At 46.6% G+C, this 288,358-nt stretch overlaps 1 protein-coding gene across 1 annotated transcript; it reads right to left on the reverse strand.

Moving 5' to 3' along the window:
• Positions 1-76,773: 76,773 nt before the first annotated feature.
• Positions 76,774-223,549, reverse strand: LOC138301675 (olfactory receptor 6F1-like). The gene is made up of 2 exons (XM_069242190.1): positions 223,484-223,549; positions 76,774-77,730 (listed from the first exon to the last, which is right to left on the reverse strand). Exons 1-2 carry the CDS (start codon positions 223,547-223,549, stop codon positions 76,774-76,776), a joined length of 1,023 nt encoding a protein of 340 aa, XP_069098291.1.
• Positions 223,550-288,358: the final 64,809 nt, after the last annotated feature.

A 288,358-nucleotide genomic window follows, 5' to 3' on the forward strand; every position in this document is an offset into this window, starting at 1 on the left:
TCGCCTATCCAATAAGACAAGGGTCCAATCTATAGAAATGCCTATACTTTTTTGGAATGGAAAGTGAGCCCTTTTGCGTCACCTGACCTCATTCTCCAGACATCATACAACCCCAGCTCCTTCCTTCATCAGAAAGAGTAAAGACTATCATGATTTTAGAGAGTGTACCTGAAAACGAGCCATTGGCCTGTCTAATCTGTTATCAATCATGACATTAAAATTTCGCACATCACTATAGTGGAACTATAGTCTGAAAAAATCTGAAATAGTTATTTTAATGGGGCTGGATTGTCTACATTTTGACCATAGAAACAAGCACACACTGTCCTTGCATCCTGTACTTTCAAATTCACCACAACCCACCCCCCCTTTCCATCCACCCTACTATCCTGAATATCTATATTGGCCCCTTACCTCACCAACATCACCACCCTTTTGGTGAAGCATTCCTGGTCAGTTGCTACCAGCTGCATCACTGAATGCTCTTCACTAAAAAGCACCATGCATTCCTCCTTTGTGAGATGCATCTCTTGAAAGATTATTGCTACACCATGCTCTTTAAAATACTGAACTACCTGGTGCTGTTTCTTCCACGTTCTCAGTTTATTTACATTCCAGGTCAATAATGACGTGAATTGGTCCAATGATCTACCCTTCCCCCATCCTAAACATGACTTTTCCCTCCTCATCTTCCCCTGTACCTGCAATAGACTGCTTGTCGGCAGATATAACAGGACATTGACGACTTTTTTTTCCTACGTTCATGCTCCCCACTTGGTGACTCCCGTACCCACACCCTCAACTCTTTTGGTGCATCCTCACCCAGGGAAACCCTCCCCTCTACTTTTCTTGACATTATCTAAATGTAATATACGAGAGTCTTTTATCCTGTGGGCCCGAACATACCACATTGCTTTCCAACGTTATATTACACTTTCTCAGTTTTAATTCTCTAAATAAACTGATCTACCTCCTGTAGATCTCTAAAATGATGCCTTTCATTCTTACACATTACTTGCAGCAGTGCAGAGAATCCCGAATTACTCCTCACCCCCAACTCTCTCAATTTCTCCATTTATTTGCCCAATTTCCATTGCCCGTCTTCCATCTGTTTAGATAGGTCAGAACATGTAGTCAAACTTAAACCTTCCCGTTGCAGTGCTTTGACTCGAGCTCCACTCCCAGGAACCTGTTATTTAAACCATTGGTCAGAAAATTCACCAGAATCATTCTTGTTTTCTTTGCTGAACTTAAAGGGATCCTGATGTACTCTCTGAATTTCATGGGATATCTGAACGCCCAAGTAGCACTGTGCATTTTAAAAAATTCACCACAAAAGCTTTTACATCTCCTCCTTCACCACCTTCCATTACATTTAGGATTTAGAGCAAATTACATCACTCTATTTCCCAGCATTCATCTTTACAGAAAGTGAGATCATTGGTTTCCTGCCAAAACTATCTTAAAAGCAAAAAAGCCTGGCAAATGGGCCTAATTTCGAGTATCCATCTCAACAAAAGACACCTGCAGGTTTCCCAGCATCTATCTCTACAGAAGGTTGCATCGCTGTATTTCCCAGCATCCAACTCTACAGACAATTAAATCACTGGTTAGCTGCCCAGAACATCTTCAAAAGAAAAAGCCACTACCCTCAGACTTCATTTCCCAGCAGCCATCTCAACAGGAAGCTATCTCCCAATTTCCCAACATCCATCTCTACAGTAAGAGACATCACTGGTTGCCTGACAAAAAAAATCCTAAAAAAGAAGAAGCCACATACTCTGACCTCATGTCCCCAAATCCATCTCAACAGGAAGCCATCTCCTGATTTCCCAGCATCCATTTGTACAGGAAGTGACTTCACAGATGTCTATCTCTGTCAAGACTGGGCTGACGGTGAATAGTTCGAGACAGGCTTCTGTCAAAAATACACCAATCTCTTCTCGGATAGGGTGTGCCAGTGAATGCTGGAACGCTCACTACCAGGACCTCAACAGGGGGAAGAAGAGGTTATGGGAGAAGAGAAGACACCACTGGCATGTGCTCTTATCTATTGGATGTCGGCCAGCAGATCTTGATAGCATATTGTGGTACATTTCAGAGTCATAGTTTGAATTCTTGAGAAAATGAAATGTATTTCTGTTGATGATGTCAATGCAATTGCTATAAAACAATCTCATTTGGTTGCAGATTTATTCCATACTCCATGAAATGCCTGTTGAAAGCCCAGACAGTACCAATAGTTTCTCTATGAGTTTGGAAGGACGCAAGGCACCAGGGTGGATGGCAAGAGGTAAGTTGTGAGGCACTAACTAATTCCTACTGTCACTACTTAGAGTCACCAGAGAGCACCTGTCCTATCCTGGAAGAGCAACCCTGATTGATTCTTCATCTCATGTTGGCCTTCCAGTCTCCCCTTTTAAGCATCAGCATTCACAGTCCATCCTACACCTCCTCCAAACACGCACTATTGTGAGTTGCCTGAGTGCATGTGTACTGATGCTTCTCTTTCCCTCCTCCTACTAGTTGCAGAAATTCCCGGTTTCCTGACAGTAGTTCCTCCCTACCCTAGACAAAAATCCCCTCCCTAACTATAGTGGCTGGTTTATTACGAATGCTTTGATTAGGCATGTGTACAAATGAGAATGGACCCCAAGATCTTTCTTATTTGCCACATCTTGTAGAGGATATTAAGTATTAATAATAATGCTCCTTGTTTGCATCTTGAATCTATTAGGGCTTCTACTCATAATCTGTGTGATGTTATGGGCTTTTTAATTTGGGAAATGTGAAACACTGTTTTGTAGCCTCTACAAACTAGGCAATTTTAATTGGACCATGGCCTGGCCTGTTAGTCCTACTATTTGGAATGGTTCTACAAAGCGCAAAGCTCACATTTGTGAAACATCCTGGAAATGGCTTCATGATCTGTTGACTACCGGACCTTTCCTAGAGATTTATGCCTATCTGCACGTTTTTTATAATCTGCTTTAGATGTTTTGATATTCCCTTTAATATTCCCAATGGTCAACAATGAATTTGGGACTATTTACTAGATACAATTTGCAATGATGCTAATTCTAAAGTTTCAAATTAGGTAGCCAGACTTTAAGGTGATCATTAAAAATGCAATGAAATGGTAAGAGTCAAAAACTCTATCTATTTGTGGGTGATTTAGAATTCATTGAAATGCCCTGCATGTAGCTCAACAGTCTCTCGATGCCTCTGTTACAAGACAGCCCTTGATGCATCCATCTAGCACACATGGTTGAGTGCAAAGGATAGCTAAGTACTGCAGCTGTGATAAAATTTATCTTCATAGTCTCAATTGAGTTGTCTTGTTCCGTACTCCATCGAAAAGGTTCCTCTTCTCGAATATGATGCTGCAATGGATAGTACAATCCTTGAAAACTCTATGATGAAGTGAAATGGTTGTAAAAGCTGGCAAAGCTGCAGATATCTCTCTCATTCTTAGGCTGGGATCTTTATATTTTCTAGGTCATCTTTAAACCTTCATCTGCTAAAATGAATCTGAAGAATAAAAGCTGTTTCAAAGACACATGTCTGTAATGTACCAGTGTAAAACATCTTTCCTGTGTTGCCAGTGTTGCTCTAGATTATCAGAGCAGAGGAATATGTTGTCCAGATAGATTACACTTTAAGTGTCTAATATGGCTCTAAACACATCATCCATAAAAAGCTCTGGTTACTTACTGGGGATTTTCATTACTCCAGGTCCAAGTCTTCCCCGATACAGTCCTTACCTGTGAGATCTCATCTCCTTCTAGCAAAACCTATTCTCTAGCTGACTCAAAGTACTTCCCCCAACATGGCCGCCATTACCCAGGCACCACTACAAAGGGAAGGTCGACCAACCACACATCCTGCAGTACCAAGCAAACCACTACACAAAAGAACCACATATAATCACCCCCCCCAGGTCATCGGAGCGGGGGGATCCCAGGACTGTATCGGGGAAGACTTTGACCTGGAGTAATGTAGATTACTGGTAAGTAACCGGAGCATTACCTCCATGTCCATCTTTTCTGATCCAGTCCTTACCTGTGAGAAATACCAAAACAACCTGGATTGATTATATGAACTGAAAAGCATAACGCAGGAGACTGCGAAGCAATAATGCAGAAAAAGTTTAATACATAAATAAAATCAGGACGAAACCACAGACAGCGCATGATCAGCAAAAGAAGAAGAAACCCAACTGAACCTAGTAATGGGACAAAAAGGTATGAGAGGAGGACTTTAAATGAAGCACTTTTAAAGGAAACCCAAAAGGTATCCATTCCCCTGGGAAACCTACCGTGTATTTGAGAAGGGACATCACAGGCAGACAATTTATAGGCATCCAAAATCACAGATTTAATCCAACGGAGAGGTTGGAATTAGAAGGACGCGACCCTCTATTACCCACCCCAAAGGTAATTAACAGGGAGTCAGCCTTCCAAAAAGAGGTAGTCCAAACAAGTAATGTGAATATCAAACATGTGCCAACGAACATCCTCCTCTGAGGATGGATCGGGGCAAAATACAGGAAGAATAATGTCCTGAGAGCAGTGAAAAGAGGAAGGAACTTTAGGCAAAAAAGCAGGACTGGGGTGCAACACCACCTTATCCAGAAAAAAACAAAGAAAAGGGAGACAGAAATCAAAGCACACATTTCACCAATCCTGCACACAGAACAAATCACCACTAAAAAACAACCTTCTGTGTCAAGTACTTAAGATCCACAGAATCCACAGGTTCAAAAAGTGCCCTCATCAAACCATTAAGGCAAATCCCAAGGAGGAATAGGAGACCGAATAACTGGGCATTGCAGAATAATTCTGCATAACAGCCGGGAAACCAAAGGCGTGAAAGGCAACATCTCCTTCCCCCGAACAGCCTGAACAGCTGCCCACTGAGCCTGCATAGTGGGTACAGCTAAAACCAGGACAAAGTAATCTCTCAAACAATCAAAACTCCTGACTGGATTACAAGTCACACCAATTCTCGAAGTTCCCCCAATGCCTATTGTATGACTTCCTAGTGGAAGGGTACCGGGACCTCTGAATGGAGTGCGCCAATGCTGAGGAACAACCCAGAGCCAATAACCTCAACCATTCAGAAGCCAAACCCCCAGATTCAATCGACAGAGAGCCTGTTGAGAGAGAGTCAAAGGGAGCAATGGGGGAGGCTGAAGGGGCAAAGTCCAAGGAGGAGCCACTGCCAATTCTCTCAACAGGGGAAACAAAGGCTGCCTGGACCACCTGGGATCACCAAGAGGACCTGGGCATGATCCTTCATGACCTTCTGAAGGACCCCGTGGATCAATGGGAATGGAGGGAAACAATACAGGAGACTGGGAGGCCCCCGGCCTGAGAAGGCATCTGTTGCCCAGGCCCCCCTGTCTGAAATCAGACAACAGAATTGAGGGAGGAGAGAGTTCTCTTTTTGACAAACAGGTCCAACCATGAGAGGCCGTACCAGAGAGTAATGTGCTGAAAGACCAGGGGAGAGAGACAAAGGGAAATTAACGATGAAAAAGACATGCTCAACTGGTCTGCAAGCCCATTCTCCTTCCCCGAAGATAGACTGCCCAGAGAGACAGAAGATTGAGCTCTGCCCAAGCACAAATCTCCCTGGCCAACTTGTAAAGGGAGGAAACCATCCCCCTTGCCTGTTGATATAGGCCCTGACAATCTGGTTTTCTGGCTGAACACAAACAGGAAACCCCTGTATCAGAGGATGTAACCACAGAAGGGCCACCTGCACAGCTGCCAAATCTTTCCAATTGGAGGAATGCGGTGCCTCCAGCCAGGACCACTGGCCCTGGGCTTTGAGTTCCTCAAAAACTGAACCCCTACCCAATTTACTGGCATCTACAGTGATTACCAAAGGAATGGGCTGTCCCAACTAGAATCTCTTCTCCCAAGAACCAACCACCAGTTCAACCCCGCCTTGATCTGAGGAGAAAAAGGAATCACCGCCTTGAAGGCCTGGGAAAGGGGATCCCACAGGCTCCACTAATGGTGAACTAAGGGATACAGATGCAAACGGCTCTAGGGAACAAGGGCCAGAGTTGATGGCATTTCCCCTTGACTGCACAACTACAGACAGGCTGATGGCTGTGGACCCCACAACAGATCTGAAACATGAGTCACAAGCCTGATAGCCCTTTCTGGGGAAAGAAACACCACCCCCTTGTCCATACAAAACAGAGCCCTGATGAACTGAAGTGTCTCGACTGGATGCATATTGGACTTGGCCAGATTTAACAGGAAGCCATGGCTCTTCAGAACATGACACACTTTGATGAATCAGCTTCAGGATTAGAAAAAGAAGAAGAACTGATTAACCAGTCATCCAAATATGGGTACAGCTGTAATCCAGCAGAATGTAAAATACGCACCACTGCAGCCAAGAGCTTGGTAAAAACTCATGGAGCTGAAATTAACCCAAATGGTAGGGCTCAAAACTGGTAATGACGGTCCCTAAGTGTGAAGCAGAGGAACCACTGGTACCCGAGGAAAATTGTCACATGAAGGTAGGCATCCATCATATCCATTGAGGCCAGAAACTCCCCCCCTGCTGAGCAAAGGAAACATGCTTTGCAAGGTTGTCAGTTTGAATGTCTGGTGAACCAAAAACCTGTTCAAAATCTTTAAGTTCAGAACTGGACAAAAGTCCCCTGAAGGCTTCGGTACAAGGAACAGAATGGAATAAAATCCTTAACCCCAATCCGACTGAGGAACAGGGACAATAGCCTTCTTTTGCAACAATGACTGCACACCGTCCAGCAGTGCCTGTCTTTTCAAGGGGGCAGTGGGTGACCTTAAAAAAATCCTCTGGAATGGTCATGAACTCCAAAGGATAACCACTGGAAACTACTTGACTTGCCCAAGCATGTGAAATGGTGAAAGCCCAAGTCTCTCTGAAATACCACAGGTCACCCCCCACTGGGGATGCACTGAACCTGAAGTACAAACTGCTCAGGGCTGAAACCGGGATTTGTCAGAGTGAGGGGTCCCCCAGCCACGACCCTTACCCCGAAAGGACTGTGATGTCCCCCTAGAGGCGGAAAAACGAACGGCTCTCTTGTAAGCAAACCCTTTACCCCCTAGGAAAGGCCCTGAAAGGGGCAATCAGTTTTTTGTTCTCTCAGTCTTTTTAACCATATGCACTAATTGCAGCCCAAACAATTTAACACCATCAAAAGGAGGTTTCGACAAAACAGCTTTCTGAGAAGCATCAGCCTTGAGGAACGCATCCACAGGTGATGGTGGGGGGAAAGAGCAGCCCCTGAGGCAGCCACCAAGGAGCACAAAATATCAAAAGAAATATCGAAATGAAACAAACTTGTTGCATCAGAGCAAGGTGGGCTGAACAGTCACACCCTACAGTCATGTTTTCTGCTAATGGCTGGAAATCCTTGAACAAGGATTGAACTGTCTAAAGGAAATATGTGTTCACTCCCACTGCAAAATTGGCTGCTTCATATGCCCTCTTAATAACCCCCTTCACCTATTCATCCACAGCATGAGAAGGGGGAGGCATCCTCTGAAATAACACTGGCCTTGGTGGATAAACCCACCACAAGGTTCTCAACTGTAATCGAGGTGGGAAATTCCTCTAAAAAGTTGGCAATGGGATATCGTTTGGCCAAAAACTAGGAAAACAGGACTTATCAATGTCTTTCCACTCATGGTGCAACACTTTTTTAACTGCAGCATGCAAATGGACAGAGTCAGGTTCAGGCCACGAATAGTGTGCAAGGAAGTCATTATCCTCAGGAATAACCTTCACCTCTAGAAAATTCTGATTAGTGTGCAAATGCTGCAGAACCTCCAAAAGCTCAGCTCCCTGTATAAAACTCTCCTTCCGGTTTTCCTCCTCCAAATCACCAACATCCCCCATAGCCTCATCTGAATCCTGCCTATGAGGGATTGTAGGGGCAGGAGGGCTTCATGGTCACGAAAAGCAGCTTCCACTGCCATAGAGTTCATTTTCTGTAAGGAGGGCTGCGAGGGGACATCTCCAGAGAGGACAGAGTATCCCCAAGGTCAGACTCCATAATGCAAGGCATACTGATGTCACCACATCCAAAAAGAAAACTACTGACTTCCTGCTTGTCCACCAGTTTCAAAAGCAGTCATACTCACAAAAAAACTTGGAAGATCAGTGAGAGCCTGTCAAGAAGAAAGGGGCAGACCCACCCCAAAACAGGACTGAGAAGCGCTCAGTGCTAACAAAATACAGCCCAGAAATGCAGCCCCATTTGTTTGACTTCCCCTTTGTAGTGGCGCCTGGGTAATGGGGGCCATGTTGCGGGAAGTATTTTGAGTTAGCTAGGGAATAGGTTTTGCCAGAAGGAGATGAGATCTTACAGGTAAGGACTAGATCAGGAAAGATGGACATGAAGGTAACTCTGGAAGCCAGTGCAAGCATTTCATATTCTGAAATGCATGCTGAGGTACTCAAAGTTCCAGTATCAAATGTGCAGAAAACTGACTTCCATGATATGCCCCTTTTCGAACAGACTTTGAAAATATTGTTTCCATTTTAATCGGATCTACTTAGTCGAGAAAGACCTGAGTCAAAGTTGACATTGATTTCTGATGGTGATATCATTAAGTTCTCCATAGACTATAAAGGAGTGGTAATTGCCATCTCGGTTTCTTCTGCAGGGGGCACTGAATGATTAATGAATCCCTTTGTCAAGTGATCATTCAAGCATGCCTTCAAAGCTGCATCTTCTTATGGTGTCAGACAGATTCTGCCTTAGGAACCCTGGCTTGAGGAATTAGATCAATAACACAATCACACATTCCATGATATAGTAATTGTTCTACTGCTTTTTTAATGAAGACTTCTCAAAACTCCTATACACTTCCAGAAGTATATCTTCCTCTTATCCACTTTGGAGAGTAAAACAAAATTAAGATATGAGTAGGCTATAATTCTTCTCTTGGCCAACAATGAAGTTGAAATTAATCTGAAGACATACAGATATTTCCTTTTTTCCAGTTTATGTGGAGATTGTGAGATCAAAGACATGAGGTTCGCAATTACAAGGGAAACATGGCGAAAGCAATGGCATTGAAAGTGAGGGAATCTATATGTTCATTTTCCAGAAGGATGAGAAGGGTTCTTGCGTCCCAACACATAACACTGGCAATCAATGTCATGCAAATATTCTGCTACTGTTTGTGCCTATAACTGGATTTGATGATTCTAGCAAACATGTTGATAGAAAAAACATATCATGGCACTATTGTTAATTAATGTTAGAGTGGGCCTTAGATATCCAGAAATTGTAATCTGCATGTTAAACTGAGTACATTTGGATGAAAACACTTTGACTGAAGGTACACTCACCTTGTGTTTGTAGATTGTGGGAGAAAGTTCTAGTTTTCTTGCAGCTGTAGGCAATTGTGTACATAGACTCCCTTTTTCACAGTATTAGCCTAGGCATTTCTTATTTTTCCTCTTCCACATATAACCCATCTGCATCAGATTTTCCTTTTTATCTGCATAGCTCTTGATGTAAAAAGTTAGGATGTTGGGTAAGCCTCTCCATTTCCTTTCTCTCTGTCGTGCCTTCTGTTATGCTTCCATTTACAAGGTAATTCAGTTAGGTTTTCTGATATGGTAAATCTAATAGCAACTAAAGCATTGTGTGTTTAATTCTGCTCTTAACCCATTCTCTATGCCTACATTAGCACTTTGGTCTCTCCAGTTCAATTTGGAATGTAATTGCTGGAAATAACATTTATGAGAAAATCTAGTAGTGGTTTAAGTCAGACTTCTCATCTCACAAGTAGGCCATGCAAAATCCTGAGACTCGACTGGAGACAACATGTCCAAGATAGGCTTCTGAAGAGACTCCACCAATCTCCTCTCTACGAGGGCAGGTCAGTGAACACCGAATAAGAAAGCTCACTACCAGGACCTCGACAGGGGGAAATGGGAGCAAGGGAGAAGAGCAAGAGAGAGAAAACACCACAACTGCAGCTTCCCGTCTACTGGATGCCATTTTACCAGTAAGTGGACATCCTTCAATCCAGTCCCGCACGTGGATCTCATCAATATCCGAAGCTCCCACACAGCAACCTCTAATGAAAATGACACCCTTCCTTCTTTCATCAAATCACACCTAGAAGAGGACTTCCCATCCCTTCCCCACATTGTGACCATGTCAATAAGCCAATTCAAATTCCCCGACACCCTTAGGACAGGTGATATCCTTCCCCTACTAAAGAAACTATCATAGGACCCAGCTGACTTCAAGAAATTTGCACTATTACCTACCTTTAATTCATAGGGAAAATAATTGTGAAAGCACTTGACACGCAGCATGCATAGATGAAGGCGTGCGAAAAACAATACCTCCTGCGCCTATCCACACCTGGATAGGGTCCAGGGCCATGGATCCTATATCTCATGTCTTCAAACTGATTAGGAACAATATCCTTTCCCCACAATTCACTGATTTATCATTGTAATGAATCTGCCAGGTCAGCTTGTTGATATGTTTGATGAACTGCCTTTTCTTATACCACAAGCCTGTACACATGGTAGGCCCAGCAACGCAAATAAACACCTACCATCAGGAAAACTGTGGGCAAATAAACTGGTTAAAATTAAGTGCACCCCTTTAAATGTGTATTCTTTAGTTAAACATTGTATTGAATTACATGATTAAATTGTAGACCACAAGCTAGATTGTATTTTCCCAATTGAAACATGGATCCAAGATTGATGTATGCCAAAGAAAGAGCAAGCAAAACCAGCTGGTATTCAGATTATCTACATTAACTACTCATTACAATAGGTGGTGATGTAACATGTATTTGCAGGAACTGCTTTGATATTAATAGTTATTCTATCCCACCTTGCCCAATATCAAACATTTGGCCACGTGCATGGGATTTTCAGGCACTATACTGAAATGGTCCACATTGTGCCTCACCAGCCAGTGCCCCAAAATTGAAATAGGTTACGCAACATCATGGACAGTTTGCAGCTCCTCCGAAATACCTTAGGGTTCCATCTTTCTCCCATTACCTTTAACCTCTACATAAGTTCTCTTGTATCCATTCTTGCAGACAGGAGCATCAAGATCCAAAAATACCAGATGGTACCCAACCTTACCTAAATACATCCTTGTCAGTGATATACAGACACTCAAACCTTGCCACAAAGTCATCCAATCTTGGATGTCAAGTAACTTCCTACGAATAAACCATAGAGACTGGATTTCCTCTCTTTCCTAACACCACTAAAGAATCCCAGACAGATGCCTGACACTTCAACTTAAAACTTCACCCTCAGGTGACAGGTGATGCAAAATCTGTTTTATTTGCCCTCAACTCAGATCTCTTATTAAAGCAGCACATTGCAAGAAGCACCTAGACAGCTTGGTACCATAAAAGGTGAAGCCATTTGTCCAAGAAAATAACGATGGAACAAATGTAGAAGCCATATTTCTCTCCCATCTGGATGTACGCAACACCATACTCAGCAGTCTCCATAATACCAAACTGAAAGATTTCCTACCTGGAGCAGAACAGCTCATGAAGGGCTCGAAGAAATTTGACCACATTGTTCCCTTGTTAAAAGGGAAATATTAGCACCATCTTCCAGCCCTGAACATCTTCAAAATGAATTACATCACTTATAAAGCCTGCAATAAGATGACCCCAACTTATCAGCCAAACACACTAGCCATATCTGAGGGACAGCACCAGAGAAGGAGCCTGAGAATCATCAAACTGGAAACTATAAATTGCAAGAAGGAAAAGAACAGAGTGCAGTCTTCTATGCTTGATCTTTTGTTTTTGATATGTGTTACTCAAAGAGGAGAAATAATCTGAGGCTCTAATTTGAAACACAAAGGTTGAAGAAATAACTTTATTTTTGTTTGAAAGGGTTTTTATCATATTTTGTACATGATTCTTTTTTCCAAGATTCACATGTCAAAACTTTCATTGGCTTGATCCGAGTATTAGCAATCAGAGCTACTCCAGACCCATGGATCCGCTGTCTCTCACTCTACAAATTTGCTGACTTGACAGTTACATGTAATCTATATTTTTTTCAACAGAAAGTTATATGTCTTGCTTAAATATTTGGTTGCAGGCTACAAATTATTATAAGTTCACAAACACACAAGCAATGAACTGGTAACATGTTTGCATGGATGGCATGTTTGTATTTTCCATGCTACATGCACACAATGTATGTGATTTGACATGTCTCACAAGAAATTACAATTTAAATTAGACTTAATTCTATTTAAGCAGAAAATACTAAAAACCCGCACAAATGGCTTGTCATTCTTTAGGGTCGAGCCTGCTACGCATGCGCTTGCGCTTGCGTATCACTAGCAAGACTCTTTAGGAATCAGACACCACCAACTAATCAGACTAGCCAAAATATCCTCCTTCAAAGACCGCCTAGATAACAACGCACAAGACAGCAAAGAGCTCTTCACCATTGTGAAGGAACTCTCCAACCCCAACGCCACCATCAACGACATTCCACCCTCACAAGAACTCTACGACTCTCTTGCCACCTACTTCCACCAAGAGATTACCGACATCCACGACAGCTTGGACACCACAGCCGCCCTCACCACGCCAGACACCACCCCGGCTAACACCACCCACGCCAATCGCCTAACCACCTGGACCAACGTCAGCGACACCGAGACACGCAAAATCATGAACTCCATACACTCCGGATCACCATCAGACCCATGCCCTCACCACGTGTACAACAAAGCAGACGCAGCCATCGCTCCCCAACTACGAAAGATCATCAACATCTCCTTCGAAACAGCAACATTCCCTGAAAGCTGGAAACACGCCGAGATTAACCCCCTCCTTAAGAAACCCAAAGCAGACCCCCAGGACCTAAAGAACTTCAGACCCATCTCCCTACTCCCGTTCCCTGCGAAGGTCATAGAAAAAATCGTCAACGCACAACTGACTCGCCATCTCAAAGACAACAACATCCTGGACCCCTCCCAATCTGGCTTCCGACAAAATCACAGCACCGAGACCGCACTCCTCGCCGCCTTTGACACGGTATGCCATCACACTCTGAGAACCCGCCTCCTCGAAGCCGGAATACAAGAGAAAGCCCTCAAATGGACTACATCCTTCCTCTCCGACAGAACCCAGAGAGTCCGCCTCCCCCCCTTCCGCTCCAGAGCCACCAAAATCATCTGCGGCGTACCCCAGGGCTCATCTCTCAGCCCGACATTATTCAACATCTACATGGCACCCCTTGCCCAAATAGCCCGCCGATACAACCTCAATATCATCTCCTACGCCGACGACACCCAGCTCATCCTCTCCCTCACCAAGGACCCATATACCGCCAAGTCCAACCTCCACGAGGGAATGCGGGCCGTTGCTGAATGGATGAGAAACAGCCGCCTGAAACTGAACTCAGACAAGACGGAGGTCCTCATCCTCGGACCCAACCCCTCTGCCTGGGACGACTCCTGGTGGCCAACATCTCTAGGAACCCCACATACACCAACCAACCATGCACGCAATCTGGGCTTCATCCTCGACTCTTCTCTCTCCATGTCAAAACAGGTCAACGCAGTCTCCTCCTCCTGCTACAACACTCTCCACATGCTCCGCAGGATCTGCAAGTAGATCCCAAAAGACACAAGAAAAACAGTAATACAGGCCCTCGTCAGCAGCAGGCTAGACTACGGCAACGCTCTGTACACAGGAATCCCGACAAAATACCTACGACACATCCAATGCATCCAAAACGCATCCACCCGACTGATTCTCAACGTACCTCGCCGCAACCATATCACTCCCCACCTGAGAAAACTCCACTGGCTCCCCATTGACAAGAGGATCACTTTCATGCTCCTCACACACGCACAAAAAGCACTCCACAACACTGGACCTGCTTACCTCAACAACAGACTCAACTTCTACACCCCCACCTGACAGCTCCGCTCCGCAGACCTCCCACTCGCCACCGTCCCCCGCATCCACCGAAAGACATCCGGAGGCAGATCCTTCTCCTACCTCGCCGCCAAGACATGGAACACCCTCCCTTCCAACCTACGACTGACCCAGGACCTACTCACCTTCAGGAGACTCCTCAAGACCTGGCTCTTCGACCAGTAGCAGCGCTCCCCCCCCCCCTAGCACCTTGAAACCCTAACGGGTACGTAGCGCGCTTTATAAATATATTGATTGATTGATTGAAAAGGGCTTGGAGCCCCATTGACGTCACGTCAGTGTCTTTCATTGGCACTTTGGCTTGCCTGTTGGAATCTGCTTGCTTTGATTAGTGGAAGGCAAGCATACGTCACGCCTTTTCCTGTGGTTAGCCCTTCTCGAGCGCAGCGACCAAGTACAGAAAACATGCAAGGCTCGCTGTTTTCCATCAGGTTTGTGGACTACTTTTTCTCTATTTTCACAGCGCGATCTCGCTGGGCAGAAGTAGAGCACTTAAAGTTAATTGCACTTTTGCCGATTACGTTCATAATTGCAATTTTGCCGATAGGTATTATTACAAGTGAACTGATGCTTATACTGCGTACTTCTTAAATGTACCTTCATAATATATATAAGTGAAGCTTGCACTTAAACTGGCAGTGCACTTAAGTCTGTTGCTGTTGTACATGCTGCAGAGATCCTTTAGTACCCTACATGGCACCGAATAGAATCCACCTTCAGCGTTCCTAAATAAGCACCATTAAATGCTTTAATATTACCAGCTGCCGTTGTGCGGGAGAAGTAAATGGACTAGGAGTAATGAATATGTACACCACTGCTGCACTAATGTACAACGTGCTAACAGAGTGTGTGTAAAGCTTGAGGGCAAAATGTGTGTCTAACATGTGCATCAATTATGCACGTTACCAAATGCAGAGTTTGTGTGCAGATGCTTTTTGGCTGCGTGCTGCGCTTATGTAACTACTGCATAAATGTGTTTCAAGGTGTTTGCACAACGGGAGTACAGCTTGCTTGCAAAGCTTGGGCACAGAATGTACTCCAGATACACGCAGCTTGCAGCAAAAATGTATCACTTGGTTGTTTCCAGAGCCTGTTTACAAAAAGGCACATACAAAGTTAGTATGATTGTGTGCAAGTTGATTAAAGGCTGTACATTTTCATCACGGTGAGAAAATGCAAGCAGAGGATCAGTATATTTTTGTGCACGTGTGTAGAGCTTGTGCAAATGCTGTGTGAAAAGATGGTCTTCAGAACAAAGTAAAGCCTATTTACAGTCAGTATGCAGTGCAGGCTTCGTGCTCAACGTGTGTAGTCTGTGCACATTTTGAGTGCACAGATTATGATATGCGCAGATGCTGAGTGTAACTTGCCGAATACAGATTTATTGTGCAGAACATGCTATGGTTAATGTGGGCTGCGTGAAAGACACCTACAATTTGTCCGTATAGCTATATAAATTGTGAACACGTGGTGAGGAGAGGTTGTGTTCAGGCAGCTTGAATACTGATTGTGCCTAGTCTACTTCAGGGTGGAGGTGGGTTTTGTGCAGTATAAGTACAGAAGGTGTGAGTAGGGAATATTTAATAATTGTATAGAAATAATACTTATACAGTCTGTGAACAACTTGTTTTCAGAACTTGAGGACAGGCTGTCTATAGAGTTAGCGTGTCTGTAAAGCAGGAAACTGCATAAACGTTGTGTGCAGACCTTGAGTAAGTGATGTTTGCGGAGACTGTAGTTATCTGGTATTTACAAGCTGTGTACAGGCTCGAGTATGTTTTGTGCATGTTGTCAAATCAGGCCGATAACATTTAATGTTAAATTCAATGAGTTACGACAATTTCAAATATATTAATTTTAGTGTGTCTACAGTGCATGGAAAGTCTCTTTTTGATTATCTAAGTCTGGTGTGGTGTTATGGGATGTTTCCTAAAATATCTCCTTTCTTCATGCAACATGCACTAATAACTAACTGCACATGTGCATACAAAATATAACATTCATTGAAGCATGTACCACAAAACACTATGTTCACTTCTTCTCCCACACAAGCTACCTGGTTAAACAAATTTTGCAAATCATGAGATTCAAACGTTGGTCTTTGGGAGTAAAACGCAGTGCTGTAACAACTGCACTATATGGACTGCTCTTCATTGATGGCGGATGAAATCACTAGTTAGCATTTATCCCGCTCGGACAATTTTCCGTGTTAAGTAATGAATCATGTTTTATCAAAGCTGCATTCAGCGCACAATCTCTCATACTTACATAGCAAGCGCCAGGAATCACAGACTATATTAGATAGCCGTGAATACAAATGTAAAGAGATAATGTAGAAAACTTGTACAGACAGCTGTGCAAGGAAGGAGAACATCCTGAAAGTTTGGCGAAAATTTGCTGCATAATGGTTTGGCTAACATCCGTTAGAAACATGTATAGAGAGGGGCATTATCAAGCACTAAAATGGCACACGCAAGTAAGAGTGGAAGCCACGGACAAAATGTTCATTTTTATCTATAATGTGTACACATATGGAGCAGAAAATACAGAGCAGCATTTTTCAAATCTTAGGAATACAGTAAATGAAAAAGAGAAAAGGTTTCTTTTTTAGGTTGAGCGCGCAAGCGCTTTGACTTGTAGGAAGTAAGCACTGTGGGCTTTCAAGCATGCACATCCCTTTCACTTGTTGGGGGCTTGCCTTTCAAAAATCCATTATCATCTCTGGTAAATGTTCTGCAGCTGTTTTACTTTCCATTTTCAATTTAAGTGGCAAGAAAAGTCGTTAGGAATTTACAATGCTAATAACTTTAACTAGAGCAAATGCGAGATCCATTGCATTACAAATGCTTGTTTTTAAGCAGTACTAATAATACTCTCTCCTCTGGGTGCAAGTTTTTCTTCACTTACCGTAAATGATTCGCTCTCATTTTTCTGAATAGGGAAAATCTAGGTTCAACAAGCAGTTTAAGTAACTGGATTTTTGCTCACCCTAAAAAATAAGATTGAATTTGGCTGGCATTCAGTTGCATATGTTAGTATAGCACTAACCGGGTAATCTCGACCAAATAGGAGTGATAATAATATCTTCACTTTCCTAAACCCACTGACAACCATTCAACAGAGGAATGGGACAAGATAGAGGCAAAGTGATAAACAGGAAATCTTCACTGTACCTGTTCCCAACCTGCACAACAGAAATGTTCATATCTACAAGAAGATATTGCGTCTATATTATTTTGTCATTTGCATTTCTATGACTGTTGCTAATATGATACATCACATAATTTGTAGCAACCTCCGTAAAAGTGACACTATGGTCATGGGCACTGGGATTATGCGATTGTGCGGCCACTGCATTTTTCTCAGAATTATATTATGCTGCATTCACCACATAATCCATCATAAACATCATAATTTAAAGGTTTTAATAAAACAATAATTTGTTTCTCACTCAAACTGTTATCGTGCAAAGGAAGGCCCTTTGCAAAGTTTGATTGGTCCCCTTTCTGTTGCATATTGCAATATGTGGTTGACAAATTGGTACTATTGCGGTGCAACCAATGCCCAGACAGTGTTAGCAAGAGTAAATATGACAATATAATGAAGTCTATCACAATATATGCAGCATTACACAGCATAATTTGCCTTTTTTGCTGCATAACTTGGCCCTCCCCTGCTGCAAAATTCCTGGCTATGGTTGGTGAAAGTCCTGTTACTTCCTAGAACTGAAAGATAAATGAAACTGGACTCTAATGCTCATTTTTACTTTAAAAAATAACATCAGTGAATTGTAAATCAAGGCTGTGTTCTGAAGGATTATCAATGTAACAAGTTCATCAACTGTGAAATTATACTCAATATTGTTGTGCATTTGCTCCGCACAATATTTATTCTCTTCCCCATCACTTCAATATGTTAATACCATATGTGTTCCAAACGTGATATGAACAAGGTCTGTTGATGTTAAGTATTCCTCAAAGTGCTCTAGTGAAATTACAAGCACGGTAGAGTGTTTAATCCTTGGAAGGATGACTCCATCAAAATCCTTGATAATATCTACTGTTATGCAGCATACTTATCTGGGGTGTAGGTCAGGATTACTGGAATACTGAAGGGTCACAATATTGTAACTAGAGTATCGAGGGACAAAATATTGAAATGTAAATCTAGATAGATGCTGTATACCTAACTCTACAGTATATATACATCACTTGGTGATAAGTATATCTTCAAGGGACATTGATGTGGAGTTAAAAATAGTAAATCCATGCCTTCCTCTGTGCACTTATCTCTTCAATATGTTGTCCTTCAACAGACTTTGATAACTCCAGGTGATAATAGGATGAGTTCCAATCACCTGACAGCAAGGTTGCGGCGGCAGCAGCTATGAATAATGATTGCTAATCAAGAAATGTGCTAAAAGACGAGGAAGTTACACTATTTGAATCCAAGATGACTCCCACCATTGCAGGTCTTCTGAGAATGTTATTTTGGTGCTCTCTACCATGTACTTTGTCTTGCCTCCACTTGTGTGTTTTACATAGTGGATGGAAGTGTCGCAGGCCTAAAGCCTCACTCCATGCAGCGCCCACTGACCTTCTCTGCAGTGGAAGACTCTAACACCCATGAAGTTCAGAGGAACATGTCTTTGTGTCTGCCAGTTATATGCAGGTAAGCTCTGGCCCATAGCATGACAACGCCATAGCAATTGCCTCGTACACTCAGCAGGATTTCTTGAATAAGGTAATGGTGACTGTGCGATTGGCATTCTTCCTTCCTTTGCCTTTCACATTACGCTTGCCATTTCGATACTTTGTCTGAGGAGACAATTTGTGTTTTTTTAACATCCCTGACTCCCCTCTACTTACTTTAAATAAAGCGCCACGTTCCACAGTGATAAGAATACAAGAGCCTGCGGAAAAGAAGTCGGGAGCACGCTCGCGTCCACAAGATGCTGCATTTCCCAGCGCAACCCACAGCCCGAAAGTGAGCACCTTGGGATTTCCACCCTGCAGTTTTCCACACGATGTTTGTTAACGTCAAAGGGCGTCACCAGTGGGAGCGGGGGATTCTGCAATCACAACACATGCAGACATCTCTCGGGGGCAACCTACTGCCCTCTCCATGTGACTGCAAATGAAGTTGTTTCTGGAGTCATTGCATACATTCAGCGCTTTGAATGAGATGAAAAAGCTGAAGGGGGGGGGCTCTCAAAGGGGCGTGGTCCAATGTAATTAAGGGTTCGGCTTAAATATACACACTGAAAACTTGTGCTTACCATGGCATGAAACCCAACTATCTTTCTTCCTGTTTCCGTTATTTCATCCAGATATATGATACAACAACTGCCATTACACATAAACAAGCCAGGGCGATTGGTTTTTGGCGATGGTTATCTGCATAAGATAAAGGAGTTACAAGAATGTCTTTGTTGTCAATAACATTGAAAATGCTCCAATTTTTTAATTATGAGACTGAGAAATAATAAAGGTACTTTCGTCTTGCAATATTTATATAGCGCTTAATGCCCTTGAGGATGTTTTGGAAAACTTTGAGTCTGACGGCATACTTAACTCCACAAAGCCCTTCAGCATCAGAATCAAGGCACGTGTCTTCATGGGGCCCGGCCCTAGTGCTCTTCCAAAGCACTGGCATGTCTTGAAGCGTCCTATTTGCCTGAATTCCCAGCTATACTACAGCCTGCCTGAACAGCAGACAGAAGGACCCATATTGCACTCATGAGCAAAACGTCACAAGAATGTGTGAAATCCCAGGGGCGCTTGCGAGGTATAGAGGGCCTGCTTTACCTTTCTGTAAAACACTCTCACTCCATCACCTGATCCAGATCTACTTGTATAGACCAATTGTTTGTTTTTACTCTTTCATCTTGAACTTTGTGTAAACGTATGCACAGATTTTTTTTGTTAAAAATAATAAACAGAATGTGTTTGAGGGGCGCCATCTCGCGTTGGGAGCATGGATAGGGTTTGTTTTTTGGGTGCTGTGTCTCTGGGCACCGAAAGAGTGAGAAGCCTGGGACTTTACTTCAGGGACCACAGGAGGGGACCCCTTTAAGTGAATAAATCAATAAATAAATACCCATCAGAAAAAAATAAAACTAATTGCACAGCACAATATTAGTAGATGAAGAGGGATAAATGTGAGAAGCAGGGTTGTTTTAAATAAAAATAAAAAAACACACATCCGTGCAGTGGTATTAAAACCCTTTAGGGAGAGAGTAACAAAAGACTAGGGGTCATATATACAAACACATTTTCCCATAGACACAGAATAGGTAAAACCCTCTGATACATCTGGCCAGGTTTGACGGTTTGGCGGCGCACAAGATTCAGTGAGTGGTGTAACATTAGCCCCTACAACCCCTGCTGAGCAAGGGACCTGAGCTCTAGGGGCCCCCTCCGCACAGTACGCTGTGCACGGATGTCGAGTTCCTGGCCTGGGAGATTCTGAATAGGTTAGGGGGAGGGCTTCATGTACTTTACAGGGGGGAGCTCAAGTTTTATTAACACTGGGTTCAGTAATGGGCTGCTGATGTGTGCGTGGTCACCGGGGGCACTGCCTGAAGTCAAGAGACAGGCACATGTAGTCATCAAAGCACAAACTGTCAATGTTTTCCCTCACCTCTACCTCTGCATTTCCATCAATGTCAGCCAAGCCAAATCCTGTTTTACTTACTCAGCAGTCTATGCTGTAGGGCAGTGATTCCCAACCTGTGGTCCGGGGACCCCTGGAGGTCTGGGAAGCCTCCTCAGGTGGGTCCACGACTACTTCGAAAAGTAAATAATATTAACAGATTAATACAGTGTATATAAAGTGGCTAATTGTACAATTTTACGTTTTAAAATGTACTGTAAATGCCAAGGAGTTTAAAATTGGAGGCTAAAAATTAAATTGGTTTCCTCAGATTTATTCATGGGAGCAGTGCAGGTGCATCAAACAGAATATATTATGGACGATGTGTAGCTTCAACTGAACTTAGGAAACATCCAACCTTCATATTAAAGTTTTTTTTATTCATCTTTGTTTGTAATTTAAATGAAATGGTGTAATTTGTGTATGTATTTCATGAATGCTTGTTGGTGCATTTTTTGTGTATTGCTTTACGATTCAAATCATTAATGATGTTTAGGCTGGGGTCCCTGCTTCCAGTAATGGCTCAATGGGGGGTCCCCGGATACCAATAATGATTCAGTGGGGGTCCCCAGGTTCCATTAATGATAAAATGGGGGTCCACAGAAGTCAAAGGTTTGGGAACCACTATTGTAGGGTATACCCACATGTATTTACAAACAAACAATGGACTGCATCTGAATACTATGACATTCCCAGTTATATCCACCTATAAAGGATGAAAGTCTGAAACAGCCCAAATGCAGGGTCCAATCACATATATATGCATTTAACAATGGATCTGAGTAACATTTTCTAGCCCACATAACACCACACATGGTGGGGAGAGATCAGACTATCCCTCTGCACCAGGAACGGCTTGCGGCACGTCGAAGGGGAGTGGCAGCTGGGCAGCATGTGGCGAGGGGAGAGGGGGAGAAAAATTATTAGTTTTTTAAAAACACTTACCTAATTCCCCACCGCGCCTCTCCTCTGCCTCCACTGCAGCTGTAGGCACAGGCTCTCAGCGTGCCCTGCGGCCAATCTGAACACTGCTGTCATGCTGCAAGCAGTATGACAGCAGTGTTTGGACAGGCCAGAGCGCCAAGCCAGGGCACTCCGAGGCAGAGTGGGAGTCTGTGGCTGCTGTCTCCAACCCAGCAACGCAATGCCGAGTTGGAGAGAGCACAGTGTGCATGTGTGTCTGGCCAGCCTGAGGCTTACATGCGCATTAAACATAGTTTATTATTGTTTTATTGTAAAGGTTTTGCAGCTGCTGCTGCTAGCGCAGGGGGAGATGACGCTCTTCCACCATACCGGAGGAGCTGTGCCTGCTCTGAGGGTCAGCACCACACTGCCCTTCACTCACCAGTGACCATGGACCGTACTCTTGATCAGCATGACTTCGAACCAGGAAATTACTGTATATGAGTTACATTTATAGCCTGATCTTTGCCCTACATTCCTTCTGCCCCCTGAGGATTTCACATCACTATCAAAAAATAATCAAAGGAGTTTCTTTGAAGGCCAGTGATGGTACCGCCTGCGAGTTAAGATATATTTTTTTTCAAGCTGAGAGTGAAGGTAAAAATGGAGAGCCCAATAGGGACCCGCCTGAACATCTGGTGACCCCGCCCACTTAGCATACATTACAAATTAAGAGCTAGAGATACAGCCTCATGGTTACTCAATTTTAGATTGGCATATGTGACATCAAGGACCAGCACTAGGTACATGTACCATTGCACATATTTATAACGGTATCCACAAAACTACATGCTACATAATGTATTTGCTTTTTTAGCTAAAACATTGGCATGTATTTGTGGTTTCTTTTATAACTTCTCAACCCTGAGTGCTGGGTAACATGACAGTGGATCACTTGGAATGTATGCGTATGGGTGCATGCTCCTCATAAAGGAGTGCAGTTAGTTTTCTCCTCTGGGGCCCAGAAGCCTTGTTGATTGCTTAGCTGCATAGTTATGCAGAAACATGGTGCAGGACACTTAGTATAGGCGGTAGATTGTGACAAAGGCAACCCCACCCCTCCCCGGAGCAAACAAAGGCTAGCCCTGTTTTGGTATTTATATTTGCCACTTTTTAAAGCAATGCTTTTTTAGGGGAATATGTTGTAATTTCACAGCTCCTAAAGCGGGATCACTAACCTGAAAGAGAGAGGTGGACAAAGGACTGAAGCACTGAAGTATTTAAATTTTAACTAAAAGTCCTTGTCAACTCAGTATTGAAGCAGGAGAACAACATGATTCTCAATATGTTTAAATCATAGAAGTTGACTTTTCATTTTAATGTTCTCATTTTATTTTCAAAGTGTTGCATTTACAAACAGCAGGCCTCTTGCTCCCAGTAGAAGACTGTACCATATTTATAACTGAAAAATATTAATTTTTTAAATGGGGGAAATTTTAAGTGCAGAAAAGTGTTTCACATTATGAACATTTTTGCACTTTAAATTCCTCCTATTTAAAAAAATGGTTGTATGTTTCTGATATACTTGTAACAGTGCCACGTATGGCGAAAGGTATGTCCTGTACCATAAGTGCATACAACACAGGCTCTGTTACCCATACACATATAGCCCATTCATATGCACACATGTTCATACAATCCCAAGGACCACGCTCTCACTGACATACACACGGGGCAGCCCTGTCTTAGTACTCCAAGTCACAGTATATCGTTCAAACCTTAGTATCCGACTTTTTGGACATTAGGCTTAAAGTCAAGGAAGTTGGGCATGCGGGTGTCTGGTAATAATGCACAAGTTGTTTAGCCTTCGGTGCTTATGATGATATTCAGTAATCTGAAGTAGCTCTCGCTACAGAAAAGGTTAGAGACCCCTGCTCTAGTCACACCAGTGAACTTCCCATGCCAAGCAGTGTCCACGAGGCACCTCCTTAAGGCAGTCCACTCTCCCCGTGCAGAGCTCCATACTGTGAATTACCATCTCCAGAACAGTGCAGCGACCAGGTCTGTGGTGGGATCACTCAACCTCTGCACTGATGCCAACGCAGAATAAAACATTTTTCACTATTTTGCTGCATGTCCAATGTGGAATGAAGCAATTCTTTTTGCTCAAGCCATAGCATATGATCCTTTTTGCGTCTCGCAAAGAACCCCGGGACAGCAAACGTTCTTGTGCTCTCGAATACCAACGTCATTTCGGCTTGCAAATGAGTGATCCAATGCTCTACAGCCACCTATGCAGTGACCAGTATCTCTACCGCACTCAGCGTGACTTACACTCACTCTGTGTACAAACTGCACTAACGTTTCCAACAACATTGACACCATGTAGCATGCCTTAAAGTGAAAAAAAGCTCTATGGCGCGGTGCTGGAACGTTTTGCATTTTTTTTTGTTTTACTTTCGGACAAACTGCTATTCAACAGAATTTTTTTTAAATTGACAAATCCAATAGGTTTCTCGTAGGCGAGACCCACCGGCTTTGCCAATGCTGATAATATTTTGTTGTTTTTTTCAGCTGTTCCTGGGCCCCGTATGTGTTCTGTCCCGTTCTTGGTGCATGTGCGCCCTTTTGTCTTTTGTGTTAATATTTAAGTTTTATGATGTTTCTAGGACAAGAGATTATTTATTTTTCCTGTTATAAGTACCCGGTGGAAATAAATGATGACTGATTTCTTTCATGTTTCATATCGAAGAACGGTGGCTAGTACCGTCGTGGGCGCTACCGTGTATATAGTTTTCAGTAAATACTTTTCCAGCTCTAGTTACCTTTTTAATAGCAACAGAATACTCACATCATCGAGGCAGCAGCCGGTGAAGATTTAAAGATTATTTTCGGCAACATTTTCAACTAACACGTCAGTACCGGATTTTTGTAATGCTGAAATCACGCAAAGTTTAGATATTATTATTAGGAGGCCAAATACATGAATTCAAATTGCAACATGTTTGCAATCTTCCTACAACTGTGCATATAAAAATACAGAATTAAAACCACACTAATATAAAGAAAATGGAAAATTATTTTCCATGTCTTAAAATTTAAAGGGGCATATTTATACTCCGTTTGAGCCGAATTTGCGTCGTTTTTTTCGACGCAAATTCGACGCTAAACTAACTCCATATTTATACTTTGGCGTTAGACGCGTCTAGCGCCAAAGTTCATGGAGTTAGCGTCATTTTTTTGCGTGATCACCTTCCTTGCGTTAATGATATGCAAGGTAGGCGTTCCAGTCTTAAAAAAAGACTCCGATGCATATGCGTCGTATTTATACTCCCGGGCAAAAATGACGCCCGGGAGTGGGCGGGTCTAAAAAACCTGCATTAGCGCCGGATTTTAGCGCCTGGGTCAGGGCAGGCGTTAAGGGACCTGTGGGCTCAGAATGAGCCCAGAGGTGCCCTCCCCTGCCCCCAGGGACACCCCCTGCCACCCTTGCCCACCCCAGGAGGACACCCAAGGATGGAGGGACCCACCCCAGGGACATTAAGGTAAGTCCAGGTAAGTATTTTTTTTTTAAAAAAATTGTGGCATAGGGGGGCCTGATTTGTGCCCCCCTACATGCCACTATGCCCAATGACCATGCCCAGGGGATAGAAGTCCCCTGGGCATGTCCATTGGGCAAGGGGGCATGACTCCTGTCTTTGCTAAGACAGGAGTCATTTCAATGGGGGATGGGCGTCGTAAAAAAATGGCGCAAATCGGGTTGTGGCGATTTTTTTGCCTCAGCCTGACTTGCACCATTTGTGGACGCCCATACGCCATTTTCCCCCTACGCCGGCGCTGCCTGGGGTACGTCGTTTTTTTCAACGCACACCAGACAGCGCCGGCGGCTAACGCCGGCTAACGTCATTGAATAAATACGGCGCCCGCATGGCGCTTCAGAATGGCATTAGCCGGCGCTAATTTTTTGGGCGGAAAACTGCATTAGCGCAGTTTTGCGTCAAAAAGTATATATATGTCCCAAAGTATTTACTAAGTAATGCAAATACAAAATTAAAAATGCATATATAGTAACACACATTTTGCACTGTTAATAATTCACTATGTAAACAAAACAACGTCTCTACCATATATTTCCGAGTCATTCCTTTCCCTTACAGCCAAGCATGACAGATTGGTTTGCCAATGCATGTTTGCATCTGCAGTATATTTACCCTACAACAGGAAGAGTTTTTGGGTGAGAGGGAGCAACAGATCATAGGGCTGGATTACATAAACTGTCCTGAAAGTGCTAATTTGCAATTACGTGTTATTTGGTATTGTAATATAGATTTTAACGATGCATCACCAGTATGTCCTGCAGCAGCAACATTTATAGTTTGTATATTGAAAATGTACACGAAATAGAGGCGTCGATTTTCGCTGCTACCAAACAGCCTTTTCCACTACAAAAAGGAAACTGAACAAACCAGCACACATTTGCCATATGCATATGTTTGCAAATATCACATTGGAGCAAATTGGCAACACCATTTTGCAAATACAAGAGAGGGTAATGTAGCGGATGATTAAAGTAGCCACATGTTCTGTGACCTTGTGAAGGACATTCCAATATCACTCTAAGGTCAGGTATGGAATACTTTGCCATATGTATAGTCCCAATGCCTTTGCTGAGAGCCACTGAAACCTTCGTATCTCATTCATGCTCTAATGCACGCCATTGGCTTTCTGTGTGACTGGTAGGTCTTTTTTGTGGCTCAAGCATGCTTTCTTCTTCCTAGATCTGGCCTGCTTGGCCAATTTACATGTTTGCTAACATTGTTTTCATTTATCAGTGATATCCCTGTTTCCAAATCCAGTGTGCTTTACTCCCAGCAGCTTGCACCTGACCTTGGATGGTAAACTATGGCTTGTTATGATACACGACTGTTCCTTTATGATGATCATCAATTTATGAATAAATCACTACTACCTTGTTAGCTCACATCATTGTTTCAACATTCGCACGAAACCTCAATGTATGTGTTTGCACGTGTGTGTGCAAAACTGTGTGTTCTTTTACCTGATGTTACTCCTCTGGGCGCATTCCATGCTGCGCAGCTCAGATCCTCTCCTTTATTTGATGCTGCACATTTTCACGAGCACAGGTTATTCTGTGTCTCTGAATTGTCTCTTTCTGGGGCTTTAAAGTGAAATGGCTGGTGTTGTGCTAGGGGATCATCACAGCCGTGGCTGTGACAATCACCTGCTTCGGTCTCCCGTGAATCACATCATCTTTGGGTCCGGCAGCCTCGTGCTCTTCTTCCAAAAGTGCTCTTCCACCCATAAAGGAGGCATATTTAAAAGCAAATCCTAGTTCTCTAGCAATTGCGTGACAGGTGCTACCGGTCTCTCGAGGATGTGCTGTTGAAAGCCCTTGCTGATATGCCTAAAGATAGATAGTCTTCTGAGGCTGGAGTAAGATATTGTAAGAGTGTTACATTAAAGACTGCCTCACTAGTCACTACCCATGCGGGACCCAGTAAACATCAATCCAAAAGAGGAGCTCTCTTATTAACGCTGATCAAATTACAAAATCCAAAATTGCTGCAAGAAAATGCCGGTTTCACAATCTGTTGACAGTTTCTACTGTATGTTGCCAATTACCAAAGTGGCTGCAGCATGTAAGAAACCTTTTAGGGATAGCAGACATTGTGATTCGTCAAATTCGTGATTTTGCACCTCTAAAAAGTTATGTACTCTTGGTAATCAAAAATAAATGGAGACACACGGTACAATGTGATATGGAGAACGTTTTGCTCATATGTTTTAAGTGGTGTTACTGAATACACCAACAGAAACGAAGAAGATTTTGGTGGTCATCTTTTGTCACCAGCTGGATCTCTGTCATCGTGTTTCAATGCCCATTCAAAGTCAAGTTACATTTAAGTATAATAATACCAGGGTGTTAGACCTTACATGCCTTAGGGTGGTCACCCGTAACTTTTTGTCTGCCTCCTTCCACTTTTTGGACCCTGTTTTGCTGGCTTTTAGACTCTGCGCACTTTACCACTGCTAACCTGTGCTAAAGTGCATATGCTCTCTCCCTTTTTAAACATGGTAACTTTGGATCATACCTGATTGGACTATTTATTTACTTATAAGTCCCTAGTAGTGTGTACTATATGTGCTAGGGCCTGTAGATTAAATGCTACTAGTGGACCTGCAGCACTGGTTGTGCCACCCACTTAAGTAGCCCCCTTAACCTTGTCTCAGGCTTGCTATTGCAAGGCCTGTGTGTGCAGTTTCACTGCCACTTCGACTTGGCATTTAAAAGTACTTGCCAAGCCTAGAACTCCCCTTTTTCTACATATAAGTCACCCCTAATGTGTGCCCTAGGTAACCCCTAGAGCAGGGTGCTGTGTAGGTAAAAGGCAGGACATGTACCTGTGTAGTTATATGTCCTGGTAGTGTAAAACTCCTAAATTCGTTTTTACACTACTGTGAGGCCTGCTCCCTTCATAGGCTAACATTGGGGCTGCCCTCATACATTGTTGAAGTGGCAGCTGCTGATCTGAAAGGATCAGGAAGGTCATATTTAGTATGGCCAGAATGGTAATACAAAATCCTGCTGACTGGTGAAGTCGGATTTAATATTCCTATTCAAGAAATGCCACTTTTAGAAAGTGAGCATTTCTTTGCACTTAAATCTTTCTGTGCCTTAAAATCCACGTCTGGCTGGGCTTGGTTGACAGCTCCCCTGTGCCTTCACTCAGACACACCCCAAACACAGGGTACTCAGCCTCACTTGCATACATCTGCATTTTGAATGGGTCTTCCTGGGCTGGGAGGGTGGAGGGCCTGCTCTCACACAAAGGACTGCCACACCCCCTACTGGGAGCCTGACAGACAGGATTGAACTGAAAGGGGACCTGGTGCACTTCTTAGCCACTCTTTGAAGTCTCCCCCACTTCAAAGGCACATTTGGGTATAAAACAGGGCCTCTGCCCTACCTCATGACACACTTGCTGGAGAAGAAACCTGAACCAGAAACTACATCCTGCCAAGAAGAACTGCCTGGCTGCTCAAAGGACTCACCTGTCTGCTTTCTACAAAGGACTGCTGCCTTGCTGTTGGCCTGCTGGCTTGCTGAACTCTTGTCTGGCTGTGAAAGTGCTCTCCAAGGGCTTGGATAGAGCTTGCCTCCTGTTCCCTGAAGTCTCAGGACCAAAAAGACTTCTCTTTTTCACTTGGACGCTCCGTGCGGCGAATTTTTCGACACACAGCTTGTCCCGTGGTGAAAAAAACGCGCACACCGACGCTGATCGACGCAACGCCTTCGGGACGACCAGAACTTCGACGCACAGCCTCGCAAGGACAACGCCGCCCGACCTCCAGAGGAGAAATCGACGCAACGCCTGCCGTGAGAATGAAACTTCGACGCGCAGCCCCGCAGAACGACGCACAGCGAGGAAAACAAGCAAGAAAATCCACGCACAGACCCGGGACATCTGGTAATCCCCGTGATCCACAGAAAGAGACTGTCCGCGCGCCGGAAAACGACGCACGACTTCCCCGCGTGGAAAATAACGACGCAAGTCAGTGTGTGCTGGGGAGAAATCGACGCACACACCATTTTTCCACGTATCTCTTCTTCTGTGGCCCTCTGAGGAGATTTTCCACTCCAAACCAGGTACTTTGTGCTTGAAAGAGACTTTGTTTGCTTTTTAAAGACTTAAGACACTTCATATCACTTTTCAGTGATATCTCTACAAATTCACATTGCAACTTTATTCGTTTTGACCTACAATTATCCTGATAAATATTATATATTTTTCTAAACACTGTGTGGTGTATTTTTGTGGTGCTATATGGTGGTATTGTATGATTAATTGCATAAATACTTTACACATTGCCTTCTAAGTTAAGCCTGACTGCACGTGCCAAGCTATCAGAGGGTGGGCACAGGCTAATTTTGGATTGTGTGTGACTTACCCTGACTAGAGTGAGGGTTCTTGCTTGGACAGAGGGTAACCTGACTGCCAACCAAAAACCAAATTTCTAACATTGGTGATCAGCGGTGAGGATAGGACTTGTATTTGTGCAGTGACATACAGTAGCTAAGTATTTCACTACCTACCCACAGTTGAAGGTCAACTTGATTTTTATCTCTTTTTGCAAATTCGGTTTTCCTGACAATTTTCAAAAACGAAATCCTCACTCAACATGTCTCTGACTGGGTCTCAAATAGGAGACTTTGACCTAGTCCTGTTGGATACATATACGGTCAAACAGCTAAGAGGGTTTTGCAGGGCAATGATGGTACCCACCCAAGGGGCCTCCAAAAAGGAGGACTTTCAAGTGGCGCTGAGGGCCTGGGCAGAAGCCCATTTTGAAGAGGATGATGAGGAAGAGGAGCCAGAAAATGGCCCCTCATAGGATTTGTTGCTATCTGTGGATGATGTTACCACTGCAATTGTGCCCCCTTCCAGACCAGGGAGCAGTGTCTCTGTGCAAAGCCTGACCGCAGAGGAAAGGAGAGAGGAAAGGGAATTCCAATTGCAAATGGCAAAACTGAAAATTGAGGCTCAACAGGAGGAAAGAAGGGCAGAAAGAGAAGCCAAGCAAGCTGAGGCTGAAAGAGCAGCCAAACAGATTGAAGCTGAAAGGGCAGCCAAACAAGCTGAAGCTGAAAGAGCAGCCAAACAGGTGGAAGCTGAAAGAGCTTTGGCTGAAAATAAACTATTATTGGCTCATGAACTGAGTCTCAAGAAGCTGGAGATCAAGGCGAGACAGTCTGAATCCAGCAATAATGGTGGCAGCATACAGACAGGACCTGCTGGAGAAAAGAAGGTTCGTATACCCAAAAATGTGGTGCCCAATTTTGTGGTGGGAGATGACATAGATAAATGGTTAGCTGCTTATGAAGTTGCACTAAGGGCTCATGAGGTTCCTGAAGGGCAATGGGGGGTAGCTATGTGGGGTTATGTTCCGCCATTGGGGAGGGACACACTTCTCACATTGGTTCAACCTGATCAAAACACATACCCACTTCAGAAAGCCACTTTACTTGCCAAGTTTGGGCTGACCCCTGAGGGATACCGTCAGAGGTTCAGGGACATCACCAAACAAATCACACAAACATGAGTAGATTTCTTTGACTTTTCCAGTAAGGCACTGAATGGATGGGTGCGGAGCAAAAAAGTAGATAATTATAAAGGGCTATATGACTTGATTCTGAGAGAGCATATACTCAATGTTACCTATACAGAGTTGCGCCAGCACTTGGTAGATAGTAAGCTGACTGATCCCAGGAAGCTTGCTGAGAAGGCAGACCTCTGGGTTAGCACCAGAGTGTCCAAAAAGGTACCTGGGGGGGACTCCCACAAAGGTGGTCAGGGTTCCCAACATAAGAAAGAGGGGGGAGATAAACTTACAGATAAGGAACTCTCAAAAGCCCCCCAAAAGAATTCCCAGGGAGGGGGTGGCAACCATTCCTTTTCCAGATTTGGGAAAAAGCCAGGGACATATGATAGGTCAGGGAAACCCAACCCCAAATGTATGGAGTGTTACCAGTATGGTCACTATAAAGGCGACCCCCAGTGCTCCAAAAGGGCACTGTCCACTACCGGACAGGCACCTGGGTTGACTAGTGTAGCGCTTGGAGGGGAGATGGACCCAGATAGCTTTGGGGAGCAGGTAGAGATTTCCCTAGTGTCCCTGGGAGAAAGAGAAATGGTGCCCAAAGCCCACATGCCCGAAATACTTCCAAGTACAGGCAGTGGGTCACCATTAATGGGCAGAAGGTAGAGACTCTGCGTGACACAGGAGCCAGTATGACTACTATCCAGAGTCAGCTGGTGTCAACAGAGCAGATTGTCCCTAATACATTCCACCAGGTCATAGTCGCTGACAATCGTGAGAGTCACCTCCCGGTGGCTCTGGTTCCCTTTGAGTGGGAGGGGGGTCTCTGGTACTCTGAAAGTAGCTGTGAGTCCTGCCATGCCTGTACATTGTCTGTTAGGCAATGATCTTGAGCATACTGCTTGGAAAGAAATACAGCTCAGATCTCACCTGGAGATGTTAGGGTTACCTGAGTGGGTATGCATGACCACATGGTCCATGGCTGCCCGGGAAGGGAGTCAATGGCGTCTGGAGCCTGGAAAGATGGCCCAGACAGCTGCCAAAGAGGGGGGCCAGGGGCACGGGAAACCCACCTCCAATGTTCCCACGGTGGTAGACGAGGCCACTGAGGAAGAGGAGGCCCCTGAGCCAACCGGGGAGGACATAGCTGCCCTGGGTAACCTACCTGAACCTGCTGGCTGGCAAGTAGAGGGGGGGCCAACCAGGGAAGCATTCTGCAAGGTGCAGAAAGAATGCCCCACCCTTGAGGGTCTGTGTTAGGGTTTGTACACAGCAAAGAGCATGTCCCCTCTCACTGCACTAGTGGGTTCTGTAATAGCTCCCTTTTAAACTTACTATTGAAAGCCTTTCTTGTTATCTCACCTTCCCCCCCCCCCCCTAGGCTTCTGTGTATGTTGTTTAATGTGCTGTTTTGTTTACACATTGGGCCTTGCTTTTACCAAGGCTTCTTTAAAACACTCCTCCCTAGGCCATGTGTTAATCCAACTCATTTGCATAATAACTGAAACTCTGCACACCTTTCAAGAACATGTGCAGCATGTGAGGACCACACCCAGCTCTTCAAACCACACCCAGCTCTGCACACCTTCCAAGAACATGTGCAGCATGTGAGGACCACACCCAGTCCTTCAAACCACACCCAGCCCTGTCTATAAAAGGCATCCCCCGAGCCTCACCCAGTGCTTGTGCTCGTCTACCTCCCGCTTACCTGAGAACAGATCCCTCGGCGCTGGCACTCCTGCTCTTTACAGACTTTCATTGACTTCAATGGGCGCAGCTTCTGGCTCTTCCTTCTTCCGGTTTCCGGTTCCTCCTTGCTTCAGCCTCTCTCCTATGAGTAACCTGCAAAAGAGAAAGAAGACAAGGTTAGACTGATCAGTATCTCTTGCCAGCAACAAGTAAGTGCAAAACCTTTTATTACCTGAAAGAACTTTGACAACAATTTCTGGATTCGTGTATAGACAATTTGAAACGAAATACCTTCCACGAACATTGTGATTCAAACTCTTTGTTACAAGAATATTTTGCAGAACTTTGTGAAGCAAACATTGTTTTTTCTCATGGAACTTTTAAGAATCGAACAGTGGAAACCATTAACAGCAAGGCAAACAGTAAATCAAGGACTTGCACAAATTACATGCTGTATTTTGATGTAAAAGTACAGTATTTGTTTTATAAAAGATTCTGGAAATATGGGAAAAAAGTTTTACAGTAATAGAAAACACATCCCAGAGCAGTAACATATTCCAAACCTGGAAACTAGAGACCAGGATCCAAGAGGTACTTTTAGAAGAGAATTTCTAATAAATAAAGGGATAGTCAGGAACCCATTTAAGAATAGGTTGCACTTATCTGTTCTTTGTTTATGTTTCATTAGGCACCAGTTTCTACAGAAGTCAGAAAGGGCCGCAGATTTGTGCAGCACTTCAACAGTGGAAACGCAAGAACGGTGTTGTCTCTCTTTTTTTTATTTTATCCACTTCCCCCCTTCCCTTGAGCTTCTGTTCTTAGTGCACTGTTTTAAAAACTAGTGTGCTGGAACAAGCAGTTTCAGGGTGGGGTCGGATTGTCTTCAACCTCCATCAGAACTGAACAAGAACTCAGGTGAGCTGGGCTTTGACAGTCTGAGGAAGCAGGCCACAGACCACGCAGCAGGTGACGCCTCTGGAGCTCACTATATTTACTGAGAGAATGATCTCCTTTACAGTGAGCGTAGGATTCCAGGTCCTGGGGCACACCGTGTGCTGGTGGTCCCCCAGTGTTACCAGAAATTCCTACTAGGCCTGGCTCACGACATTCCCCTGGCAGGACACCTGGGCCAAGACAAGACCTTTGACAGGCTTAACACCCACTTTCATTGGCCCAGAATGAGGAAAGCCTCAGATAACTTCTGCAGAGCTTGCCCCACCTGCCAGGCTAGTGGGAAGGCAGGGAAACGGCTTAAAGCTCCCCTACTCCCACTCCCAGTTGTTGGCACCCCCTTTGAAAGGGTGGGCATCGACATTGTTTGTCCCTTGAACCCCAAAACTGCCTTGGCCAACAGGTTTATCCTGGTTTTGGTGGACCATGCCACCCTCTATCCAGAGGCAATCCCTCTGAGAACAGTCACTGCAAAGGTGGTGACCAGAGCCCTGTTGGGAATATTTACCTGTGTGGGATTCCCTAAGGAGGTCGTGTCTGACAGGGGCACAAGCTTCATGTCTGCATACATGAAGACCCTGTGGGATGAGTGTGGGGTGACCTACCGGTTTACCACCCCTTATCATCCTCAAACCAATGGGCTTGTTGAGAGATTCAACCAGACCCTAAAAGGCATGATTGGTGGCCTGACTGAGGCCATGAGGTGTAAGTGGGACGTCCTCTTACCCTGACTGTTGTTTGCTTATAGAGAGGTGCCCAGAAAGGGGTGGGGTTCAGCCCCTTTGAGCTTCTCTATGGTCACCCTGTCAGGGGACCACTAAGCATCGTTAAGGAGGGCTGGGGGAGAGCTACCCACGCCCCTCCCCAGGATGTGGTCAGCTACATGCTGGCCCTCTGCAAACAAACCCAACGCTTCTGGAAGCAGGCCCAGAGTAACCTCAAGGCCAGTCAAGAGGTGATGAAGGAGTGGTACGACCAGAAGGCCAGCCTAGTTGAGTTCTCACCTGGAGACAAAGTTTGGGTGATGGAGCCAGTAGAGCCCAGGGCTCTCCAGGACCGCTGGCTGGCCCATTTGAGATCAAGGAGCGTAAAGGGGAGGCCACTTACCTAGTGGACCTCAAGACCCCTAGGCAAACCCTAAGGGTCCTCCATCACAACCGGCTCAAACCTCACTTTGAGAGGTCTGAGGTCAGTATGCTCCTAGTCACAGATGAGGGCATGGAAGAGGAGAGTGAACCTCTCCCCAACCTCCTCGCTGTCAAAGAAGGGGATGGGTCAGTAGGTGGTGTCATGCTCTCTGACTCCATGACTCCAACCCAGAGAGGGGACTGATATGAGCTGTTAGAGCAGTTCTCCCCCCTGTTCTCCCTTACTCCTGGACTAACCCACCTCTGTGTGCATGACATTGACACAGGTGACAGTGCCCCTGTAAAGAACAAAATTTACAGGTTGTCAGATAAGGTGAAGGCCACCATCAAGGAGGAGGTCTCCAAGATGTTGACTTTGTGGGTTATTGAGAAATCCAGTAGTCCCTGGGCCAGCCCTGTGGTATTGGTTCCCAAGGCTACTGCCCCAGGTGCGAAGCCAGAACTCCGGTTCTGTGTGGACTACCGGGGTCTCAATTCAGTCACCCGGACTGATGCTCACCCCATCCCCCGAGCTGATGAGCTCGTTGACAGGCTAGGCACTGCCAAGTTCCTGAGTACGTTCGATCTTACTTCCGGGTACTGGCAGATTGGCCTGACTGAGGGGGCTAAAGAAAGATCCACTTTTTCCACCCCTGATGGTCATTACCAATTCCGGGTGATGCCATTTGCGATAAAAAATGCCCCCGCTACCTTCCAATGGTTGGTTAACGGGGACCTATCTGGTAAAGATGCCTTCTGTGCAGCTTACCTAGATGACATAGCTGTCTACAGTTCCAGCTGGGAGGAACACCTGCTCCACCTCAAGGAGGTGCTTCAGGCCCTGCAACAGGCAGGCCTGACTATCAAGGTTTGTAAGTGCCAGATTGGGCAGGGTTCCGTGGTGTACTTGGGACACCTAGTAGGTGGTGGCAGGGTGCAGCCGCTCCAGGCCAAGATTGAAACTATCAAGGCCTGGCAACCACCCAGAACACAGACTGAGGTGAGAGCCTTTTTGGGCCTCACTGGATACTACCGCAGGTTCGTCAAGGGCTATGGTACCATTGTGTCCCCCTTGACAGAACTCACTTCCAAGAAACAACCTAGGTTGGTGAATTGGACAGAGGCCTGTCAGAAAGCCTTTGATTCTCTGAAGGAAGCCATGTGCACGGCCCCGGTGTTCAAGGCCGCTGACTACTTCCAGGAATTTATTGTGCAGACAGACGCTTCAGAGCATGGCATAGGGGCTGTTCTAGCACAGCTGAATGAGGAGGGCTCAGACCAACCAGTAGTCTTTTTTAGCAGAAGACTATTACCACGGGAACAAAGGTGGAGTGCTATTGAGAGAGAAGCATTTGCTGTGATCTGGGCACTGAAGAAGCTAAGACCCTACCTGTTTGGGACTCACTTCTGGGTTCAGACAGACCACAGGCCCCTCAGATGGCTCATGCAGATGAGGGGTGAGAATCCAAAACTCTTGAGACGGTCCATTTCCCTACAGGGGATGGACTTTACGGTGGAGCATCGCCCAAGGGTTGACCACACCAATGCTGATGGTCTCTCCAGATACTTCCGCCTTAGCGATGAGAGCTCCCAGGAGACTGGGTAGCTCTCCCCACTTTCAGCTGGGGGGGACACATGTTAGACCTGACATGCCTTAGGGTGGTCACCCCTAACTTTTTGCCTGCCTCCCTCCACTTTTTGGACCCCGTTTTGCTGCCTTTTAGATTCTGCGCACTTTACCACTGCTAACCAGTGCTAAAGTGCATATGCTCTCTCCCTTTTTAAACATGGTAACTTTGGATCATACCTGATTGGACTATTTAATTTACTTATAAGTCCCTAGTAATGTGCACTATATGTGCCTAGCGCCTGTAGATTAAAGGCTACTAGTGGACCTGCAGCACTGGTTGTGCCACCCACTTAAGTAGCCCCCTTAACCTTGTCTCAGGCTTGCCATTGCAAGGCCTGTGTGTGCAGTTTCACTGCCACTTCGACTTGGCATTTAAAAGTACTTGCCAAGCCTAGAACTCCCCTTTTTCTACATATAAGTCACCCCTAATGTGTGCCCTAGGTAACCCCTAGAGCAGGGTGCTGTGCAGGTAAAAGGCAGGACATATACCTGTGAAGTTATATGTCCTGGTAGTGTAAAACTCCTAAATCCGTTTTTACTCTACTGTGAGGCCTGCTCCCTTCATAGGCTAACATTGGGGCTGCCCTCATACATTGCTGAAGTGGCAGCTGCTGATCTGAAAGGAGCAGGAAGGTCATATTTAGTATGGCCAGAATGGTAATACAAAATCCTGCTGACTGGTGAAGTCGGATTTAATATTCCTATTCTAGAAATGCCACTTTTAGAAATTGAGCATTTCTTTGCACTTAAATCTTTCTGTGCCTTACAATCCACGTCTGGCTGGGCTTGGTTGACAGCTCCTTGTGCATTCACTCAGACACACCCCAAACACAGGATACTCAGCCTCACTTGCATACATCTGCATTTTGAATGGGTCTTCCTGGGCTGGGAGGGTGGAGGGCCTGCTCTCACACAAAGGACTGCCACACCCCCTACTGGGACCCTGGCAGACAGGATTGAACTGAAAGGGGACCTGGTGCACTTCTTAGCCACTCTTTGAAGTCTCCCCCACTTCAAAGACACATTTGGGTACAAAACAGGGCCTCTGCCCTACCTCATGAGACACTTGCTGGAGAAGAAACCTGAACCAGAAACTACATCCTGCCAAAAAGAACTGCCTGGCTGCTCAAAGGACTCACCTGTCTGCTTTCTACAAAGGACTGCTGCCTTGCTGTTGGCCTGCTGCCTTGCTGAACTCTTGTCTGGCTGTGAAAGTGCTCTCCAAGGGCTTGGATAGAGCTTGCCTCCTGTTCCCTGAAGTCTCAGGACCAAAAAGACTTCTCTTTTTCACTTGGACGCTCCGTGCGCCGAAATGTTCAACGCACAGCTTGTTCCGCGGCGAGAAAAACACCGCACACCGACGCTGAGCGACGTGACACCTTCGGGACGACCGGAACTTCGACGCACGGCCTCGCAAGGACAAAGCCGCTCGACCTCCAGAGATTAAATTGATGCGATGCCTGCCGTGAGAGCAAAACTTCGACGCGCAGCCCCGCAGAACGACGCGCAGCCGGAAAACAAGCAGGAAAATCCACGCACAGACCCAGGACATCTGGTAATCCCCGCGATCCACAGAAAGAGACTGTCCGCACGCCGAAAAACGACGCACGACTTCCCCGCGTGGAAAATAACGACGCAAGTCCGTGTGTGCTGGGGACAAATCGACGCACACACCATTTTCCACGTATCTCTTCTTCTGTGGCCCTCTGATGAGATTTTCCACTCCAAACTAGGTACTTTGTGCTTGAAAGAGACTTTGTTTGCTTTTTAAAGACTTAAGGCACTTCATATCACTTTTCAGTGATATCTCTACAAATTCACATTGCAACTTTATTCGTTTTGACCTACAATTATCCTGATAAATATTATATATTTTTCTGAACACTGCATGGTGTATTTTTGTGGTGCTATATGGTGGTATTGTATGATTTATTGCCCAAATACTTTACACATTGCCTTCTAAGTTAAGCCTAACTGCTCGTGCCAAGCTACCAGAGGGTTGGCACAGGCTAATTTTGGATTGTGTGTGACTTACCCTGACTAGAGTGAGGGTTCTTGCTTGGACAGAGGGTAACCTGACTGCCAACCAAAAACCCCATTTCTAACACAGGGTATATGTAAGGGGGTACCCCATCCAAATGCCATGCAATGGACAATCCTCTCAACATTAGTTAGCATGCTCATTAATATGGCTTTGAAGGCACACTGCGATACAATCTAATATGACTGGATCGTACACCTACAGCACCACGTTCAAGGGCTTAGCCAGACTCTGAGGTAGAAACGTGTCCTTGTCAAACGGAAGTTCGGCAAGAAACAGTGCAAACAAGACTGGTGCCAAAGTGGAACCTTTTTAGGTTGAGCCTGCATGAGCACATGCACGCTCGCAAGATTTATTGTTCACAATAAGGGCTTCGAATCCACCCAGTGTTTACCATTCAGTGGCTTGAGTGGTACTCATCTTTGCTGCCTTCTAATTGGCTAGCGCAAGCCAGGCGTCACTTCCTGTTTGCTGTCCGGCGAATGGACCAAATACAGATTGATGTCTTTTAATTAGTGTCCATTCACCCCTTGCCACTGAGATTGAGGTACTTCTTTTGAAGGTTGAGTCCGCAAATGCGTACATTTCCCCTGTGTGGCTTCCTTCCTTTCACACCCATCGAACACTATTTTTTGCAGCTGTATATAACTGTTAGACCTGACAGCCTAAGCCTAAGGTTTGTCATTACCCAACTTTTTGTCTGCCTCACTCAATTTTTCCGACCCTGTTTTTGCTGGTTTTAGGACTCTGAACACTTTAGCACTGCTGTTCAGTGCTATAGTGCATATGCTCTCGCCCCTAAACATGATAACATTAGTTCCTACTCAATTGGCATATTTAATTTACCTGTAAGTCCCCAGTAAAGTGCACTACATGTGACCAGGGCCTGTAAATTGAAAGGTACAAGAGCACCTGCAGCACTGATTTTGCCACCCACATAAGTAGCCCTTTGACCATGTTTCAGGCCTGCCATTGCAAGGCTTGTGTGTACAGTTTTACTGTCATCACCGACTTGGCATTTAAAACTACTTGTCAAACTTTAAACTCCCCTTGTTCTACATATGGGTCACCCCTAAGGAAGGCCGTAGGTAAACCACAGGGCAGGGTGCTATGTAAGTAAAAGGCATGACATGTACAACTGTGTTTTACATGTCCTGGTAGTGAAAAACTCATAAATTCGTTTTCCACTACTGTGAGACCTGCTCCTCTCATACACTAGCATTAGAACTACCCTCATATACCTTTAAACGGTAGAATCTGATCTGGAAGGAGTAACCCTGTCACGTTTGGTATTGCCAGAATGGTAATAGAAAATCATACTTATTGGTTAAGTTGGGTTTAATATGACTAAATCCCACTTTTAGAAAGTAGACATGTTAGAAATGGGGTCTCCAGTTGGCAGTCAGTTTGCGTTCTCTCCAAGTAGAGGCCCTCACTCTAGTCAGGGTAAGGGAGATACTCACGTAAGTTAACCCTTGCTCACCCCTTTCATAGCTTGACACAAGCAGTCAGGCTTATCTCAAAGGCAATGTTTAAGTATTAGTACCAACACACACAGTAATACAGTGAAAATACTACAACATGAACACCACACCAGTTTAGAAAAATAGCCAATATTTATCTAAATTAAACAAGACCAAAATTACAAAAATCCAAACTACACAAGTAAAGTTATGGATTTTTTAAATAATTGAATCTTACTCCATAGACAACAATGGAAATGTTGCTGTTAAACAAAGTACCTTGTTTGCGTCAAAAATAAAGCTGCACGGGCGAGTATGCATCAGAAAAGTCAGTGATGCGTTGATTCCTCACTCGCAAGCAAGGCCATGCATAATTTGTTCTCCGGTTGGGTAGACGATGCATCGTTTTTCTCTCCTGCAGGAGAGCGGTGCATCAATTCCGCAGGTTAAAGTTGGTTTTGATGCCCAATGATGATGTGTGCAAAATCTGGCCTCACAGTGATGGAAAACCGTGCTGCGTATGGGTTGCGTCGTTTCAGCAGCTGCAAGCAGGTGTTGCGTCGATTCTCAAGCCATGCAGGTGATGCATCAATTTCCCAGCCACAATGCAGGTGAGACATCGATTTCAGCCACGGTGCAGATGGAGTGTCGTTTTTATAGCTGCATTGCAGGTGGTGGGTCAAAATTGTCTCCACACAGCTCCTCTGCATGGATTTCCACCTTGGTTCCACCAGCTTCACCTTTCAAGGGCCCAGGGACTGGATAGGGCACCACTTGGCAGGGTAGTAGTCTCAGTAGAGTCCAGGCTCTGGCAGAGGAAGTCTTTGATAGCCCTAAGACTTCAAAACCGTATGCAAGCTCAAGCCAAGCCCTTCGAGACACTTCACAAGCAGGAATATACCACAAAGTCCAGTCCAAGTCCTCTTTCAGGCAGAAGCAGCAACTGCAGGCCAACCCAGCAAAGAACAGTCACAGGCAAAGGGCAGTACTCCTCCTCCAACTTTACAGCTCATCTCCTTGGCAGAGGTTCCTTTTGAGTCCAGAAGTATTCTAAATATCTGCGGTTTTGGGTCCACTACTTAAACCCTTTTCTGCCTTTGAAGTAGGCAAACTTCAAAGGAAAGTTTCTGTTGTTCCCATGAACCTGCTTGCCCTGGCCTGGCCCCAGACACACAACAGGTTTGGAGACTGCATTGTGTGAGGGCAGATAGGGGCCATTCAGTTGTTAGTGTCAGCTCCTCCCTCCACCCTAGCCCATATGACCCATCAGGATATGCAGGCTACGCCCAGCTCCCTTTGTGTCACTGTCTAGTGAAGATTCCAAAACAGCCCAACTGTCAGTCTGACCCAGACAGGGAATACACAAGAAGGCAGAGTCACTGACTGGTTAAAGCAAGAAAATACCCACTTTGTAAAAGTGGCATTTTCAAACTGACAATTTAAAAAACAACTTTCCAAAAGATGTATTTTTAAATTGTAAGTAAAGAGACCCCAAACTCCTTATTTCTATCTGCTCCCAAGGGGAAACTATGCTTATTTTTTTTAAGGCAGCACCCATGTTAACCTATGAGAGGGATAGGCCTTGCAACAGTGAAAAACAAATTTGGCAGTATTTCACTTAGGACATGTAAAACACCACAGTATATGCCCCTCTTTAACATACACTGCACCCTATACATGGGGCTACCTAGGGCCCACATTAGGGGTTCCTTACATATACCAAAGGAAAGGTTTAGGCCTGGCAAGTGGATACACTGCCAGGTCGAATTGGCAGTTTAAAACTTCACACACAGACATTGCAGTAGCAGGTCTGAGCCACATTTACAGGGCTACTCAAGTGGGTAGCACAACCAGTGCTGCAGGCCCACTAGTAGCATTTGATTTACAGGCCCTCTGCATCTCTAGAACACTTTACTTGGGACTTACTAGTAAATCAAGTATGCCTATCATGGAAAAGCCAATTAAACACACAATTTGCACAGGAAGCACTTGCACTTTACAACTGGTCAGTAGTGGTAAAGTGCCCAGAGTACCAAAACCAGCAAAAACAAAGTCTAGCAGACAGTCAAAACACAGGAAGCAGAGGCAAAAACGATAGGGGAGACTATGCGAAGGATGCCAGGTCTAACAGGGCATGTCTCTGCACTTAAAGCCATCTGTGCCTTACAGCCCTGTCTCCAATCCACGTCTGGTCTGTGCTGGTTGACAGCTCCCCTTGTGCATCTCACCCAGACTTTCATAAATACAGGACACTCATTCGCATCTGCATTCATCTGCATACTGAATGGGTCTCCCTGGGCAGGAAGGGTGGAGGCGCTCTCTCTCACACTTCAAAAGCCAGTGGCCTGCCCTCACAAAAGGTCTGATAACCCTTCCCCTATAGGGATCCTGGCAGACAGAACTGGGCTGAAAGGGGAACATGAGCACTTCAAAAACACTATTTGAAGTTTCCCCCACTTCAAACGCATTTTGGGGTATATAAACTGGGTCTCTGACCCCATCAAATCAGACACTTCTGGACCTACACCTGGACTCCGCAGAGAAACTGCCTGGCTGCCCAACGGACTCATCTGGACTGCTTTGCTGAAGTCTGCTTTCCTGCTTGTTGCCCTGCTACCTGGTACTCCTGACTCTGCTAGAAGGATTCTGCCTTCCTCCTAAAGTGCTCTCCAAGGTCTTGGGTTGAGCTTGCCTGCTGTTTCTGAAGTCTCAGGGCCAAGAAAGGCTTCACTTCTTCAAGAAATCCTTGTGCTTGTGAAAATAGGTGCAACACCTGCAGAAATCGATGCAACACCTGCATTGTGGCTGAAAAACTGTCACACCGCTGACCGGAATGACTCAGAACTGGCTTCGCAACGGGAAATCTGACACAGCACTTGCCTCGCAGCTGAAATTTCATTGCATTGCTGACCGGATCAATGCAGTGCCTGCTCCTTCTCCCAGTGTGTCAAGGATTTTCAATGTATCGTCTCTAGGCGTCAAAATATCTCTGAATCGCACTAAAGAACAAAGGCTGCACTCCTGGAAATTGACTCATCACCTTTCAGCGTGGAAAGAAACAACGCATCCTCTGTGCCGCACCGGAAAATTTGACTCAACACTGTGTTTTCCACGCATCTCCTCCTCTGCGGTCCCCAGGCATCATTATTTTTGACACATCCCAGGTACTTACAAGGACCCAACTGATTCTTTGGGGTTGAGAATCTTTTAAATCTTTAGAAAATGATATTTCCACTGATGCTTATTGGATTATTGTAATTTTTACCTTATTTTATTCACACAAATATTATCTATTTTTATAAACCTGTGTGGAGTATTTTTATGGTGTTTTCACTGTGTTACTGAATGATTTATTGCACAAATACTATATACATTGCCTTCTAAGTTAAGCCTGCCTGCTCGGTGCCAAGCTACCAGTGGATGAGCACAGGATAATTTAGGTTGTGTTGTGACTTACCCTATCTATGATTGTGGTCACTAATTGGACAAGGGTGTATACCTCTGCGAACTAGAGACCCCATTTCTATCAATAAAACTTACTCAATCCAAAGGTTTTGGAGCGCTTTAGATGAGTTCTGTAACACTATTCAGTTATATTAAACAAGGCATTCATTTTGTTTGTTTTTTTAAGACACAGGGAGATGCCTTTTGCAGCAGCAGAGCTGAGTACATTTTACATCAAAGTAAACTGCACCTGGAGAAGAATGTGAAAATTCCATGGCATTTGATCGCAAATTCCCTTCACAGTCAACTTCATGTAGCACTTTGTTACCTTTATATGTTAATAAAAGTGATGTACATTTCGTCCCTCTGAGATGGATTATGCCTCATAACTTGAGGTCTGGGCAATATTTATGCTCATTGCCTGGTATCTCCTTACTTAATCTGCGTGGCAGACAGACACCAAGAAACAAACACAATGTTTTTATTGGTGATTTTGGTATTACTGTACAAATACCACATGACTTTCTGACGGCCTTTTGAACATAAACAACACGCTGACTTGGACGTGCCACATGCTTGTTTTGTCTGGTTATCTTACAATTGATCATGTCAGAGCCCCTCTTCCCCGTGGTGAATTACTCTATTGTTGGCTATAAGGGCGCTGTATTAACAAAGAATGGGGCCCTCGTTCCTTCCAGTCGTTTATTACGCAAAATTCCTGATCTCAAATCTTTTATCCAGATAGCGACTGGAGGTACTTCCGGCGACGCTTTAGATGTACTCTGCCCCCCAACCGCCACCCAGACCCTGTTTCTTCTCCCTTAGCATTCCTGTCCATGTTTTTTCTCCCCCTCCAACCCAGAGCGCTGTTCATTCATCTCATTATCCACCCCATGCACTCCCCCCTTACTAACCCCTTTGAACACCCCCACCTGATTGCCAAAGCCAGTAGCTCGCCCATAGCCGAGATCTATTGGCTTTACCAATACTTGTTTAAGGATTATATAAATATTGATTTCACCATAAATAGCACCCTCCAAGCCTAGCAGCGCTCAAGCAGATGTACACAGCCATTCAATTAACTTTATTAGGTCTGTCTAAAGCTCATTTCACCATGACTTGACCATAGAAGCCAACCTTGTCGAATGTCACTAGGTAATCAACAAAACAGGGAAAACAGTTGTTGGCATCAGGGTGAAATACATCCTTCGCCTTCATATTCGAACTCAATTGCCTAACTAAATCCCAAAGACATACAAAAATCGATTAAACAAATCATGGAAGCAATATTCTCTAGTGAGATTAATCTATAACGATCCATGCCAGCAGCTAGGTAAGTGTCCAGTAAATTGTTTGTGCTAGACATAGAGACGGGTGTGTCAAAGCCCAATAACGAGGGGCTTTCATTATTACAATATTCGGGATTGCTTAGAGGCCAGGGGTTCCATTAGGGCGAGGGGTATTACTGGGCTTTATGGATTTTAATACACAAAATCGAATAAGTTACGTAATTGTATTAATTACAACTTCATCATGATAAAATGCTTTGCATCGGAATCAACGAAACTGGAAAGGTATCCCAGAATGTTGACCATACATCCTCGGTCTGCTTCAGTACTTGCCCTGCAGAACCTGGCAAAGCCAAGTGTCATCAGGGACCAGGGCGCTTAATACTCGACCTGTTCATTTGCTATTTGAATTTGCTCCCAACCTTTATTAGTCACAACCCTATAGTTTCTTAACCTTAATAAGAGACTTGTACAATACCTTGTCCTCTATATTTTCTAAATTATTCAATCCAGCGAAATCACTACATTATTTTCTCAATGTCATGCATACGCTCCCGCATTCGTTATCATAATAAAGCAGTTTTCTTTATACTGCTAGGACTATCCAGTGTAGAATATGTAGATACAGTTATATCAATTTGAGTATTGCAATTATCAATGGGAGAATTTTGCACAGGTGGCGCAACTACCGGTGCCCTTCATTTGTATTGTGCACCTTGTGTAATGAGCGTCATTCCAGTGTTGTGTTGATACGTTAACCATATACACACCTTTGTGAGACATGGGATATGCTCTCCGGAGTGCTCGTGTAATTCCGAAAAGCAATATGGCGGTATAACAGTCTTTTAGATACAGGGATGCAATAAGAACACAAGTGTTAAATGTAAACAGATAGCTTGGCTAAGCCACATTCATTATCCCAGACCTCAGAAATCACTGCGTTCACATATTTCCTTAGTATAATAGTCACTGCACTCATTTCATATTGGTCTAAACAAAGGATATGGGAACAGATGTAGCATTTTCCGATTTTGCGAATTGGAAATTGCGAGTCGGTGCAACTCGCAAAATCGGATGCAGTGCGGTGTCTCAGACACCGACTGCGAGTCGCAAAGACCCACCTCATTAATATTAATGAGGTGGTTCGCATTTTGCGACCCCATAGCGAGTCCCTGCACTCACAGCGATGGTGGCCTGCTGAAGTCAGCAGACCTCCATGTCTGTAACTGCTTTTTTAATAAAGCAGTTTAAAAAAAAAAGTTTGCAGCCCGTTTTCCTTAAAGGAAAACGAGTTGCAAAATAAAAAATATACCGAAACCATTTGGTTTCGGTTTTTCATGGTAGGCAGTGGTCCACTGGACCACTGCCTGCTCTGAAAAACCCTTTTGGGCAACATTCACAAAGGGGAAGGGGTCCCATGGGGACTGCTTCCCTTTTGCGAATGGGTTACCACCAGTGTGACACTGGTGGTAACTGCGAATTGCTTTGCGACCGCATTCGTGGTCACAAAGCAATTTAGCATACCGATGCGAGTCGCAAATAGGAAGGGGACACCCCTTCCTATTTGCGAGTCCCATTCACAATTTGCGAGTCGGTACCGACTCGCAAATTGTGAATGAGCATCGCAATCTGCATTTTGCATGGCACAAACTGAAATTTTCGCAGTTTGCACCATGCAAAATGCATGCTACATCTGGCCCATGGTGCTCATTTTGCATAGGCTCTGCAGACACTTCACAATTCACATGAACACTTGCTGGGCTTGTGAGGCTAACTCAGTGCCTCTAATATAAACTCCAAGACTGCATCGTAATGTCGCGCTTTGCGCCAGCCCTAGCTAAAAGTAAGCACTCCATTTTAGAACAAGAAACTGAAACTAAAAGAATTACATGCAGCTCACTAATTATCAAGCTATCATTGTACAAGTACTTATAAGCATCTGGGCAGGTCTAAGCCCAAAATCTGGGGACTACAGCAATGCTCCACCAACTAGGGTGACCACCCGTCCGTAAATTTCAGGGACTGTCTGTAATTTCGCCCCGCCGTCCGTTGTCCGTGATGAAAGGCTTAACGAACGGCATTTGTCCATAATTTTAGCCTTTCACCAAATGGACAAGGGAAGGTAGAGCGAAATTACGGGCCGATTAGTTTCCCCAGCAGGTTTCAAAGGCAGGGAGTCTCGTGTGCTCTGAGGGAGGGAGGGGCAGACAGATAAGAATCAGACCCTCTTGCTAGGGTGTATCCTTACCTAAAGACATGCAAATGTGCGTAACTGGTAAATCTGTAAATGCAAAGGGGCTTGAAAACCTGCATTGACTTTGTTAAAAGGAGTCACTTGAAAATTTCTGGTGGCAAAGATATTTCTTTTAGAGAGGTATTGTACTGGTGTTCCAAGGTGAGCTGTGGAGTGTGTGGTTCTAATGGAGTGTTATAACATTTTTTAGTACAAGGTATAAACTGTATATTATTCAAAGCTGTATTTGAGAAGCGCTTTTTTTATTTAACCATGTATTTGCACATTTTGTAGCATCTTTTATTATGATGTAATTGTATTTTTCACAGTTCTTTCAGCAACCTCGGTACCTCATAGTACTAACAAACATTGGCAAAGCCAACAGGTCTCATCTACGAAAGAGTTATTGTCTTTGCTAATGTGTTTTAGCCATTAGCCATGTTATACACCAGAGTAGCTGCTGTTCAGCATGGCTTAAGGTTAGTGGCATAGTTGTGTGGAGTGGAGTAGAGTGGCATAGGAGCAGTGGCGTAGAGCCCAGTGGTGCAAAGTACAGTGCAGTGGGGTACAGTGCAGTTGTTTAGAGTGCGTTAACGTAGAGTGCAGTGGTTTAGAGTGCAGTGGCATGGAGTGGCATGGGACAGAGTAGAGTGGCATAGAGTGCAGTGGAGTAGAGTGGCGTACAATAGAGTGGCATACAATAAAGTGGCAGAGAGAGCAGTAGTGTAGAGTGGTACAATAGCATAGATTGCAGAGTAAACTTGTGTTGCAGGGAGTGCAGTGGCATAGTGTAGAGTGGTGCAGAGTAGAGTATAGTGCTGTAGAGTGGAGTGATGCAGAGTAGAGTGGCATAGAGTGCAGTGGTATAGAATGCAGTGGCATAGAATGCAATGGTACATAGTAGATTGGTGTATAGTACAGTGGTGGAGAGTGCAACGCTGTAGAGTAGAGTGGCAGTGCAGTGATGTAGAGTGGCACAGAGTGGCGTAGAGTACAGTGGTACAGAGTAGAGGGCAGTTGAGTACAGTGCAGTTGTTTAGAGTGCATTGGCGCAGAGTGCAGTGGCATAGAGTGGCATGAGGTAGAGTTACATAGAATGCAGTGGAGTAGCAGAGACTGCAGTAATGCAGAGTGGTGCAGTGTCGGAGTGCAGAGTAGACTCATGTGGCATAGAGTCCAGTGGTGTAGAGTGGTGCAGAGAGGAGTATTGTAGAGTGGTGTAGAGTAGAGTATAGTGCCTAGCGTACAGTGGCATAGAGTAGAGTGGTGCAGAGTGCAGAGTTGCAGAGTAGAGTGTCAGTGCAGTGGTGTAGAGTGGTACAGAGAACAGTGGTGTAGAGTACAGTGGTTCAGAGTAAATGGCAGTGGCACACAGTGCAGTTGTTTAGAGTGCACTGGTGTAGAGTGCAGTTGCATAGAGTGGCATTGGGCAGGGTAGAGTGGCATAGAGTGCAGCAGAATAGAGTGTATTGGTGCAGAATGCACTAGTACAGAGCAGAGTGGTGTAGAGTATAGTGGCAACCAGTGCCGTGTGCAGGTGGGAAGGCTTAGCAAAGGTAGTGCAGGAGCATAGGTTTCCTTCGGGTCAGTGAGGTTACAGGTTCTGGCAGGGCAAGAGAAAGCTGTGCATGATAACCCCAGATGGTGATCCATGGAATGGTCAGTAGGAAACAATGAGCAGTGCATTAAGCCTTCCTTAAAATTATTTACTGGTAAACCCCATCTCATGCAGGGAGGTGGGCAGAAAGCCAGCGAGCCACCCATTGGACTGGTGCAGCTGAATAATAGCATTCTAAGTCCAGAAGACCTAATCCACCCGCAGTCACAGGTAACTTTAGAGTGGAATGAGCTACCCGATGGCACTGCAGCAACCAAATCAGATGTGTGGCCTGTCTGAAGAAGGAATGAAGGACGAGCAGGGGAAGGTTTGCAAAATAATACTATCATTGGGGTAGCACACCATCTTCGCTAGTGCCAAATGGCCCACTAAAGAAAGCAGAAGAGAAGACCAAAAAGCAAACTAGACTTGGAGGGACCATTCGCTCTGCCGAGATTTTCATCCTGGAAATCAATGTAAGAATGGTAGATCTTAATCACTAGATATCAAAAAGTAACTGGATCCTAGTTCAATCTGAGATCTAATTGTATATAAAGGGGAAAACAGTGCCATATGTTTAAGAAACACTGATTACATTTTAAAATTTTTACATTTTGTTTGTAAAATTTACATCCCAAATATTTTGAAGATTCTATGTGCACTTGACACTTAAGGATAACCCAGATCTCTAGTTTGGCTTTTGCTCAATTTCAAAACCATTTAAAGACATGGACAAAGCAGGCAATTGCCTTGCACAACCTTGCAAGGGGTCTGCCCCTGCTCACCCTTCACAAGCACTAACAGCAGACCATTGCACCAGAAGAGTTTGCCAAGGTGGATGGGTGTTGCTTGTTCGACCACTTGACAGTGCCTCTTCTGTTTCGCTCCTGTGTGCAGAGACAACTCCCCAGGTACCCAATACCTTCGAATAGTCTTGGTGGACCCATCTTGTCTGATTTTAGGAAATGTCCCATCTTGTTCTTCTCTTCTTTATTTATCCAGTTGTTAGCAACAACGCTTTGAATTACTTGCTGAGGATCTCCCATTTGATCTCAATTTCATCCTCCTCTTTTGTTATTTTTGATTGGTAGTCCAGGCTCCCATTTCTGAGATAAATGTAGAGTCCCAGACATACATTCTAGTGCAGTGAGACTACAGACAAGTTATGGGTGCCTCACATCCTGACATTAGGTGTGAGACTGTCGTCCACACCAACTGCCCAGCCTCTTTAAAAAAAATGTAGGTTGAAAGTCCATGAGCGGTTGGGGTAAGCCAGATGTTTTTGTTCAATTTGTTTAAATTGGCGTAAGGTTAATTACCTTAATGTTTCCCAAACTGTTTGCCAGGGGTTTTAAAATGTTCAGAAACATAATCAAAATGTTGCTGTTACTTTCTCTTCAAGAAAGATTGGGTAGATTTGGGTAGGGGGGATGGGCTTTCCACAGTACTGAAGGGCATTCATTTACTACTGAACAAGGACGTAATGTGACACCTGAATGTAGCATACCAGGAGGCAATCACAAAAAGACCACAGTGAATAAATAGTGCTATGTTAAAAAAGAGTAAATAAATGCACTGACAACACAGTGAGGCATGGCCTCTCTTGCGTGTGTCTGTAAAACTGATGCTTGTTCTTGAATTTTTGTCCTGAATTTTGACACTTTGTCCTGAATTTTTGTCCTGAATTTTGACCCTTTGTCCCGAATTTTTGTCCTGAATTTTGACCCTTTGTCATAATTTTTTTACAGTCCTGTCCAGAATTTGCCTCAATCCCAGGTGGTCATCCTACCACCAACGCTCCCATACGAGACATCGGCTAACAAAAGTAAATGCACGTTGCAATAACATTGTCAGAAAATTGGCTGTTAATTTTGGAAGGGGGAGGGGCTTACCAGCTTGATAAAAATACTGCGGGTTGGTTTCACAAATGTCTTAGAGAAACTCTGCTCAGCCTCGGGTATCTGTGGCACAAGCACCCAGCAATTCCCCATAGACATGTATGCCAGTTTCAAGCGGTACCAAACACTTTAAGTTAAAGGCAAGGCCACAGTAAACCCAAACCAATTAAAGAAATAACACGCAAAACGATACCAAAACAATTAGAATCTGATAAGATAAACCAAATATATGTTTAGTAAAGTTTGGAGGCAAAAACATCTAGAACACGCATTGGTAAATACATTAGGTTTCTATTGTGTGGTAAATAATGTTTTGTTTTGTTGTTGTTAGTTGCAGCTTGCTGAATTGTTCTGTAATATAAGTTAATAAAAGTCTGTTCAAGTGTCATAAATTGTTTTTTTTTTTTAATAAACGCAATATAGCGCTTTTGTTTCCATTTAAGTACCGCACAGGTATAAACACTAAATTAAGTCAACAAGACAACAAAAGCGACAGGCGAAACATAAAAAAAGTAATCTGATGCACTAAGTTGAAATGCTTCTGCGTATTAAATATATGTTTTGAAAACACATCACTATATTCTATCATGATACTTGTTGCATGATTAATGTAATCTTTTCAGGACTCGGCTCGAGCTCTTAGAGTCGACTCTGGCAAGGCTCTTCGAATAAAGCATCCTGGAAATTTGCCCATTCTTTCAGACAGGAGAAAAGCGAGGTACAAACAAAAGAAATGCCAAGACCGTTCAGATTACTTAAATAAAACAGGAAACAAAAAAAAATAATACTACAAATACTACCGCCGCGTGCTGTGTCACATTGATAAATGTTTGTTCCCCTGAAGCTTGTTGGTCGGGTATAGAAAAATAAACCACTGGCCCTTGTCCATGTTGCAGCTTTACCTTATGCTGTCTGTTCAGCTTCATGAACTGCACCAAATGCTTCTTGCGCAGGAGTTTGCAGATAATGCAGTGCACCGTGTGCAGCGTCACCCCAGAGTTTACCTGATATAGTGAATTTCTATGCAGAACGCCAAGCATAAGGACAACTTTTCTCTGTAAGTTCACCTATTATGGTGCTTTTTGAAGCTCCATATCAAGTGTAAGCAGAATGCGAAATTTCCTAGCTATCGTGAAGGAAAATTTCAATTCTATTAAGGACACGCAGGCGAGGATTATGCAGATCTTCCTTCACTTTTTATTATATAGCAAGTTCAAAGTTAAACACAGAATAAACAAAAAAACTACAAGTTCCGTGAAGCCGCCGCCATGGTAACCAGTATCCAATGAGGTTCCGTTCCTAACGCCGGTATAAATATCCACGAGTGCGTCACACTTCCTCGACTTCACTGCGGAAAGAATCCTAGAAGAGTCAATTGGTTGCAGTTTCGGATCCTACGAAAAAAATGGTGTAATTAGGAACTAAACTGATAAGACAATGTCGCATTCCAGTCGCAATATTGAATGGAACATACAATTCTTAAATACCTGAATCAGAAAATACAATCATAATAGCAAGCAACTCAGCTTAATGTGAACTAGAAATATGACCAATGACAATAAATAAGGGAATAAATGCAAGCATACCACCGCAATACGAAGTTACAAGTGTTCGGGTGGGAACAAAACTCGTGAGTAGTATGTGGGTGGGATAATCCTCGCCTCCGTGTCCTTAATAGAATTGAAACTTTCCTTCATGATAGCTAGGAAATTTCGCATTCTATATCAGGACCGGAGGCGAGGATTATGCAAGTTCAAAGCTTACCCACCACCAATGAGGCTGCTTCATGAATTGGTTTAAAATAAAACTTTTTAAAAGTAGATTCAGAAGACCAATCAGCAGCATGCATGATGTGCTCTAATCTACCCCCCACCTGTATAGCTTTTGAAGCCATGGCCCCCCGAGTAGAATGGGCGCCAAACACCCAAATATTGATACCTGCTTCGGACAAAATCCATCTGACCCACCTGTCAATGGAAGGAGAAGAAACTGCTTTAAACGGTTTCTTTAGGGAAATCAACAATTGATTTTCACCTGGAGGTCTATGATTCACTGTCACTTCTTCATAGACTTTGAGACATCTAACAACGCATAATTTTGGGGAATTAGGAAAAGCCGGATAGGATACTGACCTGGTATTATTCTTCGTTCTCCTTGAAATAGTAAACGTGACTCATTCTGGAGTAAAGACTCGAGCCGATATATCCAGGGCTCTGACATCTGACACCCGTTTACATGAGATGAGGCACAAAAGCATGGCTAATTTGGCTGACAACTCCTTCCTCGACAGATGCTGATTATCCTGCCACGAGGTTAAAAGATTAAGAACTATGGGGGTCATTCTGACCCTGGCGGCCGGTGACCGCCATGGTCACCGACCACGGGAGCACCGCCAACAGGCTGGCGGTGCTCCCGAGGGCATTCTGACCGCGGCGGTTCAGCCGCGGCCAGAAAGGGTAAACCGGCGGTCTCCCGCCGGTTTACCACTGCCCTTGTGAATCCTCCATGGCTGCGGAGCGCGCTCCGCAGCCATGGGGATTCTGACACCCCCTACCGCCATCCTGTTCCTGGCGGGTCTCCCGCCAGGAACAGGATGGCGGTAGGGGGTGCCGCGGGGCCCCTGGGGGCCCCTGCAGTGCCCATGCCCATGGCATGGGCACTGCAGGGGCCCCCGTAAGAGGGCCCCGCAAAGTATTTCAGTGTCTGCTAAGCAGACACTGAAATACGCGACGGGTGCAACTGCACCCGTCGCACCCCTGCAACTACGCCGGGTCAATTCTGAGCCGGCGTCCTCGTTGCAGGGGCATTTCCTCTGGGCCGGCGGGCGCTCTTTTGGAGAGCGCCCGCCGGCCCAGAGGAAATGTCTGAATGGCCGCCGCGGTCTTTTGACCGCGGTGCGGTCATTCAGCGGCGGTACCTTGGCGGACGGCCTACGCCGTCCGCCAAGGTCAAAATGACCCCCTGTGTTTACATCCCAGAGTTCTGCATATCTAGGCTGTGGAGGTCTGGAGAGTCTAATACCCTTGAGAAGTTTACATATCCAAGGATGCTCGCCGATCGGGCGGTTGTTAAGAGGGGGGTGACCCGCGGAGATGGCTGAACGAAAAGAATTGATCGTACAATAAGCCAGACCGGATTCCGCTAATTCTGCAAGGAAATTGATGATATCGGTAATACTGGCCCCCATGGGATCGCAGTGTTTGCCCACACACCAACGAGACCATCTATTCCACGTGGATCTATATCGTTTGCATGTTCCAGGGGCCCAGGCCTGTGCAATGAACTTTTTAGCTTCCTGCAAAAGTCGGCCGTCCTGCCAACGAGACCTGAAATCTTCCAGGCTATGAGAGTAAGATGACCCTGAAGGACCAGGGGGTGAGAAAAACCTGACGGGGCCCGGAGAATCAAGGGAAAGACCGGGAGACGAAGAGGACACTCGCAAGAGAGTTCCAGCAGAGTCGGGAACCACGCCTGAGACCTCCACCAGGGGGTTATCAGGATCACTGTTGCTTCTTGACGGCGAACCTGGGCTGCGACCCGTGGGATAAGAAGGAAGGGGGGAAAAGCATAACCTTGAAGTTTCCCCCAGTTCTGGAGAAACGCATCCACTGCCGCAGCTCCCGGATCCTGGCGCCAGCTGAAGTATAGGGGAAGATGAGCATTCCACCTGGATGCAAAAAGGTCCACTGAGCAGGGACCCCAACGAGCCATGATCACCTGAAAAATCGATCAATGTAGTTGCCAATCGCTGGAATCCGTGAGAAAATGGGAATTCCAGTCCGCCCAAGTATTCTGGGATCCTCGAAGATACTATGCTGTGACAGAGATTTGGTGCTGGAGGCAAATATGCCAAAAATCCTTTGCTAGCTCCTCTAGGGCCTTCGATCGTGTCCCCCCCAAACGATTTATGTATTGTACCGCAGACACATTGTCCATCCGTAGTAGCACTACACATGAGATCTTGTCTCTCGTTAGAGATTTGATCGCAAACAAATCCCGCCAGGAGTTCCAGACAATTGATATGCATGGTGAGCTCCTGCGAGGTTCAGCGTCCCCCAAACGAGATGTCCCCGCATCGAGCCCCCCATCCCTGGCGACTGGCGTCAGAGGTGATGCGACTCCAATTGGTCTTGAAAAAACGCAATCTCCCTCCGAAGTTTTGAGGGGAAAAAGGGATAAGCCTTACCAGAAGGTCCTCCTGGGGCATTAGATGCTCCTCGTGCATTCCTGGTAGTTCTGCCTTTCCCCCTGCCTCTGTTGGGGAAGAAAGTTCCCTGTCGGCCATCTCGGCAACCGTTGTTCCGGAAGGAGCCGGGGCCTTGCTGGTAGTGGCGGCCGGAAGAGCGACCCCTGCCTCGTCCGGCCCGCCAAAAACCTTATTGGGGAAGATCTTTTTGATGGATGATTGGGCTTTGTCGAGAGCCGAAAAAGTAGCAACGAATTTACCCAATTCTTTTACAAAAGGGTCACCAAATAAATTGCCTTGGGCAATAGCCCCTGCCTCCGAGTTAGAAAGCTCCCCTAATTTGGGGTCTATTTTGATTAGTAAAGACCTGTGCCTTTCAGCTGAAATGGCACAGTTTGCGTTGCCCAGGAGACAGACAGCTCTCTGGGCCCAACCTGCTACAATGTCTGTCTGAAGGGGAGTGTTTGATTGCTTGGCACGTTCCGCCAATTGAATTATCTGTGTGAGGGGTCCCAACACATCGAGAAGTTTATCCTGGCATGCCCTCCAGGATCGGTCGATCCCCTTCTTGGGGTCTTTAGTGTACTTGGCAAAAAAGGTACACATTTTGGGGTCTATATCAGGTGTGAAAGTGACCTTATCCGACAAAGACGGGCGTGGGCATTCCGCCCGTAAACGAGCACACACCTCTTTGTCAAGAGGTTGTCTAATTTTACTGGCGACATATTCAGCCACCTTGTGGTCTGGACGCCACTCCGAGGAACGCGGATGGTAAATACCCTCCGGTTCAAACATATCGGAGTCAGAATCTTCCTGGTCAGAAGGATCCGGTATTGTAGCACCAGGACGCCAAGGGCGACCTGAGTCATCATCTAAAGATGAGGAATCGTCATCTGAACCTCCCGTGATGCCTCTAGGTGACCCCATCTCAGGGTTCCATAGGTGGTGAAGCATGTCACCCATTGCACCGGGAAACAGACCCTCCCGGGAGGGTAAACGCTTATGCGCACGCGCACTCTTGGATAAGTTGTTTGATAAAAATTCAATATCATCCAGGTGCCCCGCGTCGCGCTTGCGCAGTTTCCTGGGGGCCGAAAGGGTAGAGTTACCACCCTCTGCTCCCGTCACGCCAAACATGCTCGTCCCTTTGGACACCTGTTCTGTGAGTTTAGCTACGCTTTCCTTAAGAGGGGCCAAGGCGTGAGAAATAGCCTGCGAGAACAGTGCGTCCACCCCAGGGGGGAGGGTACGGTGAGAAGGACCCTCACCTGGGGACATGCTGGCAAAAGGCTCATGGTCCTGAGAGGATTGCATCCTGAGGTTCAAACAAATAGTAACAGTGTGACAGAGAAACACCCTATAAAAAAATTATATAAAGGGTATTCCCTACCCCCTCTGTCAATAAATAGCCAGTGAGGGCTAAGAGAAATTCTTCCCAAAGGGGTAATTCGTATCACAATAGGTGTCACAGGGTAGGGAAAGAAAAGAAACACAAATATTGAGAATATAAGTTCAAAAAATAAAGGTCCCTGCGAGCGCCGAGTGTTTGAAACACACGAGCGCTCAACTCGCGTTGAAAACACAGCGCGCGCCCTCTGTCGGGTCCGACGTGTCTTCAAAAGGAAATATAAAGGCGCTCGAGCGGAACGCCTGCCGCGCCGAAGACACGTTCGTAGCAACGCTCGTTGCTACCACAGAAACCTAATGGAAAACGTGTTAAGCAAAACAAACACTGAGAAGAAATTACGCGTAAATAACCGGAGTCAGAAAGGCACTTATCTGGTTTTGGAGCAGTGAAGAAAGAGGAAGTGTGATGCACTCGTGGATATTTATACCGGCGTTAGGAATGGAACCTCATTGGATACTGGTTACCATGGCGGCGGCTTCATGGAACTTGTAGTTTTTTTGTTTATTCTGTGTTTAACTTTGAACTTGCTATATAATAAAAAGTGAAGAAAGATCTGCATAATCCTCGCCTCCGGTCCTGATATAGAATTTCTCTCTGCCAGTTTACATTTTAAGGTGCTTTCATGTGATGTGCCATTGTAGTGGGCAAGACAACTAACTGGTTCAGATGAAGTATATCATATGAAGATAAGTACTGAGTGTTGAATATAAATTCATGCAACATAAATTGTCATAAGCCATGATTTGAATTGTGAATGAGACAAAGCAAAAATAAATAAAAATAAAGTGAAAATCACAACCTTTGCAAAGCTGCAAACTTTTTCACAGACTTTAGAGAAGTGTGCGAAAAAAATAAAAAATCGTAAGTTTGCACTCAGGTAAACAGGCTAGATTTTTTTTATTTTTTATAAACACATTTTTATTGTTTTTAGAAATGCAAGTTTTCAAACATTTAGTACAGACAGTACGACACAGTTCAATTTTATTTATTACTGACATTTGAAAATATGACATTTCAGGGAGTATGTGTATTGCTCCAACAAGTTACAATAACAAGGGATTTGTTTCCAGTTCTGGCCTATGACAGCAGCCCTAGCCAGGCACCTCATATCTTGTCATGTTTTCGGGGGCACCCTCTCGACTTGTACACCTGCTTCTCCTGATTTTCACACCAATCTATTCCTGTTCTTCATTTTTGTAAGGACGGGCCAGAGGACGAGTTCCAAGCCGCAACAACTTCTCGTTTTGCAACCAGCAGGGCTGTGCCAACAAGAGCACGGTTTGTCCGCGATCTCACCACATCCTCCATCACCCCCAATAGCACTAATCTAGCAGAAAGCTGTAGTTCTATTTCCAGTATCATGTTTAATTCGTTTAACACCCTCCCCCAGTAAATCTGCAGAACTGGACAGGACCAAACCATATGGAAGAAATCTGCGGAGTCCCCGGCACAACGAGGACACCGACTATAGGGCCGCAGTCCAGCTGGATTGAGCCTGACAGGTGTTAGATATGCTCTGTGTAGATAGTAGAACTGTACGGTGTGGAGCTTCGCTGATATAGCCAGGGTCTTGGGGGCTCTCAGTACCTCCGACCACTCCGAGTCGTCTAGAGTGCCCACCCACACCTCCCACTTTGCCCTGGTCAAATCCAGTCCCTCTGGTGTATTATTAATTAACATCTTGTAGATCTGCAAAACCCCTTTCCCCTCCAGATTCCCCATAAGCAACTTGGCTTCAAGTGGGCTAAATTCCGGCAGTGGACTTGCTTTCGGGAGATGTGTTCCTATGGCATGTCTAAGTTGGAGATATCTGAAGAACTGTGTTTGAGATAGTTGAAAGTCTGTCTGTAGTTCCTGGAAGGTCTTTAGTGTCTCCCCCTTCCACACATCACCTACCAAGGAAATACCCAATAAGTCCCACTCCGCAAACCCCTCCAGTGCATATGTAGCGCTCATCCACCTCCCTCTCCACAGCGGAGTCTGAAGAGTACCCCACAGCATTCCAATGGGTGTTCTGTAGCGCCGCCTGCCATGCTAAAAAAAAGCCTTGATAATCACCTCCATGTGGTGGGGGAGGGGTGTACTATACAACATATCAAGGATGCGCGGGAAGCCCAGGATTCCCAATTCCACCTGGTATGCCAGATCTGACCAACCTCCAGTGAACCAATCATGAATCACCAGTAACTGGGTCGCCAGGTAGTATAGGTATGGATCGGAGGCACCCAGGCCCCCTTCGTATATTCCTTTCTGGCAGCACCTCACTGCCACCCAGTGTCTGGTTCCCCTCCAGAGGAATAGTGCCGTGGCTGCCTCAAAAGCCCGGAACCATGAACGAGGGATCGAGAAAGGAAAGTTCCGAAAAGCATACAGTAGCATAGGCAGAACCATCATCTTATACAGAGCAACCCGGCCCATTACATTTAACGGCAGTGTCTGCCATCTCTGTAGGTCTGTCCTGACCTGTGCCAGCAGCGAATCTAGGTTCTTCACCTATGTCAGTTCTGGTAGGAGAGTCACCCAGACGCCGAGGTATTTAAAACTCAGTCTACGGCGGGGTATCGTGTCTTGCCCGTCAAAACAGTCACGGGTGTTTATCAAGGGAACTAGCATTGTCTTTGTTGGGTTCATTTTCAAACCTGATGCCATTGCGTAGCTTTTTAAAAGAAGAAGACTGCGTGGGCCCGATATACTCGGTATGCCCATGTATAGCAGGACGTCATCCGTGTGTAGGGCTATTCTGTCTTACCGGGCGTGTCCCCATCTCCAGCCACAATACTCCGGATCAGTCCGGAACATCTGAGTCAGAGGTTCAATAACCAGGGCAAAGAGAAGGAGGGGTTCATGGGCAACCCTGTCTCGTATCCCGTCTGACTTCGAAAATTGATGACATGGTCCCATTACCCTGCACCCAGGCCGACGGATCAGCATACAGCGTCCGGACCAGGCGACAGAACCTCAGTCCGATGCCCGCTTTCTGGAGCACCAAGAAGAGAAAACCCCAGTCTACTGAGTCAAAAGCCTTCTCAAAGTCGATGAATAGAAGCGCCAGGTCCTGGGGCAACCAATGCCGCTAAGCAAGGGCCACGTGTAAATGACAGATAAAATTGCGAGTGCTCCGAGCTGCCATAAATCCGCATTGATCGGAATGGATCAGTTGCGGCAGGACTCTCTTAAGACGCGCTGCGAGAATGTTGGCGAGGATTTTGACCTAGCAGTTAATCAGAAATATTGGTCTATAGTCCGCACAGTGCAGCGATGGGGGTTGAGATTTGGGGAGCTCCACAATGGTGGCAGCATCCAGCCCTCTCGGAAAGGATTCCCACTGCTCTACCTCCACAAAGAGAGCCATCAAACGAGGCACCAAATCCTTCCTATACGTCTTATAGTATTCTGATGGGAAGCGATCAGGACCTGGGGTTTTCCTAGCTCTTAGCCCCAAGATAGCTCCACCTATCTCCTCCTCATTCAGAGGTTCATCCAGAATCTGTACCTCCGACGGGGGCAACCGCAGCAAGGAAATGTCATCCAATAGCCTGCGGGCCTGGACCGGATCAACCGAGTCTGAGGCCTTGTATAACGCTCTGTAGTAGCGGGCAAAGGCCTCTGCTATATCCTCGTGTCTCTCAACCTTGCCATAGTCTACATCCCAAATTTCAGAAATAATGCCAGAGGCTCTATGATGAGAAACCAGCCAGTGTAGCAACTTTCCCGTCTTGTCCCCCCACCCATAAATTCTCACGGTGCTCGCTCGCCCAAGGGCTTTCGCTGCCTCTCGAGATAGGTCCCTGATTTCCTCGCGTATTAGGGAGAGCTGTTGCACCACTTTCTCGCTGGGCTCTACCTCTTGTGTGTGCTCGAGACCCAACGCCCATTTTTCCAATAGTTCAATATCATGGGTTCTCAAGCGCTCTATCTCACGTATTAAGCCCGTGGCCGACCCCCTCAGTACAGCCTTGCCTGCGGCCCATAGGATACCAGGAGAGGACACAACCATCGTTAAAGGCAAAATAGTCATTATGCGCCTTTTGCAGTTGCGCCACAAACGCCTCATCTTGTAAGTATCAAGCATTTAGCCTCCACATAGGGTGGTTCGTCGGTCGGGTATGGCCTATCACAAAACAAAGTGGTGCATGGTCAGATATACCTCGCGCTAAACAGGCTGGATTTTAAAGGTGCTTCTGAGGACCTGGGCCCAGTTGCTGGATTTGAATGCCTCCCTGGGTGATATTTCCAGGTCATCTTGGTACTTGATTTAAATTTACATTTTCTGCCTGAGAGCACAGTTGTCTTTCCTTCCTGCCCTAATACCCAGGCACTGGGATTCAGAGACAGCTGTGAGCTCTACACTGTATCCGTAACACAGGCTGGAAGAGGCCTGCACAGGAAGCTTCTGCTGCCAAACCTATTTTCCCCTAGCTTTTTTAAATTATATTACCTTTTCTCTTTCTCTTTTTATATTTTAACTTTTCTCCTAATTTTTTTGTGAGACTTTTTAACTTTTTCTTTATTTCTTATTTTATTCTTACCTTTCTTTTTCCTAATCCCTCCTTCCTTATCTCTCCCCCCGCCTTCTTTGCAGGCCATGGCAATGTCAAGGGGTGCAGCCTGTGCCATATTTTCAGAGCTGGAGGTGGCTGCCTTGGTGTTCTATGTGCAGCGACACCTCCCCTCCACCTTGGCAGCAGGCCCAGGTCTGGCTACGGCCTCTGGGAGTGCCAACAGCACTAGGAGAGGGTGTGCTGAGCTGTGAGTCGCAGCTCTGGAGTCCGGCGCACCCAGCAATAGCTGGCATACCGGTGGGCCATTATCTTTGATCAAGAGACGTACCTGCTCGACTTGCTAGGTGTCGAGGTTTTGTGGGTAGGTGAGTAAAAATTAATTATTAGTTGTGCTCTATGCTAATAGTTTCTTCCCAAATAGCAAGCATGCTGCTCACACGCAGGTAAGGTAACTTTATGTTACAAATATAATATTATTTGATCGTCATCTAGACAGGTGCTCAGCGCTACCTAATTGTACTTCTTTTTGGCACTTACTTGGGCTGATTAAGCAGTAGTGCAGAGACTCCTTCTGTGTCCTGTTTAAGATAGTCATTGTTAATATATTAGTATTAGTAATTTTGAATGTTCTCTCACTTCTCTGTACCTTTCTTTTTTGTACCTCGTACAGTGCCAATTGCCAAGCAATTTCCTAGTGATGTGCAGTAGTTTTGCATGTATCCAATATATGCATTGAGAGATTGAGAATGAGATGAGAACTATAGAAATCATTCATTGCAATTTGTTCTAATTCCAAAATGTAGTTTAGGAAATTAGGAATAGGGTTAGGAAATTTGAAATAGGACGGTCCTTGATACTAATATTATTATTATACAGCCCCAATCTTATTGGAGATTTATTTATTAACAGTATCACTAATCTTGTCTATTTTTTTCTTACATCATCCAGCATCCAGGGTTAGGAGGATGGCTGTTGCAGAGGCGGGCAAGGCAGATTAATGTGGCCCCTTCACAAGTGCCAGGGCAGATGACTCTGCTGGCCCAAGTAAGTCCTCCTATTGTTTTTAATATTAATATTTATTTCTCAAATTTTTAATGCCCCACACTTTCCTGTCTCCTATTTTTTTCCAACACCACTTTGATTTATCTGTTTCATAAATTCTTCTTATGCTTGCATTATCTTATTTACCTATTTTCTATACTTCATGTTTCTTTACTTCAAACTGTTTGGCTATGCTAGTCTGTCTGTAGCTTCCTTTCTTCTGCTTTGCCAGTGAGCTTTCCCTCTCCCCTTATGTATCTTATCTTGTGGAGTGGTGGTAAGGCTCAGAGAACACAATCACTGAAGATTGCATGCTCATTTAAGGTTTTTTAAACATGTTTCATGAAAAGGCTTTCTTTTTCTTGCCCCAGCTCAATCTTTAAAAAAAAGAGGAAAAAAGGTGTTTTTGAGCATGGTCATGTAATTGTTTGTGCCCTCCAATGCTGTGTACTGTATATATCATTAGTATACTAGCAGTTGACCCATTGCACTAGCCAATCAAGACCATATGTCCTTCATTGGCCAATTTTGGTACCTTTTTATTTCTCTCGGAAAACTCAGATTCATCAATAGCTAGTTCTTACCCTCCATTACCATTTTTTTTACTTGAACCTGGCTTTTAAAACATTCCCGAACAACAAAATGACGACCTGATATTTTGATAGAAGAGAACCCGTACCTGAAATATAGTGATGTATTTTCGGTTGCATTTGGCCTTTACAAAAAAACAATAGGGGGAGACATCTAAATTGTGCAATTTCTTTCTAGTTCACTGACCACCAGTGCCAGGGCCAGCAGCACCAGCACTAATGCAGCTTTGGGAGCGGATGAGGGGGGAGTCTCTGCGGTGGTAGGAGGTGGTAAATCCTATTGCTTTCTTCTTGACAATTAGCAATATAGTCACTACAAGGTTGTACTAGTGCTGTTGACTCACTCATCAACACCCTGCTTTTGCAGAAGCAGCTGAAGGTAAGAAAGTATTGGGCTCTTCTATCTGCAACTCAGCAGACTAAGGTTTATAAAATGAACTTGAACTATGATGTGTTTTGGAAAATTGAAAGAAAGATGGAAGTAGAATGTATGGGTGAAATATAATATCAGTGAAAGAATGTGTGTGTGGATGAAAGGGTGCATAATAATATTCATATAGGTGGGTGAGGAGCAGGATGATAGGGTGTATGTGTGGATGAAGGATGGATGAAAGGGCATTCGGGTGAAGGATCCCCGCCCAGGTGGGTGAAAGGGTATGGGTGAAAGCATTCCATGCCTGGATGGGTGAATGGACTTCTCAGATGGGTTAGATCTCTTGGAGGGGTGAATGGGTGAAAGGATGCACAGGTGGTTATTGGGTAAATGTATGTTGGTGAAAGGTTAGTAGAGAGCCATGTTTGGAATTTGGATGGTTTTAAATGGTGAAGGACTGGATGAGAGAATGTAAAGCTTAGCTTAAATGGTGTGTATCAAAGCAAAGGATGAAAAAGAATAAGAGAACTGGAAGAACACATTTGCAATGATAAATAGTTAAATGCTTGGAAAGAAGAAATAAGGGAGCTCTTCTCGTTAGGGGTGTTCTTCACACCTACTTTACTTGCTTGGAATGTTTTTTCTCAAAGGTTTGATGTAAAGGTTTGATTAGCATTTCAGAATATTCCCTTGACTCACAGGATTTTTCAAGCGAGGCAGGTAATATGTATCCCAGCATTCATTTACAATAGCCTCCCTCTCTATGGCCTTTCACCAGTGCCACCCATGATGACCTAACAGCTGCATGGTTCAATTCAGCAGAATCAGCACTGCAATGTTGGGTGTACAATGTGCATCTGTCAGCTTAAGTTAAGTTAATGATTCAAACAGTTTTCAATGCACAGCAATGCTGAAAAAGGTGTGTTTCTCTTCCCCCCAGTGCCAACTGTGTCAATCATTTCCTAGTACTTCACTCCTTTTTTTAATCTTTCTTAAATTCATTCCCAGACTTCTGGATAATTTGAAAAATCCAATCTTTGGTTGAGCCAAATTTTTCAAGCCAAGTGATAAATATAATTCATTATGGCTGCCATAATGGATTTACTTCTGTTCTAATTTTTCCCTTTCAACATTTGCCAACCACAGTGAGACCTATACTAGCCAAACCTTAGGCACATTTTGATGGTGATGATGAGTAATTGATTGATCTGTAAAGTGTGTACTCTACCTACCCATCCTAATACACTCTACCTTACCCTGCAGTTGAATATGTTAAGAAGATTCCTTTCCATACTGCAAAGCAAGTGTCCTTTTTTGGAAAAAAATGAGTTATTACAATGTGTGGTGGACGAGGGGATTGAGGACAGTGAATAAAGTGGTCCGTAAGTAAGTGCCTTGATTTTCCTCAATGGGATAGTCTGTGATGATGCAAATGCATCACATACAATTTATATCCCATTCCTTGTACTGCAGCGCACCGCTTCTCCAACCGCTTATTATGACAGACAGGAGGCCTGCATGATTGATTATATTTTGTCGCATGTTTCAATCTTAGTATTCATTGGGCTTTTAATCTAGGTACAAAGAAGAGCAGGGCCATTGGAATACAATAATTTTCTAGTACAGCTGCCCCAGCTGCAGACAGTAATGAGTACAGCTATGGCTCCATCTGAGCAAGCAATGACACCATTAATGTAGCACAACAGTAGAGAGAAGAATACTTGTACTCCATAGTGCATGTTATGGCTGTGACTGTTATCACCTTAAAATTGAATGGCCTGTGGTGACCACCAAATGTACTCCTACTGTGCCACTACACTATATGATTTTAACCAAGTGTTTTGCTCAGAGCATTGCTTACAATTTCTCTTTTTTCTTTCTTGATATAGCTATTCCTGCTGCTCCACCATTATGGCAGGAAATAACAGCCTGGCTGAGGCGGACAAAGCTGGAGGCCATATGGGCCGACTACCAGCAGCTGGTTGTCCTTGAGGAAAAGGAGGAGGATGAGGCAGCAGCAGTCATTGTTGCTGGTACTCAGGGCCCCAGCCACGCCCCAGGGCTTCCAGCCCACAACACCTACTCCACAGTGCCAGGGCAGCAGCCTGCCATCGCATAATCCCTGTTGCCCCCTCCTCCCCCCGGAAGACCTTTCTTCCAACGACACATCCTTCAGAGGATGGAGCAGTTAGAGGCCCGTCAGGCACGTGTGGAGGAGCTCCTCAGGAGAATCCTGGTCCACCTTTAGTGCCCTCCTGTTTCCCTCTTTTAACCTTTTATTTTGGTGGGTGGGACTTCTTGGTGCAGAGGGTGGGAATGAGTTTGTGCAGGACTTTTCATTTTTATTTTTATTACTCCTTCTATGCAACATTGGACAATTGGACTTTTCCAGTTTTGAACATTGGGTAGGGAAAGGGACATTTGTTTGGGGATAGAGGTGAGCTAGTTGTAGGTGAAAGGGGTGGGTATTTATTAATTATTTTTGTTAGGGGTGGGGTTAAATAAATAGTTATTTACAGTTCTTTATGCCTAAAATATATTTTGTTGTTGTGTATTACTTCGCACTGCTGCCTTTACGCAGCATGTTTTCAAAATCTGCTGATAGTGTATTCATTTTAGCACAGCAAGTTTTATAAATCTGCTGATAGTATACAACAATTATTTGTGCAGTTAGGTAACCTTGTCCCAATTCTCTTCTAGTCTCTGCAGTGCATTCTGCAAAACTTGACCCACAGGATTGGAGCAGAGAGATTTGCCATTTCCAATTATATCACCTAAACTGAAGGTACAACAATGCTCTATAATTCTCTTATCTGAATGGATGAAGCAAGGGCTGCATGGTTTCTCAAGGTACCATGGTGGTGTAATAGTAGCATGCTAGCCAAACAGTGAAGGCATGCAAGCGAGGTCCCACTCCACCTAGGTGAACTCAAATGAACACCCTGCATCCTGAGTTAAGGTTGCTTCTACCACATCCTCCCCACCAAATGTGAGATTAATCCATGGTGTAAATTATTAGGTAACACCTCAATCAATCACACAGCCCGGGGGGAGAGGGTTAGGGACTTGATGAATGGATGGGAAAAGGATTTTGGGAAAGGTGTGTCAAAAAGACAAACACAACACAAACACAATATTCATCTGGGAAATGATCAGCAGTCTGTTGTGGAAGGAATAGAAAAACATGAATCTGCATTCTGTCAGCCCCAGTGAGACCCAAGTTGAATATATCTAAAAATGTTTGGTCAGCTACGTTTGCAAAATAGTACATATAGTTAATCTTGGGGTGAAGCTAACACACAATTCTAAAAAATAGAATATTGAAAGAAAAATTATGCAAGTCTGTATTGCCAAATTGGGTGGTGCATCTGCAATCTTCTTGGATTGCCCATCAATCTTCTTATGTGCCTACCTGAAGTGGTCCAATAAGGTAAGCATGAGTGTTATGGTGCAGGAGAAGAGAAGGCCTGTGGATTGTAAAACAGAAATTATTATTATCATGATAATGTAGAATCAAGAAGGATGGAATGGATGGTAAGCTTCATAAGGAGTAGCATACCAGGAAGACTCTGAGCTGGCAGAGCAAGAGCAAAGACCTTTACGATCATCCACCAACTCTCACAGACCTGTCAGCATGTATCAGGATGATCAATCTCACAAATGTCATGCTCATCATAACATTTAGCTTAGAGCACTACATAATGTGACATTATCATCCATCATATGTCTTTCTCCTCCAGTTTCCTAGAACAGCCCCCCACCCAACCACATAGTTTCAAGTTTGAGCCAGCCAGTAGATACACACAGCAGCATTGCATTTCTCAAATCAAGTAATTGACGTACCTCTCATCACCAGTCCACAGATTGGAGTAGGCCTCTTAGACTCATCCTCACATCACCCCTGTTGATTTCCATGAAGTTGATAACTTTCTTCTTCTGGCAGATGTTTAAGTTGTCAAATCATGCTCTGATTCCATCCATCATACTCCATACCTACTGTTCCCGAGAGTCACAGTCTCACGACCCAAATGAGGTAGAGCGACCTGTAACTGTTTAAGAACAAGAGAAACATTGAGTATTTTTTATTTTCTGGAGTAGAATTTTGTTTGTTAGCTAAATGGACTGGTCCTTGACAAGTGTGAATCAGAAAGTAGAGTACCAAAAAACAAAGCAATGTGAAAATGTGGGCAAACTAATTTTGGTTACTATGAAAGGGAAATAGGAAAAAATCACCTTCAGGAAAAATATTATCACCCATTATTATTTTTATGCCACGAACATTGTAAATCAACCACAACACAAACACAAGCTAGCGTAATATATTTAAACAATATAAAAATACCCACACTCCCTATCTGCCACCAATAGTCATGATGAGTCACACAAACCATCTCAATTCTCAACATTGAAACAAGTATCCCTCATATCAATCGTTGAGGCATATATAGCATTACTTACCTGTTCCAGTCAAGCACAGTGGCACATTGTTGATCCCCTTTGATTCAGGAAATGAAACACACATTGGCCAGTAAGTTGTAAATCAAATATCTGGGGCAGTCCTGCTAGGGGACAAAAGAAAGGATAGGCACAGAATGGAGGCAGGCATTGTCTTGCAAATAACCTTGAAGTGATTTTGGTGGGTTTGGGGGCTTCTTCAATGCACACTGGTCAAACTACAATTCAGCCATACATGTGCTTAAAACTGTTGGGGTTCATTAGTCATTTAGACAGAAACAAACAATATACAATTATAAGGTTGCCACAGCTAGGTACTTTTTTTCTCAAAGCTTTTCATACTAGAAAGTATAAATCTCTATGGTGCCCCAGGTCTAGTCAGGGGAGAGGGTTTATCCTCAAACTCAGGTGGTTCACCCAGAAGTTGGTCAGCTAACACACTACCATGACCTGAGTCCGACTAATCATCACCCTCATCCACCTCCTGTTATTCTTCAGGTATGCTGTAATTTGGTGGTAGAAAGTGCAGATTCATTTTCAATCTCTTGACATTTTGGGGTGAAGACTGGTCCTTCTCACTGTCACAACTGCACCAGCCGCACTGAACACACACTCAGCAGCCACACTGGCTACAGGGCAAGACAGATACTTTATTGCCATGCTGCTGAGCACTGTCCATTGGCGCCTTTTCCCATACGAATACACCAATGGGATTTGCTCTAGATAGACCTCTAATGGGTCATCATTGGTGCTCCACCTTGCTCCAGCCCTGTTGCCTTCACCTTTGCAGTGGACTTAAGCCCTGCCTTTAGAAACTAATCAAATGCAGATTTTGGGGCTGCTGCCCCTGTTCCTGTTGTTGTTGCTGGTGCAGATTTTTGCTGCTGTGAGCCAACAGCACTGTCTGCAGGCTCTATAGAAGTTGTAGGCTGCACCCCAGAACTTCTTCCTGTGAGTGGGCTTCTAATTTCCAGGAAAGAATGACTAAGAGGAGTGCAGATTCCTCTGCATGAGAACAGTAAGTTACTGACTCAAGGTTCTTTTTTGAGGAAGTCCTGTACAATGATGTTTATGCAGTGCACCAAACACAGGACCCTAAAATAGCCACCATCTGACATGGCCTTAACTATATTACTGCCATGGTCTGTGGTAACAAATCCAACATTAAGCCTTCTGGGACACAGCCATTCAAAGATCTTGTTGTTAAAGTCATCCAAGATGTTTTCAGCTGTTTGGGATTTCTCCAAGACGAACATAGTTACTGTTGCATGCTTCCGAGCACCATTGCAAAATTCAGTTGTGTCACCACCTGCAGATATCAATTCAATTCAATTCAAAACAATCTTTATTCGGATTTTACTCCATGAAAGAAAAACAATCACTTAAAAAAATAAGAAAATTATACAATAAAATTTTCCCAGATACATTACAAGTATAAAAGGATAAAAATCTTTGTTGCAACAAATTATGCGGTTATTCATTCTCATATCAGAGTTTTTCTAAATAGGACAGCTTTTTCCTCTGTTCAATTGCATGTAGGATAAATTGTATCACTGCTTCACATTTCTCATTCGTATCCAATTTAAATAAATAGTTAAAAGCTTCTCTACAATAAAATAACTTATTAATAATAAATAGTGGTTTTAAAAATTGTTTCCTAATGTCATGATAAAATTTACAGGATATAATAAAATGTATTGTAGATTGTGCAAATCGTCCCACGCAGGGGCACTTCGGTAGACTTTTACTCCAAATTCTTATTTTTGGGAAGGCTACCAAAAAATGCAACATTCTAAAACGTAATCGGGTCAAATAAAATCTATGCTGAGTATTTACAACTGTCAGTAAATAATTTTATATTACCTCGTTGTTTTAGGTCATGTAGAGAGCTACCGTTGACTTCATGCATTCTCTATTTTCTCTGTCACTAGCCCTCCAAGCCATTAAATGATTTTTCAGTTCTTTCTTAATAAATTGGAGAACTATGCCTGGGTTGTCTAAGTTGGGTGTTAGATTTATACCTCTCAACAGATCTTTTAGGTGCATGAACCATGGGATTCTATCCCGGTGTTCTAATGTAAGGCAATCTTTAATAATCTTTCGAGTAAGATGCGTCCCTTCTTTTGACCAAATACCATGCCAAGCCGACAACGCATTTGTATATATTAGATCCACCACGTAGGGACTACCCAGTTCCTTGTGTACCATGTATGTGGAAGTGGTATTTGGGACTGCAAGTAATCTGTTAAAAAATGTATTCTCTAGCACTTGTAATGAATGGATCTCGGGCATCGAACCCCAAAGGGCAGAACCATATGTGATGCTGCCGATTGATTTACTTTTGTAAATTTGCAGCATTTCCCTTAGGGGTTTATTACCAATTAGTTTGGAGAATCTAAAGACTGCCTCAGTTGTCCTAATATACTTCATTTTGGTAATTTCTAGGTGTTGATTCCAGTGTCCCATATTAGAAAATTGTATACCCAGGTATGTAAATCCATTCACCTCTTCACATTTGTGGCACTTAATAAAGTAAGTTTTCTTCCTGGCCTTACCCTGTCCACAAGTCATTACCACTGTTTTACTCATATTCAACATCATATCTCTTCCCTCCATAAATTCCATGAAGACTTCCATTAGTTGCTGCAACCCATTTGCAGTTCGTGACAGCAAAACTGCATCATCTGCATATAAAAGGATTGGGATAGGACATTCTCCTATTTTAGGGCTGTCAATTTTTAGATTTTTTAAGTGGGCATCTACACCATTTATATAAAGAGAAAAAAGGAGCGGCGCTAAGACACAACCTTGGCGTATTCCTCTCCCTATCCTAAAACCTGCCGTACATTCTCTGTTTCTTCCATATCTCACCCGTGCTGTTAGATTATTGTATAGTTGTGCCAAGAAGCTTATTATATCCGAGGGCGCACCCATATGTGTTAAAACTTTCCATAACTTAGCATGATTCACCAAATCAAAGGCACTACTAAGATCTGCAAAACAGAGGAATACATGACCCTTCTTTGCCATTGTATACTTGCTTATTATTAAATTGAGGTTTATACATTGTTCCAGGGTTCCAACCCCAGGCCTAAATCCCAATTGAGCCTCTGTAAGTATATGATTATTAGTTGCCCACGTTTCTAGTCTTTCTACAAGTACTCTCCCCAGCAATTTGACAGAGGTATCCAGAAGTGAAATTGGCCGATAACATTTGGGGTCGCCTCTATGCCCCTTTTTAAAAATAGGGACAATTATACTTTCACTCCATGATGTTAAAATATATCCCTTTGTCACACTCAGAAAGACTTGGGTCAGGATAGGACACCATAAATCAACGTATGTCAAATAGGCATCTACTGGCACTCCGTCAGGGCCCGGCGCCTTCCCTTTCGGGCATCTTCCCATGGCAGATTTCACTTCCTCTAGACTAACTGGTTTCAAGAAGGGTGGATTAATCTCAATTATCCCTTTGTTTGACGGGTCAATAGTCAGGTTCTCTGGATTAACAATTGAACCAAAATGAGAAAGCCATTCCAATGAAGGAACATGTACTGTTATTTCGGGTGCATCACTATTTTTTAGGAAAGGTTGGTTGATCGTTTTCCAAAATAAAGTACTATCTCTTAATGCCGTTGCTTGCTCAAAATTAGCCCATGCCCTAGCTCTCAATTGTGCCTTCCTAGTTTCTAATGCGTGTTTATAATTAGAGCGCTTGATAATTACTTTTTCTCTGTTTCTCGGTCGGGCCTGCAGGGCTTGTTTTAGTTCCTGGCTGGCTGATGAGCAATTGTGATCAAACCACCCCACTTTACTGCTCTTTTTTTTCCCCGATGCTCTCACTAAGCTTCCTGCAATGGCAATTCTAAGTTGGTTAAAGGATCCTAGGATCGTGTGTGGATTTTGATTATATTCTGTACATATGATAATTTCTTGACAGTGTTTTGTCACAACTTTATTCATCATATCTGTTTCATTTATCCCAGTCCATTTAATCGCAAATCCGTTTCCGCTTCTTATTCCTATATCCATTGCTAATCGTTCATCTATATTAAAGGGTTTAGCTAATCTCATAGTTAGTATCAGGGGGTAGTGATCGCTATAAATAGTGGGCTCAATCTTCAATGAAACGACCATATCCATATGGCTCTTTGACATTAGTATGTGATCAATTAACGAGAAATGTCCTCTTCCTACAAACGATGGAAGATTCTCTCCTTTATACCCATCTTGCTCCATCAACTCTAGGTCATATCTAAATAGTATTTCATTCAATACAGTTCCATAGTTATTATGTAAAAAGTGCAATTGAGTACGTCCCCCCTCATCGACGAATCCACATGTCTCCCCTATAGTATTCCTGCATATCCCAATATTAAAATCTCCAGCCCATATTATTATGTAACTTGAAGTTATATTGTTTACAAAGGCCTGTAAGTCATCGTGGAGAGTCGATGCCACTACTCTATTAGTACCATCAAATCTGTTGTTGTAATAGTTTATTAGTACAATTCCTAAGATCCCATCTATCCGAAAGTATAAAAACTGGTAGTAGGGGGAATCGAGGGAGGATTTCACCAATGAGTAAGGTACCAATGTTGAAATAAGGATTGCTAGACCTCCCTTTGCCCTTCCCCTGGCTGAGGCCGAGGCTGGTGTGGAGAATGTGCATAACCTTCCATGTAGAAGGATCCCGTATGCCATGTCTCTTGTAGGCAGATTATATGTGATGAATTTATTATAGTCTGCCATTCCTTCTCGGCTATTTTCGTTTTTACTCCAGCTATATTCCATGACATAAATGTAATTAGGTCTCCTACTAGTTGTCCCCCATCTGACTCAGTGTCGCCATTACCACTTGGAGATTTTGATATGGGCACTATAGTAGTAAGTTGTGTTTTGTTATGCCTCGGGGTCGTTTTCCTACTCAAATTCTCCTGCTGTCAATCTTGATCCTCCATGTTACTCAGGGGGGCAAAACGGTTGGAATACTCCAGTTTATTATGCCTATCCAAAATACTGGATGTATTCCCTGTCACCCCTGTGTCAATTATGCCTGTGGTGTTCATCATTCTGTAAAAGTATCCTACGGGAACAGCCATAATCTCCCTCCTCAGGCGTTTACATTTTCAATATCTTATATCCAAGTCTGTTAGTAGTTGGCCCACAAAGCGAGGGTTACGAAAATTGACCATGATACAATCTCCCTCTTCTTCCTCCAAATTTCCCACCCAGTCAACTCTCCTTGCATATAAGATCTCGCGAAATAATATATCTGGTGTACATATATTCCCTGACATCCAGTGTATTACCTTGTTACATATATCTGGCCAGGTCTCGACAATATTTGGGCCAAGTTTGGGAACATTTTTCAGAATGATTGTATATGGGGTAGCATCTGGTGGTAGTTGTAACACCTCTTTCACGGGTCTATTCCTAGTCAGGGACTGGCGTCTGTGATTTCTATCCATGGGCTCAATTTGATGAATCATAGGTGCCTCATGCTGAGGGGTTTCTTCCTGTGTGGGATGCCGGCATTTCATACTCCTTTTGTTGGGATCTGCAAGCCCTATCGTTGCTCTATTCCTTAAGACTGTAGCCTCTTGATTTTCTTTTAATATAAGATCACTGCTAGGAGATAGAGTTTCTGGTTTGGTCATTGAGCTAACACTTACTTCTATTTTGGTTAAGCGTTCTTTTATCTCCTTAAATTCTGACAATATTTTTGTCTCTATGTGATCTAACTTGCCATGTAATTTTTTAAAGAGGGTTTCCATATGTTTTTGTAGGGAACCATCGTTATCTGATGATAGTGCTACTGCATGACCCCCATACATTTGAGTAATTTTTTTATTACTCTTAGGAAGCTGTGAGTGTACTATCATGGATTTGGATTTGGTAATCTGACTACTTCTTTTTTTCTTGGGTGGTGAAAGAATTTGGTCATCTGTACTATTTGGTGAGTCAATTTCCTCTATTATATCTATAGGAAATAAGGGGCCTAAAGACGATCTAGAGTCTGGTCCAATAGATTTTCCATCTGGGGCTTTTAATTCAGAAGTTAAGCCTGCAGCCTCAGAGCTCACTTCAGCGATAGCCTCATGTAGAACATTTTTTGTTGCCACTAAAAGTGCTTCAGCATTAATAATTTCTTCGTTTATTTTTCCCATGGCATCTGTAAGGTAATTGGTAATTGTATTAGTACTTCTCAGGGTTGTGGTATTCATGCCATTCCCTATTTGGTTTTGCTTTCTTTTCCCCATTATATATGAAGGGTTAACTATGATAAGCACTCTTAGCTAATCACAGACAGGGTATATATGATTTCTAAAAACAAATGACAACAAAGTGTGCCCAACCCAGCCTTCTCCTGCTCTGGTGAGCACAAAGCAGTGGTACAAGAAAGTTATTTTTGGCTTCTACTCTAGCCACAGCGCCAAAACCGACTACAAGTCTGAGTTCAAACGTCTCTTTATAGCCCTGAAGAGACCATTATCAAAGGGAGCCGGAAGAAGAGTGTCAGGGGGGTGGCCCAGCCCAGCCTCTGTCAGGCACTGGCGGACGCAGGACGGGCCCGCCCTTGGCCCGGGCTTTGCCCGGGCGCCACCCGCGCGCGTCCCGCGGGCGGGAACGCGAGGGTTCAAATTTAAAGGGCTCCTGCCCTTCAACAAGTGGCTGCCGCGTCGTCAAGTGCACGCTTCCCGCAGGGCGGGAACGCAAGGGTTCAAATTTAAAGGGCTCCTGCCCTTCAACAAGTGGCTGCTGCCGGCTCCCGTCAGGTGCGCGCTTCCCGTAGGACGGGAACGCGAGGGTTCAAATTTAAAGGGCTCCTGCCCTTCAACAAGTGGCTGCCGCCGCCTCCCGTCAGGTGCGCGCTTCCCGCAGGGCAGGAACGCGAGGGTTCAAATTTAAAGGGCTCCTGCCCTTCAACAAGTGGCTGCCGCTGCCTCCCGTCAGGTGCGCGCTTCCCGCAGGGCGGGAACGCGAGGGTTCAAATTTAAAGGGCTCCTGCCTTTCAACAAGTGTCTGCCGCCGCCTCCCGTCAAGTGCGCGCTATCCTGCAGATATCATTTCTCTAACCCCTAAAAAAGAGGTCCAGTGTGCAGTGATGTACATGTAATTGGTCCACATGTCTGTCTGGACAGCACTCTGCTGCAAAGCTTGCCCAACCAATTCCAGCACATCGTGATGTAGCGCTGGAACAGCAACGCTGGCGAAATAGGCCCGACTGGGAACCTTCCATTTCGGGCAGATAGCAGCCACACATTCTAGAAAATCCACTTCTTCCACAAAAGAAAAATGGAGAAGGTCCAATGCTAACATTTTAGCCAGCTTCCCATTGTACAAACGTGCCGTTGGGTGATTGCTTTCATACAGCCCCTCCTGACTAAACATGGCAGTAATAGTCACCGGGATTTATTTTCTTTGCTAGTGCCATGGATGAAGGTGACTTAGAAGGTGGTGGTAGGCTCAATGTGTGTCTCGGGTGGCAGCCACTGTAGGTTTTTGCCTTGGTGTTTTGACCTAACTCCGAGTCTTTCTGTGCCATTGCGATGTTGTTGATGTAGGCAATGATACTACTGCACTGCTGGGGACAGGGCTGATTTGAGTAACAAAAATGTTACCCTCTTCTCCACCTTCCACCATGATCGGATCAGATTCCCTGCTTTCAACACGCTCACTAACACCACTTGCACGCTTTTCCGTATGGCCCCTAAAGTGTGCCTCCTAGAGGATTGCATGTGCTTTCTCAAATGGGTTGTGTGGCCTCCGGTTCCATAGTTTGTACCAAGCTTACCCTGACTAACACTTGCTCGAAAATGGAGCATATGGCAATGCTTGGCTCCTTTTCACTAACAGTAAAGAAGTCCCAAACTGGGGAGGTCAACTTTCTAACACTGGTGCCACTGCCAATGTCTGAAGAAGTGGCAGTCGGTGGATGTTGTTTTGATGACATTTGCCTCTTAGCCATGCCTTAGTCTTCTGAGGTGGGTGTGGATGTAGGTCGCATATGGGGCCTTGTAAATATAGAACCTGTGGAGGTTGTGGTATCGCTTCCACACCTCTTGGAGTAGGTTGAGAAGATGGGGTAATGTTTGACTCCACTAGGGCTGGGCTAACATCCATGATAACTGGCTCACTGTCAGACTCATCATCCTTTTCTTCTTCATCCATAACCTTAAGGCTTTCAGGAACCTTCCTTTTCACTCCTTGCCTGTCTGGCATGTCTCAGACTGAGGTGGCATCCAAGTGGAGTCTTGATCATCAGAATGGGGGCTTGGAAAGAAGATGGCAGAGATCTGGAAGACAGTGGATCTTTTGAAAGAGGGGCTTTTTCGGCTTCCTCTTCATGAACCTCAACATCCTCTGCTCATTCAGTTAATTTAGTAATAAGCATACTAGGCCTGAATATACATACAAAATGGCCGGCAGCCACATGGTCAAACAAGAAACAGCAAGGAGGCAAGGCCACCACAACAAAAAAAGAAGACATGCAGGCCGGAAGCACACTGGCTGCCTACACAAAATTGACACCAGCCACATGGTTAAACAACAACCAGCAAGGAGGCATGGCCACCACAACAAAGAAGAACACATGCAGGCCTAAAATACACTGGCTGCCTACACGAAATGGCTGCCATTCACATGATCAAACAACAACCAGCAAGGAGGCATGGCCACCACAACAAAGAAGAACACATGCAGCCATAAAGCACACTAGCTGCCTATACAAAATGGCTACCAGCCACATGGTCAAACAACAACCAGCAAGGAAGGGATGTCCATCACAACAATGAAGAACACTTGCAGTCCTAAAGCACATTGGCTGCCCACACAAAATGGCCATGAGCCACATGGTCAAACAACAACCAACAAAAAGGCATGGCCACCACAATAAAGAAGAACACTTGCCGGCCTAAAGCACATTGGCTACCTACACAAAATGGCTGCCAGCCACATGGTCAAAGAACAACCAGCACGGAGGCATGGCCACCACAACAATGAAGAACACATGCAGGACTATTGACTGCCTAAACAAAATGGCCACTAGCCACATCAAACAACAATCAGGTTGAACAGAAAAATTGTAACTGTGTGATCAATAGAAAACAAAAAACACATATAGGTATAGGACAACAATTTTGACTATACAAAAAGGGCCACTGGCCACATGGCTTGGAGAACAAAGACAAATGGTGGCCTATGGCAAACACCCTCATGCACTGGTCAGATAAAGAAGGCATTGGTACTGGAGAAAAAATCTGCATTGTCAGTATCAGTCATTCCAAAAACTTAAATTTAAGGGGGTAACATTTTTTACAACAATAACACACATCATACAAAGGCATCGACTACTATAACCCCCCATACATGTTTGCAAAAACAATAATTGTGAAATGTGGCATTTCTTTGCCCCTATAACAGGGAAATGCCACCTTTGCATTCATTATTTCTGCCGCAGGTATAATGCTGAGCAAAGGGTTACAAAGTGTCACAATGCATGCATTGCGCCACTTTGTAAATATGGCTCTGCATTGTTGGTCATTAAAAAAATGACACTAATGTGGCATTCAAATGGAGCTAGGGACTCTTAAGTATGCCCCTTAATTTCTGTATAATTTGGTGCATAGCCTTACCTGAAAATTACAAACACAAATTGTGTGAAACCTATTTTAACTGTACAGTTATAGGGGCAAAGCACAGACATTGTGGCACATAATAGCAGTGGTGCAGTGCACAGAGCCCTACCAGCAGCAAAGAGAGCCCCCAGAAAATGGTAACAAATATGTGGTACACATTCATTTTAACAAATTGCTTATTTTAGCTGCTGCTTCATAAACTAGATTTTAAGGTTTTGAAGGTTATAGTCTGAGAAATAATACCATAGAAGGACAAAGGAGAGCATTTGATGGGGCAAAGGCAGGTAACTATTGGTGATTCTTCATTAAAGATTTCATTTCAGAAAAGCACACTTCAGATCCTTCTTCAGACCTGCAATAAACTGTTCTCTTTGTCAGCACTGAGTGTTAAAATACAAATAATGTGCATTTACAGCTATGATAACCTCTGAGTTCATAGTTGGCTTTGAAAATACTCAAGTTGGCAAACATTTTTGAAGATGTGGAAAGAACTTAGTAAATTGCAATGTTCCACCAACCACTAAAGCATTCGAAATCATTGAACTTAATGTGTCATATTGTTTCTCAGTATAGTTCTTCCAAATTGCTTTCTAATAGATGCTTTCACTTCTTTATTCCTCAGACAATAAATTAATGGATTAAGAAGAGGAGTAATTACGGTATTGAAGACGCCAATGAATTTGTTGATCGCCACAGGGTATGCAAAAGCTGGCCTTACATAGATGAAAATGACTGTGCCATACAAGATAACAACTACGGTGAAGTGAGAAGAACAAGTGGAAAAGGCTTTCTGTTTCCCATTCTTGGACACGCTTCTCAGGATGGTAACAATAATAAAGACATAGGAAATTATAGTCACCAGGAAGGAAGGTAGAATGGTGAAGCAGGCCAAGATGAAGACTGCACTCTCCATAATGTGGGTGTCACTGCAAGAAAGTTTTAGCAATGGTGCTACGTCACAGAAAAAATGATTGATTATATATGGACCACAAAAATAGAGCTTAGATAACATAATTACTGGTACAAAAATAGACAGGAATGCAACCAACCAGCAAACAGCAGTAGCCTGGAGACAAACCATTCCATTCATCATGTTGGTGTAACGCAGTGGGTTGCAAATGGCAAGGTAGCGGTCAACTGCCATCACCCCCAGAAGAAAAAACTCAGTGGTACCTAAAGAGAAATAGAAGTAAGTCTGAGCTAAGCACCCCGGTAAAGAGATGATATTCTTTTGGAGTAAATTTGGTAACAATGTAGGTACAATTGACGAGGTGTAAAAGATCTCCAGGAAGGAAAGATGGGAAAGCAGTTGGTACATTGGTGTGTGAAGGTGTTGATCTAACTTTACAAGTGTGATGATGGAGATGTTGGCTGTTAGAGTGAGAATGTAGATGGACAAGAACATGATGAAGAAGAAAATCTGAAGCTCAGTTCCAATGTGGAATCCCAGTAGCAGGAAATAGACCACATCTGTATCATTGTCCATCTTTTTCCTTTTTATCTGTGAAACAACAAATACATCATTATTTAAAAATAAGCTCAATGTACGCCTGGTTGAAATTTAAATCACACTGGCATAAATTGTGTAATTTTTGGAATTTTGAATTATTTTTGTTAAGCAAAATTATGCCATTATGCATCTTCATGTAATTATATATCTTTCACCTTTAAACTTTACTGTGAATATTGCTATTCTCAGAATGTACAAGATCAGTAGAATGTGACTGTTGTTCATGGTTGCTGTCGTTTAAATTTGTCATTGAGCCACAAATTAATGTAAGGATGCAGTTTGCACTAAAATATAGCATGAAATGACAACTTTGCATTTCATAGAATTTAACATTCGGCATAACTATGCAAAAAGCTAATTATATGAATTTTGCACACACCTACATCACAATGACACAGGTAACTCTAAAAATTGATGCAATTGTCTGGTATATTCTACACATTTGGGGCCATATGTACGAAAACTTTTTCCCATAGACACAGAATGGGTAAAATACTTTGGTACATCTGGCCCTTGGTGCAATAGTTTAGTAGGAATGAACTGACATATTCATGTACTAGAAAATGAAATAGTTACAAATAAGTCAATCATGTTTCAAAGAGCACAATTGATCATCAACATTCCTTTTTCTAACATTTTCCCACCTCTGGGGGAGAGGAAATCCATTCTTAAAATACATCATTAGACAGGATTTTGTGTTTACCCTTCTCCCGTTAAAACGTTTCATGCATGCTATGACCTTTTCTATATGTTAGTACTTTGCTTTTCCCCTGTAACTGCACATTTCAGACTTTTTCTTCACTCATCAGTATTGACATTTTCTAGGTACAGCTGAACCCAGTACCCGAATAGTCTACAAAAACTGACAATAATCAGAATACATGGGAGTCCACTACAAGGAATAAGGCCACACACTTGTTAAGGTTTACACATTTTCATTACTGTAAACCTGAACTCAACTTCCTGGTAGCAGATATGCTTAACTTAAGAAAATGTGTAAACCATTCAATAGTCACAAAATAGTAAAACAATCTGAATACAACACAATAAAAAAGTACAATTAATTTAGAGTCATAGCAAATAAGTTATGAATATAATGACACCAAAACAACAAACATCCAATAGAGGGAATCCGAGATATGTTTTTTAAAGATTTAAGACAAAACATTGCAAGAAAAAGTAAGGTGCAAATCAGTGGTTATTATTTACAGTTGACCATGATATAGGCACGATTTTAGCCTGGCTGCCATGGAGAGCAAGTCAGATACACCAGTGAAATATTTTACCTTCTGACTTATTCTTTGAAATGGAAGTCAAAATCCTCCAGTAGAGAAAGGTTGGAGGCTGTAATCACCTAATTACTCTTAAAGAAAGCTAGCTGCTGGTCAAAGTCATATGGAATGCATTGGTTCAGGTGGTGTAGGAGGCTGGCCTGGCTTATAGTGGGTACCCTGTGGTACATACACCCTGTGCCAGGTCCAGTTATCCCTTATTAGTAGAATAGAGGTGTTTCTAGCAGCTTAGGCTGATAGAAGATAGCTATGGCAAAGCAGTTTAGGCTGAACTAGGGGACATGCAAAGCTCCTACTATACCACTTGTATCATATCCACAATATAATAAGAAAACTCAATACACAGAGTTACTAAAAATAAAGGTACTTTAATTTTATGACAATATGCCACAAGTATCCCAGTGAGTTCCCTCAGTAAGAAGGTAAGTAATATACACAAGTTATATGTACACAAACCCAAAACAGGTAAGTAAGAGCCAGAAACGTAATGCAAACAGTGTAGAATTACAATAGGTTGCAATAGGCAAACATAGATCTAGGGGCAACACAAACCATATACTCCAAAAGTGGAACACAAATCACGAATTACCCCAGACCTATGGGAACTTGTAGAGGGTCACTGGGAATGTAAGAAAACAGTCAGGGTGTCCAAGATACCCCACCCCAAGACCCTGAAAACTAGGAGTAAAGTACACCTATTACCCCAAAAGAGCACAATAGTCGTGATAGGGGGATTCTGCAAGAACAACAAACACCAGCAAGGCACTGAAGGTGGATTCCTGGACCTGAGGACCTGCAAGGCAAGGGGACCAAGTCCAAGAGTCGCGATAGTGTCCGGGGGGGGCAGGAGCCCAGAAAACCCTGGATGAAGGTGAAAGGAAGCTGGCTTTGGGTGGAAGAAGCTTGGAATTCTGCAACAAAGAAGAGGACTAGGAACTTCTCCTTTGGTTTGGAAGATGTCACATGTTGCGATGAAGGTTGCAGAAGTATTCCCACGCAGAAATACCGCAAACAAGCCTTGTTAGCTGCAAGGGATGTGGTAGAGGTTTTTGGGTGCTGCTGGGAACCAGGAAGGACCAGGATGTCGCCCCTTGGAGGAGGAGACAGAGGAGGTGCTCAGCAACTCAGAGAGCCCCTACAGAAGCAGGCAGCACCCTCAGAAGTACCGGAACAGGCACTTGGAAGATTTGTGAACTGGAGTCCACACAGAGTTACAAATGAAGGTCCCACAATGTCAGAGGCCAACTCAGAGGGTTGACCACTACAGGACAGAGTGCTGGGGACCCAGGCTAGGCTGTGCATAAAGGAAATCCTGGAAGAGTGCACAGAAGCCGGAGCAGCTGCAAATCACCCAATACACAGGTTTGCAGTCTAGCGTGGGGAGGCAAGGACTTACCTCCACCAAAGATTGACTGAAGGATCATTGGACTATGGGAGTCACTTGGATAGAGTTCCTGTGTTCCAGGGACCATGCTCGTCAGGATGAGAGGGGACCCAGAGGACTGGTGATGCAGTCTTTTGGTGCCTGCGTTAGCAGGAGGAAGATTCCGTCGACCCACAGGAGATTTCTTCTTGGCTTCCAGTGCAGGGTGAAGGCAGATGACCCCCAGAGCATGCACCAACAGGAAACAGTCGAGAAAGCTGGCAGGATGAGGTGCTACAATGTTGCTGGTAGTCGTCTTGCTACTTTGTTGCGGTTTTGCAGGCGTCCTGGAGCAGTCAGCAGTCGATACTTGGCAGAAGTCGAAGAGGGAAGTGCAGAGGAACTCTGGTGAGCTCTTGCATTTGTTATCTGAAGAATTCCCCAGAGGAGAGACCCTAAATAGCCAGAAAAGGAGGTTTGGCTACAAAGAAAGGAGGATTGGGTACCAAGAAAGGTAAGAGCCTATCAGAGGGGATCTCTGACGTCACCGGCTGGCACTGGCCACTCAGACCAGTCCATTGTGCCCCCAACACCTCTGCTTCCAAGATGGCAGAGGTCTGGGAGAGACTGAAGGAGCTCTGGGCACCTCCCCTGGGAGGTACTGGCCAGGGGAGTGGTCATTCCCCTTTCCTTTGTCCAGTTTCGCGCCAGAGCAGGGCTGGGGGATCCCTGAACCGGTGTAGACTGGGATGGGCAGAGATGGGCACCATCTGTGCCCATCAAAGCATTTCCAGAGGCTGGTGGAGGCTACTCCTCCTCAGCCTTTCACACCTATTTCCAAAGGGAGAGGGTGTAACACCCTCTCTCAGAGTAAATCCTTTGTTCTGCCTTCCTGGGCCAGGGCTGCCTGGACCCCAGGAGGGCAGAAAACTGTCTGAGGGATTGGCAGCAGCAGCAGCTGCAGTGGAAACCCCGGAAAGGCAGTTTGGCAGTACCCGGGTTCTGTGCTAGAGACCCGGGGGATCATGGAATTGTCACCCCAATACCAGGATGGTATTGGGGTGACAATTCCATGATCTTAATGATGTTACATGGCCATGTTCGGAGTTACCATTGTGACGCTATACATAGGTAGTGACCTATGTATAGTGCACGCGTGTAATGGTGTCCCTGCACTCACAAAGTCTGGGGAATTTGCCCTGAACGATGTGGGGGCACCTTGGCTAGTGCCAGGGTGCCCACACACTAAGTAACTTGGCACCCAACCATCACCAGGTGAAGGTTAGACATATAGGTGACTTATAAGTTACTTATGTGCAGTGAAAAATGGCTGTGAAATAACGTGGCCGTTATTTCACGCAGGCTGCAGTGGCAGGCCTGTGGAAGAATTGTCTGAGCTCCCTATGGGTGGCAAAAGAAATGCTGCAGCCCATAGGGATCTCCTGGAACCCCAATACCCTGGGTACCTAAGTACCATATACAAGGGAATTATAAGGGTGTACCAGTGTGCCAATCAGAATTGGTGAATTTAGTCACTAGCCTGTAGTGACAAATTTAGAAAGCAGCGAGAGCATAAACACTGAGGTTCTGGTTAGCAGAGCCTCAGTGATATAGTTAGGCGCCACACAGGGAACACATGCAGGGCACATACTATGAGCACTGGGGTCGTGCCTGGCAGGATCCCAGTGACACAGGGACTAAAACAACATCCATACAGTGAAATATGCGGGTAACATGCCAGGCAAGATGGTACTTTCCTACACCCCCCCCCCCCCCCCCAAACGAAGGACAATAAGACTAGCCATGGCCTGATGAGTCTTCATTGTCTAATTGGAAATATCTGGAGAGTCCATCTGCATTGGAGTGTGTACTCCCAGGTCTATGTTCCACTGTGTAGTCCATTCCCTGTAGAGATATGGACCACCTCAAAAATTTAGGGTTTTCAGCTTTCATTTGTTTTAGACAAAGTAGAGGTTTGTGGTCTGTCTGAACAATAAAGTGAGTGCCAAACAGGTATGGTCTCAACTTTTTCAGTGCCCAGACCACAGCAAAGGCCTCCCTCTCTATGGCAGACCAACGCTTTTCTCTAGGGGTCAACCTTCTGCTGATAAAAGCAACTGGTTGATCCTGGCCCTCAGAATTCAGTTTTGATAAGACTGCCCCTACCCCTAATTCAGATGCATCAGTTTGAACAATGAATTTCTCGGAGTAACGTGGGCTTTTTAGGACAGGTGCAGGGCACATGGCCTGTTTGAGCTCCTCAAAAGCTTTCTGACAGCTAGCTGTCCATAATACATTTTTAGGCATTTTCTTGCTTGTGAGATCATTAATAGGGGCTGCTATGGAGCCATAATTCTTGATGAATCTCCTGTAGTACCCTGTGAGGCCTAAAAAGGCTCTCATCTGGATCTGAGTTGTAGGGGGGACCCAATCCATGATTGTCCCCTGTAGTGGTGCAATCTGTTCTCCACCTACCAGGTGGCACAGATAAACCACTTTCCCCTGCCCTATCTGGCACTTTGAGGCCTTGATAGTGAGGCCTGCCTTTTGCAGGTCCTCCAAAACTTTACAAAGGTGGACCAGGTGCTGATCCCAGGTTGAGCTAAAGACAGCAATATCATCAAGATATGCTGCACTGAAAGCCTCCAACCCTTGCAGGACTGTGTTCACCAACCTCTGAAAAGTGGCAGGTGCATTTTTCAAACCAAAGGGCTTTACTGTGAATTGATAGTGCCCTCCTATAGTAGAAAATGCAGTCTTTGGTTTAGCATCTTCTGCCAATCTGATCTGCCAATACCCTGCAGTCAGATCAAAAGTGCTAAGATACTTGTCAGAAGCCAGTGTATCAATGAGCTCATCTGCCCTGTGTATAGGGTGAGATTTTGGTACAAGCACCACTGGGGTAGCCCATTGGCTTTCAGAAGGTTCAATCATCCCCAAATCCAACATGTTCTTCACCTCTTGTTTAATGCAGTCTCTGACATGGTCAGGCTGCCTATAAATTTTACTTTTGACAGGCAGGGTGTCTCAAGTGTCAATTATGTGTTCACACCAGGATGTGGTACCTGGTACAAGTGAAAAGAGGTCTGAAAATTGGCTTAGGAGATTGATGCAGTTGTCTTTCTGTTCTGCAGTCAGACAATCTGCTAAAACTACTCCCTCCACTAAGGCATCTGCTTCAGTGGTGGAGAAGAGATCAGGGAGAGGGTCACTCTCTTCTTCCTGTCCCTCATCTGCTGCCATGAGCAGGGTGAGATCAGCCCTGTCATAGTAGGGTTTTAGGCGGTTAACATGAATCACCCTAAGGGGACTCCTGGCAGTGCCCAGGTCTACCAAATAGGTAACCTAACCCTTTTTCTCAACAAATAGATGGGGTCCACTCCATTTGTCTTGGAGTGCTCTTGGGGCCACAGGCTCCAATACCCACACCTTCTGTCCTGGTTGGTACTGGATCCGAACAGCCTTCTGGTCATAACATTGCTTTTGCAGCTCCTGGCTGTCCTGATTTTTTTTCTGGCCTTTTTAATGTACTCAGCTGGATCTTAGGCCAAGTACATAATCCACTATGTCCTGTTTAGGAGCTTTTAAAGGTTGTTCCCAACCCTCCTTCACAAGAGTAAGTGGACCTCTTACAGGGTGCCCAAAGAGGAGTTCAAAGGGGCGGAAGCCCACTCCTTTTTGGGGTACCTCCTTGTAAGCAAAAAGGAGGCAAGGTAACAGGAAATCCCATCTCCTCCTGTGTTTTTCAGGGAGTCCCATTATCATTCCTTTGAGGGTTTTATTAAACCTCTCAACCAGACCATTTGTTTGTGGATGGTAAGGGGTGGTGAACTTGTAGGTAACACCACACTCCTTCCACATTGCTTTCAAGTATGCAGACATGAAGTTGCTACCTCTGTGTGATACTATCTCTTTAGGAAAACCCACCCTGGAAAAGATTCCCAAGAGGGCCTTTGCCACTGCAGGAGCTGTAGTGGTCCTTAAAGTTATGGCTTCAGGATATCTTGTGGCATGGTCCACTACCACCAAGATAAATCTATTGCCTGAAGCAGTAGGAGGGTCAAGGGGGCCAACTATGTCAGCCCCTACCCTTTCAAAAGGCACCCCAACCACTGGAAGTGGAATTAGAGGGGCCTTTGGAGTGCCACCAGTCTTGCCACTGGCTTGGCAGGTCACACAAGACTTGCAAAAATCTTTGGTGTCCTCTGACATGTGAGGCCAGTGAAACCAGGGGACAAGTCTTTCCCAAGTTTTCGTCTGGCCCAAATGCCCAGCCAAAGGAATGTCATGTGCTAGAGTTAGAAGAAACTCTCTGTACTGCAGGGGGATGACCAACCTTCTGGCCGCTCCAGGTTTTGGGTCCCTTGACTCTCTGTACAAGAGGTTATTTTCCCAGTATACTCTATACAGTATACTTGTCACTGACATCCCCATTTTGCTGTTTGACACCTTGCTCTCTGAGACCCTCTAATGTGGGACAGGTTTGCTTTGCCACACTCAGCTCTTCCCTGGCAGGCCCCCCTCCACCCAAAAGCTCAGCAGTGTCTGCTGCCAGCTGCCAGCTCCTCGGGTGTATGTTCAGCACAAGGAGGAAATTCCTCTTCCTCAGAAGGGGAATCATCTGTAGAGAGAGGGGTAATGGGTAGGGATTTACCCTTGTTACCCATAGCTTTAGGGAGCACTTGGTCCATTGTTACGGGATCCAAGTTACCCTGTCCTTTTTGCTTTTTGGCCTGAGCCCTGGTTAAAGCAAAATATGCCCAGGAATGCTCAGCATTGCTGCATGGGCCTCCAACTCCACTTCTGCCCAAGCTGATGTCTCTAAATCATTCCCTAGTAGACAGTCTACAGGTAAATCTGAGGCAACCACAACTTTCTTTGGACCAGTAACCCCCCCCCCCAGTTGAGATTCACAACAGCCATGGGGTAGCTAAGAATGTTGTTATGAGCGTCTGTCACTTGGTACTGCTGACCAAGTAGGTGTTGTTTAGGGTGGACCAGTTTTTCTATCACCATAGTTACACTGGCTCCTGTGTCCCTGTAGGCCTGAACCTCAACACCATTTATTAGGGGAAGCTGCTTGAACTTATCCGTATTAAGGGGACAAGCAACTAAGGTGGCAAAATCAATGCCACCATCAGAGACTAAAGTAGCCTCTGTGGTCTCCCTAACAAGACTAACCCCAACTACATTGCCAATAGTGACCCCAGCTACACCCTTGGATTGGCTATTAGTAGTAGATTTCCCACCACCACTGCTATTACTAGGGGCACTAGAATTTGAAGCAGGGGTTGTGGTGGTGGGAGGTTTGGTGTTTTTCTTTGGACAACTGGAATCAGTTGCCCAATGGCCTTTGAATTAACACAAATAACACCAAGGCTTTTTAGGTTGAATATTGGAAGAGGATTTGGCCCACCACCCCCAGAGGATTTATGTGGGCCTGATGAAGACTCAGAATGCTTACTTTTGTCCCCACCCTTCTCAGATGACATACCATCCTTCTTCTTACCATCCTTGTCACCCCCTGTATGAACTTTTCTGTTCACCCTTGTTCTGAACCACTTGTCTGCCTTCTTTCCCAATTCTTGGGGAGAGGACCGATCTGAGTCCAATAGGTATTGGTGCAACAAGTTAGACACACAGTTGTTCAGAATATGCTCTCTCAGAATAAGATTGTACAGGGTTTCATAGTCAGATACCTTACTGCCATGTAACCACCCTTCCAAGGCCTTCACTGAACAGTCCACAAAATCTGTCCAGTCTTGAGAAGACTCTTTTCTGGTGTCTCTGAACTTAATCCTGTTTTGTTCAGTGGTTAAGCCAAATCCATCCAAGAGTGCATCTTTCAAAACTTTGTAGTTGTTGGCTTCACTTTCTCTAACAGTAAGGAGCCTATCCCTACCCTTTCCATTGAAAGATAGCCACAAAATAGCAGCCCACTGCCTTTGAGGGACCAACTGTACCATACAGGCTCTCTCAAGTGCAGCAAACCACGTATTAATGTCATCCCCCTCCTTGTAAGGGGGGACTATCTTGTGCAGATTCCTGGAATCTTGCTCTCTAACAGGATTGCTATCAGGAATACTGCTGCTGCCACCATGGGGAACTAATCCCAACCTCTGTCTTTCCTTCTCCATGTCTAGGGATTCCCTATCTAAGGCCAGCTGTTGCTGCTTAAGCTTCAGTCTGGTCTCTTCAACCCTCAACTTTTTGAGTTCCCTTTCTAACAAGTTATCCTCAGGGTGGGTGGGTTGGAAATGCTTTGACACCGATGACGGATTGGAAACTTCAGAGGGGGACCTATCCCTAACTGTCTGTACCCTGGTAACCTGGCCTCTAGGGATAAAGGATGCCCTACTGTTATGGGAACTCACTGCCAGCATCACTAGTTGCCCTGCTAGGGGGCAGACCCTTGTCAGAACCCTCCCCAGCTTCTTCAGGTGTTCCTCTGAATCAGTCTGAGAAGCTTCTCCCTTTTCTAATCTCTCATTTGATGGTCCAGACTGGTTCTGGTCATCCACAACAAGCATATTAAAGAGAAACTATTTTGTAGGGTTGTTTCCTATACATAAACCTCTATCCAGGCAGAAACCCCTTAAACTCTTGTAGGTCAAACTCTCATAAGTTGCATTAACAGTTTTGAGAGTGGAATCTACAACAGACATGATAGAAAAGGTTTAAGGATAGTGAGAAGAGAGAAAAAGTTTGAGAACTTTTGAAAGCACAGGCAAAAAAAGTTTTCTAACTTTTAGAAAACTTTTAGAAGTTTTAAGAGACTTTTCAGAACTTTGTAAAAGGTTTTAGGATAGAAAAGAAAACGTTTTGGGTTAAGTATACATACATTGAACTGTTTGGTATATGATTCTCTTATGAAAAGTACAAAATAACAAAGTGGTAAAGCAGTTGCAAGTACTTATCCCACCACTGCACCACCAATGTAGGAGGCTGGCCTGGCTTGGAATGGGTACCTTGTGGTACTTACACCCTGTGCCAGGTCCAGTTATCCCTTATTGGTAGAATAGAGGTGTTTCTAGCAGCTTAGGCTGATAGAAGGTAGTTATGGCAAAGCAGCTTAGGCTGAACTAGGAGACATGCAAAGCTCCTACTATACCACTTGTATCATATGAACAATATAATAAGAAAACACAATACACAGAGTTACTAAAAATAAAGGTACTTTATTTTTATGACAATATGCCACAAGTATCCCAGTGAGTACCCTCAGTAAGAAGGTAAGTAATATACACAAGTTATATGTACACAAACCCAAAACAGGTAAGTAAGAGTCAGAAAAGCAATGCAAACAGTGTAGAATTACAATAGGTTGCAATAGGCAAACATAGATCTAGGGGCAACAAAAACCATATACTCCAAAAGTGGAATGCGAATCACGAATGGACCCAGGACCTATGGGAGCTTGTAGAGGGTCGCTGGGACTGTAAGAAAACAGTCAGGGTGTCCAAGATACCCCACCCCAAGACCCTGAAAAGTAGGAGTAAAGTACACCTACTACCCCAAAAGAGCACAGTAGTCATGATAGGGGGATTCTGCAAGAACAACAAACACCAGCAATACACTAAAGGTGGATTCCTGGACCTGAGGACCTGCAAGGCAAGGGGATCAAGTCAAAGAGTCGCGATATGGTCCAGGAGGGGCAGAAGCCCAGAAAACCCCGGATGAAGGTGCTAGGAAGCTGGCTCCGGGTGGAAGAAGTTTTGAATTCTGCAACAACGAAGAGGACTAGGAACTTCTCCTTTGGAAGGAAGATGTCCCACGTCGCGATGAAGGTTGCAGAAGTGTTCCCACGCAGAAATACCGCAAACAAGCCTTGCTAGCTGCAAGGGTTGTGGTACAGGTTTTTGGGTGCTGCTGGGGAGCAGGAAGGACCTTGGAGGAGGAGACAGAGGGGGCACTTAGCAACTCAGAGAGCCCCCATAGAAGCAGGCAGCACCCGCAGAAGTACCTGAACAGGCACTTTGAAGATTTATGAACCGGAGTCCACGCAGAGTTACAAAGGAGGGTCCCACGACATCGGAGGCCAGCTCAGAGGGTTGAGCACTACAGGACGGATTGCTGGGGACCCAGGCTAGGCTGTGCACAAAGGATCTCCTGGAACAGTGCACAGAAGCCGGAGCAGCTGCAAATCACGCAGTACACAGGTTTGCAGTCTAGCGTGGGGAGGCAAGGACTTACCTCCACCAAACTTGGACTGAAGGATCACTGGACTGTGGGAGTCACTTGGATAGAGTTCCTGTGTTCTAGTGACCACGCTCGTCAGGAAGAGAGGGGACCCAGAGGACCGGTGATGCAGTCTTTTGGTGCCTGCGTTAGCAGGGGGAAGATTCCTTCGACCCACGGGAGATTTCTTCTTGGCTTCCAGTGCAGGGTGAAGGCAGATGACCCCCAGAGCATGCACCACCAGGAAACAGTTGAGAAAGCCAGCAGGATAAGGCGCTACAATGTTGCTGGTAGTGGTCTTGCTACTTTGTTGTGGTTTTGCAGCGTCCTGGAGCAGTCAGCGACCGATCCTTGGCAGAAGTCAAAGAGGGAAGTGCAGAGGAACTCTGGTGAGCTCTTGCATTTGTTACCTGAAGAATTCCCCAGAGGAGAGACCCTAAATAGCCAGAAAAGGAGGTTTGGCTACCAAGAAAGGAGGGTTGGCAACCAAAAAAAGGTAAGAGCCTATCAGAGGGGGTCTCTGAAGTCACCTGCTGGCACTGGCCACTCAAAGCAATCCAGTGTGCCCCCAACACCTCTGTTTCCAAGGTGGCAGAGGTCTGGGACACACTGGAGGAGCTCTGGGCACCTCCCCTGTGAGGTACTGGTCAGGGGAGTGGTCACTCCCCTTTCCTTTGTCCAGTTTCGCGCCAGAGCAGGGCTGGGGGATCCCTGAACCGGTGTAAACTGGCTTATGCAGAGATGGGCACCATCTGTGCCCATCAAAGAATTTCCAGAGTCTGGGGGAGACTTCTCCTTCCCAGCCCTTCACACCTATTTCCAAAGGGAGAGGGTGTAACACCCTCTCTCAGAGAAAATCCTTTGTTCTGCCTTCCTGGGCCAGGGCTGCCTGGACCCCAGGAGGGCAGAAACCTGTCTGAGGGGTTGGCAGCAGCAGCAGCTTCACTGGAAACCCTGGAAAGGCAGATTGGCAGTACCCGGGTTCTGTGCTAGAGACCCGGAGGATCATGGAATTGTCCCCCCAATACCAACGGTATTGGGGGGACGATTCCATGATATTGGACATGTTACATGGCCATGTTCGGAGTTACCATTGTGACGCTATACATAGGTAGTGACCTATGTATAGTGCACATGTGTAATGATGTCCACGTACTCACAAAGTCCGGGGAATTTGCCCTGAACTATGTGGGGGCACCTTAGCTAGTGCCAGGGTGCCCACACACTAAGTAACTTGGCACCCAACCTTCACCAGGTGAAGGTTAGACATATAGGTGACTTATAAGTTACTTATGTGCAGTGAAAAATGGCTGTGAAATATCGTGGACGTTATTTCATGCAGGCTGCAGTGGCAGGCCTGTGTAAGAATTTTCTGAGCTCCCTATGGGTGGTACAAGAAATGCTGCAGCCCATAGGGATCTCCTGAAACCCCAATACCCTGGGTACCTAAGTACCATATACAAGGGAATTATATGGGTGTACCAGTGTGCCAATGAGAATTGGTAAATTTAGTCACTAGCCTGTAGTGACAAATTTAGAAAGCAGAGAGAGCATAAACACTGAGGTTCTGGTTAGCAGAGCCTCAGTGATACAGTTAGGCACCACACAGCGAACACAAACAGGGCACATACTATGAGCACTGGGGTCCTGCCTGGCAGGATCCCAGTGACACAGGGGCTAAAACAACATACATACAGTGAAATATGGGGGTAACATGCCAGGCAAGATGGTACTTTCCGATAGGTGGGAAAAGCTACCATCAAGAGAAATTCAAATTACACATCTGCTGAAGTTATCACATTGATCAGATTCTATTTATACCCTTGCCTTGTCAAGATTTCTACCTTTGAACTTCCCTTTTTTTATAGAACTTGGAATCCTCCAGTTAGGCAAGTCTGAAGTCTATCTGATGAAGTCCTCTTGAAATAAGCCATTGTTGCTGCGAGATCCTGCTCAAGCTCCAGTAGCCTTTGATGTCTAACCATAATCTCGACAACTTTTCAGAGTTTCTAAAGCAGCTTCTCTTGGTTGCTTCTAAGGCTCCTAGGTTCTCAGGGAGAATCTTAGGACCGGCATTCACTCCAGCGGAGGACACTTCAGGAGAAAGGCAGTGAGGCACATCAAGAAAAAGTATTTCCCTGCTTGCTGTGTCCCTATAGCTGCATAGTAAGTTAGCCAACTGACTCTTGGAGTCCACTTCCTAATCCTAGTTATACGTGTGTTAGAAATGGGGTCTTTGGTTGGCAGTCAGGTTACCCACTGTCCAAGCAAGGACCTTCTCTCTAGTCAGGGTAAGTAACACACAATCCAAATTATCCTGTGGCCACCCTCAGGTAGCTTGGCACCGAGCAGTCAGGCTTAACTTAGAAGGCAATGTGTAAAGTATTTGTGCAATAAATCATGCAATAACATAATAGTCCCACAAAAATGCACCACACACTGTTTAGAAAAATATATTGTATTTATTTGATAAGATGCAGGTCAAACCGATTAAAATGCAATAAGTATATGTTGAGACATCACTGAAAAGTGATATAAAGTCTCTTAAGTCTTTTAAAAGCAAAACAAAGTCTCTTTCAAGCACAAAGTACTTGGTTTGCGTGAAAAATAGTTGCAAAGAACCGCAGAGGAGGAGATGCGTGGAAACAAAGGGGTATGTGTCGATTTCTCGGGCCGCACACAGAAACACGTTGTTTAGTTTCCACACAGGGACGGCTGTGCTTCGATTGGTCGTGGATCCTCTTCGGGTTGTGGGGTTTTCAGACGCCTGGGGACGATGCATGGATTTCCTGCACTGTCAGGATGAAGTCACAGGAGCTGCTTCGATCTGGTGGGCGTTGCTTCTAATTTTCGAACGCACGGCAGGCGCTGCGTCGGTTCCTCTCTGGAAGTCTGGCTGCATCGTTCTGGCTGTGCATCGATCCTTGATGAAACTGAGGCCATACTTGTTTGGATCTCACTTCATAGTTCAGACAGACCACAGACCTCTCAGGTGGCTTCAATAGATGAATGGTGAAAACCTTAAACTGCTTAGGTGGCCCAAATCTCTACAGGGAATGGACGTTAAAGTAGAACACAGACCTGGGACTGCCCATGCCAATGCCTTTCCAGGTTCTTCCACTTAGAGGATGAAGAGTCCTACGGGAAGGTAGGTTCATCCCCTTTTACTTGGGAGAATAGTGTGAGAAAGGTGGTCTTTTTGCATGGTTAGCCCCCCACTTTGTGCCTGGAAAATAATGTGGTTTCAAAGTGTAAGTGCCCTGGGACCCTTCTAAACAGGTTCCCAGGGCCAGATCTCTTTCCCCAAAACCACGCCATGTATTGGCACCGCAGCCACCCTTTTAAGTCCCTAGTAAATGGAACCCTTCTGCTACCTAGTTCATGGGTACTGAAGGGGGCCCCCCAAAGCTACAGCACCAGTTGTGCCACGCTGAAAGGCCCCACACCAGCCTCCTGCAGACTGCCATTGCAAGTACATGACAAGGTGTGTATAAAAGTTGCAAACTCAACATGGCACTCACCAAGAGTGCCCTGTCCACTAGCTAGCACTGCATGCCCTATAGGTAGGTCACCCCTCTGGCAGGCCTTACAACCCTAAAGCAGGGTCTACTATAACGCATGTGAAGGGATATGTTTGCATGAGCAAATATGCCCCTACTGTGTCTTTACAAACCTTAAGACTTAGGCCCTCATTACAACCCTGGTGGTAAATGCCGCCTACCTCCGTGCTGACAGCCGCCAATATACAGTGACCTCGGCAGTATTCCGCTACAGGTATTATGACCCACACTGAGGAATCCATCACAATACAGACACCCACACAAGTCCGCCAGACCAAAGGTCAGTGATAAATTGGCGGTACCAAAACCCACACCATTATGCCAACAGGAATACGCCCACAGTATCAGGACCCACGATTCACCTCAGTGGTCTTTCAACCACGGTAAGCCATTGGCAGTACACACCGCCGCACTCGAAATACACACGCACTAAAAAAACTACACCACATTGGACAATTCAAAATACACAAACCTGACACACATACACACACCACACACACACTCAGACCAATATAAAACACACACCCACATTACCCACAACCCTTTCAATGAAAAATAAGATTGCCAAAAGAGAGAAACACAAGCCAGGAGCACCCACACAATCTGAGCCAGAGGACACCATCACCCATACACCATCCACACACCTCACAGCACACACCACAACACATCACCCCACACATCCTCACACGTATCACTCACACCACATCCATGACACCCCAAAGATACCCCAGATTTTCAGAGGAGGAGCTAAGGATCATGGTTGAGGACATCATCCAGGTAGAGCCACAGCTATTCGGATCACAGGTGAAGCAGACATCCATTGCTAGGAAGATGGAGCTATGGTGGAGAGTCATGGACAAGGTCAACGCCGTGGGACAGCATTGAAGAACAAGGGATGACATCAGGAAGAGGTGGAACGACCTACAGGGAAAGGTGTGTTCTGTGGTTGCAAGACTCCAGGTCGCTGTACAGAGGACTGGAGGTGGAACCCCACCTCCTCCCCCTCAACTAACAACATGGGAGGAGCAAGATTTGGCGATCATGTATCCTGAGGGCCTCGCAGGAGTAGCAGGAGGACTGGAGTCATATCTTTACTACTATATCCCCCACCCTACCTGCATGCAATCACAAACTCCTACCCTCACCCCATCACTCCACCACCTCACATATACCCCACAATCACAACCCACCCATCCCAAAACCAAGCCCTGCATGTGACACCAATCCATTGACCCCCATCACAGACCTGCATGGACACCCATCACCACAGCATGCCCATTAGAGAGAATCACCTAGCCCACAAAATCACCACGCACACAAGGCAAAGCTGACAGGGCTATCCCAACCATACAGGGAAACACACCCATGCACAAGATGGCACACGCAGATACAATAACACTGCATTTTCATCCCCACAGGACCCCTACTCAACATCACCGGAGAGGAGTTGCCAGCAACATCCAGTCCCCCCCCCCAGAGGGGGCCCACAGTGATGACAGCAGCTCTGCGCGCCTGGATCACGATGACCAACCTAGCCCATTAGGGACCTCTGGACAGTCGGTTACCCTGCCACAGTCCCAACCCACCAGAGAGCCTCCCCCCTCAGGAAACACCACCACAGCACAAACCCAGCCGGCCCATGCCACTGTCCCCGGGACACGTCAATCAGCAGTGTGTCCACCACTACAGTGACCCCGGCAACCCCACAAACTCAGTGGCAGTGGACACACGGTTCAGGGGACAGAGGCATAGAACAACAGGGAAACTGGGAAGACTGCTGTGTGACAGGGGGAGGACAGGCCCAGGGAACCGACGCTCCAGGTGGCACTCACGACCATCCCGGGAGCATACCACCATTCCCAGGAGACCATGGCCAGATACTGTACAAGCTGCAGGAGACCCACTGGCTGCAGGAGGGACAGTACCTGGGGATCAGGGAGGACTTCAAAAACATCTACACCATCCTGGTCACCATTGCAGGGGTGATATGTGCAAAACATGAAAAAGGGAGTGGCACAACAACAGGCCCCTGACACTAGCCACACCGAAGAACAGCCCTCCACCTCCACCGGCGCTAGTAGACAGGAGGCCCCGCCACAGGACCAACAGGCCACCAGCATCCCACACCCTGGAGAAGGAGAACCACCCAGCAAACGGTCCCTGCGATCCAGGCAGAAACCAGAGAACATTGCCAAGACCCCCAACAGGAAATAGGACTCTCCTGATTGTCACCCTTCTTTCCTACTCTGTCACCCTGTCCACCTTGTACTGCCATTACTCCCCTTTCTATGCCCCATTGGACAATGCACCTGTGATACCAAGAGACTGGACTCTAACTGGACATTCCTCTACCATCACCTCAGCCCATTGCACATCCCCCTCTACATATGAGCACTTAAATAAACACCCTTGGAACAAATACAAATTTTGAGTCTGTCAAATTATTGAAATATTGTAATTGTATTGTATTGTATTGTAATAGTATTTATATAGCGCTTAGTACCCCTGACGAGGTGTTGAAGCGCTTTTCGGCGAGTAGCACGCTACTCCGGAAGCCAACAAGAATTAGTGATGGATTAGTATAGGGAAATATGAGTACTTTTGTAGTATTATTATGAGTTAATTTGAGCCACGGATATGAGAGTTTGTTAGTTAGATTGACTGGAGTAAGGGAGGGGTGTAGGAGGAAAGAAATCCAGAAGTGTTAATTGGGAGTATATCCCTCATTTACTCATGTCAAAGGCTTGGGATGAGTAAAGGGGGATGGAGGAGGGAAGAGTCTGTGGAAGGGTTAGGGAGATCATAGTAGCAGGGTGAGATAAATGAGGGCGAATTTAGTAGGGTTGTTTGGGAGGTCATGGTAGTAGAGTAAGGTTTGGTGACTGAGATGTGGAGGCGGAGGGAAGAGCTTAGGCAGAGTTATTTAGGAGATGAAAGTAGTAGAATGGATTTGGGATAAGTCAGTGTGGGAATGGAGGATAGATTGATAGAGACATGAAATATGATGATCAGTAGATAAGTGTGATAAGATGAGCAGGGGTTCTAGTATAACAACCCACCCAAGAGCCATGCAATGACCCACGAACATCCCAAGCACAGAACTAAGAACCATGGGTAAATATACTTAGTCAAACAGGTTTAAAGAGTGTGTGTGTATTTTATTGTTATGACATAGTAGCGATACACATTTTCTAAAGAACTATACATAACTAGAGTGTAGGAAGTTGGCTCTATATAAACTATTTCAAAGTAAGAAATAGTGTGCACAGAGTCCAAGGGTTCCCCTTAGAGGTAAGATAGTGGCAAAAATAGATAATTCTAATGCTCTATTTTGTGGTAGTGTGGTCGAGCAGTAGGCTTATCAGAGAATAGTGTTAAGCATTTGTTGTACACACACAGGCAATAAATGAGGAATACACACTCAAAGACTTACTCCAGGCCAATAGGTTTTTATATTGAAAAATATATTTTCTTAGTTTATTTTAAGAACCACAGGTTCAAGATTTACAAGTAATACTTTAAATGTAAGGTACTTCACTTACAGTCTTTGTAAAAATGGCAATAAGCTATTTTCAAAGTGGTCACAGTGCAAAAATCAACAGTTCCTGGGGGAGGAAAGTAAAGGTTAGATTTGAAGGTAAGTAAAAAACTTACAAGTCTCAAGTTTGGGGCATAGGCAGCCCACCATTTGGGGTTCAAGGCAACCCCAAAGTTACCACACCAGCAGCTCAGGGCCGGTCAGGTACAAAGGTCAAAGAGGTGCCCAAAACACATAGGCGCCTATGGGAAACAGGGGTGCTCCGGTTCCAGTCTGCCAGCAGGTAAGTACTTGTGTCCTCAGGGGGGCAAACCAGGGGGGTTTTGTAGAACACCGGGGGGGGACACAAGAAGGCACAGAAAGTACACCCTCAGTGGCACAGGGGCGGCCGGGTGCAGTGTGCAAACAGGCGTCGGGTTTTAGACTGAAAACAATGGAGGGACCCCGGGGTCACTTCAACGATGCAGGCAGGCACAGGGGAGCTCCTCAGTGTAGCCATCACCTGGGCTAGACAGAGGGTCACCTGGGGGTCGCTCCTGCACTGGAGTTCGGTTCTTTCAGGTCCTGGGGGCTGCGGGTGCAGTGTTGGTTCCAGGCGTCAGGTCCCTTGTTACAGGCATTCAAGGTCAGGGGGAGCCTCTGGATTCTCTCTGCAGGCGTCGCTGTGGGGGCTCAGCGGGGTCGTCTCTGCTTACTCACGGGCTTGCAGTCACCTGGGAGTCCTCCCTGAGGTGTTTGTTTTCTGCAGGTCGAGCCGGGGGCGTTGGGTGCAGAGTGGGAAGTCTCACACATCTGGCACGAAACGTGAAGTCTTTAAAGTTGCTTCTTTGTTGCAAAGAAGTTGCAGGTTTTTGAACAGGGCCACTGTTCACTGGAGTTTCTTGGTCCTGGGGGTCAGGGCAGTCCTCTGAGGCTTCAGAGGTCGCTGGTCCCTGTCGTATGCGTCGCTGGAGCAGGTTTTCGAAATTGGAGACAGGCCGGTAGGGCTGGGGCCAAATCAGTGGTCGTCTTCCTCTTTCTCTGCAGGCTTGTAGGTCAGCAGTCCTTCTTCTTTCTTCAGGTTGCAGGAATCTGATTTCCTGAGATCTGGGGAGCCCCTAAATACTGAATGTAGGGGTGTGTTAAGGTCTGGGAGGGCAGTAGCCAATGGCTACTGTCCTTGAGGGTGGCTACACCCTCTTTGTGCCTCCTCCCTGTGGGGAGGGGGGCATATACCTAATCCTATTGGGGGAATCCTCCAAACTCAAGATGGAGGGTTTCTCAAGGCAGGGGTCACCTCAGCTCAGGACACCTTAGGGGCTGTCCTGACTGGTGGGTGACTCCTCCTTGTTTTTCTCATTATCTCCTCCAGCCTTGCCGCCAAAAGTGGGGGCAGTGGCCGGAGGGGCGGGCATCTCCACTAGCTGGGATGCCCTGGGGCGCTGTAACAAAAGGGGTGAGCCTTTGGGCTCACCGTCAGGTGTTACAGTTCCTGCGAGGTGAGAAGCACCTCCACCCAGTACAGGCTTTGTTCCTGGCCACAGAGTGACAAAGGTACTCTCCCCATGTGGCCAGCAACATGTCTGGTGTGTGGCAGGCTGGCAGGAACTGGTCAGCCTACAGTGGAAGTCGGGTATGTTTTCAGGGGGCATCTCTAAGATAAATTGCACAGTGGCATCAGTGTGCATTTATTGTGCTTCCCAGTTTTCAGTGTAGCCATTATGGAAATGGGGAGTTCATGTTTGACAAACTCACAGACCGTATACTCTTAAGCTACCCTGCACTTACAATGTCTAAGGTTTTGCTTAAACACTGTAGGGGCATAGTGCTCATGCGCATATGCCCTCACCTGTGGTATAGTGAACCCTGCCTTAGGGCTGTAAGGCATGCTAGAGGGGTGACTTACCTATGCTACAGGCAGTGTGAGGTTGGCATGGCACTCTGAGGGAGTCATTTTCTCCCCACCAGCACACACAAGCTGTGAGGCAGTGTGCATGTGCTGAGTGAGGGGTCCCTAGGGTGGCATAAGACATGCTGCAGCTCTTAGAGACCTTCCCTGGCATCAGGGCCCTTGGTACCAGGGGTACCAGTTATAAGAGACTTACCTGGGTGCCAGGGTTGTGCCAATTGTGGAGACAAAAGTACAGTTAGGGGAAGAACACTGATGCTGGGGCCTGGTTAGCAGGGTCCCAGCACACTTTCAAATCATAACTTAGCATCAGCAAAGGCAAAAAGTTAGGGGGTAACCATGCCAAGGAGGCATTTCCTCACATTTCCTCACATAGAGATAGACACATAGGGGGTCACTACAACATTGGCGATAAAAGCCGCTTACCGCCGCGCAGAAGACCGCCAACACACCGCCGCGGAATTCTGCCACAGCTATTTTGACCCACATCTCTAAATCCGACAAAATTCAGACACCCACACAAGTCCGCCACACCAAAGGTCAGTGATAAACTGGTGAAAAAAAAAACTCCACCGTCACGCCAACAGAAATACACCCACGATATCACGTCCCACGAATCCACGCGGCGGTCTTTCAACCGTGGTATTCCATTGGCGGTACACACCGCCGCGCTCAAAATACACACACTTCTACAAAACACCGCCACATTGGACAAATCGAAATACACACACCTGATACACATACACACACCACTCCCACACACCCATTACAATATAAAACACACACCCAGATCACCCACAAACCCCTACGACCACTATTACAGAGAGAAGGCCAGAGAGAGACACCACCATCCCCAAACTAGCATCCACAGGCACTCAACACCATCACCCACACAACTTCCACGCACAAAACACCACACACCACTACATATCACCACACTTATCACCACACACACCACCCCACACATCACCTACACCACCCCATGGCACGGCAAAGACACCCCAGATTCTCGGAGGAGGAGCTCATGGTCATGGTGGAGGAAATCGTCCGGGTAGATCCACAGCTATTTGGAGCACAGGTGCAGCACACCTCAATTGCAAGGAAGATGGAGCTATGGCGAAGAATAGTCGACAGGGTCAATGAAGTGGGACAACACCCAAGAAATCGGGACAACATCAGGAAGAGGTGGAATGACCTACGGGGGAAGGTGCGTTCCATGGTCTCCAGACACCACCTGGCGGTTCAGCGGACTGGCGGCGGACCCCCACCTCCTCACCCACAACTAACAATATGGGAGGAGCAGGTCTTGGCAATTCTCAATCCTCAGGTCCTCGCAGGAGTCGGTGGAGGAATGGACTCTGGTAAGTCAAACCTTTAACTACCATATCCCCCACCCTACCTGCATGCTATCACATACCCCCACCCTCGCCCCCAACCCTATCACTCCAACTCCTCACAAATGTACCAATATCACAAACCACACATCCCAACACCAAGCCCTGCATGCAACACCAACGCATGGACACCCATCACTAAAGCATGCCCACTGCACATACCCATACACCCCCCTAAACCATCATCACACAAGCCCCCACACAGGAATGCAAGCACTGGGGTACACGCTCACCCACCCATTGCACACCATGACACACACAGATGCAATAATCATGCTTTTCCACCCCTGCAGGACCACTACCCAACGTCACCAGACAGGAGGGTCCAGACATCTCCACCCCATCCACAGAAGAGGACCACAGTGATGATAGCAGCTCTGTCCAACTGGATCTAGACGACCAGCCCGGACCATCGTGGGCCTTGGGACAGTTGGTTCCCCTCAAACAGGCACAGGCCACCACAGATCTTCCACCCTCTGGTAACACCAGCACAGAACCCACCCAGCGGGCCCATACCTCCGTCCCCAGGACACATCAATCAACTGTGTGTCCACCACTACAGGGAACCCAGGATAACCCACCATCCCAACAACAACAGGGACCTGGGGGCAGTGGTAGTGGGCACAAGGTCCAGGGGACGGAGTCCCGGGAACACAGGGGAACTGGGAGGGCTGCTGTGCGACAGGGCGCGGACAGGCCAAGGGAACCCACTCTCCACGAGGCCCTCTCCTCCATCATGGGAGCATACCACCACTCCCAGGAGACGATGGCAACGGTCCTGGCCAAGTTTCAGGAGACCCAGCACATGCAGGAGGAACAGTATTTGGGGTTCAGGGAGGAACTCAGAACCATCAGCTCCGCCCTGGGCACCATCGTAGGGGTGCTGAAGGAACTACTCAACACCAGGAGGGACACTGTGGCACTCCAAGGGGCCCCTGACACTAGCATGGACGATGAACTGCCCACCACCTCCGCTGGCGCTAGTGGACAGGAGTCACTGCCACAGGACCACCACACCAGCACCCCACCCCCTGCAGATGGAGAACCACCCCACAAGCGGTCCCTGAGATCCAGGAACAAGACAGAGCACGATGCCAAGACCCCCGCCAAGAAATGAGACCACCCTGATTGTCAACCCACTGTCCCACTTTGTCACCCTGTCCATATTGGAACTGCCCCAGCTCCACTTCCTATGCCCATATGGGCAATGCACCTATGAGACAAATAGACTGGACTCTGACATGGACACTCCTCCGCCATCACCCCTCACCATTTAACTTCCCCCTCCAATATTTAGTATGTAAATAAACACACCTAAAGCACCAAAAGATCTGGAGTCTGTCTGTGATTTTGAAATAGTGTATTTGCAATTACAGTGACAAAATTTCCAGGAAATAGTAATGTCAACATACCTATGTCACACAGCTCTAGTCCATGAGGAATCTAAGCAGATGACACACGTTGGGACCCACACCTGTGAAACCGTAAGGGAAAGTGACAACTCAGTGACCATACACTGGGTGAAATCAACAGACAGGATAGAGGTAGAAGTGTAAAAGTACTTGTAGTAGGCAGGAATGTATTCTCACCTGTGTTTCACTGGAAATATTGCTGGATGACTGAGTCCCTGTTGTCAATGTCTTCTTCCTCTGCTTCCTCCTCATCACTGTCCACAGGCTCCACAGCTGCCACAACACCGCCATCTGGACCATCCTCCTGCAGAAAAGGCACCTGTCGTTGCAAAGCCAAGTTATGAAGCATACAGCAGGCCACGATGATCTGGCACACCTTCTTTGGTGAGTAGAATAGGGATCCACCTGTCATATGGAGGCACCTAAACCTGGCCTTCAGGAGGCCAAAGGTGCGTTCGTTCACCCTCTTAGTCCGCCCATGGGCCTCATTGGAGCCTTCCTCTGCAAGGTTCTGGGATTCCTCACTGGGGTCAGTAGCCATGACAGGTTGGGGTAACCAGAGTCACGTAATAGCAACACCCGGTGCCTCTGTAGTTGACCCATCACATAAGGGATGCTGCTATTCCGCATGATGTAGGCGTCATGCACTGAGCCAGGGAACATGGCATTCACATGGGAGGTGTACTGGTCTGCCAAACATACCATCTGTATATTCATCGAATGATAACTCTTCCAGTTCCTGTACACCTGTTCACTCCTGTGGGGGGGGGGACCAAAGCCACATCAGTCACATCAATGGCACCTATGATGTTGGGGATATGTCCAAGGGCATAGAAGTCACCTTTCACTGTAGGCAAGTCCTCCACCTGAGGGAAAATGATGTAGCTCCGCATGTGTTTCAGAAAGGCAGACAACACTCTGGACAATACGTTGGAATCCCTAGGCTGGGACATCCCTGATGCCATGGCCACAGTTGTTTGAAAAGACCCACTTGCAAGGAAATGGAGCACTGATAGCACCTGCACTTGAGGGGGGATTCCTGTGGGATGGCGGATTGCTGACATTAGGTCTGGCTCCAACTGGGTACACAGTTCCTGGATTGTGGCACGGTCAAACCTGTAGGTGATGATCAAATTTCTTTCCTCCATTGTCGACAGGTCCACCAGCGGTCGGTACACCGGAGGATTCCGCCATCTCCTCACATGTCCCAGCGGACGGTGCCTATGAAGGACAACAGCGAGCACAGAGTCAAACAACTCAGAGGTATGTACCCAGAGTCTACACAGAACACAATTCATACGCAAAATCTGTCCTGTGTGTGTGTTGAGAGTAGGCCTAGGTATGTGTGACGCAGTTGGTAACTAGGCCATGTGGGCCCCTGAAATGGCGACTGCCTGACCTCTAAAGCAGGACAATGGGATGTGAGGTAACTACGCTGGCATTGTACACCATTGTGGTAGGCGGTCGAAGACCGCGGCGCAATGCTGCATTGGTTAACATTGGACCCTATGGGTCCCAGGAGCCAATGACGATGTACGCCGGCGGTGATGGTACTCACCGCCGCAGACGTGACCGCCGCGGACGTGACCGCCATTTTCTATCACTTCAATCACTCGATACCTGATCTTCAACAGGAGATGACCTACACTGCAAGTGCTGCTGTGACCTCGGTCTGGAAGAGACAATGGCTCGTGCATCTGGGGAAAGGGCCCCTACCTTCACATCGGAGGAGTTGGAGAAGCTCGTCAACGGGGTCCTCCCCCAGTACACGCTACTCTACAGTCTTCCAGACAAACAGGTAAGTACACAGGGAGCATGTTGTATGGGCTATGCCTGTGTGGAGAGGGCTGGTTGTAAGAAGGAAGGGGGCAGAGTTCTGCATGCATGAAAGACGGTGGGGGCATGTGCCACATGGCAAGGGTAGGGATGGGGGCCACTCACTTTGATGGTGCAGTTGGTAATGACTTCTCTTCTTCCCCTGTACATTTCATGTAGGTCAGTGCCCACCAGAAGAAGGATATTTGGCGTGCCATCGCCAAGGACGTCCGGACCCTGGGGGTCCACCACAGATGGAACACCCACTGCCAGAACAGATAGGAGGACATTCGCTGCTGGAGCAAGAAGACAGCGGAGGCTCAGCTGGGGATGGCCTCCCAACGTGGGATGGGTGCCCGTCGAACCATGACCCCCTGATGTTCCGGATCCTGGCGGTGGCCTACCCTGAGTTGGATGGGCGCTTGAGTGCATCACAGCAGAGACAAGGGGGTGAGTACACTCTCATTCTGCTGACTTTGCGCGCAGTGGAGGGGTCTGGGTGGGGAGGAGGGCTGTGGGTTTCCCTAGGCGAGGGCGAGTTCCGTAGGCTAGGCCCCTTCGTAAGGCATGGCCCTGTGGCCCCCCACCCCACCTCTGTAGAGTGCCAAGTACAGCTATTCATGCACCTGTGTCATCTATGTGTGCAGATATTGTCCATAGCCTTGTAGTCCATTTCCCAGGAATTGCACTGTAGAGCCCAACAGCGCCAAGTAGTGCCTGGGGCTGCTGTGTCTGTCTTGTCCGCCAACGGTAGCGGTAAGCCATGCACTCAACCTGTCTTTCTTCTGTTCCCCCCCCCTTTTTTTGCAGTCTCCCTGTTCTTGTGTGCATTAGCATCATCAGGCAGAGGTGCAGTGGCACCGGAGCACAAGGGAGCTGCATCCACATGGGCATGGAGGCCCACACTACGGACTCTGAATACACCAGTGGGACAGAGGGCGAGGGGAGCAAGACTGCGGTCATAGGATCTGCAACCAGCGAAACGGCTCGTCCTCCGATGGGCGCTCCCTTGTGGTGGCGGCAACATCTGTGCCCCCCACTTCAACAGGTACAGCCGCCACCCCCCCCTACCAGCACCGCCCTCCCAGCAGCCCCTCAGCCTTCGCCCCGTGCCTGCACACCCAGGAGGGTGGACATCACCTTCGCCCCAGGCATCTCAGCCCCTGCCCCTGTCACCTCTGCTGCCCTCAGTGAGGAGGCCATTGACCTCCTCAGGTCCCTCACTGTTGGGCAGTCTACCATTTTGAATGCCATCTAGGATGTAGAAAGGGAGTTGCAACACACAAATGCATTCCTGGTCAGGCTGCCCTTCATCGAACCGTTCAAACTCTGGCCTCAGCACTGATGGCAGCCATTGTCCCTGTGTATAGACTACCCCCTCCAACTTCCTCCACCCAGACCCAATCCCCTGTACCTCTGCCTATCCCAAGCACACCATCAGACCAGCTTGCACACACCTCACCACACAAGGGAAGCTCAGGCAAACATAAGCACCACACATCCCACAGGCACTCACACAAGCATCACACACATACAGAGATACCAACATCCACTGCCTCCACTGTGTCCCCCTCCTCCTCGTTTCCCTCCTCCCTCCCAGTCTCGTCTACACTCACACCTGCATGCACTACCACTACAGCCACTACATCCCTCTCCAGCACACCCACCACCACACCCCGCTCACATGCACTCACCACCCCCACTACCATTCACACGTCCCCTGTGTCCTCTCCCAGTGTGTCTGTGACGCCCCCTCCGAAGATACACAAACGCAGGCACACACCCACCCAACAAACATCCACCTCACGACAGCCTCCAGCGCATGCACCTGCACCCAAATCCACAAAAGTTACACCTCCTACAACCACCACCAACTCTTCCTCCACTCCCAAACCCCCTCCAGCCACCCGTCCCAGTGTCTCCAAACAACTTTTCATGTCCACCCTTAACCTATTTCCCACCACCCCCGTCCAAATCATAGGTCCTGTACTAGCACCTCAGCCACAAAATCACCGGGACCAGTGGTGCCTGTTGTCAAAGGTATGTGGAGTGCACCGGCCACCAGGCCAGCCAGTGTATCACGGAGCCAGAGCACAGCCAATCCCCCCCTGTGAAGCACCAGAAGTTGGCCAGTGCCCGGCGGGAGAGGGGGAAGACTCCAGCCACCCAAGCCGCTCACAGGGGTCCCGGGGGGAGTGTGGACTAAGCTGTGACTCCTCCCAAGGTGGGGAAGGGGCAGAAGAAACCCGCAAAGTCTGGGTGGACCAGCACGGCGGAGAAGACCGCCATCATCCCCGCCGGCCAGGAGGCCACCACCAGCCCCATCGTCGCTGTCCAGGAGGACCCCGCCAGCCACAGCCCAGCTGCCCAGGAGGGCCTCGCCAGCCACAGCCCAGCTGGGTGATGAAGGACCCCCAGCCACAGCCCAGCTGGGCAATGAAGGACCGCCAAGTCAAGCACCGCTGAACAGGGCAAGGACCGCCAAATCAAGCACCGCTGAACAGGGCAAGCACCGCTGAACAGGGCAAGGACCGCCAAGTCAAGCACCGCTGAACAGGACAAGCACCGCTGAACAGGGCAAGGACCGCCAAGTCAAGCACCGCTGAACAGGGCAAGCACCGCTGAACAGGGCAAGGACCGCCAAGTCAAGCACCGCTGAACAGGGCAAGCACTGCTGAACAATGCAAGGACCGCCAAATCAAGCACCGCTGAACAGGGCAAGGACCGCCAAGTCAAGCACCGCTAGCCCATGAGCGGCAGGGGTAGTGACGCAACACGGACCGTCACGGGGTGAGTGATGCACTCTGGCACCAGTCCCCCTCCAGAACCAGTGGAGACATGCATCCACTCCGTCTGTCCTGCACAGGATGAAGCACTCTGGGCACCAGTCCCCCTCCAGAACCAGTGGAGACTTGCATCCACTCCATCTGTCCTGCACAGGATGAAGCACTCTGGGCACAAAGCCTCCTCCAGAACCAGTGGAGTATCCCATCCACTACCTTAGTCCTTGGCAGGATGAAGCACTCTGGGCACCAGTCCCCCTCCAGAACCAGTGGAGACTTGCATCCACTACTTCAGTCCTTGCCAGAATGAAGCACTCTGGGCACAAAGCCCCCTCCAGAACCAGTGGAGTATCCCATCCACTACCTTAGTCCTTGGCAGGACGAAGCATTCTGGGCACAAAGCCCCCTCCAGAACCAGTGGAGAAAGGCATCCACCACCTCAGAGCTTGGCAGGATGAAGCACCTTGGGCACAAAGCCCCCTCTAGAACCAGTGGAGACACGCATCCACTCCGTCTGTCCTGCACAGGATGAAGCACTCTGGGCACCAGTCCCCCTCCAGAACCAGTGGAGACATGCATCCACTCCGTCTGTCCTGCACAGGATGAAGCACTCTGGGCACCAGTCCCCCTCCAGAACCAGTGGAGACTTGCATCCACTCTGTCTGTCCTGCACAGGATGAAGCACTCTGGGCACAAAGCCCCCTCCAGAACCAGTGGAGTATCCCATCCACTACCTTAGTCCTTGGCAGGATGAAGTACTCTGGGCACCAGTCCCCCTCCAGAACCAGTGGAGACTTGCATCCACTATCTGAGTCCTTGACAGGATGAAGCACTCTGGGCACAAAGCCCCCTCCAGAACCAGTGGAGTATCCCATCCACTACCTTAGTCCTTGGCAGGATGAAGCACTCTGGGCACAAAGCCCCTTCCAGAACCAGTGGAGAAAGGCATCCACTACCTCAGTCCTTGGCAGGATGAAGCACTCTGGGCACAAAGCCCCCTCCAGAACCAGTGGAGAAAGGCATCCACTACCTCAGTCCTTGGCAGGATGAAGCACTCTGGGCACCAGTCCCCCTCCAAAACCAGTGGAGACTTGTATCCATTACCTCAGTCCTTGGAGGGATGAAGCACTCTGGGCACAAAGCCCCCTCCAGAACCAGTGGAGTATCCCATCCACTACCTTAGTCCTAGGCAGGATGAAGCACTCTGGGCACAAAGCCCCCTCCAGAGCCAGTGGAGAAAGGCATCCACTACCTCAGTCCTTGGCAGTATGAAGCACTCTGGGCACAAAGCCCCCTCCAGAACCAGTGGAGAAAGGCATCCACTACCTCTGTCCTTGGCAGGATGAAGCAGTCTGGGCACAAAGCCCCCTCCAGAACCAGTGGGGAAAGGCATCCACTACCTCAGTCCTTGGCAGGATGAAGCACTCTGGGCACAAAGCCCCCTCCAGAACCAGTGGAGAAAGGCATCCACTACCTCAGTCCTTGGCAGGATGAAGCACTCTGGGCACAAAGCCCCCTCCAGAACCAGTGAAGACTGTTATCCACTTGAGAGACTGTGGCTTTACACTCCCCAGGATGAAGCAGTGGGCAAACCACCCACTGTAGAGACTTGAGAGACTGTGGCTTTACATTCCCCAGGATGGTACAGTGGGCAAACCACCCACTGTAGAGACTTGAGAGACTGTGGCTTTGCACTCCCCAGGATGGTACAGTGGGTAAACCACCCACTGTAGAGACTTGAGAGACTGTGGCCTTGCACTCCCCAGGACCAAGCAGTGGGCAAACCACCCACTTGAGAGACTGTGGCCTTGCACTCCATAGGACCAAGCAGTGGGCAAACCACCCACTTGAGAGACTGTGGCTTTGCACTCCCCAGGACATCGCTGTGGGCATGGAGTCCCCTCCAGGAGCAGTGGCTTTATTCCATCTTCCGGCTGAGGTGCCTCCCCTTCCCCGTCCCCCTGAGGTGCCTGTGTGTTTTCGGCCTGATGCCCCTGCAGTGTTCTCTCCGTATTGAGGAAGGAGTCAAGTGTGGGCTTTGCCTATGAGTTTTGGCCCAGTGGCCCACAGACATTTTGAGTGGACAATGTACCGCCTTATGTACATAATGTATGTTTTTGTAAATACTGTTTTTGAAAATATTACGTATATCTGAATATTTCCAAAATATCACTGATTTGACTATTCCTTTTGTCCTTGCATTCTTCCAGGGGGTTACTGGGTGTAAATGTAATGTTGATACATGTGTTTGTGTGTATGGTGTTGTGGGTGAGGGTGGGAGTGGGGGTGTTGCATGTTGCATGTGTGTGTCACTCTCTTTTTCCTCCCCCCTCCCCTGTGTACTAGGTGCAGTACTCACTGTGGTATCGCCACCACCGTTCGTACTCCTGGTAGATGAGGAGGTAGACCAGAATGGGGCGGACGTGCAGCTCGGGCTCCATGGCATCATGGCTCTTCGTTGAGTGTCGAGAGGTGAGTGGTTCCCCTTCTGGGTACTGTTTCCGCTGTGCTTTTGATGGCGTTGGTACCTCCCTGGAAAAGCTGGCGGATGGGCGGGTGGTGATGGGGTAGGCGGTGCATTGTCTTCCGCCTGGAAGTTGGCGGTTACCGCAGCAGTGTTTATTGCTACCGCTGTGGCGGTCAGAGTGTTAAAGTGGCTATATGTGTTGGAAGTTTCTGCCATGGTCGTGATCCCATTTGTTTTACTGCCGGCCTGTTGGCGGTATTATCGCCGCTTTAACACCGACTGCCAGGGTTATAATGAGGGCCATAGTAAGTGTACAGGGGAGGCATAGCAAATACATGTTGCAGACACTGGTCATTACCAGTTCCCCAGCTACATGATGACCGCTCTGAATACTGTGTTGTTTGGTATCAAACAACTCAGAATAATAAACCCACAATGATAAACCCACACTGATGCCAATGCTGGATTTAACATAACATATACCCATCAGGCACTTTAAAGGTGTCCCCTGCAAAACCTACCAGCCCTGGCATGATTGCTGACTGTTGTTTACCAGTCTGCCACCACCAGACACACATCTGGACTTCTGAGTTGAGAACCTCTGCTCTCAGGTGCCAGAACACAAAGCTTTTCCTGGGTAAAGGTGTTACACCTCCTCCCCCAGGCAGGCACACTGGCTCAGCAGTCAGTGTCAAAGGCTTTACCGCCTTAAAAATTTGACCTCTGACTCTGCTGCCTGCAGCAAATAGCCACCCAATGGTTTTCCCCCACTTTGAGATTTAAAACCGATAGGCAAACTTAGTCAGAGTAGGAGGCGTGCACCCCCTCAGCTTGCACCACCCCCAAAATGTGGCAGGGGAGGAGACCACTTCATTTTAATTTCCTCCATCTTGGATAGCAGGAAAATAGCCTATCATGGTTAGGATGTGACCTCTTCCCAATTGAAGTGGTTACATTGTGGGTGTAGCCACGCTAAAGTAAGTGGACCACTACTAAGTACTCCCCTAAACGCCCACTAAATGCAGTATTTAGAGGGCATCCCTAGACCTGAAGAACAGATTCAATGGACACAAGAAGACCAGTGACAAAGAAGACCCAAGGCTCGAGAACAGAAGTCCTGCTGCAAGAAGAAAAAGACACCAAACCCTGCTTGCTGCACCCAGGACTCGACAGTCGACACTGAGGGGTCGACTGGACATTGGACAGACTATAAGAAACCCCAGAGGACCTCCAACCATCTAATAATTGCAGAGTTCTTTGCTCCAGAGTGAAGCATCACTCCCTGCACCTAGCAGGCTAGAACCAGTTAAGTCCAGTTCACTGATCGGCTGCTGACCAATCAACAAGACAAAGCAGCCAGACCAAATTTTACCTGACAGACCCAGAGTATAAACCCTGCCAGTGTTCCACGTTTGGTGGAATTGCAATCTCCAGTGGCTGAGCCATGCCAAAGCCCGGTGTACTGGACCCCCAACATCGGGCACCCAGGAGAAAAGTCCACTCTGGACTCTCCGAGGAACAGAAGCAAGCACCAGTCAAGGGACTTCAGGGCACCCAAGAACCACCCCCAAGAATAGCTCTGCTGACCTGCAATCCACCTTCAAAGTGACCTGCACTTGGCTCCAAAGGCTCCTTGACATACAGCCCTTTGCTGACCTATATGCACTTGAACCGGCCTCCTCAGCCCTGCAGTGGAAAACCAGCTGTGCTCTAGGGGTTTCTAACCCCTTGCGACCTCTACACTCCAAGGGGACCCACCGGACTTAACTTTAAGTTATCCTGTGAAGTGTGTTTCCAAGTGGTCCCGTTCTCCGTTCTGCACCAGCTCCAAGATTTTTAACCGCTGCTCTCGCTTGAATCCGGAATTGCCCGAAAGTCTCCGGCTACCCCACAGGACAAATCAATGACCTCAACCTAAAAACAGGAGGTGACTCTAGTCAGACTATTGCCTGATTTTATATGAATTTTAAATTTTTCTCCTTTTGATTCCTATGGTGAGCAATTATGCACAAAAAGACAATGGCCTTCATTATGACCCTGGCGATAAATCCCAGTTACCACCACGCTGACTGCCGCCAACATACCGCGGCGGCGGCAGATATCCGTTCACCATATTATGACACACACACACCAATCCGTCACTATTCAGCCACACACACAAGTCCGCCACACCAAAGGTCAGTGATAAACTGGCGGTATCAAAACCCACACCGTTACGCCAACAGAACTACGCACATCACAATATGACCCACAAATCACCACAGCAGACATTCAACTGCGGTAAACCATGGCGGTACATACCACTGTCCTCAAAATACACACACTCAAACAAAACAGCACCACATTGGACAATTGAAATTACACACACCTGACACCCATGCACACACCACACCCACACCACTATAAAAGACACACCCTATGGCGGAGGATCGTGGACAGGGTCAACGCCCTGGGACAGCACCCAAGAACCAGGGATGACATCAGGAAGAGGTGGAACGATCTACGAGGGAAGGTATGTTCCATTGCAGCAAGACACCAACTCACTGTACTGAGGACTGGCGGTGGAACCCTACCTCTACCCCAACAACTAACAACATGGGAGGAGCAAGTCTTGGCAATCATGCATCCTGAGGGTCTGGCCTGAGTAGAAGGTTGACTGGAATCTGGTAAGTAATTTCTTCACTACCATTAACCCCCTACTTGCATGCCATCACATACCCCCACCCACACCCTCACTCCCATCACTCCACTACCTCCCACACACCCCACCATCACATCTCACTCATCCCAATGGCAAGCCCTGCATGCAATACCAATGCAAGGACACCACTCACAGACCTGAATGGACACCTATCACTAAAGCATGCACACTAGAGAGAATCAGCTAGCCCACCACATACCAACTTCCACAAGTTGAAGCTGCCAAGGTAAATACAACCAAACAGGGCAACCTACTGATGCACAATATGTCACACACAGAAACAATAACACTGCATTTACATCCCCACAGGTACCCCAGCCAATGCGAGCGGCAAAGAGGTGCAGGCACTATCCAGGACCCCCACAGAAGAGGCCCACAGTGATGACAGCAACTCTAGTCGCCTGGATCTGGATGACCAACCTGGCCCATCAGAGACCTCTGGACAGTCGGTTACCCAGGCACAGTCACACACCACCACAGAGCCTCCCCCGCTGGAAACACCACCACAGCACCCACCCAACATACCCATACCTCTGTCCCCAGGACACATCAAGCTGCATTGTGTCCACCTCTACAGGGACCCCAGGATACACCTCCCACTTAAGACAATCAGGGACCTGGAGTCAGTGGGCACACCGTTCAGGGGACAGAGGCACAGGACAACAGGGACACTGGGAGGACTGCTGTGCACCCGGGGGAGGACAGGCCCAGGGAACCGACTCTCCAAGAGGCACTCACCAAGATCCTGGGAGAATACCAACATTCCCAGGATACGCAGGGCCAGATCCTGGCAAACGGGAGGAGGACAGGCGACTGCAGGAGGGACAATACCAAGGGATCAGGGAGGACTTGCAGGCCATTAACACCACCCTGGTCTCCATTGCAGGGGTGCTGGCAGAAATGGCCAACATCATGAGGGAGGCAGTCTTACAACAGCGGGCCCCTGCCACTTGCCAGACATCTGAACTGCCTTCTAACTTTGCTGCCGCTAGTGGACAGGAGGCCCCGCCACAGGAACAACAGGCCACCAGCACCCCTCCCGCTGCAGAAGAAGAACCACCCCGCAAAGACTGTTGCCAAGAGTCCCGCCAGGAAATGAGACTTTCCTGATTGTCACCCTGTGTCCCACTCTGTCACCGTGTCCACCTTGAACTGCCATTGCTCCCCTTCCTATGTCCCCTTGGACAATGCACCTGTGCTACAAACAGACTACAGCAGAACCCTGGACTTTCCTCCATCATCACCCCAGCCCATTGCACTTGCCCCACTACTTCTTAGCACTTAAATAAACACACTTTTAAAAAATACAAGTATGGAGTATGTTAAACTTATTTTAGTATGTATTGGTTTAACCAGGTTCAAACATTGCAATTCAACTGTACATTAATGTTCAAATAGGAATAACCTGTAGTTGGCTGCAGTGATCACACCAGGAGCGATAGTGGTGCACCAACATCTGAAAAATTAGTTTTGCAAAGGGTACAGTGAGTGGGCATGGAAGTGGGAAAGAACAGCATGACAGTGACAAAAATAAACAGTAAATTAAAAATGAAATATGAAGTAACACTGTCTTACCTGTGTGTCATTGGAAGTATTGTCGAATCACTGCAGTTCTGTTGTCCTCATCCTCTGCCTCCTCATCTTCACTGTCCACAAGGTCCACTGCTGCCACACGGCCTTCTCCAGCCTCCTTCTCCTGCAGAAAAGGCACATGGTGTCTGAGGGCCAGGTTGTGCAACATGCAGCATGCCACAATTATCTAGCAGACCTTCTTGGGTGAGTAGCACAGGGATCCACCTGTTAGATGGAGGCACCAAAACCTGACCTTCAGGAGGCCAAAGGTATATTTGATAATCCTTCTTGTTCGCCCATCACATTGAGGATGCTGCTATTCCTCAGGATATAGGCATCATGCACCGACCCAGGATACTTAGCATTGACATGGGAGATGTACTGGTCCACCAAGTACACCATCTGGACATTCATTGAGTGAGAAATCTTTCGATTTCTGAACACCTGTTCATTTTGAAGGGGGGGGACAAATGCAATATGTGTACCATCAATTGCCTCAATGATGTTGGGGATATGTCCTATTGCATAGAAGTCAGCTTTCACTGTGGCCAAATCCTCCCCGTGGGGGAAAACAATGTAGGTGCACATGTGTTTTATCAGGGCAGACAACACTCTTATCAGCACTATTGAGAACATTGGCTGTGACATTGCTGCTGCCAAGCCCACTGTCAGTTGGAAAGAACCAGTTGCCAAGAAATGGAGCACAGATAGGACAAGAGGGGGGATCCCAGTGGGGTGATGGATAGCAGATATCAGGTCAGGCTCCAGTTGGGCACACAGCTCTGTGATTGTGGCCCTGTCAAGTCTATAGATGAGGATAATGTGCCTGTCCTCCAGTGTTGCCAAGACCACCAGGGGTCTGTACACGGGGGGGACTGTCTCCATCTCCTATTCATCCACAGCGGTAGCAGTCTATGGGGCAAAAAAGTGAGGAGCTGGTCACAAACTGTTCATCGCAGCCACAACAGTACAATGCATGATGTTAAATTTCAATGTATAAGTGGCATTTGTCCTGTATGTCCAATTTTGAACTGTGATGCAGTTATTATAAAGGGCCTGCCCCCCCCCCTCTTAAATGGCCTATGCCTGTCCTGGGTGGAGGGACAGGTGGAAGTGAGGTAATTCTGCTTATGTTGTGCGCCGTTGCGGGAGGCGGTCGGTAACCGCCGTGCAACTCCTCATTGATTTTATTGGGCCCTATGGGGTACAGTGGCCAAAGGTGATGTATTCTGGCGATAACGGTAGGCACCGCCGAGGACGTGACTGCCATTTTCTATCTGATCACTCACTTGCTACCTGACCTTCAACCAGAGAGGACCTACACTGCAGTTGGAGCGACTGGTGGATGGGGTCCTACCCCAGTATGGACTGCTGTATGGGCCTCCAGACCAACAGGTGAGTACACTGTGAGCACGATGCATGGGACAAGAATGCATGGCGTGGTGTGTGTGAAGGCCTCATGTGGCGGGGTTGGTGGATGTCCCCTGGGAGGCGTGCAGCTTGTGTGCTGGGCCCTGTGTGTGCAAATGGCGATGTGAAGGGGTATGGTGGGCCATAAGTGTAACAGGCAGGACTGTTTGTGTAACTCTAGTTTCCTGTGTGTATTTCCTCTGCAGGTCAGCACCCAACAAAAGAAGGGTATATGGCGTGCCATCGTCAAGGAGGTGAGGACCCTGGGGTTCTACGGCAGGCAGAGCACCCACTGTAAGAAACGGTGGGAGGACCTGAGACGCTGGGCACGGAAGACGGGGAGGCCCAGCTGGGGATGGCCTCCCAATGAGGAAAGGGTGTCCGTCGAACCCTGACCCCCCCGATGGCCTGCATACTGGCAGTGGCCTATCCGGAACTGGATGGGCACTTGAGGGCATCACAGCAGCCACAAGGGGGTGAGTACAGTTCCCATCATTACAACTTACACATGGTAGGGGGTACCTGGGTGGGGGTGTGTGTCAGTGGGTGCTCCTAGGCCAGGCCTGACATTGCAGAGTAGGTCCCCTGGTGGCTAGGGTTCTGAAGTGATAATCCTGCTGCCTAGCTTGTAGGCATCCACTTCTGGTCAGGTGTGCTGCAGTTGGCGGTATGTGCCCCTACCCATGCCCTGGAGGCTAGCATTATTACTGGTAGTGCATTGCTGTTAGACCTGACAGCCTTAGGGTGGCCACCCCTAACTTTTTGCCAGTCTCCCTCCACTTTTAGGACAATGTTTTTGCTGGTTTTTAGACTCTGCGCACTTTACCACTGCAAACAGTGCTAAAGTGCATCTGCTCTCTCCCTTTAAACATGGTAACCTTGGATCACACCAAATTGGACTATTTAATTTACTTATAAGTCCCTAGTAGAGTGCACTATATGTGCTCAGGGCCTGTAGATAAAATGCTACTAGTGGGCCTGCAGCACTGGTTGTGCCACCCACTTAAGTAGCCCCTCGACCTTATCTCAGGCCTGCCATTGCAAGGCCTGTGTGTGCAGCTTCACTGTCACTTTGACTTAGCATTTAAAAGTACTTGCCAAGCCTAAAACTCCCCTTTTTCTACCTATAAGTCACCCCTAAGGTGTGCCCTAGGTAACCGCTAGAGCAGGGTGCTGTGTGGGTAAAAGGCAGGACATTTACCTGTGTAGTTTACATGTCCTGGTAGTGTAAAACTCCTACATTCGTATTTACACTACTGTGAGGCCTGCTCCCTTCAGAAGCTAGCATTGGGGCTGCCCTCATACATTGTTGAAGTGGTAGCTGCTGATCTGAAAGGAGTAGGAAGGTCATATTTAGTAGGGCTAAATGGTAATACAAAATCCTGCTGACTGGTGAAGTTGGATTAAATATTACTATTTTAGAAATGCCACTTTTAGAAAGTGAGCATTTCTCTGCACTTAAATCTTTCTGTGCCTCACAATCCACGTCTGGCTGGGTTTAGTTGACAGCTCCTTGTGAATTCACTCAGACACACCCCAAACACAGGGTACTCAGCCTCACTTGCATACATCTGCATTTTGAATGGGTCTTCTGGGTTGGGCGGGTGGAGGGCGTGCTGTCACACAAAGGACTGCCACACCCCCTACTGGGACCCTGGCAGACAAGATTGAACTGAAAGGGGACCTGGTGCACTTCTAAGCCACTCTTTGAAGTCTCCCCCACTTCAAAGGCACATTTGGGTATAAATCTGCCCTACCCCCTCAGACACTTCCTGGAGAAGAAACCTGAACCAGAACCTGCACCCTGACAAAAAGAACTGCCTGGCTGCCTAAAGGAATCACCTGACTGCTTTCTGAAGAGGACTGCTGCCTTGCTGTTACCCTGCTGCTTTGCTGCTCCCTGGCTGTGGTGAAGAAGTGCTCTCCAAGGGCTTGAATAGGGCTTTCCTCCTGTTCCCTGAAGTCTCAGGGCCAAAAAGACTTCTCTCTTACAACTGGACTCCTTGTGCAGCCTGTTCCGTGGTGAAAAATTCACCGCACGCCGAACAGGGACGACGACGCTCGACTTCGCGAGGAAAAGATCAACGCAGCGCCTGCAGTGCGACCGTAGCTTTGACGCACGACCCACCAGATCGACGCACAGCCGGCCTGGGACGACGACGCCTGACTTCCAGAGGGGAAATCGACGCAACTCCTGCCGCGAGGGATACATTTCCCTGCACTGCCCACCAGAATGACGCAGAGCTTCTCAACAAGCCCAGGATTCCACGCACAGACCCCGGCGTGTCTGAAAACCCCGCAACCCGAAGAGGATCCACAACCGAGCACTGGAAATCGATGCCCAGCCGTCCCTGCGTGGAAACTAAATGATGCAACGACCTTGTGCGGCCCGAGAAATCGACGCACACCTCTTTGTTTCCACACTTCTCCTCTGTGGCCTTTTGCGGAGATTTTTCACTCAAACCAGGTACTTTGTGCTTGAAAGAGACTTTGAGGGTCATTCTGACCCTGGCGGCCGGTGGCCGCCAGGGCCACCGACCACGGGAGCACCGCCAACAGGCTGGCGGTGCTCCAACGAGCATTCTGACCGCGGCGGTTCAGCCGCAGTCAGAAGCGGAAAGTCAGCGGTCTCCCGCCGACTTTCCGCTGCTCGTGTGAATCCTCCATGGCTGCGGAGCGCGCTCCGCAGCCATGAGGATTCCGACCCCCCCTACCGCCATCCTGTTCATGGCGGGAAAGCCGCCAGGAACAGGATGGCGGTAGGGGGGGTCGCGGGGCCCCCGTAAGAGGGCCCCGCAAAGTATTTCAGTGTCTGCCTTGCAGACACTGAAATACGCAACGGGTGCCACTGCACCCGTCGCACCTTTCCACTCCGCCGGCTCGATTACGAGCCGGCATCCTCGTTGGAAGGTAGTTTTCCCCTGGCTGGCGGGCGGTTTTTCAGCAACCGCCCGCCAGCCCATGGGAAAACTTGTAATACCCGCCGCGGTCTTTTGACCGCGGCGCGGTATTTCGGAGGGGGGAATTCTGGCGGGCAGCCTCCGCCGCCCGCCAACATTGGAATGACCCCCTATGTTTGCTTTTAAAAGACTTGAGGCACTTTATATCACTTTTCAGTGATATCTTTACATTTTCTTATTGCATCTTTGATCGTTTTGACCTGCAAATATCCAGATAAATATTATATATTTTTCTAAACACTGTGTGGTGTATTGTTGTGGTGCTAAATGGTGTTATTGTATGATTTATTGCACAAATACTTTACACATTGCCTTCTAAGTTAAGCCTGACTGCTCAGTGCCAAGCTACCAGAGGGTGGGCACAGGATAATTTGGATTGTGTGTGACTTACCCTGACTAGAGTGAGGGTCCTTGCTTGGACAGGGGGGTAACTTGACTGCCAACCAAAGACCCCATTTCTAACAATTGCTTTGTGTGTAGGGCTGTTCCCTGTGTGTGATGATGGTGTGTACGCCAACGGTGGTGTTGGAGCAGCCATTGACCAAATGTATACTTTGTCTCCCCCCCTTTTTGTTTTGTCACCCTGTCCTTATGTGCATTAGCATCATCTGGTGGAGGAGCAGAGGCACCGGCGACGGAGGGAGCTGCATCCCACATGTCCCAGGAGGCAGAGTCCACCGACGGTGAGGGCACCAGTGGGATGGAGGGCGAGGGGAGGACCACGGCAGAGACAGGAGGGGACTATTCTGACACAGATACCTCCTCCGATGGAAGCTCCCTGGTGGTGGCTGACACTTCTGTGACCAACCGAGCTACAGGTACAGTCGCCATCCCCCCGCCAGCACCGCCTGCTCACCCAGGAGGGTGGGCATCTCCTTCGCCCCTGGCGCCTCAGTCCCTGACCCAGTTAGCCCTGCTGCCCTGAGTGAGGGGGCTATTGACCTCGTGAGATCCATCTCTGTAGGGCAGTCAACCATTGTGAATGCCATCCAGGAACTGGCATCCCAAATGCAACAGACTAATGCATTTCTGGAAGGCATTCACACTGGCTGGGCGGCCCAGCAGAGATCAATCCAGGCTCTGGCCTCCTCTCTGATGGCAGCCATTGTCCCTGTTCCTACCGTCCCCCCTCCAACTTCCTCTTCCCAAACCCATTCCCCTCAACCTCAACCTATCCCAAGCATACAGGCAGACGGGCATGCACACAAGACAACAAACAAGAGTGGTACAGGCAAACATAAGCACCACACATCATCCCACAGGCGCTCACACAAACACCATCCAGATGCAGACCTACCAACATCCACTACCTCCACTGTGTCCCCTTTTTCCACCTCCTCTTCCAAACTCCCTCCCAGTTCCAGCTACACTCACACCTGCATGCACTGCACCATCATCCACTACCAACATCACCACCACACCTAGCAGAACACACACCTCACTTGCAGACACCACTACAACAGCCATGCACATGTCCCCTGTGTCCTCTCCCACTGTGTCTGCCCCCCCCAAGGTACACAAACACAAGCACTCAGACACCCAACAGCCATCCACCTCACAACAGTATCCAGCCCATGCACCCAAACACAGCAGCCAGACACCTCCTACAACCACTCCCTCTTCCTACACTCCCATACCTTCTCCCTCTTCCCACCCCAGTGTCCCTAAGAAGCTTTTCCTCTCCACCACTGACCTCTTCCCTCCCCCTCCCCCCGTCCTTCACATCTGGCTAGGGTGCCAAAAACCCAGGCAAGCACCTAAGCTGCCCAGTCCACGGGACCACAAGTCTCCACACCCACTTGTGGTGGGAAAGGATCCAGGGCACCAGCCAGCCTCAAAGAAAGTGTGCCTGCTCCAGCTGCTGCCCGAAAGGGCAAGGATCCTGCTCCAGCTGCTGCCCGGAAGGGCAAGGAGCTTGCCCCAAGTGCTGCCAGGAAGGGCAAGAGGCCATCTCAGCTTCTGCCAGGAAGGGTAAGGAGCCATCCCCAGCTGCTGCCAGGAAGGGCAAGGGGCCTGCACCAGCAGGTGCAGGGACTCAGTTGGAGCCCCTACCACCAACCATGGTTGTGCAGCCGTCCTAGGCTGCAGGGGATGGGCTGGAGTTTCCCCCACCACCAGCAGCAGCACTGCCACCAGCAGCTGCAGCACTGCCGCCACCACCAGTGGGCAGTCGTCTGAGGCTGCGGGGGTGGGCTGGAGCTTCCCCCACCACCACCAGCAGCAGCACTGCCACCACCAGCAGCATCGCCACCACCAGCAGGGGGCAGCCGTCTGAGGCTGCAGTGGATGGGCTGGAGCTTGCCCCCACCACCAGCAGCAGCAGGAGCAGCAGCACCGCCACCAGCAGCAGCAGAACCGCCACCACCAGCAGTGGGCAGCTGTCCGAGGCTGCAGGAGATGGGCTGGAGCTTCCCCCCACCACCAGCAGTAGCACCAACACCAGTGAGCAGCCATCCGAGGATGCAGGGGATGGGCTGGAGCCTCCCCCCACCAGCGGCTGCAGTAGCACCACTACCACCACTGAGCAGCCATCACCGCCGGTGGACAGTCTGTAGTCCTGCCTCAATGGGCTCCTGTGCGGCCTGCCCCCTGCAAATCCTGTAGGAATGCACCCAGCTGAGAGACTGTGACCTTGCACTCCCCAGGATCATAAGCGCAGGGCACGATGCCCCCTCCAGAACCAGTGGGTAAGCCACCCACTCACCCCATCCTACCCAGGATCAGAAGCACAAGACACAATGCCCCCTCCAGAACAAGTGGGTAAGCCAACCACTCACCCCATCCTCCCCAGGATCAGAAGCTCAGGGAACGATGCCCCCTCCACAATCAGTTGAGAAGACACCCACTTGAGAGATTGTGGCCTTGCACTCCCCAGGACAAAGACCAGTGGGCATGTTGCCCCTTCCAGAGCATGTGGGCAAGTCACCCACTTGAGAGACCGTGGCCTTGCACTCCCCAGGACCAAGCACAGGGCATGTTGCCCCCTCCAGGACCAGTTGTGTTGTTCCATCTACTGGCTGAGGTGTCCCCCGTCCCCCTGAAGTGCCTGCCTATTTGCCAACTGATGCGCCTGCAGTGTCCTCTCCGTGTTGGTGCAGGTGACAAGTGGGCCCTTGGACTATGGACTGTGGCCCATACACAATATGGACTGGGCAGTGTCCCTTGAACTGTACATATGTATATACCATTAGATTCTACCGTATTTATATTATTACACTCACTTTTCATCCATTCCTGTAGTCCTTGCATCCTTCCTGAGGGGTACGGGGTAATTATGTTATATTATTGCATCTGATTGTGTGTATGGTGTTGGGGTGGAGGGGTGTGTTGTGTGTGTGTGTGTGTCACTCTCTTTTTCCTCCCCCCTCCCTTGTGTGCTAGGAGGCTGTACTCACCGTCGTCGTCTTTGCTGTCGTTGGTGTTCATGGTGGAGCAGGACGTAGAAGAGCACAGGGAAGACCTGAAGTTCAGGCTCCATGACGACGTGTTTGTTCTCTGTGTCTCCCAAGGTGAGTCCTTTCCCTTCTGTGCAGTGTTTCTGCCAGACTTTTGATGTCGTTGATACTGCCCCGGAAAAGGTGGCGGATTGGGTTGTCATAATATGGTGGGTGGAACATTGACTTCCGCCTGGCTGCAGGCGCCGTGGTGGCTGTTGTTTTCGCCCTGGCGGTCGGTGTGGTAAAGTGGATGTCTATCTGAATTCGCACCGCCATGGTCATAATTTGGCAGTAGTTACCGCCAGCCTGTTGGCGGTATTACCGCCACTTTATCACCGACCACGCGGATTGTAATGAGGGCCTATTTTTGCTAAAGTTTGAAAAAATCATAACTTAAAAAGTACTTATCAATTTTGATGAGCTTGGCCTTAAAAATGTTATGAAAATCTGAAGTAGTTTTACAAATTGGTCTTGAGTTAATATTTTGAGTGTGTGTCCACATTTATTGATACTGTGAGTAAAACAAATGGTTAGCACTTCTCCAAAATTAGCCTAACTACTTTGCCAAGCTACCACTAAAAATAGAGCATTAGGTGGTCTAATTAATACTTCTGGATGCCATGGTTGGGTTGCTTGGACTCTCCAGAGCGCACATCATTTTAGCACACTATATAGATTGGCAGCCTTCTACACTGGAAGCTATTTAGTATTCATGGAAGATGTCTTATGGGGTTTCCCAGCACCTTTGGCACTGTATATATAGTTGATAGCTTGCATCTACTTTAGTCCAGAAAGAGAACATAAATATGATGTAAGAGCTGTCCTAACATCATTGAGAGAACATTTGTTTTTCAAATTGGAGAAATACTTGTTTCATGCTATAATTGTGGAATTTCGAGGGCATGTAATAAATGGAACAGGGATTGAGATGGACAATAAGAAAAATAGCAGCTATAATCCAATGACCAATCCCTAAAGATGTCAAATGTTTAATAGGTAGTTTATCTAGGTTTTCCCTGCCATAGTGCATCCCTTTACACACCTACTCAGAAGGTGATTCATTTAGAATGGAATTACTAAGCAAAAAAAGCTTTCAATAAATTGAGAGAACAATTCAGTCATGCCTCACGTTTGTGCCATCCTCATGTGAATCTATTATTCCTTTTAGAAGCGGATGTTTCATGGTATGCTTTGGGAGGAATTTTATTTGAACGTCACCAGTTTACAGGTCAAATTCACCTAGTAGTGCATTTGTCACAAATGCTCACTTCTAATGAATTAAACTGTCATATCACTAATAAAGAGTTACTGGTGCTTAAACATGTATTTGAAGAATGGCACATTATTTTATGGGGCTCGATATACAGTGGACATTTACCCTGGCCGTAGGAAAATGCCATTTTGCTTGCTCATCCCCTGCGTTTTGCTGGACTTTATTGTTGGTGGCCTAAACACCAGGACACTTCCATCCAGCATAAAAGGGCTCTGACCCTAAAGCATGTGTACAATTGGCTAATCACGGATAGGCATATTTAGGTTCCTGTTAGCCCCTAGTAGATGGTACTCTGTGTAAACAGTGCCTGTAAGTGTGGATTGCAGCATTTATTGTGCTACCACCAAACAAACTGACCATCTAAAACATGGATATATGCATGCCACAGCAGCCTAGTTGGGCAGTTTTAAATCTTCCCTGTCGACCTGTAAAATCATCCTTTTAATATGCCTAAACTGTACTTTGTAAATAGTAGTAAGTTACCTCTAAAGTGGAATGCCTTGCAAGCTGTAATGGAAGGTGCATAGAATTTAAAAGAAGGACATTTGTACATAGTGTTTGTACATGTCCTGATAGTGAAAAAGGCCCAAACCAGTTTTTCACTGTAGCAAGGCTGGCTGTGTCACAGAAAATACTGGGTTACTTTAAAACACCCAACAAACATAGCTTCAGATTGGTACTTTCTGCAGGGTCATACCCAAACGTTTTGCTTTTACTCCTATTTTGCTGAACTCATTCTTGTTGGCCTTAGGACTCTGTGTGCATTATCACTGCTAATCAGTGCTAAAGTGAATGTGCTCATTCCTTAAAACTTGGCAACAGTGGCTTATCCTCATTTGGCATAGTTAATTTTCTTGTAGGTCCTTGGTAAAGTGGTACTACATGTGCCCATGGCCTGTATGTTAAATGCTGCTAGTGGGCCTGCAGCACTGATTCTGCCACCCATTTAAGTAGCCCTCATATATGCCTTAGGCCTGCCATTGCAGCCTGTATGTGCAGCTTTAAGCTGCTATTTAGACATTGCAGGCCCAAACCTTACTTTATAACAGATACATCACCCCTAGGGTAGACCATGGACAGCCCAGAGGGCAGGGTGGAATGTATTTAAAAAGTGAGAGATGTACTTTTTTTAGATTCGCATGTCCTTAAATTCATCAAATGTAATGTCAAAGCTCTTACATTCATTTTCACTTCTACCATGTCTACCTTTCCCATGGGCTAATATCTAATAAGTGCTAATTTCCAAATGCGAGGAGGTAGCCAGTTCATGTTTTGCAATTGTAATGAAACATCCACTTTCATGGTGAAGTCAGATTTTAAATTACAGTCATGAAAATTGTACTTTTAGAAAGTTGCCATTTTCCTGTCTTAGCCATTTAGTGCCTCCAGCCTGTCTCTAGGTCACATAACTGGTTGCAGTTGTCAGTTGGGCTTTGTGTAGTCCTCCTAGAAAGCCACACCCAATAGAAAGCTTAGGTGAGTCTGGATGAGCAATCACTGGAAGGATGGGAGTGCGGAGCTCATCACAGCCTTACTTAGACTTGAATAGTCTGTGTTCTGCCTCCAGACAAAGGGCTGCATTTTCCCTGTAGTTATTCTGGAGCCAGGACAGGTAAGGCAGAAAACTGTAGACCTCAAGAGAAAATCTCTAGAAGCATCTCCTACTTGAAAGGAGGGTCCATGGATAAATATTGGACCCCAGATACCAACCCTTCAGTACACTTCTGGAGCTGTGGATACTCTACCAGGACTAAGAACTGCTGTGCTGCAGAAAGGGCTTCCCTTCTGGTGGACTGCTGCCCTGAAGGACTGCTGTATGCTGTGCTAACCTGCTGCCTGCTGCCTTTTTGCATGGATGAGAAAGACTCGACCTGCATCTGATGAACCCAAGACCCCAGAGTGACTCCAAGGGCTAGTTGACTGGCCTCGTAACTACAGCTTCAAGGACAAAAGTCTTCAATAACCTTGAACCCAGCACCTGGACTCTGCCATCTGTTTGTCCTACCCTGCCAAGTGGTGCCACCCCAGACTTGGACCCTTGCAGTTGGCCTGAAGGTGCTCTGCTAGCTCACCCGTGGGTGCAGCCAAACCGTTGCATCACCTCTGCAACACAGCACAATCCTGAGTAGAAGCATTGCCTCGGCTATGACATCTGCTACCACACATCAACACATTAGCTCATTTTTGTGCACAAGTTTGCATAAGTGACAGACCAGGTAACCTGTAACATTGCTATACCTCTACGGGAAGGGCAAAATTCGGAGATATATGTTCAAAATGTTTTGTTGCATGCTCTTTTAAAGTGAGCTGCATGATATGGCACACATTGCAAGAATGAAGTGCAAATGAGGATTGAAATTTGTCCAGGCATGTGTGACTTCCTGCACAAAAATAATCAACCCAACAGTGCAGGCCCCCTTGCACTATGGTGCAAGGGTGTCTGTGTTAGCACTAGGCAGCAGTTTGTGTCCCAGCACAGACAGAGAGCACTATCTGTAGTATGATGTCAAATCCTACACTTACCTGCCCTCTCACTTTCATGCAGGGCTCTATAGGCAAGAGGATACCTGTGCTGTGCTGTGTATCAATTCAAATACTGAGCCCCACTTACAGTGTCTACAGTATGGATAAGGGTCTCTACATTACTCTAATGTGAGGAATACCTACAGTTGCCCACAGGAGTCTTACAACGCAATATATTCCTACAATGTACTCAGGACCATTTTAGCATGAAATACTCACCTATCACAATAGTAGGAACTTATGTCAAATAAATATTAATCAACAAAATAACAATGATAAATTTTTTGAAATGTAAAAAAACATTATCTAAAAACACTACCTAATACTAACTAACATATACTATCATTTTAACTACCCTAGACTACGTAATCTAACACTTAACACATATTAACGATTATTAACACGTGACAAGTTAACCAACAGTCCCCACTTCTCTTAATACAGATAGGTTAGTACAATAGAAACATAAATAACATTGTAAACATATACTATCTACACATGTAAGCCCAAACAAATATATATTATTTATATTGTTTAACATTTTTTAGTTATGTTAATAAAATACGAAAGATTCCCCCCACTAACTTAAAAGCTTCCCATAATAAAAACTGACTAAAAACTATGGCCCTCATTACAACCCTGCCAGTCGGTGATAAAGCGGTGGTAACACCGCCAACAGGCCGGCGGTATCATGACCACGGGGGAAACCGCCAACACAAACAGCCTCTTTAACACACCGACCGCCACAGCGGTAGCAACAAACACTGCAGCGGTAACCGCCAACAGCCAGGCGGAAGACAATGTAGCGCCCACAGCATTATAACAGGCCTATCCGCCAGCTTTTCCAGGGCAGTACCAACGCCATCAAAAGCACGGCGGAAACAGAACACTGAAGGAAAACGACTCACCTCTCGACACTCAAGGAAGAACCACCACGCCAGGGAGCCCGAGCTGCACTTTTTTCCAATGCTGGTGTACCTTCTCATACACCAAGAGCACGAACGCCAGCGAAGATAACCACAGTGAGTACTGCACCTAGCACACAAGGGAGGGAGGGAGGAAAAAGAGAATCACACGCAACACGCAACACACAACACCCCCACCCCCAACACCATACACACAAACAGATGCAACAACATCACATATATACCCCGTAACCCTCAGGAATAACGCAAGGACAAAAGGAATGGAGTAAAATTAGTGTAATAGTACAGTTTTAGATATATACGTCCTTAAACAATAAACAGTATGTACATTATATACAAAAGGAGGGACAATGTCCACTCCAAAATGTCAGTGGGCCACTGGGCCATAACACATAGGCCAAGGCCACACTTGACTCCTGCCTCAATACAGAGAGAACTTTGCAGGTGCATCAGGTCAAAAAAACACAGGCACCTCAGGAGGATGGGGAATGGGTGGGCACCTCAGCCAGAAGATGGTACAACGCCACCGGCCTGGAGGGGGCTCCATGCCCACTGCTTGGTCCTGGGGAGTGCAGAGCCACAGTCTCTCAAGTGGGTGGCTTTCCCACTGCTTGGTCCTGGGGAGTGCAAAGCCACAGTCTCTCATGTGGATGCCTTCTTCCACTGGTTCTGGAGGGGGCCTTGTGCCCAGTGTGTTTCATCCGGGCAGGGAGGGGCTGAGTGGATGCCTTCTTCTACTGGTTCTGGGGTGGGCCTTGTTCCCATTGTGCTTCATCCTGGCAAGGAGGGGCTGAGTGGATGCCTTCTTCCACTGGTGCTGGAGGGGGCCTTGTGCCCAGTGTGCTTCATCCTGGATGGGGCAAGGTCACAGTCTCTCACCTGTGTGTCACACCGACAGGTGTTGCAGGGGCCAGGACGCACTGCAGCACATGTATTCACCACTACATACTGCTCGTCAGCGGTGACGGCTGCTCAGTAGATGCCAGTTGCGCTGCAGGTGGCGGTACTGTCAGTGGTGGTAGCCTCCAGGCCTTCACCTGCAGCCTCAGACGGATGCCCACTGGGGCTGCTGCTGCTGGCAGTGGCGCTGCTGACGGCGGTGCAGGTGGCAGTGCTGGCCGCGGTGCAGTTGGCGGTGCTGTCAGTGGTGGTGGTAGCCTCCAGGCCTTCACCTGCAGCCTCGGACGGCTGAAGTGCCATGGCTGGTGTTGTGTGCCCCTTCCTGCCCTTTGCAGATGGTGGTGCCTCCTTGCTTCTGCCAGCTGGTGTCTTTTTCTTGCCCTTGCTGGCTGGTAGTGCATCCTTCCCCTTGCTGGCTGGTGTCCCCTTCTTGCCCTTGCTAGGTGGCAGACCCTTCTTGGCCTTGGCAGGTGGTGATGGCACAATGGCTGGGCTGATGGGAGCCTCCTTGGAGCAACCACAGTGGCCGTGGACTGGGTGGCTGAGGTGCTGGGCTGGGTTCTGGCCACCCTGGCCCGAAGTGAAGGACAGGGGGAGGGGTAGGGAATAGGTCAATGTTGGCGAGGAAAAGCTTCTTAGGGACACTGGGGCGGGAAGAGGGTGAAGGTTTGTGTGTGGAGGAAGAGGATGTGGTTGTAGGAGGTGTCAGTCTGCTGTGTTTGGGTGCAGGTGCATGGGCTGGATGCTGTTGTAAGGTGGATGGCTGTTGGGTGTCTGAGTGCTTGCGTTTGTGTACTTTGGGAGGAGGGGTCACAAACACAGTGGGCGAGGGCACAGGGGACGTGTGCATGGATGTGTGGGCAGTGACTGCCAGTGAGGGGCGTGTAGTGATAGGCGTGCTGGTGATGGAGGTAGTGGATGAGGACGTAGTGCTGCAGGTGTGAGTGGAGACACTACTGGGAGGGAGGTGGACGACGAGGTGCAGGGGGACACAGTGGAGGCAGTGGATGTTGGTATGTCTGCATGTGGATGGTGCTTGTGTGAGTGCCTGTATGATGAAGTGTGGTGCTTGTGTTTGCCTGAGCCACTTCTGTGTGTTGATTTGGGTGATTGCTGGTCTGAAGGTGTGCTTGGGATGGTCTGAGGTTGAGGGGTTTGGGACTGGGTAGAGGAAGTTGGAGGGGGGAGGCTGGAGACAGGGACAATGGCTGCCATCAGTGAGTTGGCCAGCGCCTGGAATGCTCTCTGTTGGGCCGCCATGCCAGAGTGAATGCCCTCCAGGTATGCATTTGTTTGTTGCAAATGCCCTGCTAGACCCTAATGGCATTCAGTATGGTTGACTGCCAAACAGAGAGGGATCTCAGGAGGTCAATACCCTCCTCACTGAGGGCAGCAGGGCTGACTGGGGCAGGGCCTGAGGTGCCTGGGGCGAAGGAGATGCCCACCCTCCTGGGTGACCGGGCACGGGAAACACGCTGAGGGGCTGCTGGGAGGGCGGTGCTGGTACGGGGGGTGGCGGCTGTACCTGTTGTTGGGGTGGGCACAGAGGTGTCGTCTGCCACCGTCAGGGAGCTTCAATCGGAGGAGGTGTTGCTGTCGGTACTGTCCCCTCCTGTCTCCGTCGTGGTGCTCTCCTCGCCCTCTGTTCCACTGGTGCCCTCACCGTCGGTGGATTCAGCCTCCAGGCCCATGTGGGATGCAGCTCCCTCCGTCGCTGGGGCCTCTGCTCCTCCGCCAGATGATGTTAATGCACACAAGGACAGGGTGACAAAACAAAAAGTGGGGGGAGAGACAGAGGATACACTTGGTCAATGCCAGCAACAACACTACCATTGGCGTACACAACTCACAGGGAACAGCCCTATGCACTAGTCCATGCACTACCAGTTACAATGCTAGTCACCAGCCCATGGGGTACAATGCCTAACACCATTAGCTGCACACCTGAAACCCACAGGACCCTTCCCAGTAGTAGATGCTCACTAACATTATTGGGGTTGGAGTGCATCTAAGCTTGCCCATCATTGAACATACCCTGCCATGTTCGCCCTGGCCTAGGGGCACCCACAGCCCACATCCCCCACCCAGGTAATACCTTAACGCGCCTAAAGTCATGATTCAGAATCTGTACTCACCCCCTTGTGGCTGCTGTGATGCCTTCAAGTGCCTATCCAACTCCGGATAGGCTACCGCCAGGATGCGGAACATCAGTGGGGTCAGGGTACGATGGGCACCCCTTCCTCGTTGGGAGGCTAGCCCCACCTGGGCCTCCGCTGTCTCCCTTACCCAGCAGCACAGGTCCTCCCACTGTCTGCGGCAGTGGGTGCTCCGCCTGTCAAAGACCCCCAAGGATGCACCTCCTTGGCGATGGCACACCAAATACCCTTTTTCTGTTGGGCGCTGACCTGCAGAAAAAAAAATACATTAGAAAAGGTACTAGTCATACCGTCCGGACTTCTGGACTGTTATACTCATGGTCCACCATATCCCCCTATCCCCTTACGCACATACATTGACCACCATACATGCAGCACTCTGCCCAGGACCCCTCAGACCCCCGCTACACGAGGCTTACACACACACAGCAATCCATACATTCATCCCCCACGAATCATGCTCACAGTGTACTCACCTGTTTGTCTGGAGACCATAGAGTAAAGGTTACTGGGGTAGGACCCCATCCACCAGTCTCTCCAACTCCTCCAAAGTGAAGGCAGGGGCCTTTTCCCCAGACACTCGAGCCATTGTCGCTTCCAGACACAGGTCACAACAGCACTTGCAGTGTAGGTCCTCTCCGGTTGAAGGTCAGGTAGCAAGTGAGTGAACAGATAGAAAATGGCAGTCACGACCGCAATGGTGCGTACCGTCACCGCCGGCGTACATCGACATTGGCTCCTGGAACCCATAGGCCACAATGCTAACCAATGCGGTGTTGCACAGCAGTCGTCGAGCGCCAACCACAATGGTGCACAATGCCAGCGGAATTACCTCATTTCCCTTGTTCCTCCTCACAGGTCAGGCAGCCGCCATTTCAGGTGGGCACAGGCCATGGCACCTAACTGCGTCACAGCAGACATTGGCATATCAACTGACTTACGAGTTTACATACTGTTTCTGTAAAGCAAAAATTGCATATTAATATGGAAATATGTTTGAATATGACTTTCTGCTCACTGTTTTTCACCCTAGAGTTCAACCACTGAGGATGAATAGGAGTTGGAGACATCCTTCCGTGTACAGACCCCTGGTGGACCTGGCGACAATGGAGGACAGGCATGTTATCCTGAACTACAGACCTGATGGGGCCACAATCCAAGAACTGTGTGCCCAATTGGAACCAGACCTGATATCAGCTGTCGGACACCTCACAGGTATCCCCACTCTAGTGCAGGTCCTGTCAGTGCTCCATTTCCTGGCAAGTGGTTCCTTCCAAGCGACAGTGGCCATGGCATCAGGGATGTCACAGCCTATGTTCTCAAACATGCTCACCAGAGTGTTGTCTGCCCTGATGAAACACATGCGCAGCTACATCGTATTCCCCCAGGTTGAGGATTTTGGCCACAGAGAAGGCTGACTTCTATGCACTGGGACATATCCCCAACATCATTGGTGCCATTGATGGCACACATATTGCATTTGTCACCCTGAGAGAAATGAACAAGTGTTCAGAAATAGAAAAAGCTTTCACTCTCTGAATGTGCAGATGGTGTGTTTGGCGGACCAGTACATCTCCCATGTCAATGCAAAGTATCCTGGCTCTGTGCATGATGCCTTTATCTTGAGGAATAGCAGCATCCCATATGTGATGTCTCAACTCCAGAGGCACAGGGTGTGGCTAATAGGTGAGCCCATGGTCCCCACCCAGTTGATGTAGGTATATGGATGTGGGTCTGGCCCTAAGGGTGAGAGTGTGGCTAACAGGTATCACTCGATATTTGCAGGTGACTCTGGTTACCCCCAACATCTCATGGCCACTGACAGCAGTGAGGAATGCCAGGACAAGGGCAGAGGAACGTTACAATGAGGCACATGGGCGAACAAGGAGGATCATTGAGCAAACCTTTGGCCTCCTGAAGGCCAGATTACGGTGCCTCCATTTGACAGGTGGATCCCTGTACTACTCAGGAAGTGGAGCAATGGCAGTTTAGGGTGGGCAGGGTGACAGAGTGGGACACAAGGGTGACAATCAGGAGAGTCTTATTTCCTGGCGGGGGTCTTGGCAATGTTCTCTGCCTTCTGCCTGGATCGCAGGGACCGTTTGCAGGGTGGTTATCCTTGTGCAGGGGTTGGGGTGCTGGTGGCCTGTTGTTCCTGTGGCAGGGCATCGGTGGAGGTGGAGGGCTGTTCTTCATGAGGCTAGTGTCAGGGGCCCGTTGGTGTGCCACTGCCTCCCTCATGGTGTTGGCCATGTCTGCCAGCACCCCTGCAATGGTGACCAGGGTGGTGTGGATGTCTCTCAGGTCCTCCCTGATCCCCAGGTACTGTCCCTCCTACAGCTTGGCCAGTATCTGGCCCATGGTCTCCTGGGAATGGTGGTATGCTCCCAGGATATTGGTGAGTGCCTTGTGGAGAGTCGGTTCCCTGGGCCAGTCCTCCACCTGTCGCACAGCAGTCCTCCCAGCTTCCCTGTTGTCCTGTGCCTCTGTCCCCTGAACCGTGTGCCCACTGCCACTGACCCCAGGTCCCTGATCGTCCTGTGTTTGTGTGGTTGCCTGGGTTCCCTGTAGTGGTGGACACACTGATGACTGACGTGTCCTCGGGACAGAGGGATGGGCCTGCTGGGTGGTGCTGCAGTGGTGTTTCCTGAGGGGGAGACTTTGTGGTGGGTTGGGACTGTGCCTGGGTAACCGACTGCCCAGAGGTCCCTTATGGGCCAGGTTGGTCATCGTGATCCAGGCGTGCAGAGCTGCTGTCATAACTGTGGGCCTGTTCTAGGGGGGGACTGGATGTGGCTGGCACCTCCTCTACGGTGATGTTGAGTGGGGGTTCTGTGGGGATGTGAATGCAGTGTTATTGTTTCTGTGTTTGCCATCTTGTGCATGGGTATGTTTCCCTCTTTGATTGTTATTAGCAATGCAGCTTTGGCTTGTGTGAGTTGTGATTTGTTTGGCTAAGTGATTGTCACTAGTGTGCATGCTGTGGAGATGGGTGTCCATGCAGGTCTGTGATGGAGGTCCATGCATTGGTGTTGCATGCAGGGCTTGGTATTGGGATGGGTGGGTTGTGATGGTGGGGTATATGTGAGGTGGTGGGTAGGGGTTGTTGTTTGTGATGGCATGCAGGTAAGGTGGGGGATAAAGTAGTAAAGATTTGACTTACCAGAGTCCAGTCCTCCTGCTACTCCTGCCAGGCCCTCAGGATGCATGATCGCCAAGACTTGCTCCTCCCATGTTGTTAGTTGTGAGGGAGGAGGAGGGGGTCCACCGCCAGTCCTCTGTACAGCTATCTGGTGTCTTGCAACCACGGAACATACCTTCCCCTGTAGGTTGTTCCACCTCTTCCTGATGTCATCCCTTGTTCATGGGTGCTGTCCCACAGCGTTGATCCTGTCCACGACTCTCTGCCATGGCTCCACCTTCCTTGCAATCAATGTCTGCTGCACCTGTGATCCAGATAGCTGTGGCTCTACCCTGATGATTTCCTCCACCATGACCCTTAGCTCCTCCTCTGAGAACTTGGGGTGTCTTTGTGGTGCCATGGGTGTAGTGTGAGTGATGTGTGTGAGGGTGTGTGAGATGATATGTTGGGGTGTGTGCTGTGAGGTGCGTTGATGGTGTATGGGTGATGGTGTTTTGTGGCTCAGATTCAGTGGGTGCTCATGGCTTGTCTCTCCCTCACTTGCCAAAATCTTTGGGTCGTAAAGGGTTGAGGGTAGTGTGGGTGTGTGTTTTATATTGGTATGGGTGTGGTGTGTGTATGTGTGTCAGGTGTGTGTACTTTGTGGTGTGTGTATATGTGTCAATGAGGTGTTGTTTTGTATGTGTGTGTGTATTTTGAGCGCGTCGGTCTGTACCGCCAATGGTTTACCACAGTTGAATGACCACTGTAGTGATTTGTGGGTCATGATTCTGTGGGCGTATTTCTGTTGGCATAACGGTGTGGGTTTTGGTACAGTCAGTTTATCAGTGAGCTTTGGGCTGGCGGACTTGTGTGTGTGTCTGTATAGTGGCGGATTTCTATGTGTGGGTCATAATACGGGTAGTGGTATACCGTCGTTGTTGCGGTATGTTGGCGGCAGTCAGCATGGTGGTAAGCGGCACTTACCACCAATGTTGTAATGAGGGCCTATATTACCAAAAAATGTAGCTGAACTATTCCTAACCCACAATAATACTAAACTTACACTAACCACTAACTATGACACTTAAACAACAAATTAAAATATATAACAAAATACGGAAGGGGATGTCCAGAGGGAGAACCAGCCCCTTAAATTTGTGTGACAATTTTCTGGAGCCACACCTGGCACTTCAACAGAATACAACTTTGTCTCTTCTGCTCCCTTTCTATCCTTGCAATCCTCTGGTCCATTTGATCAGACCTTTGGAGTAGCAATTGGTACTTTTGTTTCCCTGCTGCACCTCCTCTCTTCTTTTGCCCTGCAGCTTGCCACTGTCCACTTGAGGGTCCTGGGTGGGTGAATCCCTGCTGTGCTGCTGAGTGGCAACCTTGGAAGATGTAGCCCTGAGTGTCCCCTGTGGCTGTGAACTGCTTGATTGACCCCAAATGCCAGCTACCTTCTCCTTGTTATATGTACGGCCCATTTTCCAGAAAGCATGAGCTATCTTCCGGATGAGGCCATAACATGCCCTTCTCAATGCTACTATCTTGGCCATGTCGGTTGACATGTGAGCTAGAGAGACAATCGTACCTCATATTAGGGCAAGTTTTGCATGTACATCATGTATTACAAAATATAACTGACTGCTATGAAATTATAAGTGCCAATCCAAAAATACACCTAATCTTGGTATAGAGAAATGTTCAATATAACATCATTACAATGACCTTTACAATTACAATGTCATACAAACCAGATTAAGTTCAGTGTAGGTGTACCAAAATATAATTAGGCACAGTATAGAACCACATATTTCACTCATACCAATGGTCTCCACTCATACTGTTGTGTCAATGTAAAATAATACTAATGGCCAGTATATGTAAACGTTTGGTGCTGGTCTTGAATCATGCAAGGGTGGCAAGATCAAGGCAACACTTAAGTGAGATGTGTTAAGGTAAACAAGGACAGCTTGTGTGCCTTTGCATGCCTTAAGTAATGTGAATTTATGCAAGGCAGCACAAATTTCAGACTTGCCTTCTGCTTCAGCAGGGAGCCATTCCTTAGCTGGAGGGTGGGTGTCTGAATACATCACCGCGTTGTTAGCAAGATACACCCACATTTGGGATGTTACTGGCACATTTCCAGTATTTATCTGTTGTGCAATTATTGCAATGTGAAGGCTAACCTGGTGATACTGTAATGAATGTCTATGCAAAATGGAGTTCGGTATGACACACAGGTACTTTTAGAGGTCTAACAACTCCATATTTCAAGTGGGGTACTGCAGAAATACCAATCTCTATATTGGCACATCATCGACACTTCATTCACATTTAAAACCGCTCTTTGTTTATTTGACAATATGTTGAAACATGTGCTGTTGTGTTTGCTCAATAAGTCTGAGTGAATTGTTGGCAGGTGATAAATACCTAACCATACACATTACACTCTCACTGTTATGATGGTTCACATACACTTGTCACAGATTTACAACCATGTTGTCATGACAATTTCCACATCTGGATGTCTGAAGCAGTCAATTCCTCCTTGGGAAAATAGGCAATGTCCTCCTGCAAGTAAAAATTGAAAAAATGCATCACCACTGGAGCAACTACACACAGCTCAAAATCTAAACTAAACACTATGACATACTAGTGTAATGGCATATGTATACACCCCGTATAATTTTTCAGACCATGGAACACAGCTAGCCACCTTGCAGGGCAGATCTGTCTGAAGGTGAAAGGCCAGAAATGTTTAACTTAAAATGCCAAAATCATGCCCCATGCCTGTGTTGTTATAAGATCTGCTGTCCAGCCTCATCACAGGCCACCTTGTAACATGACACAAGAATGCCAGCAATGGAACCAGACAGCCAAATGTTCACCAGGAATGCACCGTAATATGTGAATTACGGGGCATTCTTGCCCTTTCACTTTCAAAAGGAACAGCTCAGTAAGGTAATTTTTCTGCACTGCGCTGTGTGAAATATTGATAGATGTGCCCCTTGGTACTTACATACTACTCTTGCCACACAGACATACCTTATACCTTGTGCACCTAGCATTGTGAAGCTAGCTATAGGGACTGATTTAGCTACATAGAGCGCAGTGTTTGTGTTCCATAAGTGAGAGAAGACCACAAAAAATAAAAAATCATATTTAATTTACAAGCCTAAACTTTCTTCATTGCTGGATATTGCAAAATAGTAACCCACATTTTGGCAAAGGGCTGCTTTGCATTACTTAGTGTCAAGAGTGCTAGGAGGCCGTTACGCAACACAGCATTCATGTCAGGTGTGCTGCTTTGTGTGACAGCTTGATACATCTGGCACCTAGTGTCACTCTGACTAACAGTTTTTAAGCTGCAACACAACAATTGTTCTTCTTGGGCCACCTTTGTAATGTGCCACTGAACCCACTCCCATCAATCCTTCCAATCCTTTGGGAGGTATCCTTGGCTGATCCTTTCTCCTGCAGCATGCATCTGTGACAAGTAGTGCAGGATCAGCATAATCAGTGCACCTACTTCTCCCTCTATAAAATTTCTGCCTCTTCCCTTCCCAGACATGCCACAATGGCACATGCCCTATCTCTAATTATTCTCCCAAAAAAAACACCTATTAAGCCCCTAACTACTATTCCAAAACAGACAAACACCCAACAATACAGAGACAATTACATTTACCAAACACAACAGGTAGGCACAAACACTGCACACAATATACTTCACAGGGACAGAACAGACACAGACTCCTCCAGAAACAGCCAAAAATCCACCAAATGCACACTGTACTCCTTACACCAACAGCACTAACCAACAGACACTAACAGAAAGTGAATGTAACATTTACACTTCCTGGTATGCAGCCATACTTGTTGAATTATTTCCTGGGAGTGACACTTAGGTTGTCGTAATCTGTGCCGATTTTGCTGACGCATTGCTACACAAATATACATTGCGTAGTGCACTACTCTCACTCAACAATGCAGGGGCCAACTTTATATTTACGTACCCATGCAGGGGCCTATATATTATGCCACAAATACCCACACACTGCATATGTTTCCTAAGCAGTGGATTATATAGCACAATGCACATAGCAGCACAGTAACACTTATGCAGCAACACAAAGGGTCATACAATGACCTATATAGTCACACAATTCATCTATTATCTACGCAATGGCCTACATAGTGCAGCTCACACAGACACACAGTAACACTTACACAGAAATGCAATAGACTAGGGACTGGCCCAACTAAAGCAGTGCTTAGGCCCATGCACTGGTCAAACTACGGCAACACAAAGGGCAACACAGTGGCCCAACTAAAGCAATGCTAAGGACCACGCAAATCATATGTTACTGATGTGCAATTTATTTTCACATAGAACGATCCAATAATATGTATTGATGTTTTTCAGCAATATAGTTTAGCAGTGATGGAAAAATTGCTACATATACGGGTATGAATATATATTGCAAATGTACATGTGCGCCTGCACAAAGATCCATATGTTTCATACAGACTTGAAACACAACACAGCAAAGCACCTGGGCAGCAATGCTACATAATCCTCCTGTCCTTTCTCCTAGGGCTGGTACAGTTTTGGCTACCTTGCACCAACACAGCCACCCTTCCATCATGTTGCAAGGGTTCCTGCCTTGCACCAGGTTCTTTTTGTTAAAGGAATGTACACCTTTCAGCACAAATGCAAACCTCTTAGGCATGTTCCAATCTGTGAGTGTGCTACTGAATGTAACACACTTAGATAGTGCAAACAAGGTGGAAAGAATGCAGTATGTTACCCACCTGCAACTCTGGTGAGGAGTTGTACAACTAGGACACATTCTGTAGTTTAGCAATATATGTTAATCTGGTTATGCATCAGAATCAATAGGTAGATGCATGGTAAATGCCACACTCCACCTTTGGCACACCTATCTGGTGCTAAGTAACACAAGTCTGTGTTCAGGGACATACAAGGTGCCTTGGCATGGCTTGACAAACCTCATGTAGTTTTGTAATCCCCCCTTGTGTCCCCTTGCAAGGATCGCCTACAACACAACACTTAATGAATATGGAACAAAGTGTTGCCATCCTTTGCACACAAGTATATCTCTCATTCACAGGTATTCATGTAGCTGTCCATTTCATGGTTTACAAGTGTGAGGGTGTTGCAAATGCTATTTTGACAATGTGTGCATATGTGTAACATCTCGCAATCTACATGCAGTTACCACTTTGGAAGGCCTTTTTGTCTCAGGGGCCAAGGATAGTTTCAAATGTATGTGTTCTTCTTTCACTACCCTTGTACATCCCCAAATGGGTACAAATAGTGTATGGTTCTTGATCACTGTAAGGTTGTCATCAGCCTCCTTCACCTTGTACAGCATAAGTGGAACTCCCAACATTCACTAAGACCATCCTTTCTATGCTGAGGGTTCACAGATAAGTCGCTTGGCTTAGAAGTGTTGTCCAGGTATTATTTGAAACATGACACAACATGTTAACTTCTATGAGCCTGTTAGAATTGGGATCTTCAGCTGGCAGTGGTTTGCACCCTGTCCAGGTTTGGTCCCTAACTCTAGTCAGGATAAGAGATCCACACAGCGAAGATAACCCCTGCCACCCCCTTGGTAGCTTGTTTCGAGCATTCGGATGTCTCACAGAGGCAATGTGTAAAGTATTTGTATACACCCACACACACAGTCACGCAGTTAAAACACTACAAATGGATTCCACACCAGTTTCGGAAAATAGCCAATATTTTTCTGACTAAATCAAGATAAAGAAAACAAAAATCCAGCATACCATTTCAAGATATCACTTTTTAAAAGTTTAAGCAAGTCTTAATCCATAAAAATCAATGGATGTATCTCTTTAGCACAAAGTACCTGGGATGGCTCAAAAACAAAGAATATGCGGGTCACAGGGGAGGTGAGGTGCCAGAAAAGCCTAGCAATGTGTCTGTTCCTTACTGTGCAGGGGAGGTGATGAATTGATTCATTCCTAGCAGGTGAGGTTTTTTCTCAGTTCCTTATTGGCAGGGGAGGTGATGTGTCAATTCTCTCCTTGCAGGAAAGTAGATGTGTCGTTCTTGACACGTAGCCTCAGTTCCTTACTGCATTGCAGGGTTGATGAGAAATTGGCTCCCGGGGATCATGAGTAGAAAATCCAGACACGCTGCACTGATGGGATTTCAGTGAAACAGGTGCTGCTTCAATTCTGCAGCTGAAGGACAGGCGGTGTGCCAATTCTTCAGCCTCAGGTGCTGCATCAATCAATCAGTCCATTGATGCATGGATTTTCTCCTTCAGATCACTAGCTTGCACTTCCAAGGGCCCAGGAACTGGAGTTGGCACCACTTAGCAAGTCACGGCTCGCAGCAGAAGAGGCCAGGCCTTGGCAGATGAACTCTTTGATTTCCACAGGACTTCTTAGAAGCAAGCACATTCTAAGCCCATGGAGAACCTTTGTAAGCAGGACGTAGATTATCAAGAGCAATCTTTTTATTACCAGGAAAGAAGCAGCAGGCCAGCACAACCAATCAATCAGCAGAGTGACAGTCCCTCCTACAGCAACCAGTTCTTCTTCCTGACAGAATTTCAGTTCAAAAGGATTCTAACTATGTAGTGTCAGAGGTCCAGTACGTATGCCCATTTTTGTCTTTGAAGTAGGCAAAATTCAAAAAGAAGTCTTTGTAGTGCACAAGACCCTGCCTTTCCCTGGCCCCAGATACACTCCTGGGGGGTGAGGACTGCTTTGTGTGAGGGCAGGCACAGTCCTACTCCGGTGCAAGTGTCAGCTCCTCCTACCAATCTAACTCCCTGATGATGGGCCACCAGGATATGCGAGGCACACCTCAGCTACCTTTGTGTGAATGTCTAGAATTAATGCACACATACAGCCAAAGTGTCATCCTGATCCAGGCATGTATTCAACAGACAGGCAGAGGTACAGGATGGTTAAGCAAGAAAATGCCCACTTTCTAAAAGTGGCATTTTCAAACTCACAGATCAAAAACCAACTTCACAAAAATATGTATTTTTAAATTGTGAGAACAGGGACCCCAAACTACATATCTCTATCTGCCCCTAATGGGAAATTTCACTTAAAAGATATTTCAAGACAATCTCCATGTTACCCTACGGTAGTGATAGGCCTTGCAATAGTGAAAACCAAATTTAGCAGTATTTCATTATCAGGATATGTTAAACACACCAGTACATGTCCCACCTTTTCAATACACTGCACCCTGCCCATGGGGCTGCCTTGGGCCTACTTTAGGGCCTACTTTAGGGGGCATTAATGTGGTAAGAGGGAAGGTTTTAGTTGCCAGGTCGAAATGCCAGTTTAAAAAACTGCACACACAGACACTGCAGTGGCAGGTCTGAGACATGTTTACAGGACCACTCATGTGATTTACAGGTCCTGGGCAAACATAGTGCACCTTACTAGGGACTTACTAGTAAATCAAACATGCCATCATGGATAAACCAATCATCAATACAATTTAGACAAGGAGCACTTGCACTTTAGCACTGGTCAGCAGTGGTATAGTGCCTAGAGTCCTAATGCCAGCAAAAATTTAACTCAGCATAGGATCAAAAACAGGAGGTCAGAAGCAAAACGTTTGGGGATAACCCTGCAAAATGGGCCATTCCCCTTAGAGCCATATACTAAGATTAGGATGTGTGAAGATTTGTATTACTGACTTCATCCATTTGACATCAAACTCCTTTTCAGTAATTCCCCATTAGTGTAGATTTTGCATTATACATTGCCCTCATACCTTAGTGTGGCAACCTTTATATGATCATCTTCAACATGGATATGTACAAATGGATGCACAAACATCTGCATTACTCACTGACTGATAAGCCTTCTCATTTAGTATCTTTGGGATAAACGCTTCAGTGCACAGCCGATTGTTGCATATCTCAATCTGAGTGGGGCATGATTTTCTATGAGTGTTATATGTTTGTTATGTCAAATGGGGACTTATTTTGAGACATTTCATCCTTTGACAAAGTTCCAGTCATTACACAGTCATTTTACATTGCAGAGTTAAATGATGCAAATAGAACTTGTATGTTGAAGAGCTGACAGATGAACTGTCACGATGTGATGGTATTACATTCTCTAGGATCTGTACAATGAGGGCCTTGTATTTATGTTGGCTGCTATGTGTGGCCATTCCAATCTGCAGTTGTTGATAGTGGGATTGATGTCACACATACATAATTCATGACTTTAAAACGTTGCCGGTACAAAATACTGTGGTGTGTCACATATTTGTCTAATAAGTCTTCACATCTTTATGATGACTGTGACAGTGATTAGGTCAATTTAAATTACCTTAAATTAACTTAAATTATAAAAAACTGTTGGGAAGTGGTATATTAGAAAGGGCAGGTAGGTATCTACACTTGATAATAATGCCACAGTCACACATGAGGTCAAGTCAAGGTCTCATAAAAATAATCCTTGCTCAACCTTTGGTAGTCTGGTTCATGTGCAGTCAGGCTTAACATAGGAGAAAGGCATGTAAAGCTTTTAATATCAACAAAACAGTAAATAAGTAAAACACAGCACACACCAAAAAATCCAGCGATTAGAAGCAAATAGCGCTCAAAGGGTTAAAAAAGGTTGTGCTGGACCTGGACAGAGTCAAGAGTTCAGGTCACCCACAATGTGACACTTTTACAATTACTTCCAGAAGTGTTTCTTGATGCAGGAATGTGGCCCACAGCACCAGCCAAGGGTCCAGAGCTCTCTTGTGCAGTGCAAAGGTCCTGCAGAGCAGTCCTTTTTCTCCTGATGTTTCTTTTGGGTCTTTGAGGGTCCACAACACCAGCCAAGGGCTCAGAAGCTCTGATTTGCCTCTTGGAGGTTTGGGACTACAGCTCCCACAATGCACCTGGTCAAATCCTTAAAAGTCCACTGGACACTGGTCAGCTGGGCTCTTATTGCAGGAGTTGTTGCAGGTGACTCTTGGTAGCTCTTTTTTACCTGTTGATTTCAGGAAGTCCACTCCTTAAGTTTGAATTTAAGGCAAAGTCCTCTTTTGTGAAGTCCAGCGTGTGCAGCAGGTGCAGTCCATATGAGTGCAATCCCCTTATGGTACAGACCAGGGGTTTGGCAGGGCAGCCCTTCTTCTCTTGATGTTTCCAGGCAGGGATCAAAGTTGCTGGGCAGCTCTACCACTTACATCCAGGTTCCTGGGCTGGCCAACAAAAGGGCACCCGTGACCAATGGGGTACAGGGTGCCACCTTCTGTGATGACCACTTCCTCAAAGTGTGGCACATTTTTTGTACCAGAAAGCACTGCTTCTTAAAAATCCAAAATGAAGATAATCGTTTCTGGAGGGTCAAGTCTTGCTAAGCCCATCCACAGGTGTGGCTACCTTTCCCCTACGTTTCCCTTCCAACCCCTCTACTAATCTAATTAGACGGGCTCCCATCTGGCTGGGGGTGCAGGAAATGGGGGAGGTCTGGTTTCTGCCCCAACTGTGTTTCCCTCCTTTGAAGAGCAGTTAGGCCTCTGAGCCCCCTTCTTGCTCTGGCATCTCCTGCTGTAGCTGTCCTCCCACAAGATGGTTCATTTGTCTCAGCCCATGCCACTTCATATCTCATTAAGGCAGCTTGGCTCAGCCCGTCAGAGGCCTACCAATCAGGAAAAGCTATTGCATGGTTGATTTTATTTAACTTAGGAAAGAGTTCTAAAATGATTTCCCCGTAATAGTTATAATACATCTATCCTTGGAAAGTTGTTGGAGTTATTGTAACTATTAATTTGACACCTTGACTGATATTTAAACTTATTTCTATCAAAAGATGGGCCTTGTTAATTTTAAATAAAGACCTCCCATGTTAGCCTAAGCAGCTAATGCACTACCATAGGGAAACCGAAATTGGTCGTTTTTCCCCCTCACCAGGGTTTACAAAACAACTTTTATAATGTCACTGCTTATGAGTACACTGCATCCTACCCTTGGGACACCTAGGGTAGACCTTAGTGGTGACTTGTATGTACAAATTAGGTAGTTTAATACTTTGGAAGTACTTTCAATTCCAAAGTAAAATATAGACATAGTTTTAGCTTAAAAGCAGCCTACAACGCAGGGCTGGCTTTTACAATGCAGCAGGCATCACAGCAGTACACACTTAAGTGCAGTAAATTCCTGGGCCTCTAAAGTCACATGCCCTACCATATACTAGGGACTTCCAGGATGGGTGCCAGTACCAATTGGACTTATACCTGATTACCATAGACCTTTTTACGCAGAGCACTGGGCCTGGGCCTGGTTAGCAGAGCCCAGTGCACAATCTGAGTCAGAAAACACCAGTATCAGAGAACAAATGGGGGCAAAAAGTGATGGGACATTCACAAAAAGCCCAGTTTTCTCACACAAATGTGAAGATTTTTTGATGTGTGAAAAGTGATTTATTTTACAACTCTCAAATCATGGCTGTGTTACTATTCATTCTGCAAAGATTAGGAAAAACATTCGCAACAATTTGGTCCTGTCTCTCGATCTGCCACTGTGTACTCTATATCTACATCAGATTAATCAGCCTCTTCATGTTCAAGTGGGATTGCAGTCTCATAGACCCATGGGACATTTGTTTTAAGACAGATGTTCTGCAATATTGCACAGACTAAAATGATTTTGCAGACCATGGGAGGCAAATACAGAAGTCTTCCTCTTGATTTGTCCAGTCAGTGGTAACAGGACTGTAACACTCCAAACATTTGCTCCACAACATTTAGAGTTTTGCTCAGAGCCAAATTATATTTTTTCTGCCCATCGGTCTGGGGATTTTGAAATGGGGGTCATGATCCATGGCTGCAAATCATACCCTTGTTCACCTGAAAAGAGGAAAAAGCCAACATTCAATGATTTGATACCTAGTTACTTAGGCCTGATTAAGAGTTTGGCGGATTGGTTACTCCATCACAAACATGACGGATGTTCTGTCCACCATAGTGATTCCCATAGGATATAATGAGATTGTAATATAACAGACAGGATATTCATCACATTTGTGACAGACTCTAAATCAGGCCCTTAGACATAACTAACTATGCATGTTATATATGCAGGCAAAAGATGCACATTTCTCTACCTTTTAACTGATATATCTTAGGCACTGTTGACCATTGCTTTACCCATGTATGTTCAACATATATGGGTCACTGCACATATTGTACATGGTGGAAGGCATGTTATGTTATGTTATATGAGACTTAGGCCCTGATTTTATAGTTTTTGTGCCACATTACGGTCATTTATTGACACAAAAGAGGTGCAAACTTACAAAATACAATTCCCCAGTGGGGATATCTTGGCACTGTGATCAGCAGGTAGGTGATGTTAAAGGCATCATTAAAACAACCAGGTTTTTAAGTGTTTCATGAAGCCAGACTGACTAGTGCGTGCACGGATGTACAAAGGAAGCTTATTCCAATGATATGGTCCAAGGTAGGAAAAGGCTTGGCTACCATATTTGACTATGCAATTACACTAAGGACATAAAAGCAATTGATTGCTGGATCTTAAGTTCCTATTCAGAGGGTACCAGGTAAGTCTGTCTTGAAGGTATCTTGGGCCAGAGCCTGCCAGAGCTTTGTAAGTGAAGCAGAGCAGTTTAAATAATGCTCGCTTGTGAACAGGGAGCCAGTGTAGAGCTCTGAGTGCAGATGCTGATGGTGTCCTTGGAGGCAGGTTGTTTACCATACAGGTGGCGGTGTTTTGGACAACCTGCAATTTTGATAGAAGGGATTCATTAGAAGCACAGATTAGGGAATTGCCATAATCGAAATGACTGATTATTAATGCCTGGGTAAGTGTCTTCCGGGAGCTCAAAGGTAGCCACCAAAAGATTTTCCAGATTAGGTGCATAATGCCGAAGCAAGTACCACAGATGGAGGTAATCTGATCGCTCATAGAGACTTTGTCATCTAAGAGTATGCCCAAATTCCTGGCCTTAGTACTGGGCAAAGGGGCAGGACCGAGTTCCGCAGGCCACAAATCTTTTGCTCAATAAAGCTGGCCTTTTCTTAGCAAAATAATCTCTGTTTTTCCTCCATTGAGTTGGAGACAATTGAGGGACATCCAAATAGCAATTTTTGTTATGCAGGTGACAAATCGCTGTTTAACATTCTCAGTGTTGTGCCCAAAACAAGATGATCAATTGAGTGTTGTCTGAACAAGAAAAAGTTTCAACCCCATAGGACATAACTAAATGGGCTAGGGTGACTGAGTAGATGTTAAAAAGCATAGTGCTCAAGGAGGACCCCTAAGGAACACCCTTATCCAAGCTGATGGTGTTGGAATGGAAGATGCCTGTTATAAGTAGGGTCTCTAGTTGACAGAGGTATACACCCTTGTCCAAGTAGGGACCACAATCCTAGTCAGGGTAAGTCACACACAATCCAAATTATTGTGTGCCCACCCTCTGGTAGCTTGGCACTGAGCAGTCAGGCTTAACTTAGAAGGCAATGTGTAAGGTATTTGTGGAATAAATCATGCAATATCACAGGGAAAACACTACACAAATACACCACAAAGACTTAGAAAAATATAAGATATTTATCTGAGTAGATTAAGGTCAAAACAATCAAGATTTGAAAACACAAGTTGGAATATCACTTTTGCAATGAAGAGTCTTAAGTTCTTAAAAATCAACAATGGCCTCTTGTGTGCACAAAGTACCTGGTTTGCATCAAAATTACCTGCACAATGACTGCAGAGGAGGAGATGCGTGGAAAAAGGAAGCTGTGCGTTGGATTTCTGGATGCGGCACAGATGATGCATTGATTCTTCCCACTCTGCAAGGGCTTTGTATCAATTTCTGGTGCACAGGCTTGGATCCTCACTCTTTTGATGCCCATGGACGATGCGTGGAAATCCTGGGCGTGCAGGACGAAGTCAAAGGTGTTGCGTCGATCCGATATGACAATGCATCAGAGTCGCTGCTGCATGGCAGGCGCTGCGTCAATTCCTCATGCAGGAAGTTGGGCTGTGTTGTTCCAGCACGGCGATGCGTCGATCCTGTATGGCTGTACGTTGAAGTTCAGTTCGCAATGCAGGATGCTGCGTCAATCTCCACTCGGAGAGCCAGGCTGTGTCATTCTGGTTTGGCGATCCACAATTCTTTCACCGCTGGGCGGGCTGTGCATCATTTCTGACAGGCTGTGCATCTATTTTCGCTGCACAAGGAGTTTCCTTGAACAGTAGAAGTCTTTTTGGCACTGAGACTTTAGGAACAGGAGGCAAGCTCAATCCAAGCCCTTGGAAAGCACTTCTCAGCAGAGCCAGAGGCCAGCAAGCCAGCAGAGCAACAGCAAGGCAGCAGTCCTTCACAGCAAAGCAGTCCAGGTGAGTTCTTTGGGCAGCCAGGCAGCTCCTCTTGGCAGGTTGCAGGATCTGGTTCAGAGTGTCTGTCCCCGGAAGTGTCTGAGTTGGTGGGGTCAGGGACCCAGGTTATATGCCCAAAAGTGCCTTTGAAGTGGGGGGGACTTCAAATAGTGGTTTGAAGTGCACAAGTTCCCCATTCAGTACAGGTCTCTCTGCCAGGGTCCCAGAAGGGGGTTTGGCAGTCCATTGTGTGAGGGCAGGCCACAAGCCTCTGAAATGTAAGTGTCAGGCCCCTCCAGCCTTCCAGCCCAGGAAGACCCATTCAGTATGTAGATGAGTGCAGGTTTGACTGAGTATCCTGTTTTTGTGGTTGTCTGGGTGAAATGCATAAGGGAGCTGTTAACCAGCCCAGCCCAAACGTGAATTGGAGACAGGCTGTAAGGCACAGATGGATTTTAAGCACAGAGAAATTCTCCCTTTCTAAAAGTGGCATTTCTAGAATAGTTAAATAAAATCCAACCTCACCAATAAGCACGATTTTGTATTAGCTTTCCGGCCATACTAAATATGACCTGTTTACCCCGTTTCTGATCAGAATCTACCAGTCAAACAGTATATGTGGTTAGCCCTAACGGTAGCCTATAAAAGCAGCAAGACCCACAGCAGAGGAAAATGAATTTATGAGTTTTCCACTACCAGGAAATATAAAACACACAGGTATATGTCCTGTCTTTTATCTACACAGCACCCTGCCCTATGGGTTACCTAGGTCGTACCTTAGGGGTGACTTATATGTAGAAAAAGGGAGTTTAATGCTTGGCATTTACTACTAAATGCCAAGTGGAAAGGGCACTGAAACTGCACACACAGGCCTTGCAATGACAGGCCTGAGACATGGTTAAGGGGCTACTTATGTCGGTGGCACAACCAGTGCTGCAGGCCCACTAGTAGCATTCAATCTAAAGGCCCTGGGAATATGTAGTGCACTTTACTAGGGGCTTAGAAGTGGATAGAATTGGGTATGAACCAATGTTACCATGTTTTAAGGGAGACAGCACATGCACTTTTTTACTGGTTAGCAGTGAAACAAGCAAAAACACAGTCAGAAAAGTGGCGTGAGGCAGACAAAAAATTGGAAGATGACCACCCTAAGGCTGTCAGGTCTAACAATGCCCATAGAAACTGTTTGTACCCCGTCCTTGAGGAAATCCGTCAGCCAGTCAAGAACGGCTCCCTGGATGCCTATCTGTTAAAGGCGCTGCACCAAGATTGAATGGAAAGTGTTGTTAAACGCTGCTGATGGGACAAGCAAGACCAGCATGGCTGGGTTACCTGCATCCAAGGATAACCTGATAGTGTCTACCACTACAAGCAGTATTGTTTTAGTGCTGTGAGAAGGTCTGAAGGCTGGTTGAGAATTGTACAACATACTATCGCCCTCCAGGTGAGAGGAGAACTGTTTGTTGATGTGGGTTCCCAAGACCTTGCCCAGTAGCGGAAGCAGAGATATAGGACAGTAGTTAGTTCGATCCTTAGGGTTTGAATTAGGGTTTTTCAGAATAGGTGTTACACGGGCTGATTTCCAGGGCCATGGGACAGAGACTTGGGTCAAGAACTGGTTACACAGTGCTGTAATTGCTGGCTCAAGAAAAGGAGAAAGAGTTGCCATGATCTGTGGAGGACAAAGATCAGAAGGGGAGCCAAATTTGACTTTCCCTAGCAAATTAATCATCCTTGTTGAAGAACTAGGCTTAAATCTTTCTGAGGCAGAATTTCGTGGTAGATCAGTATTACAAGAGTCCAAAAAGGAAGTAATCCTGAAATTAAAGCTATGGTAAATATTGTCAATTTTAGTTTGAAAATAGCTGGCCAAGGTGCCACAAAGAGTCTGAGAGGCAGGAATGACAGAGGGACATAATGAGGGTTTAACAAAGGCGTTTAAGATGTTAAATAGTTCCTTAGAGGAGTTACCTGCCTGATCTATTTTGTTAACAATGTGTTGTTTGCGTGTTGTCCTCATTTTAAAGTGATACACACGTTCTGCAGATTAAAATATGTATCGCTTCTTGTTTTTGATGCCCTCCACGTGTGCTCTGATTTTTACACCAAGAGTTATTGGCTTTGAATTGTTATTGTGCAGTCCCCTAGGGTCTGCGTGTAGGTATTGTGAGGGTGGAAGACTCCATCTTCCATCCCTCCGCTCACTGCTGCGCAAGCGGCTGAGCATTGATGTTTAGTACCTACAGCAGGTTGTGCTGAGCCATCAGTATATATGACAGCATTGTATCTGTCTAATGGCAAGATATTTAGAGGAGCCGGGTATTCTTGTTCGTACTGGAGAAACTCTTGTGTCTGAAGTTTTGGATCAAAAATGTAATCGGCATCAGTGGCAGTAAGAAACGTTGCCCATTGAATCCAACGAGAATGTAATGCTTTAGCACTTGGAACGCTTGCTTTGGTGACAGCCTCCAAGGCCGGCACCGGGGAAACAACAATAATACGTTGTCCCTGGGCAAGTGGCCTCTCTTTTATGACAGCCATCTAACCTGCCGTCAGAATCATCTCTGTAGGTGCAAAACACTGTTCTGCATTACAATATAAATGTGATTTATATGCGATGGGTACTGTGTCACCTTCATTGAAGGTGACATAAGTAAATCCAATGGCACCAGCAATTATTCTGATGACCACATATTTTTATTGTCATGTGTCTGCAAGTGTTTGGCTTCTAGCATGTCCTGTTGCAGTTCCCTAAGGATGCGTTTGTGTTCAACTGTCCAGTGTCTGCTAGAAAAATTGGGCTGAACCAAGTCATAAAGGGGGTCATTCTGACCCTGGTGGTAATTACCGCCATGGCGGAGGTTGGCGGTAGCACCGCCAACAGGCTGGCGGTGCTCCGCCGGGCATTCTGACCGCGGCGGTACAGCCGCGGCCAGAAGCGTAAAGCCGGCGGTGTACCGACGACTTTCCGCTGCCCATGGGAATCCGCCATGGCGGCGCAGCTTGCTGCGCCGCCATGGGGATTCTGACAGCCCATACCGCCATCCTGTTCCTGGTGGTTCGCCCGCCGTGAATAGGATGGCGGTATGGGGTGTCGTGGGGCCCCTGGGGGCCCCTGCAGTGCCCATGCCAATGGCATGGGCACTGCAGGGGCCCCCGTAAGAGGGCCCCACAAAGAATTTCAGTGTCTGCTTAGCAGACACTGAAATTCGCGACGGGTGCAACTGCACCCGTCGCACCTTCCCACTCCGCCGGCTCCATTCTGAGCCGGCTTCCTCGTGGGAAGGGTGTTTCCCGCTGGGCTGGCAGGCGGACTTTCGGCGGTCGCCCGCCAGCCCAGTGGGAAAGCCAGAATGACCGCCGCGGTCTTTTGACCGCGGAGCGGTCTTTCGGCGGGAACCGCTTGGCGGGCGGCGACCGCCGTCCGCCGCGGTCAGAATCACCCCCAAAGTGGCTTGATACGTTGTGCATAATCTGGAATGTATGTTCTGCTAAAGTTTAAGAAACCTAGTAGTGACTGTAGTTTCTTGAGAGTGTTAGGAGGGAGCAGTTGTGCACATTTTTCCAGAAAGTGCCGGGCCAGGCTCTTGCCCTCATTCGATAGCTCGTATCCCAGGAATAATACACTGAGAAAGGCAATATTACTTTTCTGAAAATTAAATTTGTAACCGAGGCCTGCAAATCCCAAAATGATCCGGTCGACCCTTGCAAGATGAATGCCAAGGTTGTCATTTGTGAGATATATGTCATCCACATAGGATAACGCCTCGGAATCAACATCATGTAATATTGATGTTACACGGGCTGAGAACAGCCCTCGGCTGTTCTTATAGCCTTGAGGCAAACCACAAAAGTGTTTCTGTGAGCCAAATGAGAATGCACTCAGGTCCCAACTTTCATGTGCTAAGTTCTGGCAGAAAAAGCCATTAGATATGTCTAATGTTGTTTTATATTTTTTACGCACTATATTATATATTAGTGCTGTGCTATGTTAGTTTTGTATAGCATATGTGCGGTTATGACTATTTAAATGCCTGTAATCAATGACTATTCTGTATGAATGGTCTGGCTTAGCAACGGGGAATAACGGGTTATTCGTTGCAGATGTACAGGGCTCAATTACTCCCTGGTACTCAAGCTGGGTGAGGATCTTCCTCACCGGTGCTTTCGCTTCATGTTTAACAGGATATTGTGGCTGCGGATGGGGTGTGGACCTAACGGGAATAATATGACAAGGAGTCTCCTTGTCCCAACCTACATGATTGCGATAGTACGCAGGTGCCTGTGCTAAAGCCCATTTAGTAGCATAGGCTTCTTTTTCTGCCTCCGTAACAAGATCGGAGAAAGAAGGCAAAATGACATCTTCCCAATGCGGGAGCTTACGGACGTGTTCAGGAGGCCAGTCTCTTTCTGCCAATAGGATATCACTAGTAAGTTCATCCCAAAATATCACACTAATGGTGCGCTCCACGTCCCCCTCTATCTGAATTTTTAAATCATAAACCCTGTCAGGTGGGAGTACGCAGCCGTCCGCAGTTTCAACTGCGATAAAATCGCTAGTTGCTGTCGCATCCAGATGATCTTTCAGACTTTGGCGACATATCGTAGTCACCGCCCACGTCTTGGTACTCAACAGTGTTCTCAAGTGTACTGGCATTTTTAGCTGTCAGTGCTGCCACCTTTTCCGTTTTAAACTGTGGCTTTTGCTGAGGAGTCTTTTCTTCTTTTTTAATTGTGGTCTGCTGCTAGTCTTTTTTTTGTTTCACGTATTCAGGACGTCGGTCTAGACGGCCCCCTCTCTCGCTACGTCTATCCGGTGCATCCTGAAAGAGAGGGAAGTGAATCAGTTTATCTGTCTGGAGTTTTTATGCTCTCCCTATTTCTGAGATTGTATCTCCTTTCGGAATTCTCCGGGTGTGGAGAATCAGCTCTCTTATTTCTTCTGTCTTTTAAATCTTTTTGTTTGTCCCAGCGCTTCTTACGGCCTTCTTGTGCCTGCTTCGTACCCTCCTTATGGGTGGTACTTTGTAACTCAAATTTCTTTGGCTTGGCTCCCAAACTATCCCGCCCTATACTAGTATAGGTATCGGAAATAATTTTTGTTAGCTGTCTCTCATGTTCCAAGTGTGGAGTTTCTCAGAGACACTGGTGTACAGCCAGTGCTACCGCTTCCCCTTTAATATTACAGAGTATTATTGAGGAAACCGCGTCAAAATTACGCATTAACTTCATCCCCAAATCCAAAGCTGGTGCAGCCCCGTGCTCATTTTGTGTTTGTTTGAACACCTCTGGTAAATTGGTAAGTGTTGGGGTACCATGTGTGGTAGAAAAAATAGCAGCGAAGACTGTGCCCCATGTGGCGCAGTCATCCACCGAGGGAACCATCCCAAAAGGCAAGCACATAATGAGCAGTTTATGTTTTTCCTGTGGTCCTGTATGTGGAAACACAGCTTCCAGCTGATTAGTTTTCTGGGCAATCCAGAACAGTATTTTTCCCGTTCTGCGGGTACTTTACCCATGATAGTATGCACTGTTTGTGGATTATTCCCAGTAGTCAATTGGTAACCACCAGGTACCAGCGGTGCTGGATGCGCTGGTGTGGTGTTCAAAGTTCGCATTATGAACTGAACTAATCGTCTATATAATGTCACTAATTCATTATATAAATCTTGCAGATCTGCTATTGTCATATTTTGTATGTCTGGGTGAGGTGTGTACGTGGCAAACATAGGCCACGTTGGTCCATCATTACTTAAGGGACTTAGGGGGTCATTTCGACCCCGGCGGGCGGTCATCTGACCGCGGGGGGCATTCCGACTTTCCCGCTGGGCCGGCGGGCGATCTGCAAAAGATCGCCTGCCGGCCCAGTGGGAAAGCCCCAGCAAAGATTTGCTGAGGTGCGACGGGTGCGAAGGTGCCAAGCAGACACTGAAAATCTTGCTGGGGCCCTGTTAGGGGGCCCCACGACACCCGTTCCCGCCAGCCTGTGTAAACCGCCAGGAACAGGCTGGCGGGAAAGGGGTCGGAATCCCCATGGCGGCGCTGCCTGCAGCGCCGCCATGGAGGATTCATTTGGCCTGGGGAAAACCGGCGGGAAATCGCCGGTTTCCCTTTTCTGACCGCGGCTTTACCGCCGCGGTCAGAATTGGCCAGGAAGCACCGCCAGCCTGTTGGCGGTGCTTCCCGCCAGGGTCAGAATGACCCCCTTAGTCTCACTCTTTGTAGTACATGAGGTAGGGCGCCTTCAAGCCAGTTCTGGTGCTCTTGGTATGTGAGGGATATTTCATGATACTGGTATGCTTGGTACCGGTGAGGTACATTCATAAGAGTAACATCCCCGCCCTCATCTGTAAGGCCATGGTTAGTAAGTGTTGTGTCAGTGCTTCTCTAGCATTTTCAGGACTGTCTGTGGCGTTAGCCATATCATAAACATTTGGTGAATAGATGGAACACCAAGTGGGGAGAAAAGTCCTTTTATAAGTTCGCGCTCGAACAACCTACAGCCTCATTAGGTGGTACCTTTTCAGCTGAGGAGGATTTTCCCAAAGACCACGGACGTCTCTGTATAATGGTACTTAGGGTACCTGTTGTCTGTGAGACAGTGATAGTCAGGGTATCCGTAAATTAGTGCCTAAACACCATCGTTGGTGGCGCCATGTCGTAGTTTGGACTCTTGCTCTGGGCAAGACTGCTGGTTAGAGAATGACAGTACTTTTGTTTGTAGGCGACTATGCCTATCCTACAACAAGTCGCAACTGTTGTCCCAACCTTACCGGCTCACTAGCAGCACCTCACCAGAAACACAATAGTAAAAGGTGATTTGTGGCAGCCTTTACTCATGGACTCGAGAATAAGACATCTCAGGGAGTGTCGTGGTTAAACGGAGATTACCCCTTTCTCACAGATATATCATGTCTCATACAAACACAGGCAATGACAAAGATGCAGTAAAGTTTCAATAGTTTTTATTCAACACAACTGCAATTTGCGATATGTTGCATGGGCTGCAATGATCAGGATAATGAATAATGCAAGAAACAGCATTGTGAAGACGAGAGTCATTATTACAAAGACCGCCACCATCTTGCAATGCATGTAAGAGACATGCGAGATGTAATATGCCCTAAAACCCTAATATGATAGGCCTAACCTCCTACCTAAAGGAGAGCTGGGTTTGCTAAACATACTCTGCCAATGCCATGTCCATAAGAGGAGCCCCCAACCCTTGTTACCTTGGATTGAGGTCTCTATCTCAGACTCTGCAGGGACACGAAGACTGGGTCAGCATCAAGACGACGTGCAGCATCGATATCAGCGATGGTGGCGATGCCCTCTGGTCGGAATCCCTCTAATTATCTGTCTAAAGTACGTTGTATTTATACAGATCTACCAGGACCCCTGATGTAGATGTGTTCCCAAACAATAGATAACAGACATGCTTTGGACAGCAATTATTATAAACAATCCCTCAAAAGTGTAGAGAGGGAAAATCCCTAAGTGTGAACACCTATTGTTTGTTTGTCTTTGTGCTTGTTCTTGACGCCTTAGCGCGGTGGCACTGATAATGCAAAGCATAACAAGCGGCCTAACTATCAACAAGGCAGCCATCTTAGATGAATTAAATAATTAAAGGAGCTAAGACAGAACAGGCTAAGTAGGTCAAAAGTCACTAGGTGATGGGGCACAAGTCTGCAAGCCAAAGGCTAAGCTAACTCCTGTAATCTCATTAAAACAAACTAGGATTCACTACAGCACCTGGCGTCTCAATGCCAGGTTGTGCAACATACAGCATGCCACGATGATCTCGCACACCTTCTTGGGTGAGTAGTTCAGGGATCCACCTGTCAGATGGAAGCATCGGAACCTGGACTTCAGGAGGCCGAAGGTCCTCTCAATAATCCTCCTTGTTCGCCCATGTGCCTCATTGTAAAGTTCCTCTGCCCTTGTCCTGGGATTCCTCACTGGGGTCAGTAGCCATGACAGGTTGGGGTAACCAGAGTCACCTGTAAATATCGAGAGACAATTGTGAGACACACACTAACCCTTAGGGACAACCCCATACCAAGACACCTACATATACTGGGTGGGGACTTTGGGCTCACCTATTAGCCGCACCCTGTGCCTCTGGAATTGGCCCATTACATAAGGGATGATGCTCTTTCTCAATATATAGGCGTCATGCACAGAGCCAGGATATTTTGCATTCACATGGGAGATGTACTGGTCCGCCAAACACATCATTTGCACATTCATCGAATGATAGCTTTTTCTATTCCTGTAGACCTGTTCATTTCTGTGGGGGGGGGGGCAAATGCCACATGTGTACCATCAATGGCACCAATGCTGTTGGGGATATGTCCCAGGGCATAGAAGTCAGCTTTCACTGTGGCCAAATCCTCCACCTGGGGGAACACGACGTAGCTGCGCATGTGTTTCAGCAGGGCAGACAACACTCTGGTCAACACGTTGGAGAACATTGGCTGAGATATCCCTGATGCCATGGCCACTGTAGTTTGAAAGGAGTCACTTGCCAGGAAATGGAGCACTGACAAGACCTGCACTAGAGGGGGATTCCTGTGGGCTGGCGGATAGCTGACATCAGGTCTGGCTCCAATTGGGCACACAGTTCTTCGATTGTGGCACGAACAAGTCTGTATGTGATTATAATGTGTCTTGCCTCCATTGTCGACAGGTCCACCAGGGGTCTGTACACCGGAGGATGCCGCCATCTCATATGCTGCCTCTGGTTGTTGCCTATGGAGGAGAACGGTAAGCAGAAGGTCATTTACCACATAGACAGCACAACTGTGTTTGCATGAATGTCAGAAAAGCAGTGTGTGTAATCGAGAGTCAGTATATGTGCCAATATGTGCTGTGACAGAGTTAGGTGCTATGTCCCCCCCTGAAATGGCATCTGCCTGACCTGTGAGGAGGGACAAGGGGAAATGAGGTAACTGTGCTGGAGTTGTGCAGCGTCGCAGTAGGCGGTCGAAGACCACCACACAACTCTGCATTGGTTATCATTGGTCCCTATGGGTTCCAGGAGCCATTGGCGATGTAAGCCGGCGGTGACGGTACGCACCGCTGCAGACATGACCACCATTTTCTACCTATTCACTCACTTGCTACCTGACCATCAACAGGAGAGGACCTACACTGCAAGTGCTGCTGTGACCTGAGTCTGGAAGCGACAATGGCTAGAGTGTCTGGGGAAAGGACCCTTGCCTTCACTGCGGAGGAGTTGGAGAAACTGGTGGATGGGGTCCTCCCCCAGTACACGTTACTCTACGGTTCTTCAGACAAACAGGTGAGTACACTGTGAGCATGATGCATGGGCAATGCCTGTTTGGAGTGGTGTGGATGAAAGCCACTTGTTAGGGTGTGCTAAGGTGTCCTGGCCTGAATGCTGCATGAGAGGTGGTCAGTGTATGTGCGTCAGTACGGGTGAGTAATGATATTTTCCACAGTCTTTTCCCTCTAGGTCAGTGCCCACCAGAAGAAGGGTATTTGGCGTGCCATCGCCAAGGAGGTGCAGACCCTGGGGGTCTATCACAGGTGGATCACCTACTGCCGCAATAGATGGGAGAACCTGCGCCACTGGACCAAGAAAACGGCAGAGGCCCAGCTGGGGCTGGCTTCCCAACGTGGAAGGGGTGCCCGTCGCACCATGACCCCCCTGATGTTCCGCATCCTGGCGGTGGCCTATCCGGAGTTGGATGGGCGCTTGAGGGCATCACAGCAGCCACAAGGGGATGAGTACAGTTTCATAAAGCTGACTTTGAGCGCTTTAGGAACTAGCTGGGTGGGGGATGTGGTGCCCCTAAGCCTGGGCGATCAGGGTAGGTCTCTTGTTTGCAGGCTCTGAAGCACCCCTACCCAATGGTACAAGTGGCCAACTACTACTGGGCAGGGTCCTGTGGGTGTCAGGTGTGCACGTGCTGGCGTTAGGCATTGTACCCCATGGGCTGGTGACTACCTTACTGACTGGTTGGGCATGGTCTAGTGCATAGGGCAGCTCAGTGTGTGTTGTGTACACCAACGGTAGTGGTGTTGCTGGCATTGACCATGTGTATCCTCTGTCTATCCCCCCCTTCTTGTTTTGTCACCCTGTCCTTGTGTGCATTAGGATCATCTGGCGGAGGAGCAGAGGCACCGGCGACAGAGGGAGCTGCATCCCACATGGCCCATGAGGGTGAATCCACTGAGGGTGAAGGCACCAGTGGGAGGGAGGGCGAGGGGAGTTCCACAACGAGGACAGGAGGGGATATCAGCGACTCCTCCTCTGATGGAAGCTCCCTGGTGGTGGCGGACAGCTCTGTGCCCACCCCAACAACAGGTACAGCCGCCACCCCCCCTACCAGCACTGCTCTCCCAGCAGCCCCTCAGTGTGTTTCCTGTGCCCGCTCACCCAGGAGGGTGGGCATCTCCTTCGCCCCAGGCACCTCAGGCCCTGCCCCAGTCAGCCCTGCTGCCCTCAGTTAGGAGGCTATTGACCTCCTGAGATCCCTCACTGTTGGGCAGTCAACCATTTTGAATGCCACCCAGGGTGTCGAGAGGCATTTGCAACAAACAAATGGATACCTGGAGGGCATTCATTCTGGTGTGGCGGTCTAACAGAGAGCATTTCAGGCTCTGGCCTCAGCACTGATGGCAGCCATTGTCCCTGTGTCCCCCCTCCAACTTCTACTACCCCGACCCAATCCCCTCTACCTCAGCCTATCCCAAGCAAACCTTCAGACCAGCATGCACACACATCAACACACAAAAGTGGCTCAGGAAAACATAAGCACCACACATCATCACACAGGCACGCACACAAGCACCATACCCATGCACACATACCAACATCCACTTCCTCTACTGTGCCCTCCTCCTCCTCTTCGTCCAACTCCCTCCTAGTAGCGTCTCCACTCACACGTGCATGCACTACATCATCAGCCACTGCCTCCATCACCAGCACGCCCATCACAACACACCCCTCACGAGCAATCACCACCCCCACAAACATGCACACGTCCCCTGTGTCCTCTCCCAGTGTGTCTGTGAGCTCTCCTCCCAAAGTCCACAAACGCAGGCACACACCCACTCAACAGCCATCCACTTCAAAAGAGCCTCCAGCCCATGCACCTTCACCCAAACTCAGCAGACGTACACCTCCTACATCCACTACCTCTTCCTCCACTCCCACACCCCCTCCATCTGCCCGTCCCAGTGTGTCAAAAAAACTTTTCCTGGCTATCGTTGACCTCTTCCCTACACCTCTCTCCCCCATCCTTCCCCTAGGGCCAAGATGTCTAGATCCCAGGCCAGCCCCTCAGACACAAAATCGGCGTCCGCTGTGGTCCCTGCAAATCCAAGAGGATCGAAGTGGGCACCCGTCAGGGCTGCTATTGTGCCACCTACCGATGCAAAGGACCACCCGATTCCGCCACCTGCCAAGGTTAAGAAGGGGCAGGCATGCAGCAAGGAAAAGACGCACCACCCACCCAGCAAGGCCTCATCCAAAACCAAAGAGGACAGTGACAAGGTCCTAGCAGCGACTACCAAGGTGGGGAAGGGACACAAAAGTAAAGGCAAGTCTCCTGGTGAGGGACTGGTGACCACCATTACTCATGTCAGGCCAGAAACCTGTACTAGGGTAAGCACCGCCGCAACAACCGTCACATGCACCGCCGCTTCCACAACGACAGTCACCAGCAGCCTCCCCAGTGGTCAGCTGTCCGAGTCTGCTGGAGACGGCCTCATGTCTCCTTCCACTACTACATCTCCACCGCAGCCACCACCACCTGCACCACCATATGCAAAGCCACGTTCCCAGCCGGTGCCACTACATCGGATATCAGGAGCATCCCCATTGGGCATCCGTCTGAGGCTGCTGGAGATGGCCTGGTGTCTCCCTCCACTACTATGGACACCTGCACCACGGGCAGCACCGGCAGCATCTCCCCCGCAGACACCACCGCAGCCACCAGCACCAGCACTGCAACCTGCACCGCCATATGTACCGCCACATGCCCAGCCGGTGCCACTACATTGGATATCAGCAACATCCCCAGTGGGCAGCTGTCCGAGGTTGTAGGAGACGTCCTGGACCCTGCACACACCACATGAGGCACCACCACCAGCACTAGCACTACCAGCAGTTTGCAGCCTAAGTTGCCGCAGGATGGAGTGTGGCTCTGCCTCCATGGAGTATCATGCTATGTGTTCCCTGCACATCTCGGGCCTCAGACACCCAGGTGAAGGAATGAGAACTGCCACACCCCAGGTGCAGCATCACTGGGCACAAGGCCACCTCCAGAACCAGTGGAGAGATGCATCCACTCACCCCCTCCTTGGCAGGATGAAGCAGACTGGGCACAAAGCCCCCTCCAGAACCAGTGGAGAGATGCATCCACTCACCCAATCCTTGGCAGGATGAAGCACACTGGGCACAGAGCCCCGTCCAGAACCAGTGGTGAGATGCATCCACTCACCCCCTCCCTTGGCAGGATAAAGCAGACTGGGCACAAAGACCCCTCCAGAAACAGTGGAGAGATGCATCTACTCACTTAATCCTTGGCAGGATGAAGCACACTGGGCACAAAGCCCCCTCCAGAACCAGTGGAGAGATGCATCCACTCACCCCCTCCTTGCCAGTATGAAGCACACTGGACACAAAGCCCCCTCCAGAACCAGTGGAGAGATGCATCCACTCTCCCAATCCTTCGGAGGATGAAGCAGACTGGGCACAAAGCCACCTCCAGAACCAGTGGAGAGATGCATCCACTCACCCAATCCTTGGCAGGATGAAGCAAACTGGGCACAAAGCCCCCTCCAGAACCAGTGGAAGGAGGCATCCACTCACCCCCTCCTTGGCAGGATGAAGCACACTGGGCACAAAGCCCCCTCCAGAACCAGTGGAGAGATGGATCCACTCACCCAATCCTTGGCAGAATGAAGCACACTGGGCACAAAGCCCCCTCCAGAACCTGTGGAGAAGCCATCCACTTGAGAGACTGTGGCCTTGCACTCCCCAGGACCAAGCAGTGGGCACACCAACCACTTGAGAGACTGTGGCTTTGCACTTTCCAGGACCAAGCAGTGGGCAAACCACCCACTTGAGAGATTTGAGTGACTGTGTCTTTGCACTCCCCAGGACCAAGCAGTGGGCAAGCCACCCACTTGAGAGACCTGAGAGACTGTGGCTTAGCACTCCCCAGGACATCACTGTGGGCATGGAGCCCCCTCGAGGAGCAGTGGCGTAGTACCATCTTCCGGCTGAGGTGCTCCCCCTCCCCTACCCGCTGAGGTGCCTGTTTTTTTTCGACTTGATGCCTCTGCAGTGTTCTCTCCGTTTTGAGGCAGGAATCAAGTGTGTGCTTCGGCCATGATATTTGGGCCCACTGGTCCATGGACATTTACAAGGGACAGTAGTGTACGGCCTTCTGTACATAATGTAAATATTTGTATATACTGATTTTTTAAAATTCGTTTGCTATATCTGCATGTTCCAAAATATTACTGATTGAACTCAATTCCTTTTGTCCTTGTGTTCTTCCAGGGAGTAACAGGGTGTACCTGTAATTATGATGGATGTGTTAGTGTGTATGGTGTTGTGGGTGAGGGTGGGGGGTGGAGGTGTTGCGTGTCACGTGTGTGTGTCACTCTCTTTTACCTGCCCTGTGTGCTAGGTGCAGTACTCACCATCGTCGCCGCAGCCGCCGCCGCCGCCTTCTTTCTATTTCCTGGTGTATTAGTAGATACACCAACATGGGGAGGACCTGCAGTTCGGGCTCCATGGCGTCCTGGTTCTTCGTTGAGTGTCGAAAGCTGAGTGATTCCCCTTCAGTGTACTGTTTCCGCAATGATTTTGATGTTGTTGATTCCGCCCCGGAAAAGCCGGCGGATTGGCCTCTCATAATATGGTGGGCGGTACACTGTCTTTCGCCTGTCTGTTAGCGGTGACCCCCACTGTGTTTGTTGCTCCCGCCCTGGCGGTCCGGCTGTTAAAGTGGCTGTCTATGTTGGCTGTTTCCGCCATGGTCGTGATCCCATTTTTTTTACCGCTGACTGTTGGCGGAGTTACTGCCGCTTTAACACCGACCGCCAGGATTGTAATGAGGGCCTATGTCTTTTCCACCAAATGTAGGAGGCTGGCTTTCTATATAGTGTACGAAAAAGACGTGCACTGTGCAGACAGTCCAAGCAACCCCACTTTGGTATCCTGAGGTAAAAAGCAGACCGCCTAATGCTTTGTTTTTGTGGTACTGTGGTACTGTGGGCAAGCAGTTAGGCTTATCTTGGAGACGTGCTAAGCATTTGCTTTACTCACAGTATCAATAAATGTGGATACACACTCAAAAGAACTTGAGACCAATTTACAGAAACACTTCAGATTTTTGTAAGATTTTTAGACCAAGATCATCAAAAAATCAGGTAAGTACTTTTTAAGTTATGTTTTTTCAAAGTTTAGCAAAAAAAGTGTTTTAGTGCGTAATTACCAACCATAGGAATTCAATGGGAGAAACCTTTAAATATGCACATAAAATCAGGCAGTTCTCTCACAAGCGTCGCCTTCTGTATTTAGGTCGAGGTCATCAAGATGTTCTGTGGGCCATCCGGATAAGTTTGGGTGGTTCCCAGTTCTAGCAGGAGCAGTGGCTGAAAGTCTTGGAGCTGGTTCAGAACTGAGGAGGGGACCACTTGGAAACACACTGCACAAGATGACTTAGAGGTAAGTCTGGTGGGTCCCCTCGGAGTGTAGAGAGTGCACGGGGTTTGGGATCCCTAAAGTAGAGCTGATTTTCCAATGCAAGGACCAAGGAGGCTGGGTGCAGTGCAGATATGTCAGCCAAATGTTGTGTGTCAAGGAGTCTTTGGAGCCGGGTGCAGGTCACTTTGAGGGTGGATTGCAGGTTCGCAGGGCCACTCTGGGGAGTGGTTCTTGGGTGTCCTGAAGTTCATTGACTGGTGCTTACTTCAGATCTTCAGAGAGTACGGAGTGGACTTTACATCTGTTGTCTGACATTGAGGGTCTAGTACCTTGGGCTATGGCATGTCTCAGCCACTGGAGGTCAGAGTGCCCCCAAACTTGACACACTGCAGTGTTTGTCCTCTGGGTCCATTGGGTGGAATTTTGTCTTGCTGCTGGTCAGCAGCAGGTCAGTGAACTGGACTTCACTGGTTTCTTGGGTGCAGGGAATAATGTCTTTACTCTGGAGGGAGGTTCTTGGCAATTTTCAGAAGACTGGAAGTCCTCCAGGATTTCTTCCAATGTCCAGTCAACCTCTCAGTGGTGACTGTCAAGTCCTTGGTGCAGCAGGCACAGTTTGATGACTTTTTCTTCTTGCAGCAACTTTTCCATTCTCGGGGAATGGGTCTTCTTTTTTGCTGGTCTTCTTGTGTCCATTGAATCTGATCTGCAAGTCTAGGCATGTCTACTAAATACTGCATTTAGTGGGTGTTAAGGGGATTACCAGTAGTGGCCAATGGTCCACTTACCTTAGGGTAGCTACACCTACTATGCGACCACTTCCTGTGGGAAGAGGTCACATCCGTAACCCAGTAGGCTATTTTCCTGCCATCCAAGATGGAGGAAATTAAATGAAGGAATCATCTCACCTGCCACACCTGGAAGGTGGTGCAGGCCGAGCGAGGCCTTTCCTCCTACTCTAAGTTTTCCCACCGGCTTTCCCACTCAAAGTGGGGAAAAAAACATTGGGCAGCTATCTGCTGCTAGCAGCAGAGTCAGAGGTCACATTTCAAAGGTGGTAAAGCTTTTGAAGCTGACTGCTCTCCCTAGGTGCCTGCCTGGGGGAGGAGGTGTAACACCTTCACCCAGGAAAGGCTTTGTGTTCTGGCTCCTGAGAGCAGAGGCTCTCACCCCAGGAGTCCAGATTTGTCTGGTGGTGACAGGCTGGTAAAAACCAGTCAGCAACCATGCCGGGGCTGGTTTTGCAGGGGTCACCTCCAAGGTGCCCTCTGGGTACAGGTTATAATAAATTCAACACTGGCATCAGTGTGGGTTTATTATTCTGAGTTGTTTGATACCAGACAACTCAGCTGAGGAACTCTTAATGACTAGTGTCCAGGACATGTATTTGCTATGGCGTCCCTCTACATTTACTATGTCTTAAGGTTCTGTAAAGACACAGTAGGGACATATTTTCTCATGCAAACATATGCCTTCACATGCATTATAGTGCACCCTGCCTTAGGGTTGTAAGGCCAGTCAGAGGGGTGACTTACCTATAGTGCATGCAGTGTTAGTGGACAGGGCACTCTTGGTGAGTGCCATGTCAAGTTTGCAACTTTTAAATACACTTTGTCAAGCACTTGCAATGGCAGTCTGCATGAGGCTAGCGTGGGACCTCACAGAGTGGCTCAATAGGTGTTGCAGCTCTAGGGGACCCTTTTCAGTACTCATGCCCTAGGTACCAGTGGTGCCATTTACTGGGGACTTAAAAGGGTGGCTGAAGTGCCAATACATTGCATGGTTTTAGAGATTTGGCACTGGGAGCCTGTTCAGCAGTGACCTGGGACACTTACAGTTTGAAACCACATCATTTTCCATGCAAAATGTGGGGGGCTACCATGTCACAAGAGGCCCTTTCTCACAAATGGACACGTCTGTACCTCCACCCAAACATTATGCAAACTGTCTTGGTACTGATCTCATACATCCAAGCTCTGGGACCTACATTACATGGAACAATCCATGTCCACTTTGTATGTCAGAGCAGCATAAAATACCTGCCAATGTCACAACTCTGAAATGATGGGGATGTGTCAAAACCTATCTTTTCAATCAGCCTTTGGTCGAATATTGCAGAGTATCACATCCCTAGCTGTTTCAAAAACACTCCACACATTTTCACTACTACAGTTCATTGTACAGTCACAGTCATTACATCACATGGCATACACTCATGAAAAGTAGCTGTTGAGGAGATCTTCTTGCACGTCAGCTCCTTCCTCTTCACCTCTGTCATCCTCACTTAGCATTTCAGGAGTCGCAACCAGTGGCACTTCAGGCTCCTTCTCTTCTGGGATGTTCGGGGAATTCCTTCACAGGGTGATGTTGTGGAGCATGTAGCATGACACAGTAATCCGGCACACTTTCCCGGGTGAGTAGAGGAGGGCTCCACCAGTCCTTTCCAGACAGCAGAATCTGGTACCATACTGAACATAGGTTGGGACATACCAGCCGATAGGGCCATAGTATATTGGAAGTACCCTGTGGTTCGGAAGTGTATAACTGGCATGACTTGTATAATGGGTGGTATGATGGTTGGATAACTAATATCTGGCATCAGATCTTGCTCCAACTGACGGCATAAGTCCACTATTGTTTGCCTATCCAAGAGGTATAAAGTAATTATATGCCATTGCTCTACAGTCTGAAGGTCTGCAGTGGATGGTAGACAGAAGTTTGTCACATCCTGCCTCTCCCAGCCTACCTATGTGTGACAAGACATGATTAGTAACATTAGTCAATGTTTCCACAGCCACATACATGATGCATGCCAAAAATATCATGTGACCAAGTATTTCTGGCTGGATAGACATCACACTCAGTACTCATCACAGCTGGCAAGTATGCAAGGGTCACATGTGAGCCCGTGGTTCCACAACATGGATTTCGACAAAAAACACAAAGATGTGCCACACAATTGCCTCTCAAAATGTGACTGTATATTCTGACCACCAAAATGACAGTCAGTGGTGGTAGTCCATGCACCACCGTCAAATGCCATCTGTGCCTTGCAACACACTGCACTGGTGGTTGTGTAGAAGGTCCTACATGGCGAGACAGAAGAAGGATGCTTGTGATGCTACAATACATATTTTGTAGGTGTGATGCAGTTTACAAAGCCAAATACAGCAGTTTTAGTCTGCCAAAATGGCAGATGCCTGACCTACTCCACTGGATATTAGGAACCGTCTGTGACTGCCTGCGGAAGTCAACAGGGTAGTTCGAACTGCGGCAGGGACAACCATATTCTAACATTGTTGTCTGTGGCAGTCACAGGCTGTGGCTGCTAGCGGTGATGACCGCGTACATGGCAGATGTGGTCACCATGTTGTGCACATTCACTCACTTGACTCTTGACACTGCTGCCAGCAACACCTCCACTACCTGAGCTGCTGTGTTCTGCTTCTGGGAGCAATCATGCCACATCCAGCAGGTGATGGGGCCCCTGCCTTTTCTCCAGAGGAGCTGGTGAGTCTTGTTGATGAGGTCCTACCCCTGTATTGGCTGCTCAATGGCTCACCAGAGGAGCAGTTAAGAATCTCATAGACACAATTGAATCAGTTCTAACCCATCCTTTCCTTCCTCACAGGCTACAATGTCCCCCTATGTGCCAGTTAGACTTCTTGTGTGCCTGCTGTTGCAGGCTGTGTGGCATCAATAGGATGCACATTCTGCAGCAGGTATTGGTGGACAGTATTATATGTTAAGTTCAGTCACATTGTGCTGTGTGAGGTTTTTGGGGTCCTAGATCCTGCTTGGGTTGGATGCACATAACTAGGTAAGGATACTTTCCTGCCATCCAATCGCTTTCTTCATGATTGTTGTAAATGTTGGACAACATGTATGAGCATGACAGAATGAGCTGTGTATGCATCTTGTATGAGTCATTTGAGGATCTTGTAAGCAATGTGTATAGTACCACGCATTCTTCAGTCCAAATATGGCCTTGGCAGACTGTAGTCTGGAATCCATATCCTGACTCACTCTGTCCTTCAGGTTCCCAAACTGCTGATGGCCATATGATGTAGTGTCATGCATGAAAGTGATGGAAATAGAACAACATGTAGGTTTCGTATGTTCGAACAACAAGATCAGGCCTGTCTAATGTATCTCCCAGTATGGTACCTATTCCAGGATGTGGGAGAGTCACTGTGGCTATGCAACTCTGGCACTGTACCTACACATAACCCTGTACACCAGCAGATCCTGGCATGTGGACACTATAATGCTCTATTGGAAAAACTTGCCCTGAATGCATAGTCCATTTACTGAATTAGGAATGGCTACTGAGGTACATCCCAGAAGTAGTCCATATGTGCATTATGCATCATTGTCAATGTGTGTCATTGACTCATGACAGGTCCTTTACTCCCCCAGCTCTATTTTCACCTTCACAAAAGTCATATTTGTCCTGTACAGGATCTTTGCACAAATGAAAGTCCCACAGTGTAGACAGTGTGTTGATTCCTTGGAGGCCATGATATGTGAGTCAGTACCTTGGTCACATAGCAGAAACATACCGTACCTTTGCATGTTGGATGCCATCGTTGTCGGATAGACACAGATGTCCAAAGAAGTGTTCTGTGGTATAGGTACATACCACAGAACCCACCCCCTGAGGCATGAGTATGCATTTGGTAGGCCACATGTCCACACATGCACAAGTAAGGTACTTTCTGTACTCACCATGCCAGTCCCTTTATTGTCACTGAAGTGTAAGTATGTACTATGAAAGTTGCCTGTAGGGACTGTATGCAGTAAGTCAATTTTGCAGAGTGTGAATGTCTTGGTTGATTCAGGCCTAAGGAATTTTCCCTCCAGAAGCCACATATGTGTGTAGTGTTTCATTGTGGCTCACATTACAGTACATGTTGCTGGAGCATCAGCTACATGATCATAGTAGGCCTGCTTAGTCATTGTAGGCCCTGAGTAGGATAGTGGGTTAGTCTGCAGATGGATATATATGTCTGTAGCAATGTCCCTGTACTTATTGGCTTGTGTGCTGTACACTTGTGTTAACACATTTAAAATGTCTAGCTTGGTGTTTCTGATATGTGTGTGTGATTCAAATATTTGTGCCAAAATTTGTGCTTGTAATCTCTTGATTTGTCTTTTGCATCCATGCAGGTAAAACCTCATCAGAAGAAGGAAATATGGAGAGCCATCACCAGGAAAGTGCGGACCCTGGGGGTCCACAGCTGATGGAACGCCCATTGTCGCAAGAGGTGGGAGGACCTGAGACTCTGGGCCCGGAAGATTGCTGAGGTCCAGTTGAGTATGTCCTCCCAACGTGGCAGGGTGCACGTCGGACCATAACCCTCCCTAATGGCCCGCATTCTGGCAGGGGCCTACTCAGACCTTGATAGGCATTTGAGGGGAGCACAGCAGCCACAAGGGGGTGGGTACAGGGCTTATTCCTTGCTGTCAGATTGCCAAGTTAATGTATTAGGTTCTGACAACTCCCCCTGACGATTAGGGATGAGCTGTGTGTGACACAGTAGATGAGTGACTGTTTGTGTAGATATGTCATGTGGGTCATACTGATGTGCCTTGTCTATTGGCCCAGGGACCTAGGACACAACTGAGTACAACCCACAAACAATTTGCTGTCCAGGGACAAAATGTTGCTGTGTACATTGATCAATCAAATACTGTTTGTTGTTGTAGTGGGTGTAAATTATATGCAACAGACCACTACTCCTCAGTGTTATTGGTCAAAGGAAAGGAAGTGATGGATCACTGTCCTCAGCCATGTGTCTGATCAAATGAGTAAATTGGCATCTGCCACCCAGAGGCTACTTGTCTTCAGCGTGTGGCGGGTGCTTGTGCCTCACTACTGTCTGTAATGTGAGGAATGCCATTATACTTGTGACAGAACATACATTGTTCTTTGGGTGCAGCTACAGATCAATACTTTTCCTTGGTAAGTGGGAAATGGCCATTGACATGATTTGTGTGCCATCACTGTTGCCAACATTCCTTGTGCCTACATGTTAGCATGTGTCCTTTTCTCCTTTGACTAAATGTGTATGCTGCTGGTTCATGCATGGTCTACCTGTTTTCAAGGGATGATTCCTGTAGTCCATCACTATAAATAATATATGTGCTTGCCAACCTGTGTGTTGAATAGGACATTTGCCATGGGGGTACATTTCATGTGGTTCCGCAGAAAGGAGTGTGTCATCATTGATTGTTGGCTCATACATACCCTCAACCGTCATTGCATGTCATTTGGCATGTACAACTGCAGTCGCAATGAGGGACAAGATGTGTATGACTAACTTTTCAGCCACAATGTGCATTTCCTGGCCATTGATTTGGCATCATGTAGTAAAGTGCACTGCACATGTGTAATTAGGGTTTGTAACCTGACTGTTGGCATGCATAATGGAGTGACTTGCAGTTATGGTGAAATCACATGTAGTTGGGTACAACCATTCATCCACAGACATCTGGGTTTGCTTGACCAAAATAGAGACAGGTATGTAGCTACCCATTAGGCAGTATGTTTAGGGCCTTCCACAAGTACTTGCAAACCTCTGTGCCTCTCCAACATACAAAGGACAAATGGCATCTATTGATGCAATCAGAGTATGTAATTGTAAGGGGTACCAGACATTAGTGCTGATTTCCCTGGTGCTTGCTGATTCATTGGGTTGTGGATTTTAGGTAAATATCTCCCTGTCAATTTGCACATCATGTCTACAGTATACATGCCAAATGTGTGACATATCAGAGCAACATAAGTACTAACTCCATGACTCCAATAGGGCAAATTTCACTTGGTGAAGTGTGCATTGTTGAAATGTTTCCAGTGTGATATGAGTAATTCCATGTCACCTTCTCCAGGCTACTGTACTGTTGTCCGGAACATGGCAATGTTCTGGGAACATCATTTCACATTGTTGTGTTATTGTGTATGTGACAGAAAATGGATGCATGACCTAGTATGGCATCTGTGGCAATGACCTTGGCATTGACCTACTATTGTATGACTACAGGTAACTGAGGTATGCCCATGAGGCAAAGCATTGAAAGTTATGTGGTCTCCTACTTGTTCTCTGTTAACTGTGATTGCACAACTTCAGCCATGTAATTGTAGTTGTCTGAGATCCTGATTTTCCTGTGGGAAACTGTTGACATTTCAGATGGCATGTCTGCAACTGGTATGGTACATGTAGGGGCCAGTTTGGTGGACTTTGTTGCTGGGGCCTATTTGACATCATCATAATGTTTGCAAATCAGAGCTGCTGTTCAAGTGTGATCAGGAACATGTGGTGACCCTTTTTCTCTTTGTATTTTCAGCATCAGCCCAGGCAGGTGAAGGCGACAGGGCACAGCCAAGTGGGGAAGCATCTTGCCACAGTACCTCCGGTCAAGACATCATTGACACAGAGGGATCCAGTGGTCTGAAGGGTAAGGGGAGTGCCACAGAGGAGACCAGATCTACATCCTCATCATCAGATTCAACCTCCAGTAGACACTCCCTAGTGGTGGCAGTCCCAAAGGACATACTTCTGTACGAATCTTTTTCCACTACCCCCCGTTCTATTGAAACCTCCCGGTTGCTCCCAACCCAGTTGGCCATGTCTGCTCACCCAGGAGGGTGGCCATCTCATTTTCAGCAGGCACCTCTGCCCCAGCCCCTGTTACTCCTGCTGCCCTGAGTGAGGAGGCTATTGACCTCCTAAGGAACATCTCTGTGGGTCAGACTGCCATTGTGAAAGCCATTCAGCGGTTGGCAAGCCAACTTCAGCAAACCAATGCTTCCTGAAAGGCATTCATAGTGCCATGTCTGGCCCACAGAGATCTTTTCAGGCTCCCACCTCCTCACTGGCAGAAGCCAGTTACCCCCCACTTTCTGCCCCCTCCACCTCACTCTTCCCAGTTCAAATCCCCCATAACCATACCTATCCCATTCACACCGACACATCCACATGTACCCACCGCAACATACATAAACAGCACATATAAACACAAACACCAAAAGACACACCAGCATGCAGGCACTCCACAAATACCCACAAACACCACATCAGCCACCACTTCAGCAGATACCCCCACTACCCACACAGACCCACACACCACATCAAGCATACCCACAGGCACCACCACTACAGCCAGTGACACATCCACCACACCCACCATACCCATAGACACCACCCAAACAGATATCCACCACATCCATCATACTTGCAGGCAGCACCCCAACAGACACACACATCCACCACTCTACCACGCAGCACCTCCACCTCCCAATCCCCAAGACACGCAAACGCCCATACTCACACATGCATCAGACACCACCCAAACATAAGCATACTCCAAACATGCACACAGCCAAGACATCTATACCCACCCACCAGATGACCACTCCCTCAACCGCTGAACCCCTTTTGATGACCATCCTGGTGTTCTGAAGGAGAGTTTCCTTTTTGAGCTTGCCCTTCTCCCTGTTCCCTCCACCCCGTCCCAAACCCAAGAGGCCCTGACTCACATCCCAAGCATCTCTTCCACATCAATGTCCTCCCTTGTCACACCTGCAAGCACCCATACCCTCCTAACCAAGGAGAATCCCACCTCTCCTAAGAAAGAGTCCACCCCTCCCAAACCCAAACCCCCATACCAAATCTGAACCCCCCCACCCAAGATGATACCTGAGTTATCTGCCTGCCTACTTCATGCCCCTTCCTGTGGAGTTTCCCTGGCAGTGATAGGAGTCACGTGTGGGCACCGTACTGTGCAGATACTTTAATTTGGACTGGCCAATGGCCTTTGCTATTATGCATTTTCTGTTTATTAAACCCAAATAGTTGTTTTTTTGGGTACACAGTTGTTGTGCAGTTCCTTTTATACCTTTATGTTGTTCCAGAGTAATTTGTGTCTCCTGTCTACAGGTGTGAGTTTCAACCTGATTGCTGATCCATTTATTGTTGTTATGAAAATCTGACTTTGTGGGTGGTGCCGGTGTCACCCAGGACAAAGGTATATGTTGACTGTAAGGATATGTGTTTGTTAATGCAATTGTGGTGTTGTTGCATTGTGTAATGTTTGGTATGGTAAGTATTTCATCTTGTGTGGTCCAATGTCAGCACGTATAGTGTTAGACATGTCCCATTGATATGTATTGTATATTTGTCTCATGTGTGGCAGCTTGACCTTTCTTTGTGCAGACATGGAGGGTACCTGCTACCTTTTTTACATTTGACTGTGTAGGTGCCCATTGAATGTGTGTACCTTGCAGCTACTTCATCTAGATGTATGGCCCATGCAGTTGCAGTTGTATTTGCTTTCTTGACTTGCACTTCTACATTCTGTAGATAGGCATTCCAATAGGCTCTAGTATTGTTTGTCCCTAAGATAAATGTAGAGCCAGTTCCTGTGCAAATGTTGTTGTAGGGGCATGTGCAAAGTGAGATGTGACTCAATGCGTCATCATTCCCCGAGTTCTCCCGAGAGCCCCCATCCCTATTGTGCAGGTATTGTTTGCATAGTGAACTTGGGATATTTGTCTCGCTGGCTATTGTGCATCCCATTGCCCTTTCATTGAGTTGCAGTGTGAGTGATTTGTGGGTCCATACCAGGGATGTTTAATGGGAGTAGTGTTTGTGTTACATGACACATCCATACATGTGTGTGTTGAATCTGAAGACAGTCAATGGCATGTGTTCAATTTGAGGGTATCAGTTGTATCAGGAGATGTGATGTTGCTGTGTTGTTGGTGTTGTGTGACACAATGTTGTGTTCACTGTCCCTGTGCCTAAAATGTGCAGATGTGTGTTTTTGTGTAATTCTGCGGTGCAGTATGAGTGACTTGCCCAAAGGGGGAGTTTAATGTCTGTGAATGTGTTCTTCTTTGTGAATGAGTCACATTGTGTACACAATGACAAGTGTACTTGGTGCCCATAGTATGACCCCCATATAATGTGGATGACAGCACGACGATCTGTTGTTCAGTTTAATGACACAGGTAGGTGTGTGTACACATATGGTTGGTTGTGTCCATGGAAGCGTGGATTTACTGCAACTTCGATCAGCATCAACAGTGCCAGGCTGTGTGTGATGGGCTCCATGGTGACACAGGACATGTAATGCTGCCTGCAGGTGAGTTGCTCCCTTTATGCTCTCCGTTTCCACCTGCTGAGACGTGGTGGTTGGACTGCCACGGTTGCATTGGCGGCGTGCAACCTCATAATGTGTCCAGTGGAAACACAGGCTCCGTCGCCCTGTTTATCCTGCCTCGTCACCACGGTAGTCTGTGCTGCCTGGTGGTGCTGGCAGGACCGTGGCGGTCTTTGCTCCATAGGCCCGCTTGAATCGTAATACAGTGGTCCGATCGCCAAACCGATGGCGGTCGTGCCGTCACTGCTTCCATGGTGGAGCTTGTACCCCCAAACTCGGAATGAGGCCCTTAGTCTATGAAATGGAAGTCAAAATCCTGTGTAAGGGCAAGGTTTCAGGCTGTATCTGCAAAAGCTCTCTCAAAGCTGACAGCCACTTAACAAAGTCCCACTGAAATCACTGGTTTAGGCAGGAAAAGCTCATAGCAGAAACAATTCCTGTGCTTGAAGTCCTCACGCTGGGCAAATACTTTTTGCACCTTCGCCCTTTCAAGACTTCTAAATATGGACTTCTGGAACTCAAAATCCTCCTGTGAGGCAATCCTGGAGCTGTATCAATTGAAGTCCCCTTGAAATCAGCCCCTGGTGCCTTGAGGTTCGACTGAAGCTCAGGAGGTCCTGGAATTCCAAAAATGTATTAATTCCCAGCTTTTCAGAGTTTTTGGATTGGTTCCTCTCGACCAAATCTAAGGCTCCCATGACCTCAGGGACAGCACTTAGGGGCAGGGCCAACTTCAGCAGAGACCACCTGCAGGGTCCTCGTCTGTTTGAGTTGCTTCTGGTCAGTTGGAGTTTTCAGGAAAAAAAGCCTCTTGCAGCTTGTTGTGTTCCTGTTACTATACAGGAGGCCTGTGGCATCCACTTCTTCATCCTAGCTACAAGTAGGAGAATGTTCAGTCCTTCAGGTCTCCACTGTTCGAAATGGGGTTCCTGGTTGGCTAAGGTAGGCACCTCAGCCAGACAGGGACCACCACTCTAGTCAGGGCAAGGGAGCTACACACACCATGATAACCCCTGCTAACCCCCTTGGTAGTTTGACACGAGTAGTCAGGCTTGTCCCAGAGGCAATGTCTAAAGCATTTGCACAAAACACACAACACTAGTGACACAATAAGTACACCACAAAGAAGACTCCACAACCATCAATGTAAAACATATACTGTATTGCAAAAAACATCATTAGACAAAAAATGACACGGATCAGTAATATCCTGCTACCCGAGCAGTTGTCAGATTATAATACCGGTTTCTAGCATTCTGCAAGAATAAGCAGTTGTGAGGTAAACACATAGGGTACTAATATTCTGCAACATAAGCAGTAGTCAGGTAAGTATCATTACTAAAATAAATGCATATAGCAGGAAACATTTCTATATTGCACGCCATAAAACACATCACAGAGAAAACATCACTACACATATACTACGGCCCCTGAATCAGTATTTGTGCTCATGCCAGCAGAAAACATGGGAAACTCCCTTAACAATGCGGCTCGAGTCACGTTGTGTCTTTACAACGTGGCCTGAACCACGAATGCGTCTTTACAACGCATTCCTTTACCACTCAAGTCAAACAACGACTTGCCTTAGGGAAAGTGTTGTTGGACTGATGTTGGACTTTAAGTCCAACACTTTCCCTACTGTGGCGCTGACTGGAGTTGGAATAGTAAACTATACTATTCCAAAGTCCAGCGCTTTCCCCAAGGCAAGTCGTTGTAATGACGTGTGTGGTAAGAGAATGCATTGCAGAGACGCATTCATGGTTTGGGCCGTGTTCTTAAGGCAGGCGTGCTAAAGACCTGCGTTGTTCCGACACACAACCGAAAACATGAATGGCACCAATTTTGGAATGAAACATTGCAGCCAGTACTGTGCCACCCCTCAACCGTAATATCCGTTATGAGTTACTAGCACCTCTATTATCTGTCAGGGCAAGGAATAAAACACACTCTGGCCACGCTGGAGCTCTTGTGCTCTTATTGCAATAACTGGGCACTTTTCCTGCTAGTCAGATGGGACCTCTTTTGAGGTTCCCATCCCGTGCAGGGCTGGCAAAACCAAAAATGTCCCCGAAGATGTGTGCCACGTGAGGAAGCCCCCCCCCTAACACCTCTAAAGAGGCAGGTCACCCCAGCACGAGGGAGGATCTACTCTCCCTTCCCTCACAGGAGGCCGGGATTGGGCCATGCGCTCAACCTGGCACTGCAGCTGCCCACGTGGTGCAGCTGCTAGTCTTAGCGTTGTGCCGATGGGCACCGTGGGGTCTCTCCCAATGTGGGTGTGAAGTCTTCCAAGGCAAACTTGGGCTTCACGGAGGTGGGGAAACCTCTTGGGGCCCCCACTTAGGGGGCTCCTCCAGGCAGCTGCCCACATTAGTACAGCTGGCTGCTCCCTGATGCAGCATTCCATGGGGCCGCCTCTTGGACTGACAGCACATCCAGGGCCCCTTTTGGGACTCCTGGTCTGCTGCATAAGATCTCAACGGTCCGCTGCCTGCAAGCAACCCCTCCAATGAAGGTGGGCGGTCCTCTTCTTTTCGCTTCACCCAGGCTGTGGTGGTGATCACGCCCAAGTCAGTGGCTGCTTGTGCCCTGGGAGCACTGTGAGAAGCAAGATTGCCCCTGCTTGCAGGTTACCCCTGGCAACAATGCTGCACTCTTCTTCCCTCGTTGAGCACCCCACATGGGGGAAAGCTCCACAGATGAGAGGGCACGCGGCCTCAGGGGGAGAGAAAAAAACTGCAAAAATAAAGCACACGCTGGTCAGCCCTCAGGGGGGAAGCATCTGGCCTGCACCTGCTGCAATTTCTAAGCAATGATAAAGTGCTTCACCCCGCACTCACTGTGAAAAGTCTAACAAAACAAGGAGGGGGGAATACCACCTCCCCAGCCCTTGGAGAACAACTGTGGGGCACTCAGGGCAGGAGTGCCAGTAGCAGGCCAGCACATAAGGCAGCAGGTTACAGTGGCTGTCCCTTCTGTAGCCCAGCAAATCTCAGGCAGCAGACCAATGCAAATCCAGCAGTCCAGATGGTGGTTCCTTATAGTAGAATAACAGTTCCTGGCAGGGTGAAGCATGTAGAGCCAGTAACGTCTGGTTAAATGTTCCACACAGTGTCTAACAATGTGGGGAACAACCCCCTAAACCTATTCCCATTTTGCTCAGCTTCCACAAAGGTGGGGAGGGGGGTTCCACCAAGCTCTAACCGGTTCCAGCAATGCCCCCTTCCCCTCCAGCCCTGGCTTCAGTAATCGGTAAGGGGTAAATGAGCCCTTTGTGTGAAGGCAGGACACAGTCTATACAAATCTAAGCGCGCCCCACCTCTCCCTCTCCCAGACCAGGAAGACCATTCACTATGTAGATGCAATCCTGATATCTCTCCACCCTCCCTGTTTACTGACTGTCTGGGGAGTATGCACAAAGCCCAGCTGTCACTCTGCCCCAGACGTGGATTAGAGTCAAGCTGCAGAACACCAGAGTCATAAGCACAGAGGAATGCTCACTTTCTAAAAGTGTCATTTCTATTATGGTAGTAAAACATCCACCTACATCAGTAAGCAGCATTTCTCACTACCATTCCAAACATACTAAACATGCCCACACTATTCCTCATAGATCAGAAGACACCACTTAGATATATGTCAGGGCATTTCAAATGCACTCCTATGAGAGGAGCAGCGCTCACAGAGTGACTAAATAGGCTGTTTGTTACTACTAGGACATGTAGTACATAAAGACATATAGGTGGTCATTCCAACCCTGGCGGTCCATGACCGCCGGGTTGGAGGACCGCGGGATCACCGCCGACAGGCCGGCGGTGCTCCAATGGGCATTCCGACCGCGGCGGTAAAGCCGCGGTCGGACCGGCAAAACTGGCGGTCTCCCGCCAGTGTACCGCCGCCCATTGGAATCCTCCAAGGCGGCGCAGCTAGCTGCGCCGCCGAGGGGATTCCGACCCCCCCTACCGCCATCCAGTTCCCGGCGGTCCGCCCGCCGGGAACCGGATGACGGTAGGGGGGGTCGCGGGGCCCCTGGGGGCCCCTGCAGTGCCCATGCCACTGGCATGGGCACTGCAGGGGCCCCCGTAAGAGGGCCCCTAAATGTATTTCACTGTCTGCTGCGCAGACAGTGAAATACGCAACGGGTGCAACTGCACCCGTCGCACAGCTTCCACTCCGCCGGCTCGATTCCGAGCCGGCTTCATCGTGGAAGCCTCTTTCCCGCTGGGCTGGCGGGCGGCCTGAAGGCGGCCGCCCGCCAGCCCAGCGGGAATGTCAGAATTACCGCTGCGGTCTTTCGACCGCGGAACGGTAACCTGACGGCGGGACTTTGGCGGGCGGCCTCCGCCGCCCGCCAAGGTCAGAATGAGGGCCATAGTCTACCTTTTACACACCCAGCACCCTGCCTATAGAGCTATCTAGGGCCTACCTTAGGGGTGACTTAGGTATAGTAAAAAGGGAGTTTAGGCCTTGGCAAGTAGTTTGGCTTGCCAAGTCAGGGTGGCACTAAACAGCGCACACAGGCTCTGTAGTGTCAGGCCTGAGACAAGTTTGAAAGGCTACTTTTGTGGGTGGCGCAAGCTGCTTTGCAGGCTCACTGAAAGCATTTAATATGCAGGCCCTGGGTATAAGGGATACCACTGTACAAGGGGCTTACATGTAAATTAAATGTGCCAATTAGGTGTACACCAATCATACCAAGTTTAGAATGGGGAGCACACACACTTTAGCACTGATTAGCAGTGATTAAGTGCTCAGAGTCGTAAAATCAACAACTAGAGAGTCATAAAAATAGTTGGAGGAAGGAAAAAAGTTTGTGGATGACCCTGCAAAAAGGGCCAGGTCCAACATCCACACAATTCTTAAACAGCAAAACAGTTAGCAAAGTGGCAGCCCCTCCTGCAGCACAGCAGCTCTTCTGCCAGGCAGAATGTCCTTTGTTCCATAAAATTCTGATTTGGTGGGGTTTGGGGTCCAGTACTCCAATGAGACATGTTTAAAGGGCTACTGGGCTACTGTAGTGGGTGGCACAATCAGTGCTGCAGGCCCACAGGTAGCATTTAATTTCCAGGCCCTGCATACATATAGTGCACTTTACTAGGGACTTACAAGTAAATTAATATTGGAATAGTGTGAGTCAACTTTGGACACCCGATGTATGCTTTCAGTAACTGGATTTTTAAAGTTGTGTGATAATCTGTGCTCTTTTAACTTAGCATTTGTATTCTTGCTATATTGTTTTTATCTGAGGGTTTTACTGAAAGGAAGGACTCCTCCTTCTTTTCGGCTGGTCAGAGGATAAGCAGCTCTACTGAGTCCCCGACATCCAATCTGATCATATCCCAAGTTTCCCCTCGTGGACCGTGTTCAGTGACCTTGGGGGCTTGTTAATTTTTATACTGCCGAGACAGTGTGGAATAGGGTTATGGGTCTATGGCAGTGGGCTCTTGAATACGGAGTGCGCCATTTTTCCTCTCTCATAGGTGCACGTTGTCGGCCGCCATCTTAGAGAGTCTGCGGTCTAGTTGTTGCATACTACCTGCACTATATCTTGCTCCGATGCACGCGATGCCCAGCGGGAGCACCGCTGGTGTGCCAAAGGCGCACCTAAGGCAAGCCCATCTGCGCCCGTCCGCGCCACGTCGGGCCTGGGGCCTGTTACCTCTGCCTGGAGTGATAAGAAAGCTAGTACATATACTTCTACCTTTCTCCATACTCTGAGACCTGTCCCTTCTAACAATTGTACACGAAATATGGACCCTTCGATCCATCTGGGCTTTTGTGCAGAATGTAATTGGTCCCCCTGTCTCATCCGGAGTAATAAGGATCAGATATCTCAGAAGAGAAACAACTGCACCTTTCTCCTAGAAAACTGTCATTCTTTGGCAGCGCATAAATTGGACATTCAGTTATTGCTAGAGGATCTTGCTCCGACAGTCATGTTCCTTACTGAAACTTGGCTTCATGAGGGCTCTACACCTCACATTGTCCTGGCCCTACCACAGGGTTATATGATAAATAGGCTGGACAGAGTGTCAGCCAGAAGGGGTGGTATCATCATTATATATAGAGACAGTATTAAGGTGATCACATCCCATGCAATTCACTGGATGAAAAAGTATGTCCTTCACTATTTTGCTCAACGTTACATTCATGTTTTCAGGTGCCCCTGTTGTGTTGTCCCCCAGGCTCACCCGAATATTTTTTCATTCCGTATCTGAGCACATTGGGGATTTAGTGTGCATAAAACCCAATTTTCCGTTACTGGGTGACTTTAACATTCATGCGGAGGATTTAAATAATTCCACTGCTAGATCCCTTATAATGGACATAGAAGCACTTGGCCTAGTACAATTGATACAAGGTCCCATGCACTCAAAGGGCCATACTATTGACTTAGGGGGTCATTGACCGCCAGGGTTGTTTTGACGGATTTCACCACCAACAGGCTGGCGGTGAAATCCTGGGCATTATGACTGTGGCGGAAGCGCTGCGGTTGCACCGCCGGGACCAGTGGTTTCCCGCCACTTTTATCCCGGCGGGAGTAATCCTCCAGGGCAGCGCTGCTTGCAGCGCTGTCCAGGGGATTACGAGTCCCCCTCCTGCCAGCCTTTTCATGGTGGTTTGCACTGCCATGAAAAGGCTGGCAGAAAGGAGAGTCGCGGGGCCCCTGGGGGCCCCTGCACTGCCCATGCCAGTGGCATGGGCAGTGCAGGGGCCCCCTGCCACAGCCCGTACAGAAAAGCGCGACGGGTTCAACTGCACCCATCGCACACCCGCAACACCGGTGTGCGCTATTTCCTCTATTCACTGGCTCCCCGTGGCACCCCGTGGCACGACGGATAGAATTTAAAGCCCTTTGTTACTTTCACAGAGCTCTGTACAATAGAGGCCCATTTCTGCTTAGGACGTTAGCCTCCTGCTATACTCCCTCGAGACATCTCAGATCCTCCACTGCCTTCCTAGCAAGGATCCCCAGAGTTAGAAAGACTAGATGGTGTGGAATCTCCCTAAGGTATAGGGGAGCTAAGCTATGGAACGCCCTCCCTCTCAGTATTCGTCTTACTAGCAATGAACTAGCCTTCCGGAAGGCTCTGAAAACATGGTTGTTCAAAGCATAACTCTCATGGTGGTCTGGATTGTCTCGATATAAGCGCTGGGAGGCCTACAGGTAGCCACGCGCTTTATAAATCATTATAACATAATATAACATTTCAAAGGCTCAACTGGATATGAGCACTGGACCCAAAACCCCACCAAATCAGAACTTTTATGGAACCAAGGACTTTTTGCCTGGCAGAAGAGCTGCTGTGCTGCAGGAGGGTCAGCCACTTTGCTAACTGTTTTGCTGTGTTGGCATACTGATTGCTGTGCTGCAGGAGGGACTGCACTTTGCTACCTGTTTTGCTGTGTTGGCCTGCTGCCTGCATAATCTTGCCTGGAAGTAAGAAAGGCTGGACCTGCTCTCTACATCCTTGAACCCAAGTTTCTCCAAGGGCTTGCTGGCTTGCCTCCGGTTCTTGAAGTCTAAGGACTTCCTTCAACTTTGCTTCAGCTTCTGACTCTGCCAACTTTGAGTTCTCCATTGCCGGAGATGCCAATCCACTCCTCAGGCTCAGAAGTGGGTTCTGCAGTTGTTTTCTACAAAAAGCAATGCAACGAAGCCGCTGTGTTTCTCTGCACTGACGAAGTGCCCTTTGACTGTGGGGCTCCACGACAATGCAGCGCTGACCCAAGTACATCACTGCGCAGTTTGATGACGATGCATTGCCTACATTAAAAGGGGTTTGACGCCCCCATAAGACACAACTGTGGAGCTCAACAATGACGCATCTACCTAACTGTGTGGGTCAGAACTGATGTATTGAGTCTTCGATGCTGACACTTGCTCCATCCGAGGTACTTTGGCAGTGTGCTCTGCCTGGGTCTTGTAACTGGCCTGCTCTCCATCACATTCAGCCTCAATTTTGGATTCATCCCAGTATAGTGCGACCTCTAGTAACCTTTTAGTGCTATTGACTTTTAAGCACTACATTGCAGGCTTTAAGAAAATAAATTAGCAAGAGTGCAAGCAAGTAGAAAAAGCCACAGGAAGTTAATTGCTAATCTTATGCATAATAAATATAAAAAGACTTGCATATTATATCATAAATAGACACGAAGAGTACAAATTCATTACAGACATCATAAACTGTTAGCAATTTTCAGGTCGCTAAGTAGTCTCTAAGGGCCAGATGTAGGAACAGAAAATTTTGTGAGTTGCAAATTGCGAGTCATACCGACTCGCAATTTGCAACTCGCAAAATTGTATGCAGAAAGGTGTCTCAGACACCTTCTGCGACTCGATACGGGGTCGCAAACACCCAACTCATGAATATTAATGAGGTGGGTCGCAAATTGCGACCCCATAGCGAGTCCCTGCACTCACAGGGATGGTGGCCTGCTGGAGACAGCAGACCTCCATGTCTGTGACTACTTTTTTAATAAAGCAGTTTTTTAAAAATGTTTTATTGCAGCCCGTTTTCCTTAAAGGAAAACGAGTTGCAATTCCAAAAAATAATGCCATGGGGACCCCTTCCCATTTGCGAATGAGTTACCACCCACTTCAAGTGGGTGTTAACTGCGAATTGCTTTGCGACCCCTTTTGCGGTCACAAAGCAATTCTACATCACAATGTGAGTCGCAAATAGGAAGGGAACACCCCTTCCTATTTGCGAGTCGGATTCACATTTTGCGAGTCGGTACCAACTCGCAAAATGTGAATCAGCATCGCGATGGCCGTTTTACATGTCGCAAACTGTGTTTTTTGCAGTTTGCGACATGCAAACTGGTTCCTACATCTGGCCCTAAGTTCCCCCAGATACAGTAATATTTTACCAAGGATCATCTAGTCATCGCTATCTGACGCTCCAGTTCATATGCTTCCATTACCTCCTTCCACCACTCCTCTTATTTTTGGGGGAAAGCAGATTTCCAATTTCTAGCAATATTTAATCTAGCTAGAGACACGACATAAAAGAACCAATCAGTAGTGCCTATGCCTAACAGCATAATTTTCGGGGTGTTTATTACTTAGGAAGTTTGTATGAGAAGTATTTGCCACTCAACCGAGGAGCGAAATTATGAAAGTTTGGGACAGGTAACAAACATATGGACAGTATCATCTGAGCATCAGGGGCAAATGTACAATGTATTGTACTGCTCTTTCAATTTGAAAGGGCTAGTTTAGAAATCGAACAGTGTGAAATGAGTCTGACCTCTCGGTCTGGTAGGAGTAATAACTTTACAAAATTGTGTTAAGACACTAATAATTTCTAGCTCTGTGATCTCTTCACCTAGGCTATGAGTACACTTGTCAGCCCATATTCCCAAGTTGTTGGAAAGAGTTTGAATAAGACAACTGTATCCAAAATGCTGTACTGGTGTTTACCAGGAGTCATTTGTGCAATATCGGGCTGGGCCAATGAGCTTGCGATGTTGGTTTACTTACTCATTAGTAAAGCTCTGGTCTGTAGATCCCCACAGGGAATGGCAAATGTTATCTGTAGATACAAGAATGTTTTAACCTTGAGCTCGTCCATCAAATCACCCAACCACTTAACCACCAAATGTCCCCATGAGCCAAAGTAGGGAGATGTGAAGCAGTCAGGTAGGTCTGGGGTGTCTAGCAATGGGGTAAAGGCATGATAGAGTGGTATTCCCAGAGACCTCCTCATATTGGTCCAGATCTTGCCAAGGGTAAACGTGGTCTTTAGTCTGATTTGTTTTTAATTCTCTGCTTTGAAATTTGATGTCACTATGGTTAGGATCCTGCGCAAATGAGATGGCATGGAGCCAGTTCTCTGGACAAGGTTCCTACTTCAAGCAAATGCAATTGGTCATACTAGCCCAATAATGGAAGCACCAGTCAGGAAGTGCCCAACCACTTTTCCTATTGGAAATGTTAAGCTTTTCAACGCTCTCCGCTCTTTCTTTCCCTTCCAAATAAACCTTGTCACTATGGAATCTATCATTTTGAAACACCTATTGGGAATGTACAAAGGTAGTGAACGAAAAAGATAGACCATTTTGGGAACAATGCTAATTTTAATTAAAATGATTTGCCCCATTAAGGAGATTGGTAAGTATATCCACTTATTAAACAGAAGGCTAATCTGTGAAACTTCACAGTATAGTTATATTCATAGCATTGCTTAACGGTATGTGCCAAAATAATACTGGGATGTGTGGCTCACGGTGTTACCCTGGGATCACAGCTGCTTTTCTCTTATTAAAACAAGTTGTGTTTTGTGGGCATTTAATCTGCACCCTGAAACTTGGCAAATATACCGCTAGATGTTCCACACATCAAATTGTAGGTTCCAGAAAGTGTGAAAATATTTATATTTCACCAGCATAAACAGCTGGGGGAGGCAAACAGTAGATAGGGGTTCCGTGGGATTCTTCTACGTGAAGGACTAAGATATAAGGCTCCATATATAAAGAATATAGAGCACGTGAGAGTGGACAGTCTTGTCAAGTGCCACAAGCAATAGAAATAAAAGGGGCCTTGTAGATAGCCTTGACCATAATAATAAATCTTGGGCTGAAATTAGGCATTTCCAGAGGAAACATCCAGGAAACATGATCAAATGCTTTCTCAACATTAAGTATGTAATATTCAGTGGTTCCTGAAGAGTCTGCATTTTCTTTAGAAGTGGGGATACAGGCCGGTAGAGCTGGGGCCAAAGCAGTTGGTGTCTCCGTCTTCTCTGCAGGTTTTTCAGTTCAGCAGTCCTCTTCTTCTTAGGTTGCAGGAATCTGAGTTCCTAGGTTTTGGGGAGCCCCTAAATACTGAATTTAGGGGTGTGTTTAGGTCTGGGGGGTTAGTAGCCAATGGCTAATAGCCCTTAGGGTGGCTACACCCTCTTTGTGCCTCCTCCCTGAGGGAAGGGGGGCACATTCCTATCCCTATTGGGGGAATCCTCCATCTGCAAGATGGAGGATTTCTAAAAGTCAGAGTCACCTCAGCTCAGGACACCTTAGGGGCTGTCCTGACTGGCCAGTGACTCCTCCTTGTTTTTCTCATTATCTCCTCTGGACTTGCCACCAAAAGTGGGGCTGTGGCCAGAGGGGGCGGGCAACTCCACTAGCTTGAGTGCCCTGGGGTGCTGTAACAAAGGGGGTGAGCCTTTGAGGCTCACCGCCAGGTGTCACAGTTCCTGCAGGGGGAGTTGAGAAGCACCTCCACCCAGTACAGGCTTTGTTACTAGCCACAGAGTGACAAAGGCACTCTCCCCATGTGGCCAGCAACATGTCTGGTGCGTGGCAGGCTGCTAAAACTAGTCAGCCTACACGGATAGTCGGTTAAGGTTTCAGGGGGCACCTCTAAGGTGCCCTCTGGGGTGTATGTTACAATAAAATGTACACTGGCATCAGTGTGCATTTATTGTGCTGAGAAGTTTGATACCAAACTTCACAGTTCTCAGTGTAGCCATTATGGTGCTGTGGAGTTCGTGCTTGACAGACGCCCAGACCATATACTCTTATGGCTACCCTGCACTTACAATATCTAAGGTTTTGCTTAGACACTGTAGGGGCATAGTGCTCATGCACTTATGCCCTCACCTATGGTATAGTGCGCCATGCCTTAGGCTGTAAGGCCTGCTAGAGGGGTGACTTATCTATACTTATAGGAAGTGTGAGGTTGGCATGGCACCCTGAGGGGAGTGCCATGTCGACTTAGTCTTTTTATCCCCACTAGCACACACAAGCTGGCAAGCAGTGTGTCTGTGCTGAGTGAGGGGTTCCCAGGGTGGCATAAGATATGCTGCAGCCCTTAGAGACCTTCCCTGGCATCAGGGCCCTTGGTAACAGGGGTACCAGTTACAAGGGACTTACCTGGATGCCAGGGTGTGCCAATTGTGGAAACAAAGGTACAGGTTGGGGAAAGAACAATGGTGCTGGGGCCTGGTTAGCAGGCCTCAGCACACTTTCAAATCATAATTTAGCATCAGCAAAGGCAAAATGTCAGGGGTTAACCATTCCAAGGAGGCATTTCCTTACAGTAAGCCAACGATGACCTGCCTGAGATCCTTCTCAGAGAACTACCCTCCAGAATGACCTTGTCACCCATAGTCAGTTTTGGTATGTCTAAAGGGGCCAAATAATCCCTAATCTTGGAAATGCTACATTCCAGTTCTTCCTGACACAATTTAGAATAGTAAACTGTAAGGCTAGAAGAGATCTCAGAAAAACGAGTGTGAACCTTTCCTGTGGGAACTTGAATTTGTTTGATCACAGTTCTGGGAGTGTCAGCCTGGCATAGACAGGCCAATACTTTCTCAGATTTCTCTCCCATCTCGCAGTTCATGGCTCGCGCTTGGAAGGCTTTTTGTTTATATGAGCCATTGGTGGAGCAGAAATGCCAGCTTGCAGGCCCATGATCTGTAAATATGTCTCTTGAGTGGCCGTTGAATGGATCCTGCCATATGTTGTGGAATGAAGCTGTTCAATAGGGCCCGAAGGGCTTTCTCCTCTTCACTGTTTGCTCTGAAGATCTGGATAATAAATGATGAAAGATTCTCCTAATATAAGCTTTTAGGGTGTCCCAAGCCACAAAGGGATGAGCCGATCCTTGATTAATTGCAAGGAATTCCTGCATGGACAGGTGTAAATGCGCAATATAATCTGAGCAAGCTATCATATACTTGGGGAAGAAAGATCAGCATGGATTGAAATTAGCACAGTAGTTGTCTACCCATTTTAATTCAATCGAAGAGTGGTCCGAATAAAGTAAGTGTAAAATCTCAGCCTTACAGTTTGATGAAATTGAAACACTGCATGAACAATGATCAATGTGCGAATATTGCCTGTGAGGCCTAAAGACAAACGTATAGTTCCGAAGATCGGGATTTGCTCTCTCCATACATCGATTAAATTCATATTGTGCATCATATATAGAATTTTGTCTCTGGTCTTGCCCAGCCGCACTACGTGACATGAATTAGTTGTGTCAAGCACTGGTTTCAAAATACAATTAAAATCACCAAATATAATAATGGATAACCTCAAATCGCTCAGTTCAAACATCATATTAGTGAAAAAGCGCAGGTCCTGATTATTCAGCACTTATATATTAACCGAAACAAAATTAGTTTTACTTTGTTCGTCGACTATTTCGGATGTAGCCCATCTGCCCTCACAATACTTCAGAACGTAGAGTCCTAAAAGAGACTTTTTAAAAAAAATAATAGGGACCAACATGTTGACCTGAGCAGTATGTGGTAGTAACAAAGACAGATATTCTGAATGATGGAGACTTGGCAGCATTTAGATAGTCCACGAATGACACATTCTTTTTTAGTAAAATGCATTTTTTTCAGGGCTAAGATACCAAGTTTCATGTGGCTAACTTCCAAAAACATCTTAGCTTTCTTTTTGCCCTCCTTTAGACTCTTCACATTCCAGGATATAATATTAACCATCCTGCTTTTCAGGCCTGTTACTTCTGGTTAGAACTATAGAGACAAGACCAGAAGGCACTCTTTTTTTTCTTTTTCCTTGCCACCCAACCTCCCCTCTTTTCCCATCCCTTTCCCTCCATTTCTCCTTCTACCTACCCTTCCGAACCTCTAGACCTCCATGCAACCTATATCTCGGCACAGCTGGGGGAAGGAGACCCCCCAACCTTTGGGGATGTCAGCACTGACATCCAGGCAATACCAGAATATCAACACCCCCCGATAATCAAATCACACGAAAAAATGTGACCCCACCCTTCCACCTCCAGCAAGCTGCCATATCATCATACTCACAATCACAATGAAGTACATTCCACTTCTAATAAACACCTGGATTTTTCAGGTATAGGAAATATAAGATAATAGCCTTTCCAATTGGTTTTTAGGGATGATCCCCATGAACCCTGAAAAAGAAACTGAGATAGATGCAGCTTTGAACTTGAGAATAAGGCACGGCATTTCAGGCATCCCAAATGCCATCTGCCAAGCCAGATCCTGAAAAATAGGAAAATGATAACCATCAGGTGCACAACATTTTTCTAAAAACCCTGGCTATTGAGAGAATTCTTTATTTAACAAAAGTAAACAATAATATCATGTGGTCTACTCCCTGCCTTATATGACCCCGATGGAGCCCTATGTGCTCAGGCAATCAAGAGTGAGTCAGCTAAAGTTTGCTCCAAATGTTGAGAGCTGACCAGTACCTGAGTGGAAATAAGGTTAACAATCCATTTAATCATGGCAGGATCTGAACCGTTGGTGCCACTTACAGTCTTTGCGTGCCCTGTAATGCCTACAATACGCAGGCTTGACCTGCAGAAGCGATTTTTCAGGTCCTCCCATTTACGTTTAAGTGTCCTAATTTGTTTGTTCCTTGTTTCCGTTTTATTATCCAGATTCTATACCTTGGTGTCAATGGTCCTGTAAGTATCAGCAAATTCCCCAAGTTGTTGTTCGACAGATGATACTTTAAGTGCCAGTTTCTCAAATCTATCAACCTGTGCAACCTGGCTGGTTTTGACTACAAATATTTTCTTCCATATAGTATCAACATAGATTTCATAGTTATTGATGTTGAAATTGAGGAACAGGAAGAGTTAGCCTCTGACTCTTCCACCTCTGAAGTAAGAGAAGTATGGGTAGGTGACAGTGTCATAATCCTCTGAGGATCATCTCCTTGGTCAGTCTGCAGTTTATTCTTTAAAAATCCTTTACAAAATCATATTTAGAACTCTGCTTATTGTGTTTTTGATGTTTTGGTCTGTTTTACTCAAACAAATATTCTCTATGATTTTTAAACTGGTGTTGAGTCTTTTTGTGGTGTTTTCACTGTGTTACTGTAATTTAAGTGTGATACAAATACTTTACACTTTGCCTCTTATGTTAAGCCTGACTACTCTGTGCCAAGCTACCAGAAGTTGAGCACAGGTTAATTTAGGATGTGTGTCTGACTTACACTGCTAGGATTGTGGTTCCTACTTTGAAAGGGTGCATACCTCTGCCAACCAGAGACCCAATTTCTGATAGACAAGCCGAAAGATTAAAAGGAAATGAAACAATGTACAAATCAAATTGTTAAAAAGACAGAATGATAAAGTTTGTCAAAAATGTAAAATCAATAAAAACTAATGTCATAAAATGTTAACATATCAGGCATTGATAGTCCTTCTAAAAAGTTCAGTCCATCAACAGCAATATTAGTTAAATGTGTACTGTCTACAATGTAACAGTGCTGTGATCTCTATGGAGGCTTTGATCTACTGCTGCATTGATCATGCGTACATAATACATTTTGCCACAGAGAACACCACTACTGCTCTAATGTCACTCTTGCATATTCTTAGAGAGGTAATACGATCACACAGCCCCAGAGCCCAACACATTGGTGCAATCCACCTAGATCGTGAGCTGTATACGCCCTGCAGGAAAATAAAAACTGCTCCTCCAACTCATCTGTCCAGAGGTAGGTACCACTAGACAGTGCGTGAGGATGACTCCTGGACCCTCCTCAAGCAATGAGAAAAAAGTTACCGTGGGCATACCCTCCAGTATCTACTATCTTATAGTGCACAAATCTGAGGTAAGTCCAACATGGCAGAGTCTTTTTTGCGAAGAAGGGAGCTTATGGACTAACAAGAGGTATGTTTAGGGAAATTTGCATGTCCTTCCTCTTGCGATACACCAATTGGTCTTGGAATGAGCTCCCCCTCCTACTGGGCTGATGCCAAGCTAGTCACAGAGGGAATTTCTTCATCAGGTTCTCTCTTACACTTAACTATAAGTGGACATGCCTCATCCTGGTCCTTTTTCAAATGAGTGAAGTTCCTGGCCCTTCCCCAGCTGACCCTCCTGAGCCGATGTCTGCCACATACCTCACACCCACGTCTTCCCAGGAAAATTCTGGAAGCTGTTAATATATCAATATAAATTCTTGCACGTACTACTTTTAAATACTAGGTACCCTAACTTGTGGGCCACTAGTCCTAATTAGTGGAGATTAATTGAGTACTTTCTGTGAAAAATGATTATTTTCTCAGGCTCACTACATGTTTTAAAGCTTCAGGATTCAGGCTAGTAGATTGCACAACATATGCAGCAGTACACAGGTGACGTTTAACTTTTCCATGAAATTGGTGTATTTTTTGCACAATATTGTATGCCCTTTCTGGAAAATAAATATGCCAATTAGGAGATAATCAATGTTACCAGGGGTCACGGCACATACCCCATGGACAGAACAACAAGTCCAGTTTCAGAGTTAAAACACTGACAGCACGTTCTTCTATTTATGATTTAAACCTATTTTGATCTTCCAGACATATGCTTATGTTGCCATGCTTTACTAGGGCATAGGTGTGAATAAATGTGTTCTGTGCTCTTTTAGTCCTGTCTTAGGGTATTTACACATGATGTTCTTTCTAGATTTCCTTCTCAAGTTTCAGTCCTATTCCGTGGGCCAATATCTGTTTTATCTGTGTCTTTTTCTGTCACAAATCACTTTGGAGTATCCGTCACCTGATGTTCTTGTAATTCACAATGCAGTTTACAAAAATGGACTTGTCAAGGCTTTGTCTTTTCCATGTAATTAACCTCAAAAAGTTTACCATTCCCCTGGAGGAGTTGTCCCAACCCTGTGGTTGATTCTCACATGTTCATTTTGTAGAGAAATCGTGTCTCTACTCATGATCAATCCATCACTCAACCTTAAACGTTGCATCTTACATATATTATTCTTGGCAGTTGATATTTTCTAGGGTTTTCTTTAACTGTATTGTACCTACATTTCCACACCTTGATGTCTGCCCTCATTCATTCTCGTCTATTTGGCCGATCCGAACTATTATACACAGAGCACATGGGCCCTGATCTTTGCCTTGCAGTTTTTTTGTTTGTTTTTCATATTCCCTGCATGGAGTTCTCGATTTTCTAGTGACTTATAGTCATTCCTATTTCTAGGTAAAAATTTTACTGACCTCTATATCTAGAGCTGTCTGTCTTCGTTCCCCTCTTATCTTATACTTGGTAGTCCCTTTTTTCTGAATTCTAGGCTGCTTCTATTGACAGATAGCTAACACTATAATTTATGGATATAGTTGCTGGATATTATTCTTGTATTATTATTTCGTTGGTCTTTAAAGGGCTCAATACCCCACTACTAAGAGCCTCTGTATTTACAGTGTATCCATTGCTTAATCTGAAAACCGTTTTGCCAACTTCTCTATAATCTAGGGCCAGGGCCAATCCCTAGCTTCAAAAGTTTTGTATTGATTACCCTTACTCATACGTTTTCATAATAATGGTCTATTTATTGTTCACCATATAACAGAAGGCTTGAAAGAGAGGCTATGCCACGGCAGTCTAGTGTGCCTAGAACAAAACACTTTACTTACCTATGTGCCAGTAAGCCCTCTGCCATACTCTTACTGGTCCTGCCTCATTGTTCTCATAATTTCTATGCTACACTTATAGTAAATCGACAACGTGTACTATTCAAATTAGTGAAATGACAACATGGAACATGAGAACAAGGAGGTAATACCAATCAGGTAGGCAAGTATTTTGTTTTTAACAAATGTTGTACTATCTAATAGTGGCTTTACCACTACATAAGCAACAAAGTAGAAGTATTTTCTGCAGGAACATGCCCTGCCTCGCCCTTTTGAAATTTTAAAAGAGACCCTTGCCCATTAGGATAATTCCTTCAAGCAAAAGGATCCGGGTGCAACCAAGGCCAATAGGTTGGCCACCAGCCTTTTGCCAATTCTTATTTTGTTCTCTCATAATGTTCGTGAAACTTTATTGTTGAGGAGATGGTGGGGATCTCATTAATCTAAGAAAAACATTTGCAAAAGACAAAAATATTCTTTTTCGTCTCAAAAAGCACATACTATCAAAGCAGTCCTTGATACTAAAGGGAACTACTTTGTGTGTGGACATGCACCTTGTGAAAGGGAAGCTTGTCATAACTCACAGTGAAGTGATGGCTGAAGTCGCCTGGCCCATTGCCAGGGGATACATGCAGGAGTGATTGGAAGAAAAATTTGAATGACATGAAAACAGACTAATGGATTAAGAGGCATATTTAAGAGCCCCTAGCGCCATTCCAATGCCATATCAGCATTATTTCTTCACGCTAATGTGGCGTTAGAAGGCAAAAACATTGCGCCATATTAACAGTGATGCAATCCATGCATTGTGCCACTTTGTCATCCTTTGCGCTTCATTATGCCTGCACCAGGCATAATGTATGCAAAGGGGGCATTCCCCTGTTAGGGGGGCTAAAAAATGGTGCAAGTAAATCTAAGAGATTGCCTTGCATCATTACATATATACTTTATTCGACCATGGGTCATAAAAGTTACACATTAAATTATACAAAGAAGGTGCATTTGTTCCATTATACTTTCACACTGGCATAAAATAGAGTTTAGAATAAAAATAGCTTCTATAGGCCATGGCCTACTATAGTCCACCATTGTTCCCGATACATAACTTAACATTTAGATGCCAAGGTTTCTAAACATCTGCTTCATAGTGTTAAAAATAATACAAATATTTAAGGCTCTTAAAACAATATGAGGTGGTTTCAGATTCAAGTTTCCCAGGTGGTACCATCACCAAGATAAGTGCAAGCTATCAGGCCCATGATTTAAGCTTTAGAGTGCTGAGTTGATGTTACATAATAGTACAGTTTCTTGGTAGTTTAGGTGGCATACTTTAGTAAGGGCGCCTGCAACCGGCACAATCGTATAGGCAAATTTAGGCACTGTCAAGTCATTAAAAACACAAGCACAATGTAATAAAAGCTTATATAGTAACTTAAAATGGTTATCAGATTCATGTTAAAATGGCACTAATGCCAGACAAGTGCATAAAAATAGCTCTTTGCGGCTAACACTAGTGATACAGTAGCAGAACCACAAAATGATTACCCACGTATTATCTAAGAAACATCTGTTCCAAAGCCCTGTCTAAACCACATGGTCAATAATTCATCATCATCATCATCAACTTTGTTCGATCCATGACCATAAAAGCACATAAAACAAGATAATAAATAATTCTTAAGGAATAAATAAGTACACATCTTTAACTTGGTGTAAAAACATTAGGACAATAACTTGAATTGCACATGTGGCTCTAAAACTTATCTATAAAGGGATGGGACTTTGAATTACTTTTTGGAGATGGCATCGTATGCGCCAAGCTGTTGCTAGATACTTGCTTACTGAGAGAATTACATCGGTTGAATTATGGCTTTTTAGAACCCGTAGAGCCAAAGAGCAGTTCTTGAATCCCATGTCCCTGCAAATATTGCGAATCCATTTTAAACGTGGAATCGCATAGGCTGGGCAGAAGAACATGAAATGCTCAATGGTTTCGAAAGTACTGCCACAGGCAGGGCATATATCGGGAAGATTAGTCGGCCCCCACCTATGAATCAGTGACAACAAGGGCAAAGAGCCAAAGCGAAACCTTGCATATAAGCTCTTGCCCTGCGAATCCGGTATCACATCCAAATAGGATTCAAACTTTGGGGACCATTTAATATCAATGAAGGAATTAGTTAAGCGACCATGGGATTTGTGAGTTATGTAGTTATCCTTAACATAAGACCAATAGGTTAACTTTAAAACATTTTTGTGCCGTCTCTCTAATTTATGGGGATTTTCCCAGTAATCGCCCAGACCCAATAGCCGGAGCCAATGGGCCACATGGCGAATCCAGGGAAGAGTATTAGCGTTTTGGCATTTCAATAGATCGAGTAGTGCGGTCTTGTATATATCTAGTTCGGGGGTTATCCACAACCTAATCCAATAGAGGAGAGGTCTTAGAGTAGCTAGATCTGCTACTCGGCTTAACCCCAGATCTAGAAATAATGGGAGCAAGGGTGTGGTACGTGGACATGCAATTAAGGCCCTTGCAAAATTGTTTTCCCCCACACTGATCTTGTTACAGTTAGCGTAACCCCATACCTCCGCTCCGTACAGGGCTGCACTTTGAGCCTTAGCTGTATAAATTTTTATTGCTGGGGAAACTACTTTTGTAGAGGTGCTTTGATAAAAACGCAATATAGATGAGGCTCTGTGTTGTAGGAGCCCTGCACTTTTTGTAATCTGCTCTTCCCATAATAGTTTGTTAGTTAACCTAACTCCCAGGTAATCTATAGAGCTTACTTCCTTCAACAGTACTCCCTCAATATGGATGGAACATTTTTTCCTAGGTCCCTTAGATAACACCATCAGTTTAGTTTTGTTAATATTAACCTCCAACCCATGATCACTACAAAATTGGCTAAACCGGTCAACAAGGGTTTGCAACCCCATTGGTGTCTTAGAGATGAGAAGTGAGTCATCGGCGAAAAGCAAGATGGGAATTTTTTGTGTATTCAGGGAAGGGGCATCATTCTGGCCTATGGACACAGCCTTTACTACTTCATTAATAAATACGGTAAACAGTAGGGGGGCTAGCACACAACCTTGGCGAACTCCTCGTCTAATTGGGATCCGCTCTGTCAGTTCGCCTTGTTTACCCCACCTCACTTGGGCATAGGTGTTCTCATGTAGTCGTTTTAACAGGAGTAAAAGATCCTCTGGGACTCCCAATCTACCCAGCACTTCCCACAGCTTGGCTCTTGGGACCAGGTCAAAAGCCGATCGCAGGTCTATAAATACCACATACAGGCATTGCTTGGCCACAAGAACGTATTTCCAATGCAATATGGCTAATCGAAAGACCTGGTCTATCGTGCTAGTTTTTGCACGAAACCCTGCCTGTAAATGAGAGAGGATTTGGTGCTTCTCGACCCAATTGATTAGCCTCTGCAGAATTTGTTTAGCAAATATTTTTTGTAGGTTGTCTATGAGGCTAATTGGCCTGTAGTTAGCTGGAAGATTAGCATTTCCTTTTTTATAAATGGGTATGATCTCTGCCCCCTTCCATGTATCTGGAATTTGCCCCCCTGCAGCTATGCTATTTGAGATGGCATTAATATACCAGGACCAGATGGATGGTTCCGATCTATAAAGATCTCCAGGGAGCTTGTCTGGTCCAGGTGCTTTGCCAGGTTTTAGGCTAATTATAGCCTCAAGGGTCTCTTCTATTTTAAAGATAAGGCAACCCTCTGGGACACACTGAGCCACCACTTGGAGGGCCATGCTGGAGTTTGATTCCAACAATTTAGTTGGAGAGTGGACCACATTAGTGTCCATTGGGCCTTCTGGTAGGGCATAAAGAGTAGTAAAATGCTCTACCCAGCTTTCTGGTTGAATATGGTTGCTGGGACAGCTCCTGCCTCCATTTTCTCTTTTGGACAGAAGTTTCCAGAAACGCTTGTTATTCTTCTCTCTGGAAGCATCTAATAGTTCCTGTCACAGGGAATCCTCCCACCGCTTTTTAGCGTTAGACAAGGTTACTTTGTATAGAGACCTGGCTTGTTTAATTTCCCCCTGGGAGCCAGACATTACTGCTACTCTTAACCCGGACTTGTCCTTTGAACACCTCTCATCAAACCATCCCTTGCGTGCCCCTGTCCCTTCATGTGGCTTAGACCGCTTTGTTTTATAAAAGAACCCCCGTAGCTGGGTAGTCATGCTGTCATGTATTTTGAGAATCGGAATATTCCCTACAGCCTGATCTTCATACTCAGCCAAACTATTTAAGAAAATCTGAGATATTGCTCTGATGTGGTGGGGGTTGGACATCACTTTTGGCCAAGTAATCTTGGTAAATTTGTTGTTCCAGCAAGGTGGCGGAATTATTGTAGCATAGTTGTTGAGTGTTCTCCTGAACATTTCTCCAGAAAGGGTAAGGAGCAAGGGGAAATGGTCACTATCACATCTCACTTCTACTTTCATGTCTACCAAATGGGGCCACAGCCTAACATCAACCAGGAAATAATCGATAGTGCTTATCGACATGCCCCTTTTAAAAGTAGGTGCACTATTCATATCAGATGGAGTTCTACCATTACAGGCCCTAAGGCCATGGTTTAAACATAATGTGGCTAATTGCATGGCCACCCGAGATTTTTTACAAGGCCGGGTAATATATAATTGTGGGATCCCCCACTGCTCATCTTCTTCATCTGTTAGACCACTTATGAGAATAGAAGGCTCGAAGGTACAATTAAAATCTCCAGCTATGATTAGGATAGTTGAGGGGTCGAGGCTTCCTACAAATTCAGACAGAATAGCCAGGGTACGGGACTCGGAGCCATTTGGGACCGATCGTATATAAACATTAACAATAACAATTGATAATCTTCTGTTGAACGTAATACACATGGCTTTTAGATCTACAGAATCAATTTCAAAAAGTTTATGGTCGCACTGCAAGTTCTTGTTAACAAGTAATAGGAGCCCACCTTTTGCCCGACCCCTCCCCTTCTCTGAAGGTATAGCAGATGCACTAAATGAGAGAAATCCATCAATATTAGTAGCATCCTCCGCCCAGGTTTCCTGAAACAAACATATGTCTATTTTTTTAATAAAAGAGGCCCATTCATCATCATCTAATTTCTTTGCCAGGCCGGCAATGTTCCATGACATGAGTTCTAATGTACATTTGTCTTGATTTATCACCACGCTTGAGCATCCAGCCTCTACCGCGCTCGGGTCATTACTACAAATGTTTGATGATGGTGTTTTATCATCCCCCATCAAATGTGGGGCCTTGCATCATTATTTTGGGCACTTTTAACAGCTGCTCAGAGCAGGCATTAAAAGGAGGCTTACATTTCATACAGTTGGCCTCTGGGTGTTTTGCAGGATTAGCATCAGAATTTTTTACGCTAATCATGTAAAGTGCTGAACTAGCGTAGATAATTCAGACACTAGTCCCGTAACCACTGCCATGGTGCGCCGTGTTTTAAATATGGCGCACACATGGTAGAGATAGGGTGGTGCTAAGGGGCGCAAGAAAAGTGGCACTGTACTGTGTGCAGCGCAATGTTTCTTAAATATACCCCTAAATTCACTCAAAACTATATTTTTTAGTAAAATCAAAAGGAAACGGCTAATACCAGACCTAAAAAAGCCAATCAGTTTGGCTTTGTCTGACTTGCCTTTGGCAATACCTTTTTTGCAATGCTTTTGGAAATCCTTAGGACAAATAGCCAGGACTGAAAAGATAGATAAATGAAGAGGCTTGTAAAAACAGAGAGCTATAGGGGATTGTATAGATAAATACATAGGCCCATATTTATACTTTTTTAGCGCCGCATTTACGTCATTTTTTGACGCAAAGTCGGCGCAAACTTACAAAACACAATTGTATTTTGTTAGTTTGCGCCGTTTTTGCATCAAAAAGCAGCGCAAATGCGGCGCAAAAAAAAGTATAAATATGGGCCATAGTGTTGCTTAGCTATGTAGAAAGACAGCTATATAGAGAGAAAATTATAGTGAAAGAGAGATGTTTGCACAGCTTGACAGCTAGATAAAGAGTGTTACATGCATAGAGAAGGTTGCATAGATAGAGAGGGTTGCATAGATAGATAGATAGATAGATAGATAGATGGTAGACAGCTAGATAGGCAGTTTGATAGACAGACAGGTAGACAGGTAGGTAGGCAGGCAGGAAGATAGGTTGATAGGTTGTTAGACAGGTAGTTAGGGCGCCATAAAGACAGATAACTAGAGAGGTTGATAGACAGACAGAGAGTACTTAGGTTGACAAAAAGGATGATAGAAAGACAGATAAGACAGACAAGTAGATAGAATGACAGATATAAAAATGGAATAAACACAATTTTAACCACTAATATCATAGTTACATGTCTATATGACACAAGCTGGAAAGCAAACAAGAAAGCTATATAAGCAGGGCAGACAGAATAAAGTGGTTTGCAAATCTAACTGTAGTCCTGAACTATATACCAGCATGACATACAAGAGTGCAGTTATGAATGCACTTCATTGCGTGTATATTAGAATAATAACATCATAAAGAGCAGTTTCAAATGGGCACAATATAACATACTGGAAAAAAAGCAACAGTCAGATAAACAAAGGCCTTTCCGAAAGGAATTTACAACTGCACTAGCAGGAAATAGGAAATGATAAGCGTGAAATGTGCCCTAAAATTAGGAGCTGGTGGAAAGCATCTTGAAATTACGCTAGTCCATAAACACAAAACTAAAATAATAATTAAGTAAAAAGAAAAACACTGGCACTGAAGAGAAGTAATGTGTGTGTGGATGTACTCCTATAGAAACAAAATGGAGTTGCAATGGAATACTTCCTCTGATGGAGTAGGGGCTAGTGGAGGAAATGTCATTACATTGTCCACCCTGGAAGTGAGGAACAGGAAAAAACAAAATAGTTTGATTTATGCCTGTCAAAACAAAGGGCAGGTAACAACCAAATGTTTAGTACATTGAAAGGAACTTTTTTGATATCATTTCCCATCAATGTACCATGAAGGATTGCAGGACTGGCAGTCATACCTAAATCTGGTTGGTGGAGTACCCTCTGGATAGCAGAAGTAATGTCCTCTACCATCCTGATGGACAACTACTCCATACGCTAATTTTTAAATCAGACCCATGGTTTCAAAGAATGCATTGACTAAAGTTTAGAGCAAATTCAAACGGGTTAAGGATCCTGCCAGGGATTGCCTGCTCCTCCTCCCATGAAGAGTTGGATGTCTCCAAACCGGCTAAGCATCAGTACAGACCTCCACAGCCTACTTCAAGGTCCTTGCCCTGCAACAGCCATTTGAGCCAGGTCTTGGCCAAAAATTTAAAAAAGCTATATTTGGGGACTTTTCTCTTCCAACCATACCCACCACATCTCACAGGGTGAGACAGTCCCAGAGCATTGAAACATACTTTTTAAAGTGGAGCTAGGAACTGCCTTTGATAGTTGATCCCTGCTAGATCTCTGTGCTGGTGCTTGCACCCAGATCCTGTATACCACCAAGGGGGTCTGCTTCTATGTCAGTTGCATCTGCTGCCTAGAATGCCTCACTGGCTGCTCCTGACTGCTGCTCAGTGAACTGGGAGAGGCAGCTGTCTTTCTGTATGGCACCGTAAACCTGGTGTGAGGTGACACACCTGTAATCCTCTCCATGGCTGCATCCCCATTTTAGACAAACCGCTCTCTGCTCACTTGGAGAAACAGAAGGCTGCTGGACTGGGACATCAGGAGATGATACAAACTGGGCCTGAGGCTCAAGGGCTGACAACCAAGACTCAGTGGGGCACACACAGATTAAGATTAAAAAGGGGAGCTCTTACTGCTCATTACCCCCACAGCATCCCATTTGTTGCCTGGACCTGAGTGTTGCTATGTCTGGCTGTCATGCCGGGCTCCCACTTAGGGAGTTAGTGAGGCCAGCCCTTTACTATGGCACCATAAGCCTGATTGCTCGGAGATGGATTGAGACCATTTCTCTGAAGACCTCACTGTGCTACACTGATGATGACCCTCCTGCCTACCTGTTGAACCTGGCCCTTTTTGGAGGTTCATCCATAGACTTTTTGCCTCCTTCCTCCTATTTATTCTGACCTCTTGTTGTTGGTTCTTGCACTCGGAGCACTCTATCACTGCTGATCAGTGCTAAAGTGCAGGTGCTCTCTCTTCTAAAGTTGGTATGATTGCCTTACACCTAATTGGCACATTTAATTTACCTGTAAGTCCCTTGTACAGTGGTATCCCTATACCCAGGGCCTGTAAATTAAATACTACTAGTGGGCCTGCAGCACTGCTTGCGCCACCCACAGAAGAAGCCTTTCAAAACTGTCTTAGGCCTGCTAGCGCAGGAGCTGTGTGAAGAGTTTCTTGCCACAGGGACCTGGTATCTAAATTTACTTGCCAGGCCCATAATTCCCCTTTTACTACATGTAAGTCACTCCTAAGGTAGGCCCTAGCTAGGCCTATCCGCATGGTGCTATGTATGTAGAAGGAAGGACATGTGCCTAGTTGCATGGCCTGTCCTGGTAGTGACAAACAGCCTGTTTGGTTTCTCTCTGCTGTGAGAGCTGCCTTGCTCCTAGGACTGCATTGGAAATGCTGTGCTTTTTGACTAGGGGGTATTGTCTGATTTATGAGGGGTCACGTAGGCATGTTTGGTATGGTTGTGATGGTAATGAGAAATGCTGCTTACTGGGGTAGGTGGACTTTTTATTATCATTACAGAAATGCCACTTCTAGAAAGTGAGCATTTCTCTGTGTTCATGACTCTGGTGTTTTGCAGCTTGAATCCAATCCACATCTGGGCAGAGTGACAGTTATGCATACTTTTAAGATAGCCAGTAGACAGGGAGGGTTGAGGTGTCACAGAGGTGCATCTACATTTTCAATGGTCTTCCTGGGCTGAGAGAAGGGGAGGCGGAGCACACTTGCATCTGTAAAGGCTGTGCTCTAGCCTCACACAAAGGGCTTGTTTACCCCCAACTGATGTCTAGAGCCTGTGCTGGAGTTAAGAGGGGACACTCCTGGAACCAGTTGTAACTGGTTGGAACCTCCTCTCCCCTTCTATGTTAAACTTTTGCAAATTTAGTATAAGTACAGGGGTTTTCCCGCACAAGGGGAGACACTGAAACATACTTGGAACTGGACACAGAATGCTGCTGGTGGGACTCACCAGGAACTGCCTTGGAATGCTGCTGCTGTGCTGACCTGTGACCTTCTGGGTCACGTGGAAGAACTGCCACTGTGCGCATCCCCTTTGTGCTGGCCTGCTGCTGGGCCCTGCTGCCCTGTGCTCCACCTTTCCTGTCCCCCAGGGGATGGGTGCTGTAACCCCTGACCCCTGCAGCTGCCTGCATAGCGCCTGGAGCAGCGCTTTCTTCTTGTGAAAATAGCACCTGGATAAGTTCTTTGCCTGCTGCCTTGCTGCCTGGACAGCGACTCACTTTATTTGTTAAAGCGCCTGGGGAGCTCTTTCTTTTTACCTGTCTCACATTTTGGAAGCTCTTGTCGGAGTGCAGGAAACACTGCTGCGACCCGGGCGTTTACAAAACACGAGCGCGTCGAAAGCTCGCCGTGTCCTGTGCCCCCAAGGCACCACCTAGTGAAGACTGGAGCGCACGCGCTCCTAGTGGTGCCCGAGGGTGAAGCATGGTCTGAGGAGTGCCCCTGGGGCACCAGCTGGCCCCAACTTTGAGAATCTCACCGCTGCGGCCCAGGTGGACTGCAGCTGACTCGCCGGTGTGGGCGAGTCAGCATTCTGTCGAAGGGCAGGGAGGAGGCCACATCTGAGGCTCCCCGCCCCACTGGGCCCTCATTTAAGCTCCAAGAACGGGCAGGGAGGAAGCCTCTTCCGAGGCTCCCTTCCCCACTGGCCCCTTAATTGTTACAGGTCGTAGGCGGGGAAGGTGCCTCATCGTAGGCCCCCCACGCTGCTTGACCTTTCTTGTTGTTTGGCTCTGCACCCACACCTCTGGGAGGGCCAGTCATTGCCCGAGGGGCCACAGGGATTGTAGTTGCCCGGTTTGGGGCCCTGATGCAACAACAAAGGGGGTGTGTGCCACCCCCCTCCCCCAACCATAAAACACCACCCGTTTTGGCAGTGAGGAGCACCAGGGGCCCCCTTTTCTTTCTCGTGGCACTGGAGGTGCCTACAACATATAAAGGCAGGTACTTTGGGTGGCAGCATAGTCAGTTGGGGCCTTTTTAGGCTGATATGTTTCCTAAGACTTGTCATATACTTTCTAATGTTCCTTTTATGGGCACACTGGAAATCTTATGCTAACCTGTTTCTTTTTATGATGTGCCATATGCTTGCAAAAGTTCCTGTTATGGGTATTTATGCTAATATGTATTTATGACTTCCCATGTGTTTCCTAATGTTACTGGTACGTGCATTTATGAGGATCTTATGACATGTGCATTATTGTAGTGATGTTTATCCTGGCTACTACTTATGTTGCAGAATAATGAGTAACCTGTGTGTTGTATGCGACTACTGCTGGTTTTTGCAGAGTAATAGTACTGTGTAATGTTCTGACAAATGCTTGGGTAGCAGGGTATTACTGACATGTTGTGTTTGGTCTAATGATGTTGTGTACAATACAGTTTATTTTGATATAACTTGGTTATACACACTTTACACATTGCCTTTGGGATAGACCTGACTGTTCGTGCCAAGCTACCAAGGGGGTGAGCAGGGGTTATCTTGGATGTGTAACTCCCTCGCCCTGACTAGAATGGGTGGGTTCTGCCTGGCTTAGGTGTACATCCTAGCCAACTAGAAACCCCATTTATAACACCACCCATCTGGATGAACGATGGATGAGTTAGTGGATGCTCATGGGCTGGGGGCCAGTGGGCCCAGGCACTGATAACTGGTACTCAGCGGAGCCCACCTGGGCTACTCACATACACTAAACAGGGCACTGCTCACCTGTCACTCATTGTCAACCAGTCCCCTGTCCCAACCCACTGATGCAAGTGTACCCACTGGGCACCTGGGGCTGCTTTACAATCAGAACTGTGACATGAGTTGACAGGGAAGGGGAGGAGAGTGAATGCAACCCGGGCACCACTCCCATCTGTATGATCAATCCCTCAGTGCCCCTTCCTGCTATTAGTACACTTATAACAGGCGGCTGATTGTTTCCACACGCATTGAAGACTTGTCATCCTTACCTCCTTTGTGTCACATTAACCTGTTGCCCCCATCATTGATTTTGCACTTGAGCATAGCTCTGGAAGGGCAGAGGGCCTATATGCCAGTCCTCCTTTCATCTGCGTGGCATAGAGAACATGCCATAGTGATGTCACTGGGAGCACTGCTTCAAAATGCAAAAGTCTGTGCAGATACTACAGTGCTGCATGTCATACTGCAAACCTTCAGCATTACAGCTCTGGTTCTGTAAGGTGGGTTACTGTTCTAAGTTGTCTCTGAATGCACCTCCCTCAACTCTACCAGACTACACTCTGGAGGCACTTTTCCAAGAAATCTTGACCATTGGGGCCACCCTTATTACTATGGATGCTAAAATATTGGACATTATGTCCAAGGTGAAATCAAAGAGAGACAGGATGTATCCACCATCCACACATGACTGGAAAAAATGGATCAATGACATGATGCAAAGGAAGCACAATGTGAATGCATCCTAGATTGGGTGCAAGATAGTGTGTTTATCTGCCACAGTGTCACAGACCTAGAAAACAGGATATGAAGGGACAATTTCCGCATCTATGGTGTACTGAAAGAAACTGAAAAAGTAGAGATGATTGGCTAGTTAACATTGATGCTCCCTAAACATCTCAACATGCCACTGGTAAAATGCTTAAAGTTCCAGAGGGCCCATCAGGTCCGGCTGCAATGAGCTATCCACTCCTACGTGCCCACCCATCATATCATGGGTGCTGCTCTATAAAAAAACACCTGGCTTATATTGTTGGCGGCAAAGAGGACAACAGAACCAAAGCTCCTTAATGGCCATTTCATCTCCTTCTCAGTAGGATTATTTGGTGACCACCAACAACAAACATAAAAGATTTCTCACCCTCTGTCTGACTGAAAAACAAGAATTTCAAGTACAGTCTTCTGGAACCAGCACACATGCTTTTGACTCTGGCCGGAAAGGCAAAGGAATTGTCCAGCCTCTTAGACATGAAGTTGCTTCTCAATGCACTGACTGACCATTACTGCTGCTGGAGCCATTTCTCCATACTCGCAGGAAGATCCTCATTTGCTGTCAAAGTTGTCCAGATATTAACCCAGGCACCAAAGGTTAGGGGGAGCAACTTGCAAAAAATGTGATTGTGCAGGCCTTCAACCAATCATCAAGGTAATGCACAGGGAGAGAGAATGAAAAATTGAGGCCCCCTCTGAAGCAAGGCCCTGGAGAACACAGTGAAAGAGTGGATTGCTAATCATACGCTCAGCTTAGATACCAAGTGTCGCCTCTATTTATCACAGTATACTGTCTGGCTCTCATCCCAGTCCTTTTTACTTTTCCTCCTGTCAGTGTCTGTGTTTCTGCCCAAGGCTGTAGCACTGTTGGGTCGGCCAGTATCAATTCCTGGTTGTTCTGAATGGCTGCTACCTCTTGTAATTTCTTGATGATGAACGGTGTCATGGCATACATGCCCACACCCTACGTTATTCCAAGCCCCTAGACAATGGGAAGTGGATGGGATCCCCTGGTCAGGTCCACAATGATGCTCTACTCAATCCAGCCCTCCCTGCCTTCATATCTGCTGTGCTCTCCCAGTGTTTGGTAGTGAGATACTGCAAGTGTTGGAAATGGCCCTTTCTGCAGGGTCATCCCCAAACTTTTTTGCCTTCTTGCTCCCCTTTTTGCTGAATTCATTTTTGTTGACCTTAGGACTCTGAGCATTTTATCATTGCTTATCAGTCCTAAAGTTATTGTGCTCTCTCCTTAAAACATGTTAGATTGGAGTATACACAACTGGCATATTTAAGTTTCTTGTAAGTCCCATAGTAAAGTGGTACTACATGTGCTCAGGGCCTGTAAATAAATTAAATGTTACTATTAAGCCTGCAGCACTGATTGTGCCACCCACTTAAGTAGCCCTTTAATCATGTCTCAGGCTGGTCATTGCAGAGCCTGTGTACGCAGTTTTAAACTGTCCATTTGACTTTGCAAAATCAACATTTGCCAGGCCCAAACCTTCTATTTTTACACATATACATCACCCCTAGGTGAGGTCCTGGACAGCCCGAGGGGATGGTCCAGTGTATTCAAAAGTTAGGATATGTATTTTTATGTTTTACATGTCCTGGTAGTGAAAAACTCTTACTTTTGTTTTTCACTACTGCAAGGCCAATCTTTTCTCTAGGATAACATTGGAGTTGCCTTTTTGCATTTTTATAAGTATCATTTCCAAATGGGAAGAGATAACTGGTTCATGTCTGCTATCTCTGGAATCCTAATTTAAAATTTTAATTTATGGTGAGGTCAGATTTAAAATTACAATTCTGAAAATGCTACTTTTAGAAAGTTTGCATTTTCTTGCATTAGCCATTTGGTGCCTGCAGCCTGTCTCTGATTACATGACTGGTTATAGTTGCTAGTTTGGCTTTATGTATTCCCCCTAAACAGTCACACACAATGAAAGCTTAAATGTGCCTTTGATTGGCCATCACTGGTAGGAAGGGAGGGAGATGATAGGCCCAGGCTCACTTACATCTAAATCCACAGAAAGGGCTTAACAGTACTGCATTGTCACTTCAGCTAGCTTGGTGCCAGGGCAGGTGAGATAGGGAATTGCATGCACTTCAAAGAAACTGTCTCGAATCTTATCCCACCTTCCAGAGCCAGGGAACCAGTGAATAAAAGAAGGACCTCAGACTTCCTTCCCCTTGGAGTTGTATGTGGGTACTGTTCCGGAGAATGTTTATACCATCAATAATGTCATATATATTGATTGTCCTCCTGCATCTCTGACTGTATGCTTTGTTGATCACTCATCAGTGCTGTCTGTACATGTGTAGCATGATCCCTTTTTATGGTTGCTTGAAACTTAATAAACAAGTTAACCTGTGGATACTCAACCAGGAAGAAGGATGGCTGTGCTGCTACCAGGACTGCCACTCTGCACAACTGCTACTCTGAAAGAGCTGCTGCCCTGTTGTGCTGACCTGCTGCCTACTGCCTCTTGCTTGAGAAAGAAGAACAAGACCTGCAATCGGCATCTTGAACCCAGGACCCCAGAGTGGCTCAAAGGCCTAGTATGCTGGCCTCCTAATATGAACCTCAGGGACATAACAGCTTCCCCAACACCTCCTGGTCCCTTCCTCAGCAAGTCCCTCAGGTCCTAGGCACTTGGGCCCTCATTACGACCCTGGCGGTCATGAGACTGCAGAGGACCACAGTGGAGGTCGAACTGCTGCCAAAGCAGCAGTCAGGCCTCCAAATTATGATTGTGGTGCAGCTGCCATGGTCCAACGGCCGGCACTGCAAGGTTGCCGCCAGCCGACAGCCTGGTGGTGCCATCAGTCTCAATCTGCCAGCTTGCAGCACTGCCCTCCGGATCGCGAGTCCCCCTTCCGCCAGCCTTTGCATGGCAGTTTCCACCTCCATGCAAAGGTTGGCGGAAAGGGGGTGCCGGGCGCCCCCTGCACTGCCCATGCACTTTGCATGGCAGTGCAGGGGCCTCCATGGTGAGCCCCGTCGCACTTTTCACTGCCTGATTTACAGGCAGTGAAAAGCGGACAGGTGCTGTTGCACACGAAGCACCGCAACATTGCAGATGGCTCGATTACGAGCCGGCTTCAATGTTGTGGTGTGTTTCTGGCAGACGGAAACACTGTTTCCGCCTGCCAGCCCACAGCGGAAGGACAGCTGCATATGTGGTCATCCTGAATCGGGTGTGGCTCAGGGGGTGACCTTCTTCCAAGAAAACAAGGCTCTTGGCACAGAACTCAAGGAGGTAAATATTTAGCAGGACTAATCTGAGACTCTTTGACCCAGGCGTCATCACAGTCAGTTTAAATTCTTGAATTTGACCCGGTCCAGAGTGACCAGATAGCCACAGTTGACGATTTGTGTTTCTATGTGCTATATTGCAGTTTATTCATCATTAAAAATTCATTATTAAGATACTACTGATTGAATCTTTGTTGTTTTAGTCTTGTTCTTGTTTATTAAATTAAGCTCTATTTTTCTAACCTGGTGTGCAATCTTTTTGTATGGTGTTTTCACTGTTTTATTGCTTGAAGTGTGGCACAAATACATCACACATTGCATCTTAGTTAAGCCTGTCTGCTTTGTGATAAGCTCCGTGGCAAGCTCCCATGGGGTTGAGCAAAGGTTAACTTGGTCTTTACTTGTGCCTTACCCTGACTAGGATTCTGGTTACTGCTGGACCAGGGCTCACACCCCAGTCAACCAGTAACCTGATTTCTAACAGCCAGCCCCTGGCTTTAACTATCTCAATGCCTCATTCATTGTTATGCAGGCTTACTGGTGAGACGAAGGCATCAAGCTGGAGTCACACAGCACAGGAAGTAGCTTTACATCTAAATTTGAGTGTTCCCTCCACCCTTCTTGCCTACCACTCCACTCATCACATTAGTGGTCCTCTCTATACCACATCATGTTCTTCCTCCAATAGATTTTCTCTTACCTCTCTTCTGCCACCTGTCAAGTCAACAACAATACTAGGTCAAACCTGCCTCAGCACTTGTGCATCCCCCTCGACATGTTTGTGCAAGCTAGGACACATATCGATAATTCCCCTCCTTTTTCCAGGCATAGCCTGGAAGTATTCCTTCTTCCCCCACTCCTACAAGAATCTGTGAACTCTCCAGCTTTAAGGTATCACCAAGCTGACCTTTATACCCTCCTAGTGGTACCCCAGATTGTCCAAACCTTTAGCACTGATTACTATGAATTTAAATGTTTAGTCACACTATTTTGAGCAGAAGAAAATCATACACTATCTTCATATGAAGCAAGTAGACATCACTGTGCAGCAAGAAGCTCACCTATCCCCAGAAAAATCATCAAAACATAAGCAAATAGGCAAAAGTGAACGAGCATGGATATTAATAGCTGCACGAAACTCACAATTCTTAAAACATTTTTCCTCGTTCAGGAAGACACCTGTTTTACTTGGAATTGACAGGGACCTAACCCCAGATCAGATATTTGACAGAACTAGGTGCCCAGAAACAGCTTTGCTCCAGGGTTTATTACGGAATCACACACTAATAATATTTGGTGCCAGCTATACCCAACGCACAGGGGCTACACTTTCTTGTCTTGACCTGTGGAATCCAGAAGTTATTGATTACTATCTCGTATATGAGAGTCTGTTGTCCCATATGACCAGATGTAACATTCTGGAGGCCAGCCTGGTACATCTGGGGCTCGATCCCTGGTTTTCATCACCATCCCCAGCCTAGTGGCAGAAGAAAAGGATTTTGTCTACAAATTCCTCAAGTACAACGTGCGACTCTGATCCCACATTTGTTCTTATCTCACTGATGATGAGGGACTGGTGTACTCCCAGAGTATCCTCTATATGGTCGACAAGGCAACACTGAGAAGACAGGTGTTTCAGGACCCAGCACCGGTAAAACACAGAAAATGAGCAGACCTCCAGCTCTTGGGTGCCACTGTCCGCGACCTCACAAGACAATATATTGCCACTGCTACCCCTACGTTGCCACTAAGGTTAGAGAGGTTGAGGCCGTGCTATAAGCAGATGATATTCTGCTCTTTCTATCTCACCCTGAATCCTCTGCTGCTGCAGTAATGTCTATTACTGATGATTTTTCCAGACTGTCGGGCCATAAAATTAACAAGGTAAAGTGCAAAGCAATCATCAAGTCCAGAGTCACTACTAACATCAGCATCTATTCAGAGGTCCCGGTGCAGAGCAGCAGCAACTTCTTGAGCTCCTGTTCCGGAGGCCTACTTTGATCTTCCAGGCCTTGCCCTTTCACATTGTTGGTGATTCCTGATCAGGGCGGTAAGACGGAGGTTGGGTTTGGCCCCCGATCCCATTCTCAAAGGCTTTCGAGTTCTTGGGCCTAATTTGCATGATAAAACGATTTTGCTCTTGTGCGTGTGAATGTGCGCTTGGTGTTTCATAGTATTTACATGCTGGCCCTCGAATCTGCAAGATGCGCGATTCTTTAGTTCATGTACGATTCTTGATATTCATTATGCGCTACCATTTCATGGCACTTACAAGGTAGCATGCAAATTGTCAAGACGCGCAATTCATTTCTTGTGCTTAATTCATGTTATTCATGGTGCGCTATCATTTCATGGTATTCACATGGTGGCATTCGAATCGGCATGAAGCGCAATGAATTTCTTGTGCTTAATTCATGTTATTCATTGTGCACTACCATTTCACGGCATTCACATGGTGGCATTTGAATCGGCAAGACGCGCGCTTCATTCCTTGTGCTTAATTCATGATATTCATTGTGTGTTATCATTTCATGGCATTTACGTGGTGACATTCGAATCGGCAAGACACGCAATTAATTTCTTGTGCTGAACTCATGTTACTCATTGTGCGCCACCATTTCGCAGCATTTACATGGTGGTATTCGAATCGGCAAGACGCGCGATTCATTTCTTGTGCTTAACTCATGATGTTAATTGTGTGCTCCCATTTCATGGCATTTACTTGGTGGCCTTCGAATTGGCAAGACGCGCAATTCATTTTTTGTGCCTAACTCATGGTATTCATTGTGCGCAACCATTTCATGGCCTTTACAAACTCTTGTTGAAATCCGCAATGTGCGCAATTCATGTTCCTGCATTTTAAGAAACTAAAGTGCTAGAATTATGGATGTTATATTGTATGTGCATAACAAGTCCCTTAAGTACAATTCCCATGGTGTTATAGAATCCATTCAGATTATTTTCTTGTCCTCGTGCAAAAGACTATGCTTGAATTTGAAAACATAATTCTAGAAAGTTCTGATGTTTTTTAATCCATGTGTAACATTTCATTGAGAGGTTCATTGGAAAGTTGTATTAATCCTTCTTGATTCCTTCACAGGTAATCAGACATTTCGAGGCCTAGTTATTTAGTCCATGTTTAAGTTATCCATGTTTCCAGTAGGCCGATGCTTTGAATCATAGACTAGTAATGATTAATATGATATAATATTGATATTGTGTGTTTTAACCTTTTTGCTTCCTACAGGTCTCCTTCCCAGCTGTTCCCTACCTAATCCCCTTTTCCCCACTTGGACTTTCTTAGACTCTGTGACATTCTAATCAGAGTATTGGAGCTGTCTTGTGGTGGACGTGTTTGGAACGTGCGCAGACCCGAGGATCTGGTGACTCTGACAGACCTGTAGTTGGCTGCAGTCAACACACCAGGAGCGATAGTGGAGCACAAATATCTGTAGATATAGATGCCAAAGGGTACAGTGAGTGCACATAGAAGTGGGAAAATCAGCCTGCCTGTGACAATGTCAAACACAAAACTGTCAATTAAAAGTGAAGTTACACTGTCTTACCTGTGTGTCATTGGAAGTATTGTAAAATTATTGCACTTCTGTTGTCCTCATCCTCATCCTCTGACTCCTCGTCTTCACTATCCACAGGGGCCACAGGGGCCACTGCTGAGAACTCTTCAGCATCGTTAAAGAGTTCTCCAACCCCAATGCCAACGCCAACGCCATCACGCCCTCACAAGACCTGTGCAACTCCCTCGCCACCTTCTTCCATCGCAAAATCACCGACCTCCACGACAGCTTCAGACACCAGACCCAGCCAAGCAACACCGAATCCACACCCCCTGCCATCACCCTCAACGCTTGGACCCACATCAACACTGAAGAGACCAAAACCACCATGAACTCTATCCACTCCGGCGCCCCCTCGGACCCCTGCCCTCACTTCATCTTCAATAAAGCCGACGACATCATCGCCCCGCAGCTCCAGACCATCATCAACTCCTCTTTTTCATCTGCTACCTTCCCCGAAAGTTAGAAACACCCCAAAGTCAACGCCCTACTAAAGAAACCTACGGCTGACCCAAGCGACCTGAAGAACTTCCGCCCCATCTCGCTCCTCCCCTTCCCTGCCAAGGTAATAGAGAAGACCGTCAACAAACAGCTTACCAACTTCCTGGAAGACAACAACCTTCTCTACCCTTCACAATCCGGATTACGAACCAACCACAGCACCGAAACCGCCCTCATCTCAGTCACAGACGACATCAGAACCCTGATGGACAACGGTGAAACAGTCGCCCTCATCCTCCTCGACCTCTCGGCTGCCATCGACACCGTCTGTCACCGCACCCTAATAACCCGCCTCCGCTCCAGCGGGATCCAAGGCCAGGCCCTGGACTGGATCGCCTCGTTCCTCTCCAACCGCTCCCAAAGAGACTACCTCCCACCTTTTCGCTCAGACCCCACCGAGATCATCTGCGGCATCCCTTAAGGCTCCTCGCTCAGCCCGACACTCTTCAATGTCTACATGAGCCCCCTCGCCGACATCGTACGCAAGCACAACATCATCATCACCTCCTACGCCGACGACACTCAACTTATACTTTCCCTCACCAAGGACCCCGCCAGCGCTAAGACCAACCTACAAGATGGCATGAAGGACGTCGCAGATTGGATGAGGCTCAGCCGTCTAAAACTGAACTCAGACAAAACGGAAGTCCTCATCCTCGGCAACACCCCGACCGCATGGGACGACTCCTGGTGGCCCACGGCACTTGGCACCGCACCTACCCCCTCAGACCACGCCTGCAACCTCGGCTTCATCTTGGACCCTCTTCCCACCATGACCAAACAAGTCAACGCCGTGTCCTCCTCCTGCTTCCTCACCCTCCGCATGCTCCGCAAGATCTTCCGCTGGATCCCCACCGACACCAGAAAAACCGTGACCCACGCCCTAGTCACTAGCCGCCTGGACTACGGCAACACCCTTTATGCTGGGACCGCCGCAAAACTCCAAAAACGTCTGCAACGTATTCAAAACGCCTCCGCCCGCCTCATCCTCGACGTACCCCGCAACAGCCACATCTCCGCACACCTGAGACACCTGCATTGGCTCCCAATCAGCAAAAGGATCACCTTCCGACTTCTCACGAACGCACACAAAGCCCTCCACGACAAGGGACCTGAATACCTCAACCGACGCCTCAGCTTCTACGCCCCCACCCGTCTCCTCCGTTCCACCGGCCTCGCGCTCGCTGCCGTCCCTCGCATCCGCCGCTCCACGGCGGGTGGGAGGTCTTTCTCCTACCTGGCAGCCAAGACCTGGAACACCCTCCCCACCAGCCTCAGGATCACCCAGGACCACTCTGCATTCCAGAGACTCCTCAAGACCTGGCTCTTCGAGCAGCAGTAACCCCTTTCCCCCTAGCGCCTTGAGACCCGCACGGGTGAGTAGTGCGCTTTATAAATGTTAATGATTTGATTTGATTTGCTGCCACACGCCCATCTCCAGCCTCATCCTTCTGCAGAAAAGGTACCTGGTGACGTATGGCAAGGTTGTACAAAATACAGCATGACACGATGATCTGGCAGACCTTCTTGGGTGAGTAGCACAGGGAACCACCTGTGAGATGGAGGCAACGAAACCTAGCCTTCAGGAGGCCAAATGTCCTCTCTATAATTCTTCTTGTTCGCCCATGTGCCTCATTGTAACATTACTCTGCCCTTGTCCAGGATTCCTCACAAGGGTCAGTAGCCATGAGAGGTTGGGGTAACCAGAGTCACCTGCAAATATCAAGGGACAACTGTTAGCCACACACCAACCCTCAGGGCCCACACAATAACCATACACCAACATCCACTGGCTAGGAACCAGGGCTCACCTATTAGCCACACCTGGTGCCTCTGGAGTTGAGCCATCACATATGGGATGCTTTCCTCAGGATAAAGGCATCATATGCAGACCCACGATACTTTGCATTTATATGGGAGATGTACTGGTCCGCCAGGCACACTATTCGCATATTCATTGAGTGAAAACTCTTTTGATTTCTGAACACCTGTTCACTTCTCTGGGGGTGGCCAAATGCAATATGTGTACCATCAATTGCCCTAATAATGTTGGGGATATGTCCCATTGCATAGACATCAGCTTTCACTGTGGCCAAATCCTCCACCTGGGAGAAAACGATATAGCTGTGCATGTGTTTAATCAGGGCAGACAACACTCTGGTCAGCACTATTGAGAACATTGGCTGTGACATTCCTGCTGCCAAGCCCACTGTCACTTGGAAGGAGCCAGTTGCCAGGAAATGGAGCACAGATAGGACTTGCACAAGAGGGGGGATCCTGGGGATCCTGGTGGGGTGACGGATAGCAGATTTCAGGTCAGGCTCCGATTGGGCACATAGCTCTGTGATTGTGGCCCTGTCCAGTCTATAGGAGAGGATAATGTGCCTGTCCTCCATTGTTGCCAAGTCCACCAGAGGTCTGTTCATGAGGGATGTCTCCATCTCCTATTCATCCGCAGCGGTTGCAATCTATGGGGCAAAACAGTGAGCAGCTGGTCAGCATCTCATATTTCCAAACACTACACTTCATTGCATGTTGTGATTGTAGCAGTATATTGTTGGATAGGTACAAATGGTGAGGTAATTCTGCTGACGTTGTGCGCCATTGCGGGATGCGGTCGAAAACCGCTGTGCAACTCCTCATTGGTTTTCTTTGGGCCCTATGGGTTACAGTGGCCAATGGTGATGTACGCCGGTGGTGACAGTAGGCACCCCCCCGGACGTGACCGCCATTTTCTATCTGTTCATCACTAGCTACCGGACCTTCAACAGGAGACGACCTACACTGCATGTGCTGTGTCTGGAATCAACCATGGCTCGTGTCACTAGGGGAAAGGACCCCTGCCTTCACCGCCGCGGAGTTGGAGAGACTGGTGGATGGGGTCCTACCCCTGTACAGAATGCTGTATGGGCCTCCAGACCAACAGGTGAGTACACTGTGAGCATGATGCATGGGGCATGAATGCTTGGAGTGCTGTGTGTGAAGGCCTCGTGTAGGGGTGGGTTGGTGGAAGGGCCCTGGGCAGAATGCTGCATGTATGTTTGGCTATGTCTGTGCATATGGGGATGTGAAGTGCTATGGTGGGCCATGAGTGTAACAAGCAGGACGGTCTGACTGATACCATTACTTATGTGTATTTCTTTGCAGGTCAGAGCCCATCAGAAAAAGGGTATATGGCGTGCCATCGCCAAGGACTTGCGGACCCTTGGGGTCTACGGGAGGCAGAGTACCCACTGTCGCAAATGGTAGGAGGACCTGAGACGCTGAGCACGGAAGACGGCGGAGGCCCAGCTGGGGATGGCCTCCCAATGAGGAAGGGGTGCCCGTCGAACCCTGACCCCCCATGATGGCCCGCATACTGGCAGTGGCCTATCTGGAGCTGGATGGGTGCTTGGGGGCATCACAGCAGCCACAAGGAGGTGAGTACAGTGCCCCAATATACTACTTTCACGTGGTGGGGTGGTATCTGGGTGGGGGTGCCCCTAGGCCAGGCTACACATTGCAGGGTAGGTCCCATGTTGGGCAGGTTCTGATGTAAACTTCTTCCAACCAAGCTAGTAGGCATCCACTACTGGGCAGGGGTCTGTGGGTCTCAGGTATGCTGCAATTGGCGTTAGGTGCCCATGTCCATGGGCTGGTGACTAGCATTGTGACTGGTAGTGCATTGCCTAGTGTGTAGGACTGTTCCCTGTGTGTGTGTGTTGTGTACTCCAACAGTGGTGTTGTTGCAGCCATTGGCCAAGTGTATCCTTTGTCTCTTCCCCCCTTTTTGTTTTGTCAGCCTATCCTTATGTTCATTAGCATCATCTGGCGGAGGATCATCAGCACCGGCGACAGAGGGAGCTGCATCCCACAGGGCCCAGGAGACCGAATCCACTGACGGTGTGCGGCACCATTGGGACAGAAGGTGAGGGGAGCACCACAGCGGAAACTGGAGGGGACAGTTCAGACAGTGATACCTCCTCCAATGGAAGCTCCCTGGTGGTGGCAGACACCTCTGTGCCCACCCCAAATGCAGGTAAAGCTGCCACCCCTGTATCAGCACTGCCCTCCCAGCAGCCCCTCAGCGTGTTTTCCGTGCCCGCTCACCCAGAAGGGTGGGCATCTCCTTTGCCCCAGATACCTCAGGCCATGCCCCAGTTAGCACTGCTGCCCTGAGTGAGGAGGCTATTGACCTCCTGTGATCCATCTCTGTTGGGCAGTCAACCATTGTGAATGCCATCCCGTGGCTGGCAGTCCAAATACAACAGACAAATGTATTCCTGGAGGGCACTCACCCTAGCATAGTGGCCCAACAGAGATCAATCCAGGCTCTGGCCTCCTCTCAGATGGTCACCATTGTCCCTGTTTTTAGCCTCCCCCTCCAACGTCCTCTACCCAATCCCATTCCCCTCAGCCCCAACCTTTCCCAAGCACACAGGCAGACCAGCATGCACACAAGACAACACACAGGAGTGGTTCAGGTAAACACAAGCACCACACATCATCCCACAGGCACTCACACAAACACCATCCAGATGCAGACATACCAACATCCACTGCCTCCACTGTGTCCCCCTCCTCCTTCTCCTCCACCTCCCTCCTACACACCCCTCACTGGCAGTCACCACCCTCACATCCATGCACACGTCCCCTGTGTCCGCTCCCACTGTGTCTGTGCCCCCTCCTCCCAAAGTACACAAATGCAAGCACTCAGATACCCAACAGCCATTCACCTCACAATAGCACCTGCACCCAAAATAATCAGGCAGGCACCTCCTACAACCACTTCCTCTTTCTCCACTCCCAAACCCTCACCCTCTTCCTGCCCTAATGTCCCTAAGAAGCTTTTCCTCTCCACCGTTGACCTCTTCCCTATCACTCCCCCCCATCCTTCATGTTGGGCCAGGGTGGTCAGAACCCAGGCGAGCACCTCAGCCGCCCAGTCCACGGCCACAGTAGTGTTGACAGCTACTCCAGGTGGGAGAGGATACCGGGCACCAGGCAGCCACACTGAAAGGGTGCCTGCACCAGGTGATGCAAGGAAGGCTAAGGAGGCACCACCAGCTGCATCAAGGAAGGGCAAGGAGGCACCCCCAGGTGCTTCAAGGAAGGGCAAGGAGGCACCCCCAGCTGCTACAGGGAAGGGCAAGGAGGCACCCCCAGCTGCTACAGGGAAGGGCAAGGAACAATCCCCAGCTGCTAACAGGAAGGGCAAGGGACCTGCACCAACAGGCAGGAAGGACAGGAGGCCTGATGTTGGGACTCATTTGGAGCCCCCACCACCAACCATGGTGGTTTAGACGTCTGAGGCTGCAGGGGAAGGGCTGGAGCCTCCACCCACCACTGCCAGCACCACCACCAGCACTGCCACCTGCACTGCTACCAGCACCGCCACCAGCAGCAGCAGCAGCCCCAGTGGGCAGCTGTCCGAGGCTGCAGGGGAAGGGCGGGAGCCTCCCCCCACCACTGCCAGCATCGCCACCAGCACCACTGCCAGCAGCAGCAGCCCCAGTGGGCAGCCGTCCGAGGATGCAGGGAAAGGGCTGGAGCCTCCCCCCACCACTGCCAGCACCGCCACCAGCATCACTGCCAGCAGCAGCCCCAGTGGGCAGCAATCTGAGGCTGCCAGGGAAGGACTGGAGCCTCCCCACACCACTGCCAGCACCGCCACCAGCACCACGGCCACCACTGAGCAGCTGTCACCGCCGGCGGACAGTGTGTAGCCCTGCATCCATGGGCTGTTGTGCTCCTGGCCCCTGCAAATCCCGTGAGTCTGACACCCAAGTGACAGACTGTGACCTCGCACTCCCAAGATCTGCATCATAGGGCACAATGCCCCCTACAGAACCAGTGGACCAAGCAGTGGGCAGACCACCCACTAGAGAGACTGTTGCCTTGCACTCCCCGGGACCAAGCTTTGGGCAAACCACCCGCTAGAGAGACTGTGGCCTTGCACTCCCCAGGACCAAGCAGTGTGCATGTTGCCCCCTCCAGGACCAGTGGTGTTGTACCATCTTCCGGCTGAAGTGCCCCCCCATTCCCCATCCCCCTGAGATGCCTGTCTATTTTCGACCTGAGCCCCTGCATTGTTCTCTCCGTGTTGTTGCAGGAGTGAGGTGGGGCCTTGGCCTATGTGTTGTGGCCCTGTGTCCCACAGACATTGAGGACTGGGCAGTGTCCCTACATTTGTAAATATGTATATACGTATGGATTTTGATGTACTTATTCATAGTATTTTTATCGTATTATACTCACTTTCTTCAAATCGTTTTGTCCTTGCATCATTCCTGAGGGATACGGGGTAGATATGTTATGTTGCTGCTTTTGGTTGTGTTATGGTGTTGGGGTGGGTGGGGGTTCTGCGTGTGAGTGTGTCACTCTCTTTTTCCTCTCCCCTCCCTTGTCTGCTAGGCGGAAGTACTCACTGTGGTCGTCTTTGCTGGCGTTGGTGTTCATAATGAAGCAGAAGGTAGACGAGCATGGGAAAACTTGCATCTTGGGCTCCATGGCGTTGTAGTTGTTCCCTGAGTCTCCACAGGTGAGTGCTTGGACTTCTGAGATCTGTTCCTGCCAGGCTTTTGATGTTGTTGGTACCGCACCATAAAAGGTGGTGGATAAGCCGGTCATAATAGAGTGGGCGGTATATTGTCTTCCGCCTGGCTGTTGGTGGCTACCGCCATGGTGCTTGTTGATTCCGCCCTGGCAGTCGGTGTGTTAAAGTGGCTGTCTGTCTGAGCGGTTTCCGCAGTGCTCATAATTCCATTTTTGTTACCGCTGGCCTGTTGGTGGTATTACCGCTGCTTTATCACCAACCGCCAGAGTTGTAATGAGGGCCTATGTGCGCCTTATTACCAGTGCATTAAGTGTAATGCACTGGTAATAAAGGAGATGGGGTATCCTTCACATTTGTGACAGAACTGAATTGAAAACAAAACTCATCAACGGAGGCTAATTACAGTGACAGACTGGTCAGCTGCATACAACTTGATTGTTGGGTCCTGAAGCAAGAAACAGGAAGCACATAAACCAAAGAACAATTTATTTCATAAAGATCCAAAGAACAGCACCCACATTTCTCTGAAGCAGGAGCTATAGAAATGTTCCCTACTAACTGTCAGTGGAACCCTGCTCAAGAGATGCCTTGAAATGTTAAACAAACATTCTACTTTAATAAAGAGAGAGTGTAACACAAAATCATGTCAAGAATACAACACTTATACCCCTACAACACTTGAAATGAAATAAACGTAAACTTTTTACAGAAAGCAGAAATACAATTTCAAAATAAAACTTTTCTCTTTAAACTGTGTTAACAATTGCCTATTCCCAAACACTAATTTTAGCCAACAATGTTGATTAAGATAAAACATATTCATTAAGGTATAGAGGTCTGTTCAAATCCCTAGAACTTCCCTGTCTAAACAACACAGGTCAATTGTTCTTCTCCTCTCATCATCCACTTCAGCATCTCCACATTCAGACAGCCATTAACTGATCACAGACGTCCATTCAGCTTCCCATGCTCCTCTATCTTCCATTCAACAAAATGTTCACCTGCAGAATCAAATGTATTGGAAAACCCAGGCATAACTTGAGCAGCATTCACCAACATCCATTATCTACTCTAACAGAATGCTTGCTAATTTGAATAATCATGGACTTAGGATAAAATTTGAACTGACCACCTTTTGCTGAAAAAGGCAGTCTCACTCTGACCAGATTCCATATGGAAAAATCCACTTCTTTCAGTTTGTTCCACTCATCGTATCTCATCTTGCTTTCATGTTGTAACTCCTCCACCCTCTGCTTCACCTCAAGAACATCTGGGACAAGTTGTCTCACCCGGTGTTCTCCAATATACTAGCAGGAGATAACTCATTCAAAGAGTGCCTTACCCTCAATAAAACAAAGAACACAACACCTGTGATTCTGCGTGGGGTATTATGGTAACTCCATAATCTCTTTTCAACAGGAGTCTGAATGTCCATCCCAGAGGGCACATCCATTTTAATAGTCTCTTTTAGTAACCTGTTAACTCTCTTCACCATACCATCAACTTGAAGGCTATATATTGAACCAGTTAAATGTTGAACTCCCAACAAGGTACGAAATGACTTCACTATTTTTTACTTAAATTGCACACCATTGTCTGTTACCATGAATTTTGAAATTCCTTCAGCGTGAAACCATTTCTTCAAAATTTCAAGTTACCCCCCTAGCAATTGGTTCCTTCAAAGTATTGTGATATTACACATCTGGGGCCTGATTTGTTAATGTCACCATCTCCCAAGAGATAATAAGAGGTTTATTGTCTGCTACTAAAGTAAATTATCTGTCCCACAGATAAGTTGAAGAAGGATGATTAGCCTAAACACATGCCAATGCCTCCCTCTCCATAGTGATAGAGTTATTTTCTGCTTTAGACATGCTTCTTGAGGCAAAAGCCATAGTATTCTCCTTTACCTCCACCATTTGGCTTACAACTGCTCCAAGTCCTACCCCAGTTACATTAACTGGAATAGTAGATATAGCATTATCATTAAAGCCCTGAAGAGCAGGAGTTTTTATTATGGAGTTTTTGAAAGACTCAAATGTTGACTGTTCTTTCCATCAGAATTTAACTCCTCCCCTAAAATGTTTTCCTAAAGGTTCAATTGGGAAAGCAACATTCTCCACAAGTCTTGAAAAATAATCACAAAGACCTAGAAAATATCTTTATTGGTTCTTGTCAACAGGTGTGGGAGCTTTTTTAATTGCCTCAAGCAAATCTGTCTTAGGTCTAATGCCAATAGATTAAAAGTGATGACCTAAATAGTGTACCTTTCTCATAAGAAGTTGACATTTATCCCTTTTCACAGTTGAAACTATGTCTTTGAAATACCTAAAACCTTATCAAGTGATTGTACATGTTCTTCTTCAGTCTTGGTGAAAATCATGATATTATCTAGATACGCCAATACATTTGGTTCTCCGCCAATAATTTGGTACATTAGCTTCCGAAAGAAAAGAGTTGTCAACGCCTACCCAAATGCCACACATAGGAAACAAAATGCACCAAATGGGGTATTAGAAGCAGTTAAAACACTGGGGATATTTATACTCTGTTTGCTCTGAATTTGCATAATTGTTTTGGCGCAAATTCAAAGCAAACTTAATTCCATATTTATGTTTTGATCCTAGACACATCTAGTGTCAAAATATCAGAGTTTGCACCATTTTTTGGATGCGTGAATCTACCTTGCGTCAATGAGATGCAAGGTAGGCATTCCCATCTAAAAAATGGTACTATCCTTATAGCCCCATATTTATCCACCGTGCTAAAATGACACACGGGTAGGAGGAGGGGCTAAATAACTTTTCACCATTAATTAACACCTGGGTTAGACCAGGTATTAGGGGACCTGTGGACCCATTTCCATGGTTAAACACCATGGAATGGGTCCACAGGTAGCCACCCCAAGCCCCAGGAACACACCCACCCACACCAGAGGGACACCACAGGATGGGGGACCCCATCCCATATAAGTAGGGTAAGTGTAGGTAAGTATTTTTAGTTTTTATTTAAAAATGCCATTGGGGCCTAACAAGGGTCCCCTGCATGCCACTGGGTGCAATGGCCATGCCTAGGGGACACTGCTCCCCCGTGCTGGCCATCGGGGTGGTGGGCATGACTCCTGTCTTTAGTAAGACAGGAGTCATGTGTTATGGATGGTTATGCATCAGGAAATGACACTAGGCTGGTTTGAGGCATTTTTTTGCCTCTAACCAGCCGAGCATAATTTTTTGACACTCAACCTCCATCTCCTTTCCCGCCACCCCCACCCGGCTAGCATCATTTTAGTTGATATAGCCCAAGCTTAGCGCCGACTTGAGCCATTCTATTAATATGGCGCCTGGCTGGCTCTCAGGAATGGTGCAAGCCTGCACTAAACTTTTTGGTGCAAAACTGCATGAGCGCAGTTTTGCCCCAAAAAGTTTAAATATTGGCCTAGATTCTTTACTAAATTCAACCTGGTGATAAGCCATCCTCAAGTCGAGAATAGAAAATAACCCAAAATCACCTATTTAAGCTCATCATTGTTTGTATTTTCAAAAGTGGAAAACAATCCACCAGAATATGTCTGTCAAGGAATCTTAGATCAACATAAAGTCTCAAGTACCCGATTTCTTCTTAACCATTATAATAGGTGACATCCATAGTGAAGAATTAATAGGCCCAATAACTTTTCTCTTAACCAGTTTCTCTAAATGGTCTTTCAATTGAGTTCTTATACTCAAAGGTACATGCCACATCATATGAACCACTGGAATAGTATTAGGTTGAAAAAGTATTTTATGTTAATACTTTTTGAACAGCCCTAAGTGATCCTCAAATAACATGTTGTTCTTATCCAACAGTCCTTATAATAAATCTCCTACTTGATCTTTGATTTCAACCAAAGAAGTAGGATTTTCAGCCCCAGCTCTCAATAAGATGCCAAATTCACCTTGCTCTTTCAAACCCAAAACATTGCAACCTTTCTTCACAACATACATTTTAGTTGAAATTCCCACCAAATTCACACGTTGAGGTAAGATTCTCCAACTCAGCTAAAAAAAGGTCTGTAGGTTCATCCTGTTGCTGACAGTGAGAAAAGCATCTATTGGACCAATTTAGATTGTTGTGGCCAGAGTAATCTCCATTGGCCTGGAGGAGGACTATGCATCCATCAGGCAGAGACTACTCCACCAGTCAAATTTATAAATGACCGCCTTAGGGACAATATATATTTTGGTTTTGATATTTTGAAATGGAAAAAGGACTTTGAGGAGTTATGTAAAGAACTGGTGCTGTTGGGGATCCAAGACTGGGACTGATTCCCTGCGAAGCTAGGGGTACATCATGGCTAAAAGACCCACATGCTCATAACGCTGATGCAGTAAAGCACTCTTGAGCCCAATATTAAAGCTAATATCGACTTAGGCTGACCTAATTGCATGGAAAATGTTTGATCCAAATTACTGCACACCCTTTTTAGGGTGTGTCCTTCCCTTGCTTGAGTTTAATGTCACACAAGTTTCAAAATTCAGACCACCAACCCTCAGCTGCTCACTTGGCAAACTTCCAGAATTCAAATGAATCCCTCTGACCAGAGCTAGGTTCTTTATGACATGATTGTCAATCCTAACCTAAGCAACCATGACATATGTAACCTTCAAAACCCTTGGTAAAGAGACAATTAGCAGATCAGAACACATCTTTTCCTATAAAACATTTTCATTTGAAGGAATTGAACAACTTACTTCCCCACAAACTATTTCCTTATCATGGAATTAAACAACTTAACAAAAGTGGTATATCACTTGCACAACTGAACAAACTCTAATCTATCAATCATAAATATAAATTCTAACAGATATGTCATTACATGGACTTTGTGCCAAACTGGTTTGTCTCTATCCCTTCTAGCAGATTCAACATGAACAGAACTTTCATAGGCTTTTTTTGGTTTAACAACTGAATTTTAATTCATTAAATCATTATCATCTCCAGGCAGTTTATCATTGCTCCATTTAGTCAATCTTGACATATTCCACACATCACCAGAATCCAGAGTCACTACACTTTACTTCAATAATGATGAAAAGCCCCATAAACTTAGATCAACCTGTTTTCAATAATCCTGGCTTCTTGACCAACACCGTATTCCCAACTTTCCATGGATTTTCACAAGCTTAAGTTTTCTCATCAAATCTAGATTTATACTTATCCTGGTGTGATGTTCTATGGAATTTTAGATTATCCTTGGATAAATTCACATTTCTCTTGCCAACACTTAATTGTAACCAGGCTGGACTGAATTTGTTGTGTGGGTTCCTACCTCTCAACACAGTAAATGGAGACACAGAAGACAAACTATTAAGTGCGTTACCATCAGCCCACCATGGTTCCCTTAGCACACTTCTTAAAGAATACTTGGTTTGTAATGCCCTCTGAACACAACTTTTCACTAATTTATTCATACTTTCCACCAAACCTTTTGCCTATGGGGAATAGAAAGTGGTTTTGTAGAGAACAATTAACAACCGTCTGAGAAACAAAAACATCTCTTGTGAGACAAACTGAACTCCATTGTCTGTAACCAAACACTCAGGTACACCTTCTAGTGAAAATCCTTCAGTAAGAAACTCAATTACCGTTTGTGTGTTTACAACTGGTACACAATTGGTGACTACCCATTTGGATGCATAATCAACCAATAATAAATCATATTGCTTGGCTCTAGCCAGAAGTTCAAAAGGTCCTGCAATATCCAGTCCTAATTTGATATAAGGTTCTTTCTCAACCAGTGATAATGGGGCCGTACATGTGTTCTTACACTTCACATTGTTTACACACTGCCAACAGTCCTTCAAAACCTCTCCTATCTGCCGATCCATCCCTGGCCACCAATACCATTCACGCAGCCCAGTTTTAGTCAAATTCATTTCAAGGTGTCCTTCATGTGCCAAATTTATAATTTTATCCCTCACACTGCAAGGTGGTATCACCTTATCACCCCTCAGGAATTTCCCTTCCACAAAGCAAAGTTGGTCCTTAACATTTAGATAACCAGTTATCCCTTGTTGTCTGGTCATCCGTTGACTACTTAGGGCCTCATTCTGACCCTGGCGGACGGCGGAGGCCGTCCGCCAGGGTACCGCCGCTGAATGACCGCACCGCGCCATTCAGACATTTCCTCTGGGACGGCGGGCGCTCTCCAAAAGAGCGCCCGCCGGCCCAGAGGAAATGCCCCTGCAACGAGGACGCCGGCTCAGAATTGAGCCGGCGTAGTTGCAGGGGTGCGACGGGTGCAGTTGCACCCGTCGCGTATTTCAGTGTCTGCTTAGCAGACACTGAAATACTTTTCGGGGCCCTCTTACGGGGGCCCCTGCCGTGCCCATGCCATTGGCATGGGCACGGCAGGGGCCCCCAGGGGCCCAGGGTCCCCGCGGCACCCCCTACCGCCATCCTGTTCCTGGCGGGCGAACCGTCAGGAACAGGATGGCGTTAGGGGGTGTCAGAATCCCCCATGGCGGCGCAGCAAGCTGCGCCGCCATGGGGGATTCTAAGGGCAGCGGTAAACCGGCGGGAGACCGCCGGTTTGCCTCTTCTGACCGCGGCCGAACCGCCGCAGTCAGAATGCCCTGCGGGGCACCGCCGGCCTGTCGGCGGTGCTCCCGCCGACCCTGGCCCCGGCGGTCTTAGACCGCCGGGGTCAGAATGACCCCCTTAGTCCTTAAAGATTACGAAATCTGCATCTTTAAGGTTAGCTTCATACCATTCTTTGTCATCAATCGCAGACTCACTTACCCATCACACCAATGTGGTATCATCACCAACAATCTCTTTTTGCTCAATAGGTAGTCTTGACAAATAGACTGCAACTTTATTTTTTTTCCTGGCACATATTCCACCACAAAATTGAATTCTGTCAAGCCTTCTAACCACCTCATTATTCTGGGTGATACATTTTCCACATCTCTACATTTGAAAACTTGACATAGTGGACGATGATCGGACCTTATTAAAATTGGTATACCCCAAATATAGAATTGGAAATGATGGATTGCCCAAGTTACAGCCAGTGCTTCTCACTCAATTACTGAGTATCTTTCTTCTGCATCCCTCAATCTGCATGAAGCAAAGGCTAACACCTTGCCCTGACCATCCACCATTTGGGAAAACACTGCACCTAAACCCTGAACACCTTTCATCTGTTGTCAACACAGTCTTTTTACAAGCACCAAAATGTCCTTATGTGGGTAGTTTTCTAATAATGTTCTTAATGTCACCAAAAGCTAATGTGCATTCCTGTGTCCATTCAAATTTGGAATTCTTTTTGTACAACAATCTTAAAGGTAGTGATAGACTGATGGAGTTCGGCATAAATTTACAACACAAATCAGCTAACCCCAAAAATTATCGCAGTTGGTCTTTGGTTTCTTGTGTCGATGCCTCAACAATACAGTTTGCTAAATCCAACTTTGGATTTATTCCTTCACCAGAGATTGTGTGTCACAAGTAGGTCACAAAGGTCACTCAAAACTTAATTTTCTCTTTCTTTATCACCATGCTGCTCTCCTGCAAGCGACTTAGTATGTGCCACAACTTCTCATAATGCTCTTTCTGGTCCTTGCCATAGACCAATATGTTGTCCTGGAAAAACAATACCTTATGTAACCCTTATAGCACCTTCCTCATTACGCTCTGGAAACAAGATGCAGCAGAAGATAGCCCAAAAGGCATGCAAACAAACCTATAAGCTGTCAAAGGAATTACAAATGATGTGAGATGTCTGGACTCAGGATAGAGTAAAACCTGCAGGTAAGCAAACGATAAATCCATGAACCTAAGCAACTTGGCATCATTAATCAAAGCTAAAGTTTCTGAAATGTTGGGTAGGGGTTGTCTAGCTACCTAAATATGTTTGTTCAGTCCTCTGCTAATCCACACACATTCTAATTGCTTTCCCGCCATCCTTTGTCACCAGAACCACTGTAGCCAACCATTCCGAGCACTCAAATTCCTCAATCACTCCAGCATCCAGCAACTCATTTATTTCATTTTTCAGGAGTTCATTATTAAATTAGGTACTTTACTTATAAATTGTGTCACCTCAATTTCTAATACAGTCTTGTGTTCTTTAGTAATCCTAAATTGTCATCAAACACCTTGGAAACGTTAGACCACACATGTTCTGTTAATTCACCTAATGAGAGTAGTAATACTTTCTGAGGTGCATTAGGATTAAGGGTAATTCCCATATTTCTCTGGTGTCTCCTTCACAACAGGTTATCACCTCTTCTGACCACACATACCTTGCCTACTGTCTCTTGATCTGAGAACTGTATCTTCATTTCAGCATAACCAAGCACATCTATTTTGTCACCACCATAACTGGGTTTCTATCAGGTGGTAATAACAAAAAATTTTCTCCACCAAACATTGTATCCCAACTTTTGTCACCCACCATCGTCTAAGGTGATCAATAATCTGCTAACACTGACAACTTTTTTCCTCCCACCACGATCTCACAATCTACTAATCCATCTTCTCTCACACTCAATACAAACTTCTCTTAATTTTCTATACAAAGTACTCCTTGAGCTCCAGCTCCACGACACACACAAGCATAGTGTCCATTTTTCCACATGTTTGCATAGAGCAAATTTTGCAAAACATCCTGGACTATGTGAAAGATGTTCTTCACTGCCACATCTAAAACACCTCAGAGTTTAATTTTTGTTACTTACATCATTTTAGAATTTCTTCACTTTTGTCATGTCCTTTCTTTCGCTTATGCACAGTACTTTCCTCAACATGACCATATTTACTTTTGTCTTCTCTCATCTCATGCACCCACATACTGGTGTTCTCTATGATCTTTACAATTGCTATTGTCTCCTTCGAATTAGGATTTTTTGGCAAAGGTTTTTCTTGACTTTAATATTGTTAGTACACCTAACAACTTGATCCCTTACTAAAGAAACCGTAAGCTGATCAAATTCACATGTGTGTGCTAACGTTTTCAATGATGCAATGTAACCCCCATCTTTTCTTGCTTGCTCTCTACCCTTGTAAAGAACTTGTGCCGTTCCAATACTACATTTATTTGAGAATCAAAATGATTTTCCAGCATCATGACTGACATCATATATATTAGTGGGTCCTCCTTCTCCATATCCGATCATAATTTCATCCAAACTCTTGTATACATTTCGTCCTTCAATACCCAGATTATGCAACTATATAGCTTCTTTCCCCACAGCAGAGATCTATTCCCCTCCTGTTGCAAGCAAATATGACTCAAAAAGTTGTTTCTACCGCAACCAAGGTAGAGTTAGATCACCCTTATCAGTCAAAAATGATGGTGGCTGAGAAATATTTGCTGCTGCCATTATCACTACTACAGTGAAGTTGAACTGTGTGAGAGGTAACACTTAATGTTAAAAAAAACTGAAACCATCATTCACCATATATAACTTCAGGTTTGCAAATTGATGCTGTTTCCTTTATTTATAGATGTAAATATGTGTTTTATGTATGGTTGTGCATCACCAATTCTTTTTTCGAGTGATTCACTGTTAATACTTATGGTGTGTGCATCACTGTTTGTTCTATTTTCCAAATTATGCATAGTTTATACTTATGGTGTGTGCATCACCGATTTCTATTCATGAGCGCATTCTATCAAGACATACACATGTCAAGCTGATTATAAATACTTTGGGGGTCATTCCGACCCTGGCAGTCCAAGACCGCCAGGGCCGGGGACCACGAAAGCACCGCCAACAGGCTGGCGGTGCTTCCCAGCCCATTCTGACCGCGGCGGTAAAGCTGCGGTCAGAAAAGGAAATCCGGCGGTTTCCCGACGGATTTCCCCTGCATGGGCTGAATCTCCATGGCGGCGCTGCTTGCAGCGCCGCCATGGAGATTCCGACCCCCTTCCCGCCATCCTGTTTCTGGCGGTTTTTACTGCCAGGAACAGAATGGCGGGAACGGGTGTCGTGGGGCCCCTGGGGGCCCCTGCACTGCCCATGCCACTTGCATGGGCAGTGCAGGGGCCCCCTAACAGGGCCCCACCATGATTTTCACTGTCTGCTTAGCAGACAATGAAAATTGCAACGGGTGCAACTGCACCCGTCGCACCCCTGCAACTCCGCCGGCTCCATTCGGAGCCGGCTTCATTGTTGCAGGGCCTTTCCCACTGGGCCGGCGGGCGCTCCTTTGGTGGGCGCCCGCCGGCCCAGCGGGAAAGCCAGAATGGCATCCACGGTCTTCTGACCGCGGAGCGGCCATTTGGCAGTGACCGCATGGCGGGCGGCGACTGCCGCCCTCCGCGGTCAGAATGACCGCCTTTGTCTTCAAAAGAAATGTATGTGTGTCGCAGTGCTGAAGATATACACTGCTGCAAAGTCTTTGCCTGCACCTTTAAGGACTTTCTCTTTCAAAAGAGCCATGCTTGTCACAGCGCTGAAGATATACATGACGTCAAAGTCTTTGTCTGCACCTTTAAGGACTTTCCCTTTAACCCCTTCTTTGCCGGGGACGTGGCGGTTACGTCCACCAGCACAGAGCTCCTGTGCAGAGGACGAAACCATTACATCCTCGGCCTGGAGCTCGGAGGGAGTGCTAGCCCCTCCCACCCCGCAAGGCAGGGATGGAAGGGGAAGCCTTTCCCCTTCCACCCCCTAGCTCCCCAACCCCCCAAGTGACGTCGGATGACACCAGCACGCGACCGCGCACTGACCTCATCAGAGCCCACTTAGGCAAGGGTCGCTCCCGTAGGGGGCATAAGATCGGCCTATTTTTATGAGGCCAATCTGCCCCCAAGGGGGGCAGAAACCATCTGGACACCAGGGAGTTTTTTTATTTTAAGGTGAATTCACGCAAGGGGAGAGACCCCTTGGGCAAGGGTCCCTCCGGGGGGGGGGGGATTTATTTTAGGCCATTTCTGACCCCCCTGGGGACAGAAACCTCTAGGCGTCAGGGATCTCTTTTTTTTCTTCTTTTTTCTGTTTTTTAGAGGTGGGGAGCAACCCCTTAGGCAAGGGTTGCTCCCCTGGAGAGCAAATTGTATTTAGACCATTTCTGCCCCCCCCTTGGGGGCAGATTGGCTGATTTTTGTTAGGCCAATCTGCCCCCAAGGGGGCAGAAACCACTAGGCACTGGGGATTTTTTTGTGCACCAATTTAACGCAAGGGCAAGGGTCGCTCCTGGGGGGGATTTATATTAGGCCATTTCTGCCCCCCCAGGGCAGATCTACCTTTTGTTATTAGGCCGATCTGCCCTCGGGGCAGAAACCACTAGGCACCGTGGATTTATTTTTTGGCGCCAATTTCATGCAAGTGGAGCGTCCCCTTAGGCAAGGGTCGTTCCCCAATGGGGGCAAATTTATTTTACGCCATTTCTGCCTCCCCCTCCGGGCAGATCGGCTTATTGTTATTAGTCCGATCTGCCCCCAGAGGGAGCAGAAAGCTGTAGGTGCCAGGGATCATTTTTTTGTTTTTATAAATTTTGTTATTGATTTATTTTTTTGCACCAATTTCACGCAAGGTGAGTGACCCCTTAGGCAAGGGTCGCTCCCCTGGGCGGGCACATTTATTTTAAGTCATTTCTTCTCCCCTTGAGGGCAAATCAACATATTTTTAATAGGCCGATCTGCCCCCAAGGGGGGCAGAAACCACTAGGCACAGGGGATTTTTTTTGAGCCAATTTCACGCAATGTCGCGTCGTCTGAACATTTGGCTCTGCCGCGGCACGCGGTGCGCGGTGGCAGGACACGCCACGCCCCTGTAATTTGCTATTTTTATCGAGGACCCAAATTGGGCATGGGGCCTCGCTACATTAATGGTGCAACGTGCCCCGCTAGTTTCTTGCCTCCCCCACTCTCCATTTTCCCCCACTTACCTTCTGCTTCATTTTCTTTCTTCTTTTCTGCCTTTGTTTCTTCTTGAATTCATGCCTTTCTTTCATGTTTATGATTCTTTTCTCTTTCCCAGGTTGCCTTCCTTCTCCCTGCATGCCTTTGGAACCTTACTTTACATGTTGACTTTTGCTATGGATTCTATGTTATGTTCCCAATCCAGTGTGGTGTCTTTTACTTCCTGACGGTCACTTCCTGTTCTTTGGCTATTTAAGGTGTATGATTCCTGTTCTCTTTGCGCTGCAACATTTCCTTTGGCTGGTGATCTTCGCTCCTGTTCTTCTGCATCAGATATATGATTTCTGAGCCTGTTCCAGCTATTTTCTTTGTCATTTTGGCCTTTTGTTCAGATCTACTTTTTTACTTTTCGTTTTTGTTCCAGCAGTTCCTATTCAAGGTTTTTTCCCTTTTGCGTTTTTTCCCTCGGGGACTCCTTCTGGAGGGCACGGACTGAGTTTGGCGTTCCCTCCGTCAGCAGCACCGTGGCTACCAGAAAGGGTCGCCCCTACTTGGGTCAAGGCAGAACCTATAAGAACAAAGACCTCGCCACATTTCCAGTGGGCCACAAACACAGACGACGAGTAGGTTGTGACACGCAAGGGGAGCGACCCCTTAGGCAAGGGTCGCTCCCCTGGGGGCTGGGATTTATTGTAGGCCATTTCTGCTCCCCTTGGGGGCAGATCGGAGTATTTCTATTAGGCCGGTCTGCCCCCGGGGGGGTGCAGAAACCACTTAGGCACCCGGGAGTGGTGTGTGTGTGTTTTCTTTAGGGGGCGGCCCCTTGGGGAAGGGTTGCTCCCCATGGGGGCACATTACTGTTGGCCATATCTGCCCCCCTTGGGGGCAGATTGGCCTATTTTTGGAAGGCCCATCTGGCCCCAAGGGGGGGGGCAGAAAGCCCACCAGAGACCAGGGAATTTTTTTCCCAAAATAAGAGGGTGGGGGTATGGCCATACCCCCACCCCAAATAAATGGGGCCAAAGTTGTTCTGCCCACCAGTGGGCAGATGGGGACATTACCCCTGAACCACACCCCGGGGGCAGAAAGTCTACTAGATGGAAGGGAATTTAAAAAATAAAATTGTGGGGTGGTGGCTACCAACCAGTAAGGGCCTGGTTATGCCCCCACCCCAATTGAAGGGGGTAACAGTCTTTCAGCTCGACCCCGCACACTAAAACATCTTATCCCACGGCAAGCAAGAGGACATTTGATTATTTTGGGTTTGGTTTTCATTTGGGCCATGAGAGCTTGGCTAACTCTCAAAATTGTCCCACTTGGAATGGTGAGGGCTGCACTTTATGGACTTTGGGACGCTGCCATGTAGGCAAATCCACAAGACCTAGACACATCTGAAAACTAAACATCTGGGTGATTCCAGGGTGGTGTGTTTCACATGCACCCTGCACCATTTTCTTACCCACAATGCCCTGCAAACCTCCAACTTTGCTGGAAATCACACATTTTTCCCACATTTTTGTGATGGAACCTTCCGGAATCTGCAGGAATCCACAAAATTCCTACCCCCCAGCATTGTCTCATCTATATCGATAAAAATTCTGCTGCACTTGTCAGCCTAAAAATATTTTTTTTTCAAACTGCCCTTATGGACCTGCTTTGGTTCCCCCTCAATTTCAACATGTTTTGGCTCTTCCCTGTGACAAGCACTTTGCCCACCTACACAAATGAGGTATCATTTATACTGGGAGACTGAGGGGAACGTTGGGTGCTATGAAATTTGTCCTGGTGCAGTCATCCCACACAGACATGTGGGAAATTTTTTATTCTTTTGCTAATTTTGAGGTTTGCTGAGGATTCTGGGTAAGAAAACATTGGGGGATCCACGCAAGTCACAACTCCCTGGACTCCCTCAGGTGTCTAGTTTTCAGAAATGTCTGGGTTTGGTAGGTTTTCCTAGATGGCTGCTGAGCCCAGGACCATAAATGCAGGTGCCCCCCGCAAAAACAGGTAGTTTTGTATTTGATAATTTTGATGTGTTCAGATAGTGTTCTGGGGCATTTCCTTTCGCGGGCAGTAGGCCTACCCATAAACGTGAGATACCACTTTTATCCGGAGACTTGGGGAAACACTGGGTGGAAGGAAATGTGTGGCTCCTCTCTGATTCCAGCGCTGATTTTGAGGTTTGCAAAAGATTCTGGGTAACAGAACCTGGTCGGAGCCCCACAAGTCACCCCATCTTGGATTCCCCTATGTGTCTAGTTTTCAAAACTGCGCAGGTTTGCTGGGTTTCCCTAGGTGCCGGCAGAGCTAGAGGCCAAAATCCACAGCCAAGCACTTTGCAAAAAACAGCTCTGTTTTCTTTGTGAAAATGTGATATGTCCATTTTGTGTTTCCTGTTGCGAGCATTAGGCCTACCCACGCAAATGAGGTACCATTTTTATTGGGAGACTTGGGGGAACACAGAATAGCAAAACAAGTGTTATTGCCCCTTGTCTTTCTCTACATTTTTTCCTTCCAAAGGTAAGACAGTGTCATTTGAGAAATGCCCACATTGGGTTTTGGGGCATTTCCTGTCACGGGCACTAGGTCTACCCCCACAACTGAGGTACCATTTTTATCGGGAGACTTGGGGGAACACTGGGTGGAAGGAAATTTGTGGCTCCTCTCAGATTCCATGACTTTCTGTCACTGAAATTAGAGGAAAAGGTTTTTTTGGGCCAAAGGTTGATGTTTGCAAAGGATTCTGGGTAACAGAACCTGGTCAGAGCCCCACAAGTCACCTCATCTTGGATTCCCCTAGGTGTCTAGTTTTCAAAACTGCGCAGGTTTGCTAGGTTTCCCTAGGTGACGGCTGAGCTAGAGGCCAAAATCTACAGCTAAACGCTTTGCAAAGAACACGTCAGATTTCAATGTAAAAATGTGATATGTCCATTTTGTGTTTCCTGTTGCGAGCATTAGGCCTACCCACGCAAATGAGGTACCATTTTTATTGGGAGACTTGGGGAAACACAGAATAGCAAAACAAGTGTTATTGCCCCTTGTCTTTCTCTACATTTTTGCCTTCCAAATGTAAGACAGTGTGTAAAAAAGACGTCTTTTTGAGAAATGCCCTGTAATTCACATGCTAGTATGGGCACCCAGGAATTCAGAGATGTGCAAATAACCACTGCTTCTCAACACCTTATCTTGTGGCCCTTTTGGAAATACAAAGGTTTTCTTGATGCCTATTTTTCACTTTTTATATTTCAGCAAATTAATTGCTGTATACCCAGTATAGAATGAAACCCCATTGCAAGGTGCAGCTCATTTATTGGCTCTGGGTACCTCGGGTTCTTGATTAACCTACAAGCCCTATATATCCCCACAACCAGAGGAGTCCACCAGATGTAACTGTATATTGCTTTCAAAAATCTGACATCGCAGGAAAAAGTTACAGAGTAAAACGTAAAGATTTTTTTTTTTTTTTCACCTCAATTTCAATATTCTTTTATTTCAGCTGTTATTTTCTGTAGGAAACACTTGTAGGATCTACACAAATCACCCTTTGCTGAATTAAGAATGTTGTCTACTTTTCAGAAGTGTTTAGTTTACTAGGAACCAGCATTGGTTTCTCACCCATTTCTGTCACTAACTGGAAGGAGGCTGAAAGCACAAAAAATAGTAAAAATGGGGTATGTCCCAGTAAAATGTCAAAATTGTGTTGAAAAATTGGGTTTTCTCATTTAAGTCTGGCTGTTCCTGAAAGCTGGGATGATGGTGATTTTACCACCGCAAACCCTTTGTTGATGCCATTTTCAGGGGAAAAAAACACAAGCCTTCTTCTGCAGCCCTTTTTTCTCATTTTTTTGAAAGAAACTAAATTTTCACTGTATTTTGGCTAATTTCTTGGTCTCCTTCAGGGGAACCCACAAAGTCTGAGTAACTATAGAATCCATAGGATGTTGGAAAAAAAGAACACAGATTTGGCATGGGTAGCTTATGTGGAGAAAAACGTATGAGGGCCTAAGCACGAACTGCTCCAAATAGCCAAAAAAAGGCTTGGCACAGTAGGGGAAAAGGCCTGGCAGCGAAGGGGTTAAAATATAGTGTTTGCATCACTCCGCCGTTGTTGCGTCCTCCTCTTGCTCACTTTGGAATCCTCCAAATGCCTGCAAGGAGCTTGCGCTGAGGGGCAAGTGATGAATGCTTTGTTCTACCATGCGCTTGTAGGCCTCGAAGTCCAGAGAAATTCTAGATGCTCAACACACGCATTGGGTCATGTGCTTCTAACCTCACATTGAATGTGTGGTAAATGCAACTAGCCGACCAAAGTTTGACTAGCGCGTCACAGCTAAATTGTCTATTAAATAGAAATGTAGCCTATACATGCACAATTTGTTTATAATTTCCAACACATGCCGTGATCCCTAGGATTAGCTGCGGATAATGCCAAATGGAAACGCAGATGACTATAATAGCTGAAACGTTACTCCCACATTTAATAGTGACAGCAAATACTCAGTTACCTCCCCAGTATACCGTGGTGAATGAATGGTCATCCACAATATTCTAGTGTAGACTGGTATCCAAACGTTTCTTCCAGATGTAAAGCATAGGTTCACTGGGAAGTTGGTGGTCACACACCTATTCGCAGCAGGCGCTCGTCTCCAATATTAAGTTCAATGATGCACCACACCTTTTGAGTGAAATTCTGGAAAGGTTTATTTCCATAAGTTTCAGACCACCAACCTTTAACAGCTAACTTGGCAAACTGCCAGTATTCAAATGATTCTCTCTCACCAGAGCAGGGGGCTTTACCACATCCTTGTCATCCCAGGTTCACTGGTAACCTAAGCAACCATAACATATGTAACATTCCAAGCCCTTGGTAAAGACACAATTAGCAGATCATAACATTATCTTAAGGCATTTTTGAGCAGTCCTCTGCTCTGCCTCAGATTTCTATTTATTGCACCAAGTGTCAGTTTGTATGACCAGATGGGTTGTGATAAATTTTGGATGCCACTACAACCAGCATCCTTGACATTAACCTCTCCTCCTCCCTGTTTACATCATCAAATGTCCTGTTTTTATTCATTGGTCATGCTGCTATTCAGATAAGGAAAGACCAGCACACACACAGTTTACAGGAAGCCTAGCCCACAAAATAAGTGAAAGGTATACAGCAGTCACCTCTGATACCTGTGACCTCATAAAGGCGCTCAACATTCAACTTTTTGCTACAGTGGGCATGATTACTTTCAGTAGTTTAAATTACCATCACTGCACAAACCACTGCTTATTAAAAGGTCACAATGATGAGGGGTGATATTTATTGCCCCTCGTAATTAGCAAGTGCTCAAAGGTTTTTACCATTTATTATGGTTCGGCAGGTTAACTGTGGCAAAATTTAAATAGGGGAATACATTAATCCTCAAAACCCGCTTTATTGCCCAAAAGGTTGTGATAATATTGCATTCAATAAATTCCCAGCATCTTAGGGTAGGATTTTATCAGGTGAGATTATTATCGCATCAGACGTGGATCACTCATTAGTCCCTAAGGGATCACTAAACTCTGATTTTCTGCAAAATCCTAAGACTGCTCCTTTGTGTCACTCCATTTCATAGAGACCCACTGTGCTAAGTAAATGTTCTTTGTTGATACGTTCATGACATGGATGCTTGCAATATGTTTAGAAACACACCTAACTCCTTAATTACAGTCTACTTGTAACATTCAGTATACCCCTTAAATAAGGGAATGGCATCACCACTGTACTCTAAAAATGTGCTGCTGGTGACATGGGACATGTATGGTATGCCTGCAGCCAGAGCCACCATACGCTGTAAAAAGAAAGTGAGTAAAACACTAGCAGCCATCTCAACATATAAATATATCACTAGAATTGTATATGTCTTGCTGAGTCGGGTTAGGATCACAAAACATTTTCTCTGGTGCTATTACATGGCTTCATGATACCTATGGTAGAGCTTGGTGCAAATACATTTTATCGCCATGTCATTAAAAACAGGTTTAAGTAGGTACAAATTTGTGAATAGCAGATGGGCACATAAATGTTATATTGCACTTTGTTGTGGTGATGGTGATGTGTTTTTGTTTTGTACTTTGTGTGCTGCTTTATGGCATGCTGTTGTGTTGTAGTGTGTTTGTTGTGTACTGTGTGACTATTCTGTTATGTTGCACCCTTTTATGTTGTGTTAATCTTTTGCATTGAGTTATGATTTTGTGTTGTGATCTGTAATTACTATGCCAACCGTTGCTGCTACATTTCCAGGCAAAAATAGTTAATTCCTTAAAGTTCTGTTGACAAACTGACCTACTCTTTAACAATTTAGAACTGCTGTCAGCCAACATTTTGTTTAGGCAAAACAGCACCTTATTTGATAATGAGATGCTCATGGTAGTGTACGTCTATTGAAGAAATACAGGTACAGGGAAATACAGATCTGCATATTAGAACCCATTTTAATCAATTAAATCTGGCATTACAATTACTATGCATCAAACAGCTTAACATATTTGCTTGTAAAAAATAAGATGCAGAATGTCTTTTATTTTCTTGGCACATATCATACAGTGATTGGTTCAATTATCCCAAGCAATGACCATTCCCTACATAACGCAGTTTTAAAAATACAAAAATGGTTTTGTGCCTCACCATTTCAACGAAAAGTAGAGCTTAAGGTGCAGAACAGGTATGAGGATGTCTGTTTGCAGCCACACGGCACCTCATGTATCTCACAGCAGACCTATAGCACTGCAAACCTAGAGCAAACCCTGTGAGAGCTGCGGGGTCTCTTTGTTTGCCTAAATTATACAAGGGCTTTTATTGAGTTATTGAGCATTAGCTAAAATTGTTTTCTTTATTAATTCAGTGAAAACCAAAGATAGTAATATACAAATAGTGTAGAGTTTGGATCATGTTGAGCTGGACTGTTCATTAAGTTCAAGGCATTCCATGAGAGGTATATTGCCCCATTTATATTCCCATTAAGTAAAATAGTCCTTCCGTTAGACTGAATAGGTGATACGCTATGTAGCTTTTAACTAAACACCAGTGTGTGTTCTTACATTTATTTACTTTGCAGACACAATTACATTTTAAATGCTGAATGTTTTTGTTTAGAAAGAGCTTGCTGTTTGGATACCTCAACCTGCCATAAAGGGACAGAGCCATTCACAAATAACCATTCTTATTCATTTGTTTTACTTTGCTGTTTTGATACCATGTTGTTCAGTGGTGGCTGGTGAAGTTAGGAAGTGGTGGGGCTAGGCTTACAGGGATGGGGGCTAGGAAGCGGGCTGTTTGGGGTTCACGTTAGGGGGCACAGCATTTTTGGGAGCTCTCATTGTACTGGACAGCACAAGGCTATTGAACAATGTACGATGACTGATTTGGCTCTCTTGTCATTTAAATCGATGACGTGCATTTTGCACATATGGTTCACCAATGTACTCATTAATTTGATCCCCTAACATTTCACCAACTACTGCTTGAAAGCTGCGCCAGGCTGCCACACCCTTGGGGTGACCCAACACTTGTACCTGTCTTGACCATGCAACATTCTGCCCATCAACCTCTCGTGCTATCCCTCGCATGCAAACACATTCAACTGTCAGTTCCCACTTGCCACTGAAAGTTTGGGGTAGGCCCCGAGAGTCTGGTTGTTATAATTTCGAGGTGCTTTTCAGCTCCCTCTTCCTGATTTGCACGCACCTCGCACTACATAAAAAGTGCACAAAAAAGTGAAATCAAACCCTTAACATGAAGAAAGACAAATAGGTACCTGGTTACTGGCTGAGTTGTACAAAGATAAACCAGATAACCTGGGTAAATTGCGGTTTCTCTGGTTAAATTGCATGACCTTAGGCAAATATTTTATTTCACCAAAACTCCTTTTTCCTCATTATTGCATATGAAAGGACTTTCAAATATGACTTCAGAATACAAACTGCACACAAAGCTATTGTGATGGATTTAAGAGACTAATGTTGCTGTATAAGAATCTGAGACAAGTACAGAGTTTGCACTACAACTGTCGTGCCTCATAGTTCACTCATGGTTTTTGTTAAAAACTATCAATTTCTATAAGTACTTTTCAGTGCAGCTGTTGTGGGTGCCCAGATCCTGGAGGGTGGCTGCACTATCAGTATTGTGGAAAGCTGACTGCCAACGAAGCAGCTCTCAAACTGACCAAAAGTATGTGGTGCCTGGCACACTGCACAGTTTGTCCTCTTGGCTACCGATAGGCAAGCTCACTGGGTTGAGGACCATGCTCTTCGTCATGGCGCCCACAGTTGTGATTTTTGTAATATGGTAGACTATTTAAAGCATTATTATTCCCCGTTTTGAGGAGGAAAAACACTTAAGATTATTTAAGGCCTTGTGCCCTTCGTCATGGCGCCCACAGTTGTCACGTTTGTAATATGGTACACTAGTTCACGCATTATTATTCACCTTTTTGAGGAGGAAAAACACTTGAGATTATTTAAGGCCTTGTCCCTTTGCTTGAAAAAAAAGAGGATACGATCTATTTTGCTGCAATGACGATTTAGGCTCCAGACTCGAACGTGTCATTCTTTTTTTTTAGAGACAATTTGAGTACTTTCTAAATAGCAAAATAGCAATCAATTGGAACACATAGGGATGTGTTCCCTTCAGTACAATAAAAATAACACAGGATTAGCTTGATAACACTTACCGTTACTGAAGACAAGGCACTAAATCACAAGTGCTTGCATCCACTCCTACTGCGTGAGGAGAGGGAAAGGGTGGGATCCGTGCCTGTGAACGGCTGCCCTCACGCAGGATTGAAGACTCAAATGCCCCAAATCATGATGCTAGAAGCGTCACTGGCCTATAGTGAATGTGCATTATAGCACAATGGAAATGAAGGGCCTTAGAGCAGTTAACCCTGCGTCATGCGTCACAGTGTGGGAATTTGATTTACTGCCTGGCTTCCGTCTCGTGTTTCAGGCGAGGCATGGCAGGCAGCCTGGGACAGACAGCAGCCCAGTCTTAAATGCACTGATTTGTTTAGAGATATGATCGTATCTCTAAACCAATCTATATATTTCATATTTTTTTTATCTGAAAGGGCAGAAAATTTCAGAAGGACGCAGCCCCTCAGCCCTAAAAGAGAAACTGCTGGAATTGTTGTTGGATTTACTTCTAGGAGCACTATCTCTCACCATTGCCCAAGGTTCAGAACTTAGTTGCTAAAAAGCTAGGTTTGTACTGCAGCATACAATAAATGCATACATACTGTTTTCTGTTCACAAAGTAAAGATGTGCATTCACATAGGCTTTCTGAAAGATGAAAACATAAGCATTTTGTTAAACGCTTCTACTATGCAATATATTATGTTGGCTCTGTAAATTCACCACTTACAATGCAAACTTCATGTTCTGACTCCTTCGCATAACCCCCTTCTGTGAGAGTACAGCTGAACTCCGCTAATGCAACCAGGTCAGCAGAGAGAGCATACTCCTTGGGACAACTCGTGGCACCACACACAATGTCGCCCAGCTACTGCCAAAAACGTAATCTAACAAAAATACAAATATGTTAGTTTTGCTAATGTATGATTAAGTTTAAAGTATCAAAAGCATATATTTTTAGTGACTTGCAGGGGAATATAGGAATGTTTTGCGACAGGAATGCAGTCAAAAAACATTCGCCGTTTACCACCAAAACCCATTCACAAATGGGAAGGGGTCCTTATAGGACCCCTTCCCATTTGTGAATGTGAGTGCAAACATTTTTTAAGGGCAGGCTGTGGTCCCACGGACCACTGCCTACTCTTAAAAAATGCAAAGAATACTTTTTGCTTTTCTATTTTAAATGTGTTGCCTTTTACTATAAGGAAAATGTACTGCATTTATTTAAACTGCTTTATCTAAAAAGCAATCACAAACATGGTGGTCTGCTGACCCCAGCAGACTATCTATCATCCCTGTGATTTTGGCTATTCCCAATGGGTCTCAAATTGCAACCTACCTCATGAATATTGATGAGGAGGTCCATTTGCGACCCATTGGGAATCGCTAAATGTGTCTGAGACACATTGGTACATCATAGTTTGCAATTTCCTATTTGCGAATCGCGAAGAGTCACAGTTAAGAAATCGCAAACTGATTGATTTCTACGTGCATCTGGCCCCAAGTTCGGTTTACATCATGTCTCCTCACTTTGTCCCAGTCTCAGGAGTTTGCCCACTGGTATTTGGTACAACTCTACAATTTTAAAACAGTTGAGAAAATAATAAAAAAAGGAAACAAAGCTGGCCGACAACCACGGGAAGACGCAGTAACGCAGTAGTTGCTTGTCTCACTGATCTGTCCAGCGCTGACTCTTCCTCCTCTAAATTCTGAGCTCCACTTTAATATAGCTACAAGAGTTCCTTGATTCTTTTGTAATTCTCCCCAGTAGTGACGAGCTCCTCTCCAAAAAAAAAAAACATGGACGCTGGGCTTCTCCAAAACAGGAAACCACAACCCTTGGGACCTGTGCTCCCTCACTCAAACATCCTATCCTCTCGGAAATCCTACCACCACCTTGTGGACATTCTGTGCAGCATACCACAGTGTGAGTGTTCTAACTTCTCCCAGTGCTTCCCATTCTGCCCTGCTCAGAAGCCCAACATGCTGACTTCTTCGTGTGCTCGTGCTGCGCTTTCTCACCAGCAAGTGTTATTCTAAGCCCCCAGTCATCTCTTCTTGGTACTTTCAAAAGACGTCCTTGGTGAGCCATTGAGGGACCATCTCAGTACTGGCCCTTACCTTTACTTTTGGTATTGTTCTCGTTGTTCTCATAAATCACTGCATCTGATGCACATGTAGCTCTCTGCTCCCGTCCGAAAACGGCTCCAGCACCCGGAGCGGACGCATATATGACAACAAATCCTGAATCTCTAGAGCACTGCCTGCCAGGCGCCTCAGCTCTCCAGAGAACGTGTTTTAAATGAACTTCATACTGTCTCCAGAGTTACCTCTAACCTGCCAAAGTCATAATTATTGCACTCACAAAACTGTCAATCTAATATGTGAAACAATTAACAGCCAACGGATGCTCAACAAGAAGTCACACAATCCAGAATTGCTAGACAAGAGCCCCAGGGGAAATTACAGTTATCCATTGAACAGTTTCTATTGTATGTTGGAAATATTCCAGTTCTTGCTGTGTGAACAGTGTAATGATGCAGGCCGATACTGAGTGTACATTTCAAAACTTAAAATAACTTCCAAGGCAAACACGTGAGTTTCTGACTGAGATGCTAACAGGAGATGTTGATGCCTACCGTGGTAGCTCACTCAGATCGTCAGAGAAAGCCAAATTATATGGCGTTGCCGTATAGAATGTTATTTTCAATCACGTTTTTATCTGAAAAAAGCTATTAATTTGCACTTGAAGGTAATCTAGGCAGAAAAAGACAGAACAAAAACCTAAAAATCACATTTATTAAACTGTCTTAACAGGGTCTGTACTGAGGATTTCATGCTTTTTGATTAGAACGCTATGCTACGATTGTGCTCTGGGTGTAAAAACTTGGAAAGGCCTACTGGTTACTCATTATTATCAGGCGTGCATTTACTGTTCTCTAAAGATGACATCAGGTTTTAGAAGCAGGCGGCATTACATGGTAAACAGAACCTAAAACAGTTCAGTTCAGCCATGCAAAACACTGGCACATATGCCGCCTCAACAAAGCTGCTTTAAGCAAGTAAAGGTCACACTGACATGCATTAATCTATGTCAATGGTTCTTAACCTTTTAGACTCTGTGGACCACCCTTCTTAATCATTACTGGAATCTGGGGGGCCCTGCTGAATCATCATTGGCATCTCGGAACCCCGGCCTAAGCAATTTCGATGAGCTAGAGTACAAAACAATACACAAATATTTTGAAACAAGAGTTTATCAACCAAACACACAAATATTTTACTTAATTCACAAATGTAAGTAAATAACATTTATATTTTGAGGGGTTGGTTGGTATGTTTCTAAATTCAATTAAGGCCATCCATTGTCTTTAGTATACTCTATTTGACTGCTTCCATGAATTAGCCCGAAGGTAGCAACTTCATTCTTAACCTCCAATTTGAAATTCATTCACATTCACAGAACGTCATAAAATGTCCAAAGTTACATTTCCCTTCTTTATTTATATACACCTTAATTATCTGCTAATATTATTCAATTTTCTAAGCAGTTGTGGCCCCCTAAGTAGGCGTCCTCAGACCACAGGTTAAGAACGATTGATCTAAGTCACGTTGGCATTACCACCTTGTAATTCTGACTTTTTGTGCTAAACTGGGTCATACTGAAAGCACACACGATCATTGCACCTGCATCATTGCACCTCTGCAAGGTTAAAATCTCCAAAGACAAGATGAATAGAAAAACACAAAGGGCAAGAGACGTACTGTAATAGCTCAGCATGAATAAAACATTGGGAGATTCATAAAGCAATTCCGTATGTTTTAAACATTTTAATGATGGTTAAGGAATCTCTCCTTGATAAGGATTCATTCACCTTCAATATATCAGGCTAAGAAGGGCATTTGCTTTCTGATTTATGAAAAGAACATAGCGCCAGATTTTGGAAGCATTTTACTGGTCACAAACGGTCCATTGGGGAGGCCATTAGGTTATTACGGGCCCGTCACTTTAACACCTGAAATGTGCAGGCATTATAAATGACGGAAAAAATGTTGCAGTGAAATTGTGTAGATCTCACTGTGTCATTTTTTCGGCCTCCCTGTGGGGGAACCTTCCCCTTGCATACATTATGCCTGGCGCAGGCATAATGTGCACAAGGGGTTACAAAGTGGCACAATGCTAGCATTGCACCACTTTGTAAATATGGGGCATCAGAAATGCCTACCTAAAGCCACTTTAATGTTAAAAAAGACACTAATGTGGCACAAGTTGGCGCAAGGGCCTTGTAAATCTGGCCTGAATGTGATTGAATAATCTCCTTTTCTTTAGGTACAATCAGGTATTTCCCAATTCCTTCTATGATCGTCGATTCTCTTACCTTTTCTCACTTTCCCCAAAACATCTTCCTTGATATTATAGCCACGTGCTAGCAGATACTGGTTTTCAAATCATCTATGGGGACAGTTGTGATTGTTTTGGTGGGTTTCTAAACATTGTTGTGTTTCATTGGGAAGGTGGCCTCTTCTGATCCGTGTCTGTTCATCTCTAGTCCTTGCCATTCTTTCTCTATCCCTCTTGATCCAACTTCTTCCCCTGTGCAAATGCAATAATTCTAAAAAAATATGAGCACCTTCTGCTTCCTCACTTGAGTTACTAATTCTGATATTTTCTACTGATGCTCTGTTCGCCAAATCATGTTGGATTAAGCTCCTTCCAAGATGTGGGTTTGATGCAATCTTGCAAACAACATTTTTTTGCTCTTTCTGTGTTCCCTAACACTGTATCTCTCATTCGGTCCAAATAATGTCTTTGATTTGTGATTGCTCAGCATATATCTTCTCTCTTTCCCCTTCATGAAGTCCCTCTTCCATTTCTCCTGCTATACTACAAAAAAAATAATTACAATTTTCCCAATAAGGGAGACTGCACATTTTTCCATGTCACTTTTTCTTATGTGGGTTTTGCTTTCCCCAAAAAGGGAAATCTCACACTTTATACCTGCAATTTCTTCTGATGTGGGTCTGATCTGTTCCTTGCCATCCTCTGATAGAGCTACTGTCTTTCATTGATGAGTCCCTACACTTCATTCAATTGGCTTTGACACTCAAGCACCAAGAAACTAACTAGAAGACCCTCAACTTCCTCTTCAGCACCATGATCATCAAGCAAATACATCATTAATATTACCAATTCAAAAGGCAACACCTGCACTCAGAATATAACAGTACTGTATGAATCAATGGCAAGCCTCAAATACACAGATATGCTCATGTGAGTCTCTCCACCTCCTTTCAACAAGCCACAGAAACCTATCACTGCCATACCAAACATATTGCTCATTCACAGACATCCCCATAGATCCCCTCCAAGAATTTATAAATCTCTCCTTAAACTTCCAGTGAACAACAGACATTATGTCACTTCTCAATATTTACACCATCCTAAAAACAATGTGAATATCAAGGCACCAATGAAAACATAATCACACAAACTAAAACCTGCACCACTAAGATAGTTCAAGAATTTGCAGAGAACAAGCATACATTACGGAAAGAAAAACCAAATGAAGAAAGAGCATAAACCTAACAATCTTACTGTACTCAAAAAACTTGGCTCTGCATGCTGACATCTATTAACCTTCACCAAAGCCATCTTCTACAATATCACCATCAATGTAGCCACCACTAGATGTAAAAAAATTAAAAACATGCAAACATTGCATCCACCCCTCCAGAACCTTCGCTCCACAAGCTACTGCTAAATGCAACAGCACTGATTACTTTTTTGCTGAGAAGATAAGCAAGGCCAGCGGCCATACCTATGACATCAATTTAACATACACCCTGCTCCCAATTCCCCAATGAATGATATGCAGCTAGACAGCCTTGAACCGCTTCTTGCAAACCAACCCCTTTAACATACTCAAGGCCACCAGCTACATAGGTAACAGCCTATCCTTTTTCACCCTGATAGCCCTCCATGTTGTCAGAATCCTCTTGCTCTGGGTACCTGTTAGACTTTTCATCCTTGGCGTGGTCTCCCTTAACTTTTTGCCTATGTTCCCCAGGTTGTTGATGTGTGCTGGAATCTGATTTTACTGTTTTTGTTACTCTGGGCACTTTCCCACTGCTAACCAGTGCTAAAGTGCAAGTGCTCCTTTACAAAATGTGTATGTAATTGGCTTATCCATGATTGGCATATTTGATTTACTAGTAAGTCCCTAGTAAAGTGCACTGGAGGTGCCAGGGCCTGTAAATCAAATGCTACTAGTGGGCCTGCAGCACTGGTTGTGCCATCCACATAAGTAGCTCTGTAATCATGTGTCAGACCTGCCACTGCAGTGTCTGTCTGTGCAGTTTAAACTGTAAGTTCGACTTGGCAAGTGTACCCACTTGCCAGGCCTAAACTTTCCCTTTTCTTACATGTCAGACACCCCTAAGGTAGGCCCTAGGTATCCCCAAGGGGAGGGTGCAGTGTATGGTTAAGGTAGGACATATTGTAATGTGTTTTATATATCCTGACAGTGAAATATTGCTAAATTCGTTTTTCACTTTTGCAAGGCCTGTCCCTTTCATAGGTTAACATGGGGGCTATCTTTAAATCTGATTAAATGTGGATTCCCTCTGGGAGCGGATGGACATGTGGAATTTGGGGTCTCTGAGCTCACAATTTAAAAATACATATTTTAGTTAAATTGATTTTAAGATTGTGTGTTTGAAAATGCCACTTTTAGAAAGTGAGCATTTTCTTGCCTGTTTGTGGATTCCCTGTCTGGGTCAGTTTGACAGTTGGGCTGGTTGCACCTCACACTAGACAGTGACACAAAGGGAGCTGGGGTGTAGCCTGTATATCCTGATGATCCATCTGTGCTAGGAAGGAGGGGAGGAGTGGTCACTCACACCTGAAAGGGCTGTGCCTGCCTTCACACAATGCAATCTCCAACCCCATGGTGAGTGTCTGGGGCCTGGCCTGGGCAAGGCAGGATTTCACATTCACAAGAGACTTTACTTTGAAGTAGGCCTACTTCAAAGGAGAAATTGGGTATAAGAAGGGTACCCAAAACCACAGACTTGAGAAACACTTCTGGAAACAAGAGGAACCGCTGCCTGGAGAAGAGTTGAAGAGCTGAGGAAGAAGAGCTGCCCTGCCTGTGACTGTGGTTTGTGTAGCTATCCTGCAGTTGCTGCTTCTGCCAGAGTAAGAGGGCAAAGACTGGACTTTGTGTGCCTTCCATCTTGAGAAGAAATCTCCAAGGACTTGATTTAGAGCTTGCCTCCTGTTGTTTGAAGTCTCAGGGACAGCAAAGACTTCTCTCTGCCAGCACCTGGAGTCTCTGGAGAGACTCCTACTCTGCTCTGTGGTGCCCATCCAGTTCCTGGGACCCTGAAAGGAGAAGCTGGTAGCCTAAAGAAAAGGAACTCCACGCACAGAGTGCCATGCAGGGAAAAGATCGACGTGACTCCGATTTGGGGCTGAAGAAACAATGTGCCGCCAGCTCCGCTACTGAAAATCGACGCTCGCCGAAAACGCGACCGAACAATCAACGCACGGAGCAGGAGAAACTACGCGCAGCATCGCTGACAGAGACTCGGAGATCGAAACCCGCGCTGTGTGATTTTGGAATCATCGTGAAGCTGGATTTCCAACGAAATACCGCTGGGCGTGTAACAACAACACAAGGCCTGCCCAGACCCGAGAGTGCTGACCAGATCGACGCATCGCTCTCCTGCGGAGAGAAGGAACGATGTGCCCCGACCCGCCGAAAGTAGAAACGATGCAAGGTCCCGCTCGTGAGTGGAATCAACGCATCACAAGCCCTTTTTGATGCATGCTCACCTGTACGCGGGTATTTTTGACACACCCAAGGTACATTTTCACGCTAACAGTGTTAGTGTATGTTTTAAACTACATAAAGACTCTTTTTGATTTTTGATTGATACTTTGACTTGTGTATTGTGGATTTTTGTTATTTTGGTCTTGTTTTGTTTAGATAAATATTTCCTATTTTTCTAAACTGGTGTTGTGTCATTTCGTAGTGTTTTCATTAAGTTACTGTGTGTGTTGGTACAAATACTTTACACCAAGCACTCTGAAGTTAAGCCTACTGCCCTGCCAAGCTACAAAGGGAGTAAGCAGGGGTTAGCTGAGAGTGATTCTCTTTTACCTTGACTAGAGTGAGGGTCCTTGCTTGAACAGGGGATAACCTGACTTTCAACCAAAGACCCCATTTAAAACAGTACCATTCTCATCTCTCCATTGAAAGTTTGGCATCTTAAAGTTCCAATGTTAAAAACTTCATATAATGAACACACTTGCCTATATTTTCTCGTTCCTGACTTTAGTGGTTCTGCCTAGTCCTGAGCTTCTGATCCCGCTCCTGCTTTCTGCTCTGATGTCAACACCAGGGTGCCTGCTCTGCCTGTTCAGTGCTCAAGCATGAGCAGATTCAATGTCCTCTTTTATGCAATGAACAGAACACTAGCACATCTATTCAATGCTCAACGCTGAGCAGAATCTCTAATCTTGCTTTCTCCTGTTTTATAAACTCTAGCCTGTGTGTTAGTCCTATACTCTGGGCATTTTTTTCTCTGACCTGAAAGCCAGCATGTCTGTTTAATGCTAAACTCTTCATAGATTCTACACACCTGTTCACCACCACTCTTGCTCAACATCAAATCTCGAGTTTAAATGCTATCTCCTTTTTGCCCACCCTTAACACCTGCAAATCAATCTGCAGCTCCAGTGTTTCTTCATTTTACCATTAATATGTAGCTACTTTCTCATTAACCAAAGAATATTACTTACAAATAGAGAAGTAACACTTTTATTTCACTATTATTACTATTTCCACTTTTTCCAATACTTAGAAGCCCTGCTTAGAAGCCTACAGCGAGCACTATTACATGTTGACACGCCAAATACCAAGGCTGCATGGTCTGGAATAAAACTCATGAATCTTTAATTGATTATAAGGTGCACCATGTCCCTTTTTCTCACTCCTGTAGGTTCTTGCTTTCTCCCTTTGTGACTTTTTCTGACTTTCTCTTGCTCCTTTTTTCCCCTTTCTGTGTGTGTCTATCTTGCTCTCGGGAAATGTTCGATAAGGAAAAAGAAGTGCCAGTTCCTAGCAAAAAGGGCTGGTGGGCCCTACCGAAAACCACTAAGGCATTGTTTAGGAGAGAAAAACTACTATGGTGCAAGGGAATGGCAATTCATAGATTTCAGAATACTGAATGCAATATGTATTTTTTCCAGGTTTACATGTTTTTTTCATCAATCTAAAGAGTAGTACAGAGAAGCCAAAAAAACTATAGTCAGTACTACTAAATGTCAGAGAAAAATGAAAATATATGTGCTGTTTTCATTCTATTAATGGCTATATTTGATTTCAATTTAGGGGAAATGCATGAGCAGAGAATAATTTGAATCCCTTAATGACTGTCATTTGGCAATGAACGTATGATAACAAAGCAATCTCTTGGTTTCCTCCCAATATCACTTCCCACACTCAAGTGCTTGTTAGTGAGTAATGTTCCAATTACTTACCAGTAATCTCCATTACCCCGATTTATTGTCTTCCTCATCCAAGTCAAATATGTCAGGTGGTTCTGCCTCTGGCATGGATTGTTAACTATGTTAGGAATCAAAAAATCCTAACTGCTAGCAGATATCTTCCACGTCTACCATGAAGTACAAATGCTCTTCCCCCAGACCTGCCGCCTGTATTACCAAGCCTTGCTTGTTTAGAGGTGCCAAGTGCTAGAGAGGGAGGGATGTGGACTGGGACGAGGAGGTCTATGAATTGGGATAATGATGATTACTATAAGTAATTAGAGCATTACCCACTCTGACATGTCCTTCTCAGCCCAAACCTTAAATGTGAGGAAACTTAAGAGAGTGAAAGGTGGCATTGATTCTCCCAACTCATATAACCTCTTCACCAAAGTGATTGCAACTAAAAAAGCTGTTTTAACAGATAGCCAGGCTATATATGACATCTTTAGGGGTTCACAATAGTCTAACTGTAACGCCCTTAAAGCTAAAAAAAAAACAATAGATCACACGAAGGCAGTGAATTTGAACAATAGTCTATTTAGCCTTCAGCCCTTAGGAGTCTCCATCTTTCCGAAACTCTAAAATCAGCAAAATATTGATAGTTAAGGGCTCTACATTTTTAGATGAACATCATTTGAGGAATGAACACTAGTGCTTTTAGTATGACTTTAAGGTTGATGGCTTACACAATGCTTGGATGTCAAGAACAACAAATTCTGATCATCAAAACTGCTCCAAGGCTACCCTCTCACATTGTAAGCCATCAGCTTGAGATGGTGCAATTAAATGAACAGAAGAGCAGGGAATTTTAAAGATGGAGGATTTAAAGAATAATGGACATATCCCCCTTTTAGACGGGCCAATCAGAAATGGAAACCAGTGGCAATGTGGCCATAAAGGAGCAATGAGAGTCACTCATTTCCTCTGCTCCTGAATATTCTGAAGCACCCTCGGGAGGAGGGGAATCGGATGAAATGCTTAAAGTATTCCCTGAGGTCAGGGTATGGAGAGGCCATCCTAACCCCTCCAAGCCTACCCTCTCATGTTCCAACCCATCACCTTGAGTTATTGTTAATGAATGAACAGAAGAGTAGAGAATTGGAGAGGCAGAGGATGAAGAGAAAGATGGGCAAATTCCCCTCAACAGGTTCATCAGAAACGAAACCAGGAATGTTGTTGTTAAAAAGGAGCAATGAGAATCATCCATGTCCTCTTCTTCCAAATCTTTTGATGAACCTTTAAGAGGAGCATAATTGGAGGAAACGATGAAGGGATTCCCTGAGGCCAGGGTATAGAGAGGGCCTTATTCGTCAAAGCCTGGGGACACCATGGGACCGATTCACAAAGGTAAACTTACACTTTTGTTTAAGTGTACATTTATTTAAGAATTCACAAAACTGCATTTCAATAGTAGGTTTAAGAGTGCAGAAACTCCACAGTTGGGGCGAGAACTGTGCACAAAAAAAATATGACATGCCTATCTTGTTATGTGTGGGGTTCTCAGTCCTGACAGCAGACTCTCCGCACTCACAAACGCACTATAAAATTCAGTTTTGTGAATTCCAAAATAAATGTAAACATACACAAAAGTTTAAGTTTTGCATATGAGGCCTCATGTCTTTATACAAAATTGTGGGAACATTGCATTGTGTTATGACTAAACAAGCAAACAGGTCCAAAGAAAGAATTCCAAAAAGAGCACATACTCAATTGAACTATCAGACTGACAAATGGTACGTGTCTGAGGATTGAATGTTCTGAACAAGACTGCCATCTCTAAATTTGGTGTCCCTTGGAGATATTCTGCTGAAAAGGATAGAAAGTGAGCCTTCCGTTAGGCAAAGGTGCGAGTCACTATTAGATTAAATTTCTTGCTCTTCGTGCTACCTTGCGGATTCAGGTAACACCTCACCTAGTTGTCTGTTCTTATGACAGTTTATGTCCTCCATTTGAGAAGCAAATACCTGCAATGCCTGCCAGCCTGCTGTTAACCCTCATCACTTTAAGAACATATTGGCTTCCCATTCTGTTCATGTACCCTTTTTTTCTGATCCATCAAGATTGCTCCTCAACTCCAGAGGCTGGTGTCTTTGAAAAATGGGTCAGAACTGAATATCTCAGTAGGATGCCCTTTGCCAAACTGCTTTCCACTAACCACCAAGCAAGCAGATGTCTGATTCATAATTTTGAGAGCTTGGGGCCAGTGGAGAAGGACATGGTTCACCTAGGGTTAGAGATGAAACCTAGTCCATGGAACTACAGTGCTAGCAGCTGACATTAGTCCCTGTAGCTTTAACCACACCTCGTTGATATACTGGGTTGTTTTAGTATGTAACTGACAGCATTCTGAATAAAGGTTATTCTTTGCATAGGTAGAAGTAGTTGGACCCAGAAGGTTTTGAACTTGGCTCCAATCAACAGCAAGTCTTGAGTTATTTGGAGGTGTGAATTCAGGAAGGTGATGATAAATCCCAGGTCTTGAAGCAGTCTTGATTACGAACTTAACATTTCTTGGGACTCTAAAGAGAAGGAGCAGACAAGAGCCAGTCATTAATATAGGATACTGGCCTGCTTTGTAGTGGGTACTTACACCTTATACCAGGTCCAGTTATTCCTAATTAGTGAAATGAGGCAGTGTCTAGAAGCCAGGCTGTTTATGGGTAGCTGTAGCTGAGCAGCCACGGCTTATCTAGGAGGCATGCAAAGCTCACACAATACCACTGTAGTCACACAGTACTTACACACATGAAAGAAAATACTCAGTGTCACAAAAATAAAGGTACTTTATTTTGGTGACACCAATGCCAAAAATACCTTAGAGAGTATACTCCCTTAGGAGGTAAGTAATATACACAGTATATATACTCAAATGCAATAAGAGCTGTAAAAACAGTTAGAAAACAGTGCAAATAGTGAAAATCACAATAGTTAGAAATGGGCCTAACAAAGCATATACTAAAATAGTGGAATGTGAAAGTCGGTTTCCCACCTAGGCAAGTGTAGTGTGTAGAGGAACGCTGGGAGTGTAAGAAAACACCAAAGGTAAGTAATCGAACCCACTCCAGAGCTCAGGAAAGCAGGAGTAAATCACAGTAGGTTTCCTAGAACACACAAGAACACGTGGTAGAAGATTATACAAGAAACAGAAGAGACTGCAAGACACCAAAGATGTATTCCTGGACCTGAAGGCCTGTGGAAGAAGGGAACCAAGTCCAAGAAGTATTGAAGAGTCCAGGGAGAACAGGAGCCCATGCTAACCCCGATGAAGGTGCAAAAGAAGAACCACAAGTGAAAAAAAACAGTCAGTACTGCGCCCAAGAAGATGGATGTGGGTTCCTGGTTGGTGCAGATCATGTCCCACGCTGGATGGATGATTGCAGTCTGGTTTGCATCACTGGATTCCACCAACAAGCCTTGGCACACGCAAAGCTCATAGTTAGCGGAAAATGGCGCTGCCTGGGACCAGGAGGGACCTGGTGGCCTCTACTGATGAGGAGGAGACAGAGGTGGCTCTCAGCAACTCAGAGAGCCCTCAGAAGACCAGGCACCATGCACAGGAGTCCCACAGCATGGGGACAAAGAAGGTGCAAAAGGAGGCCCATGCAGCACTACACAAAGGGTTCCCACGCCGCAGGAGAACCACACAGGAGGCTGCGCGTCACAGGAAGAAGTGCTGGGGGCTAGATCTGCATGGTGCATGAAGAACTTTGTGGAAGGATGCCAACAAGCCTTTGCAACTGCAAAACATACAGTGCATGGGGGTACTGTCTTGTGTGGGGAAGCAAGCTCTTACCTCCACCAAAGGTGGACAGGTGGACATCAGGACCATCAGGACCTCTTCATACTACCACCCGTGATGCTGGATCCATACACTTCTTTAGGAGAGGGGACCCAAGCCACCGGTCGTTGCTGCAGAGGGGTGCCTGCTGAAGCAGGGAAGCGACTCCTTCACTTCAAGGGAGATTCCTTTGTTCTTTTGGTGCAGGCTCAAGAGAGGCAGTCCCCAGAGGACGCTCAACATAGAAACAGTTGCACTTGCTGGCAGGAGCTGAAGATACAATGTTGCAGAAGTTGTATTTGCTTCTTTGTTGCAGTTTGTTGACTTCCTGGAGGGTCCAGATGCAGTTTTGTTAGTAGGAGATGAAGTAAAGGATTCAGAGGATTCCTGCTGGAGTCTTGCAATCCGAATCTGAGGAAACTCCCAGAGGAGAGACCGTAAATAGCACTGAAAGGGGGATTAGGCAGCTACACAGGTAAGCACCTATTAGGGAGGGGTCTGATGTCACTTGCGGGAACTGGCCACTCAGATGCTCCCAGAGTGCCCCACCTCCTTGGACTCCAAGATGGCAAAACACAGGGACACTCTGGAGGAGCTCTGGGCACCACCCCTGGGGTGGTGATGGACAGGGGAGTGGTCACTCCCTTTTCCTGTGTCCAGTTTCACACGAGAGCAGGGACTGGGGGTCCCTGGACTGGTGTAGACTGGATAATGCAAGGAGGGTACCATCTGTGCCCTTCAAAGCATTTCCAGAGGCTCTGGGAGGCTACCCCTCTAATGCCTGTAAGGCCTATTTCCAAAGGGAGAGGGTGTAACACCCCTCTCCCAAAGGAAATGCTTTGTTCTGCCTTCCTGGACTCGAGTTGCTTGAGCAACAGGAGGGCAGACATCTGTCTGTGAAGTGGCAGCAGCTGGGCCTGCCTGGAAAACCTCAAAAGACTGGTACAGCAGTACTAGGGGTCCATGTGGAACCCCCAGAGTGCATGGAATTATACAACCAATGTTAGAATCAGCATTAGGGTATAATTCCAAGATGTTAGACACCTTACATGGCCATATTCTGAATTACCATTGTGAAGCTGTACATAGGTATTGACCTATTGGCAGTGCACGCGTAAAATGGTGTCCCTGCACTCACAAAGTCTGGGGAAATGGTCCTGTACGACGTGGGGGCTCCTCTGCTAGTGCACGGGTGCCCTCACACACAGGCACTCTGCACCCAGCCTTAAGAGCTGGAAGGCCTGGTATATGGGTGACTTATAAGTGACCTGGTGCAGTGTAAGTGGCTGTGAAATGGTGCATGCACCATTTCACATAGGCTGTAATTGCAGCCCTGTAGAAGTCTTTGCATGGGCTCTCTATGGGTGGCAAAAGTAATGCAGCAGCCCATAGGCATCCCCTGGAGCTCCAATGCCCTGGGTACCTAACTACCATATACTAGGGACTTAAAAGGGGTGACCAATATGCCAAGTTGGGATGAAATACTGGGTTACCAATGTGCAGTGGCAAAATTTAGAGGAGAGAGAGCATAAGCACTGGAGTTGGGCTTAGCAGGATCCCAGTGACACAATCAAACACACTGACAAACAGGCCAAAAGTGGGGGTAACCATGCTAGAAAGAGGCTATTTTCTCTCAATCAAGATATTACGGAAAAATAGGAATGACTTTTAAATTAAGAAAAGCATTAGCTGTAGCCAGTATTTTTGTCAACACCCTGAGTAAAGTCTCTAGTCCAAAAGGAAAGGCCTGAAACTGCAAGTGCTGGTATCTAACATCAAAGCAAAGAAATGCCTAGCTGGATGGATGGTAAGGGGTGTAAAAATATGCATCTTGGAAGTCTAGTGTCATGAGAAAGTAGTTCTATGCCAGTAAAGGAATCATTGCCAGGATCATTTGAAGTACTCCACAAAAACATACTGATTCATTGTTTTCAAATTTAGCACAGGGCGTAGTCTTCCATCATGTTTGGAAACAAGAAAGCTGATGGAGTAAAACCTGTTTCCTTTCTGATCCACCTGAATCACTGCTCCCTTGTTTAGTAAAGCTTGAGCTCCTTGCACTATTGTTTGAAGGTGAGAGCTTTCTCTTTGTAATAGAGTAGCAAGGAAAAGATCCTATGGAGAAGTGTCAATGAAGGGAATCTGATAGTCCCCTTGTGTGTTTAACTATCTCCCAGCCTTTCATATCTGCCTACTGGAATGTGTTTCAAACAAGATGTGAACTGAAGTGTTGAAAAAGGCAGGTGTATAACCCTGTGTATGAACCATTCAGCAGATGGTATTTCAGCTAAAGTAAAGGGCAACTTTTCTAATTCCCCGATGTTTAGCATGACATAAGTCGCTTTCTTCTTAGCCATTATCTGTTGTTGTTACGTTAAAATAAATGTTGAAAATATGTCCCTTGTGCTAACATGTTCCCATGGAACGCGATGTGCTTTCAGTGTTTTTAGTGTCCAACCTAACTGCATAATGGACCTTAGCTGATTCTGTCCATGGTGTAATGATGACATGTCACTCTGTACTATGTCTATTGCAGAGGATACAATGTTATTTAAAGTGTATTTCCTGTTCAATTTGCCTTAACCGGGCAGCCGCTTCTTGTTGAGAAAGTTTCCAAATTTCATTATATACTGCATATAAGAAGCGTTTTCTGCATTGTCTTCTGGGGCCTAACAGGAAGTCCTGTAAATCTGTATCGTTAGACAGGAGAATGAGGTGTTCTTTGGCAGCATCTAGTGAGTAATTTTTCAACCATTGCTGGCATAATTTTCCTACACTATGGTGGTCATTACAACCCTGGCGGTCGGTGTTAAAGCGGCGGTAAAACCGGCAACAGGCCGGCGGTAAAAAAAAAATGGAATCACGACCGTGGCGGAAACCGCCATCAAAGACAACCACTTTAACACTCCGAACGCCACGGCGGTACAAACAAACAACGCGGCGGTCACCGCCAACAGACAGGCGGGAGACAATGTATCGGCCACAGTATCACAACCTACCAAACCGCCACCTTTTCTGGGACAGATTCACCACGAACAAAAACACGGCGGAAACAGGACTTCGAAGGGAAAACGCTCACCTCTGCACACCCCACGAGAAACCAGGACGATATGGAACCAGAGCTCCACATTTTACCAGCCTTTCTCTTTTGCTCCTCTACCAGGAGCACGAACGCCGGCGGCAAAGACCACGGTGAGACCTGCGCCTACGACACAGGGGAGGGGGGGAGGGAAAAACAGTGACACACACACGCAACACGCAACCCCCCCACCCCCACCCTCACCCACAACAACATACACACTAATACAGCATGATACATTACAGGTACACCCCCCAAAACCCCCAGAAGAATGCAAAAACAAAAGGAAATGAGATTGTAATATATTAAAATTCAATAGTCAAATAATATGCACACACTATTTACAACGATATACACCAAGAATATTAGTCCAAGGTATTCCACCCTTAAAGTCCGTGGACCACTGGGCCCACACTGCATGGGCGAGGCCCACACAAGATACCCGAACATGACGGAGAGAACACTGCAGGGGTATCAGATAGAAATAAAACAGGCACCTCAGGGGGAAGGGAAAGGGGGGGGCACCTCAGCCGGTTGAGTGCACGACGCCAAATCCACGAGGGGGCCCCATGCCCACTGTTCAATCCTGGGGAGTGCAAAGCCACAGTCTCTAAAGTCTCTACAGTGGGTTGGTTGCCCACTGTTCAATCCTGGGGTGTGCAAAGCCACAGTCTCACAAATCTCTACAGTGGGTGGTTTTCCCACTGTTCAATCCTGGGGAGTGCAAAGCCACAGTCTCACAAGTCTCTACAGTGGGTGGTTTGCCCACTGTTCAATCCTGTGGAGTGCAAAGCCACAGTCTCTCAAGTGGATAACAGTCTCCACTGGTTCTGGAGGAGGCTTGGTGCCCAGAGTGCTTCATCTTGCCAAGGACAGAGTTAGTGGATGTCATTCTCCACTGGTTCTGGAGGGGGCTTGGTGCCCAGAGTGCTTCATCCTGCCAAGGATAGAGGTAGTGGATGTCTCTCTCCACTGGTTCTGGAGGGGGCTTGGTGCCCAGAGTGCTTCATCCTGCTTGTGGCGGCCTCAGTAGGGTCAGTGCTTTTGGCGCTCATGGGCCTGCGGTGCTTGTGGCGGCTGTGTCTTTGGCAGCGGTGCTTGTGGCGGCAGTGTCCTTGGCAGCGGTGCTTGTGGCGGCGGTGTCCTTGGCAGCGGTGATTGTGGCAGCAGTGTCCTTGGCAGCGCTTCAGCTGCTGGTGGTCATGTCTTGGGCAGTGGGGCTGCTGGCGGTCACCTCCTGGGCAGCGGGGCTGCTGCTGGCGGTCCTGTCTTGGGCAGCGGGGCTGCTGCTGGCAGTCCTGTCTGGGGCAGCGGGGCTGCTGGCGGTCGCCTCCTGGGCAGCGGGGTTGATGCTGGTGGTCCTATCTGGGGCAGCGGTGCTGCTGCTGGCGGTCCTGTCTTGGGCAGCGGAGCTGCTGGCGGTCGCCTCCTGGGCAGCGGGCTGTTGCTGACGGTCCTGTCTGGGGAAGCGGGCTGCTGGCGGTCGCCTCCTGGGCAGCGGGGCTGATGCTGGTGGTCCTGTCTGGGCCAGCAGGGCTGCTGGCAGTCGCCTCCTGGGCAGCGGGCTGCTGCTGGTGGTCCTGTCTGGGGCAGCGGGCTGCTGCTGGCTGGCTCCTGGGCAGCGGGGCTGATGGCGGTCTTCTCCGCCGTGCGGATCTTCCCAGACTTGCTGGGTTTCTTGTGCCCCTTCCCCACCTTGGAAGGTGTCGCAGCTAACTCACACTCCCACCTGTACCCCTGGGAGCGGCTTTGGTGGCTGTTGTCTTCCCTCTCTCCCGCCGGGCACTGGCCAGCTTTTGATGCTTGACAGGTGGGGGACTGTCCGTGCTGTGGCTCCTTGCCACACTGGCTGCCCTGCTGCCTGGTGCACTCCAGAATCCGGTGACTACTGGCACCACTGGTCCCGCCGATGTTGTGGCTGAGGTGCTAGGTTGGGATCTAGAGAATCGGGCCCTAGGAGACTGACTGGGTGGGGGAGGTGAGGAAAAGAGGTCAAGGGTGGACAGGAAAAGTTTCTTATGAACACTGGGACGGGTAGCTGGTAGGGGTTTGGGAGTGGAGGAAGAGGTTGTGGTTGTAGGAGGTGTATGTTTGGTGACTTTGGGTGAAGGTGCATGCGCTGGAGGCTGTCGTGAGGTGGATGGCTGTTGGGTGGGTGTGTACCTGCGTTTGTGTACCTTCGGAGGTGGCGTCACAGACAAACTGGGAGAGGACACAGGGCCTGTGTGAATGGTAGTGGGGGTGGTGACTGCACGTGAGCGGGGTGTGGTGGTGGGTGTGCTGGTGATGGAATTAGTGGCTGTAGATGTAGTGCATGCAGGTGTGAGTGGAGACGAGACTGGGAGGGAGGAGGGAGACGAGGAGGAGGGGGACACAGTGGAGGCAGTGGATGTTGCTATGTCTGCATGTGTGTGATGCTTGCGTGAGTGCCTGTGGGATGTGTGGTGCTTATATTTGCCTGAGCTTCCTTTGTGTGTTGAGGTGTGTGCATGCTGCTCTGATGGTGTGCTTGGGGTAGGCTGAGGTACAGGGAATTGGGTCTGGGTGGAAGAAGTTGGAGGGGGGAGGCTAGAGACAGGGACAATGGCTGCCATCAGTGCTGAGGCCAGAGTCTGAAAAGCTCGCTGAAGTGCTGCCTGACCAGAATGAATGCCCTCCAGGAATGCATTGGTTTGTTGCGACTGCCTCTCTACATCCTGGATGGCATTCAAAATGGTAGACTGTCCAACAGTGAGGGACCTGAGGAGGTCAATGGCCTCGTCACTGAGGGCAGCAGGGTTGACTGGGGGAGGGGCTGAGGTGCCTGGGGCGAAGGAGATGCCCACCGTCTTGGGTGAGCGGGCACGGGGCAAATGCTGAGGGGGTGCTGGGAGGGCAGTGCTGGAGGGAGGGTGGCGGCTGTACCTGTAGACACGGGGGCACAGATGGGGCCACCAACACAAGGGAGCTCCCATCAGAGGACAAGTCTGTATCACTGGTGTCAGCTCCTGTCCCTGCCGTGGAGCTCCCCTCTCCCTCCGTCCCACTGATGAAATCAGACTCCGTAGTGTCGCCCTCCAGGGCCATGTGGGATGCAGCTCCCTCCTGCTCCGGTGCCACTGCTCCTCTGCCTGACGATGCTAATGCACACATGCACAGGGAGACCACAAAAAGGGGGGGAGACAGAAGAAAGACATGTTGAGTGCATGCATTACCGCTACCGTTGGCGGACACAGCAGACACAGAAGCCCCCTGCACTACGCCGTGCACTTGGGGTCCACTATTCAATCCCTGGGACATGGCCTACAAGGCTATGGCCGATATCTGCACACATGGATGTCACAGGAGCCTGACTAGGGGTAGTTGGCTCTGTACCCAGGTGGGGTGGGGTGCCACAGGGTCTATCTGAAAAAGCGGACTTAACTATCCCACTCGCCCTGGCCTAGGGAAACCCACATCCCACCTCCCCCACCCAGACACCTCCACTGCATGCTGAATCAGCAGAATGAGAGTGTACTCACCCCCCTGTTCCTGCTGTGATGCCCTCAAGCGCCCATCCAACCCAGGGTAGGCCACCGCCAGGATCCTGAACATCAGGGGGGTCATGGTGCGACGGGTACCCCTCCCACGTTGGGAGGCCATCCCCAGCTGGGCCTCTGCCGTCTTCTTGCTCCAGCGGCGAATGTCCTCCCATCTTTTACGGCAGTGGGTGCTCCGTCTGTGATAGACCCCCAGGGTCCACACGTTCTTGGCGATGGCCTTCTTCTGGTGGGTGCTGACCTACATGAATTGTACAGGGGAAAAAGAGAAGTTATTACCAACTGCACCGTCACAGTCATTGGCCCGCATCCCTATCCTTGCCATGTGGCACATGCACTCACCGTCGTTTCATGGACGCATCATTCTCCCCCCCCATCTTTCATCCACACCACTCCACACAGGCATTGCCCATACAGCATGCTCACAGTGTACTTACCTGTTTGTCTGGAGGACCGTAGAGTTTCGTGTACTGGGGGAGGACCCCATCCACGAGTTTCTCCAACTCCTCCGTGCTGAAGGCAGGGGCCCTTATCCCAGACGCACAAGCCATTGTCTCTTCCAGACTGAGGTCACGGCAGTACTTGCAGCGTAGGTCCTCTCCTGTCGAAGATCAGGAATCGAGTGATTGAACAGATAGAAAATGGCGGTCACGTCCGCGGCGGTGCGTACCGTCACCGCCGGCGTACAAGATCATTGGCTCCTGGGACCCATAGGGTCCAATGTTAACCAATGCAGAATTGCGCTGCGGTCTTCGACCGCCTACCGCGACGGTGTACAACGCCAGCGCAGTTACCTCACATCCCATTGTCCCACTTTACAGGTCACGTAGCCACCATTTCAGGGGCCCACATGGCTTTATTTTTAACTGCGTCACACATACCTAGGCCTTGCCTCAACACTCATACAGGCAAAATTCGGGTTATGAATGGTTTTCTGAGTAAGCTGTGTTTACGTACCTCTGAGTTGGTTGACTCTGTGCTCGCTGTTGTCCTTCATAGGCACCGTCCGCTGGGACATGTGAGGAGATGGCAGTATCCTCCGGTGTACAGACCGCTGGTGGACCTGTCGACAATGGAGGAAAGACATCTGATCATCACCTACAGGCTTGATCGTGCCACAATCCTGGAACTGTGTGCCCAGTTGGAGCTAGACCTGATGTCAGCTATCGGCATCCCTCAGGAATCCCCCCTCAAGTGCAGGTGCTGTCAGTACTCCATTTCCTTGCAATTGGGTCTTTTCAAACTACAGTGGCCATAGCATCAGGGATGTCCCAGCCTATGTTTTCCAAAGTGTTGTCCAGAGTGTTGTCTGCCCTGCTGAAACACATACAGAGCTACATCGTTTTCCCTCAGGTGGAGGATTTGCCTACAGTGAAAGGTGACTTCTATGCCCTGGGACATATCCCCAACATCATAGGTGCCATTGATACATGATACATGATACATGTGGCCTTGGTCCCCATCCCGCAGGAGTGAACAGGTGAACAGAAACCGGAAGATTTACCATTCGATGAATGTGCAGATGGTCTGTTTGGCAGACCAGTACATCTCCCATGTGAATGCCAAAATCCCTGGCTCAGTGCATGACGCTTACATCCTGCAGAATAACAGCATCCCTTATGTGATGGGGCAACTCCAGAGGCACAGTGTGTGGCTATTAGGTGAGCACCTGGAACCAAATCAGTGGGAATAGTTGTCTGGGTCTGGGGATATCCCTACAGGTTAGTGTGTGTCTAACAGTTGTCCCTCGCCATTTGCAGGTGACTCTGGCAACCCCAACCTGTCATGGGTACTGACCCCAGTGAGGAATCCCAAGACAACGGCAGAGGAACGCTACAATGAGGCACATGGACGAACTAGGAGGATTATAGAGCAGACCTTCGGCCTCTTGAAAGCCAGGTTCCGGTGCCTCCATATGACAGGTGGTTCCCTAGTCTACTCACCAAAGAAGGTGTGCCAGATCCTCGTGGCCTGCTGTATGCTTCACAACTTAGCTTTGCCTTTTCTGCAGGAGGATGGTCCAGATAGAGGTGTTGTGGCAGCTGTGGAGCCTGTGGACAGTGAAGACGAAGAAGCAGAAGAAGAGGACATCGACAACAGGAACTCTGTGATCCTGCAATACTTCCATTGAGACACAGGTAAGAAGACAAACCTGCCTACTACATGTACTTTAACACTACTACCTCTCTACTGTCTGTCCTTTTCACCCAGTGTATTGTCACTGAGTTGTCACTTTCCCTTACGATTTCACAGATGTGGGTCCCACTGTGTGACATCTGCTTTGTTTCCTCATGGACTAGAACAGTGTGACATAGGTATGTTGACATTACAGTTGAAAGAGCATTTTGTCACTGTAATTGCTAATACACTATTTCGAAATCACAGACAGACTCCAGATTGTTTTGTGCTTTAAGGGTGTTTATTTAAGTGCTCAATATTGGAGGGGGTTGTAAAATGGTGAGGAGTGATGGTGGAGGAATGTCCATGGCAGAGTCCAGTCTATTAGTCTCACAGGTGCATTGTCCAAAGGGGCATAGGAAGTGGACCTGGGGCAGTTTGAGGATGGAGAGGTTGACAAGGTGGGACAAAAGGATGACATTCAAGGTGGTGTCATTTCTTGGCGGGAGTCTTGGCATCGTTCTCTGTCTTTGTCCTGGATCTCAGGGACCGTTTGCGGGTGGTTCTCCCTCTGCAGGGGGTGGGGTGCTGGTGTTGTGGTCCTGTGGAGGTGCCTCCTGTCCACTAGCGCCAGCAGAGTTGGTAGGCAGTTCATCGTCCAGGCTAGTGTCAGGGGCCCCTTGCTGTGCCAGAGTGTCCCTCCTGGTGTTGAGGACTTCCTTCAGCACCCCTACGATGGTGCCCAGGGTGGAATTGATGGATCTGAGTTCCTCCCTGAAGCCTAAATACTGTTCCTCCTGCAGCCGCTGGGTCTCCTGAAACTTGGCCAGTACCGTTGCCATCCTCTCCTGGGAATGATGGTATGCTCCCATGATGTTGGAGAGGGCCTTGTGGAGAGTGGGTTCCCTGGGCCTGTCCTCCCCCTGTCGCACAGCAGCCGTCCCAGTTCCCCTGTTTCCCTGGGCCTCTGTCCCCTGAACGGTGTGCCCACTGCCACTGCCCCCAGGCCCCTGTTGTTGTTGGAGTGGTGGGTTAGCCTGGGTTCCCTGTAGTGGTGGTCACACTGCTGATTGACGTGTCCTGGGGACAGAGCTATGGGCCCGCTGGGTGGGTGCTGTGCTGGTGTTTCCTGAGGGGGGAGGCTCTGTGGGGGCCTGTGCCAGTGTGAGGGGAACCGACTGTCCCGAGGTCCCAGATGGGCCGGGCTGGTCGTCTAGATCCAGTTGGACTGAGCTGCTGTCGTCACTGTGGGCCTCTTCTGTTGGTGGTGTGGACCCTCCTGTGCGGAGACGTTGGGTAGGGGTCCTGTAGGGGTGTAAAAGCATGATTATTGAATCTGGGTGTACCATGGTGTGCAATGGGTGGGTGACCGTGTACCCCAGTGCTTGCATTCCTGTGTGGGACCTTGTGTGATGATGGTTTAGTGGGATGTATGGGAATGTGCAGTGGCCATGCATTGGTGATGGGTGTCTATGCTTTGTTGTTGCATGCAGGGCTTGGTTTTGGGATGTGTGGTTTGTGATATTGGGACATTTGTGAGGAATAGGAGTGATGGGGTGAGGACGAGGGTGGGGATATGTGATGGCATGCAGGTAGGGTGGGGGATATAGTAGTTAAGGTTTGACTTACCAAAGTCCATTCCTTCAGCTACTCCTTTGAGGCCCTCAGGATGCAGAATAGCCAAGACTTGCTCCTCCCATGTTGTTAGTTGTGGGGGAGGAGGTGGGGGTCCGCCGCCAGTCCTCTGAACCGCAATGTGATGTCTTGAGACCACGGAACGCACCTTCCCCCATAAGTCGTTCCACCTCTTCCTGATGCCATCCCTATTTCTTGGGTGCTGTCCCACTGCGTTGACCCTGTCCACTGTTCTTCGCCATAGCTCCATTTTCCTAGCTATGGGAGTGGTGTGTGTATGTGTATCAGGTGTGTGTATTTGGAATTGTCCAATGTGGCTGTGTTTTGTAAATGTGTGTGTATTTTGAGCGCGTCAGTGTGTACTGCCAATAGAATACCGTGGTTGAAAGACCGCTGCGTGGATTCGTGGTTTGTGATAGTGTGGACGTATTCCTGTTGGCGTGACGGTGGAGGTTTTGTTATCACCAGTTTATCACTGACCTTTGGTGTGGCGACTTCTGTGGGTGTCTCAATTTTGGCAGATTCCGAGCTGTGGGTCATAATGACCGTGGTGGAATTTTGCTGCCGCAGCGGTGTGTTGGCGGTCTTCTGCACGGCGGTAAGCGGCTTTTACTGCCAACGTTGTAATGACCCCCTATATGTTGTCACTATACCTGACTGTTCTGAGGACACATAGCGAGGGTCTGGCCTACTTGTTCTAAAACCCCTGTTTAGTTGACAAAACATGTACGGCACTGATCGGTGTCCACTGGTCACAATAACCACCCACCAGGACGTGAAAGTGATGTGTTAAATGTTTCATCCTGAACCCATTCATTGAGCTGATCTTCAGATGCATTTGTATATTTTTGACATTTGTAAACTTTTGCAGGGGTAGGAATACTGGGTGCATTCAATTCCTAAATTTTAGTCAACCTTAAACAACTTGTCCGTTGTACAGTTTCATTTAAAAATATCATTTGAACAGGTATCAGGCATGCTCTGAATAAAGCTTCCTTTCCCCTTATTTGCCAAGCTTAGTTCCCCACACACTTTTCTTCAACCAATATTCATAGCCTTCAATAGCTAACTAGGAAACAAAGGAATAAGAATAAATTACTTTTGTATCGGTCAATAAAACATGTTGACTTTCCATCACTGGCAATTTAAAATAATATGTCAGCATTTTTTACATTGTGCCCAGAGAAATATGCACATTTTTTAGTATACATTTTGAAACTCCACACTGGTGGAGTCGGACAGTGTTCCCACTGTGTGTAATTAAAAATAGTCTTTGGGGTACTTGCTCTGTGAATGAAATGACGTCCATAATAGTTATAAGAGAACATTTCCCCATCATTTTCTTTGGATTGATATACATCTTCCTTTTCAAATATGCTATAATACTGCAAATCAGACATAATAGAATCAACAGTTTTCACATCCTAATCATCAGAAACTACTCCGGGTGTAATTACATAATTCATGGAAAGTTTAAATACATATTGAATTTGAATGACCTCCGTCGGGCCATATATATAAAATAATACTTTATACCAAACAATCCCATCAGGAGTTGGTATAGCAGAAATGTTCACTAGGGATAATTCTCTGCGGACTTTGTGTGAAGAAAAATGTGGTTTTAAGACCTCATCCACCATTTCAACGATAGATCGTTCAGAAAGGTAATGACCACATATCAGTCAGTAAGAAGAAAATAATGACAAACCCAATTCTAAGGACAAAGACAAGTGCAGTTAATAAGAGCCATGGATAGTTCCACGGAATAATGAAATAGTTAATTTTGAGCCAAATTATCAGCTTACATGCTCTTAGCAGTTCTTGTGCGTTAGAGGCAGTTGAGTCAGTGAAAGTGTCACTGATGTCGACAAAATATCCAGAAGCAATTTGTACAAAAACTGGAGCCGTGTTTGAAAGAAAAGAACTTGCAGAAGATTCCCTTGGTGGTTCATAGTAAACTATGCCATCTGCTTGTGTAGAATTTCAATGAAATCGATCAATATTATTGGTGTTGTTTATAGTAGAAGTTAGTAGAACCACTGACAGCTCATTTTCCACCCTGCCCAAGCTCGTTGTCAGCGTTGCTGCTCAAAACCTGTAGAGCAACATCCTGGTCTGTAGTGAGAGTGATTCGGGTTCTACCCAGGAGTCCCCTAGATTGGCCATATTGTGTAGCTTGACATTGTCAATGGACATGAAGAGGTCTTCTTTAGAACCAGGCGGTGGTTAAATGACAGTTCTGGCACCGTGTATTACCAGCAGTGGAACCGGTGCACGATAAGAATGACCAAACTCCTTTTTCACACACTACATCCCCAACTTTTGGAATCCAGCCGGTATATGCTATTGGTATATCCCTAATTCCCAAGGAGGCGGCACTGACAGATACGTTGTCATCACAGAACTGTTGTAAGTCCCGTAAGACAGTGACACATTCATTTTGTCAAAGGGTTATCTGCCGCCTCCGCGCCAGGACCATCAAAATCTGGAACATACGTTTGTGTTCCGAACAGGCATTCGTATGAAGTACGCCCCGCCCAGGGACCTGGTGGGCAGATTATTAAGTGGGCTCTAAACTCCATAGAGGTATGTAAGCCAACTACGACTCATGCCCACTACTCTTGCTGTTCAGGATTGCTTTAAATCTTGGTTTCGTCGCTCCACAACACTATTTCCCTCTGGATGAAATGGAGACGAATAATGCAGTTGGACCCCTAATGAAGCCATGGCGTCCCTGAAAGCCCTTAAGGCAAAAGCAGGGCCCTGGTCCGAGTGGAAAGCTGCAACAGCATATGAGCCAATAAAGATTTGCAAATCTTTAATAACAGTTTCAGCGTCAGCTGAGCATTATGGCCAAACCCATGGAAATCCAGAGCATGAGTCAACAGCTACTGAAATGTATTTGTGTGCACTATCAGGTGTACCACAATGCTCCAAGTACACACATTGTAATGGTTTATTGGAAATTAAGAGGGGTGTCTGGGTTGGCGTTTGACATTGTATCACTTTATTTGTTGGCAGATGCCACAACAAAGGACATGCAGCATGGTCTGTTTGTAGAGACCTGGCCACCAGTAACGTGCTTGTAACAGTGATATTATAGCCGCCACACCAGCATGGGCAGAACCAACCCTCTCATGTGCTGCTTTGATCAATTCTGGTCTTTGGTCCTTATTGGAAATCACACGATTAACCATTGAGTACTGAGAAATTATATACAGTAGGAATATTAAGCATGATATGCTTTTGGCAAGGGCGTGCCATCAGCCAAAGCTTTCACAGCTGCCAGTGTTTCACTATCCAATTTCGTTCTAGAACAAGTTACTGCAGCAAAGGAAGCCATAGCTACGGGTGATTTGGCTGTTTCATCAGCCAAGGTGTTGCCTGCAATGCGTATTACAACAAGCTGATGTCCTAATGTATTTACAACATGGATGTCGGGTAGCGTTTCCTTCAGATCCGCTACTTTCCGCCACAGAAGTCTGTGATTAATGGTGTTTCCTTTTGAATCTCTGAACCCATTCTGGTGCCAGTAATGCAGATATTCATTAAAGGACTGGAAACAATGATACGAATCACAGACAATCAGCGTCAGCTGTTCAGGATCAGTGTGTTCCAGTGCCATCACCAGAGCCTTGAGCTCTGCTAGTTGTGTAGTGCAATCCCCTAAGGTCTGCGTGTAAGTATGTTGTGGATGGAACTTGCCATCTTTCATGTATCCATTCACAACTGCGCAAGCAGCGGAATATTGATGTTTAGTGCCTAATGCTGGCTGTGCTAAATGGTCAGTATACACAATTGTTTGATATTGTCCAGTATGCAATGTGTTTGCAGGACCTGGATAGTAAGGTTCGTATTGCAAAAATTCTTGTGCTTGTAATTTTGAGTCAAAAATATAGTCAACATCAGTGGCAGTCGGAGACGTTGCCTATTGGATTCAACATGGATGTAATGCCCTAACGTTAGGAATGGTAGCTTTGATAATACCTCAAGGGCTGGAATGGGGGATACGACAATGATACATTTCCGCTGGGCCAGAGGTCTCTCTTTAATGACAGCCATCTGAAGAGCAGTGAGAATTTTCTCAGTGGGAGCAAAGCGTTGTTCAGCTGTAGAATACAAATATGATTTGTATGCTATTGGGACGGTCTCACCCTCATTGAATGTTACATAGGTGAAACCAATGGCACCAGCAATTACTCTGATGACCAGGTGTTTTTTGTGGTCCCTTGTATGTAGGTTTTTTGCTTCAAGCATGTCTTTCTGTGATGCTCTGAGAATGCGTGTGTGTTCGACTGTCCCGAATTAGCTGGTAAAGTCAGGGCATATTAAGTCATAAAATGGTTTGATGCATTGTACGTAATCTGGAATGTATGTTCTGCAAACATTTAAAAAGCTCAATAAAGAGGTACTTTTTTTGTGTTTGGAGGTTGTAATTGTGCACATTTTTCCAGAAATTGGGGCGCAAGGCTCTTGCCTTCATCTGATAATTCGTATCCCAGGAACAGGACACTAAGGAAGGCTATTTTTTCTTTTTGAAATTAAATTTGTAGCCGACTTTGGCAAATCCTACAACAATGCTGGCTACCCGTCTTATATGTTGCATGAGGTTGTCGTCCGTAAGGTAGGTATCATCAACATATGACAACGCCTCAGGGACAATGTTGTGTAAAATAGATGTAACACGAGCTGAGAACAGTCCTGGACTGTTCTTGTGCCCTTGTGGGAGTCGGCAGAATTTTTTCTGGGAGCTTACATCGCTGAAACTTGTCAAGTCCCTATTTTCAGGGGCTATATTTTGGCAGAAGAACACATTGGAAATATCCAGAGCAGTTTTGTATATTTTGTGCATTATATTGTTTATAAGTGCTCTGCTGTGCGCATTTTGCATTACAAATGTGCATGTGTGTCTGTTTAAAAGTCTATAGTCTAAAACTATTCTGTAACAATGACCCGGTTTAGTGACAGAGAAAATGGATTCTTTGTTTGTGAGACACAGGGTCAATCAGTGTTGTGTATTTCTATGAGCTTTCTGGGAACAAGGGGCAAGAAAGATTTTTCAAAAATCTCTTCTCCATATGGGAGATCAGGGACAAATTCTGGTGCCCAATCTTTTTTGGCCAGTAAAATATCATAAATAGTGAATACTTGGTCCCAAAAGTTAGCGTTGATTGTGCATTCAATGTCTCCCTCTAACTGTATAGTTACTTTATGCGCACTGTCGGGTTTGGAGACACGCATGTCTGCAATCTCAACTTGTAAGAAGGCCTCAGTTGCTTTCACCTCCAGATGCTCTTGAAGATACCAGCAAACCATTGAGACCTTTGCTGCATGGTCTAGCAGTGCCAGTACCCTCTTCCTGTTCTTCAGTAAAGCCATCCTCCTGAGTGGCATGTTGTATTGAAACTGCTGCCACCTTTTTCTTTTTGAACCGGGGTTTTTGTTGGGGAAGTTTCTCTTCTTTTTTAACAGAAACTTCAGATGAGTGTTGTGAGTCCTTTCTCAGTTTCACATACTCTGTTGACTGCTCTGACCACCCACCTCTCTCACAGCGTTTTTCCTGTGAGTCCTGAAAGGAAGGAGATTGGTGTGTATCAGTGTATTGATCTCTGTCAGGCGTTTTTATATTACCTCTATTTCTAAGATTATATCTATTTTGAGGGGTCTCTGAATGCGGAGATTCTTCCCTTTCTTTTTTTAGGTGTTTGTTGTTTTTTATCCCAGCGCTTTTTAGAACCTTCAGGTGCTTGCTTAGTAGAGTCTTTATTAGATCTACCTTGCAATTGTGGTTTAATTGGTCTGGCACTCAGACTATCTCGACCAATACTAGAGTAGATAATCTTTGGCAGCTCATGTTCTTCATCCTGTACAGGAATGTCCCAGAGCTGCATGCACACTGCTAGTTCAACTGTTTCCGCTTACTTAATATGATTGAAGAAACCATGTCAAAATCGCCCATTAATTACATCCCCAAGTCCAGGGCCGGGGCAGCCCCGTATTCATCTTGTATTTGTTTTAACACTTCCAGAAGATTGGTAAGTGTTGGTGTACAGTGTGCGGTAGTATAGAGCGTGGCAAATACCGTGTCCTATGTTTTCCAGTTACCTAATGTGGGAACCATCTGAAATGGCAAGCACATAGTGAGGGTTCCATGTTTATCCTGAGGACCCATATGGGGAAAGACAGTTTCCAGAGCATTTATTTTTTGAGCTAACCAAAATGGAATTTCCTCCCACCTGACGGGTGCTTTACCCATGATCGAATGTGCAGTTGCAGAGTTAATGCCTGGTGTAACTGCATGTGGTTGCGCTGGGGCAGCACGTGTTGGGTTAGTACTTAATGTTTGCATTACAAACTGTACTAACAGTCTGTATATTCCAGTGAGCTCTATATATATTGGCGGCGAACCTCAGCTACTGCTAAGGTTGCTGCATCAGGGTGCGGTGTATATGTGGCCAGTAAAGGCCCGGTTGGGCTGTCATTGCTCAGAGGACCTAACCTAATGTGTAATACTGTATGTGGTAGGGCGCCAACAAGACAGTTATTATGGTCTGGATAATATAACGGTATTTCTCAATATGCATATGCTCTGTATTGTGCAGGTATGTTTGCAGGTGTGTAGTGATGAAATGTATTTGTGTTCCCATTAACTGCTGGAAAAGTAACCCAAGAATAAAATGTTTCTGTTCTGTATGCTGGATGAGCCTCAACAACATATGCGACTTGACCCCCCGGGCCGTTAAGCCATTTGTCAACAAGTGTGCAGTAAGGGGTGGTCACGTGTTTACTGGAATTGCTTCCCGTTGTGGGTTTGTCAAGTTAATGGTGGAAGTGTTTGTTCAGAGATAAGGACACCAAGTGGGGATCAATCCTTTTAAGGTTCAAGCTTGAACAACCTACAGCATTAGATAGGTCCTACCTACTTAGCTGAGGAGGAAATCCTCAATACCACGGACATCTCCGTATATAGTATTGAGATATCTGTAGCCTTTAGTGACACTGAGATACTTAGGAGGATCTGAAAATTAGCGCCTGACCAAACGTTTGCTGCGCCACGTCACATAGGTTCTCTGGCTACTGGATTTGGGCAGCAGATTATCACGGATTGTGGGGTACTAAGTACAGTTCCACACCATGTGACACCTGTCGGCCTAATCAGGGTTTTCCGGCTAAGTAACAGTGCTTCATCTCTACCCAAGAGCAAGGATAATTGTGGCAACCAGGAGCATGACAAGAAAGACTCCTCAGGGGAATCATGGTCGATCAGATCTCTTCCCCTTCTCTCAGTTACATTAGTCTCACACAGGCAAAGGCATACAGAGGCAGAACATAGTTCAATAAGGGTGTATTGAAATAGGTGCATCTTAGATAAAATGGCATGCATTACAATAACTAGAATGATAAAACACACTCAAAATAAAAGGGTGACAAGGAGTGTGAAATACAAAAACAGTGCTTCCATACTGTCACTGGGAGTGATATATATAGTTCTCCTACCTAAACTATGTTAGAGCACAGCATAATAAGCCCTAATCCGCCCTTCAGGTTTCCCCCCTGGGAAGACATCATCCCTCATACCTGACCAAGGAAGCCTGCAGTCTAAAAAGACACCGTCCCCATATAGAACAGGGATTCTGTAGTCTAAGCAAATAGCTGTAGCGAGGCAATCAGAACCAGCATGCAGTCGTGGTCATCTGGCCGGGATTTCCCTCTAATGTGTATGGGACAAAGGAGTGTTTTTTAAATAAAACAGCTGATGTTCTGAGAAAATGTCCCCACGTTAGAAGTGTATGTTTCTTTGATTGTCAGAGACACAACGTACCACTTTTGCCAGCAACCCTATCTGACTGCAGCCTTGAGGAAAGCACAAAGTGAAATGAATGTCCTTCTAAAAATGTAATGCTTTCCTAGGCAAAAGAACAATTAGATAGAAAAAATAAAACAACACAGCAAATGTGGCTATTGCTAGAAAATTAAAGTGATGCTGAATAAAATATAACTGGGCTAAAGTGCATAGTGGCAGGCCTAGTTTGTCAAAATAACGTGTCTAAAATATGGATAAAATAGCTATACAATATCCATGGCCCATTTGGTCATGATACACTTCTCCCACTGAGGGTAAAATTAGCCCAACCTTGCTCTAACCCACAGATAGTTATTTATGTGTTTGGTCCTAATTATTCTGATTGTTTGGTTGGTTTTTGTTGTCCATCAGCTCCCTGGCACCTGGCCCATCCTCTAAATAGGTGTTTGTCCTGGGTTTGAATTAGACTTTGTGAAATTAGCCATTTATGTCTGGCAGAGTTGAAAAGGCCTAGAACTGTTTTTTCCTCTGCAGCTTTCTGTATCATTTGATCCAAATCTGCATCAAACAGCTTCTGACTAGTGAAAGGAAGCTTCAGAATGAGAGCTCTCTGGCTGGACTTGTACTTCTCTGACTTCATCCATAATAGTCTAAAACCAGCCACTGATGCTTGAGCTGAGCATGCTGCTGTCCAAAGACTGTCAAAAGTGACATCGAGCAGGAACTGGGCACCTATTTCCATGTTAGCCAAAATTGGTGTCTGATCCTCATTGTTTGGAATAATATCACATACAATTTGCAAAGCTTGAAAAGTATATGCTGAGTGAGTGTTTGCCCTAGGGGCCATTGTAAACTGCAATGCTACACCGGGTCAACTGCACTGACCTCCTGGTCAGAGTCTGCTATCCTCTCCAGCACCTCAGGCTGCTGCTGCCTCTGCCTCTTGCCTGGGACGAACTGAGAGTCTCCTGACTCTCAGTTCGAAGCCCTCCTCAACCCGCAGGCTCGTCTCTGTGCCTCATTCCTAGTGGTCTACTGGCCATCACAAGTAAGTATTTTCCTTTTCTTCTCTCTGTCGCTCTTTCACTCTTGCTTTTTCTGCCTTTTTCTTCCATCATTTTCCTTTTCTTTTCTTCTCTCTGTCGCTCTTTCACTCTTGCATTTTCTGCCCTTTTCTTCTACCATTCCTCGTTTTTCCCTAGTGCTTTTTCCTTTCTCCCCTCTTCCTCTGTATCCTCCCCCAGCGAAGCACCTTTCCCGCCCTCCCACCTCCCAGCTGACTGCTCCCCTATCCCCTCCCCTTCTTAATGGCGGCCACAGTGCGAACGCCCCACTGGCGCACCAAAGGCAAGCCCGCCTGTGCCCGTCCGCATCTGGACCACGCCCAGCTCGAGGAACCCTAGATCTCTCTTAAACCACCCCCTGGACTGCCCCGTTACAATTCCAAGACCCTCCTCTGCCTCAACACCGGACGTCTCAACAACTGCTGCAACATTTCCCACCAAGAACACCCATAGACCTTTCACCTGCAGGAACTGCAACTTCAGCACCAACCTCAACAAACCGAAAGTACTCCCCTCACACAAAGATACCAACAACCTCCACAACTCCATAACTGCCTATTCCTGAACATCTGCTCCTTCCACAAACATGCCACCAAACTCTGGGACCTGATCGACACCACCCGACCGGAGATCGCCTTACTCACCGAGACCTGGACCAACCCCACCTCAGCTCCATATATTGCTCTCGCCATTCCCGATGATTACAGCATCCTAAGGAGGGACCGGCCCTACTGCACAGGTGGAGGACTCGCCATCGTACACAAGTCCTCACTACTTGTCAAGGCAGTCCTAGAAGATCACTGCACCACCATGGAACACCTTCACTTCCTGGTCCATTCCAACCACAACTCCTCCATCTGCGGCACCCTGGTGTACAGGCCACCTGGCCCCCACCCAGCTTTCATTGATGATGTCATATACATCGCTACCCTCCCAGGCCCTTCTGTCAGTCGACTACCTCCTCCTCGGCGACCTGAACTTCCACCTCGAGGACCGCATCGACCCAAACACCACTGCTCTACTTAACATCTTTGCCACCCTTGACCTTAGACAGCAAGTCTCCACACCCACACACATCGCAGGACACACACTGGACCCCATCTTCACCTCAAGCGACGGATCACCATCTAGACCATCTCTACCCCAGACTGAACTGACCACCGCTGCATACACTTCACAATCACTGCACCCAACACCCAGGACTCCCCACAGGAAGTGGAACAAAATCACCAACGAGCAACTCACCTCATTGCGTGGCAAATCCCTCCCCCCTCTGACAACGCCAACATAGCAGCGCTGAACCTCAATGCATGGATCACTGAATGCGCTGACACTCGAGCCCCTCTCCAGCTGCCATCGGCCAAACGCATACCTAAGAAGTCCAGCTGGTTCACCACCGAACTCCAAGAATCAAAGCTTACCCGCAGACGTTTAGAGAAAAAATTGGAGGAACAGCCAATCCAGCGACGACCGCGCCTCATTCAGAGCCGCAACCGCTGTCCACTGACGAAAAATCAAGAAAGCAAGGAAGGACGCACTCCGGGAGTGCATCAACTCCTCCGCACACTACTCAAAGGATCTCTTCTCAGTCATCAACGAGTTCACAGATCCCCCCTCTGAAGCCACCAGTATCCCACCGCCACAGGAGGTCTGCAACAAACCTGCATCCTTTTTCCACCACAAAATCCAGGACATCTACAACAGCTTTCTGTCACCTGGCACCGGAACCTGCAACCAACTAACCCCCGCAGATCATCCTCGACTGGTCCACGCTCACCACAGTCAACATCATGACCACACCCACTCCAAAGCCCCCTCGGACCCCTGCCCACACCACATAAACATATATGCAAGCGAGTGGTTGAACAGAACAGTATCCAAAAAGTCACTTATCACATAAGGAGATGGTAATCATTGAAGATGTATGGCCTGTATGGAGTATGGAGTACGGCATCCGAAAATTCTGGGATGTCGTGTACGAGGGCCCTGATAAGCCCACACCTGACCTCTCACTGGTCCTGAGAGGCAGGGAGAGTTCAGCAAAACACGTCATTCATCCAATATCGCTGCCAATTAATGATTGGTTGGATAAGTGACTTTTTGGATACTGTTCTCTTCAACCATTCGCTTGCCTTGAAAAAGTCCGTGTGGACGAAACACGTGTTGGCTGTTTCTGAACTCTTCCAAACATGAGGATGTGAATTGCTTTGAACATTGATTTACTTTTCTCAGTACAAAGGAATAAAGAACTCTGCAATCTATCTTGCATCGTGGACTTACTATTTGGAGTGCCCTGGTTTTACAATGTATGAAGCATTCACAAATTGGGATTAGTCGCAAAATGGGTTTTTGCATGTGCAATTTACCACTAATTGAAATCAGGCGGTAAACAGATGCAACCTATATAAAGAGGCCCAGAATGCATCAGCTCTTTTCAACAATGGCTGCACTCTACATCATGGCGAGGAGGAAGAGGATCCTGGCAGGTCTGAGGAGAGGAAGGAGGAGACAGGAGCGCATTTGTTGTGCGCATTACCCTATTTGAACAGACCGAGGAGGAGATTTTTGACAAGTACAGATTGAACTCTGCCATAATACTTGACTTGATAGCTGATTTACAACCCCTACTGCAGCGACACACACACACACAGAACCAATGGCATACCCACTCATGCGCAGGTATTATGCTCCCTTCACCTCTTAGCCTCAGGAAGCTATCAAGGGGTCATAGCAGCAACTGGAAGTGTATCTCAAAGTGCGCTTTCACGCTTCTTTAATGCATTCCTAAATGCCATGTTAACCAAAATCCATCTTCACATAAAATTCCACAACAACCCACAGGATTTGCAGTAAAACAAATTTGATTTCTACCAGGAAGCCCAATTTTCAAATGTCACTGGCTGAATTGATGGGACACGTAGCAACCTGTCCACCATCTACCACAGAATATGTTTATCATAATAGGAAGAGTACATATTCCATGAACTTACAGGTCATATGCAATGCCTCCAACATAATAACGAATCTTGTGGCCAGATACCCAGGTAGCACACATGGTTCCTACATCTTTAGGCACAGCGGAATACACACAAGACTTCTTGCTGGGGAGTATGGTGAAGGATACCTACTTAGTAATGTAACAGTGAACAATGTCACATAACGTCTATATGATGTCACAGATAAAAATAACTAATTTTACTCTCCTGTCATTATAGGAGACACTGCATCTGCAGTGCGGTCCTTCATCTTAACACCCTATCTCAATCCTGCCACGCCAAGTAAAAGGAGATACTATGCAGCACACAGACGGACATGTAGCAGGATTGAGAGGACCTTCGGCCTGCTAAAGAGTTGTTTCCGATACCTGCAGAGAAGTGGGGGCACACTGCAATGCAGTCTGGAAAACACCTGCAAAATTGTGGCCACATGTGCAATGTTGCACAATTTCGCAACGATGAGAGGTATACCAGTGGAACCACTGAGCCAGACTCCAATGAGGATGACGATCCCTTGCCACCCCTTCATCCAGCAGACAGAAGCAGTGCTGCAGAGGGCAAACAAAGACGTGCTGAGATTACACGCAACTATTTCTGATGTAAGTAATGACAACACCACGTCTACTTTCATTGCCTTGATTTCAGGTAATATATGTGTGAATATGATAAAGGATTATGCAAAAAACGAACCAAGACTGCAAGACACCAATGATGGATTCCTGGACCTGAAGACCTGTGGAGCGAGGATACCAAGTCCAAGAACAGCTGAAGAGTCCAGGAGTAACAGGAGCCCCTGCTAACCCGGATGAAGGTGCAAGAGTGGATTCTCTGGTTAGAATAAAAAGTCAGAAATGCACCAAAGAAGACAGCTGCAGGTTCCTGCTTGTTGCAAGAGATGTCCCACGTTGAGTAGATGAATACAGGCTGATTTTCGTCATTGGATACCACCAACAAGCCATGGCTCACACAAGAGACACGTTTGGTAGGAAACGGTGCTAACTGGACCAAGGAGGGACCCGGGGGTCTCAACTTGGACTGAGGAGACAGAGGGAGCTCTCTGCATTTTAGATAGCCCTCAGAAGACCAGGCAGCACCCACAAGAGTCCCAGAACACGGGGACAAAGAAGTTGCAAATGGTGGTCATTGCAGCACTACACAAAGGGATCACACGCCGCCGGAGAACAATTCTGGGAGCTGACCGTCACAGGATAGAGTGCTGGGGACCTGGGCTACACTGTGCATGAAGGATTTCTTGGAGAAGTGCACAGAAGCCCTATGAGCTGCAAAACATGGAGTGCACAGGGGTACTGTCTGGCTCGTGCAGGCAAATTCTTCCCTCAACCAAATTTGGACAGTTGGACCTTTGGACAGTCATTGTCACTTCAGTGTTCTAGGATCCACACTCACCATCAGGAGAGGGGACCCAGAGTACTGGTTGTCACTGCAGTGAGGTGCCTGCTGAAGCAGGGAAGTGACTATGTCACTCCACCGGAGATTCCTTCGGTCCTTCTGGTGCAGGATGAAGATAGGCAGTCCTCGGAGCATGAACAACCTGGAAACTGTTACAGTTGGTGGCAGGAGCTGACGTTACAGAGTTGCAGTAGCCTTCTTGGATACTTAGTTGCAGTTGTAGAGTTCCTGGAGCAGTTCTGCAGTTGATCTGACGGTAGAAGGTGAAGCAAAGGTTACCGAGGAGTTCTGCTGGACTCTTGCAAACGGAATCTGAGGAAACACCCAGAGGAGAGACCCTAAATAGCCCTGAGAGGGAGATTGGTCACCTAACCAGGTAAGCACCTATCAGGAGGGGTCTCTGATGTCACCTGCTGGTACTGGCCACTCAGATGCCCCAGAGTATCCCAACACCTTGGAATCCAAGATGGCTAACACTAGGGAAACTCTGAAGGAGCTCTGGGCAACAACCCTGGTTTTTGTCCAGTTTCATGCCAGAACAGGGACTGGGAGTCCCTGAACTGGTGTAGACTGGGTTATGCAAGGAGGGTACCATCTTCAAAGCACTTCCAGAGGCTCTGGGAGTCTTTCCCTAGCATGCCAGGAACACCTATTTCCAAAGGGAGAGGGTGTAATACCCCTGTCCCAAAGGAAATCCATTGTTCTGCCTTCCTGGGATTGGGCTGCCCAAGCCCCAGGAGGGCAGAAGCCTGTCTGTGAGGTGGCAGCACCTGGGGCTGCAGTGAAAACCTCAGAAGACTTGTATGGCAGTCCTGGGGGTCCATGAGGAAGCCCCCAGGGTGCATGGAATTGCCCCCTCTCAATACTAGAACAAGATTGGGGGTACAATTTTTCAATCCTAGACACCTCACATGGCCATATTCGGAGTTACCATTGTGAAGCTACATCTAGGTGTTGACCTATATGTAGTGCACACTTATACTGGTGTATCCACACTCACGATGTCTGGGAAAATGGGCCTGGATGACGTGAGGGCACCTCTGCTAGTGCAGGGGTGCCCTCACACACAGTAACTTTGCACCTAGCCTTCTGGGTCTGAAGGTTAGATATATAGGTGACTTATAAGATACCTGGTACAGTGAAAATAGCTGTGAAATAGTGTGTACCCTATTTCACTCAGGCTACATTGGTAGTCCTGAAGAAGTGTTTGTATGAGCTCCTTATGGGTGGCAAAGAAAATGCTGCAGCCCATAAGGATCTCCTGGAACCCCAATGTCCTGGGTACCTAGGTACCATGTACTAGGAACTTATAAGGGGGGTCCAGTATGCCAATTTGGAGTGGAATACTGGGTTACCAGTATGTAAGGGTACATTTAAAAATAGACAGAGCATAAGCACTGGAGTTCTGGTTAGCAGGACTCCAGTGACACAGTCAAGCATACTGATAAAACAGTAAGACATACTGACATATAGGCCACATACTATGAGCACTGGGGTCCTGACCAGCAGGATCCCAGTGAGACAGTAAAAACACACTGACAAACACTGACAAACAGGCCAAAAATGGGTGTAACCATGCTAGAAGAAAGCCATCTTCCTACAAGGGTAAACTCAGGGAGGGGGTAGTACTCTTGCCCTGCGTCTAGTTGATGCTTGTATGATGGACTCACTGGTGTTTGAATCGGACTGTGGCTGACTTTCGTAAATCCCCCCATTTCCACTTTTTGCTGCATTAAGGCCCAGAATATCTGCAACAACAATGCGCAGCATGTCATTCATGATGTTCGCCTTGAATTTGTAATCTCACAGTTACTTTAATGATAAAGATTTCCCCTGGCATAGGTTCTCTAGTTGTCTGTTGTGTTATTTCTATGTTTGGTTTTACACTATTAGCTATGTATGTAGTAGATGCACTTTAGGGGTATGGACTACCACTCCCTTAAGGCATTGTTGTGTTGAATGTAATATATGGCATGGACCACTCATCACTATGCATAGTGCCATTGCAATTTTCTAAGGGGAATTTGTACATGCAGATATGGTGATTCAAATCATTACTGCCCTTGCCTTTGCTGGTGCCAGGTGTGCCTGAGGTGTCAATGTCAGTGACACCACTAACAGCTTCAGGCAGCAGTGTTGACTCCACCATGTCTTCGATGGGGTGGACGGTGTCTGGGTGGGTGGTCCTTGTCCAATGATCCTTGCCTCCTTCAGCCTGTTTGCTACCCTCTCTTTGGCACGTGATCGCAAGTCGTACCAGCGATTGTGTATCTCCTTGATGGAATGCTGCGCAACACCCACTGCTCATAGTGTGGTCTGGATGTTAGTCCACATTTTCCTCTTCTCACTTTCTGGGACCTGTAGTGACTGTTTGACAAATAACCGTTCATGGTTCTTGACCACCTCTTCTGTGAGCACTTCCAATGAATTTCAGTTTGCGATTTCTCTCTCCTTTGTCCTTCCCATTCCCATCAGTGGCCATAGTTGTTTCTGCTCCTGGCTGACTCTACTCAGTGCGTCCCTGGTTCTGTGATGGGTCTCTCTGCCTGATCCTGTGGCTAAGGCTTCTGGAAACAGCATGCACTGACTCACTTCCTGGTTGTGATGTTATCAAGCTGCACCAGAATACAAAAATTGCGATTTCAAATACCGATTCGCTATTTTACTGAATCACTATTTGCTACTCTTATTTGCGATTGAGAATTTTAAGAAATCGCTAAAAAGTTGCGATAGTGTTATATTGCATTATGCAAATCCTAGTTAGTGATTCGGTAAAAATAGCTATTTGTTATTTACCAATGCGAACCTTGATATATCTGGCCCCAGATGCACTAGTTTCCAGTTTGGCCACTACTGTTGAAAGCTTTCTAATCTTTTCATCTTTCAAAACTATTCCTACTGCTGATATAATAGCTCCAAATATGTCTCCCGCTAATTGTGTTTCCTCATTACACTGCGTGAATATCTATGTGCAGGTGTCTTTGGTAGTGCATCTCAATCAATCAATCAAACAAATGTAGAGCGCGGCAAATCACTCATGAAGGTCTCCATGTACTGGAGCTGTATGCTGCTGCGTGGAGGAATGATGGTTTGAACATCCAGGTATTTAGTTGTCTTCCTGAATTGCTGGAGTAAAGGTGCAGTTCTGAGATGCGAGAAGGAGCCTCCTCTGCTGTTGGCTTGATGGATCCGCAGCGTGTCTGCGAGGGAGAAGGAAACTGATCTGAGGTGTCTGTTCGGTTGATGGAAGGTTAGGCATTTGTTGTTGTATGCTGGTCCTTTGTTCTACAGGGCCTTGTAGGTGTGGGTCAGCATCTTGAACTGGCATCTCCTCAATCAGGAGCCAGTGTCATTTTTTGAGAAGGGGTATGATGTGGGTCCTTCTGGAGAGATCGAGAATGAGTCTTGCTGTTGAGTTCTGTATTGTCTGGAGTCTCTTCAGGAGTTGTGCTGTGATTCCTATGTAGAGCGTGTTTCTAATCTCTCTAAACTGCGTACATGATTCAAAAGCAAACCTAACTAGCAAATTCCCTGTCAAGCAACTGGCAGTCTGAAATAAGCTTTCTCTCCTCAAATGGAATACATACCAGATATAGTTGGGTCATCTTCCTGTAAAATTTGCCATGTTCCTCCTTACAACTCAAAAGGATGTTCACAATTACTAATCGCTACTGATGTCTTTCTCCCATGTATTCTTGTTTGAAACACATACTTTCCATCTATGTCTCTTATCTAATTTTAGATTTGAAACAAATCTTTTCCTCCTAAATTCACCTTCTCCTCTTTTGCATACATTCTTCAGAACAGCCTCCTTTTTATGCACATTCCTTGCAAACTGTGTGTTTCTCTGTTTTAACATTGAAGTGAAAGCTTTTTCTAATGGATTAATTAAACACATTAGATTATTTTCATGAGTCGTAACAGTGTTAACAGGAAGAAATGGTGAAAAGTAATGCCATGCTGTCTTTATCTGTCTTGACTGTGTAGGTTGGTTTTTTGGCAAGATCACTGCAGTAGCAGCTGCCAAAAGGCCACCGCGTTGGCAATAATCCAACTGCCATATTAAGAGTCAAACTGTGAAGTCTGCCAAAAAACAGCCAAATTTCCGAAACCACCAGGACACTGGAAGACATAAAAGAAGTGGTGCCACCACCAGCACCGCAAGCCCGACAAAACTCCACCCATCGGATTATGATTTACATATCAAAACAGCGGTTCTTCCATGGCAGAAAACCATTGGCGGTGCGAACTGCAGCAGTCTCAACTCACATTACACTGAACACAACACCAAATTGGATAGTTTGAGTACCCCACATCTGACACATCCACACACCTGACACACCTACACACTGCACTATAAAACATACCCCTACAAAACGCCACACACAGCCACAGACAACCGTTTAGATAGAAACAAAAAGCAAGAATAGGCACCCATTTAAATTTCACTATGCACACGTCACACACCTGCAAAACATACACAACACACATTTTACAACCACACACAATCCACAGCAACCATCATCAACTCACATCACAGTACCTACACCTCACTATTTACCTTTTTCTGCAGCCTTTTTCTGTCACTACTACTATTTCTTCTTCACCACCACTACTGTGTCCCCACAAAACACCCATGTTTGGATCATGATGGATTAAATTGTCTGGGTAGAGCCACACCTGTTCAGAGCACAGGTCCAAAAAACATCAATTGCCAGGAAAATGGAGTTGTGGCAAAGAATAGTCGACAGGGTCAATTCTGTAGGCAGCTATCTACACACAAGAGAGGACATCAGGAAGAGGTGGAACAACCTTAGGGGGAAGGTACATTCCATGGCATCCAGGCACCAGCTAGTGGTGATGAAGACTGGTGGTGGGCTCCCACCTCCTCCCCCTACATCTTGGGAGGAGAAGGTCTTAGACATAATGAATCCTGAAGGACTGACAGGAATACCTGGGAGAGTGGAGTCGGGTAAGTTCCCACAAAATCCATGTCACCCAATTACCATGTCCTGCATGCTCTCTCACCACCTTAACCCACCCCAATTAACTTACCACCCACTTCACCTCTATCCAAATGTTCCAATACCCCTCTCTGGCATGCCACATGTCCACTAACCTCACCTGGCTCCACAGCCCCTGGGAATGGCATGTGAAGTTCAGGAACCTCATTGCGCTACTACTCCTAGAATATCCCACCAATGTGAAAACCAGAACAGTGCACTTAATGTGAGATATCATGCATGTTAAAATAACTACCAATCTAACCCACCGTGTATGTGCAAGTGTGAAACAGTTAATGCCAATGACATCAATGCAATGGTTCACTCCCACTATCATCACAAGCAAAACACAGCCATAGCTGAGTGCCCATTCCTAATGCCCTTAGAATAAATATTCCTATGATTGTAAGTTACTCACCTGGGCTCAAAATGTAAATGAAAATAATTGATGCACATGCAGTGTATCCAGTTACAGGTCAACGTCTATTGCTTACTCCCATACTGTGTCCCTACTCTGACAGTAATGTGCATTGTGCACCTCTTTTTTGTACCATGTATCATGTCAGACACTTTACTAGGCAACAAAGATGAACACCCATGTCAATGGTCAGACAACATAGAACGGTATCAGCAGTCCAATCACTATCACCATCATTTAACAGCTTCAAGCATGATGTATGGTATTGAAATTACAGAGTCACATGTTGTACTAAGAACGACTGTGCAGCAGCTGTCATTGTCACTTCTGGGGATCATGTTAAGGCACTGTCTGAATCTCACACAACATCAATAATACCCTAAATGTAACAGCAACACTGTGTTCCAGTTCTCCCATGGGTAACCTTGCCAATGTCACCATGGACGGGATACCAGAGACTGTCACTACACCACTGGATAAAGGCCCCAGTGAGGACAACACCCCTGGATGTGTGGACACTGAAGACAACAACTGTCAGCCTCACCCTACCCACATCAACTCCTCCCAGCCCTGTTGCATCTACATCACAGGCAACCATTCGCTCACCAAACCTGTGTCCCAAGGACTGTATCATCCAATGTGAATCCAACCAGTACAGGTCCCTGAGTCTCCTCTTGTCACCCCTGACAGTGATGGTCCTGCCACCACAGAGAGTGGGCACACTGTGCCAGGGGCACAGGCACGTGGGGTTAGGGTGCATGGGAGAGATACTGTAGGCCAGAGGATGGGGGCTCAAAAAGACAATACTGATCAGGAAACGATCTCCCAAGTCTCGGGAGCCTACCAAAATTCCCAAGGCATGATTGGCCAGGTAATCACTATGATGGGGCAAATCCAACAGCTGCAGATGGACCACCACCAAGAAGTCATGCAGTAGTGTCAGGCACAAAATGCCATCCTGACTTCCATTGCTGGGGTGCTGAGGGACATCAACACTACCCTGAGTAGGTCTGCAGCACATCAGGCCTCTTCTACTAGTTATGACTCTTCAGGCCCTTCAACATCTGTGGCTGCTAGTGGACTGAGGCTCTGCCAAGGGAAGGACATACTTCAGACACACAACCCTCTTTAGCAGAGGAACACCCTACAAACGGGGACATCCACCCAGACATCCAGGAGAAGCAGATGCCAACCCAAAACCACTGCCAGAAAGTGAACCTCTTCTGACTTGTTCCCCTTGTATGCCACAGATACACCCTGTTGACTGTTCTGAAACCAATCTCCATTTTCCCATGGTACAAGGACACTGGACTGGCGTGTCCTAATGGTGTAGAAGCCACCCTCATGATTCCAGCCACCATGACTGAACCCTTCACTGTTTATATTGTTTTTGTAAGTTACTAGTCACACATAGTATTTTACTGTCCACAATAAATTACACTTAAATAATGGTCCTGTACATGTATTATTTATCAACCAGGTACAATTGTTATGCATGCCAACTCTGGTATCAACCTGTTCCTCTGTATTGAACAACCTATGTTATGGAGATCACACGTGGACTTTTTCAGTAGGAGACTCATTATATTAGGATTCTAACATTGACAGATTCAAGAACAGTTGTATGCTACATCAATACACATTTATTGGTAGATATTCAAACAGCACATAGAGTATAACTGATAATAACATCAGGATGTTTGTTAAGGTGTCAGACACTGTTAAACCACAGGATACAGAAGTTAGGGACATGTCAGTCTTCCTACAAGCCAGGAGGCATACAGATTGGTCCTTTGTATCACCTGGTAAAGCCTTATCACATAACCATACCTTAGCTTCCTAATATTCACACCGTATGGTACAGACAGATATCAGTACTGATGTCCCCAGTCCTGGGACCTTTCACTTACATTGGTCACATACCTGTAGCCTTGCCACTCACCTATGTCAGTCCATAGAGACATGTACATTGGTCTGCAAAGTAAGAACACACTGACAGCTAGGTTCAGGGTAGGTTACATACAACAAAAACCATTGTGATGGTAGAGGTTATGGTTCTACATTTTCACATGTTCCAGACAGCATTTGACCACCTCCAGTACCCTACAGATTATCTTGATGGCAAACCACAATTATACCTCGGTGTCCTAACAGTCTGGCCATGTTAGTTACACACCACATATTCATTGCAATGATTACTTGGTTTCAGCCATGTCCACTTCTCTTGTCTGCCCTCACCTCCCATCTGCTTTTGACACTGTTTGTGGCTTGCGAAGAATAAGGAGCCAAACTGGAACTTGGAAAATCTGTGATTGATATAAAAAAGAGAAAGGATATAGCAGAAAATATTCCTCAATTCAGACAAGTCATGTTCACAAGAGTGACTTTCCACGTGCATTAATAAAACGTGACACTGTAGACCACTCTGTTCTGTCCACAATACAAAATTACAGTCTACATGCACAACTCATTCATAGGTATTGGAGCTACGTAAAACCTCAAAGCTGATGGTAAAAAGGAGGTGACATGCTACTCATCAACTTGAGGTTACAAAATTAAATCACTGCATCAAGAATACATCACATACCTTGAGTCAGTTGAAGTACTGATTGATAAGATCTGCCCTAAATTCATCTTCATCTGGGTCATCATCACTTGAAAAATCTGCTTTTCCACCCACAGGTTCTGCTGGCTCCCCCTCATCTGCTAGGAATGGTGTCTGACGTCTCAGGGCAAGATACTGGAGCATGCAGCAGGCAACAATTATTTGACATAACTTGTTGGGTGAGTAGAGGAGGGCTCCTCCTGATCCGTCCAGGCAGCAAAGTCTTGCCTTCAGTAGCCCAAAAGTCTGCTCCACAACACGCCTTGTCCTTCTGTGGGCCTCAGGTAGAGGTCTTCCCCTGGCATGGTTGGGAACCTCACTGGTGTCAACAACCAGCAACTGTTTGGATAGCCAGAGTCACCTGTAAGCAAATAGGTAGAAATACACAAACATATATCGAGGACATGCACGTGATAACGGGAGATAAACTTTGCAAATACACATGTCAAATCTATCTGACTTACCAACCAGCCAGGCCTTCTCTATGTTGAGTCATGTCATCAGCAGTGCAATATTGCTGTTCCACATGATGAAGGAATCCTGGACTGATCCTGGATACTTTGCACTGACTTGTGAAAAGTACTGGTCTGCCAAACACACAACTTGAACGTTGATGGAGTGGTAGTTTTTCCTGTTTCTATATACCTGTTCATTGGCACTCGGGGGAACCAAGGCTACATGGGTGCCATCTAGGGCTCCAACCACATGTGAAATGTGTCCTATTGCATAAAACGCTGCCTTCATATAGGCCAAATCCGCACGTTGGGAAAACGTGATGTAGCTGTCCAAGTGTTTCATCAATGCTGACAGTACATCCTTCAAAACCTATCTGAATGTAGGCTGAGACATCCCTGCAGTTAGGGCCACTGTATTCTGAAAGCACCCAGTGGCCAGGAAGTGTAGCACTGAAATTACTTGAACAATGGGAAGTATGCTATAGGGATTGCGAATGGCAGGCATCAGATCTGGCTCCAACTGATCATAAAGATCCATGATTCTATGCCTATTCAGACTAAGGGGGTCATTCTGACCCTGGCGGTCATGGACCGCCAGGGCCAACGACCGCGGGAGCACCGCCAACAGGCTGGCGGTGCTCCCATGGGCATTCTGACCGTGGCGGTACAGCCGCGGTCAGAAACGGAAAACCGGCGGTGTCCCGCCGGTTTCCCTCTGCCCTGGGGAATCCTCCATGGCGGCGCTGCAGGCAGCGCCGCCATGGGGATTCCGACCCCCTTACCGCCAGCCTGGCTCTGGCGGTCTTGACCGCCAGAACCTGGCTGGCGGTAACGGGTGTCGCGGGGTCCCTGGGGGCCCCTGCAGTGCCCATGCCACTGGCATGGGCACTGCAGGGGCCCCCTAACAGGGCCCCACCAAGACTTTTAGTGTCTGCCAAGCAGACACTGAAAATCGCGACGGGTGCAACAGCACCCGTCGCACCCCTTCCACTCCGCGGGCTCCATTCAGAGCCGGCATCCTCATGGAAGGGGGTTTCCCGCTGGTCTGGCGGGCGGCCTTCTGGCGGTCGCCCGCCAGCCCCGCGGGAAACTCAGAATAACCGTGGCGGTCTTTTGACCGCGCAGCGATATTCTGGCGGTTCCCGCTTGGCGGGCGGCTCCCGCCGCCCGTCAAGCTCAGAATGACCCCCTAAATGTCTAGATGGTAGGCCTCTCCTCCATGGTGTGCAAGTCTACTAGCGGGCAGTACACTGAAAGTTGTCGTCCTCTCCTCATGCCAGGGTAACTATGTGGAAACATATAAATTTTGTGTGTGACAAGAAAAATGCACACATAATGAATATGCACATACACAACTCACACCTTTCTGCAGTCAAGGTTGGTTACAACATGTGACATCTAAAGTACAGCATATTGCTATGCATCCTATGATTTCAATTATCTAATGTACAATACATGCATTTTTTTCTGTGACTGCCAGTGTTTGTTAGTCCAATCTACTTCACTAGTGAAACACATTTTGTTGCACCCATTCTACATTACCGACGCACATAGGATGTTGACAATAGATGTACATTTCTATCACCACAAATCCCTCTGTTACACAGCTTTACTACTCACATGCACAAATTGACTACTAACCCTGAAGGCAGCACTTACTGCTATTTAGCACATTATAGTTATTTGTTAATGAAGCAGATTCCAATACTTTTCCATACATGAAATGTGCTCAAAATAGCAGCCACCTGACCTACTGTACTGGACATGTGGAAGTGACCTAACTCCACCAGCGGATGTCGTCATAGCAGAAGGTGGTCACACCCGTGGTTAAAATTGCTATTGGAACACATTGCTGCCTTTGGCAGTCTTTGGTCATTGGTGATGTCCGCCGCTGGTGATGCTCCTGTACGTGGTGGACGTGGTGGACGTGACTGCCATCTTCTGCAGTATTGCTCACTTGACTCATGACACTGCTGCCAACAAGACATCCACAACCTGAGCTGCTGTGTACTGCCTCTGAGAGCTATCATGCCACGTCTTGCAGGTGATAGGGCCCTAGCCTTCACCCCAGAAGAGCTGGACAAGCTCATGGAGGAGTTCCTACCCCTATATGAACAACTATATTGTGCACTAGAGGTTCAGGGGAGTCCAATGTATACCTGTGTGTGAAAGGACAGGTATGTGATGGTATACCTGAAATGTAAAGTTGTGAATGTGTTGATGCATACAGATGCTAAATTGTGCATGAGTGTGCACTGAGAGGATGGAAAAGTTTGCCTACTTCCTGTCACTGAAGTATTCTGTCCACTTGGTTGGTATGGTGCATGTGGGCATGACGTTTTGCTTTTGTCTGTGTCAGCCATGCAGATCAATGCCTATCAAAAAAAGGGAATCTAGCGTGCGATCGCCAAGCAAGTGCAGAACCTAGGGGTCCACAACCAGGAGAGCACCCACTGTAGGAAGCAGTGGGAAGACCTGAGACACTGGGCCCAGAAGACTGCAGAGGCCCATCTGGGGTTGTCCTCGCAACGAGGGAGGGGTGCCCGTCGGACCTTGAACCCCCCCAAATGGCCTGCATTTTGGCCGTGGCCTACCCTGAGGTGGATGGGCATTTGAGGAAAGCACAGCAGCCACAAGGGGCTAAGTACTGACTAAACACATGTACATGCCTCTACCAGTTAAGTGTATGATATCTAAGTATCTCAGCAGTGACAATGTGGTAAGTGCTACAGATAAAGGGACTCTTAGGAAGACATAGTACTACAGTTGCCACTATTGATACACAGATGTGGACATTTTATAGTGTATAGGGATATGTTACTCACCTATGTTAACCAAAAAGTATGGCAGCATGTGGTGGTACACATGTGACAGTGTCATATGTGTACCTCTACACTGCTATACATGTGTGCAACATGTTGTGACATCCTTTCCACCTACTGATCCACAGTCCATATACCCAACTGGTAATTTGTCCAGCTCTCTGGTCTCTGACCAGTCCTATTCCACTGGATCTAGCTCTACGTGCTACAGTGGGTCTGTCAGCTGAGTAACAGGGCCAATTAATTCTGTATTCTGCAATAGAGGGAAACTTCATGTGAGGCTATCATCTCAAACAGGAACGAGACATGTGATACTTACTACACTCCTTCTGAGGTGTGAGGAGGTGTCCCATTGTTATGTTTAAACTATACATTGGCAAATTTGATGTTTGATCAAGGTGGGCATACTACATAGTGAAAAGCATGGTGGTAATAAAATATTAACAGTACAAGACATTTCATTTACATGTGTTTAAAATCATTTTGTGCCATGTATATGGTATTGAGAAGGTAGGTGCCTAGCCTACTGATCCCTTAGGCCATGTTTATTGTCCATGCTACATACGGAAGTCATACCAATATGGGTGCAACATACACTGTTTTGTGCCTGTGTCAATTGGTACTTCGTGCCTTTTGTTATGTTGAGGCCTCTACTTTGCCATACTTACCTTTGCTAATCTGAGGCCGTTAAGACAGATTTTGTAATTGATCAGTTTATTTCAGCCTGACTTAATAGTGTAGTAGGTATTCCTTTTGACATGGAAATGTTGGTGGAATGGTATATGTTGTCAGTCAGTTTGCTGGACTCTAGGTGTATGTGTCCTTCATGATTACATTAGAAGTGGGTTATATCAGTGTTACGTCAGTGCTAAAATGTTAGGTTATACATGTCTGGACAGATGGTAGTAATGTAGGTTTTTCAATGGATTCGTGTAGAGGTTTCTACTCAGCACGCTTAGTGGAATAGCATGTGGCCTTAATCCACAAGATTAAGGACCATTGTTTTGGAGCTGTTGGTATACTCCCTGTGGTTGTCTGTGGCTTTATCCTGTGTGCAAAGGAGGCCTTATTGCTGGACAAGACTTTGTTGTCTATGGCCCGCATTATAACATTGGCAGTAAATCCCACTTACCCACGTGCTGACTGCCACCAACTTACCGCCACCGCGCCAGATAGCCGTTCACCATATTATGACACACACACACACACCAATCCGTCAGTATTCAACTACATGCACAAATCCGCCACACCAAAGGTCAGTGATAAACTGGCAGTATCAAAACCCACACCGTTATGCCAACAGAACTACGCCCATCACATTATGACCCACGAATCACCACAGCGGACATTCAACGGTGGTAAACCGTTGGCGGTACATACCGGAGCGCTAAAAATGGACACACACAAACAAAACAACACCACATTGGACAATTCAAACAACTCACACTTGACGCCCATACACACACCACACCAACAGCACTATAAAACACCCCCCCACATTACCCACAACCCTTTACCATTACAAACAATTGCCACCAGAGAGACAGCAAGACCTCAGACACAACCAGAGCCACACTCTACTCACACCTATACACCACTCAAGCACCCCACATCACACACCCCAACACATTACCCAACACACCCTCACCTACACACCTCACACAACACCTATGGCACCACAAAGACACCCCCGATTCTCAGAGGAGGAGCTAAGGGTCATGGTGGAGGAAATCATCAGGGTAGAGCCACAGCTATTTGGAGCACAGGTGCAGCAGATATCGATAGCTAGGAAGATGGAGCTATGGTGGAGAATCCTGGACATGGTCAACGCCATGGGACAGCACCCACGAACTAGGGATGACATCAGGAAGAGGTGAAACGAACTATGGGGGAAGGTAGTTCCATTGCAGTAACTTGCTCTAAAGAGGACTGGTGGTGGGCCCGCAACTGCTCCCCCACAACTAACAGCATAGGTGGAGCAAGTCTTGGCAATCCTGCATCCTGAGGGCCTGGCCGGAGTAGGAGGTGGACTGTACTCTGGTAAGTCAACTCTCTACTACTATCACCCCCTAACTGCATGCCATCATACAGGACACGTCAATCAGCAGTGTGTCCAACTCTACAGGAACCCCAGGGCACACCTCAAACACATGAAAATCAAGGACCTGGGGTCAGTGGCAGTGGGCACACAATTCAGGGGACAGAGGCACAGACCAACAGGGACACTGGGTGGACTGCTGTGCGCCAGGGGGACGACCGACCCAGGGAACCGACTCTCCAAGAGGCACTTGCAGAGATCCTTGCACTTGCCCTCAATATTTTAGCACTTCAATAAACACCCTTGGAAAAAAAGAAGCTTGTAGTATGTATTCATTTAAACAGGTACATACACTGCAATTCAACTGTACAGAAAATGAGCATAGATTAATGACCTGTAGCTGGCTGCAGTGATCACACCAGGAGAATATGTGGGGTCACCAACATCTTCAAAATGAATTGCCCAAGGGTACAGTAAGTGGGCATAGAAGTGGGAAATAACAGCATGCCAGTGCCACGAAAATTCAAAAAAATGTAATTAATATGTAAAGTAACACTGTGTTACCTGTGTGTCATTGGAAGTACTGTCTGATCACTGATGTTCTGCTGTCCTCATACTCATCCTCTGCCTCCTCATCCTCACTGTCCACAGGGTCCACTGCTGCCACATGGGCATCTCCAGCCTCCTCCTCCTTCAGAAAAGGTACAAGACGTCTCAGGGCAAGGTTGTGCAACATGCAGCATGCCACTACTATCTGGTAGACCTTCTTGGATGAGTAGCACAGGGATCCACCTGTTAGATGGAGGCACAGGAACCTGGCCTGCAGGAGGCCAAAGGTCCTTTCTGTCATCCTTCTGGTTCATCCATGTGCCTCATTATAACGTTCTTCTGCCCTTGTACTGGCATTCCTCATAAGGGTCAGCAGCCATGATAGGTTGGGATAACCAGAGTCACCTGCAAAGTTTGAGGGACAACATGTAGCCACACAATATTCCATATGGCCCACACCATACCCATACACCAACATCTACTGGGTGGGAACCAGGGCTCACCTATTAGCCACGCCCTGTGCCTCTGTATTTGCCCTATCACATTTGGGATGCTGCTATTCCTCAGGACAAAGGCATCATGCACCGACCCTGGATACTTAGCATTGACGTGGGACATGTGCTGGTCCGCCAAGCACACCATCTGTATATTGATAGAGTGGAAACTCTTCCAATTTCTGAACACCTGTTCATTCTGATGGGGGGGGGGGACAAATGCAATATGTGTTCCATCAATCGCCCCAATAATGTTGGGGATATGTCCATTGCATAGAACTCGGCCTTCACTGTGGCCAAATCTTCAACCTGGGGAAATATAATGTAGCTGCACATGAGTTTAATCAGGGTAGACAACACTCTTGTTAGCACTATTGAGAACAAAGGCTGTGACATTCCTGCTGCCAAGCCCACTGTCACTTTGAAAGAACCAGTTGCCAGGAAATGGAGCACTGATAGAACTTGTACAAGAGGGGGGATCCCAGTGGGGTGACGGATAGCAGATATCAGGTCAGGCTCCAATTGAGCACACAGCTCTGTGATTGTGGCCCTGTCCAGTCTGTAGGAGAGGATAATGTGCCTGTCTTCCATTGATGCCAAGTCCACCAGGGGTGATTTGTACAGTATGCCCTAATTTTACCAGTGACGCAGCAATTATCCAGTGCCTACCCACCCCCTGAAATGGCATCTGCCTGTCCTGTGTTGAGGGACAGGTGGAAGTGAGGTAATTCCACTAACGTTGTGCGCCGTTGCAGGAGGCGATTGGGAACCGCCGTGCAACTCCTGATTGGTTAACATTGGGCCCTATGGGTTACAGTGGCCAATGGTGATCTACACTGGCGGTGACGGTATGAACCGCCGTGGACATGGCCGCCATTTTCTATGTCATCCCTCACTTGCTACCTGATCTTCAACAGGAGAGGACCTACACTGCAGGTGCTGCTGTGATCTGTGTCTGGAACCTACCCTGGCCTGTGTGACTGGGGAAAGGGCCCCAGCCTTCACTTCGGCAGAGTTGGAGAGACTGGTGGATGAGGTCCTGCCCCAGTATGGAGTGCTGTATGGGCCTCCAGACCAACAGGTGTGCACACTGTGGGCACGATGCTTGTGGCATGAATGCATGGAGTGGCGTGTGTGAGGGGGGTGGGTAGATGTCCCCTTGGAGGCGTACTGGTTGTGTGCTGGGCCATGTGTGTGTGTAAATGGTGATGTGAAGGGGTATGGTGGGCCATAAGTGTAACAGTCAGGATTGTATGACTAATTCTATTTGTGTGTATTTCCTCTGCAGGTCATTGCCCATCAAAAGAAGGGTATGTGGCATGCCATCACCAAGGACGTGCAGACCCTGGGGGTCTACGGCAGGCTGAGCACCCACTGTCGGAAGCAGTAGGAAGACCTGAGATGCGGGGCACGGAAGATGGTGGAGGCCCAGCTGGGGATGGCCTCCCAATGAGGAAGGGGTGCCCCTCGTTCCCTGACCCCCCTGATAGCCCACATACTGGCAGTGGCCAATCCTTAGCTGGACGGGCACTTGAGTGCATCACAGCAGCCACAAGGGGGTGAGTACAGTGCCCATCATTACAACTTACGCATGGTAGGGTGGTGTCCGGTTGGGGGATTTGTGGCAGTGGGTTCCCCTAGGCCAGGCCTGACCTTGCAGCATAGGTCCCCTGGTGGCTAGGGTTCAGAAGGGATAATCTTGCTACATAGCTCATAGACATACACAACTGGTCAGGGCTGGGTGGCTCCAAGGTGTGCTGCATTTGGCGGTGTGTGCCCATCCCCATGGCTTGGCTGCTAACTATTTCTCTGGTAGTGCTATGGCATATTGTGTAGGGCTGTTCCCTGTGTGTGAGGGTACTGTGTACACCAACAGTGGTGTTGGTGCAGCCATTGACCAAGTGTATCCTTTATCTCTTCCCTCACCCCGTTTTTGTTTTTGCACCCTGTCCTTATGTGTATTAGCATCATCTGGCGGAGGAGCAGAGGCACCGGCAACGGAGGGAGCTGCATCCAACAGGACCCAGGTGGCAGAGTCCACCGACGGTGAGGGCACCAGTGGGACGGAGGGCGAGGGGAGCACCATGGCAGAGACTGGAGGAGACAGATATGACACAGGTACCTCCTTTGATGGAAGTTCCCTGGTGGTGACGGACACTTCTGTGACCACCCGAGCCACAGGTACATCCGCCAACGCCCCGTACCAGCACCGCCCCTAAGCGAGTTGTCCATGCCAGCTCACCCAGGATGGTGGGCATCTCCTTCAACACAGGCACCTCAGGTCCTGCCCCAGTTACCCCTGCTGCCCTGAGTGAGGAGGCCATTGACCTCCTGAGATCCATCTCCGTAGGGCAGTCAACCATTGTGAATGCCATCCAGGGGCTGGCAGCCCAGATGCAACATACTAATGCATTCCTGGAGGGCATTCACACTGGCTTGGCGGCCCAACAGAGATCGATCCGGGCTCTGGCCTCCTCGCTGATGACAGCAATTGTCCCTGTTTCTACCCTCCCCCTCCAACTTCCTCTTCCCAGTCCCATTCTCCTCAACCCCAACCCATCCCAAGCACACAGCCAGATGAGCATGCATACAAGACAACACACAAGAGTGGTACAGGCAAACACAAGCACCACACTTCACCCACTCAAGAGACCTTGCACTCCCCAGGACCAAGCACAGGGCATGTTGCCCCCTCCAGAGCAAGTGGGAAAGTCACCCACTCAAGAGACTGTGGCCTTGCCCTCCCCAGAACCAAGCACAGGGCATGTTACCCCCTCCAGAACAAGTGGGCAAGTCACCCACTCAAGAGACTGTGGCCTTGCACTCCCCAGGACCAAGCACAGGGTATGTTGCCCCCTCCAGTGCAAGTGGGCAAGTCACCCACTCAAGAGACTGTGGCCTTGCACTACCCAGGATCAAGCACAGGGCATGTTGACCCCTCCAGGAACCAGTGGTCTTGTTCCATTTCCCGCCTGAGGTGCCCCCCTGTCCCACATCCCCCGAGGTGCCTGTCTATTTATCAACAACTGATGCCCCTGCAGTGTTCTCTCCATGTGTTAATGCAGGTGACATATGTGGCCTTGGACTTTGGCCTGTTGCCATTTGGCCTGCAAACATTGTGGACTGGGCTGTGTCCCTTTTTGTGTAAATATGTATATATATCTATTATCTTGCCTAAATTATTTTTCTTGATGTGTTGCTCTCATTACAGTCACTTTTTCAAAATAGTTTTGTCCTTGCATTATTCATCCGAGTTACTGGGTAAAAATGTTTTCATGATGCAGCTGATTGTGTGTATGATGTTGGAGGGTGCATGTGTGTGTCACTGTAGTTTTCCTCCTTCCATCCCTTGTGTGCTAGGCAGCTGTACTCACTGTCTTCATCTTCGCCAGCGTTGATGTTCATGGTGGAGCAGCATGTAGAAGATCATGGGGAAGACATGCACCTCGGGCTCCATGGCTGTGTGGTTGTTCCTCGTGTCTCCAATGGTGAGTCTTTTCCCTTCTAAGGTCTGTTTCCGCCAGGCTTTTGATGTCATTGGTAACGCCCCAGATAAGGTGGCAGTTTGCTGTGTCTTAATATGGTGGGCGGAACATTGACTTCCGCCTGGCTGCAGGCGGCTACCGCCGTAGTGACTGTTGTTTCCTCCCTGACGGGCGGTTTGGTACTGGCTGTCTATCGGAGATCTTTCTGCCATAGTCATAGTTTGGTGGTAATTACCGCCGGCCTGTTGGCGGTATTACCGCCACTTTAACACCAACCGCCAGGGTTGTAATGAGGGCCTATCTGTCAATAAATAATATAAGTGGGTCCAGAAACTACTTAAACATTTTTAAAGGAGTTTTGATAGATGTTTTACTGATATGCTGTGTAATTTTATGAGCCTCACTATTTGGATATGCCATATGTAGTGATTTGATCTGAAGTATTTGACATTGTGAATGTTATGGACAGAGTCACATGTTAGGTATGTGATTTCAAAGCAACATGCTGTGTTGTTGAAGTCAGATGAGTTTACTTTCGTGAAACATGAGTAATGGTGATGGACTGGGCAACTATGGATAAGGGGTAGACATGATATTGTGATGTCAGTTAACAGCATTTGCTAAGGATGATTTGTTGATATACAGTGATGATCTGTGTAGGGAGAGTCTTTTGATGTTGCAAATTCATTTTATGCATGAATAATTTGTGTTACAGCTGAATTGATGGGATGGTGATATAGTGGTCAGATGGTTGGCTTATGTTGTGGGTGAGACTGTTGGCATAAAGGATTGTTGGAAGCATGCAGTTGTGACATGATGTAGGCTCTAAATGGTTCCTACCTGGGGCTTTTTAGGACATAGATGTGATGTTTCTGTTGTGTATGATTTAATGTATGTTAATATGATAACCCTCTCTCTCTCTCTCTCTCTCTCTGTGTTTCTCTGCATCAGTATCATCAGGCGAAGGAAACGGGGCACAGCTGAGTGGGGAAGCTGCTGGCCACAGGACCTGGAGTGCTGATGCCACCAACACTGAGGGATCCAGTGGCCCGGAGGGTGAGCGGAGTGCCACGGGGAAGACAGAATCCAGTTTGTCATCTTCGGAATCCTCTTCCAGTGGACACTCTCTGGGGGTGGCAAACCCATCTGGAACCACCCCAGCACTGTCTCAGTCTGCCACCCCCTTACTACCACTGCCCTCCCTGTAACTCCCCACCCAGTTGACCGTGCACGCTCACCCAAGAGGGTGGGCGTCACCTTTGCTGCAGGCACCTCTGCACCTGCCCCTGTCAGTGAGGAGGCAATCAACCGCCTGAGGTCCATCTCTGTGGGTCAGTCGACCATCGTGAATGGCATCCAGGGACTCGAAGCTCAAGTCCAACAGAGTAATGCGTTCCTAGAGGGCATTC

This window comes from Pleurodeles waltl, chromosome 6, assembly GCF_031143425.1.
Source record: "Pleurodeles waltl isolate 20211129_DDA chromosome 6, aPleWal1.hap1.20221129, whole genome shotgun sequence".
Classification (NCBI taxonomy): domain Eukaryota; kingdom Metazoa; phylum Chordata; class Amphibia; order Caudata; family Salamandridae; genus Pleurodeles; species Pleurodeles waltl.

Excerpts from the sequence above, each read along its gene's own strand:
- LOC138301675 (XM_069242190.1), bottom strand. The coding sequence starts at position 223,549 with ATGAAAGAAAGGCATGAATTCAAGAAGAAACAAAGGCAGAAAAGAAGA. Across the intron at positions 77,731-223,483 it reads GAAAGAAAATGAAGCAGAAG|ATAAAAAGGAAAAAGATGGA; the intron begins GTAAGTGGGGGA and ends GTTGTTTCACAG.